Source organism: Pan paniscus, chromosome 9 (genome assembly GCF_029289425.2).
Source record: "Pan paniscus chromosome 9, NHGRI_mPanPan1-v2.0_pri, whole genome shotgun sequence".
Lineage (NCBI taxonomy): Eukaryota > Metazoa > Chordata > Mammalia > Primates > Hominidae > Pan > Pan paniscus.
The window spans coordinates 129342378-129544872 of NC_073258.2; the positions used below are offsets into that span (position 1 = coordinate 129342378).

At 45.8% G+C, this 202495-nt stretch overlaps 2 protein-coding genes and 1 long non-coding RNA gene across 3 annotated transcripts; 1 reads left to right on the forward strand and 2 right to left on the reverse strand.

Annotated features, from left to right (window-relative positions):
* Positions 1–21033: 21033 nt before the first annotated feature.
* Positions 21034–26691, reverse strand: LOC130540622 (uncharacterized). The gene is made up of 2 exons (XR_008954620.2): positions 25996–26691; positions 21034–22253 (listed from the first exon to the last, which is right to left on the reverse strand). It is a non-coding gene; the product is annotated as an uncharacterized LOC130540622 (long non-coding RNA).
* Positions 26692–33976: 7285 nt separating this feature from the next.
* FLI1 (Fli-1 proto-oncogene, ETS transcription factor) lies at positions 33977–152426 on the forward strand. The gene is made up of 9 exons (XM_003819883.5): positions 33977–34467; positions 98180–98391; positions 108175–108329; positions 112834–113037; positions 121999–122064; positions 145382–145447; positions 147196–147255; positions 149170–149217; positions 150472–152426. The coding sequence occupies exons 1-9, from the start codon at positions 34450–34452 to the stop codon at positions 150999–151001; spliced, it is 1359 nt and encodes a 452-aa protein (XP_003819931.1). The 5' UTR covers positions 33977–34449; the 3' UTR covers positions 151002–152426.
* Positions 152427–178034: 25608 nt separating this feature from the next.
* KCNJ1 (potassium inwardly rectifying channel subfamily J member 1) lies at positions 178035–180341 on the reverse strand. Its single transcript, XM_008973305.4, has one exon. The coding sequence runs from the start codon at positions 180322–180324 to the stop codon at positions 179206–179208; it is 1119 nt and encodes a 372-aa protein (XP_008971553.4). The 5' UTR covers positions 180325–180341; the 3' UTR covers positions 178035–179205.
* Between the last annotated feature and the right edge of the window lie 22154 nt (positions 180342–202495).

The window sequence follows — 202495 nt, forward strand, 5'->3', positions numbered from 1 at the left end:
CTCAGCCTAGAAAAGACAAGAGAACTTCAAAACAACAGCAGCAACAATAGAGTAGCCTTTTTCCGGAGTCAGCAGGAGGAGCGAGTGATATAGCTTGGGAGTGCAGGATTAGGGATAACGTTCAACAGGTGGCCTACAGAAGGGAGTTCTCTGCAGAGGACGTGGGGACGATATTACTGAAGTCTTCTTTTTTCCCCATCTCAGGCAAGGTGGGGTTATAGGAAGTACCCTTGGACTTTTCTTCAAAGTATCTAAGAGCTTACCTCCCTGCCCCTACCCTTTCTGTTTCAGTGAAAACTTTGCCCGGCATCCCAGCCTTGAGGAAATTTACCTCCGTGGAAAAAATAAATTCTTATCTCTTGTCCCAGCTCTCAACAAGAATAGCATAGCTGTTTCTTGTGAGTCCCAGTCTTGTTTGACAATATAATGAGATCTGGTTAAACAGATGAAAAATGCTTCAACCTGAGTGTTTATCTCAACCCTGCCAAAGCGTTCAGCGCCCCCCGCCACTCCACCCCCAGGCATTCCCATCTCTGCAGAGAGAGTCAGGAACCTTTAATGGCAGCCCACAGTCCTAAACTGGCATCTTGCTACACCAAGCCACTTTTGCAATAGCAGAAGGCAGGAGTTTCTGTCAGTTTGAATTTCCTGGAGTGTACTGGGCTGTGTCACAATCTCAATGCTGTCTGGCGGCAGTTTGTTCTCTCCAATCCCTGGAATAGAATAGGAAAAGAAAGGCAAGACTGCAAGAAAGCAGTAGAAGAGCAGGTTGGCGGTGATACTCAACAGGGTATTTGTCTGGGGATGGGCTGGACCTGTGGGGGCTGGGATCCCACCAACACATTAACCCGATGAACCCTCAAGGTTCTGGGGAGCTAATCACAGGGTACGGCAGAGTCCTCAGTTCAGGCTGACGAGTGGCCATGCCTTTTAAGCGAAGTCTACAGAGCACACAGTGAGAGGGAATTGGGAAATAATCTGATTAATGTATACAAGGTATGTAGTCAATCAGGATGATTTTGGATGAAAAGTGCCATTTGTCTTTTAAATATTCAATGTGAGAATTACTCTGATCCATCAGATGCCAATCCACCCACCTCCCAGAGTTTAGTGTCCAGAGCTTTCTTTATCTTCCTCTGATCTTGAGCAAGGATCTCTAACGCTTATCACACTGTGTTTTAATTGTTTGTTTACATGGCTTTCTCCACCTGACTAAGCTCCTTGAAAACAAGGACTGTCATCTATCACAGACCTTGACACATAGAAGGAGCTCTTTAGATACATAGTAGTTGAATTAACCAGTTAGTTAAAGAATAAAATAAGGTAATTGGAGAAAAAAAAACCCCACAAAACTGTATGTGTTAAGGGTAGCACTTTGGGGTTCCCAAGAACCCCTGCAAGAAGCAGATTATCATGCATGCCTATGAACCACACTCCAAATCAAAGGATTTCTTTCAGCTCAATGCAGTTTTTCCCAGCTGCTTCAGAAAGAAATCAGCTTCACCTCCACTTCCCGCTCTAGCACTGAGGAGCGTGGCCATTCAGCTACTGAGCTACCTGTGTTTCTCCAGCTAGACTTGGTTTTATCTAAGGATCAAATGACTTCCAGAAATACTGCTGAAGGGGTAGAAAGATGCAAGTGTAACTAGATATTCCAATGGATGGTAAAAGATATTTAAGCAAGTTATTTTTATCTGGTATTTACTTTCTTTCACTGGTTCACTTCATTTTAGAAACACTGTATTGCATTGCATTGCACTGTATTGCATTGTATCATATGGTAACTTTATTTCCATGTGTTGCCTCCTCCAGTAGACTGTGAGTTCCTTAAAGGCAAGGAGGGGCCTTGAGTTTTTACCTACCACAGTGCTTGGCACATAGTAGTTACTCAATATTTTCAGAATAAATAAGTGAGAATCATTTAAGGGTCTAAGATACACCTATCACTTATATTTCACTTTGTCTTCTTTTGACATGGATGATGTTGCTTTTTATTATTTTTAATGATGAACATGGTAATTTAAACATAGAGGAAAACCATAAACCTTAAATGCCTTGTGTGGGTTTTTTGTGTATATTTGTTTTGGAGTTTTGCTTTCTTTTTTAAGCTTGTACAAGTGAAATGAACACCAAATAGTCTAACTGCACAAACTGCCTTCCACAAATGGTGGCTTGCCCAGAGCCCAAGGAATTCTTAAAAATAAAAGGGAAGCTTACAGTGAAGAATGTGAGGCAGGGAAGAGAGGAAGGGAATCAAGGAATGGAACCAATCAGACAAGCGACAAGATGAACAAGAACAAAGATGTGTATTACCATGTTCCCTTTAGATCACCTCCATAGTGTTAGGCCTGAAATAAAGCTGCAAGTCCTCCTGAAAATTGAGATGTCCCTTTTAAAAATGATCTCTCCAGTTATCACTGGGGCAGCTTGCTCCTTGAGGGGAGGGTCGTTAACCTTCTGCCCTCCCTCCCTAACCCTGGGGCCCCGAGGGGTATCTGTCTAAGAGACTGGTTTCCAGAGGGGGGGGTCAGTATTCCTCTCTTAAGAGCCCCCAGAGCAAATGACTGAACAGATTAGGACGGATTAGACAGATAACAACCCAGACCTTTTTACAAGCACATTTTTCATCCGACACTCAAATTCCCTTCTGTGCCCCACAGTCTCACACAACCCGACGACTGGATAGTATTACTGAAATATCTTTGCGCCAGCCGAGTGCGTGGAACTGTGCAAAGCCAGATGTTCTTGTAACCCTGTTTTACTGAGTTATTTATATCCATATAATATTTGACATTTCCTGTGTTGTTAAAGAGTCGGGGGCCTTGACGTATTTTTAAGAGAACAGTGCCGACTTTTCATTTTTTTTGCTTTGATGCCCAGGACCAGAAATAAGTATTATAAAGAAGGGCTGGTGTATTAAACACATGCCTAGATACCTAAAATCTACTTTATTTTAATGCCTTTCATCTTAAGTGACCTTCATGAACAGAAAGATGCTAGAGCCATCTAGAAGGAGCATATGAATTAACCCCACCATGCAATAAAAACATGTACCCATGGACCTAAAATAAATCAGCCAGTAGACAAAAATATTTAATAAGTATTGGAAATATAATCCACATTTTTAGGACTAAACTTTATGGAGTCTTAATACATGAACTATATCATCTCTTTGAACTTGATAGATATAGAAAGGGCTGGTTAAAGTATTCTCAGACTTAATAAAATATTAGCTGGCATATTTCTCTGGCTAAATGAAATAATGGAAACTTTATAGAGTTGAAAGTATTCGGTTGATCCCAAGTGGTAGTAATATTTAAACTGTATGTGAAAGTTGATATCCTAAGGTAATCATTCTGTTTTCTTTGTTTATTGTAAGGATCCATTCACAAAATATTATTTTTGTTTTTGAGATTTGCACATTTTTATTTATTTATTTATTTATTTTTGAGACGGAGTCTTGCTCTGTTGCCCAGGCTGGAGTGCAGTGGCGCAATCTCGGCTCACTGCAAGCTCTGCCTCCCGGGTTCACGCCATTCTCCTGCCTCAGCCTCCCGAGTAGCTGGGACTACAGGCGCCCACCACCACGCCCGGCTAATTTTTTGTATTTTTAGTAGAGACGGGGTTTCACCGTTTTAGCCAGGATGGTCTCGATCTGCTGACCTCGTGATCCGCCCGCCTCGGCCTCCCAAAGTGCTGGGATTACAGGCGTGAGCCACCATGCCCAGCCCGATTTCCACATTTTTAAAAAGCTTTCCCCTTCATAGGATGTGACAAAAGGGGATGGGTCCTGATTTACAGCCAAGTCTTGGCGTTTCTGGTTGCTCAACACTGAACACAAGGGCCACTGAAAACAGAAGTAAGATGTGAATTATTAGGGTTCTCTTTAGTTTTCGGAGTTGCTTTATAAGCTTATTCAAAACTACCCACGTTAGAGGGGAAAAAAAAATTAGCTTTCTTTCCTACAAGCCGAGGAGGTGTGCGTATGTTATTGTGCAGAGAAATTTCCAAAATAGATTTCTTTCTTCCACTTTGTGTCTTATTCCTTTGCCCCGCTCCTCGGCCCCGACTCTCTCGCACCCTACGCAACACATGCACACACATTCTCTACCCCTCCTCACTCTCTGAAGCTGAGCACCCTCCTGACAAATCAAATCCCCCTCTCCCAGTTTGAGAAAACAAGATGCCACAACTTGCAGGGCCTCATCTGAGCACAGCGAGCCTGCCCACTCCAAAGCAACAATCAAATCCCTTGTAAATCCTCTAAGCTGTGATAAGTCTCTAGTGTTCACATAATAGGTCAGATCCTCTTGGGGCAGATAGGGCAGGACTGCCCTCCAGGGAGCTGGCTTGCTCATCTGCGTGGCCAAGTCCCCAGCTCTTACCACCGGCCATATCAGATTCTGCACTCAATGATTCCAGGGCTGCACCGCTGCAGTGCTTGAAGTGGGGGAGGCAATGGGGAAGGCCAGCACACTCTAACGACTGACGGGTTTTATTCTGGATCTGCGGCTCTCACATTCTTCTAGACCTTCACTAGGCTGCTAGTCTCTGGCTCTCAAGTCAAGGTCTTGCCCCATCTCCTGAATCTTTGATTAGTTTTTCCTTCCACTCATGTTTACCTACCATTCTTTTCTTTGAAAGACTCTCACTTTTTTCCCCCACAATATATGTCTTCCGTCTTTGCTTCTTTCCTATTTACTTCAGAGTCTTTTCCTGACTGCCACTGACAACCTCTATGGAACTCCATTGGGGCCACCTGTGATTCATTGGGAGAACAGGCAAACATACCCGGAACCTGTTCACAATAAATGGATCCTGGGGTGCTGGTCACAGTGTTGGCGAAGAGGTAGAATTCTGTTCACAATCTTCTTCCATCAGCTTTCGAATCCACACCTGCAGTATCTTCTCACAGCAGCATTTTATTTTCTGAAATGTGAATTGTCAGTACCAAATGCAACCCTCTATTTCATCCAGCTGCCTTTGATGAAACAAAGACTCAAGTTGAAGAGCTATTTTCTCAAGAAAATCTAACACTTTTTTTTCAAAAACATCAATTGTCTCACCTAGTTGGAGCTTATGAAACAAAGGTCCCAAGATATGGCACTGGGGTGGGAAGGTTCGTTTTACATGGAGGCTTTCACAGTCACAAGTAATACCATTAGCCTAGCAACTTCTCTGAGAAAAATGGACTAATGGATGTGGATGACTTAAGACAATTGATCAATACCACGCCTAAAACAAGCAATCAAAAATATATAACCCTGGGGCTGGTAACAGTAAAACTCCTGAATGTGAGAACAGAATGTTTAAGTCTAAAGCATGACACCCACAGTGATAATTTTTTTTTAAAAAATGGCATTCATTTTAGAAGAGTTAGGGGATATCTCTTCAGAGCATCACAGATTCTCGCACTCGATGGCTGAATGTAAATAAGGAAACACGTGCCCAGAGTCTGCAGTGCCTGTTATCTAATAAGCACTTTATAACTTACAGCAAAATCATTATGATTATTACATCAGGAAAAAGTTGAGTCTCATCTTCAAATAAAGAAATGGGGGCATAGAAAGGAAAGAGTGCCTCCTGCCAGGGCAAAACCACCTCTCCTTACTCCTACCCCTAATTCTTATTCTCAGAACCAATGCTGTCTCTTAGAGTGGCCAAAACAACCACCTTTCAACTCCCAATTCCCATCTTATCAGCATAACAGTCAGGCATGGTTAAAAAACAAACATCTAGTCACCAGATGTCCCTAACATCTGGCTAAACCCATAAAACTATCCTCTATCACCACTACCTCCTTTCTAACTCCAAAGTATATGGGGGGAGGAAAGTTATGAAATCTCTGATGTCGTGAAATAAGATCTTGACATATCCATCTTTTTCTTTCTTCTTTCTTTGTTTTATGTCCTGATTCTTTCCTCAACATTCAGAGGCGTTCACAGGGCCATGTGGAGAATTTTGATTTCTATAATAAGAGGATAAAAATAACATATATTTTAACATTCCATTATTTATAATATTTAATATTCCATTCATCTGAGCACCTGGGAATCAAAAAGAAAGGTCCAAAGTGTATAGTGGCATAAAATGTGTGCCAGAACACAGAGGGAGAGAGAATTAGAAGACAGGAAAGTGGTCATGCCTCTTATCCTAAAGAGACGTGATGATGGCAACCTGGGTTGGTTAGAGGAACAAACAAGCTGAGGCCAGGACCTTGGAATGTGTCAGTGCCCAACATAATAGAATTAAACCTTGGGGAATGGGACGAGATGGGGGAGCCCTCGTAGAAACAGTCAAGCCCCATCAGCAGCCACTGCACTAGGGACCTTGGTAGAAACAGAATGCAGAAGACCATGCCATTCTATTCAAGAGATGCAGATCAGCTGACCTCAGCTCTATCAGATAAGAGCCTTCTATCAACAGCTTCCTGGAAGAGGCCTCTGTCTCCTGCAATAGAAGCATGCCTTGCTGGGCTCCAAGGCTTTGCTGAGCCCCAGCATGGACACCAATTCATGAACATCCCAGGACATGCATCTGACCGATAGATCAGGAAGTGTTGCCTTACTCTTAACCAAGCAGAGATGACTTAGAAAGAAAAGCTCAGTGCTGGTCCTTGGATGTGTCTAGACCAGGGTTTCTCAACCTCAGCACTATTGATACTTGGGGCTGGGTAATTCTTGTCCTGAGCATAGGGGGATGTTTAGTAGCATCCCTGGTCTTCACCCACTGGATGCCAACAGCATGCCACCACCTCCTAGTTGTGACCATCAAAACGTGGAGGGGCACAACTGTCCCAGTTGAGAACAATTATCTAGACAGTTAGGAGACCTTCCCATATTACACTGAATCTGTACCTACCTTCAGTACCCCAGGGCAAGTTGTTTGATCCCTTGGCAGCTGCCTTTATGACCAGCAAGACACTGTTTCAGACGTTATCTCAGTAAGTGCCTCTGTTTTAACAGTTTCAAAATATCTGAAACACTCACTACTTTCTTCAATGCTATGTCACACACACACACACACACACACATTTAGAGTTGTGTGTAAACCAACAGCAGCACAAGGTATTTCTTTTCCTAGTACGGTAATAAATATAGTAGTTAATTTTAAAGGGGAAATTTGTATTAGCTTAAGGAGTTAAGGAGCCATAAGAGGAAGCTAGATAATGAAGAAATGAGTAGTAAAAACCTAAAAATGGGAGAAAGCCTAATACAGAATTAGAGACTGGTGGCAATTTTTGTGGAATTGACAATTTCTTGAGCATATGCTTAGGCAAGTATTAGGTTGGTGCAAAAGTAATTGCAGTTTCTGCCATTACTTTACTTTTAATGAAAAAAACCGCAATTGCTTTTGCACCAAACTAATATCATCATCGTCAAATATTTATTAAATATTTATTAGTAAGCTCTACCCCTTACCAGCTGTATTACATTGAAAAAGTTTAATTTTTCTAATGCTTTTTCTTTATCTGCAAAATGGGGACATAATAACCTACTTTACAGGATTGCAATGCAGGTGAAGTGAGCTAAGCCATTCAAGCACTTAGCTCAGGGTCTAACAAATCATAATCCCTCGATAAAGTTAGCCACTATTGCTATTTTCATTATGATGGATTCATGGATTGAAGCGAGATACGATGGCAATCATAATATTTTGCACAGCATGTTTTGAAGCTTTGACATATTCCATCTTCACTCAGCCTTGTGACATAACACAGTGATCAATACACCCCTTTAACTGAGGAATCAACTGCCAAAGGTGGACCAGGCTTGCTCCAGACACATACTTAGTACCTATAACTCTAGGCCAGGTCCTCTGATTCCTACTGGAGTTCTCTTTCACTAGGTCACTTTACACCATGCTGGGTCTAAAACCCTAAATCAGTTGGGATGATTCAAGCTGACTCAGATGGCTTAAACACAAAGTTGTATTTTCTCATATAACTGAGCATCCAGAGACTGAGCAGATTCTAACACCATGAAATCAGGACTCTCCCTACATTTTGCTGAGATTTTCTCCATCTGCCTTTCTCTGGGCATCAGCTTTGTTCTCAGAGTAGCTTCCCCCATGGTCATAAGGCAGCCACAGGTAGAAACTGAGGCAGAGAGGGAGAAAATGGCTACTTACGGTTCCTCTTAAAAGTGAGAAAGAACATTTGCAGAAGGCTCTGCAATCTTTACCTCAAATAGAATGAGGGCAAATGACCACTCCTGAGCCAAATGTGTTCTGGTTTATTTAGCCAAACCTTAGCCCATGCTGGAGCTGAGGATGGCTCCTCCCTGCCTGAGAAACTCAGGCAGTATTGGGGAAAGATGTGCACCATGGTAGGGTTACCTCAGGAAGAGAAGAAGAGGGACTGGAAGCCAGGTAGGCCTCCAAACCCTTTAGGTGTTCAAAACTAAATGTCTTCTTATCGGGGACATTGTCTAGCTTCTACATTCTTTGGGGCGATCATCCAAAACCGGGAGTTTGAGATGAATCTGATAAAGCCCTCAATAAAGAAGTGAGATTTGAAGGTAAAGGAGGTCCGAGAGAATTGAGGGAATTATATACCCCAGAAGAGATCCTGGAGAACTAGATCAAAAACAGGAGAAGTCACAGGTCTGAATGAAGAGAAGCTGAATGCACAAAATCCTCAGAAAGATGAAAATTCCTCATAGATGAATTCCAAAGTCTTGACCATCCCACCAACCGCTTCACGGTCCTTCCTGTCATTTAATTTGCTCCAAGTAACAAAAAGCAGCCCTGCACCCTCTGTTATTTAACACATTGCAGGGAACTTAGCTCTTCAGCTTTTTATGAACGGTTTCTTCTCTGAAACATCATATATCTGTAGGAGGTCTTTAAGTGTTAGATTTACTTTTTGTTTCCAAGGTTTAGCAGCAGCTCATCCACAGATACTACCTTGTAATGGCCTAAAGACATCCCCTGAGAACAGAGGTGAAGAGCTGAGAAAACCTTTCCTTACATGCCTAGGAAAAATGACTACAAGGAAATGCTTTCCTCCTGGGTTCAATCCTGACAGCCACTTCTCTGCATGTCCTCGCAGAAGGTGGAGAGGGGAAATCCAGTGGAATCCAGAGGGGAAATAACATCCTTACAGGTCAAAGAACAAAAGAGAAGGAGAGAAAGGCATGGAATGAATGAGTGGGATTTTGCTACTACACTATTTCCTGAGTGCACTCAACTGCCTGCCCAGACCCAACACCAAAAGGCAGGAGGGGACAGCTGCAAGAGCCGTGTGCACCTTCCAGGTCCCCGTGGGACACCAGGACTGCAGTCTTGCGTGCACCCAGCTTCTGGGCTCCATCCATCCACCCTGCATTCCAGCATAAGGTCCCAGGTTCTCACCCCACTGGTAGGTCAGTGCTAAAAAAGATGATCACGAACAGGAAGGGACAGAAGCCTGAGAAGCCGACCACGTAGTTCAAATGTGTCAGCTCCATGAAGTTCTACCCAAAGTCTCCCAGATGACTCACTGCCACTACCCCCTTGGACACACCCTCTGTTTCCATCACTGAGTGCAGAACAGTTCAACCAGCTTGTCTGTAGCCACAGCCCCTAGAAACATGGGCACTGATTCAAATCCCCATGAACAAATTCCAAAGTTGGGAAATGGGGCAAAAAACAAACCAAACAAAAAGAAGAGGCCACTTGTTTGTGAGATTTTTCCCAGGCTCACTATTTCATGCATGTGAGGGCCTGTGCTGGGGGTCTGGGGTCTTCCCCTAGTGAGAGGCCTTAGGCAGGTTGGCCAACAGGAGATGTTGTTGGACAGTCCGAGCAGAGGCTCCTCCTCTGTCAACACATGTGCTCACTGTTAATGTGAGCCCCAGCTTTCTGTTTCTGTTTATTTGTCTGGAGTTGTGTTGTTTTATTAACCAGAAACTTGAAAAGGAGGCTGTCTTTGTTGTGTTGCCATTTGGCAGAAGACTAGAGGTTACAGTAGCAAGTGGAGCCTAAACATTTTTTTTAATCTCGATGAAAGTTGCTTCCAGATAGAAAAACTATATCCGATTCCCTGTCTCCCATTGAACCTCTGAAGGACTTCCCACACCTTACATTCAAATAACAGAACCTCAGCCAACAAAAATGGAAAAACATAAATTTTTGCACGTAAAATGAAAAATCAGAGAGTGCAGACAGGCCTGTGTCAACAGGATATTTTTAGCCATCAGTGAATTTTTTAAATGAAGTTTTAAGACATTTAAAAATGTCCTCTGCACATGGGGCTGGGATGTGCTTTTTAGGATCTTTGCTACCCTTGCTATCTGACCTCATTTTCAGCAGTGCCTCAGATCCCCATTTAAAAGACTAGGACCTAGTGTGGTGGCCCACTCCTGTAATCCCAGCAATTCGAGAGGCTGAGGAGGGAGGATTGCTTGAGCCCAAGAGTTCGAGACCAGCCTGGGCAACATAGCAAGACCCATTCACTTAAAAAAATTATAAATAAAAAAGACTAGGAAAATAGAGGCCAAGATGAGGGAGAATGATGTACATAAGCTCTCAGTAATTGGAAGGCAGAGGTGAATATCTAGATGCAACAACTCCCTGATAACCACACCTCTTAGGGCAAAGTCTTTATCATCATTCCTGATTTCATCTCTCAATATTCATTCATTGGCTTTCTTCCTAGAACTTAACCATCTCCCTTTATTGTGCATTTCTTTTGTCTTGCTCATCACAGCCTGAGTTCCTTATCTCTACGCTTAAAGAAAAAAAGAAATTAAGTGCAGAAAGAGTCCTCCTGCAAGGTTCTCAGAAACTGCGTCCTTGGATCCCAGCAGAATGGCTTTAAGATAGAGGGTGACCATGATTGATGGGCTCTGGTGTGGCTCACTTGTCTCCAGCCCTGGCCCTTGTGCCAGGAGAGGAGATGAGTGCAGCAGCTCATTCTTCCCTCTATTTCCCCCAACAGTCACGGGTGGCTAAGTCCCAACAATCAAGCTGTGGCAGTTAGAGGCAGGAAATGGAATCAGAGAAGAGAGACTCAAACTTACCCACCATGGAGAACCCAGTGTGCCTCCAGCTCTTCCAGGTCCCAAAGCCCCTGGCCAGATTTGCGCCTGAACAAATCCTCTAGGGTTCAGATGGCCTGTTGCTTTTCCTGAACTCCTTTGAGCCTGTGTCTGGATCCCCACTAGCTGGAGCTGCTTAGATTTTTCCAAGGAGCTGTCCTGAGCTTCCTGCATGCAGAACTGACACCATAGGATCAAGTTGTGCACAAAATTCTGGCCTGAGAGTCAGGCCATGTGGTCCCAGCCTTTCTCCTGACCACATGAAAAACTCAGAAGACAAATTTCTTCACTTTGGTTCTCAGTTTTCACCAACTCTGACATATGATGGATCTGAAAGTAGAAGGACAGAGTCCTATGGACCCAGTAAGAGATGCCTTTTGCCAGCACCTAATATTCAAGAGTTATTTTCTGTGGCTAGTGCTGCCTTTGATCAAATAGAACATGTGTATGGAAGATGTAGAGATGACACTAACACTAATACCTACATGGTGAATCCTGGGGGCTCAAGAGAGGCAACTTTTCCTACACTGATACAGGAGTAAGGAGGGAGTCGGAGACTTTTTAAGTAGCTAAAGAGGATTGTTTATAAACTGGACTAGATTAACTCCTAAGGCCAAACACAATTCACTTTTCAACATGCCACAATGTGTGTGTGCATGCATACCTGTAAGCTGAAAGATTTCTTGCATTAATAAATAGTTCAAGAATACTATTGGGTTATCATGTAGCCTAGCTTGGTTTAAAAGTGAGTCAGCAATCAATCACTTATACTTTCTGTTTTTCTGATAAATGGTAATTTATGAATACTTCCCTATATGGAGACTGATTTCAATGCAAATATTTTAGCAATTTTTTTATTAGACATTTTCCTGGTGATGTTACTACTTTTCAGAATAAGTAGACTTTGGCAACTATAGCTACTAAAAGCTGTAGAATTTAGTATAATCATATTTCATCAATTAAGTAAAAGAGGACATTTAAGGCAAAAATACACTTATTAATAGAGCTAATATTAAGAATTAATTTCCAGATATGTGCTAAGTGCTTTAATACAGAACATAATTTAATCTTTATCAGAAACCTTCAAGATGGTTGCTATTACCTATTCTTATTTCAATAGTGAGAAAAATACAGCTTGCAAATGTTAAGTAACTGTCCAGGGTCACAGAGCTCATAAGGAGCAGAACCCTTACAGAAGCCTAGGTCTGTTTGGCCCAAAGCTGGAATCTTCACCACCACACCATATTGCCTCACAAAACAGTTAGTAATGTTAGTTCAATGCTAATTACTGAATCATTCTTTACAGCACTATTAGCCAATCAAGTTTTTGACTCCTTAATATATGTTCAACTTCCTATAGATCTTTCTTTTTCAGGGAGTCTTCTAGTGAGAAAAAAGGAATGACTAACTTTTTAATTGCGAATGTAATCGAAATATGGGCACAAATAAGTCTCTGTATGTACAGCATTACATGATTTTTCACATCTCACTTTAGAGACATAGTACCCTTAATTTCTTAATAATCCAGAGGAAATTTATGTTACTTTGTACCTCAATACTGAACCATTTATGTTACATTAGATATTGATATTTGCAGCCCATCTTAGCCATTTGTAACAAAATTAAGCAAAATATCATGGCATGATGCATTAATAAATAGCAATGTTGTGCATGTAACTTCCTTAAAAGATGCACTCAAATGTTAACATTTTTAAATATTACTGAGGTGTCAACTTTTCTCAGTTTTATCTACAGATTCAACACAATCCCAATCACAAGTCCAGTAGGTTTTTTGAGATATTGACAAGGCAATTCTAAAATTTATATGGAAAGGCAAAAGTACTAGAGTATCAAACAATTTTGCAAAAGAACAAAATCAGAGAGCCCACGCTATCCATTCACACTATGGCTTTGAGACATACTATGAAGTTGCCATAATCGAGCACTGTGTTGCTCTTTGAAAAAGGATAAGCATATAGATCAATGGAATAGCGTAGACAATCTATAAGTGGACCCACACAAATGTGGTCAACTGATTTTTGACAAAGTACAAAATGCCACTCAATGGAAAAAAGTAGGCTTTTTAGCACATCATACTAGAACACTTAGATGTCTGTATGCAAAATAAGCTAAGTAGTTAACTAATAAACCAATACATACGCCTCATACCTTATACAAAATCTAATTTAAAACAAATCAAAGGCTTAAATATAAAACTTAAAACTAGGCTGGGTGCAGTGGCTCACACCTGTAGTCCCAACACTGAGGCAGGAGGATTTCTTGAGCCCAGGACTTTAAGACCAGCCTGGGTATCAGGGTGAAACACTTTCTCTTAGAAAAAAAAATTAAAACTATCAAACTTCTAGAAGAAAACATAAGAGTATATCTGCATGGCCTTGAGTATGGCAAGGCATTTTTAGATATGAGAGCAAAAGCAAGATTCATAAAATAAAGAAATAAAAATTGTACTTTATCAAAATTTAAAACCTTTGTTCTGAGAAAGACACTGTTAAGAAAAGCAGAAGACAAGCCATAAATGATGAAAATGTTAGCAAACATAAATCTGATAAAGTATTTGTTTTCAGAGCATATATTTTTATAGAACCCTCAAAACTCAACAATATGAAAAATAAAATACTGGACAAAAGATCTAAACAAGAGGGGATACATGAATGACAAGTATACCTATTAAAAGATGTTCAGCATCATTAATCATTTAAGGAAATTCTAATTAACACCAAGGGTTGGTAAATATTAAGATTAAGAGCAACTCTGAAATCTGCAGGTGGGAATGCCAAACAGTACAGCCACTTCAGAAAACAATATGGCATTTTTTTGTAAAGTTAAACATTCACTTGCCATAAAACTCAAAAATTCTACTCCTAGGTATTTACCTAAACAAATTGAAAACTTACATATTATCAAAAACCTGTACCTCCAATAGCTTTGTTCATGTTCACCAATTTGGTGAGAAATTGAACAAACAAAATTTGGATAAACAAAATATGATACATCTATGCAGTGGAATACTACTCAGCAATGAAAAGGAACAAGTTATTAATTCATTCACACAACACTAATGAATAATAAATGCATTTTTCTAAGTGAAAGAGCAAATTCAGATCCCAAAGGCTACGTATTGTGTGATTCCATTTACATGACTTTATGAAATAGATAAAACTACAGGGAAGGAAAACAAAACAGTAGTTACCAGGGGTTGTGGGTAGAGAAAGAGGCAGCACAAAAGAATCTGGGGGATGATGGAGCTGTTGTACAAGATGGTGACGCTACACATTTTTCAAAACCTGTAGAACTGTACACCACAAAAAGTAAATTTTATGATATATAAATATTAAATGTATGTAAATATTAAATATATGTAAATATATGTAAATATTAAACATAACCTCAATTTCAAGAGAATACAAGATGAAATAAAGACTACAGCAACTGAATCTAACTGTATTGTAGATAGCAAACACTTTGAAGGGTTGATAAAGAAAAGAGATGATCTAAATAACTTTGGAAAACAGGTGTTTTGATCAGATGCTGTAAGGCTGAAAACAAAAAGAGCTATGCACAAACATTTGCATTTCTTTCTCCCAGGAGTATAAACTAGCAATTTTGAAACTACAGGTATGAAATGGTTGAACAAATAAGTAAATATATTGTCGATAGTAAGTGCCAGATTTCTCACTCTTGGGGAAATAGATTACAAATAATCAAAGAGGAAATTCTAGAATGAACACTGTGTTATTGGGTTGGCTTTGGAGGTGTCAGCATTAATCCATTTTTAACATATATACAAATTGGTATGTTCTCAATTGTGTCCTCCCAAAATTTATAGGTTGAAAGCCTAATCCCCCGTGTGACTGTGTATTTGGAGTTAGGGCCTATAAGGAGGTAATTCAGGTTAAATGAGATCTTCAGGGTGGACCTTAATCCAGTATGACTGGTCTCCTTATAAGGAGAGGAAGTAATCAAGAAGGCAAGTGCACAGAACAAAGGCCAAGTGAGGACACAAGGGGAAGGCAGCCTTTTGAAAGCCAAGCAGAAGGCTTGAAGAGAAACCAAACCAACCGATGCCTTGATCTTGGACATCGGGCCTCCAGAACTGTGAGAAATAAATTTCTCTTGTTTAAGATGCCCAATCTGGCATTTTGTTATGGCAATCATAGCCAACCAAGATACAAACAAACACAAAGATATAGAAAAATCTATGTATATATTTAGGTTAGTATACACACATACATTTCCTTGTGGGTCTGCTGAGGGACCTTAGAAGCAGTGGCACCAATTTAGCAATGAGCACACCTAACTCCCAAATCTTGGTTCCTAAGTACCATTCTCCAATGAAAGAAACCAGAGATTTTGGGGAAAGCAATTGATTCCAGGGCTGGGGCAGGGAAAATACAAGAGGATCCTAGAGTATCTTAAGGCACCAGAAAGTAAGGAAGTGCTAAACAAAAAAATTAAAAAAGATAGGACACATCAAATGGAAGAAGAAGTCAACCTGGAAGAGCTCTCAAAGAGCAAAGTCAGAACATATGAGCAACAAAATATATTATGAGAGGAATGGATTTCAATCCAGAGAATAAAACAAATATCCATGAGTGAGTCCATACTGATGTTGATAGATTATTAAATAAATAAATAAATAAATAGAGAGAAGGAACAACTCTTCCTTAGAAAGGAATTCCATTACTGAATGTAAAAGGAATTAGTGCAAGCACTCCTAGACCACCACAGGTAATTATTGCTTAAGGTAAAATCCACCACTGAATGTTAAAACCAATGAGCAAAAGAGTAAGAAGAAAGAGGATATTTGTGTAGCTTCCAAGTATCTCCCCTCAAAATGCTTTTTAATTGCAAAATATCTTCTCCCAACTTCTTGTTAACTGCAAAGGAAAAAATAGCAACTTTACAGTGGCCTCTGGCCAGCAGCAGTTTGATGAAGTGATCAAGGTTAACATCATAATACTAAGATCAATGTCATGTACCCTGATATGGTTTGGCTGTGTCCCCACCCAAATCTCATCTTGAATTGTAGCTCCCACAATTCCCACATGTCATGAGAGAGACCTGGCGGGAGATAATTGAATTTTGGGGGCAGGTCTTTCCTATGCTGTTCTCATGGTACTGAATAAGTCTCATAAGAAGTGATGGTTTTATAAAGGATTTCCTTGCACAAATTCTCTTGTCTGCCACCATGTAGGATGTGTCTTTCGCCTTCCACCATGGTTGTGAGGCCTCCCCAGCCATGTGGAACTGTGAAGCCATTAAACCTATTTTTCTTTATAAATTCCCCAGTCTTGGGTATGCCTTTATCAGCAACATGAAAATGGGCTAATACATACCCCCCAGCATGAGTGCTGCACATCACCTCTGTGCTGTTCTGCAAAATATGTAACTTTAATCATGAGAAAACACCAAACAAACCCAAATACCCTATAAGGTATTATCTGGCCGATGCATTTCAAAAATATCAAGGTCTTGAAAGAGAAGAAACAACTGAGGAACTATCATAGACTGAGGAGACTAAGGACACCTGACAATTAAATGCAGGGATTGGACCTTGGACCAGAATGAAAACCAATGTAGAAAAACTAATGAAATCTGAGTACTATCCAGTTAAATGCATTGTATGAATACTAAATTTTGATTATGGTACCATGGTTATAAAATATGGTAACATTAGGGGAAGCTGGGTGAAGTGTATGCCTGAACTATCTGTCCTGTCTTTGCAACTCTTCCTCCTGAGATGAAAGGAAGAGAAATAACAGGCAAAACTGAATCTTTTAAACTTGGAAAGAAGGAAGATAGTTATGGAAATCAGTGAATTGGTATTATTAGTGAACAACCTTCACTACCACCTAAAGTGAATGGAAAATCAATCTATTTCATAGGACATGTTGATAGAAACTCAACTAGCAAACATGAGATTAGAAGTTAAACAATGCAAGTGAGCTCTAGCCCGGCCCTATGGCTCTCCCTGCAAAGTCTGATCAATTACTTAATGTTGCTGGGACTCAGCTTTTTCACATGAGGCTCAGTTTTCACCACATTAAAGATGGTGATAACACTAATGATATCCCTTAGGGAAACAACATATTTAAGCTGTGCCATGGAAAAAGAGGTAATTTCTGTTTGGGATTCTGTTTCTTCATCTGGAAAATTGAGCACAGGTTTCTCTCAGGTCCTGTCTAGTTACATGTACCTCTAAGTGCTCCATAAAATATATTATATAAACGTTGTAAACCTAGATGATGGGTTGATAGGTGCAGCAAACCACCACAGCACATGTACACCTAGGTAACAAACCTGTGTGTTCTGCACACGTATCCCAGAACTTAAAGTAAAATAATAAATAAATAAATGTTGTAATAGAAGAACAAGATCAGATTTTCTATATTCACTCATACCTTTCTTTGACGAAAGCAAAATGTGAGCTTTTTTATGTCCGTGGGTGGCTTTTCAATAGCACATGTATTAAAACTTAAGTAAAATTTACTCTAAAGATAAATATGAGAGGTGGAAGGGGACAATTCCCTTTACAAAAGCATTTTTGATTTATAAAGTTTTTAAAATGCTGAACCATGATATTTGTATAACTGTTTTTCAAAGGCAAAAAATGTAACTTAATTGTGATATAACCAATTATTAATTGATGCCACTGATATACTTGATATCAGCTGCATCACTAATGTCAGCTGTGTACCCATGGAACACACATATGGTAAATCTGTATATCTGCATCTGTGTGTGTATATTCAAACAAGTAACTGTGGGATGGAGGTTATTTTATATGTTAGAATACCATATTAAAAATGTGCCTGGAAAATAACCCGCTCCTTAGCTCTGACTCACATCATTGTTGATCTTGGTGGGTGCCACTGTCCTACCCAGCAGTTGCAAGGGAGCTGAAGTGAGAGGGCCTAAACACCAGCAATGTGTTCCCTTCATTCCTGTCCCCACTGGGGCAGGCAGGAAATGCCAGCCTCCTCACAGGAAAGCCTGTTGTGGTGAGATTTCCCGATTTACTATATAAATGCAAGAAAGCCAGATACAGGAGGAGATAAGTGCTCAAGGTTGTGAGTGCTTATCATCTCATGGGGTTCTGGGCCCCACAGTCATGGCCAGTTTCTCTTGTAGGGATGCAGGCCAAAATTCAGTTTGGTTCCAAGTGGAAAGAACTGTGCAACTGAAATATGCCAGTCATCAGACGACAATCATTCCAAACAACTTGCTGGCTATTCACCCTGAGTGATATCCTTTCTTTAGCAAATTAAGAGAACTTCACTCTTTGCCTTGACTGCACATCGGGCTTACCTGGTGCTGGGGTTGTAAAAAAGATTGGGGTGTCTGGTTCTCTAAGCTAATAGCTGAAGTCATGATACCTACTCGACTCTTGCCTCTGTTGACCTGTGACATTTTCAGTAGGAACACTCTTCCTGGCTCTGATGTTTTACTACTGATGACACTTAAGTAAAACATTTAGTGGAATGAAAAGGATAGAGACCTCAAAAGAACAAGACAGTCAAGCAAGTGGCAAGCTGAGAGAATAAAGGACATGTTGAATTAGCTCAATTTTTAATCAAGCATGCTCTAGGAGCTACCCAGGCCAACTCACTCTCTGGTCAGAGCTTGGGGAGGGGAGTGGTAAGGGTTGGTGAAGGAGAAGACTATTTCTTCAGGGTCCACTTCACTCTACGCCTCCTCTTCTAGTCAATTTCTGTAAAGTAGAACCCCTGATAATTATCACCTAAAGAAGCAGCTTCAGGATGTATATAGACAGGGAACTACAATTTCCTACTCTTTCTGTCTCCACATTACCAATCACTTTGAAGCAATGAAAATTTCAGAGTCAAATACTCAGCTCGTCTGTGTGTCTAATCTTTTAAAAAGAGAAAATAGGATTTGGATAAACATCTATGCCCCTGTTTCCCTCCAACAAAAATCTAGGAGAAACTTCAGCTCACAAAATCTGATTTTAAAACACACTAAGAAAATAAAAACATGCCCTTTACATTTGATCTCTTATCTAGGGAAGCCAGGTTCCCTCAGAGAGACTCTCAAGGCTGTGAGTCCCCAGTGTTTATTGTGTTTAGTGGGCCACATTGTTTCGTGTTCAGCTGTGAAATGCATTGAAGTACTACTGAGTGGTCATGCTGTCTCTCTGGGACCCCACTGTCCCCTGTCTGTCAAAGTTGAGGGTAATAATAATAATCAAACATCAGACATCAGACCAATATTTAATCAGACAAGTATTTATGCAACATCTTTTCTCTCTAGAAGTTAGAAGCACTTGACCAAACATATCTCAGTTCTCCAAAGACTGTCCTTAAGCACTAGTGCACTAGCATTAGGGATATCATGTATACCTTCTCATTCAACTATCTCCTCATGCTTCACCCCACTCCTACCAGCCCCATTAAGAAATACACCTAAAACCTTTATGTCAAATGTAATTGGCATTGGTGCAGCTTGACTTCTAGCAAGTTCTCTTTCTTTCTTTCTTTCCTTCTTTCTTTTCTTCTTTCTTTCTTTCTTCTTTCTCTCTCTCTCTTTCTTTTTTTTAAATTAAGGTCAGAAAGAAAGGAAGAGGAAAAAGATAATGGCATCTATGCTCTGGTTAACGTTGTTCTCTATTAACCTCAGTGGCTACAGTATGTTTTGTATTTCTGTGGCACTTTTCTCAATGGTGTCCCAAAGGATTTGGGGTTTTTTCCAACTAACACAATCATCTTCCACCTCAAAGTCTCAATGGGTGGACCAGTTGTCCCACTTATGCAATTATGTTTTGGATCCTTTAAAGTGGCTGATTCATTTCCCATCAAACTGTAATGTCATGCTTTTTCTACAAGGAGTCCCAAACTTTATGCTTTCTTTTAATTCTGTTCTCTTTCCTCCTTTTCAGGGTTGAGTAAGGCCAGATTGATAAAGAAAAGATAGCAATCTTTGCAAATCTTTGCCTTCTCATCAATAGCAAAGTGATATTACTCAGGTCCTTTTCACTCCTCTCTCCCCAGGACACACGAATGAATGACTGATTCCATCAGAAAAAGCATTCCACTCTTTAGAATCATACTGAAATTATTGCAAAGGATTAATTCCATAGTTTTTAAACAGGAGCAGCAATGGAGAATATTTCCCAATAACCTGAAAAAATATATAACCATAGATGAAACTAGCAATGTGCTCCTTAGAATTATGTAATTTTAAGCTAGAATAGGCCTCAGAGATTATGTAATAAAATATAATAAATTAATTGATGTTTATGAAGAGACAAACTTGAGAAGAAAAATTTGCTAAGGGAGTTGGAGGGATGAAAATACAGTACATAAAACTTTGGTCTTACAACTCCTCTTTGCTTTAATGCATAATCTTATTTGTCCTCCAATAACCTGACCTCTGCATCCTCAATCCTAGGGCACATTACATATGCTTGATTTATGAATGGGAGGAGGGTAAATCTGTTTGCTTGTGGGAGAACTTTTCTGCTATACCGGTATGAATGGCAGATCCCTCGCCCCAGCAGCCCCTCTTTTGTCCCTCCTGCTACCCATCCAAGGATTTTCTTCTACACCTGGGATATGTATGAGTGTGCCTCTTTCTCTCTCTCTCTCTCTCTCTCTCTCTCTGCCTGTGTGTGTGTGTGTGTTGGTACATGACGGGAATCGAAGGTCACACACATCCTGAAATCCAAAGCGACCCCTGTCTGATCATTCTTTCCATGGTCCTTGCTCTAGTTACTGCCTCTATTTCCTGAACTTATCTCGCTCACTAGATTTCCCAGCCCTTCTCTCTCCCTGAAATGCCCGGGAGCTCAATCTAGGTTTGCAGCCTGTCAAGGGCTACAAGAGGATGCAGATAATGAGAGATAAGGAGGGTGACTCCCTGTTGGCTACCCTTTAAAATCTGAAATTGCTTGTTTGAAGCACAGGAAGTGGCTTTCTTCCTTCACCATCATTAAAAGCAAAAAGAATAGAAAATCCACAAAGGAGGCAGAAACTCAGGGTGGTTTTGGACTTTATGTGGAGTGAAAAGAACCATAAAGACAGGAGCACTGCTTTGCTTTATACACAAAGCCACACATGGCAAAGCAAAACAAACAAAACAAAACACATTGTGGGTTCATAATAGATACTGATCATCAGAGTAGGTTCTAGAAGGGTTGAGTGAAACGAGTCACCATTGTTTATTCCCTTTTACTTACTTGGAGAAACCAAATCATGGCAAAATATTATTCCACAGTTGTATTGGTTTACTAGAGCTGCCGTACAGAGTACCATAGATTTCGTGGCTGGAGCATCAGAAATTGATTTCCTCGAAGTTCTGGAGGCTGAAAGTCCATGATCAAGTTATCAGCAAGTTGATGTCTTCTGAGGTCTCCCTTCTTGGCTAGTCGGTGGCTGCTTTTGCACTGTGTGCTCACACGGGCTTTCCTCTGTAATCGCACATGTCTGTAACCTAATCTCCTCTTCTTATAACGACACCAGTCATAGTGGATAATGGCCCACCCTATGATCTCATTTTACCTTGTTCACCCTTTCTAAGGCCCTGTATCCCATCAGCGTCACATTCTGAAGTATTGGAGCTTAGGGCTTCAACTTGTGAATTTGGAAGGGATAAAATTCAGCCCATAGTGCCAGTCATCAGGAGCACAACCAAGACTGGAACCCAAAGTTCCTAATCCTAGAACATTAATTTGCCTTATGTTCATATCCTTTCCCCGGGCTAAATAATCTTACAGAAGTATAGCATGTTCAAATTTGAAAGTATTTCATGATGATATAATGTAGCCCTCTCATTTGCCAAATAAGGAAGCTAAGTCCTAATTGTCTTGCTCAGAATGATGGAGTGCATGGATGATTCAGAGGGGCACTGCCCAGATATCTTCTCCTGCTCTCCTACTGGAGTGCCCTTCTTGGATTCCAATCTCTTGCTGCTGTAACCTCCACACCAGAGTCTCTTTCTACCCAGGCTCTGCATTGCAAATCTATGGCCCAGGGAAGCAGCTTGGTATAGGCTGGCGAGGGAGCATAACTGTGGGGCAAGAATCCCCTCCCCACCCCATTCTCCCTTTTGAGGGGTAAGTTGGCTTTAATGAGTCCTCCCTGCCCCCAGCTGCCTCTCTCTTGCTCCTGTTTCATGGCAGCTGTTGCCAATTTCAGCAATTTTCTTCCGGTGAATTGAAGGCTCCAGGTGACAAAGGGAGTTGGCCATATCCTCCTGGAAAATAAGATAGCCTGGGTTCCACTCTCACCCCACCCCAGACCCTGGACTGGGTGGCTAGGGCTCACTTTCTCAGTGAGCATGTCACAACCCTTCCCATCACCACCCCCCACCACATACACACACACAGCAGGCTTCCAGGTGTATGTCCATTTCTTAAACCCTATTTGAAAGGGACTTCAGATTCTTCCGCAGTTCATTCTCAGCTCATCTGTTTTCCTAAGACCACCAAGATTTTGATCATTTGCCTAACCCTTGGAATGAGTACCCATTCCGGCTTCTGAAATCACAGGAAGAATGGGAAATAGGACACACACACACACACATACACACACACACACACACATGAGTTTCGTACAAAGCCTAGGACACTGGCCTCTCCATCTGTGGCCATCTCCCAGGGTGCTTGGAAGGGGCATGATCTCTCTAGTTAAACCATTTATGCACAAATGAAGCAGACCCATGAGCACTGATTTTATGTAACCCTCCCTGCAAAGCAGAAAATGAATCAGTATCACTCAGGTAAAACTTTCCTGTCAGTTTTTCCTTAATAACAATGTGACACTTTTGTTTTGTTTGTTTTATATTTCTGTTATGAGTTATTGGTTAGACAGAAGGGAGGTAGCTTAATAGTTGTTCCACTTCTCTGCCTAAGGATATCAGTGTGGACGTTGGGTGTCTAGCTGTGAACAAAACAAGCTCAACTTTTGCTTTCAGGGAGCTTACAAGGTATTGGAAGGAGACAAACATTAAACAGATACATCTACAAATAAGGATGCAATAACAACTGTGAAAATGTGAAGAAGGAAGAGCTTCAAATCTAGAAGGATGTACCCAAGTGATCTCTTATAAATCTCTCTCAGGAAAAGAAGGAAGGAAGGAAGGAAAGAAGGAGGGAAGGAGGGAAGAAAAAAGGGAGGGAGGGAGGGAGGGAGGGAAGAAGGGGAAAAACTGAGGATGGTGAGATATTCGACAATTTGTTTAGTCCTCACTTTCTCTAATACAGCTGAAGCCTTCATTTTCAAGTCTCCAGGTTTCCTAAAGATAATCTTTCTTCAAAATGCATGACATCAGGGTAGGATGCATTATCTGATATAGGAGCATCTACTGTTTTATTTGCAGTTGTTTGGAATAGCATGCTTGTTCCTTTGGGAGGGAAGATGATCTCCCCAAGAATCCCAAGAACAAAAATCTGGGGCAGTGGCTCTAGTCCTTCAGCCCCCCCCCCAGGCCCCCTGTCTTGTTTTCCTAAGCAATGGTCAGGAATGTGGGGTGGGGGGCAGCCCAGCCCTCTGTGCCCAGCCCAGGCAGCCCCAGTCACAGTCCCAGGCTGGCCTTTCACCTCATTGCTCTCCCGGCTGCTCTTATTAAGCAGCAAAATGTTTCAATATGTGGAACTCTGGGGGAGGGATGGGAGAGAAAAATCGGGATATTGTTGAGAAGGAAATAACGAATAACCCTGCCGCCAGCCCTCATACCCCCCACGTGGGGAGATCTGGGTGATAAGTGTGTTTTCTCCTGAAATGGAATCCTAGCAATTGCCTTTTGGTCAGAAATGTCCAGAGCCAATTGGGGAAGGGGGTAGGGGGAGCAGGTACTAAATAAATTTTCTCGAAGATTCCAGAGCAAAGCAGTCAGGGATCTGGGTACCCAAGAAGGAAGGAAGAGAACGCTTGAGAAACAGAAGCCAACTCAGAGTGGTGCAGGAAGCTGTGGGGTTTGCTTTTGCTAACTGACATACTCCCATCTCCATCCTTACCTGTCACCTCTCCCCTGCCACCCTGCCCCCCCCCCACACCCAGGTTAGAAACAACTGTGAACAACTCCCTGTTGCCAGAGATCCACAGAGGAGAGTGAGGGGCGGGGTGCCGCCCACCCCAAAGCACAACCAACTCAGCAATGCAGATTCTATTTTGTGGGTAATGGCTCTGGGATTGGGCAGTGGAAAGGGCCCATATGAGCATTGACTCAGAAATCTGAGCCCCATTCAAGTGAAAGAATGAGCAACGTTCCAAATTTTAAGAAAACACAAATTTGACAACCCAGAAACAACTCCTTAACAAGAATGCTTTTAAATGTTTGAGGTTTTTTAAATTAAAACCTCATAATATGGCTATTTCTATGGCATTTGCAATCCACTTTGCTCTTACAGATACTGCCTAGAAAAAGTGGATCAAAAAGAGGTGTACTCTCGGTGGTGGTTGGGAGGGCGGGCGCAATAGGACTCAATAAGGGGAAGGAGTAACCCTTACGAAGGAAAAACATAAGGGCTCAAAAAGTAAAAGAGAACTTCACCGATATCAAGTTTGAGGAATGATTACTTGCATATCGATAATTTGGAACTTTCAAAGAATAAATAATCAGCTCAAAGAAGCCTGGGTCTGCATGTCTTCTTTTGGCTTCGCTTAGTTGTATGTCTTTATTTATGATATGCGTTCATGATTTCTAGCGTTCTTTAAAGTTTCCTAGTAACACAGAGTGGTTTCTAGAAAAGCAGCTGGGGGCAAACTGGTGGCTGTCCTATAAGAATAATTCATCAGACAGCAGTTGGAATATTGATAAGAAAGCGGAAATCAAATTACAAGAAGGGGAAAGAGAAAGGAAGAGGGAGTGGGACCCAGAGAGCTGGCGGGAGGCAGCGAAGGGGAAAGCTTCAGTGCACGCATAGCTCCTGCATAGCGGCTCCTGCAGCCCCCCAGGATGCGCCTGAGCTGAGGCTGCTTGTCTGCAGGCCCTAGAGAGAGGCAAACTTTGACTCCAGGCACGCAGCAGGTTTAACTCCTCACTGGCTGGGTTCTGGGAGCTCTGGGCACACAGGATAGGCACCAAGAACTAACACATCCTGGAGCTGCCCGGAGTTCCGCTCCTGCGGGCTTAGCAGGAAAGGGTGCCTAAGGTGAGTGCCCACTTGCGTCCGATCCTCTGGGGGCGATGCAGGGTCGGGGCGCCTCAGTGTGTCTCGCTGCTTGTTCTGGTTGCAGTCGGGAAATGTGGGACTTTGGGGTCTCCTCCTTTCTCCGGCTTTCTTTTTTCTCCTTCTTTCCTCTCTGTTTTCTTGTAAATTACACTTCGACTTTCAAAAAAAAAATGTAGGGGACCGGTGGGGTCGCTGGGGTTGGGGGAGAGACTGAAGAAAGTGCGCCTGGGCGGAGGCGGCGAAGGGAATCTCTGGGCCCGAGGAATATACCTTGTCCCTGCACTAGTGTGTGTTCTCTTGTGGCTTCAGGAGCCAAAAAAAAAAAAAAAAGCTGGAATTTGTTAGTGGGGAGAAAAGTGCTTTATCAGAAACACATTGGCTGCCAGAGAAGCTGTGAGCTGCCACGTTAAAGATGGTTAAGAGAAGGAAGGAAAGGAAGAGGAGAGATACGGCCGCCAGACTGGGCTGAGTCAGGGAGAGACCCACTCACGCAGAGGCACCTGGCAACCTAGGGTGGCTTTTGCGCCTTCCAGCCCAAATCATCAGGCCTAAGTAAGACTCTCCTGCCACTAAAACTGAGGACCTGACAGTCATTGTAGCAGTCTCTTCCCAAAAACCTATTTTCTAAGGGGCCTCCACAGACCTCCCTAACCTTGCGTTAGTCTTCCTCCGTCCCCGGGCCACCAGCGGGGAAGAGCAGCGCAGCTGGATGCTGGCAGAGAAAGGGTGGTGAGGAAGTCAAGCAGGTCTGTGCCCTGAGGGGCGAATGTTGGCAGCTCTGTAAGCTTCTGCTCCTCAGCCTGCAAGAAAGGGGAGTCCTACCTCTGTCCTGGTCGCGTTCTCTCCTCAACACGCACCAAGAACTAGAACATCCTGGTTTCCAGAACAAGCTGCAGGCATCCCCAGTTCGAAACTGCCCAGGCCCTGGGGGAGGCGGCAGTCTGATTTCAGGCAGGGGAGAGTAAAAGGACTGTAGGGAGGAGACCCAATGGTGTGAGGTGGCTCTCAGTCCTCACCGTCCCCTGGCCTGAAGCCCGGGGACGGGACCGAGGCGTAGGGAGAGTGCTCAACACCCAACCACTCGGATCCTCCCTCGCCGGACTAGGCGGATCTGAGCTTCCCAAACCCCTACAGTCTCTCCATCTGCATCCCCACTTCATCACCATCCCACCGTCTCTCCCTCGCTCCACTCGCGGGTAACCGAGGCTTCTCCCTCCCAGGCTGGTTCTTGGGCGTTCCCGACCCTTAGCAACCCACGATGTTTCAGACAGTCCCCGACACGTCGTCTTACGTCAAGGTAAGACATGGCAGCGTCTTTAAACAGGTGATGACCCCCAGCTTCTACCCCACCCGGGCCTATGGTCCCTTTTCCCTTTCCCCGGGAAAAAGGGGTAGGGGTGGAAGTGGGCCCTACTCTCGGCTCGTGGATCTCAAGCTAGGGCGCTCCTGGCCAGATGAGAGTGGCACAAACCCTCGGGAATCCTAGGTTGAGAAGCAACGCTCCTGGCGGCTAGTGTTTGGGAAACTTGGAGCAGGAGAGCCTGGCGAAGCCTGTGCAGGAAGACCGAGCAGCTCGCCGCGTCAGGTCCCAACGGGTGGTGTGCTCTGAGCGGCTGGCGCACAGCGTGTTCCCTGCATTAAGCGCGTGCGCGCGCTTGTGTGTGAGCGCGTCTGTGCATGTGTGCATGCGTGCGCCTGTTTGCATGTGGGCGTGTGTATGTGGGGTTGTGTGCGGGTATGCGGGCGCCACGCGCTTCTCCTACAGGTGAGACACGCGCTCAGTCCTCAAGCCCACCTTCTTTGGCCCCGCCCGCCCTTCGGAAGCGCAGATTGCTATATTTGATAGCACATCGAAGGGTTTTGGTTGTTTTTTTCTTTTCCTCAACAGTTTCCAAGAATGTAAACAAACTGAAGCTGGGACACCTGGGTTACAAGTTAAATGAAAATCCGCTGGCTGGGTGGGGCGGGGAGTGCGCACCAGGAGGCCCTGCCCATGGGAGGGGCGGCGACTAGGTCCCCTCACGCCACGCAGCCGCGACCTGACGCCCTCCGAGTAGGGACCCAAAGCTTAGGACCATCTGAGTCAGTCCGAGAGCGGAGGAGGAAGGACTCTCCGCAGTGCTGCAAACACCCGCACAGTTTTCCCAGCTCTCTGCCCCGCCCTCCCCATCCTGAAGCCCCGCCTCCAAGTGCTCCCCAGACCCGTCAGTGAGGCTCAGCTGAGCTCCCTCGAGTGTCGGGCAATGGACAGGGCAGTGCCTGGGCCTGTGTGATGGGGTGCAGACTCTCGGGTCCTGTCCAAGGATTGCCAATTATGCGTCCAACCCTCCTCAGATCTCTCTAAAGGAAAACTTGTCACACGGACGCGTCTTCCCGTGTGAAGCAGTCACTCGTCATTTCAGGAAGGGAAGGCCTAATCCTAGAGGCTTGGCCCAAAAAGGGGTGTTTCATTGACAATGCCTGAGTAAGTGAGTGAATGAATGAATGAAATACAGTGTAATTCATGTAGCAATAACCAGTGAGTGGATGGATAGCAAATGACTCCCAGGAGGTTACAGAGCATACTTTAAGGTTAGACTAAGGCGCGCACGGATTCGCTGTCTCCAGCTTTCCTGAGAAGTTTAGGAAGAGGTACTCCCTAAACTGAGAAGTTTAGGAAGAGGTACTCCCTAAACTGAGAAGTTTAGGAAGAGGTACTCCCTAAACTGAGAAGTTTAGGAAGAGGTACTCCCTAAACTGAGAAGTTTAGGAAGAGGTACTCCCTAAACTGAGAAGTTTAGGAAGAGGTACTCCCTAAACTGAGAAGCTTAGGAAGAGGTACTCCCTAAACTGAGAAGTTTAGGAAGAGGTACTCCCTAAACTGAGAAGTTTAGGAAGAGGTACTCCCTAAACTGAGAAGTTTAGGAAGAGGTACTCCCTAAACTGAGAAGTTTAGGAAGAGGTACTCCCTAAACTGAGAAGTTTAGGAAGAGGTACTCCCTAAACTGAGAAGTTTAGGAAGAGGTACTCCCTAAACTGAGAAGCTTAGGAAGAGGTACTCGGGTACTCCCACCACTCGGGGTACCCGAGCCCGGCAAGAGGAGCTCTCACTTCTAGCTCTGGACTGAGGATTGTAAATGGCCCCGGGGAGGGGAGCTGCAGTCTCTCTCCCACTCATAGGAACCCTCGAGTCCATACACACCCCGGGACCCAGGACCTCAGGGATGAGGAGCCCTAGAGGGTCACGTGGGAGCCCCGGAACCCGACCCAGGCCACGGGTCAGGGACAAAGCAAATCGGTCCAGGAGAGCGCAGCGGACCCGCCTGGGGGGCGAGGAGACGGCAGTCTGGGAGCTGTGGGCCGCCAGAGAAGCTGCTCGCTGCAGGAGCTGTTTTCAAGGTGGAAAAATGGATTTTTCAGCAGCCACAAAGTTTGTATTGTTGCACAAAGGGGTGCATTGATGGCGGCGAAAGGTCTGCGTGGCAGGGACAATCTTGAGTCTGTTCCACCGGCTCCCTCCATCGAACATTTGCCAGAGGGGCACAAACAGTTGCAGGCTGCCAAGCCCCTGCCGTTGTCCGGCAGGCACCCGGCTCAGGAGTTGTTGACAAACACCGCAGGCCCAGGCGCCCAGGCCCCCTGAGGGAGGAGCCCAGCCTGGCCCCTAGGGGCCAAGGGTGCCGGCTCCACCGGGGTCACGATCTGAACAGTGGTCTGGGCTCTGAGGGGTCCCACAGAGAGGTAAAGGAGGTAATTGCCCACGTAAGAGCGCTTTAGGTAGAAAAGGGGCAGGGAAGAACAAGGGAAAGGGAGAGAGGGAAGAGGGTGACACTTGGAGACACTGACATGCAGTTCTTGATGGATAACCGCAACGACATTCATAGCTACCTCTCAGATCTTACCTTCGCCAGCCGCTGCTCTAAGCGTTGTGTCTGTATTAGCTCATTTAATATTAACAACAATCTTAGGAGGTAGTCCATTCTGCAGGCGAGAAACTGAGGCATTGTGAGGTTAATGTGATGTGAGGGGCAGAGCCAAAATACATATAGTAATGACAAAGTTGTGCTGGCTGCCAGGCAAGTTCTAAAGGCTTATTTCGTCTTTACAACAGCCCTTTGAGATAAGTCCTATTATAACCCCATTGTACAGATGAGGACAGTGAGGCACAGGGAGGTTAAGTAACTTGTTCAAGCCCTCAGAGCTAGTAAGTGTAGAGCTAGAATTCAAACCTAGGTGCGCTAGTCCTCAAACTGGAACTTCCGCTCCTGATATTTTGTTTAAGGACGGAGGCGTGGAGGGACCAGGAGACCCAGTGGAGTAACCCTGACCCGCACCTGCACGATGCCCGCGGAGTGCAAAGCACTTTCTCCTAGCGCGCAGAGCATATATCTGAAAGCTTCTCGCCCGTCCTCCGCCCAACACCCCCGCAGGGCTGGCAGGGTCCTCCTTTTTTTCTCCTTGTGTACCCCCCAGGTTCCTTGCTCTAACTCCTTCACTTATCAGCCTGAGGATTGGGCCCAGGCTGCATTCTGAGGGAGATGCCGTCTTCCGCCTGTCCCCCGGACGAAAGGAGGTTGCTAGCCCCAGAATGTTCACAGTGACCCACCCCTAAGGTGGTCTTGCCGGCGGGTCTCGAAGCTGAGTTTCAAGACCACGGATCTGTTCTTAGAATGAATGCTGTTTGGGGCGGCTGGGAGGAGGGGGTCTGATGGAGATTGGAGAAGCCGAACCCACCTTGGCCCCATCCCAACGGCCCCATCTTGGATCCGCCACTGGGCGAGGGTCTGGACACCTGGCTGGTCTCCACCTCTTGTCAGCCTGCTCTCTCTGGTCAGGATTGGACTCCCTCGGGGTTTCCTCAGCGACGCCGCGTGGTCTGGGGGCTCGGAGACCCTCCTCCTCCCCAACCCGCCCGCCCCCGGCCCTCCCGCCGCCGCGGCCTCCCACGTAGCGTTCTGAACCCGCTCAGCGCTAAGGCAAGAACCAGCGTGGGGAGCGGGCCGGGCGAGCAGAGGCTCTAAATCTTCCTTCACTCTGTGAGTAGATGAAGTCTGAGAAACAAATTCAAAGCAGGCGCGCCTGCAGAGCCTTCCTGCAGAAATATTCCCCGGCATTCAAGCGCATCCAGGGGCGGCTTGAGCTGCCTTGTTTGGCTAAGGTCAGACGAGACTCGAGTTCTCCAATAAAAATAAATCTCAAATTAATTATGGCCTCGAGCGAGAGGCCAGACACTTGAAGCTGCATTTGTGCAGTCTGGAGTTTTGGCGCTTGCCCGCCCACCCCTCCGGTTTTCTCCCGCCCTCTCCTCCTCCCCCTTTGCCAGCTCGGATACCCGCTGCGGCCTCGCTGGACCAGAGGGGGGTGGGAGGGGAGGACGCAGGACGGAGGGAGAGGAGCCGCCGGAGACATTCTGCCAGACCTGGCATCCTGCGGAGTTTCAAGTGACGGAGCCACCCCTGGGTCTGTTACCCCAGGGACCAGGCTCAGATCGTCAGGTCCGCCCACCCCAAACCCAGTCTGGGGCCGAAGAAGCCCGGGAAGCCCGTGTCTGGAAAGTCTTGACCGGGTCAAAAGGGCTGACATTGAGCGAGCCAAGACACGTTTCGACCCGCCGCTCCCCTCCCGGGGGAAGCAGGACTTCCGCATCTTTGAAAATACTGTCAAGTGCGAATGGTGCGAGGCAAGTCGTCTCACCAGCGTTCCAAATGAAAATGCTCCAAATCCAAATATTTCCTGAGTATTCACGCCCATGTGCACGGTTTCTGTAAGTGACCCCAGACTTGGAAATACGTGGTGGGCTGTTTTGTTGTTGGGACATTTTTTTCTCCAGTTGGTAGCTTTTGTTTTAAATACTGGGAAGAGCTTCCTTGGCTGTGAGCTGCCTCTGACTTGAAAACCAGCCCCGAGCTGCTGGAAAGTGAGCTGTCGCCGATGGCACTCATACCAGCTCCTGTTCAGCAGCTCTGCCCAGTCTGGGAAAGGGCGAGGCCATTGGAGCCATGGTAAGCCAGGAAAGAGGGTGTGCACAAGTGTGTGGGCAGGGGCAGCCTTCCCCAAGCTGGGCCCAGAGACTAAGGAAAGAGGAAGGAGAGAAGAGAGGAGGGAGAGGAGAGGGAAGGGGAGGTCTGCCCCACTAACACAAGACAGTTTTCATTTGTAGGCCCTCACCGCAGGCTCTCTATCAATTTGTCTCAATGCAAACATTCAAAATATTCCCTTTGGCTGCTCGTGAAAACAATGTGAGCTGCCAGGATCAAACCATCTTTCCAGATGTCTGGTGGTAACCACATTAAACAGGGTAGACTTGTTTACTATTGTGCTTGGTTAGGGCGCTTCCCCCATCCCCTTTCAGGATTTAAAAAAGCAGCAGTAGCAGTGGAGTTGAGCATCAAACCCTGAGTTACATAAAAGTGGGGCAAACTGACCTACTGGCATGCCAACACTGGATGGAGGAAATCCGAGATTCCCGCAGGCATCTAGTCAGAGTTAGGTGGGGTCTTCTTTCTGGGTGGAGACCTCTGTGAATGGACAGGAGCTTCTCCCAGGGGGCTGAAAATCGCCAACAACAGTGGCACCAGTGCCAGTCTGTGAGTCCCAAAGGGGCAGCGGTGCCTGTGTCTATGCATCTAGTGGTGCCTGTGCCAGGCTCTCCACTACCCCCCGCCCATCTCCAAAACTAGGAAATTGCCGTAGCTTTGGAGAAACAGAAAGTGCGATGGAGTTCCACAGTTAAAAACTAAAGGGCAAGTCTTCAATTTAATCTAGTTCCATATTGAATAATTCCAGTGGGGGAGGCAGCTGGTGCTGAAAGGAATTGGGGGACAGTATAGGAATGTTTGGGTGACTACTGATTAATGTAGTGAAGATGATCTGTCACTTGCCAGACCAACAGGAGTTGGAAAGAGAAACCTAGCCATGGTGTCTGCCACAGAGGGACCCTCTAAAGTGCTAGGAGGAGGGTGGGGGGCAGTCGCCACCTGTGGGATGCCATGAACAGCCTCTGCAACTGGCCAGCACCAGGAAGGGGGGCCTCCTGGTGGTGGAGTTGGAGTCCTTTCTGGCTGAAAGAGGAGCAATGTGGCTGGGGTGTGCGGGTTTCTAGTGAGGTCCGGGTGGGAAGCCGTCTCTCCGCATTCTCCTGAAAGCTCTGTTGTAGTTTGAAGGTCGGTAGAGCCTGGGCTGAAAAGGAAACAATTTGGGGTTTGAAAGGATGTAATTCATTCTTCCTTTCCCGTTAACCTCTTTCCTCTCTGGAAAGCATGTGGAAACGCTGAAGGGAGGAGTGAGAGGGCAGGCAGCCTGCCGCGGGGAGGAAAGGGTTAAGCCTGATTTCTTTTAATTGAACTCCAGAACTGGTGGCCCCAGGCAAAGGGGGGGACTGACCCCGCTAGCGGTAACCAGATGTGGCGGTCCCAGGGGAGCCCCGGAGCAGACCCCTGGATTGAGAAGCAGACAGGAGCGGGGGGAGTCAGCCCGGCCCCCATCCCACCATCCACCCCACCCCCACCCCCAACACGCACACCGAGTCTCAATTGCTGGCAGGCTGCACCCGCCACTCCAGGCCTGGTCACGTTCAGACCCGTGTCTGTATTCGAACCCAAAATTGGAGCCGAATTGATGAGACTAATTTCTAGAGAGGGAGGGGGAGGGAGGGAGGCGAGTGAGCTCTCGGGCTCAATTGCTCCTGAAGAAATAAAGAATTAATAAGTCACCTTTTTTCGCCTCTGTGGACACCCTTTTGAAATTTTTTCTTCCAATTGACTTGGATCTCCTCTGGATTTTTTTTCCCTCTTTCCCCCGTCGGACTCTTAAATAAAAGTGAGCAAGTCCAAAGCGTGGTCCGGAGAGCGTGGACAAGGTAACCTGTTTTGGATGTCCGGGAGAAGGGAGTCCGGCTGAAAGGGCCCAGCCCCTCGAGGCTGCTCCAACTGGGGCGCGCGGCGGCCCCGGAGGGAGGCGGGGAGGTCTCCGGGTTGGGCCGGGGAACGCCGGCCTCCAGGCTGGGTAGGGAGGACGGTCCAGAGCGCGGGCCTCCGGGTCTCACCCCGGGAAAAGTCTGGGTCTGCTCTGCGCTGTTGCGTGCTGCGCTCCTGGGACCTGCTGACTGTCCTAGAGGGAAGGTCCCGCGGTAGTGTCAGTTCCCTGGGGACCAGGAAGGGCGACTCTTGCCTGGGAGTCAGTGCTTGGGCCGTCGGGTCCGGGTAAGCGCTGGGGGTTTGGCTCGAGAAGTTGCGGATAGGTGGCCTAGGGCGCCGCGGATCTCCGCCCTCTGCGGGCACCGGGAGCCCAGGGTCGAGGCGCGCCGCCCCGAGGGGCCCCTTCTCCTAACAATGCGCCCGGAATGGAATCCGCGCCCTGACAGCGCGGGTCAGCCCGAAACCGCCCAGAATCCGCTTCGATGAGTGGGTGAGCCGCTCTGGGAGTCTGCCGCGTCTCGGCAGCGGAGGGCCTGAGTGGAAAAATTCTTATTGGATGCACTTTTTAATGGTTGGTTTGCCTCGGTTTGCGTCCGAATCTTCCCCGGCAGTAGGCGCTGGGTTACCCGCAGCCCCAGTCAACTCTCCCTCCATACCCCCCTACCCCACCCCCAAAAAGTTTGTCTCCGGCTGGAAAAAGCATTAATAAACGTATCTGTGGGAAGAAACGGAAAGTGAATGAGTCAGGAGGGCCACCTTCGGCCAACCGCCTCAGGAAAAGCAAAGAAGCCAAAGGTCTTTGGCTTTGGATTTTGGGGGAAGGTGATGGGGGGAGGTGCAGACTTCGGGAATCAGGGCGCGGACGCTGGGCGTGGACCCCGTCATTGTTCCCGGCTAGCTCTTATCTCCCAGGAGCAAGTATCCTGTGTGCGCAGCGCATGAATGTGTCTGGGCATCTCCGCGTATATTTATATAGTGTGTGATGCGAAAAGCAGGACCAGCCGAGGGGAGGAAGAGGGGGTGTGGGGGGAGGGAAGACGAGGGAGAGCAGAGGGGAGAGAAGAGAGAGGAGAGCTCGAGGCGAGAGAGAGAGAGAGAGAGAGAGAGAGAGAGAGATAGGACTTCCTCCCCGATTCGCAAAGTGAAGTCACTTCCCAAAATTAGCTGAAAAAAAAGTTTCATCCGGTTAACTGTCTCTTTCGCTCCGCTACAACAACAAACGTGCACAGGGGAGTGAGGGCAGGGCGCTCGCAGGGGGCACGCAGGGAGGGCCCAGGGCGCCAGGGAGGCCGCGCCGGGCTAATCCGAAGGGGCTGCGAGGTCAGGCTGTAACCGGGTCAATGTGTGGAATATTGGGGGGCTCGGCTGCAGACTTGGCCAAATGGACGGGACTATTAAGGTAAGCGGCGGGGCAATGGACGCGGGCGGCGGGGACCGGCCGGGGAGGCGAAGCGGCGGGCGGGTAGGTGCGGGGCCCGCGTCCCGGAAGACGTGGCCGCTCTCCCTTCCCTCCGCGCCCCGGCTTCGCGCCGGCTCCTCCGGCGCTCGGGTGGCGAGTCCTACTCGCGGGCCAGCCGGCCAGGCGCCGCATTGAGGGCGACCTCCCCCGAAATCCCTGCCCCAAAGTGGAGCCCGGCCCCCTCCCACCTCGCTGCCCGCCGGGCTGCAGGAGGGGACGGCGGGAAACCTGGGGACCCCGGGTGCGGACCGGAGTCAAGGGCGAGAGACCTCGGGGTCCACCACTCCCACCGGCACCCGGGGCTCCCTGGCCCCAGCGCTAGGCACTGGGCTTCCTCTCCGCAGAGGCGGAACACGGCGGGGGCGGGGGCTGCAGTCGCCCGGGCTCGGGTCCGTGCCTGGTGGGCCCTGGGGTGGGTAAGTGGCCTCGTTGCACGAGGGTAGGGGTGCAAGTGAGTGTGTCGGGGGATCTCTCTGAGCGGGCTCCTCCAGATGGAAGCCCCTGTTTACATGTCAGCGCTTTCCCTTCCTCTCGGCACTCAGTCGCCCGGCTCTCGGCGCTGGAGAGCCGCCGGCTCCGCGGGACTCCTGGGCCGGCCTCGCCGCCTCTCCGGCGGGGAACCTTCCCCAGCCCCCGTCCGCACAGATCCCTAGCGCCCCGAGCCCCCGCCCTTCGCGCCTAGGCGTGCGCCGGCTCCAGGACCAGGGCTCCTGGAGCTGTCGCCTCCGAAAGGGTCCTGCGTCCTTCGGAGCCGCCCCCGTCGCAGGGGCCGGCTGTGAGCCCGCGCCCCGCGCCCGCCCGGCCATTCCCACCCCAGCCGCCGCCGCCACGCCTGGGTCTAGGTTGCAAAGTGCAATCCAGGCGGAAAGGTGAGGGTTTGGGTTCGCGTCTCACTTCAGAAAAGTTGACTGCTGTCTCTGAAAGGGTTCGCCAAGTGGGGCCAGGAGCAGAGAGGAGGGACACCCCCTAACGTGACGGGCCTTAGAGGACCTAGGGGAATGAATGGGACCAGGGGTTAGCTTCGAGGCTGCCGCGCAACACCAAGCGGGAGTTTGTCTGGAAAAACTATTAGGCTGGCGAGGTGGGGACTGGCAGAGCCCGCCATTCCCCAGAACCCGAAGGAATCGACTCCCTGCTCAGGGCTCAGCAAGAGAAGGCTAAGATGTTGGGCTCAGAGAATTCAAGAGATTTTTATCTTCTGGGTGGGGTCGTGGTTTTTATTTTCTAAGCTTTTTTTATGAAAGTTTGAAATATGCTGACTTAGGTAAAAGACACCAACCGAAGGAACTTGCAAATCTGGAGATGAGATAACTGATTGTGATGGGTTAAAGGGAGCTATAAGAGCCTATAAGAGCCTGGGTTCCTCAAACCCAAAGTGAGTAGGTGAGAAGTAGGTGAGAGGGGATTCCTGCAAAGACCCGAGAGTGGGGGTCATTGGGCCATTTTATGCCTGTTTCTCTGCTTCCTGTTGATGTGTTCATGCAAGTGTCTCTGCATTTCTGGGTTTAGTAATGAGATGCTCCCCTCTAGAAAACTCCCTCGCCCCAATCAGGACAGTTACCACTTACTCTGAAGGCCTCTTCTGATCCAGAAGGGTGGTAAGATGGCCTCAGGGTCTTGATGTGGACACCCTAAGGAAAAGTGAAGAAATATCTCCACACTGCTTCAACTCTACGCACAGGCCCTGAGCAAAAGGAGGAAGCTGTGGTCTGTGTACCCAGGATGTGCTAACCTCTTTAGATACACACAGGGATTGGCATGGCAGGCCTCGAGAATAGGCTTAGAGCAGGAACCTGACACTTCAGGCCAAGGATGGGAGTGAAAGTCCTTCCTTTTTTTGTGGGTGATAGGAGCCATGAGCTCCTCCAAACCCCCCCTGTGAGCAACCTGTCATTCACCTAAGTTACCTGGCTAGGCTGAGTCCCCACAGAGCTACCTTCAGTCTCCAAGCATTCTGCAAGATTGAGCCTTTAGTGTGTGTGTTGGTGTTTAAGTTGTGTGAAAGCCACAGTTTTCTGTTCGCATGTGACCTCTGGATCTTGGGGTTTCCAGATCCTATTCCCACAATAGTTCAAATACTGTGCTTGGAGAGGACAGTGGACCAGGAGAGAGGCCAGCATTCTTCTGCTCTCTTGGTGAGAATGAACCGTCCGTTAAGCCTGTTTGAGATTCATAGTCATCACAAAAATGAAACAGTGGAACTAGGTTACCTCTACAGTAGTATCTAACCAATCTTCTCAGTGCCTAAAATGTGCTCATATGTGTTTACAAGAACACTTGCCTGTATGTGCACTAAATCCAGCCCTACACTGATCGAGGTTGACGACACTCGAGAGAGAATCTAATTTGTGTACACAAATCCAGGGTGTCCATTTCCAGTTTGAACTGCCTGGAAACATCAGGTTTGAGTGATTCTAGGATGTGACTTTATGCACCTGCATAGTTCTTCCTCAAATATAAGTCATGTCTATATTTCAAAATACCTGTGGGTCTTGGCACTTAGGTGGTATTTGGTGCAGGAAGCCAGGGAAGTCTGGATTTCCTCACAGAAGCCCTTTATTTTGTGCATAATTTGCACGACTCTATGTGATTACAAAATCCCAATCTTGTTGCCCTCCTAATAAGTCCCTCCATATTATATTCTCTTCTCTTTTCCAAGAACGGCTCCTGGAAAGGCTCTGACCGTCACATTGGCAGAAGCAATATTTGCTGGAGCCGTGCTACTCTTTTGTCACAGACAGGTTAACTTGCAGTATTAAACAACACCCGACCCACGCCCCTGCTTCCCACACTGATATTATCAGTGTTAAAAAGCACATGATACTGTTTGCTGCTTTAAGAAATGACCTGGTTTCAAAAACTGCATCTTAATTTTAGGCTGGCTTCAGTTGAATCCAGTTAATTTTATCTATGAATGCCTGACTCGGTGCACGTGGCGTCATTACAGATGGGGAGACAGAGAAGACAGACATGGCAAATGAAGGTGGGAAATAGAGAATGAACGGTGGATTTGGAGTCAGAAAGCCCGGGCTCATTCTCAGCTCTGCTACCTAGTAGCTGTGTGCCTTATAGCAAGGCACTTCTTGTATCTGTTTCCTTATCTAGAAAATGGGGCCAAAGCACCTCCTTGCCACAAGCCATAGGAAGAATTTTTAAAGTCTGCTACCTTAGCTGGATACACATTAAATTAACTTCATGTGCCTTATAACAAGGCACCTCTTGAATCTGTTTCCTTATCTAGAAAATGGGGCCAAAGCACCTCCTTGCCACAAGTCACAGGAATAATGTTTTAAAGTCTGCCACCTTAGCTGGATACACATTAATTGAACTTTGCTTTTGGGAATGGGCATACCAGGACAGATTGGTCAGAAAATTAGAACACAGGTCCAAATTTACCATCATGCATATTTCACTAATTCAACAAATGTTTATGATGCATCTATTATGTTGCAAGGCTCTGCACTGTGTATTGAGGATAAAACAGGGGTCAAAACCCTCCAGGAATGTAGACGCTAGTGGAGGGAGCTGACACATACAGAGAACAATCTCAGTTGAGTGGTGATATATCTTCTGAAGAACAATAACGCAGGTTAGGGAATGGAAAGTAATGACGCTATATAGCCAGGATGGTGAGGAAAAGCGTGTCTAACAAAGTCACAGTTGGGCAGAGGCACTCTCTCGTCATTAACTCAGAAGAGTGCAGCACCAACCACACAGCCAGTCAACAATGGACAAGCACAGCAGGAAAGAAGGGCCAGGGTTACGGCTGGCTCTGCAAGGCGCTGGAGGGCAGGTTGTCACTGGCAGGGCAGGGAAACATCTAGACAAGGTTTGGAAGAAGCAGCAGAGTGAGGAATACTTGGGAACAGAGGCTTGACTTCTGTCCTCAAGAAGGTGTTGCTGCCTCCCTCTACCACACACACCTTGTAATCTCCATGTCACCTGGATTCACAAGAACTCCAGACAAGATGGCCTCTGTCTATTGATCTGTCCCCGTGACCACACAGAATTGCTCCCCTCAGGTGGTTACCAAGTCGAATCCTGTTTTGTGTGTGAATAATTTCCACCAAAAGGCTTCCTTCCAGTTCCACTGCCATCCAAATTTAAGTTTATAGGTTGGCAACTTTAAAGCTTTAGAGAGTGTTTAGCTTGAATTTCTCACTTTATGGGTGGGGAAACTGAGGTCTAGGTTGTTAAATGAATTGTCCAAGATCATACAGCTAACTACCAACAGAGTCATAGTGAAAGTTCAGGGCTCTGAACCCTTAGGCGAGTGTTCTTTCCACTATACCATGAAAATATCATTTGCTTTTGTTACATTTTTATGAATTATAGAATTGTGGAGGCAGTGTGTGTGTGTTTGTGTGTGTGTGTGTGAGAGAGAGAGAGAGAGAGAGAAGTCTTTAAAAGAAAAATCATAAAGAATTTGGCACTTTACACTAAAGACACCTCTGGTATTTAATGAAAAATAAATAAAATTGTATCACTACCATCTTGAATTATTTTTATCCTTAAAGAAAAGAAGAAATTCCAAATTTTTGGATACAATTTTTATACAACTGTTTTCCAAAATAAATCCTTCTTTTCCAGCAGACAAAGTAAACAGTCTCCATTACAAGGAGACAACCAAAAATATAGTAGTTTACTGAAATACCCAAGCCCTTCTACAGATCATGGGCAGGTAGACAGACGGAATTCTTATTTCAGCTCCTTTAATAATGGAATATTGCACTATTTAAATAAAATCTATTAGAAGGCATCTTATGGATCCATCAGACTGTGTCATAAGTAGGTCTTGAATAACAATTGCATTAAAAAAGATTTGGGATTTTGATGTCTCTTTCTGTTTGGGGTTAAACAGTTAACTTGGCATTTGTTTAAAAAACAGTTGATTTAAACCAAGCCTCTTTCTAGGTATATAGCATTAGTCTAATGCCAGTACTAAGTTACCCCCAGCCAAAAAAAAAGAAAGAAAGAAAAGAGTTAGGAAAATTTTTATATTGATAGTTTTTTTGTTCTGTACTTAAAACATTCCTTTTAAGTCTATATTTTGCTTGTTGTTTTGTAATGAATTAAGTAGGCTAAAGGACATTGTCTGTTACATACACACAAACACACACCTACACACACAATCTCATAAAACCTACAACCAGCCACAATAGCTTTTTTCGTAATCTCAGAGTTATGCAGGTGTCTTTTCCTCTGCAGAAGACTACACCCTGTTTCAATTTCTGTTGCTTTAATGATTTCATATCTATAGCGTTCTTCCCATTATGTATTAATTGATCCATGGGATGATATCGTTAAGTGATGTCACTCTTTGTGTATTACAGTTCTGCCACTGACCTGATAGATCCACCATCAGTTTCCTGTGCACTGAGATGTTTCCCCAGAGGCTATGGATAGGGTTATATGTCCCCACACTATCTGCAGGGCCAATATAGTGCAAATCTGACAAAATTTAGGTAATCTATGGAATAACCCTTTCCTGTGCAAAGCTAGCTGGCCTGATGGGAATTGGTGGTACCTCAGTCTCAGGGGCATCATAAACTGACCAACCATATGAAGGTGATTGCATGTCTGTTAGGCAGGGACTAAACTATGTTCTGTGAAGATAGAACCCCAATGGCAAAAGGGCTCTGCCAGGAGATCTAGCGAGAAGATAAGCCACATATGTGTGCCCTGCAGAGCGCTGCAAGTATTACTATAGCCCTGAGAAAAGAAAGGATGATTTGAACTGGAGAGACAGAGAAAGACCTCATGATAATAGTTGTTTATGTAGTCCCTTTCATAAACCTCTTCACAGATCATACAGTCCCTCTACAGATCACTGGCCCACACACTCTTGCATCCCATTCTCACAGTAGCCCTATGGGAGATAATACCATGATGTCTCTACTTCATATGGAAGAAGTTAAAGTTCAGAGGAGTGAGGTAACTTGCCCAAGAGTATAACTAACAGGGGACGGATCTGGGTTTCAAGCCCAGTGTTTCTCATTCCCGATTCCTGCTTTTACTACACACATTGGCCACACTGCCTCTTGGCACAGGTGGATCTAAGCCTGGCCTTGAAAGATAGGTAGGTCTTGCATAGGAAACTATGGTAAAGGGCTTTCTAGGAGAGTGGAGGGTACTTTGGGGAGGAAAGTGTACAGGTGATGGAGAGGATGGGATTGGAAAGACTGAATGGTACTAGACTACAGAGGACCTTACATACTATAACAAAGAATTTGGGGGTGAGTATGGTGGCTCATGCCTGTAATCCCAGTTCTTTGGGAGATGGAGATGGGTGGATCACTTGAGCCCAGGAGTTGAAGACCAGACTGGGCAACATGGAGAAACCCCATCTCTACAAAAAATACAAAAATTAGCCGGGCATGGTGGCACTCACCTGTAGTCCCAGCTGCTCAGGGAGCTGAGGTGGGAGGATCACCTGAGCCCGGGGAGGTCAAGGCTGCAATCAGCCATGAGCACCACTGTATTCCACCCTAGATGACAAAGTGAATACCTGCCTCAAAATAATAATAATAATAACTTGGGTCTTGTAACATGTATAGAAAGGAGGAATGAAAACTTGTGACTAGAGGGATGATCTACATAGCTGTACAAGTTTCTTAGAAACAAATCCTTCGTACTCTCTGCTCCTTAGGAAATGAAGATGGGAGTGGCTCCATCACTTATCAGGCCACACAAGAAATGAGCAGCAGTCAGGATTAGACAACCAGAGATAGATTCAGGCAACCAGCAGTGCTGTCTTCTGTCTTCAAAGACACCTGTTGATTAAATATGGCATTGGGGGAGGGAGGAGTAACTCTATTTCACCAGATGACATAAAACTGTGATTATCCTTCTCATCCCTTCCTTCCCAGGGGATTTCACCATGAGCAATCTTTTCAATTGGGCCTTCTATCCTGGGCTACAATTTTAGTTCCTTTTGAGAATGAGTCAGCAGATAGTGCTTGAGAGGAGAAAAAAGAAAAAAAAAATGTCTCTCTAAAACTCAAATCAAATTTCTGTGGGCCTTCAGACAAGTCTGACATTCTTCCATGAGTTGGCTGGGCCCCTGGTCTCAGTTAGGAATACTGACACTTCACCCCCGCAAACCAAAAACGCAGAGACTCATCACCGTCATTCCAAGTAGGATCAGAGATGGAGTGTTCAGATTCATTTTCAGATAATTCAGATCAACTTTACAGTACCTTCAAAATTGCTCATCCCTACAAAAATAAAGCAAACACTAATGTATTTAAGAGATTTGCCATCTTTGGGAAACAATGTGTCTGCCATTTAGTTTAAGATCAAAATCTCAGAGTATGAGAATTTTTCAAATCACCTCAAAGGGAAGGCAGACTTGAACACTGAAATGCTTTCCCAAGAGCAAGTCCCATTTACCCAGCCAGTGCTATGTGTCCAAGGCAATGAAAGATCTTATGTCACATCTCAGTGCACACATGCAAGAGGCCAGAATTACAGGTGCCATGGGAGCTTTAACCTCGAATTTCTAGACATTGTGTGGGTTTCACATGTCTACTGGAATCTAACACTCCAGTAGCAGAGTTGTTAGGTCTGAATATATGGGTATTCATTGATGTTATGGGAAACGAATCGGAGAGTGAGCAATTCTGCAGTACCATTCATGTAGCAAAAGTGTGAAAACAAACAGGTTAATATTAGAAAATTACTCTGCTCATGAGTTGTTTTAAGTTACTGCTGTTACAGTCTATGGAAAAGCGTATGTTTCAATTGAAATTCTCATGTCTACAGAGTCATTTTGTCTTTAGACTTTTATGACTGAATTGATACTCATTCATGTATTCAATACTCATTCATGTATTCATTCACCCAAATGTTGAATAATATTACCAGGCACCAATCTCAATAGAGCATTCATGTAAATGAACAAGAATAAGGTTTCTATGCTATTTCTTCCAGACTTTGAGAGAGTAGACATTTCTCTTCTTTCTGATTTTTAGCTCTGAGTATTGGAAATTCCAAAAGAAGCAATACTCATTGGAGAAATCTTTATTTGTGGCTTATGATCATAAGGATGGTTAGACACATTTTCTTAAAGGTAACAATCAGTTTATATTCTCCATTGCCCCTTCACCCTTGGTGATATAATTTACTGTAAGGATATTTTTGGAAGGCTAGGTCTTCAGCCAAGGATATTTCTTCTTCTGATTCTCCCTTTCTCAGCTTTAGTTCCTCTATTTATATATTAACATGGGGCCAGGCACGGTGGCTCACACCTGTAATCCCAGCATTTTGGGAGGCCAAGGCGGGTGGATCACCTGAGGTCAGGAGTTCAAGACCAGCCTGGCCAATATGGTGAAACCCTGTCTTTACTAAAAGTACAAATTAGCTGGTCATGCTGGTGCATGCTTGTAGTCCCAGCTACTTGGGAGGCTGAGGCAGAAGAATTTCTTGAACATAGGAGGTGGAGGTTGCAGTGAGCCAAGATCGTGCCTCTGCACTCCAGCCTGGGCAACAGGGCGAGATTCTGTCTCAAAGAAAAAAAAAAAACATGGAGAAAAATACCATAGGTAAGGTGAAAACTAAATGAGAAACTGAGAAAGAATATTTATCATACATAAAGCATAAATGTCCTATTATACAAAGACTACTTACAAATCAATAAGAAAAGACACACCACTTAACAGAAAATAGGCAAAAATGCTATGAATAGACAACACTAGAAAGAAAATACAAATGGGCAATAAATATATGAAAAGAATTTCAAGCACATGCATAAAGACATTCAAATAAAAATAATAAAATTCCAATGTTTATGACCTAGAAGGACAGTGGAGACTAAAACAGCTTAATATCTCATGTTGGAAAGAGTAAAGGAAATGTCACTGTCTTATCCTCTTGGTAGGAGTATGACTTGGTATAATCTTTCCACAGAGCAACATCTATTTGAGAAGTTAAATATTTATACAAATTTGATAATGCCAATTCTACAGCTATGTTCACTCAGATATATGTACAATGTGTTTATTGTAGCATTGTTTGTTACAGCAAAAGTTGGAAATAATCTAAATGTCCACCAATAGGGGACTAGATAAACAAAGGAGGAAAGATTCATATAAGAAAATGCCATGCAACTACAAAATGGGATAAAATCAATTGTCATATACACTGATTTAGAAAATTCTCCAATGTATATTATTACATGGAAAAAAGCAAAAAGTTCCAAAATATTGGGCCGGGCATGGTGGCTCAGTCCTGTAATCCTAGCACTTTGGGAGGCCAAGGCTAGCAGATTATGAGGTCAAGAGATTGAGACCATCCTGGCCAACATGGCGAAACTCTGCCTCTACTAAAAATACAAAAATTAGCTGGGTGTGGTGGCGCATGCCTGTAGTCCCAGCTACTGGGGAGGCTGAGGCAGGAGAATTGCTTGAACCCAGGAGGCAGAAGTTGTGGTGAGCCGAGGTTGCAACCCTACACTCCAGCCTGGGTGACAGAGCGAGACTCCGTCTCAAAAAAAAAAAAAAAAGTTAAGAGAGACACAGAAACAGACTTGTAAAAAGGTGAATGGGCACCAAGATTTTATCCTGAATGTGCTGGTCCCGGTGACTTTAAGATTCCAAATTGAGGTAAATACAGGGAGAAATTGGCTGGCCTAGGATCCCGAGACCTGAGTTCCAGCCCCAGCTCTATCCCACACTAGCTATGGGATGTTAGGCAAGTCACTTCACTTCCTCATCATTCATGTTAAAGGTCTTCTCGTATATAAAATGAAGGTATGATTTCAAAATTTGCTTTCAGCTCTCATGTTCATTTGACTCTGATCCTAGACAGGCTTTAAAACATTTCTTATTTGGGGGTGTGGATGATAGAACCTCACGTAGATGTTCTATCTGATCCTGTGTGGCTCTTCTCCCATAATCTCAGGGCTACATTTCATACTGTGGAGTGACCCTCAAGGCCAGGTGAAGGCAGGGGCTCTCAGCAGGTGCTTGGTGAGTTTCTCCGAGCTGGTTGTTTTTATTGCCAAGTGACACTGGAACTGTGCTAATCCCTTTTTGTTAATGCAAACTAAGAATAGGGCCTGACGCCACTCTGGGGTCTTAGATTCTTTTCCGAAATTTGGTCTCATTTAAAACCCAAAACACTCTTTGGCTCCAAGCGTCTTTCCCGTGGCCTTTAAAAAAATCCTGTTTAATTGAAAGGAAATTGAATTTGTCTGGTTTTGATTCATTTACACTTAACTCTTCTAAAAACAATAATTTGATGTCCAAGAAGAATTTTGAGTCTCTTAATGGGTTTTCTGGAAGGCTTTGTTTCTTCTTGTTAAAACAGGAAGTGGTGTTCTATGGGCAAACACAGTCAACCCCAGAAGGCCCCAATTCAGTTTGAAACTGTATCACCCACCATTTTGCATGGGTCCTCATGACCCCAAGCTAAGGCCTTTCTTTCCCTAGTACTCACCTAAGAGAAAGAGATGCTCATCTTTCATCAGAGGGGGAATAAAAATGAGGAAGAACAATCATAGTTATAAAGAGAATAAGTTATCTATCCAGCTCAAGGTGCCAATATCTATTCAAACCTTTAAGACATGCACTTGATCCCTGTAACAACTCTGTGATGTATGTAATATTTCCATTTTGAAGAGATTGGGTAAGTTACTCATGGTCATACAGGTAGAAAATAGAAAAGCAATGATTTGAACCTAATCCTGCTTACTTCCAAATTCCATAAAGCTTAGCCACTGTGATACATCACCAGATTGATACATACATCTCCATATAGTTTAGGCTACGAGCCCATCTATGGGGACCATGTAGGTTTTGTTACTATTTGTTTTATCTCTTTGTCTAAGTGACCACTATCCACAGTCTGCACCGGTCAGATTCATGAAACTGCTCAATTCTTCACAACTCTTTATTCAAGAAGGCCTATTTCCCAGGTAAGAAAGCCTGCCTGACTTTGTTAGCAGGTGCACTGGTGTGAAACTGACAGGTTCTGTTTTTACATAATGATCCAATGAGTTGATTTTTAAATGTTTTATAGCTCAATAGAGAATGGCATATTCTTTGACCTGCCAAGGCTTCCTCCTCTACCCTTGTACCTTCGTTCTTTCTTCCTTTCTTCCTCAAAATCTTGCTCTCTTCTTCATTCTATTCCACTCATATACACACAAAACTATACACAATTTTTTTTAAAAAAAAATAACAGATTCAGGAGGTTATATAAAACACAAAGAAGGGAATGTTTTGCAAGGTTAAAAGGAAATCATTGAGTAGGGCTGACTTCAGGCTCCAGTTTCTCTTGAATAGCCTTTCTTGTTATTTCAAGGCTGATTGACTTATAACTGCATCCAAAGCTGCCTCACACCAGTTCCTTTTATCAGACCAAGTGAGACTTCCTGTGGACTGGCCCAGCTTCCTGATGTATTTCCTTTTTCCTTCGGCAGAACAAAGAAAACCATAGCTCCAAGGATCCTTGGGAGCAAACATAATTTAGCCCTGAAGAACCTATTATTTTAAATTTTTCATTCTCAATGCATAGGGCCAAGCGCCTGCCTTTGCTTTTTCTTTCCCCACAGCATTCTGTGTAATGTCCCGATGAACCCTATGTGCAATTACCAGGGGTCGATGAGCTACTTGAATTCATCCTAGTTGTAGTTTGATTTTATTCAAAGCAGAAAAATTAAGCCATTTTCAGTGCACAAGCACCCCCACCTCATACACGCATACACCTTCAAGAGGGACGTGGAACACCTCTCTACATAGGGTTTAACCTTTTGTTACCTGAGCTCAACACAACAGGTGTGCAAGGAAACCCTCTTGTCTAGAGATTTCAACCTATCTGTTTTTTCAGTTCTGACTCTAGAAACATGCGTATAGGAGAAGAAGCTTCAAGGTGTATCCAAAGATCATCAAAGTCAGTTGAAGAAGAAATTCCAGAAATTGAGTTGAGATCGCTGCTTTTCTCTTTTGCCTGGAGTGTCTCCCACATCACTCCTTACAACGTGGCCTCACTATTCACTCTACACATTACTACCGAAAGACCTTTAGGCATGACCCAGGGTAACAAGGGAGCACTGTTAAGAAAGTTGCTTGTTTCTCTGTCATATCTCCCAAAGTACCTATCACACATTGCCACCTTAGGATAGCCCCCTCCCTAGTAGTCTCAGAAAGAAAGAGGCCATTGACGGAGAGATAACTGAGGCTTCAAGATGTAGTGTGTCAAAAGATGGGAACTAGGCAAGAGCCCCTGGAAGCAGAACTCAAGTATTCATGCCCCCAAACACCACGCTCTACAATGAGGGTGTTTCCTGGAGCAAAGACATCAAGGCTCATTTAACCCACAGGGACTCATGCTTCTTTGTTCATTGGTCCTATTTTCTGACCATTGTCATAATATTCCTGGGTGATTGAAGAGGGCACTTTCCATAGGAACCACATGGGTAAGTGAGTAATCATGTAGCCACCCAAATTTTACTAAAGTAGATTTTTCTCTTTAAAAGGATTGCTGATTTGGAAGAGGGTAAACAACAAAACAAATGTAGCTCTTCTGGCAAGAGGCATTTCTTAGGGCTAATTCAACATGGTTAATTCATAATGATTTTTCCTAACCCAGTCCTCATTGTTATCATGTCTAGTTGAAAATGGATTTAAAGAATATTCGCAAAGAAGAAAATAACTCAGAAACTATGTGGCATGAGGAGACTGTGAGGGGGTTATGGGCACGGTTGATGTGCTCTGCTTCGTATAACCTGCTTGGGCGATAGCAAAGGCAAGGGGTTAAAATGACTGCCCCACACTATGAGCTTAGGATCTTTCTTTTCCCAGCACGGTACTCTGTCAATAGCCCTGTACCCAGGTTCATGAACAGTCAGGAATCCTGAAGAAAAGATTCATACATTATCTTAAGCAACTTCCCCCGCCCTGATAACACTGCCTGTAGAGAACCATGCTAACCTGCCCTTCGACTTCTCCATAATAAGAACACATTGGTCAAAGGGCACAAGTCCTCTTTCTCAAATACGGTCTTTGGTGCAACATAGGACTTCCCTAGAGGTGAGGGACTTGAAGGGCACCTGTACTTTTTGCACTTTTCTAGAAAGGAGAGGGAGAAAGAGCAGGTGACTTTTCTAGAAACGTCATTTCAGGAAACCAGCATGTGGAGACTTCCCAGGGTGCCTTGGGGAAGGCATCCAGCCCTGTGGCTGTGCTGCTCTGGGCTTCTAAGCCATTCCTTCTGGAGACTGTGGGTCTCTATAAACATACTGAGTCTGAAGTGTGGTAAAGGAATTACCATGGCTCCCCCTCCCTGCCTTCTTGGAGTTTGCCCCCTGAGTTTTGTAGACAAGCCATGACAGGGCAGTAGGACTGGGTTTAGAGCTCATCAGAATTATTTATTTCTTCCTATCAGTTTGGACAGGGTATGACCCAGACTCTTCTCTGCCCAGAGCACCCTTTTAAAAAATTTAAAACCCTGTGTGTATTTCATGGGAAATTTCACACGCCTGTTTCTGATTCACTTCCAATTAAAGGCTCAAAACACTGGTTTTGTAAGAGCTCTTTGATGATTCAGATTCTTGTTGGTTCATCTTTTTTTCTCTCCTAAATGTCCATAGAAGCTTAATAAATGTTGTTCAGACATTTGCATGCTTAACTGTTGAAAATAATTGGAAACAGGAAAGAATGTTTTGTTAGTGTGCACAGTACAAGCACACTTACAAGGGAAGGAGAGACACAGCCTCAGTGAAGGGAAACTCCTGGGAAAACAGGGGTATCCCTGAAGATGGGTGCCTTGGTTTCCCCATCACTGGGCATGGGGGAGGAAGCTTTCAGCTCAGAGCTACCAAAAAGGGAGAGGAGCGTTACATGAGACACAAGAATCCTTCTTACTGTGGTCAGTTACCATCGACAAGCAGTCAGTTGAGTGGTCAGTCTCATCCAAGATGGAACAGGTGGATGGGCATTTCCCATATGCTAACACTACTTTTAACTCCCTTCTGATTGGAAGGAGTTGGTTGTCTGCTATTAGAGCAAGCCTCATTCTCCACCTCCTTTAAAACCTTTGATGGTGAAGCTGTCTGGGTGCACCTGTGCCTAGCTCCCCTGAGAGAGTTTTATATATCGGTCCCTCTAAAGTGCTAATGTGGGCACCGGCTTGGGTAGTCTGAGTTCTGTACCTGGTTTTGCCTTAGGCTGGCTTGGTGACATTGGGCAAGTTACTCTCCCCTTCTCAGTGGGTCCATTTACCCAAAAGGATTAAGGCTTCTTGATGATCCTCTTCTTCCATGGATTTGGTAAAAAACTGGAGTAGTGAGTTGCTTTGAGTTTCTTCAAGAAAAGCGTGAATTAATTACTACTCTTTGACTAACTACTGGGTGGCTCATTGGATGGCTTTCTTGTTGCCAATGTAACAAGATTGCTGTAAACCATGCAGCATTTCAGATTCCGAGCCTTATTTGGACTTTTTACTAAAGAAAGAGCACCCGCCCTGTCTCTTTATTTGTCAGGCAAAGTTCAGTCAGCCAATATTCAGTTAGCCAAAGTTACCAAATGTGACTTCATGCCCACACAATGTAAATATAATGTGTCAATGCTGTGTGCTGGAAGGTGCTTCTTGCCTAAAAAAGGTGAGACAAAACCTTAGGAAGGCTGGCAGTAAACCTCTGGAGTATTTTGCCAGATTACTGTGACAGTGGCAGAATGATTTTGTGAAGGCCACATGCAGTCTGAAGTTTGGAAATCTAGGTTCAGACCCACTTATTAATTGTGTGGTCTTCAGTCAGATAATAACTTCTCCAATCTCCTTTCCTACCTGTAAAATAATAGTAGTACTGGTAGTAATAATACATAACGTTAATTTTTCTACCAACCTTACTAATAATAAGAATCAAAAGTAGTATGGAAGTAAAAGCACTTTGTAATTGTAAAGTGATGTGCAAATGCTAGTTGTTATTATCTTAGTTATTATTCTCATTCAAGTCGATGCATGAATATAACAGATAATAAATGTAACTTAAATCTGTTGGGTTGCTTTTTTCTGGCCTTAGTGATTTCAAAGACTTGCTTGCATGTGGTTAAATTCACCAATTAGTGACTTATTCATATCTCTTTGCCTATGTAGACACCATTCCCTACAAATGCACAAGTACAGATCAAACATCCCATATTCCTCCTTTCCCTCCCACGTATCCGGCCATTGTTCTACTTGTGAAACTCCCATCCCAATCAATGGGGGGTTTACGTAAAAACCGATGGCAGGATATGAGTGTGGCTTCAGGAATTCCAGGCTTGTGCTGCTGATAAAGAGAGTTGTGTCAAACAGAAAACACCAGAGAAACAAATTCTCTTGTCCAACCTATGCTACAGCACTCCCTTGTGAATAGTTTTAAAACATCCGTCTGGCTGACCAAATACCTATGGCTGCCTCCACCCATACATCTACGCCACCTCTTCTATTATCTTCCCCATGTCCTTGTGGTAATACAGTACAGAACCAGGCTAGAAGTAGGTTAATTCAGAGGGAGATACCAGTAGAACTGAGCTCCCCTGATTAAGGGATGTGAATTTAATTGGGTCGTGACAGTCTGTATTAAGTGTAAATGCTACTAATAGGTTTAACTGACTTTGGTGTGAGTGAAGGGACAACAGAACAAAAGAAGTAATTTGCCTTGAAGATGATCCTCTTTTAGTGCTGAAGTCACAAGTGATGGAGGCCCTTCTTTCACTTAACGAGGCCAGGAAAGCTGGATTGGTCTTTATTCTCATCATGCATCATCAATATTTTAGGAAAGCTCATATTGCTGTCTTTCACGGTACGCTGCACAACCAAGGATGATTATGTGACCAGAAGTGAAGGGAAGGAGAACATTTGCCCATATTCCACCCACACTGAAGTAGCTCAAAAATGAAGAGATGAAGAAAGGAAAATGGAGTTGACCATTTCCATTTAAGTGCTCATTCAGACATTTAGTATTAAAATGATGAACTTCTTTTGCAGTCTTTTTACTGAACGCATTGAACTAGGTATTAGGGTGTTATCCTTGGCCAACAGAATTGGGATTTCAAAGTTCATGAGGCCAAACATTTAACTGCTCAAACACTAGTCTGTAGTTCCTAGGGACCACAATCTAGCTAAGATCAGCCCTACTGCTTTTTCTCCATGACAACAAATCACCACCAAGACCGAGATGCTGTATTGAAAGAGCATGCTGTGTTTTTCCACACTAACACCACAGAGTGAAGGTAAAGAGATTAGAGAGCATCTCAAATTTATATTTCAAATTATGAAGAACATCTGACACAATGAAAGCAAATGCAGCCTTGCAGAAAATTTATTTCTCTATCTTTGTGATGTTGGATTGTATAAAGGGTTTGGACAAACTCATTGTCCTACCACCTTAACTATGTAAAAAAATATAATCTCTTCAGCTCCTAAGTTTCTGATTTTGCATTTGATTTGGGAGCAATAGTATTTTATTGGGCTACACAAGGTTCCAAAATCTCTCTTTTGAAGATATTCATGTGTAGGAAACTCTGTAACAGATATAGCTCTTGCACAATTTTTAGGAGAAGAGATTTGGGAAACTTTATCAGTTTTCCTCAACCTTTTTAACTCTATCTTAAAGTCCAAGGAAAGTGAAAGATTAAGAAAACTTTCTTTATCAGGGCTGTCCAACAGAACTTTCTACGAACATGGAAATGTCCTGTTCTGCATTGTTCACTATGGTAGCCACTGTACTCTCTATTTGAGTGGCTATTGAGTATTTGAAATATGGCTAGAGAAAGGAAATGTAAAATTGTGTTCTTTTTTCATTAAGTCAATTAAATTTAATTAGTTGATTAATCTAATTAATTAAATATGGTTAGAAGCTACCATAGTGGGCAGTACAAGACTGTATCATTCAAGTTAAAAACATCATCTTGAAATCTGAATTCAGTCAGAGGGGCATATTTACAAGGATTATTTTGATCTGAGTCAGCAATGTGTTGTCCACATGGAGACTAACACTTCCATTTATTCTTATGACTAACATTAAAGCAAAGCAAAATGAAAAGTGAATGTTCAGCATTATCATGTTGGCCTGGGGCTGGAGCTAAGTTTTCTATCCCGTCTCCTGGCTTCATCATCAATTCTCTGCTGACCTTTAAGAATGTAATACTTTATTTCCCTTTTATCAAATGAGGGCATTTGGAATTTATCAAAAGGATAGTCACGAATCATGATCGAATGTTTATTGGGCTTATCAAAGAAAGGTATGGGCTTTGCCCTATACCTTTTCATTGAAAAATAATCTTGGCCAAAAAGGATCCGTATTATACATAATGGCGATTTCAGTTTCTCCATTTGCAAAATACTGGCATTGTACTTGCTTATTTTTAAGGTCATTTTTAGCTCTAATGCTTTATGCCACCATGAAAATATGATTTCCTATTACGTAGAGCTCCATACTATTAACAGATGGTTTGCTTTTCTAGTTCCCAGATCCCTATAACCGTTTGTAATATTTCTTCTTAAGTATAAATGTGAACAAAGCAACTTTAATTTAGCAAATAACCAGCTAAAGTGGTAGTCTTTGTCTTTTTTAAAAAAAAATTTATTTTAAAACTTACTAGTTAGACTGGTAGTCCTTGAAAGCCAATTTCTCTCCAATGAGTATTCCCTAGGTTTGTATTCAACACAGTTTGGTCGTTTGTCCTCTCCAAATCTCATGTTGAAGTATGATTCGCAGTGTTGGAGGTGGGGCCTGGTGGGAGGTGATTAGATCATGGGGGGCAGATCCCTGGTGAAGGAATTAGTGTCATCTCTGGGTGAGAAGTGAGTTCTGGCTCAGTTAGCTCGCCTGAGATCTGGTTGTTAAAAGAGTCTGGGACCTCCTCCTTCTCTCTCTTGCTCCTGCTCTTGCTATGTGACACGCTGGCTCCCCATTCACTTTCCACCACAATTGTATGCTTTCTGAGGCCTCATCAGAAGCAGATGCTGGCACCATGCTTTCTGTACAGCCTGCAGAACCATGAGCACCATGAGCCAAATAAACCTCTTTTCTTTATAAATTACCTAGCCTCAGATATTCCGTTATAGCTGCAGAAAATGGATTAAGCTAGTGCTGTTCTATGGTACACTGTATTAGTCTGTTTTCACATTGCTGGTAAAGATATACCCGAGATGGGGCAATTTATAAAAGAAAGAAAGAGGTTTATTGGACTTACAGTTCCACATGGCTAGGGAGGCTTCACAATCATGGTGGAAGGCAAGGAGGAGAAAGTCACACCTTACATGGATGGCAGCAGGCAAAAAGAGAGCTTGTTTAAAAACCATCAGATGTCATGAAACCCATTCACTATCATGAGAACAGCACAGGAAAGACCCACCCCCAGAATTCAGTCATCTCCCACCAGGTCCCTCCCGCAACATGTGGGAGTTATGGGAGCTACAAGATGAGATTTGGGTGGGGACACAGAGCCAAAACATATCATACACTTTCCAAAGATCTATATCCTTGATATCCCTGAGACATGAAGCAATTTCTCTCTACCCTTCATACTTCTCACCCATGGATAATAGAAATATATTGCCTGCTACACCTCCTGTGGTTTTAGAATTACTGTGAGGAATAAATACCCCAGTCTTTCTCATGGGGAGATCTGACTTCATTACTGAGGTCTCGCTAATGAGCAGACCTATAGCAGCTTTTTCTTTGGAAGTCTTCAGGTACACATCATTGCGAAGGTCAATCCTGTGTCCATCACTGAATGGCACAAATTTGTGAGGTGAACTGTTTAAAACAAAGATTGGCAGACTCCTCTCAGAAAATGAGGCCATGTTCCTAGAGGTCCATCTCTATGTAACGGTCTTAGGGGTGATGAAGCACTGTAGTCCTGCTTCTCACTCATACCTGCCCTCCAGAAAGGATAAAATTACAAATGTCCAATTAGAGTCTTTATTAGTCTCTTCCTATGTAGAATTTATCAATAGTTTGACAGTTCTGCAGCTCATGCATTTTCAGAAAAATCCTTCTTCAGTTTAAAACATTCCACCATTGTTTTTTGTTGTTGTTTTTTCAGATTGCATTGGGAAGAAGGTAAGGAGTATGTATAGAATACAATTCTGTGAACAAAGTGAGTGAGTTACTTGCTCCTTGTGGGCAGAAACTCTGGCCATTTGTCCTCAAGTCCTCAGTGCCTGACACATATCCATGTATTAATTGAGCTGCTTCTATGTGCCAGGTGCTGGAGTACAGCAGTAAAGCAGACAGGTATAGTTCCTCCTTGGACAGAGGTAATAGTCAAGGCAAAAAAAAAACAGTTATTGAGCTTGTTGTTATAAGTGCAAAGGGTTCTATGAAAGGGGAAGTATGGGGTGCCTCGGGAGGGCACAACGTGGGGACCTAACCTAGTCTCAGAGGTCAAAGGCTTCCTTAAGGAAGTGACATTTAGGCCGAACCCTGAAAGATAAGCCTTGGAGTCAGTATGAAAGAGAACAGGCCTTCCAATAAGTCTTTACTGGATGAGTGAATGAATGAAATGGCCGCCCGGGGCATTGCTAAATTAAGTACCTTGAGCTTAGTCATCCTAACCATAGTCCCCCCAGGCATTATCTGTGTGGCCATAAGCCATTTTCTTAGCCACTCTCTTCTTCAGTAAAGGCAAGTAGAGTGTAATGAAGAATATTGTGAGAGGACAATTACCTTAGAAGGCATTATCAGACTAATGTTTTACTGAGTGCATAGAGTACATATCTATAGGTTAATATGCCTTTACTATGCAATGCATCCAGAAATTTCAAAGTCAAGAAGATTCTAGGAGGCTGAATTTCACCTTTAGAAATCTCAGCTATGAAAGCTCTGGGTTTCAACTTGATATAACTCTTCACTGGCCAGAAAAAAACAACAAAAAAAAACGGCAACTCTTTGGCAAATGGAGCTCTGGAAGATGCGCTGGCTGGCGCCGACATAAACTGCTATCCTGATCTCCATCAAAGATGTGGGCCTTCTCATGCTGCAGTTTCCTCAACTGCAGAACAGGGAGATTCTTCCAATGATAATTTTACCTTGAAGTGATGTTGTAATAAAGATGGTGGTAAAAGCATTTTGCAAGATCAAAAAAAGAAACACCTACTAAACAGGCATGCTATCTATATCTGGTGTTTGTTAGAATTTCTGAGGAAACCCTCTGATCTAAGATTCTAGAGAGTCTCCAGAGGTTGATAACTGGGATTGGCTTTTAAGATCTTTTCTGGAATGGCTGTTCCCTTTACCTCATTATTACTTTAAACAACTTTGGCAGGAGATATCAGTAATGCCAATAACAATAATGATGATGATGATGATGGTTACTGAGTAGTTACTGATGAGCCCAGCACTGCACTAAACACTTGAAGGACCTTTTTTTTTTTTGACAGAGTCTCGCTCTGTCGCCAGGCTGGAGTGCAGTGGTGTAATCTCAGCTCACAGCAACCTCCGCCTCCCAGGTTCAAGCAATTCTCCTGCCTCAGCCTTCCGTGTAGCTGGGACTACAGGCACACACCACCACACCCAGCTAATTTTAGAGACGGGGTTTCACCATGTTGGCCAGAATGGTCTCGATCTCTTGACCTCGTCATCCGCCAGCCTCAGCCTCCCAAAGTGCTGGGATGACAGGGGTGAGCTACCGCACCCGGCCCTTGAAGGCATTTTAGCACTTGACTTCCACCACAGTCCCAAGGAATCCATCTATCATGACTCGCACGCACCCAGTGAGAAGAACCAAGACATACGAAACTCAAGTGACTTGCCAAAAGTTGTGCAGCGAGCAGGTTCTGTCTGATACCAAAGACTTTACTCACTGCATATGTGAAATATTTTGAGATTTTCAGAATAAGAGCTCAGGGTTGCTAAGTGATTAAACATATACGATTAATTATTCCTGCCCTGGAAGACAAGAGTGTTACCATTAGCAGAAGTTTATTTTTGCAATTCCTGTGGCCTCCTGGTGTTCCCACATGCCTCCACCCCTTTTCCTAACGTATTGCTTGCCTGTTGTTTAAAGAAAACAAAAATTTATTCTCAAACTTGTCCAAATAGAAATGAATTGCATTAAAAATACTGAAAGCCACGGTGAAGGACTGAAAAAGTTGAGGAGTCAATGACATTTGCAGAGCCCCTGCTGTGCAAGTTCCATGGGACTACCAGGACCGAGGCTATATTTTATTAATAAGATCTCAATTTGTAAGGGTCATTTTATTATCTCCGTATCCCCCATCCCACCTCATTTAGTTGGATGATCTAGAGAGAAAACAGCATTTCTACCTTCTTGCAATGGAAACAATAGGCTTTGCTTGTGCCACTTTTATTTTCCCACTGGGGAATCTGAGAGATGACCTGATTGAATTCCACCCGTAAAGGTCATGCTTTGAATTCAAGGCAGAGGAAAAAAAATGAAGAAAACATTTTGCAATGATACCCCACGAGTCCTGAGCATGCTGGGGCCTCTCCTGGTTGCATTGTGGTCTGCTGATAAGGATAACATTGATGACAAGCGGAACATTTCCAGGACAAAGGAAATTCCCTGTTGTATTGTTTAAAGGAAGCCACCATCCACTAAGGAGAGCAAGGTTTGTGATGTAGGCACAGATTTCCCTGCAGGAGAGGCAGGGAGAGCTGCCAAGCTGCCTGTGAGTGTGCCTGCCCCTAATTTCATCTGGGGAAGCATTTGCGTGGTTAGAAGTCAATAAGGGGTCATGGCAGTTTATGGCATTGGTAGGGTTAGGAGCCAGACTGTTAGAAATGGAGGCACGTTGGCTGGGGGACTAAAAAGCCTGATTCATACAATGCAGCCCATTTAGGAATCATAGCAAAAGCACCAGGAGATTTAGAGAATTTGATCTGGTTTTGAGTTTAAATTCTGGACCTCCTTCTCTCCCCACCCCCTCCAAGCCAAAATGTCAGAAAAGGGCCTGGTTTCCCTTTATGGAGTGCAAAATAAACAGATCCTCAGCAGCAGGAGAGGGGCCCAGTTCCCCAGCCCATAATGCCAGAGCTGGGGGTGGGGGTGCTGTGGGGAAAAGCAGTTATTCTTCTGTCTGGTTAGTATTTGGCATTGACTTTCATTTTCTCCAACCTCTGTTTTCTAGAAGCCTGCCTGTACGGGAAGTACAGGAATAAAGAGAAGCTGATCGTGGGGGTTTTCTTGCCAGACTTCAAAGGAGGTGGATTTTTGATTTTTGATAGTTTGGAGAGCTAGTTCCAAAAGTAAAAGCTGCTTTGGGGACTTGAACCTAGACACTGGGATCTTAGCCGTGTGCCCATCAGAGCCGCTGCTCTGCTCCTGATGGAATGGAGTGCTCTGGGCTTCCCACTCTCCTCTCCCAGTCCAGGAGGGCTGGAGCTCTGGGCATCTCAGGGTCAGCTGCGGTGAGCCTGGCCACAGGGCTCTGCATTCCTTCTGGGCTTTGCTTGGTTTGAGTGGGTGTGACCGCGAGTTTACTCTGGAGAAAACTGAGACAAAGAGTCTAAATTGGGCAGGATCTTGAATCTAATGACTTGTTTACAGACCCTGTACTTTTTCCAGTGCAGGGAGGAGGAAGAAGGCAGGGCATGCTCGTCACTGTGGGCATGGGCACATTGCTGTTTTCATCCTAAGGAGGTAGGACAGCTTCAGAAAGCAGCAGGGCATCTGCCTGGCAGCCAGCAGGCAAAGTGGCATGCTGTGTAATTTTCCAAGGTAGGGAGGAAGCAGTGGCGGCTTCTGCTTGGTCCTACCGGCTTGGCTTCCGGGGCACACGCTGCTCTGGGGAGAATGCCTGACCCTGCCACATGAAAGGCCTTGCTTCCTCCCACTTCAGCTTCAAGCAATGGGGAGATTACCGTCCTCACCCCTGCTCCAAGTGCATCACAACCCAGAGCACCCAGCCAAGAATGCACACCTGTGATGGGGCTAAGGAGGCCTCACTGGACCTGTGTAAGGAGAGAGGAGATTCCCAGGAGGACCTCACTAATAGAAATGCACATGCATGATGGTTTTGCTATCATGTGACATTTATTTCATACTTGCTACCTGTAAGAAATTCCTTGAAAATGAAATAGTATATGGCAAGATTTAAGGACTTGCTCTTCCAGATTCTGGAGGTCCTTCTGGAGCCCAGGGATGCTGTTTCTAAGGCATGTAGGTGCTGAGGGTCTACCCCAAAGGGCAGTTTGGGACTGCAGGGCAGGCAGGAAGTGCCTTTGTTTGTGTGCATGCCAGGTGGTTTATAAACATCCCCTTTACTTCCCTTGCCAACCCAGGAGTATATATTGCAATTACCACATTCTGATGAGGAAACTGAGGCTCAGAGAAGTTAAATCATTCACTCCAGGCCACACATCTACTAAATGTGTCATGCTACATCCACTTTGCACCTAGTTTGAACAGGTTTACAAAGCAAGTCAGTAACCCCTGCATGCCTGGGTGCCTGAAGTTGAAAAGGGGTGGCTCTAAGATGTGGTCTACTACCTCTCCTGGACTGTTGCAGTTGGGTGTGGCTGATTTGAAATTGTGCTTCAAAAGAACGAGTTCTAGTCCCTGAATAGAGGAGCTCACACGACAGTGCACTGTAGATCTTTGTGATCCAGAAGTCCTCCAGATGTTCCCAAAAGGATCTCTAAGGTGTTGCTGGGGATGTTGTGTGTATAGGGAGTGTTCCCTGGGAGCCTCTGAGCCCTCCTGGCAGAGAAGCCTCATAGATAATGGCATCCCCAGAAAACTCTACGCTTGGAATGGGACCCAAATTAAATACAGCACCAGCAACACTAACTGAGCCACTAACTGGAATATGTCAAGATACAGCAACTAACACTTACTTTATGTTTGTCATTTGCAAACCCTATCATGTCCGTTAATCCATTCAAATGCTGAGAGGTAGGCAGGGCAGCTATTATGATTCAAAAAAGAGGCCACATCTTTGTGGATTTGGGTTCTAATCCCAGCTCCTGCCGTCACTAGATGTGTGTGGTCTGAGCAAATCCTTCCACTTCTCCTAACCTTAGTTTCCTCATCTGCAACATGAGAAACTTGCTTTCCAAAGTGCCTCAAGCTATGGGAGTGGGGATATGGGAATGAGTCTCCCCAACATTCAGAGGCTCCCCCAGAGCTGGCAGCCCAAGGCACACCACTGAGTGCCACTGCCTTCCCCTCCCCTCTGCTGGCCGGATACTGACCAATGGAGAAACCAGGACTGGGGCGGGAAGGAGTAGGTGGTAAGATTCTTTTTCACTTGTTTCCTGCACCTGGAGACAACAGCAAGACCATTATTTGGATGAGTTATTGTTTAGAGTTTTGTATGTTTTGGTTTGGGTTTTTTTAGCTTTATGAAAAGAAATGCCTATTTTTCAAATTTCAATTGTTCCTTTCTACTGCCTGTCCAAGCTCACTACTTTTCAAGTGGCCAATCCCTGGGTAAATCTTAGTGAATAGCAGTCGACTGTGTTATTTATCTGTGCCCCATGCTGGAGGTGCAGACTCGGTGAGACCAGCAGAGCAGCTGAGGTTAGACTCAGTGGAAAATCCAGAAGTGCAGATGTGGATCCAAATTGGGCTGAAAAAATCTCATGAGATCAGGCTTTCTTGGACTTCCTGCTTTTAGCCTAAGCACTATGTTCAACATAAACGAACTTTCGGTATTTTGAAACTTCCGTTTCTGATCTCAGAACCTGGAAGTAAAGAGCTGTTGTGAACATTTCCACAAATTTTGTCATGGTTATTCTGGAGGCAGAGTTGAACCCTGTAATTACGGAGCTTTGGGACTCACTACACCCACAGTGGCCTGCCTGGATTGCAGTATGGGAGAGGGGAAGGCATTTTGGTGGAGAGTCCAGGCTTTGGAGACAGGCAGGACCCTGTTCAAATTCTAGCTCTGCCATTTCCGGCCATGTGACTGGACCTGTCAGAGTCTCAGTTTCCTCATCAGTTAGATTAAAAAAAAAAAAACAGTTCGTAATGTTGTGAGGACAAAATGGTCTGCGTGTGTGTGTACTGTTTCTCCCCTTTTCCCGTGTGTGTGTGTGTGTGTGTGTGTGTGTGTGTGCGTAAAATCTGTAATATTTATTTACTTATAGCTGAATAAGTTCCCCTGGGAGTCTCAGGCTGCCTGCCTCTGATAGATGTGACATTGTGAAGTTGCTGAAATCCACCTAATTAGCTGTCAAACAGTGCATTACACAAAGACAGCGAGGGCTCTGCATTCAGTCTAAGCTCTAAGGACTGGCACGATCTCTGGTGGACTTGAAGGGCAACGGAGACTTACAGCAAATTTTGGGAGCTGAATTACATTCATCCCGTCTACTCATGTTTCTGGGGCCTCGTTTGCTTTCCTGGGACAAGCAAGGGCAAGGCGCTGGGCAGGTCAGTGCTGTGAGAAAGCAAGGTGCTCCAGCAGCATGGGGTCACCGGCTAAAATGGACAAGAGCTATGCAGGGCAAGGAAAAAGGGAGGAGAGGGAGTCAGGGCCATGGGAGACAAGGGACGTGGAAAACCCACCCAAGGCTGCTGAGAAACAGGACTAAGTTAGTAAGCCCATCCTGCAGGTGCTACTACTTCTTCTCTGTTTCTTGGCTTACTTTTTTTTAAAACTCATTACATGCATCGTTTAAGTTCTTTAAAATAATGATTTCAAAAGTGTCACTTCATCCTTGTATAAAATTTAAAACGTATAGAAAATTTCAAAATAAGAATGTAAAAGCACCCATAGTCTCACAATACAGAAAGCAGCCGATTCATATTTTGGTGCCCTTCCTTCCGGTCTTTATAATGCAAATATATAGACATATATGTATTATTTTATCTAGCCAGAATCATATTGCTTTGTAACCTCCTTTTATTCTCTTTATATTAAATTACGGCCATGTTCCTGTATCATTAAATATTACACTATATCACTACTTCTGATGGAAGTACAGCAAACCACTAAACACGGAAGTCAAGTCCTGGGCTCTGGAATAGTATATATTATTTTAGTTATGCCCAGCTTCTGGACCTGGGATGGCATTTTGTAACAGACGCAGCCTTATCTCTTTTGTATTTTAATAAAATCTTCAGTATAGGCTCTAAAAAGGAGCCCACGTGAAATGCTGAAAAGACGATGTTTAAAAAGTCACAAAGTCCCCCTAGAGTCATAAAACCAGAAACACTGGGGGGTGGGGAGGCCAAGCCGGGCCTTCGCTCACCTCCTTGTGCCTCTTAATGCAGCCCAGATGGAAGCCCGTCCAAGACCGGATTGCAGGCAAGCCCAGGGCCCGATCTGATAGCACAAAGACACCCACAACTCTGAATTTCCTGCTACCAGGAGGCCTCTTTTTGCATAGGCTGTCTGATTTACACATACGTGGAAAGCAGCCACTAATAATAGAAGGGTTGCCTCTTTTCTTCCGTTGTCAGACTCCGCGGACCCTGCTCAGTGACTCCCGCGTCTCCAAGCAGCTGCCTGCCTCTCTTTCTGCCCCTCACAGCAACAGGGTCAGCCGGGCTCCTTGTAAGAAAGAGGCCAGGCCCTCTGCGCCTTCTCTGTGTGTGGCGGAGGTGGGGAAGGTGCTTTCTAAGGGCTCTTTGTCTGGCGAGCAAGCCGGACCTCTGTGCAACAGAAGCCGCCTCTGGCCACCCCCGGCCCTTCCCCCTCCACCCAGTCAAGTTCTGCACAGCCAGTGTTTTCTCCTCCAGCCCCAGCTAACCTGAGCTCTCTCAACTAACCCAGAGAAGCTTCTGGAGAATCTGTCCTTGCCAACTAGGGGCTGGCAAGTTCGAGAGAGAGAATTAATTCTCTGTGAGCCCCTTAAGACTAGTAACTATGTGGAGCTCACCCCTGTAGGATGCACCACAGACAGCTGGAATGGTCAAGCCCTTCAGGGATGCCTTCTTCTGCTGCCTTGATTCACGTGGTGCCATCCACTCAATCATTCATTCATTCCGCCAGCCTGTACTTGGCACCTCCTATTCTCAGCACGGTGTAGAATATAGGGATGGAATGGAGGCGAAGACAGACGAGGTCCCTGCTGTCATAGAAGAAACAAAGAATAAAAAGAGAAGAAACTAGAATTGAAGAATCTGTGGTGGGGATTGCAGGGGAGATGCCTGTCAAGTTATAAAAGAGCCCTAATACTTTTTTGCTTTATGTTTGAAATTGTGACCCTGTCCTTAGCCTGTTCCCAACCAGCCTCAAGCATGGTTCAGTCTCACAGTCCAGCTGCTGAGCTGTAGAGAGACCATCTCTTTATACAAGATCAATTATGGGTGCAAGAGCATGCCTGGCTCAAGCACACAGACCCACAGACCCTTGTGGTCAGGGAGTTCCTACATGAACCCAAACCTTTGGGGGCTGGGATGTTTACTCTTGGCACGCTGGGATTTCCTGTTTCTAAGAAAATGGGCCTAGATGCTCAGCTACATTAACCAAACAACATGTTGACACAAATGAATCTGAAGCTTGCCCGCTCCAGGCTCTCTAGAAGGTCAGGTTTGGGAATGAAGGCATTTGGGTGACTTTCCAAACTCTGAATCCCAAGCCCAGTGACTCAGGCCAGGTATTAATTTGAGGGATCTGCTTCCCTCCTCTTCCTGCCTAAGAAGGCCCCACTAAGTGGCTAGAGGCAGAGGCTCCCTGGTCATCTTGAGTAGTGGGAATGTTTCTCCTGTCTGTCTGCAGCTGGTCTTAGATGGAGGCAGCCCGGGTAGTATGGTAGGATGCTCCAAAAGACCCACCCCGCAGAAACCTCCATCACGTTTCTGTCTGCCTGAAATCCTTGCCATGGGTTCACTCCTTTGAACGTCCAGGAGGTTCATGTAAAAATGTAAAAGTTACCCCCTGACGTGACTTAACCATATGACATTTGACACACGACTATATGACATTTACTATATGGGCTGAGCCTAGCAAGGTCCTGGGAATATGGAAAACCTGAAACATTTTGACAGGGTATGGAGGAGAGGAAGGGGAGAAAGCAGAGGAAAAGCTGACAAAGTCAAGGGATGCTTCTCGGAGAAGGGAGAAGGGCAGGAGGAGGATGTTCAGGCAAGGAGCAGAGCAGCCTGGAGATGCCAGTTTGGTGATTATGGACACCTTGGCTGCTTAGCCAGAGGTGGCCCTCACAATGCCATTCCTGCTGTGCCCACTGCCCAGAGTGCCAGCAAACACTGCAGGATTTGCTTGCTCAGACTTCAGGCAATGCAACTTTGTCTGCTGGGGAGAATCTTACCATTTTTAACCTGTATTTGAACCAAGAGATTTGCGTGACCTCCACAGGAAAGTGCACCTATCTTCCAAAAACGTATAAATTATCAAAGATGTATTCTATAACAAAAATGACAGTCCTTGAGATGTGGTAGATTAATATTGCTAGATCAGGAGCTACTCAGATGAGGTAAAGTCCCTTTGGGAAAGCGCAGAGCCTGGGGAATGAGGGATGGAGGCCAGTGTGCAGAAAGGCCGTGCGGAAACACCTCGTGCAGTCATTCTCCTATCGAGCTCTGGGAACTGCGGGGTGGGGGAGAATCCAAACAATCGGGAGGAAAAATATCCCTGTTCTAGCTGTTCAGGCTGCTGTAATGGAGTCCCATAACTGGGTGGCTTATCAACAGTGAATGCTTATCTCTCACAGTTCTGGAGGCCAGGAGTCTGAGATCAGAGTGCCAGCATGATCGGGTTCTAGTGAGGGCTGTCTTCCTCACTGTGTATCTGCGTGGTAGAAAGAGGGCAAGCTAGCTCTCTTGGGTCCTTTTTATTAGGGTACTAATCCCACTCTGAAGGCTCCACCTCCACGATCAAATCACCCCCTGAAGATCCCACCTCCTATACCATCACATTGTCCGTTAGGATTTAATGTATGAGTCTGGGGAGGGACACAAACACTCACTCCATAACAACATGACAGCTGGCACCATGGCACAATTAAAGAGAAGAGAGGAGCAAGTGGGGGCTCAGGCAGTGTAGGCGGGATGGAAGCTCCCTGTGGGCTTGGACTCATGTAGGAGGGCTTCATGGAGGAGGTACATTGTGGTGCAGGAAGGCCCATCTCCATGGGTGTCTACGTCTCCAGGTGATGAGTCAATGTCTTTGCAAACATCAGAAACCCAAGAAGCATGGTGAGCAGGAACACTATGGGTAATCTTAGGAAATTTGTGCACAAGGATGGAGACATTCCAGAAAAAGAAATAAAAGAGGTGCATTCCTGCTGCCATATATGTGCTGAGCCCCATGAAGCAGTGACATATGGGAAAGAAAGGGGAAGAAGGAGGATAAGTATAGAAAAACCCTGCTTGAGATTCCAAAAGTAGATCAATGCAACCCATTTGTTCTTTCATTAATGTAATCATCCTTTATTGAATACCTACTATCCTGGGCAGTGTGCCAAATTGAGAATGCAATTATGCATAAGACATGGTCCCTGTCTTTGATGAATTTAAGATCCTCTGAAGGAAAGAGGTGTAAATGAACACTCACACTAAAAACAAGTGCTTTCATGGTGCTAGGTGCAAAACATCACAAAAACCCAACCACAGGAGCAACCAGCTCTACTGGAAAGACCCAACAGAGTCAGGAACAGATTTATAGAGGAGGAGGAACAATGGAGTTGATTTTTTTTTTTTTTTTTGAGACGGAGTTTCACTCTTGTCGCTCAGGCTGGAGTATAGTGGCGCCATCTGGGCTCACTGTAACCTCTGCCTCCCAGGTTCAAGCAATTCTCCTGCCTCAGCCTCCTGAGTAGCTGGGATTACAGGTGCCCACCACCACTCCAGGCTAAGTTGTTTGTATTTTTAGTAGAGATGGGGTTTCACCATGTTGGGCAGGCTGGTCTCGAACTCCTTACCTCAGGTGATCCACCCGCCTTGGCCTCCCAAAGTGCTGGGATTACAGGCATGAGCCACCGTGCCTGGCCTGGAGTTGATTTTGAACATGACTCAGAATTTACCAGACAGGGTATTCCAGGGAGAGGGACCAGCACGGAAAGGGTGTGAACATGGGATGGTGCCAGGCCAGTGAGAGTGCCACGGATATGGGGCAGCAGGTGAGGAGGCAGGACACAGGTGAGGCCTGACCCCGGAAAGCCTATTGTGCCAGGCTATAGGGAATTTGGGTTTTCTGTTGTCAATGACGGGAAAATCAGTGCAGGTTTCCAGAAGAGGATGTGACAACTAACATTTTGTTCAATTGAGTTAAATAAGCACTTATAGAGTGTCTACCACATGCAGAACACTCACTGAGTCGAGTATGGATGATACAAAGAAAAATCTATCCTGCTTACACTGCCTGAGCCTCATGGGACCCTAAATAAGTTTGGTAAGGAATGAGTGGTGAGAAAGGGTGAGGAGGAACAAGAGCACACATCGTCTTGATACGGGATCCAAATGGGTGCATGGTTCGAGGAGAGGCACAAGGGTTTATGGAGGTAGAGATTCCCAGTGTCCCAGATTTGTTTCTTCACTCTCAGGTCAAAGCAGGCCTTATTTAGGAGGCCCAGTCATTCCTCATTTCCCTTCCTTGGTAATATCACTACGATTCTCTCTCCTCCCACTGGCCAAAGTGTTTGATTAAGCCTGCAGAGAATGATGGGGTTCAGTAAGAATGCCAGCAAAGAGACGGCATAAAAGCCACCCAGAATGGGGCTGACAGCGTGGCCTCTTGATAGTCCCCCATGCTCTGTCCAGGGGGAGGATGCTAGGCTGAGACTCTAGGTGTTCTCTTGGTTTCGATAAAAACTATAATTGACCACCACAAGTACCAGTGGATGTGTGAGGGTGAGGGGAGAGCTGAAGATGAGTAGTTTGTTCTGATTTCAGTTTATTTTGGGCTCTTCTAGCCTCAAGTCTGTGTTCAGCTAAAGATATATGGCTGCATAGGCAAAGGGACCTGTTAGGTGAACCTGAAGGTGATTCTTGCATAATTCTCAGAAACTCAATCAGGGTCTTCCTGTATCTCCCGCTTCCTCCCCTTTCCCCTGCCTCCAACCTGCACATGTCAGTGCATCCACATGCACACACATTCAAGCAGGACGTAAGGCGGCCGGCCGGTCCACTTCAGATCATAACCAAAAGTCTTGGCCCCTCACCACTCACCTGTCAGCCTCAGGCAGCCAGGGACCCAGCATGGGAGGCACACTTCATGAGAACTACCCCAATGCCCAAATGCCCGCAAATGCCCACAAACCCTTAAATGTGTCTGGGAACCTTTCACCAACTGAAGCCTGACTGCAAGATGAAGGAAGGACCTTTGGAATGTAATAAATGATTTCTAAAAAGACATCTCATCATCCTTTCTTTCATTCTCTCTCTCTCTCTCTCTGTGTGTGTGTGTTTGTGTGTGTGTGTGTGTGTCTGAGTTGCCTCAGGGCTGGTGGTTTCAAAACTAGCAGCTGCAAACTTATGAAGGGAAAAAAAAACCCAAACCACAAAACCCTGTCTTGTGAAAACTGTGTGCCAGTCTAAAAGTGGCAGTCCGTGCAGGAGAAAAAGCCTGTTAACGTTCAGGGCAGAAGCAGGCAGTGTGAGATCACAGCTGGCTCTTGACAGTGAGGAGGAATTCAAATGTGTCCTGGGCATGGGCACAGTAGGGGACAAGGACAAGGCAGAAGAGAAGCCGGAGGGGACTGAGGAGTCCAGATCCTGGCTGGCCAGGGGAGGCCTCTCTGGAATGGCTCCGTGCTTCAGCTGAGCCCTCTGAAAAATTCAGCTTCCCAGATGTAAATCAGACCAGCTGCTACTATCACATTACTGAGTCTTCTTCCAGAACCCCCGAGGTCCGGTCTCCCCTCTCCATCCACTCAGAAGCTTCTGAAGCATGACTGGCAGACATAAATCTCCCCCAACCGCTGGCTCAGCCCCCCTGCCCTCCCCTGAAGCTGACACCCACCCATGCTCCCCTGTGTAGGCTCACCTTTCAGAACACTCCCGATTACACATTAAGACGCTGCCCCAACCCAGCCCCAGACTCCTACTCTATGGCTAGTTTCAACCTACAACTCAATCCAGGGGTGCAGGGGGCTGGGGGTGCAACCGGGAAGCCCAAGGGAAGATCCACTTGGAGAGAATGAGGGTCCTGCCTGGCCCCAAGGCTGGACAGAGGAAATCCTCAGGTGTCATCAAAGATGAAGACTGGAGAAGGAGAGTTCCTGGAGGGACACCAACCAGCCTGGCTATTTCTCCTGCCACCCTCCCACCCCCCTACCCCCACCCCCGCCTAAGCTCCATACCAATGGCCTCTGGCCAGAACAAAGTGGATACTTGAGTCACTTGGCTAGATAGTTGGGCGGCGCCCTCTTTTGTATAGGAAAGGCAGGCCATCCATAGGCCCACAGACAGAGACAGAGGAGGCCAAGCCCCAGAGACCACAGTGGAACAAGTGTGTTGGGGTGCTTTGCCCATAGGTGCAGCTTAATGAAGGACAGCCAGAGGACACGGTTGTAAAAACAGGGCAGCAGAAATCTATGTGAATATTATAAGTATTTGAGGAGAAGCAAAGTTAGTGAAGTGATCAAAACGGAATGGGGTTAATGACAGAACGCTTCAAGGAGGAAGTTAAGTTCTGAAGGAGGGGAGGGACAACGGCTGGGGCAGAGGGGGGAAGAGGAAGTGTGTTCTGCAGGGGAGGGTGCTGTGTCTTTGGGAAGGGCAATACTGATTGCATGGTGGCCCTGGGAGCTGTGCCACTCTTGAAGGTCCTGCCTGGCATTAATATTTGGATATATTTTCAAAGAGGGAGAATCCTCTTCTGTATTAGTAATAGGCATGTCTGTAGTTGATAGAATGTAGATTTTGGAAGGAGCACACTTCGGAATCAGATCTGAGTTGAGATCTTAGCTCTGCCACTTATAAGCTGGGTAACCTCCCAAGCCTCACCTTCCTGAACTATAAAATGAGGAAATTATTTCATAAGGCTATGGTGAGAATGAAACGAGACAACTTACGCAAAGTCCTTAGTTCCATACCTGGCAAACAGTAGCTCCTAAATCAATAATGGCTAGTATTATGTATATACTTTATAGCTTATGGATTAGAAAACCAGCGACAGCAAGCCACTTTAAGTCCTCAAGAGGAAGAGTGTAAGGAGTTGGGTGGTCTAGATGCTGATCTCAGCAAGTCAGGCCCTGTTTCAACCTTTCCGTGAGATGCAGGCAGCCGGGACCTGGACAGAGCCCAAGGGCCAGGTCTAGAGTAGTGGTTGCGGAAAGGGCTGATGTATCAGCTTCAAAGGCTGACTTGCTGCAGTCCAAGACCTTGGTACATAGATTTGAGTCCCATCTGATTGAGAAGGAGGTGCATTCAGACACATGTGTTCATAAACACTTAACAACTGGCTCTCCAGGTTTGTGTAATTTGCACTTATTTCATGATGCCCAGCTTCAAGCTCCCACTGGGCATGCAGTTGAGAAGAGATGCATGCAACTGGCTCTCAGGAACCTCGTGAGCCAGTTCCAGCACACCACTGCATCCAGCCACCCTGTCCCAAAACCACGGCCCATCTCAGAGCAAAAGAGGCACCTGTCCTCTGTGTCTGGCCTAGCTTTGTCTAAGTGGAGAGGTAAGGAGTTAAAGCGGGGAGAAGAGCAGGCATTCCTGCTCTCTTCTCTGTCCCACACCGGCCAGAAGTAAAGCTTCCCTCTCTGACCCACTTCCCCTCAGGCCAGTTCCATACTGACTAGCAAGTTCATTTTCCTCACGAGCTGAAACAAAACAAAACACAAAACGTGGCCCTCTCCCTTGGGCCTTCAGCAGAGTAGCTCCGCTTTAAGAGGAATCACAGGGTGCAGCCCCAAATGCCATGGAGTCTGATAGTGCAGCAGGCCGGGGGCTAACGCTGTCTCCACCCAGCTCACCACGCAGGTGGAGCGGCCAGGACATGGGCATGCCTTGGCCTAGGCAGTGCACTTCCGGATTCCCTTTGGGAGGCAGCAGGGAGGGTCTGGCCTCATCTTTAATGAACTATCTGGCAGGGGCTGTCACAGAACCATGGGACGCCAGAGCCAAAAAGAGCTTAGTAATCACCTGTGTGTCCCTTTGCTGCGCAATGAGGGTGCTGCGGCAGAGGCCGCACCTCTTAGCTGTGTCGCCTCTGGAGCTGGACCGCCCTCTCTGGCCTGCTGCTGGTGGTGCTCCTGTGTGTTGACGCTTGGACACTTTTTGAACAACATTTCTTCCATAACTGCAGTGGCCCCTGTGAGTAAAATCTCCCTCAGGCAGGTTCTATGCCTTCTCTTGTCCATTTCCCTTGGGCACCCAGTATGCCCTGAGCATCCTTGTGACCAGAGCCACTCCTGTTTTGCAGTAAGGGAAGCCAAACAAGGAGCAGAGTCAAGGCAAACGTTCCAGTGCGTTCTGTATTGGGATTCTTCCCTTCAGGCACAGAAATTCTCATTTGCACTCCCCATTTGCCCTGGTGGGCATCCCAGCTGTACCTGAGTATCAGGTAAACCTGCCTTGGCTACATCAAGTCCAGGGATATGATGAACCATCTAGAACTAACCACATTCAATTGGTCCCCTAGCCAAGGGTGGGGTGAAGGAAATGAGAGGAACCTACAACTTTTTGCAACCTCTACTGCAACCACCAGAGACACACCCTTCTGCCTGATGTTCTTTGACTTAAGGAGTTGAGAACCACTTTGGGTCTACACAGATATGACACAGCTACCCGTGTCTGCCTCGGTTTAGAAAGAGCTGGCTGAGCTCCTGCATGAATCCTAAAGACAGGACGGTCATTTGAGTTTCAGCTGCAGGGAGTCTTCTGCTAGGCACCTCTGCTTTGTAATCGGATGTGTACGAGGGCAACACAAAGGACTCCCAGCCCGGCTTTGCCAAGAGACTTTGTTGTGCTCCATGGGTCAAAGAAAAAAGGTAGGGGGAGAAATTAATGGAGCGAGAGGAGGCAAGCTTATTATATTTATCAACCATGTTCGCATTTCAGGTGCCCTGATTTATCTCACAGGTGGGAGGGAAGAACTGCTGGCAACCCTTCTCTCAGGGCTGTGAGTTTTGGAACAGGATTTCCTCTGCAAGTTGTCAAAGATCAGATAAAAGTCTTAATCTCAGGCACACACAGCCACAGGCTTTGGCCTCTGCCACTGTGTGTTCAGCTTTCAGTGATGAGACTGAACAATGGTTGGCGATGCTTTGCATTTAAAGAGGTGGGAAAAGAAAAGGATCAGAGTGGAGGTATGTGAGGCATATGGCGCTGCCCGTGGGAAACATGAGTGCACCAAGCAGGCTCCAGAATGAACTCAGGACTCAGGACAACTGAGGTCCCCTTTTGCTCCCTTTGGTGTCCTTTTACCAGTCGTCATGTACACTAAATCAATGCACATACCTGTCACCTTTTTTAAAAGGATGGCAACCAGATCATTCACCTCTCCTTCCCCATTCCAAGGGCCCAATTCTTGAGAACCAGGCTGGAAGAGCATGTCCCAGGTACTGGCTGGTGGGACTGTGGAGATGGGAAGCATCTTGACCTTGTTCTCCAGAATGTTTTTTGCTAAAGAGATGCTTATTTTTTCAAAATGCAATTCTATAACTTGAATGCCTTTTCAGAACAGAAGAACTGCACATTTTAGGCACCATGTTGATTAAGTGGCCCTGTGTTAAGGAGTGCTCTGAAGAAACTATGTTGATCTGGCACTTGACCTTGAAACATTTCTAATATCAGAACACGAAGTTCATTCATGTTGCCAGAGCTAGCCAACTGAGTTAGCACGGAAGTTTCAGGAAACAGAAAAGTTGAAAATCTTGAAATCTGGATTCTTTCCGTTCTCAAGTCCCACTCTGCTTTGTATATTATTACCGCCTTGACTATGCCTACCTTGTATTGTGCATTTGTTAAGTGTGTACTGTGTTAAAAACTTTGCTTATATCCTCTCATTCCATCCTCACGACCCGATTTTACAGATGAAAACTGGAATCTCAAAGAGGTTTCCTAATTGGCCGAGGTCACCCAGCCTGCGTGTGTAGGCCAAACGTTTACACTCACCTTTGTGGGTCAGCCTCTCAGTAGCTGCGCTGCTCATCCTATTCATTTCTGTGCTTACTCAATAGGGAGAAGAGCTGGGTAAGGAGCAAATCGGTGCTACTAAAGTCAGGCCCAGTATCAAGAACATGCATTCTATTCTAGAATGCTGGTAAATACACTGGCAGTCCCAGAAAGTCGCTTCCAAAGCAGTAAAGAAGGGCTCTGGAACAGACACATGTTTTCATTTCTTTTTGAAGGCTTCCCTTTGAGAACAAAGGTGGTCTGTGGTGCTGGGCCCTTCAAGCCCTGACACCCACTCCTTTTGTCTCTGCCTCTTGGGATCTTTGGAGAGCTACACCAAGGGCTGCGTGATGGATACACCACGAAGGGGTGTATTTATTTATTTGCCAGGGAAATGTATTAGGGAGAAGCAAAGACTAATTAATGATTTTCAGGGGAAACTCAATCTATGGAATGAATGGTTTTCCCAATGGGCTGTATTTAGAGGCTCACAGAAATCCTGCATGCTTCCATTGCCATTTCCCATCCTTTCTTAGCCTTTGCTGAATGTGTCCGGAAATCTTTTGCAAAAGAAAAGGCACCAGTCTGTTTGCCTTGAAAATGAAGAAACCAAAAGGTGTAACATCCTTCTTCCTTCTCAGGTGGAGTAGTTAATTTTACAAGTGCTTCGAGAGGTCCTGAGGAAAAGGCACATGCCATCGTGTCCTCTCCCCGTGAAAAAAGTTCATAATAATCTGTGCAAAACAGCACCTTTGGATAAGTTCAATGTGGCTATATATAGACGCTTGGCCGTTTCCTGTTGCTCTTGCAGCTTGCGCAGGTTTGAAGGTAGGGTGAGGCTGTGACCATAAGCCACACGGTGACATGTACATTAGCCATGCCCTCTGCTTCCTGTGCTGCTTATGACCTGGGCTGGACTAACCCCAGCACTGCTCAGGGGCAGGGAGCCCTTAGGACCTAAATGTGGGGGGGTTGGTGAGTTTGCTCTCGTCTTCTCTGAGCACAGGTTGCCTGGCTGCAGATAGATGGTGCAAAACACACCAGCGAGCCAGTGTGCTTGTCTAACGGTCTGCTTGTGTAACTTTTGCACCACAAAACAAGAGGTCAAGTATGAAAGGGTGGTTAACAAATTGAGCAGCCCTTTTTTTTTTCTGTTAAAGGGGCCGTGTCAGAAAAAACAAACAAAAAACAAAAACAAAACAAAAAACAAAAATAAAACAAAAAGCAAACAAAAAAAAACCTTCCTGAGTGAACTTGCATGAAAAATCATTTGGCAAAACCCAAAGTTCATAGCCATGTGCTGAAAAGCCATCATGCTAGAAACGGTCATCATGATTTGACCTCAGAACTGTCTCTTATTTTAAGATTTCAAAATGCTTAAGTAGATTGGGCGCAGCGGCTCAGGCCTGTAATCCCAGCACTTTGGGAGGCGGAGGCGGGCAAATCACTTGAGGTCAGGAGTTCGAGATCAGCCTGGTCAACATGGCAAAACCTTGTCTCTAATAAAAATACAAAAATTAGCTGAGTGTGGTGGCACATGCCTGTAATTCCAGCTACTTCGGAGGCTGAGGCAGGAGAATCACTTCGAACCGGGAGGCGGAGGTTGCAGTGAGCCGAGATCGTGCCACTGTGCTCCAGCCTGGTGGATAGAGCGAGACTCCATCTCAAAAAAAAAAAAAAAAGAAAAGAAACAAAAATTGCTTAACTAGACATGTCATACAATTTTGGAGAAGAGATGAGTGGTAAATGTTACTCCAGCTTTACTAAACAGTGAAATAAATTAAGGCACCAAAGCATGCTGAGCCTTGTCTAAAATCCTATAGCAGAAGAGGCCAGAAAAAAATTCACTGGTTCCCTTCTTTCTCCATCCATTCAGCCTATCAGTACCAGATTATTCTCCAGCTATCTTCCCCCCTTCTCATCTAGGACATCTAAGGTAGAACCGTGCATCTTAAAAAAGCTTTTCAGGAAATTCTGATGGGCCGACAGAACCAACGTGAGTCTATGTCATTTTGACTCTCATGTTCTATATGGGCTGCTAAATAAAAACTTTGAAAGTCTTTCATGTGACAAATAGTTTTGGAGTGCATACTCTGCCAGGCATTGTGCTAAGTCCTTGGGGACACAGGTGAACAAAACAGAGGAAAACCCTGCCTCCATTGAGTGTAGTCCAATGGGAGAGCGACACAAATCACACTTTTGCATAGGTGAATATCTAATTATACATGTGGTAGGTATTATGAAGAAAAACTAGAGTGCTCTGAGAAAGACGTTAAGGCCGGATAGATACAAGCCTGGGATTGGAGAAGTCAAGGAAAGCCCCACTTTTTTACATGACATTTACACAAAAATGATTAAGATGAGAGGAATATGCTTCGTTGCTTCCAACACATAACCAAAGCAAGTTATGATTCTAAAAAACCAACTAGTTACCAAAAAAGAAAGAAAAAAGTAAATGATCTCTTGGGCTTGACATGCCCTTGTTTTGCCCAGAGAAGCACACTTCCTTTTACAATTGTTTGGGAGGTTTGTGGCAGAGAAAGAGAGGAAAAATCAGATCTAGAGAAGTAGAGTCCTTCAGCGACTTGCAATAGTGGCTCTTACTAAAGCATCTCATTGCTTCTCAAATGTGTCCAAGGGATGCTCAAAGCTGCTTTCTCAAAACAGGATTCTGTGTTCAACTGAGTGTGGGAAATTAAAAGGAACTTAAACAAGTCTCTTTGCATCAGGACTTATCAGAGCCTTGAATATGCTATTGGAGATCCTGAAGCTCCAAGGGAAAGGGCGGCACAATGCAGTCTGCAGCGTTTTCCAATCAAATTTGATTGCAAGAGGTTTTTTTTTTCACTGAGTACCTAACTCAGTGGCTCTGAAACTTACATCTGCACAAAATTCCCTTGGGGAGTGTAAAGAATGCTGATTCCTCGGCTCCAGCTCCAGAGATTCTAATTCACTGGATCTGGAATGCCGGGAATCTTCATTTTTAACAACACTTCAAGTGATTTTGAGGCAGCAAGTCCAGGATCCACACTAGGAGAAAAACTAGTAGGATTAGTGTCCTGCTGGTGTCCCGGAAGCATCTCAGTAGCTCTACACACTCCGCCATTCAAGCTTTCTCGGCTTCCCCTCACTCTTTAGAACCTGGCTGATGCTGAGTGAACACGGTCAAGTTAGTGGGCCAGAGTAGATAAAAATAATGGAAACATGCAAAGTGAGTCACAGACAGCAAATCCAACCATTGCCTAGAATTTGTTGGGTGTCACAGGTCAAGCTACAAAGATCACATTCGCCATTTGGACTCAGTTGGCAGGAATGTTATGCATGTGTGATATAAGATGCTGTGCGCTGAAAGTCCCTGAAGCTGTGCAAATACTGGATCCAGCAGAAGTTTTCTCTGTTGTGCCCATCTGCCTTTGTCTAATTAGCCAAGGGTCACTTTGGCTGCCTCCCTTCCTTTCACATGGAGCAAAGGTACCCAGAGAGGCACATGTTGATGCATTCATATGCAAAGAAGTTCTTGTCTTTCTCTCTCTCTCTCTCAAGTCATTGCTCAGTGAGGAGTCAGCTCCCACATGCTCCTCCTATCTGGGCTGCAATCAGCACAGTGAGGAGAGGAGCGACAGAGCACATGATTATGACCGGGGCTTGCTGCTGAGCTGCAGGGGTTCAGATTACTGCTACCTGTGCAATGGCAGCTTCCCCAGAGCGCCCAGGGGCTCCGAGGCCACAGACAGAAAATACCTTTGCTACCACGTGCTGAAAAATATCCCCAAAACCATTTGCCAAAGATCTGACTTGGTTAAAAGCGAGGTGGAGAGGGGTGGTTAAACAGGGGAAGCTATAGAAAGGAAAATGCGAGAAAAAGATGTTTTGCATATTAAACAGCCCTGCTTTGTCCCCCAATTCAGCCAAAACGTTTACAGGAGGCTGCGCTGTCAATGTCCACAGTGCTCTGAACGTGCCTCATCTGATCTTGGAAGCTAAGCAGGATCGAGCTTAGTACTCAGATGGAAGAAGGCTATTCTCGTGCATGGGCAGAGACCAAGATCATAGGGAAAAGCATGTCTAAGGTTGGGTTTTGTGTACAAATACTGTATAGGAACATAATTCAACCTGTTTAAAACGGGAGGATGATTGTGGCTGAAACCACGGTGGGAGGAAGGAACATGTTACATTTCTTCAAAGATAACTGCAGATCGAATGCCTTCATCCTTGTGACCCGCGCTGCCTGCACTGTGGTGTGTTTTGCTTGGTTTGCACCAATGCCCTGGCTGGCGGTCACTGGCTCTTGGTGGCCAGTTTCATTTCCTGGTTTTGAGAAAATGTCAGGGAGGCCTGTTGCTTGGGCATACTGTCACTGAGGGAAGTGTGCAGTTTTAAAATGTCAAAGCCAGCAGGCTCATGTCCAGTGCATGCCATCAATCAGCAAATGTCCCTGGACCCCTAATGAGCCCACTGCAAGTTCAAACGGTAAATAACGAACAGATAAAGATCTTGCCCTAAAATCGCCTACCATCTAACCAAAGGGGCAAGATCAAAAGGGAAAGAAAAATAGTATCAATATGGAAAAATAAATGTACTCATTGCTGTAGTGTTTGTGGGCAAAGAATGCAGCTGAGAAAGTGCAGCCTCGTGGAAAGGGCCCCACGGAAGGGAGTCCAGAGGGTTGGGCTCACACTCTTCCCCTTCCCGCTTTATGACCACGAACGTAGTCCTTCAGAACCTTTGTTTCTTCATCAGCAAAGTGGGGGAGGGGAATAATCCTGCCTTCTTCTCCAGTTTATTAGAGTAATTAAATAAGATTATAGATGTGGGAAGGCTCCTATTAAGATCAATGTCTTAAACTATAAAATAATCTACAATTTTCCTTGTCATTATTATTACTGATAACAACAAAATGAGGGGAAATAAGTCTAGAAAATGCATCATCTGCCAGTTCCATTAAAAAGAGACAGAGGCAGAGACGGAGCTGGACACAAGAATTCAACCAGCCTAGGACTTTGTTCTGGCACCTCAGTGTATATTTAAAGTCCTGTATAATAACATAGAAGTAATCATGGTTATCGCTTATTTGTATTGATGGATTTAAGATGGGCTTTTTATTTCTAAGGTTTGGATACATCTAAGAAAATAGTATACTTCCTAAGATACCATTTGATTTTAATTTTCAGAGAGCTGATCACCAATTTGGGAGAACTTTGTGACTGTATGTTTGGTATAATTCCTTTAGAGATCAATTTGATGATGGAGAAATAATCCTCACATTATCCACATTATCAGATGTCTAGATAAGATAGGAAAGGTAACTTTATCACAGCTGTGTGACCCATGATGGCCTAGGTAGCTGAGTGAACCAGAAGTCTGAATTTGGAAACTAAGTTGTAAAGTTCTTAGGAACTTCCTAGGGCTTCCTGAGCCTCCCCCCACCTTTAGATGCCAAGTCTCTTTGCAAATTCATATCATTCCTGCAAACAGAAAATAGTATTTAGAATAATAAGATGTTTTTCAAATTTTCCTTCAAGGGTCCTATGAGCTGGCCTGATAAATTGTTTAACTTTGAAGGGAACTTTGAACAAATAGGACAAGACAATCGAAACACGTATCTAGAATTAGGACATGGTTGATCCCGAAGTTCTTAAATACTGAAACCTCCTTGTGGTATGCAGAGGCCAAATTGATCATCTTTAGGCAGAAATTCCTTAGGCATGATCGATGAGGCTATCCATCTAGCGTAACACTGAGACTTTCTTGTGTAAACCCCTCACACCCACTAAACAGGAAATGCAAGCTACTAGAGCTGAACATTCAACCACCCCCTAAGTCCCCACCCTCCACCCCCACCCAGCATAAGAACATTATTCTTTGCTTTCCTTTCTGAAGAGCTGTAGGCATTCATTCATATATGCAGAGCAATCAGACATCATTAGACAAAGAACACCTGATAATAATTCTCACATTTTGGAATCTTAAGAAACTTCCAATGAAAGGGGTGATACGAGTTGGTAAGCCACAGCTTTTGGCGGTAGCATGAGCCCTCTGGCTTCTGAAACCCTAGAGGCCACAGATAAGATACACTCTTGTAGCAGGCTTGTCACACTTGAAATTCTAACTGGTAGCTTGATATCCTGAGTTGCTTTCTCACTTGAGCAACTTTGGTTGAGAATGCAGGAACCTGGAAAGATTTCTTGAGACATGCTCATTTTAGACACACCCAGAAACATGCCAGGTACAGATGACAATTTCCACTATAGGTAAAACATCTCAAAACAGAAGCCTAAGCTGACAGTGGACCAATAACTGCATTGTTTATTGGTTTCCCAAGGCAAGTGTTCAGCAAATTCTATATATATAATCAACAGAAAATTTTGTTCAGATTCTAGAAAAGATAGCTGCTGTTTTGTATATGTGTGTACTTTCTGCTATAGTAGTATTTGCATAAGTTAAATATTTTCAGTGCAATTTTTATTAGTTTTCAAAATGCACTTTTGTGGGTATCTGTGTGTATGCAGGTGTGTGGGGAGAACCATGAACAAGACAAAGACCCCTTGTCACTGAGGGCAGAGCCTGACTCAGCATCCCAATACAGCCCCTGGTTTGCATTCTTCCCAAAGGAGGTACATTCTAACAACCAAACAACCATGCCAAGCCTCCGACCACAAACCCAACCAAACATTTTCAAAAAGATGTATATATTTCTGTGAAAGAATATGGATATCTTTCAGTGCTCAAGAGGCAGTTTTCTGCAGTAGATCTAACTCAAGTGGATAGGGACTTCGGAAAGCCCTTTTTCAAACTGAGTTTGTTGAATCCAGCTAGCTACATGGAAGGGATGGCAGGGCTCAGTGGGAGCAGAAAACAGTAGGAGAGGCCAGGGTGCAAGCTCATCCACTCCCTCATCTGTAAAATGGGTTAGTTCCCTGACCACCTCACCGCACTATTGTCAGGCCTCCTTCACTGGGACCTGAAAAAGACAAACGCTGAAGCAGAAAGGAGGGTTTTTACAAACAAGGCTTGAATGATAGACACATATGGGGCATGCGTCTCCCACCACAGCCCCCACCACACCGGAACACGAGCTCTGTTCAACATGGTCCTCCTCTCTAATGTCTATGAGTTCTAGAACTTGAACAAATCTTTGTCAAGAATGTAGTCCAGCTCTGTCTCCAAACCATGAACTCATCTGTGAACAAGACATTTCTATTTTCCTTTATCTTTAAAAATTGATTTTAAATAAAATAAATGATACATGAATGTATTCTGTAGAAAATTTAAATAGAGATCGAGTAAAAGCCCTCTTGCCTCAGGGTACCCCATAATCTCACTTCCCATCCTAGAAATGGCCATCCAGGGCTTACTGAGGTGCCTAAGATAGCTCATGTGAATGATGTCACCTTTAGCCTTAGGAAATGTTCTTCTGGGCTCAGTTCCAGTTACTTTTGTTGTGAGGTTCTTGTGGAAGGTTCACTTTCTATCTACCTGCAGACGAATGCTCGGAGCTTATGATATATAACATCAAGGGCTTGCTTGGCAGTCAGAAGTAGGATTGCTTAATCAAAACCTGTGTGGAAATAGCCTGTTATCTCTATGGACTTAAATGGTCATCAGCAGTTCCCCAAATTCAAGACTCCCACAACAACACCATTGAGTTCTGAAGCTGGAAGGGATCAACAAGACCAGGTTCTACCATTGTTTGAGCCTTAACAAGTCATGGCAAGGTTTTACCTTAATATTGTCATTATTACAGTATAATTTTAGAAGAATGAGTTTATAGGGGAGCAAACATTCTCCATGCTCCCCTTAACGTCACCCTGCTCTCCTGACTTAAGTGCCATCCACCTTATTTTGTAAAAGAAAATACTGAAACTCAAGACCCGCTACCTGGGCAGGGGAGGAGCAGAGACCAGAACCCTGGACCTCTGGCTCCGTGCTCTTTCTACTCTACACTCCATCTTCCACATCTGCTTTTTGCTAATATCCCATAGCTAAGAAATAAGATATAAACAATGCCTTGAAATACAAGACAACCAAGGCCTCACCTTTCTCTCATTACTCAAATGATGCAAAACCCGAAGCCCTCTCCACCTGACTTCATCCACTACCGCCCGAGCTCTCCAAATGCTTCCAGGTGGGACACCCAACTTCAAGGCCACTTTGATTCCTGGTTATCTTCTAGCTGCTGAGCCTCTGCATTGTATAGCGTGAACAGAGCCCAGCTTTGCAGCCAGAAAGATCTGGCTTTTACTCCTGGCACCCCACTTCAAGGTGTGTGACATTGGACAAATCACATATCCTAGCTCAGGCGCAGTTTCTTTACCTGTGAACCGTCTGTCCCACCTACCTTAAAGAGTTGCCATGAGGGCCAGACAATGCAATGACTAAGAGCGCTTTGGAAAGGAGAATGCTGGATGCAGCTGTCGTCGTTATTAGTGTCCAGCCCATCCTTTTTATGTGCAGCTCTGTGAAGACATCTTCCCTTGATGTCAGAACCAAAAAAGCCAAGCAAAGCAAAGACCCAGGGCTACATTTCTGCTCTGGAGTCTCTTGTATGACAGTATCTATGTTGGGCTTTTCAGTGTGTAAACCGAAACAAAACAAAACAAAAAAGAAGAAAAATCAGCAGCAAATACTGCTTGGTTTTGCATTTTCCCTTCTGTTTTCTGATTAGAGTCTCTATGGCTTATGAGTGCAGAGAGAACCTCAAAAGATCGTGTTTGCTGCGGATAAGCACCAAACTCGATGTTTATCAGCACTTATCTCCTGCAAACTCACTCTCTGGAGGCTTCAAAGGCTGAGGGAGATCTCTTAGCCTTGCTCTGAGGAGACAGGCAGGCACTCCTCCCCGGGGCTTCAGCTGCAGGTGTGGCCCAATAGCACTTGCTCCATTCTTAGGAACGTGGTTCTCTTGCTCTTCCCCATGCAAAAAAAGGAAGCAGCAGGTTTACTGAAGGTATGGGGATGAGCTGTGGGGTAGAGGGAGCAGGAGAAGAAAACAAGTATTTTAAAACAAGCCCAGAAAGGCTGAGAAAGTAGGTAGAGAGGGAAAGGGAAAGGCACACTGCTTACGCTCCTGCTGCCCCCACCCCTCAACCCCCCTGCCCCACCCATCTCAGTCTTTAATCTGCCAAACAAGCCCGTGAGCCTTCAAAAGGCGTTTTAATTCCCTTCATCTGCTCCCAGCTCACCTTCCCTACCTCCTTTGGGTCTGCCCACTACTCTCCATTCCCAAGGATTGTTGGCTGAGAGTGGGACAGTGGGAGGGAGGGAGGCAGTGGTGGGGGCAGGGGGAGCCAGCATTTTATTAGGCTGTTGAATTTGATTTATTAGGGGGGAAAAATCCTTCGCTTGCTTGCCACACAGGTTATTCTCAAAGTGAAAACTCTATTTTACTTCGAAAAAAAAATGGTGAAAGTGCCTACAGTTATGAATGGAGCTCTTTGTTACCTTCCAGATCGACAAGACAGACTGTTTGGTTCATGTCTGTGCACCAGCAAAGGAGTGTGGGGGCCTGGGAGACAGATGTGGCCTTAATTGCATGGAAATATTAGAAGATCGTTAAGGCATTTTGACAGGATTTTCCTCTAGCTGTGGGAGCAAAGGGCCACGTCTGAGCCGCATCAGGCCTGGCCAGAGCCACTGGCAAGGCCTCTCATCCCCACGTGTGAGGGACACATGGGCCTTGGTTCACGTGCCCTAATATTGGTAGGGAATAGATGTCTCCTTGTCACCAACTTCCACCCCACATCTCTGCCCCATAAGCGCAGAAAGCAATCTCCCAAGAAACCCTAAGGCCTGTAGCGGGAGTTGGAAGAGAAGCTACCTAGTGAAATAAATATTTGGGAATGTATAAGCACATGTACATGGACAGAGAGAGATCAGACCATCTCCAACCTGAAAGGTGCACTCCATAAGGCTCTCCAGGGACCCACACGGGCCTGAAAGAGGAAATGTTGTCACGACAAATTATGGTGTCTAAAGACAAAACCTTTTCTATCTATTCACTTCTTCCCTTTCAAAGTAACATTTGGTTACAGAAGTCGTGACCCATGAGAGTCCTGTAATTAAGTCAGAGAAATCCTTAAACACTGTTGGCTCGCCAAAGAACAAGACCCCATAAATATGGTCAACCTCGTTTCTCCTAGGCTGGCCTAATCATGGTTCCAATATACTTTTAGCTCCCCACTTTTTCCCCCACTTGCCCTGGTTCATTTTCTGCATGCTCAGAGAATGCAAATATTTTCATATTAGCTTAAATTAAAAATAATTAGGAGGGTTAGTCTGCTGGGAGGGAGGGAGAAGCCCCGCCCAAACTACAGTTCAGTAATCGCTTTGGGTTATGAGAGCAATGTTTTAGATCAGCTCTTCCTCACTTAGATCAGACAATGTTGGCAGTCAGGCCAGGAGTAGATTAGTATTATAGGGTCCTCCCTTCAGAGGGGTACACCCCTACAGCTCAGAGGCCACTTCTTAGAGTTGGGGTGGTAGGTGTTTGCTTAGATGATGTTTGGGCCTCAGCCTGGTGCTAATGGGGATGGGGACTAGGTGAACAGAAAGGAAGGCTGGTGGAGAGATGAGGAAGGAGAGAAGGTGCAGCCACAGAGATCCCGTTTTCATGCCAACGTTGTTGTTAACCCAAAGGGAAAAAGGGAAGAGCTCCCAGGCACGTTGGCACGCCAGCATCCCCAGGCTGGGTTTGACATTTAAGGAACACCAGCAACAAGTTAAGGGGATAAAGGCCCACAGTCTGCAAGGTCTGGTTTAAAATACAGTCACTCAGCCAGGCATGGTGGCTCATGCTTGTAATCCCAGCACTTTGGGAAGCTGAGGCGGGCGGATCACTTGAGGTCAGGAGTTGGAGACCATGCTGGCAAACATAACGAAACCCTGTCTCTACTAAAATACAAAAATTAGCCAGGTGTGGTCATGGGCGCCTGTAATCCCATCTACTCGGGAGGCTGAGGCAGGAGAATCGCTTGAACCCGGGAGGCAGAGGTTGCATTGAGCTGAGATCGTGCCAGTGCACTCCAGCCTGGGCAGCAGAGTGAGACTCCATCTCAAAAGTAATAAATAAATAAATAAAATAAGACACAGTCATTCTGCCTACGGTGACTCTTCAGGCCAGAGCCCCCAGCCAGTCCGGATGCAGGGGCATCTTACTGTGGACTCTCTCTCCTGCCTTTCCAGAGGACTCCAGATCTAATGGGTGTTTCAGGACCCTGCAGGGAGAGCCACAACAATGGAGAAAGTGCCACAGTCAAGCCTTTGTGTCCCCCTCTCCTTCTTGCTGTGTGCTCTGCAGAGGAGGGGATAAAAGGCTCATCTGAGGTCCTGGCTGGCTCTCTGTGACCAGAAAGTCCCTGAGCCAATGAAGTGTTAATGCCTTTGCCCCTCCCCCCCATTCCTGCTCAGTTCACGGCTTTCCTGTCCTCTGAAATCCCTTCCTTGGTAGCCAGTTGCACCACCTCTTTACTTCAAGTTCTGCCACCTTCTCCTGAGGCAATGGCTCCCTTGCTTGGTTGGTTTCTGGGATGCTGAGTGGGGGAGGCTGGGGAAGCTTGTGCCTGGACTGTCTCGGGAGCTCCCAGTGACGGTGAAAATGCACTGCTTCCATTTGTAAATGCCATGTGCTTTCCAGAATGCTTTTGAGGACCTTATTCTTATTTCATCCAAGCTTCAAACATACCATCGTTCCCACCATATTTAATTCAGACTCTTTTCTCCTTTCCTGTCGTCACTTCCCCATCTGTGTGCACAGCCTGTGTTTACACAGCAGGTCTGCCGCAGCTACTCACTTGTCCAGGGTTACCATGCATATTCCCATAATAATCTGCATTTCACCCATTTAGCTCACTGTAGAAATTTAGCCAGTTCCATGGAGGAAAAGTCCCACAATTCTCCTAATCTCATAGTCATCAACAACGCCATTAAAATGATGACATCATTTTTCCATAGACATATTCCTGGCTTTTATCAACAGTGCCCAGCACATAGAAGATATCCAATAAATATTTGCTAAATGAATGAATGCATCAGTGAATGAGTGTTCTTTTGTGTGACAAATCTGTTTTATGGCCCCATTGTGAGACAAGACATGTTAAAGAAATATCCAGAGTGACCTTTGCATGTTTCGAGGAGCATATAGTCTGGTCACCAAACACAAGTGTCCACAGACTGTGCTCTCCAAGACGGTAACCACTCATAACATGTGGCTTTTTAAATTCAAATGAACTAAAGTTGACTAAAATTAAAAATTCAGTTCCTCAGTCACACCAGACACATTTCAAGTCCTCAATAGCCTCACAAGGCGAGTTGCTTCTGCATTGCACGGTGCAGATTTTAGAACAGTGCCAGCGTCACAGTCATCTCCCCTGGACCAAATCAGAGAATTCAACTTCTTTCTATGGAAATGAATAAGAAGTTTAGGTAAAGGTTTTTGTTTCTTGATCCTGATTTTATTTTAAGATTGATGCTGACAAGTATGCATTTGTTGGTTTTATGCGGAATCGTCAGCACATTTTACAGGCCATTCAGGCTGATGTTATACCTGAGAGCATTTCTGGTTCATGATTAAAAGAAGCAAGAGGACCACAAGGTTCCCCATGGACATTTTGCTCTCACAGTTTCCCAAGAGAGAAAGGTTTGAGAAGGTTGGCTTCACTGGCTTCATTGACTTTGGGTTTCTCATGAACATCACCAACCTGTAATGAACATGGGAGATCTCAATCACACAGAAAACCAGGTGGAAGTAGCAGTGCGAGAACTTGGAGCCATCTGGACATGGTGGCTCATGCCCGTAATCCTATCACTTTGGGAGGCCAAGGCAAGAGGACCACCTGAAGCAAGGAGTTCAAGACCAGCCTAGGCAACATAGTAAGACCCTGTCTCTACAAAAAATAAAGAATAAAAAAATAAATTAACTGGCATGGTGGTGTGTGCCTGTAGTCTCAGCTACTTGGTACTTAGGAGGCTGAGGTAGGAGGATTCCTTGGACCCAAAAGTTTGAGGCTGCAGTGAGCCGTGATCATGCCACTGCACTTCAGCCTGGGCAACATGGCAAGACCATGTCTCTAAAAAAAAAAAAAAAAAAAAGAACTTGACCACTTGGCAGGCTTTGACAATGGATCCTGAGGAAAATGGAACTGAACGGGACAAAGGAGCTCAGAAATTTTTGAGGCGGTTTGGGACATCTCAGGGCATGTCCACCTGGTAGGTTAATTATCCATTTCCCACAAGTTTTCATAATGTGGAGATTGAGCCTCCCTGCCCTGAAGACACATGTCCTTGAGACAGACAGACAGGCATGGCTCTGTTGGGCAAGGTTGGCACCTCCAGGAGCTTCCAAGAATAGAACACTAACTGTCCCTTATGGAGTAACTAAACCAGTCCCAAGCCCCCAGGAACTGTCCGTGGGTTTTAGCTGGGTTTTCTGCTCAGCTAGCTTTACTGAGCTTGACAAAGAAAACATCTCCAGGTAAACCCAATGAAATGTTTTCTTTGGAGGACCACAGCAGGACTTGTTCACAAAATATCTACTTTTCCTGTAGATGGATGCCAGGAGACAGGAGACCCCTGTGCTGGACTGTCCAGGCTTAGCACTCCAGTCAAGCAGGATGTAGGCCAGCCCTGTCAGTGACTGTCTCCAGGGTAGCTGCCAACGGAGGGACCAGCTGTGCGCCAGAGAGGGAGTCTGAGCTCTGTCATGAGAGGATGCTTGGCTCCTCGTGTAGAGACCAGGCTGTCCTCAGTTCCCCTGATTCCCTTTAGAAGGGAGAGCAAAGATGACAACCAATGGGGCCATGAAGCTCATGAACACTGAGTTATCTGAGCTTACTCGTAGACAGAGTGGCCATATAATGCATCAACAAAAGTGGGATAATTTTGAGCGGGATAAGCATTTCCTGGAACAACAGCATAAAGCGGAACTGTTCCAGGCAAAGGGGCTGTAGAATCACTCCACTAATAGATTTTAGGGTTGAAGCCCTGGAAGGGATCTTACGGATCATCTAGCTCAGTCCTTTTATGTAGTAGGTAAAGAAATAAGCCCAGAGAGATAAAGTGCCTTTTCTGTACTATAATTTGTGAATTATAATAAGATGATTACATTTAGGGAGGGCTTACTATGTGATACGCATGAGTTAGAACACTATTATTATCGCTAGTTTTCCAAAAAGGAAACCGAGGCATGGAGAGATTAAAGAACTTGTCCAAGGTCACAAGACTGGCAAGTGGTAGATGTAGAATTCAGATCCTGACAGTCTGGCTCTGCGGGTAACATGTCAAAGATGACAGACTGTACCTCTCACAAACCAGCAGAATGGAGAGCCCCCTCAACCCTCACATCAAAACCCTGTGGGTGCTGTCATTGTGCCCATTTTATGGATAAGGGGAGAACCAATTCACTCAGCTAGTAAGTGGCAATCATGTCTACAGAAAAGCACAAAGAAAATTATCGTGGGGAATTCTCAATCTAGTAGGAGAGATAGAACATAAACCTATGAAAAACCACAATGGAAGGCAATGGTTAAATAAATATAAAAGCAACATGACAAGGCAGTCTAAGAAAAAGTGCCAAATTGGTGCCAACAGACTTCAGCAGAATGGAGGTTCTTATGCTGGGCTGGAGTGAGCAGGGAGACTTCCTGGAGGAGGCGGAATGTGAGGTGTTCAACAGTTTGGTGAATGAATGAGATATGATTAGGCAGAGAAGACAGGGAGGCAATTCTATGCAGGTGAAGCTGCATATGTATATTAAATGTACATTAAATATGCCTCCAAAGGTTAAGAGTGCAGGCGAGAAAGAGGTGGGGGAGTCTTACATAACAAGAAGAAAAACTATTTGAAATAGGACCTTAAAATGCAGGAGGTTGAGCAAGAAAGAGAAGGCATGGGAGCACGGGGCAGAACAATTGAAGGTGACAGAGGGAAAATGAACAGAGAACACAAAAGGAAAGGAGGAGCAGAATGAAATAGAGCACAGGAACTGGGCAGAGACGGCCCTGGCTGCCGAGCTCTCCCAGAAAATGGACCTCCCCAGGCCCCACCTCCCTCCATCACTCCCATCCACAAGGTTTCTGCCACATGTCGCAGCAACAATATGGTAACCATATGCCCCCAGCCACAAAAGAACTAAACACCTTGGACAGAGCAGTTCACCCAGATGTGCTAGTTGGAAATACTGCACCCTCAGGACCTGCTTCCTGACTTGATGGGCCTGAGGTCACCAAGCATGGCTCCTCAGCCGTGAATCACGGAAAAGAAGCGGCCATTAAGAGCTGGAAAACGGATTCAGGGTCTCTCCCGTCCCCATGCCCTGAGAGGAAACGAAATAAAATGGATGCACGCCTCATCTGTGCGTGGAGTTGAAGCGGCATTCTTTTCTGGCTGCTGCCAGTCACACAAAGCGTCCCGGCTTGTGTGCATGAGGCAGGACGTCCTTGCTTCGCGAGGCTGATTTTGCCTTCGTCCCCCTGCCAGGCTGCTCTCTGGGTGTTGCTGGAAGGGAGTGAAGCCCCCCCATATGCATGTTTCCTCGTGGGCTCCCTGTGATTGTAAGGGCCCCGGTTACCATGGCAACTGCCACGTGAGGAAATTGTCGGATAAGATCATAGCTTCTAGGAATAGGACCTCAAGTGGTTGTTTGGGGAAAGTGGTCAGTGGCTTCATGTTTAAATTTGAACAAGAAACAGTCACTGGGTGTGGCTGCTTTAAAAGAAAATTAGGCAAGCCTCGCGAGAAGGCTTCATCAAAATTACTTAAAGCGCAAAGATAGAAGGGGTAGTCTGGCTGGTGTGGAGGTGTGGGCAGGCAGGGAGGGTTTGCATTTCCCATCGGGCGCTGAGGTTTTTATTTAACATAATTCATTGCACACTTCTTAGGTGCCAGGAAGTGTGCCAACAACTGGGGATGAAAACCAGGAATCAGACTGATGAGGTTCCTCTCTTCAGGGTGCCTAACTAGAATTTGTCCTCGAGAAAAAGAATAGGAAAGTTCCCATGACCCCAGGAATCGAAGAGACACCCAAGGGCACATGCCATCCACACTCCTTCCTCTCCTCAAGGCTTAGAAAAACTGCAGAACCTGCCGCCTCCACCCCTGGTGGACAAGCCTCTGCTTCCCCTGTGGGAGCCCATCCTTTAGGATCTGAATGTTCTGACTCCCACCTTCCCTTTGTCACGCAGAGTCCTCTCTTGTCCCTGCAGACCCAGATTGAGATCCTCTCGGTCTAGCTGCCAGGTCAGACCCATAAAGACCAGGCCTCAAGGGACATTCTCAGAAGCCTCTTTCTCAAGCAATAGGAAAGCTCCGGAACTCCATCCTGGCTCCCAGGCTACTATTTCAACCCTGCAGTGGGTGAAATTCACTCCCCGAGGAAGCACTGCAGTCACTCCCCATGGAGGCTTTTCTTCCAAACTTTCAGCTCTTGGTGGTCAGGGAAGTCTGACCATTTATCATCATCGGAAAGCATGAAACTTTCAGTAAAGGATGGTTAAAAATGTCCAGGAGCTGGGAGATTAAGTAACTTGCCCAAAGTTGCACAGCCAATAAAGCTCCACATTGACCCAGCTGGTGGCCAGTGCCTTTTGTTAGAACAGATTTAAAGCAGCTGTCCATGAAGGGAAGCAAGCAGTGTGGTGATTGGCTGCCTTTTGACCCCATCTGCAGCCAGGATGGCCAGGGCTCCTCTGCAGGAAGAGGCTGCTCCCAGTGTGGTCCAGATCTTCACCCATCCTCAGGCGGCACCGTCACTGGGATCAGGAAACCATTCTCCAGGTCAGGGACAACATTCACATCAAGACAATCTGTAAGGCGTGGGCTGCAGGACAGCAGCCCCTTGTCTTGGAGCAGGGTTCTGAAGGAGACATGGTGCCCATCACCTGCCCTTTCTTTGTCCCAGAGCAGAGGAGGGAAATGACGAATCTCAGCGCAGCAGCGCTTTATCCACCTGTGTGGCTGTGCTGCAGTATTTTTCAAGACGGGTACAGCCACTCCAGTGACATCTGGCGGAATAGAGTCCCAGGGAAAAGTATGTGGGACAGCACTTGTGCTGGTGCATCCAGGTGGCCTTCCCAGAAGCAGCCCTCCCTGCAGGTTCTCCCATGCCATGTGGGTTTTGTCGTGGTGGTTGCTGGTTCCATTTTTATCATCCCACCTTTGCTCCAGTGAGGCCTGTATTTAATACTTCCCACCCATCCGGCTAGGTGGGAGAATACTGGCTCCGTCTTACAGAAGAGAACATCTAAGCTGCCTAATGGTAGTAAGTCTCAACATCTCAGTCTGGCTTTGCTTTGCGCTGTCCCTTTGATACTGTGGGACCTACTTTAATGGTCAGGCCACCCCCTAATTTATTCTCTGAGAGGAGCTTCGTCCCGGACGGTCAAGTGTGAAGAATTACACCCAGTAGAGCATTGCCGACCCTTTTGTGGTTCCCACTGCCATCTAGAAAAAGCCACTGGACAGTGGACAGACCCAGTGTAAAGAAACAGAAAGTAAAACACACTGTAAAATGTTCTCTTCGTGGGGTTCAGATGAATGTTCTATCTCCCATCCTGTGAGTTTCCATATTCAGCACTTTTTGCTTTTCAGCAGTAAAAGCATTCTCTGTGGGAGGAGAATTTAACTTTGATCTTTAGAGATGCCCTTTAAATGTGGTTATGGTCAAAAAAGTGACTGTGAACACTCAAAGTCAACAGGCAAAGGTAAATACCACGGGAGACCTGGAGCAGCACTGAACGGGAGGCCCGTGAGGCACAGAAGGCCATGGCTCTGGATTCTGTTACAGGGTACAGTCCTGGGAGGACGCAGAGATCCTCTTCTCCGTGCTCACTTGGGCTATACCCTTCATTTGTAAAACGCCATTAAATAAAGTACTTTCGTCTGCAAATAATTGCAATTGCATCTTCTAGGAATTCTTTCTCTGGGTCATCCACTGCTGAGCCCCCTCCCCAGGAAGTGGAATTGTAAGTGAAAGGGGAAAGGCACTTGGGAGGGGTAATGATGTTCAACAAGACTCCTTGAAAAGTCAGCCGGGGTCCAGGCGCGGTGGCTCACACCTGTAATCCCAGCACTTTGGGAGGCCGAGGCAGGTGGGTCACCTGAGGTCAGGAGTTCGAGACCAGCCTGACCAACATGGTGAAACCCTGTCTCTACTAATTAGGTGGGCGTGGTGGTGGGCGCCTGTAATCCCAGCTACTCAGGAAGCTGAGGCAGGAGAATTACTTGACCCTGGGAGGCAGAGGTTGCGGTAAGCTGAGATCGCACCTCTGCACTCCAGCCTGGGCGACAAGAGTGAAACTCTGTCTCAAAAAAAAAAAGAAAGAAAGAAAAGAAAAGTCAGCCAGACACTCTGAAGCTCTGTGGCAGATTTGGCTGTGTGCTACGGCCTAAAATTGGAGACGGCAAAGTGGAAACGGTTTAGGGGAAGAGTAGAAGCTTTGCAGTCAGGCCAGCAGCATGGAGACTCATGAGGTGAGGGGCCAGAGGCAAGTAGCAAACCTCTTTAAGCCTCAATTTTCTTTTCAATAATATGAGGATCCTAACTCATATTTTAAAAGGTTAAATGAGGTGATGATAGTAAAAGTTCCTTGGAAACTTCAAGTCATCAAATAATACATGTTCTATTTGATCGTTCTCATTTAAAAATGTGGTCCTTGTTTGGTTTTTGTCTGTTGTTTATTTTGTTTTTGTTGTTTGGAGATAATTCCACTACGTGTCTATCACAGGACTTAGACTTTAATTCTGAGATCGATTCCTCCCTCACTGTGTGAACCTAGAAGGGTTATGCTTTGTGCCTCAGTTTCTCCACCTGGACAGTCATGGTGCTGATTCCTGCCAGCCAGTGTCAATAACCACAGTGAAAGGATACTCAGACAGTCACCTCTACAGCCTTTGAATATGGGTTTTCGGTTGCTGAGTAAAATGCTCGGAGACGTTCCGGTTACTATGGTTACATAAGAAATTACCCCGAAACCTAGTGGCATAAACCAACTCTTAGGCTCATGAGTTTTGTTATCCTTCACTGAAGGCTCGTCACTCTCAAGTCTGGAGGTTGATGCTGTGGTTGGCTGTGGCCTCGGTTCCTCTCCTGCGGGCCTCTCCATACGGTTTCTCAGCTTGGGCTAATTTGAGCTTCCTCACAGCATGGTGGCGATTTCCACGGACTAGAGGCCCAAGAGAGAACAAGAAGGTGGAAGTCATAATACCTTTATCACCTTGTCCCAGAAGTCACGCAAGGCCATTTCTTGAGGCAATCATAAAGTTCCATCTGAGTTCAAGGGGGAAGAAAATAAGCTCTGCCTTTTGATGAGAAGAGAGAGGCAAAGATCAGAAATATTCTGATGGTCATTTTGAGAAAATGCGACTGTGCCTCATGCAAAGGAGTTTTCAGTTAATGCTTGATGACTGACTAATGTTTCCCATCTTCTTCCTTATCCAACTTTCCATAAAATTTACCTCCTCTTCCCTTTTCCCTCCCTGCCCTTTATGCAGTGGAAATGAGGAGCAAGAAATGAGCACATGTAGAGAGGAGAGAGAAGCAAAAGGCTTGGCCTTGCTAACAGCGGCCACCTGCTCTTGGCACTTCAGATGAGACTTGGAGTGACCCCAACCCAGGCTGATCACCCCCACTGCTGCAGAGCCTGCTGGTTTCCCAAAGCAGAGAACACAGAGGGCTTTGCACCTAAGTATCTTGTTCGCATTTCGTATTCTCAACGACTGGCAAGAGAAGGGACTTCGTGTCATTATGCAAATAATGTAATAAAAAGCCAAAACTAGCGTGCTCCCTGTGGTGACCCTGGGTAACGGATATGCCAGAGATTAGCGTTCCAGAGCCCTGCACTGGGAGCGGTGGAGTGGGCCCACTGAGCAGGGCAGCCACAGGGAACTTGGTCGGGTTGCTTTTGACATTCCTTTCACTGGCCACCTCCAGCCAAGCTGGTCAGCCCCAGACAACTGCCCTTAGGAGATTCAGGGCAGGACAGAGGGAAAGGAATGGGAAGGACACAATGGGACATTGGTGCTTCTCAGGCCCTGTGTCTTGGGTCATTCTGTGTTAGAAATAAAGCTCAGCCTACGTATAAGGAAGAACAGAGGGAAAGGGTCTCCCACTCATGTCCACTTCTGGCATTTTTCCTCCTCTAACTCCACTGGACTCATAACTGTGAAATATTTGTTCCTTCCCACACACAGGATAATGGCAGAAATTTCTGTTATATCTTCCCAAGTGAAATGGGGAGATACTCAAACCACCCTCTTCTTCTTTCCTTGCCCCTCTGGAGGCTTTTCCATCTCGGCCTTAGCTAGACTGTTTGAAGATGCAATGGTTTGCTCATCGTTCATATCGGCCAGGCCACTGTGCGGCCATGCTCTGATCACATCCCATCACTCAACTCTTGTGCACATGAAAAGTAACATTTGACTTAATCTAAGGAAAACAAATGTTGGAAGACACATTTGTGAGTATAACAAGAAAAGATGCATATAGGCACACATATGTGACAAATTCCAAAATAAGTGAAGTTTTTAAATTCGTGAATGCACAGATGTACCCATGCCATTCTTCTGATATTCACTGAGTATGTGGTGTACGAACAACAGTATAAATAGGTGCTAGCCACCTACCATTTTCATTATCTCACAACAGATGCCTCCTCTCCTCATTCACAGGGCTATTCAGGCTATGTAACAGAGCCTTATCTATGCCACCTAGAGGCCTGGACTCAGAAACCAGAGACAGGCAGAGGACTGAGCCTGCAATGGAATGACACCCATGGTTTTAAAGGAAGAGTGGACACGCAGATTAGTGAAATCGGCTCTCTTCTCTAGGAGCCCATGGGATTTGCATTTCAGGCTCTATCATCACCAAATCTACTTAGTAGTAGTTTAGGCAACTAATCTTTTAAACAATCAACATGCGGAGAAGTAGGTATCGCTCTGGCTTTATCTGAACTCCGTCTTGACCCATCTCCAACCCAATGGTTCTCACGCCATTTCTCAGCATTGGCCTTCATTAAAAATTTTTTTTAACTTTTTTTTTTTTTTTTGAGACACTGTCTTACTCTGTTGCCCAGGATGGATGGTACGATCATGGCTCACTGCAGCCTCCACCTCCTGGGCTCAGGTGATCCTCTCACCTCAGTTTTCCAAGTAGCTAGGACCACAGACACACCACCACACCTTTTTTTTATTTTTTATTTTTATTTATTTATTTTTTTGAGACGGAGTCTCGCTCTGTCGCCCAGGCTGAAGTGCAGTGGTGTGATCTCGGCTTACTGCAAGCTCCGCCTCCCGGGTTCACGCCATTCTCCCACCTCAGCCTCCCAAGTAGCTGGGACTGCAGGCACCCGCCACCACGCCTGGCTAATTTTTTGTATTTTTTAGTAGAGACAGGGTTTCACCATGTTAGCCAGGATGGTCTTGATCTCTTGACCTCGTGATCCACCCACCTCAGCCTCCCAAAGTGCTGGGATTACAGGCGTGTTTTTTTTTTTTTTTTTTTTTTTTTTTTTTTTTTTTTTTTGTAGCGAAAGAGTTACGCCATGTTACCTAGGCTGGTCTTGAATGCCTGGGCTCAAGCATTCCACCCGGTTCAGCCTCCCAAAGTGCTGGGATTATGGGCATGAGCCATTGTGCCCAGCTTTTTAAACAATTTTTTTCTTTTTTTTCTTTGGAGACAGAGGCTCACTCTATTGCCCAAGCCAGAGTGCTGTGCCGCTACCTCGGCTCACAGCAAGCTCCGCCTCCTGGGTTCAATCGATTCTCCTGCCTCAGCCTCCTGAGTAGCTGGGATTATAGGCACCCACCACCACACCTGGCTACGTTTTGTATTTTTAGTAGAAACAGGGTTTCATTATGTTGGCCAGGCTGTTCTCAACCTCCTGGCCTCAGATGATCTTCCCGCATCAGCCTTCCAAAATGCTGGGATTACAGGCATGAGCCACCATGCCTGGCCACATTTTTAAGTATTTACTTTGTCCCAAGAACTTCAGGTGCTTGATTTAGGTACTTTACTCATATTATCTCATTTTATCTTTATCCAGAATTACCAGATCAGGTACTGATATTATCCCCAACCTACAGATGAGGAAATGAAGTTCTTGGAAATTGTACTAGATGCGTAATGAGCAGCAGGTGAAGCTTGGATAGAATCTCAAATCTCTCTGACTCAAGATTTATGCTCTAAGTTACAATAAACACCGGAGTTACACTTACAGAGCTTATGGTCTAATTGAGAGGACAGAAAATTCACAAGAAAGAACCTGTGAAGAGTAGTGGTTATGTGCTTAGGCTGCAGACATGAATTTGGATCCCACATCACACTAACTTTCTGTGTGCCTGAGCAAGTTATTTCACTTCTCTGAATTTCCATTTTCTCATCTGAAAAAATAGAATACATCCCTCATAGAATTGCCAGGAGGATTAAATTAGGTTACTCATGTAAACAGTGTTTTGTATTTAATAAGTGCTGTGATTATTACCACTTTTATCTGTTTTCTGTAACGACGACAGAGGGTGTATTATATCATGTACTAAAGGCACCTTGCCCAAACTGGAGGAGAAAAAATATCCCACCGGTTCAAGTGCATTACTGGTAGCAGGCCCCAGCTGGATCCAGGACCAGGAGGGGGTCGTGGAAAGCAAGCATTTCTATCGGCAAATGTGAGTGATCTGCTGTAGCTCAGATGCCACCCCAAGCAGCTTGCCTTGCCAGCGGTCTCTGGTAAAGGGGCATCATTGGGTACAAATGTGCTGGGGCACTTCCCTGACTGGAACAAGGGACCCTATGCCACCCTCTGGATCTAGGACTCAGTGGCTCTGGACCCACAGACCCAGCCTTTCCAGCATTCTGCAAAGGAAAGTGCTTCTCAGAAGCCAATGACTAAGCCAGCCCAGGGGTTCCTTTTACAGAGACAATTGTTGGGTCAAGAAGGAACCCCAGAGCTGAGCCCCACATAGGGCTAGGAGCCCACGCCTCCTGTCTTTCTCACTGGGAAGTCAATTTTACATAGCATGGTCTAAAGCCTCATGGACCCCACAAGTCTTTTAAATAATAACTAACTTCTCTTCCCTTGAATAAAATAATCAGCAACAATAGGAGAAGCAAAGTCATGAGAAACGGAAGGAATGTAGTCCCTCTGAGGATGGCTGGTGAATTTGCATGCTGGTGTTCTTCCTACACCCAGCCTATCACCTCAGTTAAGTACTTATTGATGATTTATCCGTGGAAAGTTCTTGAACGCTAGCAACATGCTCATTTCTGTAAAGAGCTTGAAGTACAAGGAAGAGTTTTAAGTTTAAACTCTAAAAAGTTTTAAGAGTTTAAGTAAAGAGCTTTATAAGACACACATGAAGTAGCAACAGCTCCTCATGTGTAACAAGCTGCAAATAAGTGAAATTTCTGCCAGCTCAGCAGCTCCTCGCCTGCAGACAGCAGCAGCCACATCAAGTTGCCCAGACTCATTCCTCTTGTTTGCCTCCTCTGTCCCTACTCTGGTCTTCCCAGAGCAATTTGGAGAGGGCTCCCTACTACCAGTGGCATCATAAAAATGACAGTGTACTTGCCAAGGGCATGGTCTTGGGGTGCTCCTAAAGCTGTTGAACTGCAAAAAGGGGTGCCATTTATTTGCAGAAGCCACAAGAATGCTCTCCTCCCCAACTCTGCTCTTTCACTTGGGTCTCAAATCAGCTTGTCTGGGGCCTTATCTCCCCAAATCTTTTATTCCACTTAGGGGCCCTCACCTCCCTTCCCTTGCCCATATTGGCTTTTCAAATTCAGCCCAGTGAGCCAGACAGGGAACTCTTCTCCTTCGTCTTCTCTCTCTTCACAGCCCCCATGATCTATCTCTTCTTTTCTCTACATTGTAATGGAAAAAAAGCTTTTTGTCTAGCCATGATTGCAAATAGAAGGAGGATGTGTTTGTGTGTGTGTGTGTGCACGCATGCATACCCAAAGCAGTATTCTCACGAGCTGTTAACAGCTCAAAGGAGTCATAGGTCATCATCAGAAAGGTTTCATGGAAACAGGAAGCTCTCAGGAAGATCTCACTTACCTTACACAATGGCAAAAATAATTGTGCATCAGGGTGAAAGAGTAAAGAAAGGTTACTTGCAGCAAAAGGAACCACAAAATTAAGGCACAGAAGCATACCTGAGTAGGGCTTATCTAGTGGAGCAGTGAGAATAGTTAGAATTGGACACAAGTTGCAGCAAGAGGAAGTTGTGCAATGTAAGTGTGGCAGGTGGGACAAAGATGACCTTTGGAAGACAAGTGGCTGAGAAGAGATTTGCTGTGGTCCATCTCTAGGGAGCTCTCTGAGGTTTTTGAGCAGATTGTGGCAGGATGACAGCAGTATTCACAACTTGCAAGGGAACTGGATCCAGCCAGGGAGCGCACAAGGTGTACTGAATGAGGGAAGAGCATGTCAGTGGGTCGTCAGGGAGGGAAGAGTCTCAGAGAGAAATGCCCAGACTGGACAGAAGTGTGAGGCATTCCCGGTGAACCGGGACGCTCTCCTCCTACAACGTTGCCACTTGATTGGAGTTTCCTTGATTGTGAACTACATTCTTAAGGAAACTTCTATTCCAAAATGAGTTCAAACTGGTTTTGTGCCCTTTCTACACCTACACTCTATCTCATCACTTGTTTTTTTCTAGCTGTGTACCACTCACTTCCTTAAGAAGTCTCTCCTGGGTCTGCCTCCAGAACCGCTGGCTTCGTGTTCTCTGTGTATTCTCTTTGCTGTGAGTCTTGATTTTGCCGTCTGCATGTCCCCTTGGTCAGGACAATCCTGTGTTCCCTGTTGCCTGGTCCACCCTCCTTAGGATAATGATGGGAGGAACTTTTTGCCCATCTATGGAGCATCACTGTGCCCAGCCCTGCCTCCCGGGCTTCTTTGCCTCTGATATTCCGTCATCTTCTCCCCCAACCTAGAAGAGGGAAGGGAAAGAAATTATTTTACTGGAAACTCCAAGGTTCATGAATGATAAACTAAGAACGTAAGCCATTCTCTACAGCAGAAGATGCTACCTGATTCCTGAAATGTCATCTGTTTTTGTAGCAGGACTGTGGTACATGTTCTTCACTCTTATCACCAAAAGACACTTAGGGGTCATAGGTGGTAATGTGTCCTCTGCTTCCAGTGCAGAGCTCAAGGAATTTCATGGAGTCAGGGACAGCTGTCTGAAAGGTTGCAATGTCACCCTTTTCAGCTCAGAACCATAATTCCTTGAGCCCAGATAACAGTTCAAAATTTAGGATATGAAGCCAAAGCTGAACTCTAGCTGAAATCACGAGTGGATATAATAACCAAGAAACAAATGGTTCTGACAAGCACAGCTTTACTCTGAGCATGACTCAAGGACATCTGGTAGAAAATGAAGAAGGATCCCAGCAGATGTTAGGTCTAGGGAGATCCCCTCGGTTGGGGGATGTAAGTGTTTTAATATTGTGTGGGCAACTCTGCTTTGAATGTATGTCTGGAGGCACCTACACCATCCAAAGCCTTCTGGTGCAAAAGCAGGACTCCTAGAGTATATTCCAGTATTTTTTCCCTGATCCCAGCTGAAAACAGCCATAGAAGAGCCTCCCTTTTTGAATTATGGCTGTCTGTCTGCTGGGGTGGAGAATGGCCCTGGGAGACAAGAGACAGCCCATGGAGCAGGTTGTAATTCTACAGGCATATGAAGAGCATTCATTCTGAAGAAGACATTCAATTCAGGAATGTGAATTACACAAGGAAGGTAGACAAATCCCAGCTTTAACAAGTGCTGTTCACCTATCACTACATTTTCAAGTAAAGGTGGTGTATCCATTTGCTAGGGTTTCCATAACAACATACCAGGGCTGAGTGGCTTAAGCAAAAGAAATTTATTTGCTCAGAGTTCTGGAGACTGGAAGTCCAAGATCAGGGTGCCAGCAGGGTTGGTTTTCCTCAGAGGCCTCTCTCCTTGGCTTGCCAATGACTGCTGTGTCCTCACATGGCAGCCCCTCTGTGCACACACTCCCCTGGGAGCTCTCTGTGTGTCCAAATTCCCTCTTCTTATAAGAACACCAGTCATATTGGATTAGAACCCACCCTATCAGCCTCATTTCACCTTACCTCCTTAAAGGTCCTATCTCCAAATACAATCACATTCTGAGTACTGCGGGTAAGGGCTTCAGCATATGAATTTTGTGAGGACACAAGGCAGCCCCTAACAGGTGGCCTAAGAGAATCTTTGTTTGAATGCTAATAATTATGATACCTAACATGTTCTGAGTGTGACTCACTATGTGCCAGAGACTTCTAATACTTTGCATGTATTATCACAACTATTATCACAATTATAGATTATATAATTATTGATTATATAGATTATAGATCAATTATAGATAACTACCATCTTCTCTGAAGACTTACTTTGGTGTAATTATATGACTGTAGTGAACACTATGCCCTGGTCCCTGACCTTGGATGCCTGTGATTCGATGAGACATGGAATAATGGGAGACTCTTACCCTCATGTTTTGATTGGTAGCAGATCTCCGGAATGTGCAAAGTTTTTTAGTTGTCGTTGTTGTTGTTGTTTTGAGACTGTCGCCCAGGCTGAATGCAATGGCACGATCACGGCTCACTGCAGCCTCTACTTCCGGGGCTCAAGTGATCCTCCCACCTCAGCCTCCCAAGTAGCTGGGCACATGCCACCATATCTAGCTAATTTTTTCTTTCTTTCTTTCTTTCTTTTCTTTCTTTCTTTCTGTTTTTGTAGAAACAGAGTTTTGCCACATTGCCCAGGCTAGTTTAGAACTCCTGGACTCAATAGATTCTCCCACCTCAGCCTCCCAAAATGCTGGGATTACAGGCATGAGCCACCATGCCTGGCCAAGGCTTCTTTTCTTAATCCATGATCTCCCAAAGTCACACCCAAGTCAGTGATGGGATAATATGAGTGGGAGGACCCAACAACCTCTTTTGGAGGGTCTTGCCCTGACTGGCACTTCACGTGTCTGAGGTTCCTCTTTCGTCCTTTGGCTGGCTGAGTCATCAACATTGAGATCTACAGGATGCACCAGCACCTCCTAGAGGGCCCTCAGCAAACCACTGAGCATTTCTTACAAGCTACACCCCCATACCAGATCTTCTCATTTAATCCACCTATCGACTCTGTGCTAAAACTATTTTTATCCCTGTTACAAATAAGGAAACTGAAATTGGCCTGGCCACAGCCATGGGCCCCACCCTTCCCTTGTGTGACCTTGAGCAGCACACCTAGCCTCTCTGGGTGGATCTCACTGGCCTTGCCTGGAAAATAAATGCTGGATCTCATCTCCCCTTCATTGCTGATGACTCCACTCAGCTCGTAAGAGGCATTTCTGCTTATGCCTGGAAAAATCTAGCATTCACACACCACCACAATACTATATTCCATGCCAAGTCACCACTATTCTTGGCCTCCCTATCCCCACCCTCCTTTTTGGGGGTCCCAGACTACAGAACCAATAAACAAACCCACTTTCATGATTCCTCCATCCCCACTCCACTGCCCAAAGTCCCTCCTCACCCAGGTAACCTGCAAACACCCATCTGGTTTGCATAAGGGCAAACCTGCCCCCTGGAGTGTGAGTCAAACAGGAACTTCCAGACAAGCTGTCCTGGGGCAGCCCTGGGCCACCTTGCCAGCTCAAAGCAAGAGTGTCACTTGCTTGGGTGAAGAGTGACACTGGGCTTTCTGTCTCTTCTCTGGCCCTGCAGGAGGCTCTGTCGGTGGTGAGCGACGACCAGTCCCTCTTTGACTCAGCGTACGGAGCGGCAGCCCATCTCCCCAAGGCCGACATGACTGCCTCGGGGAGTCCTGACTACGGGCAGCCCCACAAGATCAACCCCCTCCCACCACAGCAGGAGTGGATCAATCAGCCAGTGAGGGTCAACGTCAAGCGGGAGTATGACCACATGAATGGATCCAGGTAAGCTCACCAGGCCTGTGCAGGATTGGGGGAAGGCACAAAGTCGCCAGATCTACAGCAGGTGGCTTCTGGCACTTAAGGTTTTTGCAGCAGATGGGGCTCTAGAGCTGGGCCAGGAAGCCTGTGTCAGTCCCTAGAGAGCTAAGGCAGAGAGGGCCACAGACTGATGATGGGGTGGAGTAGGGCTAGGAAGCCCCCCTGGCTCTCTGGGGCCCATGAAGCCCTCAGAGGCCAGGTAGGAGTCAGGCCCCAAGCGCCTATGCAGACACTCATGGAACACTTATTTCTTGTTAATCCCAGGCCCAGGTCCAGTCCTCTTGGGGACAGCTTAGCAATAAGCTACTCTTCCCTGTCCTGTTGAAGATACTTAACCCCTCTGGGCAGGTCTCAGCAGAGCAAAGGTGACCAAACCATTCTTTAGTAAGAGTGGAGAAGGGATGAGGAAGGTGTCTACCTTCCTGTGGGGGCTCACTGTGTCTGGGAGGGGGCAGGCGCCTGGAAGGTGTGCATGAAGTGGGTACAATACTGGGTCAGTTTGGGCTTTGCTTGTAGAAATGGAGACAGGAGGGTCCAGGGAGAGAAAATCACAGGGTCGTGGAAGAGGACAGTGGACAGGCGGCCTCAGTTTTGCGTCCTGCCTCTGCCCCTTGGGCAAGTCATCGAAACCCCTCAGAGCACCAGCTTTCTCCCTTCTCAAACAGGACTGGGATATTTACTTCCTTATGGTCCTTACTCTAGCGTTACTCTGATGCCTCAGGGAAAGGACCTGGGATGGTGCCTGAGACGCGTTAGGAAAGTGCTCTATAGTGACAGTGATTGTTATGAGCAAAGACTTGAAAGACAGAGAACATCAGTCTTATTCACAAAATATCAGATAATCTACTGGGCCAAAGACACAAAGAGATGAAAATAAAAAGCAACAGAGGGCCCTGAATGGCAGGCTGAAAACATGTGCCATTTATTCCACAGCCAGAGGCTGACTTTGAGCACCGATGTGACATTTAACCCAGAGGCTGACTTTGAGCACAGACGTGACATTTAACCTCATCAGAGCAATGACTTAAGACTAGTGAGCTGACAGTCCTTGCGCACAGACGGTAGGATGGGAGAGTCAGAAAGACAAGTGAAGAAGTTAGTAAAATATCCCAGATAGGAAATAATGAAGTTCTGAACTAAGTGATGATAGTGATTATGGAAAGTGAAAAGGACAGATACATAAGGGCAATAGCAAAGAGATGATTAACAGGGCTTAGGTGAGTAAAGTGTGAATGAAGGGGGTACATGACAGGAAAGAATCAAAGGCGACTAAAGCCTGCACATTTTAAAGGCTGGTGCTGTGAGCAGCCGCAGAAAGGTGGCACAGGAAATGCTTTAGGATGGGATGTCAATGTTCTCTTTGAGATTCCTTGTGAGCAATGGGTAGAACATCCAGATAAAAATGTCTACTAGGCTTTGGGAACTGAAGCTCAGATAATATTTCAGGCCTGGAATTTACGTTTGGGCATCATCTCTAAGGAGTCTGAACTGTGCAAGTGGATGAGGTCACTGAGGAAACTAGTCTAGATTGAAGAGAGAGAAGGGAATGAGCATGGTTGGGAGGGAGAACTCCTCCAGAGCAGCTCATGGCCTCAGACCTGCCTGTGGGAACTCCCAGGCCTACCACATTTCAACCCCACTAACCAAAACCAGTGACTGGGATCTCAGCCACCTTTCCAGATCCCAGGATTTCAGGAAGGCTCAGAGGTTCTGAGCCTGCAGCCCCTCAGATGAATCTCTCTCCAGAGGTAATTCTGATGGTGCCGGAGCTCCTAACAGTCGAAGGACATGGTGTGTTGAACGTTTTCCCATATTATCTTACCACTTGTTCCTCACCACTATACTAAGAAGTAGTTACTGTAACTTCACTGTTATACAGGAAGGCAAGCGGGGCTTTCAGGGGACAGTGCTTTGTCTAAGGATTTAAAGGAGGCAAAGTTGGAGCCCGAACCCAGGCGTTTGGTTCCAGCCCCACGTGCCATCTGTTAGGCACCTTTCTGCTCCCTCTGCTTGTGTGTCATGCTTTTGCACCACCACCTCATTCCTGCCAATGCCCACCTGGTGGGGAGGCCTATTCTACGATGCCTCCTAAATGGGGCCCTTCCCCAAGGAGCTCCCAATGCTTGTTGAAGATCCAGATCCCACTGGTGGAGATTCCTTTTTTTTTTTTTTTTTTTGAGATGGAGTCTCACTCTGTTGCCCAGGCTGGAGTGCAATGGTACAGTCTTGGCTCACTACAACCTCTGCCTCCCAGGTTCAAGCAATTCTCTTGCCTCAGCCTCTTGAGTATCTGGGATTACAAGCACATGGCACCACACCTGGCAAGTTTTTGTATTTTTAGTAGAGACGGGGTTTTACTATGTTGGCCCGGCTGGTCTTCAACTCCTGACCTCATGATCCGCCTGCCTCGGCCTCCCAAAGTGCTGGGATTACAGGCGTGAGCCACCGCACCCAGCTTTGTTGGAGATTCTCTGGCCTGTTGTAACCTGAATCTGCCTACTCCTTACCTCCACTGCCCCTGCCTGGTGCAAGCCAGCAGCACCTCTCCTAGGCTTCTGCAGGGGCATCCTGCTCTCCCCACTTCCTCCTGCCTTCCTGAAGTCTATTCTCCGGACAGCAAGCAGCCAGAGCCATGCTTTCCTCGTTTGTAACCCTCTTGCTCAAAACTCTTCAATGGCTTATGACAAAATGCAAAGCCCTTAGCGTGGCCCCACCATCCCTCCGACATCCGCTCTACTGCCCCCTCCCTCCCACTTCTTCCCTCCGCGCCAGCCTCATATGACTCTAGCTGCTGCTCCTAGACCCCCAGGCACCCTGCTGCCTCAGAATCTCTTCCCCTGAGCTCCTTCATTCTGGAACATTCCTACTCCATCTGGTCATATGACTCTCTCCCTCACGAGTTTTGGGTTTCTCTACCTGAACCTCACCTTTTCAGAGGCCTCCCCTGGCCACCTGATCGAAACCAGCGCCTCCTCACTCTTTACCCTGCTTAGAGTGTCTGTCCAAGTTCTTATCACCTCCCTCACTGACACGTGGGCAGGGCCTGAAACGGTAGGTGCTCAATAAATTGTCGTCAAATAAATAACTGAATGAACACATGGCTGAGCAGACTCAAAAGAGAAGGTGCTTGTTTAAGGTTAGGACGCAGATCCAGGTCTGCTGACTCAGCCCCTTCAATGCTGAGCCTGAGCTGATGCATGGGCTTCTGAGTTCCATCTTCATGCTCAATGGAGACCCATGGGTATTTGTGTCTCTGGTGGGAAGGAAGTATGCTGCTCACCACTCCCTCCCCTGCTCTCAGAGAATCCTCAAGCACTTCAGGATACTGATCCTGTGCAAAGACGGTCCCCCAAGGAAATTGATTTTCGGAACCCACTTGCCAGCTCATACCTGGCTCCAGTCACACCAAAAGCCAGCTGGAGAGGGCCTGTGTGAATATTCCAGTGAACAGACGGGATATTTACCTGGCTTTGGCTACACAGAGCAGCAACCTCTGCTTTTGAGTTGCTTGTCTCGACCCATACCATCAGCGGGTAACAAAGTAGGTTCAGAAAGACTGATATCTTCTCACCCACCCTGGGCAAGCAGAGACAATCCTGTGGACTCTCAGAGCCAAGCAGCTTAGGCACAGCTATCGCCAGCATCCCACGAATATTCCCTAAGGGCTCACATGTAAGCTGGACTAGTGGCTAGCAGGAAGCAAGGAGTTTTAGAAAAATGTCATTGCTTACAGTGGAACCATGTCAGACCCTATCATTTAATTATGCCAAAAGCAATGACAGAATGAAATAAATGCCAGGCTCTTTAAATCTCTCATCCTGAACACTGTGCTTCTCCTATCCTCTGAGTATTATTGATAATGACAGTTCGTTACTTGCACATGATTTGATTGTTTGCAGTGGTCTAATTCGCCATAACACAAAAAGATAGGAGAGGATGTTATAATGATTCCGAACTTCGGAGGAGAAAACCAAGGCAGGGTATAAAATTTGAGATTGCTTGGCTCATGGGCTAGACCTGTGCTGTTCAATGCAGCAGCCACTAGCCACAGGTTGCTACTGAGCACTTGAAATACGGTTAGTTGAAAATTGAAATGTGCTCTAAATATAAACCACATACTGGATTTAGAAGACTTACTATGGAAAAAGTGTAAAATATCTCACTGATTATTTATTATGCTGAAACGATCATCTTTTGGCTATATTGAGTTAACATATTAATATACTTTAATATATTATTAAAATTAATTTCATCGTTTTGTTTTCTTTTAAAAATCTGGCTACTAGTAAATTTAAAATTATGTAGCTCGGCCGGGTGTGGTGGCTCACGCCTGTAATCCCAGCACTTTGGGAGGCTGAGGCGGGAGGATCACCTGAGGTCGGGAGTTCGAGACCAGCCTGGCCAACATGGTGAAACCCTGTCTCTACTGAAAATACAAAATTAGCCTGGCATGGTGGCGCATGCCTGTAATCCCACCTACTCAGGAGGCTGAGGCAGGAGAATTGCTTGAATCTGGGAGATGGAGGTTGCTGTGAGCCGAGATCACGCCACTGGACTCCGATCTGGGCAAAAAGAATGAAACACCATCTCAAAAAAAAAAAAATTATATAGTTTGCACATGTGGTTCCCATTCTACTTCTATTGGACAGTGCTGGGCCATGGTGGTCTGGACTGTTCTGTGATTCACAGTGCATTTTTTTCTGCATTCCTTGACAGCATGGGCTTCTGAGTTATGTCTTCATGCTCACTGGAGACCCATTGGCATTTGTGTCTCTGGTGGGAAGGAGGTGTGCGGTGCACCTGAAGCTACCATGCCCACTTGCTTTTCACCCCAGTAGCAAACCCTCTGGCCCAGGGGCAAAGGGTCAAGTGCAGAGACTGAGGTCTGAGGATCTCAGAGACAGAGTGGCTTGCCCATGTTGAGGGAGTTTTGTGCTCTCTTTCTTCATATCTTCCTGTTGTGGTTGACTCTGTTAGGCTGGGTTGCCTTGAAACAGCATGGCCCACAGGTTCTGTGTCGCATGTAGACTTCAGCAACTTGATCCAAACTGTGGTCTGCAAATAACTCTCAGCTGCATCCTGTCTCAACCACAGGGATAGGGGAAAACATCCCATGAAGAAAAGAATATCAGTTTATAGAGGGAAATGCAAGACTTGCCTTGTGACCCTGGCATTCAGGACTGGAGTTCAGAGCTAACCTTCCTTGAAATTCCCTGGCCTGGCCCCCAGGGTCTGGATGCCCTGGACACTAGAGACTCACATTCCACGCAGAGAAGGATCAGCTCCTGTTCCCTGGAACTTGTGCCTCTCTGGCTGCGAGGCCCCTTTCTAAACTCTTGTGTTCTCAACCTTGCAGTATGAGACATGTCACACGTAACCTGGGTGGGGAGGCATACACAGGATCCTGGAAAAGTTAGCAGCATCTACTGTGTATGGGGATGAAAACAGCTAGTGGATTAGGGCGGTGGCTTTATCATGAGTGATGCTTTTTCTTTTCTTGGAATTTTCTTTTAAGTTATTGCATCTCCTTTTCAAAAACAAAAAAGTCACATCTATGTCCTACAGACTTCCTAAAGGCAATACAGATTGTTTAATTTTTGCACAGGGTGCATACTACGCAGGAGTTACACGCCGCGGGTCCTAATGCAGCCATGTGACTTAGGCAGCCCTCGAGGCCTCACTTTGGCCATGTGAACATCAGGTATCCTTTGACAGTGAGCCTGGGCTCAGATGTGCGGGTCTGATGATATACCCAAGTTCAGTTGCTCTGAGTTGACTAGGAAGGTAGAGAAGATCTTTGTACAGCCTAAAGAGGTAATCTTCAGGAGAAGTCTTTGAAATCTCCCTTCATCCAAACACCCAAGGTCTTACACCTTGTTTTAAATTGCCTAACAGATTGCAAAGCTTTTTTGGAAACCAGTAGCAATGTTCACAGAACACACACAAACAGAACTCGAGGAGTAAAGAGCTATGTCCAATGGTGGAAATGAAGGACAAGGGCTACCCTACCCTCGGCAGCTTTGCTGTGGCCTCTGTTGCCCTGAGATGGAGATGTGCTGAGTTATTACACCCTTGGGGCCACCGCCACCTCCCTGCTCTATTGTGGCAGCCCCAGGCTCTCTTGTCACCTGTCCCAGTGCTATCAGCTGCCAGTGGGCCCCAGCCCCATGCTAGCTGTAAGTGCAGGTCTTAATACAAATTAGCAGCAGTGCAGGCAAGCTGAATGGCAAAACCTCGTCCCGCACTCCCCCTCCCTCTTGTTTTCATCAAGCCCTCTTCACAGGCGCCAGCTGCCTTATTAAAGAGCAGCCTTTTATGCTGGGCTTCACCTGTACCCACCCTGAGCGGCAGCCGTGGAGCCCCATGGCCGCACGCAGGGCTTGCGCTGGCTGGAGGAGGCACGGTGCTTGGGAGCTGCAAGAATGGAGGGAGGACTGGCAGGCGAGCAGGCGAGGTATGGCTTTCCTTCTTTCTCTCCCTGAGCAGTGGGAGGAGGGCCAGCTGGGCAAGTGTGGGGAACCAGGATGGTGCCAGCCCTTCTCCCTAAGGACACCCGCCTGCAGGTCCTAGTGCAGAAGCCTGGGACCGAGGACAGGGCCATTTTCCAGTGGAGAAACACCCTGGCGGGTGAGCGGCCAAACCGATCACCTGTCCAGCTGGAGAGCAGGTGTGTGCACAGGGCCGGGGGAGGGAGAGAGGAGGAGGGAAGCGGAACTGGGAGAACTTCTATGGGTCAGTGAATGAGGAGGTTCTGCCCAGGGAATGAGTGGCCGCGGCCACCCCAGCAAGAGAGCCCCCTCCTCCTCTGCGTCCACTTTCCCTTCGTCTAGGTGCCCGTGGCTCCTCTCCTTACAAGGTCATGTGTTAGGCAGGTTTGGGGAAATGTTTCTATCAGCTTTTCACATTTATTTTCCTCCAACCCTGGCACCTGGGACCAGCCCTGCCACCTGTGCCTACCGTACATGGCCATAACCATAAAGGCTCACTCCATTTCAGTGAGTCCTGAGGTGCTGACTTCTCTGCACAGCAAGAGGTCAGTTTTTAACTCAGAAATCCCCAGGGGCCCGGCTGATGTGGAAAAGAATTTTTCCAAATATCGTATCCCCACCGTCCACAAAGGGGAGGAGCCCGGGGAGTGTGCCCTCCTGTCCCACCATCCTGCCCCCTGCTGTAGTTCTCCTTTCTGAGAGACCCCTGCCCATACCCTATGCCCTCTTGCTCTGGGGGTCCTCCAAGGGAAGAGCGTGCAGTGTGGAGCCCACCTCTCCCACAGAGGCCGCCTGCCAATGAAAACCTTGCTCACTTGGTTGCAGGCCAACTTAATCCTTCAAACTTCTGCAGCACTTGGACTGTTTCACAACTGACAAGGATGCAGGGAAAGGCTGCCAGACCATGTGCGTGAGTGTGTGTGTATGCGCGTGTGTGTGTAATGTGTATGCATGTGTGTGCACTGTGTTTGCATGTGTGTGCATGTATTGAATGTGTGTGCAGATGAAGTGTACGTGCATGTGTGTGCATGTTCTCTGTGTTGAAATGTGTGCTTCCATGTGGGTGAAGTATGCGTGTTCCATGTTGGAATGTGTACAGTGCATGTCTGTGCATGTGTGTTGAAGTGTGTCCATGCATGGGAGTAAGCATGTGTGTGCACATGTGTTCTCTGTTGAAGTATGTGCATGCATGTGGGTGAAGTATTGTGCACATGTGTTCTGTGTTGGAGTGTGTGTGCACATGTGCATGCATGTGTGTGAGTGTGTGCCTGCAGTTAGCCCCAGGGCGGGTGAGGGGACCCAGTGCACTCGGGCCAGAGCTCAGCTCAGACGCAGGCACCAGGGTCTGACTGGGACTGCTTCATCTCAGGCCAGGTCCTTCCGCAGCAGAAGCCAAAGGGCCAAACACTAGTGAAAAGCCCTGATGTGCTACTGCCTCCCCTCCCCTGCCATGGGGACGTTAAACCTTCAGCAATCTGGGACTCTGACGGCTGGTTTTTGGTTCTCTGCCTGGAAAAACAGTAGGCGAATAGTAAAACCTTAAATTCTAACATGTGTGAGTTATACATCTTATTTTCATTTTCAGCCCATGTTTCCCTCTGTAAGACATCAGGAAAAAATTACCGTCTGACTTCTAATATCTCAGTGGAGCATTTATCTCCCAGCTATGATAAGTGATCTTCAATATTTTTTTCCTTTCAGATTAAGAAACAAATTCATTTAATTTTCTTTATTGAATGTGCTCAGGCCTCCCCGCCCTGCCTGGGTCTCAGGAAGCCCTGGGCTGATCTCCCTTCTCCTGGGTTAGTGACTGCCGTCCCTGCTTGTGGGATGGGTGGGTCCCTATCTGGTACGGCCCTGCTCCTCAAGGCCTCGCTGTGGTCCATTCCTGCCTCTGGCAGGGGATGGAGGACAGTGGCCAGGCCTTTGGAACGTCCGGAGAGGTTATGCGGCCTAGAGTTGGAAGGCTGTAATCTGAACCTTATCTGAACTCCTTGGTCTGAAGGCCTGGTTTGGAGCTCTTGAGAGAACTGGCTGTCTCCCAGGCTGCCAGAACCGATGCTTCCTGCTCAGTATAATGGCGGCTACAGCTTCTCCTTGGCCTTCCCATCATCTCCTTTGGTCCTGCTGCTGCTGGAGTGGCTGAGCAGCGGGCACTGGGTGTGACAGGGTGGCACCTCCCCCAAGTATGCTGGAGGTGCGTGATGCTGGGCTGGAGGGCATGCAGAGTGTGTTTGCCAGCCTGCTTCAGGGCGCCAGGTGGCCATGGGTGGGACTTCACCCCTCCAGACAGCTGCCCATCACCAGTGCTGCAAAATACCAGGTGCTAATCAAGTTCTGTAGTTCTAGGCTAAGTTGGATGATCTGCTTTCTCTCTTGTGAATGTCCATACTGCTTCCACAGTGAGCTTGGGGCCAGGGATGCAAAATGCCACAGGGCCACCACCTCTCCATCAGGTGGAAGTTCCTGGACTCCTTTCCTTCTCCAAGTAGCAACCAGCTCTTTTGTATGTGTGCTTGATAGTGAAGCTTAACACAGAAGACCTGAGTCCTGTTTCCACCTTGACTAGCTGTGTGACTGAGCCAGGCAGCCCCTATCTCGATTTCATTAACCATGAAAAGGAGGTAGTAACCCTTGCTGTGCCTATCCTGGGGGCTGATTGGGAAATTCGAATACAACAGTGCATAAGAAATGCATTAAACTTATATATGGGCAATGGAAATAACTCATTGAGAAAGCATTTGCTGCTCACCTCCTGTAAGAATACTAGGGTTAAACAAAGAAAGTGATGACCATCCTCTCAAGAACTCAGCAGTCAGGGGGCGCAGGCCAAGCTGAGAATCAGACAGTGTGACAAGTCCTTATAACCAAGGCGGGCACCAAGTGCTGGGGGACTGTGGGGAAGGCGTGTCTGGGAGCATGGACTAGGTTGCCTGGCAGTGAGGCTAAAAATGTAAGCTGCAGTCAGACAGGGAGGGCTGCGATGCCACACAAAGAAGCTCAGACCTTGGTCTGAGGGCACTGAGGCGCTGCCAGCAGTTTTTACGTACTGTAATTATAGGATTGGGCTGGGATTTGAAGAAAACTCTGGTGGCAGCATGGAGGATAGAAAGAGGGCGTCATCATCATCATGACACCAAGTGTGGCCGGGCAATGGCTCCATGCTCATCATCGGAGCCCTGGGCTCATGATTCAGAGGCTGGGGCGAGCTGCCCTGTCAGTGCTGACCGCCTCTGGGCTTTGTCTCTTCTCACTTTAGGGAGTCTCCGGTGGACTGCAGCGTTAGCAAATGCAGCAAGCTGGTGGGCGGAGGCGAGTCCAACCCCATGAACTACAACAGCTATATGGACGAGAAGAATGGCCCCCCTCCTCCCAACATGACCACCAACGAGAGGAGAGTCATCGTCCCCGCAGGTAATTCGAGAACCAGGCTGCCTGGGCGCCATTCACTTCCCCACTCTCTTGGGGGGGCAGGGAGCATCTAAACCTTTATCTGACACTCTATTCCCTGTGGAATTGCAAAATGGAGAAAGCTGCATGCCAGCCGGGAGTGGTGGCTCGCCCCTGTAATCCCAGCACTTTGAGAGGCCAAGACGAGTGAATCACTTGTCAGGAGTTCAAGACCAGCCTAGCCAACGTGGTGAAACCTCATCTCTACTAAAAAAAAAAAAAAAAATACAAAAATTAGCCAGGTGTGGTAGTGGACGCTTATATTCCCAGCTACTCAGGGGGCTGAAGCAGGAGACTCGCTTTAACCGGGAAGGCGGAGGTTGCAGGGAGCCAAGATCACACCACTGCACTCCAGCCTGGGTGATGGAATGAGACTCTGTCTCAAAAAAAAAAAAAAAAAAAAAGCTGCACATTTTACCTGACTTCCTAGCTGCCCTTTAAGGCAGTATCCCAGATGTCACCTGATGTGTGGGTGCTAGAAGCCCCACCCTTAAACAGACCACATCACAGACTCTACATCAATGGCCTGGTCCTCAAGGACGGGCTGCTCAGAGAGCAGAGGCAAGGCCGCCTCCACCCAAAAGGAATCCCGTGAGCTCTGGATGTGGGCATCCCTGCCTGTGAGGAGGAGGTCAGCTGCAGAGGCCAGTCCTTCCCTCCAGGCTCGTACTTCCCGGCATCTACCAGGTTCCACCTTTCCAAAATTACAGCCAGCTCTTTCAGTTTTAAAATAGAAAGAACTATATTTAACTAATGGAGTGCCTTAACATGTGTGCCACAAGTTATGTCATTAGGTAAAAATAGCCTCTTTTTCCTAGGTGTTGGTGCTGTTGGTCCCAGAAAATAAAATCATTGTTCAGTCCTTCAGTCCATTGGCTGGACACTCCACCCCAGCTAGCACCAGCAAGCTCAGCTGCCTGCACAAGAAGGTTGTTTACAAACTGCCACGTGTAGAACTGGTGCCAGGTAGAAGGGGCAAGGATGTCCAAATCTTAAGCAAAGTGATTACAGGGCAGGGATTAAACCTGATCTTACCAAAATAACTTTACCAGAGAGGCAAAACTCCTTCCATTTGTAAAAGCATAAATGTAGTTGCCTCTGAAGTCAAAAGGTTAGACATCTCTTTGAGGTAGTCCGAAGGCATCTGCTTGTAGGTCTAAAGGCAGAAATGTTAAGGGCTGCCTCCTGCCTTGGCCCGTGGTGTTTGTTTTCCCTGGGAAGCTGCATCTCACCATATCCCTGGATTACAGCTGCCTCCCTGTGCTCTGGGCCAAATTCAAGAAGGTGTGAGCAAGAGTGAGGCAGCAGACGGGTGGGGCTTGTAGAAATTTCTCTGTACCCTTTAGGACTTAGAAATGACTCCTAAAGCAATTCTAAGTTTGCTCTTCCACAAGCATCTGACCTAACAAAGGAAGAGGAAGAATCACTTCCATTTATTGAGTGCTTTCTAGGTGCCAGGCACCACGTAAATTGCTTTATCTCCATGGCATTACTTAAAACACCTGTCACAGGAGACCAGCTAGTAATGTTTAGCCCAGGTGTATCGTCTCCCTCCTCACTGAAAGCAGACAATGAAACTGTATTAGAACTGACAGGTGGGAATCTCTTTGTACAGCCCAAAGCAAAGCTGAGCCTCACTGGGTCTTCACTCAAATGGTTTCAAACTCCCCTGCTTCAGTCAAACAGCTCCCAGCCTGGGAGGGAAAGCTTGCGGGACTGAAGGGTTTGGGGATCTGAGATTGCCTTTGAACCAACCTTTGGCACCATCTCATTTTGGTCGTCATTTTGGGGAAGGAATCTTGGAAATGGGCAGAAGTGGCCGGACTGCTATGTCGACCCTCCAAGCTTTCTTCGATCAGTGTTGAAATGCTTTCAAAAGGAATAGCAAAACATCAGGCTTGGCTGAGCCAAGTTACCTATAGCGCTGGTGGTGAAAATAAAACAAATTCATGTCAAATGATTTTCAAAGCACTTCGTGTAATGCATTTTCAGGCTATGGATTTACTTCATTATTTTAGCTCTGGCTAGATCTTTTAGGTCCTCACACATTTTGGCTTCCTCCAGGCCAGGCTGTGGATATGAGGGGAAGTCTCATTTGGGCAAGTCCACAAATCAAGGCAATAAAATATTAGTGGAATAACCGATTGAATTTATGATGGGATTTAAAGACAAGTATAAATGTGGGCCCTAGTTAATCACTAGCTCCATGTTCAGATGGGAAGAAACTAGGACTAAATCATCCAGGAAATGCATTTGGAAGAGTTTAGCATAATCCAGAGTTGAAGATTTATAATTCATTGTGCTGTAGAGGGAGAGTAATAATATTGTTGCAGAGCCCAAAGCAAGGGAGGAAATAATAAAATAAATAAAATATATGGTGTAAAATTGAATTTGAGGCCTTGGATACTAAAAGTGAGGAACTGGGAGAAGTGAAGAATGAAATAATATGCTACATAATCCAACTCTCCCGAGGATATGTTTCTCTAGAATTCTGAAAAGGTGCAAAATTATTTCCATTTGCCAATGATCCATGCCTAATTGCTTCTGGAGAGTAAAAGAGCAAGAAATGTATCTGAGAGAGAGAGAGAAAGATATACTTGTACAATGACACTTTAGAGGAGCTCCGCTTTCTGGCTTCAGAGCAGTGTAACTCACAGGTGAGGTAGAGCAGGATGGTGAGAAGAGGAAAGGGGCTTTGGGGGAACCCACCTCTTCCGCTTAGTGAAGTCCTGTAATGGTTTCTATTGGAACCCCAGCCCAGATACTTACCAGCGATGGGGCTTTGGGCAAAGGACTTAACCTTTTAAGACTCCATTTTGCATCTGTAAAATGGGGATATTAAAAGATTTCCTTGGTAAGTAAAAATAGGGCTCGCGGAGCAGGTGGCACCTAGCACCCACCATCTGAGCCGTCACTGCTCACAGGGCATTAGGTTGTTGGAATGACATTCAGCAGCAGGCTGTGACCTGTGAACCCAAACTCTCCTAACTCCTCCCCTTTGCCAGCTCCTCCACCTTCAGCACAACACAGCAGCCACTCTCGTGCATGGGCAGGGCCTGGGCACTTTGCAAAGCAGACTCGGGCCCTGCCACCCAGATTCTCACACATAAAAACCAAGGTGGAATGGAGAGTCCAAGGGCAGTTGGTGGATGCTTGTGTAAAAGTGCTGGGAAACTTGCCTCTGGCTGCCCAGCTGTGAAGCGTGAGCCTTGCTTCTTTCCCCACATCCACTCCTAGTCATTCAATCCTGGTTCCCTGCTTTGCCAGGAGCCTTCATAGACGCTGTAGAATGAGAGGGTGAGTTGGTTGAGGGGTAGCACAGATATTCCTGCCTAATAAATATGTTAAATCAAACAGGCTCATTAGAAGCTGGAGGCTAATGGCCGACTTACAATAAAATGCCGAGTCTCTCCTCCCCCAGGAAGTCTTCCTTGACTCTCCAAATTTTCACTATTCCCTTCCACTTATGAGTCCTCGAACCACCGCCACACAGTCCATTGCTTAGTAGTGGTGTGCTTGCCTACCTGTTTCATGGGAATGAGTATTTCTTGAAGGCAAGCGTCATGTAATTTTCTTCTATGATAAGGATATTTAAGGTGTTTATTGGACCCACTAACCATTGGTTGCCAAGTGAAGAGATGGGCTTCAGACTGTGATGAGTGATAAAAGAGTTCTGCCTACTGTGGAACCTGCTGGAACTAATCACTTGTGCTGAAAGTGCAACATCCCCACCACACACACACACACACACACACACACACACACATACACACACTGAGAAGGAGGAGGAGGTATCAGTGTCCTACCATAGAGATGGCCTCAGTGGTTACCTTACCTGTGTTCACTCAAGAGCTAAAATGTTCTCCCCAACGTCATCTCTCATCTTTGGGTATTTAAATATCTAAAATATGTTTTGGGGATGCCCTGGTAGAAATTTCTACACAGCTGTGCTCAAAAGGAGAAAATCTAGTTTGGGTTTCTGTTCAAGACTAACACCGCTGGGTTTTTCAACTGCACAGATGGAATTGCAGTAAAAGTCTCTCTGTTTCTTTTCTACAGCCATCTGAGGGATCCGTGTTCTTTCATGAAATCATTAATATTCTTAAAATACAGATGGTTCCCGTTTCCAGAGACATTGGTCCCGGGGTCTGTGAAATTGTGTTTATTTTCATTTTGATGCCACCATTTCTCAGGCAAAGGTTCCAACTGCTCTCCAAAACTTTAAAGAGTGCTCTGTCAGGATACGTAGCGAGGCAGCTAAGCACCTCCCTGGAGTGCTAAGTGGTTCAGGCAGCGCCAGATGCCATGGAGCCTGATGAGTGTTCTAGGGGAACCATCTGGAAGGGAGCTCTCCCAGAGAGAAAGAGAAGGGAAAGAAAGAGGGACAAGGGGTGAGGGAGGCTGCCTAGGCTCTCAGGGAGCCTCTACCTTCCTGCAGTCCTTGCTAACAACGTCTTCTCCTCTGCAGACCCCACACTGTGGACACAGGAGCATGTGAGGCAATGGCTGGAGTGGGCCATAAAGGAGTACAGCTTGATGGAGATCGACACATCCTTTTTCCAGAACATGGATGGCAAGGAACTGTGTAAAATGAACAAGGAGGACTTCCTCCGTGCCACCACCCTCTACAACACGGAAGTGCTGTTGTCACACCTCAGTTACCTCAGGGAAAGTAAGTGCCGCCCAAGCACCCAGGGCTGGGAGGAAGCTCGGCATGGAGCCAACCCAGGGAGAGGAAGTCAGTGCTGCCCGTTCATGTTGGGCAGATGCCGCCGGAGCAGCATCGTGGGGCCTGTAGTGTTGCCAAGGTCACGTGGGCTCCTACAGACCCTGTGAGGGGCAGACCCAATCCTGAAGTGTCAAAGGAAGTAAGACGAGAAATGGAGAAAAATAGAGAGCTGTGACCTGGAGGGGTCTGGCAGAGGCTGGTTACACTCTTCCCATGAGACCGCCTTTCCAGAAACTATTCCAATTTGAAAATAGATAGAGATGGGTGGTGCCCTGGCTGGTGTTTTCCTAAGTGATTATTTAAAATTCCTCCAGGAAACTCTAGATTCAAGGCTTTTGGATTTAAGGTGTTGAAAATAATTTACATATTAGCTTCCTCTTAATCTTGGGATACTCTGGCACACCCTAACCCCATTTGACAGGGCTGCTATCTGCACACTTCCTTGATAAGGAAGAGCAGCCAAAGGTGCAGGTGTGTTAGGATCCATTGGAGGCTTTCTTCTGGTACAGCCAAGAAAAGGAAAAGAGCTTTGGAAAGGGCGAGCTTAAGAAAGAAAGCAGGCAGTTGTCCAAGAGATTTATCTAGTATGAGGTACTCTAGCACCAAGCGCCCATCAGTCTGATATGAATTTCATTTGATATGAAATATACACAGAGCAGAAAATGGAATTATTTTAGTCCCGCTGGTAACCTCAGCCTGAGTGCCCTGCTGGAAATCCAGGCCAGGTGGTATATCAATATCAGTGCTACCCCTAAGTATGGAAGGATTGTCCTGGGGCCTGAAAAGATGGTGCTAGGATCACAGGAACACAGGTTTGGGCTCACACTACGTAAGAGCGTTCTAGCAGCCCTGTGCAAAGACAGGGTAGCCTTGAGATGCTATTTGTTGTGAATGGCCAAAGCAGCTGCGAGTCTTGCAGGAGTTTAGCTTTGGGCAGGGGCTTGATGATTTTAAGCCCCCTTCGCAAGTTCAGATCCTTAGACAGCAACTCTGGGACCTGCTTTCCCTGGACTGGCTGGCTCTGGGTTGGTGAGCTCTGTTTGCTCGCCATCGTTCTGTGGACCTTTAACTCCCCATCTTTGGAATCCACTGTCCCTTCAGCGACAGTGTTCCTCATGGGGCAGGCACAACACGTGCTGGCTGGAGAAATGAAAAATCAAAAAACTGGCTTTGGCAGTTTCCACTGGTGCCTCTGTGCTCTCTGGTCACCTTTCCGAGGCGTCTGGTAACTAGTGCGAGAAAGTAGATGATGCAGTATTTGTTAGCTCCGGAGCAATTACCTCATGTCTGAGTCTTGCTGCAGCATGAGGTCAGCCCAAGAAACAATTTCAAAAAAGGGGACAATTTTCCACCCAGTTTTTCAGAGCTTTGGATAATTAGCACTTTCTAATTCATATTTTCAGCTTTTAACTGTTTGTGGAATTTTAAAAAATAAGGATCTTTGAACAGAGTCCTGCAGTGATCTAGGCAGGCCAGGGTGGGTGTGTGGAGGTTAGCATGAGAAGGAGAGACCAGCAAAGCAACCTGATTCCAGCAGGAGTTTGCAGGAACCCTAAGCCCTTTCCTTCATTTGCCAGGAGTAGAGAGGACAACAGTAGCATAGACAGCATGCTCTGAACTGTTAGTTAAAGGGCCCAGTGCTTTGAGACTCTTCGGCGGATGCCCTTGTTGGGAGAATGTTCAAGGCATTCTCTCCATGTGGGGAAAGCCCATTCATGCCATATGACCTCGGGGCCCTAACCAGTCCATAAACAGCCCAAGGCCCCCTAGTACTTCCTGCCACCGAACAATGGGAACACAGATGCTGAAGTGAGACAAATGCCTGAGAAGGTGGTCACTGGTCACCAGTAGAGAGACCTTCTATTGGAGAAGAGCAGATAACAAGGTTGAAGTGGAGGTGCAGAGGATGGCATTTTGGGGGGTATAGCATGGCAAGAAAAACAAATTGCTTCTTTCTTTTTAAGAATATTTATAGACAGAAAGTGCCCCCAAATCAATAAAAATATTAGGTTTCTCAAAAGGGACTTATTAGTGGAGCATATTTCCAGAGCGGAGAGGAGGTGGAATCCAGCTTGTATACTGAAGACATTTGAAAATGCAGGGCAGGTATCCAGAGTTGAGGATGGTGACTAACAGTAGTACATCCACAAGATGGGAAGTAGTTGTTCTGCCATTGAAATGATTATTGGGAAACACCACGAGAAGTGCTTAGGATACAATGTTGGGTGGAAAAGCTCATTATAAAGTGGTCTGTGCACTGATAGAAAAACCATGTCTGCCTGCGAAAGCAAAAAATTAAAATAATCGTGTTAAATTAAAAAAAAAAAAACTTGCCCCAACATGGTATTGAAATATCCTTTTGAGGAACCTAGACTTAAAATGATCCACTGTCAGGGAAAAGGCTTTTAGATTCATGCTGCTTTTTAATTGGTGTCTACCTTGGGGTTCCAGCCTTGGGGACCCTCTAGTGTGAGGTGGTGGCTGGCTGCTAAGCGCCTGCAGCAGGCCATGGGCTGGCGATCGTGTCTGCTCTGTTTCTGCTCTGGATTGCTGGGAACTCCCCCGTGACAACCAGCACTTTAAACGCTTTTAAAGCCTTCAAACACTTTATTGTTTTTCCAGACTGACTTCCAGTGGATGTTTTGTGCTTAGGAGGAAGGCCAGTGCTTGCGGAGAGTTTGAGGCGATGAGTCAAGGCAAGGGGAGAGGGTGCTGATTCTTTGTGCTTTATCATCTTGTCCTTTCATTGGAGAGGAAGGTGGGGCTCAGATATTTCCACTTTAGCAAGAGATGGATGGAAAATAGCTGAGATCCTTCACTCCGGTGGAGGAAGTACTGCAGGGTGAAGGCAAGTTGATAGAGCAGAATCGGGGACCTGAGACTGTGGCTGGTTGGAAGTCAGTAGAGTCCGAGTTGGTGGCACTTCTCTGATCTAATCTTTCTGGGCTTTATAGAAAGTCTAGAAAAAGGAAAACTTCATAGGATAAGAAGCTTTGGCATCAAATTTACACTTTCACAAAAGGTGCTTGACTATTTATTCTGGTGGTTTGGGAGGGGAGCTAGACTTTTACATTTTAAATGCAAATGTATTTTCCAGGGTAGAGAAGAAATAGCAGTTCCCTGTGCCCCTACAGACCCTGTCTGATGGCCAGGCATGCTAGGGAGGTGCTTGTTCTTCACACCTGGGCGTGTCAGCTGTGCCAGAGGAGCTGTGTCACATGCCACACAGGCACCCACCCCTCCCCCCCACCACCACAGGAAATGCAAGGAGGACTGTGACGGCCGGGGTGGCCATGGTTCTTGGGGGTAATTCCCATGAGTCCTGGGAAACTCCAGGGTTTACACCTGTCAATCCCAGCACTTTGGGAGGCCAAGGCACCTGAGGCCAGAAGTTGGAGACCAGCCTGGCCAACGTGGTGAAACCCCGTCTCTACTAAACATACAAAAATGAGCCAGGTGTGGTGGTGGGCGCCTGTAATCCCAGCTACTTGGGAGGCTGAGGCAGGAGAGCCGCTTGAATGCGGGAGGGGGAGGCTGCAGTGAGCTGAGATCGCACCACCGCACTCTGGCCTGAGCGATAGACCGAGGCTCTGTCTTCAAAGGAAAAACGGTTGCCCCCTTGTGGACAACTATCTACAATACCCATTTTGAAGCTGAACCCACTGAGGCCCAGACAGCTTCAGAAATTGGTTCAAAGGCATCCAGCGGATTGAGAGCACCTGGTATCTCAGACGAGGGCCTCTGGAGTCCCAATCCCTGGCCTCGCGTTGCCGACGTTCCCCCGGCCCTGGAGACAGCAAGCCAGCCTGCGCCACACAGGCAAGGCAGCCTCACTCCCGGCCTTCCACGTGGACAGCCCGGCCACTTCCCCCACAGCATTTTCTGTTGTCATTTGTACCAAGAGATAAATGCTTTCCAAAAACTTTCCTGTGGCCTCCTGGAAGGAGGCCGATTAAGCCAAACCTATCACCACGCTAACTTTGTCCTTCTCTGGGCCTGACTGTCGGCCCCACCAGTATCTCTCCCAGACACACCCCGTGTGGCAGAGGAGCCTTCGCAGCAGCTGCTGCGGGAACGAGATTTGTCCCTTCTCAGGCCAAGGCGGGGAAGGACCTCGAAGAAACGGAGGGCGCCGGGCTGGCAGTTCAGGCTCAGGGCCGCTGGGGGGAGTTTGCGCATGTCTGGGAGCCCCGAGGCCCCGGGGGAGGCGGGGAGGCAGAAAGAAAAAGAGCCCTTTTTAAATTTTACAAACAAGTTGGTTTTGTATGTCAATCTGGGTCCTGACCTGGAAAAAAAACACTAAGAAACTGCGTCTTCAAACAGTGGCTGCTCAAAAGAATGAAATATACTGCGCGACCGGGAGACCACGGAAAGGGTGTCTATCTTCATTCCCATTTTTAATTTAAACTTTAATGGAAAACACATTTTGCATTTTGTGGTCTTTCCACCTGCAGCCTCAGATGGTCGGGCAGAGGTTTTGGGTCTGGGCAATTAAGCTGGTGCAATCTTATCACTTCCAGGCCTGAGTTTGACTGGTGAAGGAGAACAGAATGCCAGCTGAACAAAAGGCCAGGTTTCCCTGGACCCAGTAGTCAGCCAGGATTGTTGTTTAAAGAGCCCAGAGCCTTGCACCCTCCCGCTCCTGCACACTCAGCCAGAGCTGTTGATACAGCAGTGCAGCCCAGAGAAAAGAGAGACCTGGATTCAATAGGCTGGCTGTGAGGGGGCACTGGTGAATTCTATGGTCACAGCGAGGCAGGAGACAAAGGCTTTGGCACTGGGACTCTTGCGCTGCCTGGCCCAGGTGTCCCCGATGAAAAGCAGGTTAGGTTGAGGGAATGTGAAGCAGCAGAAACCGTGATTGTTGGGGTTCTACCCCACACCTGCAAAGCCTCACACTGCTCACTCCCCTCACCTTTCAGATCCAGGTACTGTCTCTAGCAGCACGTGGATTCAAACATGGAATGGAAAATGATCTTTTCCCCATGCTTGCACTTTGGGAAGGCCATTCTATTCTCAGCAGGAGCTACTTTATGCTTTTTAGAGCAAAAATGCCCCCAATAAATAGATATATGTATATGCATACACACCCATATACAAATATATACATACAAACACACATACAGAAACTTACAAATAACCAAGTAGGCAAATCTTATACTTCAGTTTGCACTGAAGTACAACACAGAGAGAAGTGCAAAAATCATGAAGTGCGCTACTTGAGACATTATCGTGACGTGAATCCACCCACTCCCATAAGCACCTCCCCGGCCAAGGAGTAGAATTTCAGCCCCCTGTACCCTCTCTCCACCCCACAACCGCTTCCTCCACAAAACTAACCACCACCCTGCCTCCCAGCCCCATAGGTGAGTTTTGCCTGTTTCTACGATTTAGCCTGGAGGCGGTGGGATCTGCCAGATTGAGGACAGGTTTTGTGAATAGACCAGGATGGGGCTCCTGCCTCCTGCACTCTCTGGCTGTGTGATCCTGGGAAAATGATATGACTTCGCTGAGTGTTGCTCCTTTCATCTGTAAAAAGGAATAAGGGAATGCTGGCTCTGTATGGCTTATGCAAGGATTAAGTGAGAGAATAGATGGAAAGCGTCTGGCACACCGTGCATGTTCAGGGAGCACTGCGTCCCCACCACCACCTTCATCATGGCCTGTTTACCCTGATGTGCTGGTATCGGGAAGGTGGGGGAGCTCAGCAGCACAGGCCTGTGGCAGGGTCAGGCCAGAAAGAGCCTCAAGGCAGGAGAAAGCAGTCCAAAGCCACAGAGAGGGAGGCCAGACTCCAGAAGGACCTGCCTGCATCAGAACAAGTTCCTTAAGAAAACAAAGCCTAGGGAACTAATGAAGTAGAAATCGGAGAAGAGGAGGGAATCTAGGTCCCTTGGGAGAGAGGCCAGATGCCCCCAACCAGCCCCTCCTTGGGGAAGGCAGCCTCTCCTTCTAGGAGTGAAACTTGAACCAAGAACGGTCTTTAGGGCAAAATCCTTTTCCTAGGTTGCCATGAAATATGCATTTGATGCAAGCTTTGGAGAGGTCAAATGACCCTTTCTCTCAGCTTTCTGGGAGTTTCCTGTGGAATTCACGTGTGCCCAAAGAAGAACTTTCACCAACGGGGAAATTTAATAAATGTGGTTTATCTAAGGTTCGTGCTTTTGGCTACATCTGCACTAATGACTCAGGCAGTTTGCTCCTCAGAGACCATCATTTTTCTTTATTTGCTCCAGCAGTGAGGTTTCAGCCTGAGGGAGAGAACGTCAGGGACAGAGAGGCAAGCATTCTTGGTCCTACTTCTGGGATTTTTTTGTATTCCCTCCGAACGTTTCGTTCCATTTCTTCACTTCCTTCCAGTCGTGCCGGATTATTTCTTATTGCGGCAGAACCCATTCATAACTTTAATCAGAGGACAAGACGAATGTTCAGTAAACGCATGTATAAAGAGAACTATTGTATGTAATTGTGACATCTGTGGGAGAAAGGATGTAAAAATAGTAACGATCATAGCTAGCATTTATGGAACACTTATGAGCCAAGGTCCATTCTGAGCACATTGCATGCATTATTTGATTTAATCTTCATAATGCCATTGAGTGGTGTTAGCCCATTTTACAGATGAGAAACTGCTGGCTCAAAGAGATGAGGGAAATCAGTGGAGGGCACAAAGCTAGTCAGTGATAAGAGGCAGGTCTAATTTTAAAGTCTCCTTTGCTTAATAAACATACAGTCGTGCTTTGCTTCATGATGGGGATAGTTCATCTTCATGTGAATACCACAAAATGTACTTACACAAACCCACATGGCATAGCCTACTACACACTGAGGCTGTATGCTACAGCCTGTGGCTCCTAGCTTACTAAGCTGTATAGCATGTTATTGTACTGAATATAGTAGACAATTGTAGCACAATGGTAAGTATTTGTGCATCTAACATTTAAAAGATACAGTAAAAATATGCTATTACCGCTGTCGTATATGTTGTCCATCTTTGCCCAAAACATCATTTTTTGGTGTGTGACTATTAACAGGAACTTGTCCCAGCCTTACTTTGTCATTGGTATTCTTGAACATGGAATAACCAAATGTAGCTGGCTCTTGGATGTTATATTCATGTGACTGTCTCATTTCTAAAATGGCATCCACATAGCCACACTTTGGCATACAGCGGGCTCAATACCACCCCTGTCATCCCCCTCCTTGTTTTCATCTGGAGCTGCTGCAGAGCTAGAACTAACAGTCATATTCTAGGCAATTGGACAATTCTTATAAAATTCTCTTCCTCTGCCGGGTGCGGTGGTAATCCCAGCACTTTGTGAGGCCAGGGCAGGCAGATCACCTGAGACCAGTCTGACCAACATGGAGAAACCCCGTCTCTACTAAAAATACAAAATTAGCCGAGCATGGTGGCGCACGCCTGTAATCCCAGCTACTGGGGAAGCTGAGGCAGGAGAATCACTTGAATGCGAGGCGGAGGTTGCAGTGAACTGAGATCGCGCCATTGCACTCCAGCCTGGGCAACAAGAGCGAAACTCCGTTTCAAAAAAATAAATAAATAAATTCTCTTCCTCATCGTCTGGTTTGGGTAGTGCACACATTTTCTCTGAGGCACACAACCAAACGCCCACAGCTGGGTGAGGCGGCAACTCCATTTCGGCATCCCTTCCATGACTGGAGACTAAAAACAGGGGTGTGTCTGACAGCCCATTCCCACCCCTGGCACCCAAGCCAGTCCACTCGGCCACAGGGAGCGGGGAAAGGGTTGTTTAGAAGGATTTTCTTAGCCTCGAATACATGTGTTGAGCTCATGGTGTGTTTTGTAAAAGCAGATCCCAGCCCTCGTTTCAAGGGCTCTTTAAGATTTCCTTAGGAGAATCTCAAAGAGAATGGCAAAAATGCCTACGTTTCACAAAATATAACCTTGAATTCACTTTAAACAAAGGAAAAAGTCTAGTTTTAGGAAAGAAGGGAGAATGTGTTTTACATGTAACAGCAAATTGTTTTTTCAAAGTGCTGGGTACAGAAGAGATATGCATTGAAGTTTAATTTGAAAAGATTGGATATCAGCATTCTGAGATTACAGAAAATTCAACGCGTGACTCCTCAGGTTCAGTGCGTGCTCTTAGACATAAGTGAAGGGAAGCAAAAGTTCCTATTGGAATACTACCACTCACCTCCTTCCCAACTCCCATTGCCCCCTCCACCAGTAACATACCTGTGTACCTTACCCTCACCTGTGAAAGGACCGATATGTACATAAACCCAGAGGATACCACAGCAGGAAGGAGTGATACTGGCTTCTCCTCCAGGCCATGGCAAACTACAAGCTGCAGGCCAAATCTGGCCAAAAGTGGCCCATGGACAAAGCAAAACAAAAACTAAGAAGACTGTGCAACAGAGATTGTAGTTAGCCTATGAAGCCAAAATATTTACTATCTCCTTTTGATAGAAGAAATCTGCCAACCTCTGCTCTAGTTCAAGAAAAAAAATCAAAATCTAGACATGTCAAGTCACTCACCAACTGTCACATGGTGAGTTAATAACAACTGGAATAGACCCAGGTTTACTGATTCTCAATGCTGTGTTCCTATCATGATTATGGCACAGACCACAGCGCTTCAGAACTATGAATATGGCAGCTTAGGGGGCGTGGTGTTTGTTTCCTCAGAGAGCATTTCATTCCAAAGTATTCTGTCTCTTCACTCCATAAAGCTATTATAGGCCTGTATGATTGTCTCCAACCAAATGGATTCCATTCGCTTTTCCTTTCTTCCTAGGAGTCCTCTGTCCCTCTTCCCCTCTCCCCATCTCTTTCCCTTTCTACTCCCTCCTCATGTCATCTCCTACTCTTGATCTCAGAAGAACATTTTGGTTATAACCTGTTTATGTTTTGCCTCTCAGGTTCACTGCTGGCCTATAATACAACCTCCCACACCGACCAATCCTCACGATTGAGTGTCAAAGAAGGTAAGTTTGTTCTTTTGTGCACTTAAAATTTTCTTCTGTACCAGACATGACACAGGCCCATGCTGTTAAGGTTGTTGCAGAAAACCAGCTTGCTTGTTCCACTCAACTTTTCCTAGCATACAAAGACAAGCCAAAGATTTTCGCCACTTGTGCTACCAGTTGCAAAAATACAGTAAAGAAAGTTTTACAGTATCTTGTAATAATATCACAAAGATACAACTTGAAGTTGTCACTCCATGCAGGAAAACATGTTACTTTTAGAAAAAAATGAATGCTGCTTACTTTCAAAGTTGAAAGTTGGGAGTTTTCTCTGATGAAAATAATGAAATGAAGAGTTCAAGGATTCCAGCATGTCTACCTTTAAAGGTTTTTTTCCTAAGAAATTTTAGCAGCCGGTCATGGTGGCTCACACCTGTAATCCCAGCGCTTTGGGGGGCCGAAGTGGGTGGATCACTTGGGGTCAGGAGTTCGAAGCCCAGCCTGGCCAGCATGGCAAAACCACCATCTCAGCTAAAAATACAAAAATTAGCCAGGCGTGGTGGCAGGTACCTGTAATTCCAGCTACTCAGGAGGCTGAGACATGAGAATCGCTTGAACCCAGGAGGCAGAGGCTGCAATGAGCCGAGTTCGCGCCACTGCACTCCAGCCTGGGCGACAGAGCGAGACTCTGTCTCAAAAAAAATTTTAGCAATGTCAATTCATTTTTAAAGTGGTGGCTTAAGGGTTTGGTCTGGTTTGGTTTGGTTTTGCTGAGAAAGAAAACTTCCTCGGCAAATGATTTTTGCCAGTGAAGATTTTAATACACGTCACAATAGAATTCCTCAGCGTCTTTATGAAACATCGTGAGGAGTGGTTCAGATACTGTTAGATTTCAGGCATTGAAACAAGTGAATAATTCATAGTACCTGGTTTAAAGGAGAAAAAGATGTGAACAAATAATTATTAGGAACCAGAGAGAGACTGGAAAAAATATTTGCGTGGCATAGCAAAAATTCCACAGAGGAGGGGACTTTTGAATAGGAGCTTGAAGAATAATAAGAGTGTGGCAGGCACTCTGTCCTCCTTGGCTCACTGTCTGTCCCCAGTTTTTCTTTAACTCACCCTCCCCAAAATATATAAGAAAGGCAGAAGTTCTCAGGATCAGTTACATATAGCACAGCACTGCAAAACCTTTCAGAGAAACAAAGGCTCTTCTAAGGGAAGGACCATTTGGTTTAAAATCCGCATGGGATGTGAAGGAAACAGAGAGCCAAAGGCACTAGCTGGCTGTCTTGCCCAAGGTTACAACTTTGATCACACAGCACTTTGTGTTTCCTGTTAACAATTTATAATTTAGTAATGACCAGAACATTTAGTGGAAGAATTATACAACATAATGAATCCGCTTTTAAACATTTGTGTTTTTCATTTGTTTCCTTCTCTCCTGTCCCACCCTGAGCCAGTCCTGTTTCTGCCACTGTTTTTCCTTTCCAAATCAGATTTCTTGAGTTTTGTCATGAACGCTGAATTTCTATGGATTCATTCTACATTGTGAGTCAGATTTCACTTTTTGACCTATTTTAATATGCTGTTGCAAATGTCTGTAAGAGAGAAAATACATTTTAGTGGCAAACGCATTAGATTGAAGGTCAGGGCACCTTTGGCTTCCTGTGAGAAAATCACTTCAGGCCCTGAACCTCAGTTTCCTGCAGAACGAAAGAGAGGAACTCTGTCGGCAAGAGGCCAGCCCTGACTCTGGAGATCTTGGCCTCTAAGGAGATGACAGGAGCGCTCACATTGCGAGGGCTCAAGAGCCACTGTCCTTTGATATGTTCTACATACTGAGTTTTATTTCATTTGTGGATAGGGATCCACTTTTTGGAAGGAAGGAAAAAAGAAGGGGAAAAATGACTAGAGGGAGAGAGAGAGAGGGAAGGAAGGGAAGGGAAGGAAGATAGGGAGGGAGAAATGCAAGGCTATAAGGAAGGAAGGGAGGGAAGGAGGAAGGGAGGGATGGGGGGAACTCTAACCTCTGAACTGCTGAGTTCGGATTTTTGTAAGTTTCTCCAACACTTCAGGCTACAACCTGCTACCAACATCAGAATTAGCCAGTGAGGCTCTGAAGCAGAGCTAATGAAATATTTTCTGATATTGGGCTTCAGATATAGGGTTTAGTTTAGAAACTGGTTTAGCCAAGTTGAAATGTGTTGCTAACCATCTCCCCCTCCTCCTCCTCCTCCTCCTCCTCCTCCTGCTGTCTTATTGTTCAGCCCTGTCCTCTACCTGCCATACACATTTCCTTCCCTTGGCCCTTTTGTGTTTAGGGAGGACGTTTGTAACACTGCTGGCTCATTCAGGCTTATTGCAGGAGCAGCTCCCTCTTGCTGGGTAGCAACCCCTCTTCTGAAATGAATTAACTGTAGTATCCAGGCAAACACACGCTGCCAGGACCTCATTCAGGTGGTGCCGGCATTTATCTCCCAACATCGGGCCTGGCCTCTAGAGACGATTAAGCCTGCGCTTTGCAGGTGCATCTTTTGTCCCCAGTAAAGCTCTCCACTTGAGCTGTCTTGCTCCTCTATGCCTTCCCCTTGTGAGGTGGTCTGAATCTGTCTGAACGACCCATCAAGCCACAAAACAAAGTACATTAGCAAGACAAAGCTAAGCAAGCCCTCCCTCTATCCTCCCTGCCTCCTCCCCACCTCTCACTGGCTCTCCTGCTCTGCTCTAATCACTATCTATTAGCTATTAGAAGACATCAGGCAACCTTGGCTCCATCTTCTTTGAATAAGACACACACAGCCCCAAACAAACCCAGAGTTCATCAAGAGCACCAGAGCTGTGTGTGTGTGTGTGTGTGTCTGTGTGTGAGTGCACACTGGTGCAGTCCACAAAGGGCAGGTGCTGGCATCAAGCACAAAGCAAGGAAGTTGAGGAGATGCTGTCTATTAATGTGTCTTCAAAGCACTTATCAAATTAGAATGGCTTTTTGCTTTAAAATTGTATAATCACCCTTCCAGCTTGTCTCTTGAAAATGGCTGCAATCTCTAGGGGTTATTTGTGCCCAGGAAGTAAGAGTAGATTTTAAAAATTAATTTAGAACAATCTTTAAGCCCCTTTAAATTAAATATTCTATGGACATGGATTGGATCCAGTTATGCTCTACCTTTAGTTTATCAAGGCTAAGGCACTTAAAAAAATAAACTAGGATAAAAGCTATTGTTATCCATTTACAATAGCAGCCACAACTGTCATCTATAAAGGGTTTTGGAATATATCAGACACCTCCACATGCTTTGCTTTGGAGCCTAGCACTGGGTCTTTGAAGTAGATATTATTATCTCTATTTTGCAGACAAAGAAAGTGGGGTTCAGCACTATTAAGTGACTCACTGAAGGGTACACAGCTACTAGATGGCAGAGCAAGGACTCAAACCAGGTTAGAGGATTAGACTAGAACCCCCTCACTTTCTGACAAATACAGCCTTTCTCTTCCAGCTGCCATTCTGCAAAAGCAATACCTAGCCTAAATGTAACTTGGGCAAAGATGTGAATGTTTTGCATTACTTGATTTCTGTCCATGCAGTTTTCCCACTGTCAGCTCCATCTTCATCCCTAAACTCTTCTCTCTTTCCAAAGATGAACCAATACACAACTTATGCTTGGCATCAGCCCTTAGTTCTGACAGCACAGAGAATCCCCTGGAGATCTTTCAAAATACTGACTCTAGGACAAACATTGCATGATTGCACTCATAGGAGGTAACTGTCAAGTTTATAGAGCCAGAAGGTAGATGGTGGTTACCAGGAGCGGCAAGGAGTGGAAATAGGGAGTTAGTGTTTAATGGGTAAGAGTTTCCATTTGGGAAGATGAAAAGGTTCTGGAGCTGGATGGTGGTAATTGTTGCATAGCATTGTGAATGTACTTAATGCCACTAAATTGTACACTTAAAATGGTTAAAATGGTAAGTTTTATGTTACATATTTTACTAAAATTTTGTAAATGCAAAAATTAAAATAAAAAAATACTGATGCCCAAGTGCCAAAAAATGATGCATTAATTCAGAATCTCCAAGGGTGACTCCTGGGCATTGGAAATGTTTTAGAGCTCTCTGGGTTATTCATATAAGCCAAGCTGCAGCCAAGCTAGAGAAGCCTGCTTTATAGAACAGAGACAAACTAGAGAGAAATGAGGCCCATGTTAGAGCTACTTTCTTGGAGACACACTGGGCAGTTGTCTGGACCCAGATTGTCCTAGAAAAGGAATAGCAGGCCCTACTGGTATACTGATAAAGGTATAGGTAAGTGAAGAGACTGTACGATCTTGATTAGTTTTTTGTCATTGTCATTGATGACTGATTTTATTGATGCATGATATTACTGATTTTGACAACTGTACGTTAGTACATCTCAGAAATTTCTTTCTGACATGTCCTCATTCAGTCCTCTAAAAAGTAGATATGGTGTTGGTAACGTGATTTTATAGGAAGGACACTGGGGTTGCAGACGTTAAGTGGCCTTTTCAAGTGTGTAAGAGTCCTGGAGCCAGGGCTACTGACTTTCCACACCTTGTTCTCTCCAGTCCTCCAGGCTGCAGATGTGCGTGTGTCTGCCCTGGTCCCAGGTCAGAGCTTCCCTTTGTTTTTCTGGGCAAACCCTGCCGGAGGCCTTCCCAGAACACTCAGCTGGCCCAGCAGTGTGCAACAATCAGCACATCTCTTCCTCAGAGCTTCTTTGCATGCCTAAGCCCTCATTTCCTTAGTTCCTCATGCTGAATCTGTTTAAATACCTCTGACTTTCCAAAAGACAGAGGATATTGAGTTCCTTGTTTATTAACTCCTGGAACTCATCAACCGGCCAAGGGCCTGTGGAGCATTGAGCTTCTAGCCCCAGCCTGGAGCCTTTCAGGACTGCCATTGAACACGGAAACTGAAAACCACAGCCCCACTGCAGGCGGAATGGCCATCTCCAGCCATTGCCTTGGCTGATGGATAAAAAGTCTGTCGGCTTGCATGCTAAGTATGGAAAAGAGAGGGGAGAAACTACCTTTCTGTGTCCCTTAGAGTGAAATGCCTGGCTGGTGCTGAAGCCCATGTTAACAGGAGGCTGGCTTCTTTCCAGGAGAGTCCTAGGTGGCAGGAGCCATGCACATGGTAACAACAGCATTTTGGCAGCCTGGTAGGGTTTGCCAAGCACGTTCCTGTCCATTATCCCGTTTGTGCCCTCTGGTGCCATCACCATGAGATGAGAAGGCTGGTAGTATTATTATCCCCCTTCTATAGATAATGAAAACAAGGCACAGAGAGATTTCAGGGTTCCTTAGAAGGCACCCAGGTCGTGAAGCAGAACAAGACTCAAGTCCGGGCCTTTGGTGTGTTCTGTCCTTCCTCTAGGCTGCTTCTGGAATCATTATCTCAGCATACTTGATTCAAGCATCTGACAACATCTTAAGGATTCTTTAATACTCTCAATTTACCGAAGGTGGGCACTGGTCTCCTATTTCAGCATTATAGCATACTGATTAAAAACTTGGGCTCTGGACTCAGACTGTGACCTGGACAAGGTGCTTACATTTTTCTGCCTCAGTTTTCTCATGTATAAATGAGGATAATTGTAGTGCCCCTTCAGGGATGATGTAAAACTCATAAATCAGCACAGTGTCTGACACACCAATAAGTGCTCAATAAAAGTTATAATAAGGATAGTAAATTGTTATTCTAATTTATTACAGTACAAATTCTAATAGCAATTAACATTATTATTGAAAGCTAATTACAATTTTTTTTTTTTTTTTGAGATGGAGTCTCGTTCTGTCACTCAGGCTGGAGTGCAGTGGCATGATCTCAGCTCACTGCAAGCTCCACCTCCCGGGTTCACGCCATTCTCCTGCCTCAGCCTCCTGAGTAGCTGGGACTACAGGTGCCCGCCACCACGCCCAGCTAATTTTTTTTTGTATTTTTTAGTGGAGACGGGGTTTCACCATGTTAGCCAGGATGGTCTCGACCTCCTGACCTCATGATCCGCCCGCCTTGGCCTCCTAATTACAGTATCCCGCTAATTACGGTATTTTTGAGGGTTTACCAGATGTTAACACCATACCAAGGGTCGTGAAGGATACTATACATAGATAGCCAAGCTGCTTTAAAACTTATTCGGGGGCTGGGCATGGTGGCTCATGCCTGTAATCCCTGCACTTTGGGAGGCCAAGGTGGGCAGATCACCTGAGGTCAGAAGTTCGAGACCAGCTTGGCCAACATGGTGAAACCCCGTCTCTACTAAAAATAAAAAATTAGTCAGGTGTGGTGGCATGTGCCTGTAGTCCCAGCTACCCGGGAGGCTGAAGCAGGAGAATTGCTTGAACCCGGGAGGCGGAGGTTGCAGTGAGTGAAGATCACACCACTGCACTCCAGCCTGGGTGACAGAGTGAGACTCTGTCTCAAAAAACAAAGCAAAAAAACAACTATTTAGGGAGACACACCTATGAAATATGAAGGAAATATAAAACTGCATGTAATTGAAATACAACAATGCATGCTACACACAAGAAATTTTCTGAGTGTAATGAAGAGATGGAAAATCATTAATGCTCAAGCTGAACATCTTCTCCAAATCCCTTATAGAACAGGAGAGATCTGAGGCCAGAGAAGGTGTGGACCCAGCCATGGTCACACAGGGAGTGAAGACAAATATATACATTTATTCCTATGTAGGCAGATATTATAGATACGTGATACCTTAGTCAGGAATTGACCTAAATTCTGTGATTCATGCTCTCCTCCATTCATTCATTTCTTTCTTATGGAGAATCTTCTCTGCATAGAATACCAGGCTGAGCCCTGAAACTATGGTGAACACAGCACACTACCTTCCCTCAAGCAGGTTCTAGTCAAACAGAGAGACAGACAGCTAAGTAAGTAAGGAACTACTGTGCTTTGGAGTGAGGGCAATTCACGTATATTACCACGTCTTTCAATTTTCCCCTGCATTTAGCTCCTGTGCGGATGTCCTTTATGATTTTAGAGGTCGTAGTAAAAGATGGAGGCCTCTAGCAAGCTGCAGCATGGCAGGGCTGGAAATAGATATTGAAGCAAAGGGAAGGAGGAAGGCACCAAGGAAACCAGCGTGTTTGTTGGGGTGGGTGTGTGAGTTTTCAAGTTGGGTTTTGGAGACAGGAGCCCAGGTGAGCCCTTGCAGGAATAACTGAGGCCTGGGTGTTTGATGTGGGTTTCAGGAAGACAGCCTGGGGTAGAACCTGTGCACCGTGGCTTCCTGGAACCTGGAAAACCGGGTGCAGTTGGATGTTTCATTGTGAGACAGGAAGCTCAGCGAAGGAGCGGAGAGCCAGGGACTTGTGTCAAAATCACTGGGCCGGGGAGGGCAGAGTAGGTGGGCATGGAGCTGAAATAAGATTGACCATGAATTCATGATTGTTAAAGCAGGGTGATGGGGCCTCAGGGTTCATTAGACTTTCCTCTCTACTTGTATATATCTTAGAAATTCTCCGTAACTCAAAAAATGCCTCAAGACATCTCTGCCTTATTTCTCCGGGCGAAGAGTTTCCCGAGTATGGCATCTTTGTCCCTCGCGATATGCACTGCCTGTGTCAGGCTGATGCGCTCCCGGGTGCAGTACTTGGGAAGGCGGGCATTTGGCAGCCTTGTGTGTGTGTCTGTGTAGGAGGGCGTGAGCTGGTGCTCAGTGTGGAGGTGGGCTGTGTGTGTTGCCTTGTAGAGTGCAGCGTATGGGGGCTAGGTCTGGAACATGTGTACCCAAAGGAAAAGGCCTGTAATACTGTGAGGTAATCTCCTGTTATTTTTAGGGAGTAAATAACATCTCTCATGCAGCAGGTTGTGTGGCCCCACAGGCCCCATCTACGTCAGCTCACACACACTTCAAATTGGAGGGTATCGCGGCCTCACAGGAGAGCCTGTGAAGAACGTTGTCGTTATATGTTCTTCCTTTATGATGAAATGTGCCTAAGCCATTCTTAGCAAAAGCAGGGATGATTGCTGGATGTGTGTGTGTGTGCATGCATGTGTGTGTATGCATGTGTGTGTGTGTGTGTGCACGCACGCTGTTTCTGTGGTCCAAAGGCAAGATTTATGATTATGGGGTAGACAGTAGCTTGCTCTCTCTATTTTATTTTTTAAAAACTGTTTTCCTTTGAAATTCCTGAGTGAATGTTCTGTCTGCTTTCTATCTGACCCTCTTCGGAGAGTTGCATTTTTTTTTTTTTTCACGAGAGAGAGATTAAGAGAGAGAGAGACAGAGAGAGAGAGAGAGAGAGAAAGAACGAGGGTGACAGAGAGAAACAGAGATCAGGGGAGGAGGGAGAGCGAGAGAACTGGAAACAAAGACTCGTTGTCTCTAAGCTGGAGCAGGCAGGAAACCCCAATCCCTCGGGAATTTAGCCAGCCCGCCCTGTCCTGGAGTCAGACTCCAGCTCTCTGAATTCAATTTGACAGCTTGTCTGGGACACTTTCTAAGTAACCATTATCCTTCCTTTCTCTAAGTAAAAGGACTGTTATTTCTTTTCGTGGGTGTGCTGTGCGAACTGCTATTGCACACGTGTGGCTCACACAGTGACTAGGACACACTTTCCTCAAATTATTGGAAACAGTTAGCCCGTTTCCTAAGACAAGTGTAAATTTGTTCCAGGATAATAAGGCAAAAGACTGAGTATCAGTCCACTGCCTTATTAGAGGTGGGCCTATTCCATCAGAGGAGGAATTTTGTGTATGTAGGTTTTACTTCTTTGAGGATTCTTTTGAAATAGACACAAACAACAATATCTTCCAATGATCATTCTCCCCAGTTTCTGTGTTAATTGATGGATTATTTTAATGAAACGCATCACCGTACATCCCACTGTGGAGGGAACTCAGATGTCCTCAGAGCTACCAGAGGTTGTGCAGGCCACGGGCACAACTAGGGGTGACCACCTAGAGTTCAAAGGAGCCTGTCTTCTGCCTGGGAACAGGGCCATCCTGGGGTTTCTTTTAATTACTCAGACCCAGTTGAGTCACCACCATAACCTGAGGGACTGTGAGGTGATCACCTGCCCTTCAGTGTGTTCCTACTGGAAGACCATCCCGATTCAGCTCTGTGGGACCGCTAGAGACAAGTTCCAGAACTGTCCGGATCCCCCTGGAGCGTAGAGGTGTGATAGTTTTGCTCAGTAATACAGCTTTGCCCATTTAGGTTCTGACCCAAAGACCTGTCCTTCAAACATGACTTGGTTCCTGTCTACTCTATCTTCAACCACACTTTGGAATAATGTTTCCCCATTCTCCCTTTGCCGGGTATACCTTTCATCCATCTCAGTCCCCACCCCCAATCCATATTCTAGGAAACCACACTCACCCTTTAGGGCTGTGGTCAGATCAGACAGCATCACCTCATTACGGTCTTGTCCACCCTTCCCCAGGATGCTTTGCTTATACCCACTGTTTTACCAATACAGCATTCAATAGATTCTAGCCCAGCAATCTTCTGTCTTGTGAGACGGGAAGCGTCTTGAAGGTAGGGACTATTGGATGGATGGATGAAAATAATAGGCAAAGTACCTTAAACTGTTCCCCAGCAGTCTGGTGTAGAACTAACCCTTTGAGATGTTTCTGCAAGGTGGATGTTTTGGCTCTATCCGCTGCAGCTGCTGGTGTGGCATTGCCTTTCCTCCCTACCCTACCCTAAATTTCCATTGCATGGGACCCCAGGGTGGTTCCTTGGAAGCTCTGATCAGTCCCATCCCTGAGCAAGGAAGCAAGACTGATAAAGAGCAGATTTCAATCACAAGATGATGGCACCAGAGCCCCTTCTTGGCCCAACCACCGCAGGATCCTGCTGCCAACTGGACTCCACAGGCCCTTCAGGTCTCTGCCCATCAGGAGGAGGCTGAGGACACGCCAAGCCGAGGAAAGGTGACGCTGCAGGGAGAATGTACCTTCTGCTCAATTCCACCTTCCTTTCTTCACTTATGCCCCAGACAGCCACAATAAGAGCTAACATTTGTTAAGCACCTACTATGTGCCAAGAAATTTCCTATTCATTTCACATGTATCCTTCATAAAACCTTGTTAAGTTGGCACTATGATTATTCCCATTTTACCTGAATCACAGGTATGATGTTAAGCCTGAATCACAAAGCTAGTATGAAACAGAAACAGAAGAGAGCCTGTTCCTGTAGTCCCCTCCCCACCTAGGCAATGGCAAGGGCTCCAAAATGACCCTTTCCTACTCCATCTACCACCCCCATCATGCATTTCCCCCAAGTAGCTGATGTTGTCTAGTTGCTAAGATATATTCATCTATTGACTCCTGCTACCATCTAAAAAATCAGGAGCCTGACCCAGTGCAATCAATCTTATTTGCATTTCAAGAAGCAATCTAGCAATTTAGAATTTTAGAAATTCCACTATAAAGAGGTTGTTTGCCGGGTGGGATGGGGCAGTGGTAATGGAGCTGCAAAGTATTTAAAAGAAACATGCTTTGTCCATGCTTATCAGTCAAATTCTTTCTTTCTATCCATCCCTGGAGAGAGAGAGGGAGAGGAAGCTTCTTCCATGCCACATGGAGACAAACGGGCTTCAGACATCTTCTAGTGAAAGGCCAACATATAGGAAGCATCATTTGTGGTGGTTTCACAGATTTTTTTTCATTGTTACGCTTTATAATTTATATAATTATACGCATATCCTTTTGTGTTTAATACTACATTTAAAAGGATAAAGGAAAACAAGAGATTTAGAAAACAAAGTATTATATTGAGTAATACTCTATCGATAAGAATTTCAATAAATGAATTTAAGAAACCATCCAGGCACAGTGGCTCACACCTGTAATCCCAGCACTTTGGAAACCCAAGGTGAGAGGATCACTTGAGCCCAGGAGTTCAAGATCAGCCCTGGCAACACAACTAGACCCCATATGTACAAAAAATAAACAAAAGTAGCCAGGTGTAGTGGTGTGTTCCTATAGTCCCAGCTACTCCAGAGGCTCAGGTGGGAGTATTGCTCGAGCCCGGGAGATCGAGGCTGCCATGAGCCGAGATTGCACCACTGCACTCAGCCTGGGCAACAGAACAAGACCTTGTTCTCAAAAACAAAGCAAAATAAGAGTGGGGGTGGATAAATTCAATAAATTTAATAAATTTATTATTTGAGGGAAATAAAGTTTCCCTCAAATAATTTCATGGGTCTATCAGTTTCATGGGTAATCCTCTGCCTCTGTAAAGTTCATAAACCCATGGTTCCCAAGGAGAAGAAGGAAGAGATGCCAAAATCAACTTAAAGCATCTTAAAGACACGTCCAGGATGCTCCAGCTGCCCCACCCTGCCCCATGTCCCTCCATAAATTCGCCTGTGCCCTTGGTAGATGAAGGAATGAGGAGAACGTTGGAGATGAACACTTGTGTTCTTAGAATAATCTCCTTCCATTGCTCTGGAATGTCCCGCCCCTGCCCTGCCCCAGTATTGAGAGCCAGGGCTTCATCCCAATGCTTAACTGGAGAAGAAAGGCGCCTTCCTGCCACTACAGAGTTCGCCTCTTCTCACCCCTGTGCCAGAAGGCTCCAGGCCAGGCACTGCTCCTGACCACTCAGAAGTTCCCACTTTGCCCTTTCTGCCTTCCCTGGGCTGTCTTTGGTCTTTCTGCTTATCAGAGCTGCCCTTAAATGCACCCTGAATAAATCAAGACCCTCATAGGTGCCCATGTGCTCTGCAACATTAATGATGGTGACAATGAATGCATGAGCCCTGCTACATTTTAGTAAAGGACGGTGACATTAGGTAAACCTCCAAGTGGGGCAGGGAACTGGTGCCAGGCTGTGGGACTGTTGCTGGGGGTCTCCAGAGCACCCTCCCCATTCATTCCCATTGGACTCAGCCCAACAATGACTCCTCCCGCACTGCCAAGGAGGGGCTTTCATGACCCTGAGTGCTTGGCAGGGTAGAGCTCCACTACAGTTCTCAGTGGCAGTTCACATCCACTGGGTGGGCCGTTTGGGTTTTGCATGTCTTCTAATTTATCTGCAGACTCTGGGATGTTACTATTTTAGGCCTGCCATCTCTACCAAGTTTCCCCTTGACACTGCACGCTCATCCCACTCCAGACGACAGAGCGAGGACTCCAGATGCAGTTGGCCTTGCTTGATGCAGCTTCATTGCTATTGCTTGATTCGCAATAGAAGTTAAAAGTGATCCCCGTTGGCCGTTTAGAGGAGAAGGGTCCCAAAATACTTTGGGGAAAAAAAAGGACAGGCCCATAATGCTCTGCCGGGGGCCACCTCAGCACAGAGTGTTCCAAATGTGTTGGTTCTGCCTAATATACTGATTTAGAAATTCCACCACACAGAGGTTATTTGAGGCGATTGGTAGCTGGAAGGTATTTAAAAGAAACTTGTTTAACCAAATTCTCATCAACCAAATGCTTTCTTTCATCTATCTGGAGAGAGAGAGAGACGGAGAAGCTTCTTTTGTGCCAGACAGAGATCTATGAGCTTAGGGCATCTTCTAGTGAAAGGCCAATGTATAGAAAACATCATTTGTTATTTTAATATAAAAACCTTTCTAATCCCTTTTTATAGATTGAATAACTCTCTCTCTTCAGAAGCCCTTATCTAAGATAATAAAGAGCATATTTCTCATGAAATATCCTTGTTGGAGAAAAGAAAGTCTTTGAGGAGGAAATATGGAGGCTAGAAACACTACCCAGGATGTGAGTGTGCTTTTTCTTTCTTGTCTCAGGGATCTGTAAGATCGAGAAGTTTAACATGGGTCAGGTGTGGTGGCTCACGCCTGTAATCCCAACACTTTGGGAGGTCGAGGCGGAAAGATCACTTAAACTCAGGAGTTCAAGATCAGCCTAGGCAACATGGGGAGAGTCAATCTCTACATCAAATAAAAAAATTAGCCAGGCATGGTGGCACGGGCCTGTGGTCCCAACTATTTGGGAGGCTTAGGCACAAGAATTGCTTGAGCCTGGGAGGTCAAAGCTGCAGTAAGTCAAGATTGCACCACTTCACTCCAGCCTGAGCGACAGAGTGAGGCCCTGTCTCAAAATAAAAATATTAAAAAGAGGCTTAACATGCCTCTTTGATAAAGTTTAAATTCTTGTATTTGGCATATTCTAAAGAAAAGATGGTAAAATTAAGTGGGACAATTACTTTATCTGTCAAAATCCAACACACTCTTCAAAACCCGATTCAAGTCCTATCTGCCTCAAGATATGTTTTTCTTCCTCCTTAAGACTATAGTCTCCTCTCGGAGCCTCACCTCATTCACAGGCTATTTATGGACCTAATTACAGATTACCTTGTGGTCTTTAATTGTGAGTTTTCTCCTGGCTCTTTTCTTCCAGCCCTGTATATATTCAGTAAATACCATTGAATATTTACTCAATCCTGCTCCAATAAAAGAAGAACCAGAAGAAATTAGCTTTGGTTGACACAAGAAAAATTAACTTCTTATGTCTCATGAACTAAACTCTGAAAAAGAGTATCAGCTAGAGTTCTATAGGATGCGTTAGAATATAGAAAGCAATTTTTTTTTTTTTGAGACAGAGTCTTGCCCTCTCGCCCAGGCTGGAGTTCAGTGACGCTCACTGCAAGCTCCGCCTCCTGGGTTCACACCATTCTCCTGCCTCAGCCTCCCGAGTAGCTGGGACTATAGGCACCCACCACCACGCCCGACTAATTTTTTGTATTTTTAGTAGAAACAGCGTTTCACCATGTTAGTCAGGATGGTCTTGATCTCCTGACCTCGTGATCTGCCTGCCTCGGCCTCCCAAAGTGCTGGGATTACAGGCGTGAGCCACTGCGCCCGGCCCTAGAAAGCATTTTCATATGCATGGTGTCATTTATTCTCAAAAGATCCCTGTGAGGATCTAGTGTGCTATTTGCTTTTCCAAACTCTTAAATTTAGGAATAATCACACCACTCTCTCCCGCCCCTGCCAAATATCTACCTTTTACAGAGAGGTTCACTAAGAGGTTCAGAGAGGTTAAGTCATTTGCCTCAGACCACACAGCTCATAACTGACAGAGATGAGAGGCAAAGCAAGGAGTTCTGACCCCCCCAGCCCAGAGTTCTTTCCTTTGCAATGAGTCATTTCCCTGTTTGGAATGGATTCACAAGAAATTATGGAATTTCTTCCCATGAAGATCTTTAAGAGCTCTTAGTAACACCACAAACAGTCCTATGCTTGATAATTTTTAGGTATCACTCTTCCAAAGAGATGAAAATCATTCTTGGTATCATTTTGAAAAATCTTTGAGCTTAAGAAGTCTTCGGCCTTTTGGGCCTGTCTGCAAAATAATTATCAGCCCTGCCCAATACACTAGAGGAGGTTAGAGAGAGGCAGTTTTTTGCTATGAGTCATAATTTCAATTTCTATTAAAATTCTTACATGGCCACATATGCTACCTCTCAGGCTTTGGGCCTCTGGGCCTGTGCTAATTTGCATGTCTGGTTTAGATAATGTCTGAGGTCCTTCCAGTCTAAAAAGGAGCCTCCGATGCTGTGATATAATAAGTGAGATCACATTCCACCTACCAAGACTTGGTGGTTCTTTTTCTTTTAACTACTGTGCTCTGTCTGATGTGTGGATGCACAGCTTAGGGACTGAAGTGTTTCCTGCTCACCTGCCAGGCCACAAAAGAAGGAGTGCTCTTGGCCGGGCACGGTGGCTCACGCCTGTAATCCCAGCACTTTGGGAGGCCGAGGTGAGCGGATCACCTGAGGTCAGGAGTTCAAGACAAGCCTGGCCAACATGGTGAAACCCCGTCTCTACTAAAAATATAAAAATCAGCCAGGCATGGTGGCAGGCGCCTGTAATACCAGCTACTCAGGAGGCTGAGGCAGAAGAATTGCTTGAACCTGGGAGACGGAAGTTGCAGTGAGCCGAGATCGCGCCATCGCACTCCAGCCTGGGGGACAAGAGCAAGACTTCGTCTCAAAACAAAACAAACAAACAAACAAAAAGAAGTAGTGCTCCTTCAGCATGAACTCACCTGTCCACTTCTGCTACACTGAACCCAGAGACTTGTCCTTTCCTGCAAAGCATTTCAGACATAGGTCAAAAGGCAAATCATGGGAATTGTTGGGATTTTACGTTTCTTGATTTGAATGGCCGTTCTAATTCAACATGAATCCAAGACCACAGACTTGACAATCACCGGATTCAAAATATGTGAAAAGTACTTGAGTCTTTAAAATATGGGGTTCATCTCACCTTTTACTATTCCTCTCCCAAACATCAAAGAGATGCTGTCAAGTTTCTTAGCTAACTTTGCTATCCTACAACATAAAGCAACTCTCACACATAAAAAACTAATTAAAAGGAATTGGCTTTCCAGAGGGACTTTGAGACCAATGTCAGGCAATCTGTCACTTTTCAAAATAAAATTATGGAACTATGTAGAGCTCTATTTTCATAATGTTAGATCAAGTCTTTGCTCAAATTCTATATTTTCAGAGAAGCCCTCCCATCCCTGCACTGCCTACTTCCCTCCCCTGGTTTTCTCTTCTTCATAGCATTCATCGCCTTCTAATATACAATGTAATTTACTACTTGTCTTGAATGTCAGCTCCACAGAGGAAGGACGTTTGTCTAGCGATTGTTGTATTCTCAGCATGTAAAGTGTCTGGCAAGATAGTAGACATTCAGTAAAACATTGTTGAATGAATAAATGTGTGGTGGGACATAAGGCATCGATTAAATCCAATAAGTTGGTGATGGCGAGGGGCAAGAATGAATTTTTGAGAGAAACAAAGGTGCTTAAGATACAACCCCTCTTCCTAAAGATGATCACCTAGCGAGGGACACAAGCGTACAAAGAATTACAGTCAAAGGCTAAGCAGGACACGGGCAGTAGACACAAGACAACTCACCAGTGAGCCTTGACCTGCAGAACTTTGAAAGCAAAGGACACAGAAGCTGAATGTTACGCAGACCCAAGAGTGTATCCCCTATGGCCAAGGAGAAGAAGGGCAACCTCGCTGTGAACATTGCAACCTATGAGGGTCGGAGCAGGGCAGAGGGGGTTGCGTATAAACTGCCTCTCATTTATCCTCAAGCCTGATTACCTAAGTGAACTGTTATGTTTTCTTCTTTCGACCTGGAATCCTCTTAAACCAGAGGCAGATTTGACCTAAGAAGTATGCAATTTAGTTGTGTCTACATGGCCCAATATGGAAGGAAGTTTTGGCAAACACCCAGTTAATCTAGTCAGTATGAATTGCTTTTCCACATGAGGCTGGCTCAAAAATCCCACTTTGAGGCCTTATCAAAATAAATAGGTCATTTAGACATCTGTGTCACTTAGACACAGAGCCTGTGGGGGAAATGAAATAGAAGAAGGGCCCAGGTTCAGCAGGGAGCCTCACGTGGCCATGGCAAGGCTGTGCCCAGAGAATGTGCCACTTCACTCTCCACGCTTTTCATATTTAAAAGTCAGCTATTTCTTCCAAGCCTTTTTCTCGTAGGTCTTTTTTTCCCTTTGCCCATCTAATATCTTCAACAGTACCTCCATTATGCTCCACACAGCAGGGTCGGCTCCGAGGCAGAGGGGCTGTTGGATTCCAGGACAAGATCCTTGAGCAAAGGAAACCTGATCCAGGATGTTTTTTCCCTGTGAGTTCCGAGTTTGGGGAAAGCGTTCCCTGGATATTTTCCTCCTTCCAAGGTCTCAGTGGATGCCAAGCTCCTCTGTTGCTCTTTGGGATGTAAGACGCCGCTGAAGTGAAGGTTTAATAGCCTCTCTAGAATGGTGGGATGTAGTGAGGACTTGGTCCTGAGCTTCAAGGCCAGGTGGCCAGTGACTCTGGCACCTGACAGTGGGGGAGGAAGGAGGATGCTGGGTAATGCCTGGGCCTAACAGCCAGGCAGACCACCCGTAGCCATCAGCCCTCTCTGTCTTCTGGGGTGGGGTTTCTCAAACCAGGGTCCAGGAAAATAATCCACCTCTTATTTTAAAAGAAAGCCACGATTTATTTTATTATATTATTATTATTATTATTATTTTGCTTTGGAGACAGGATCTCACTTTGTCACCCAGGCTGGAGTACAATAGTGTAATAATAGCTCACTGCAGCCTTGAACTCCTGGCCTCAAGTGTTCCTCCCACCTTGGCCTCCCAAAGTGCTGGGATTACAGCCCTGAGCCACCACACCCAGCCTGAGAGCCAAGCTTTATTTAAATTTGGGAATCACTGTTCCAGGAGCACAGGAATAAAACTGTCCTTCATCCTTTATAGCCCTCAGGCTTCTCTTCCTTTTCAAGGCCTTCCTCAATGGGCTTGGTAACCTCATCTCACCAAGATAAGCATGGTAGAGGGGCAAGCAGGATGGAATAGACTCCATGTATATGGTGTGTATTTTTAAAATCACCATTTATCACATGCTTATTTAATCCTCATAGCAACCATAGAAAGCACCTGTTATTAATGCTTTTCAGAGAAGCAGAACTGGAGGTTCAAAGCAGCTGAGCAACATGACCAAGGTCACTCCACAAGGCCAATGGCAGAGCTGGGATTTGAATCCCAGGTTAACTGATTCGAAGTCCCATCTCCTAACTGCCAAAATAATCCCCAGGCCCACCAGAGAGAAAGGATACCTTCGTGATGACATCCTAAGCCCTGCATCTACTTTGCCTCAGGGTGGGGCTGAGGGCGCGGACTCAAGCAAAGACTGCAGCAGATGAGAAGCTGGTCCTGAGCTGTGGGTTGGGAAGGTTCGGGCAGTGCAGCAGTTCTCACAGGTGGAGAGCAGGATGAAGGAACGCTTAGAGGAGAGCAGCTTCTGCAGGTTGGTGGCTGGGAGAGGCTGCTCCTCCCCAAAGACTGGACCTAGTAGAAGCACAGGACCTCCGATGGAGATGGGGTTTTAGAGGATCACCTAGTCCAGCCCTCAACCAGTACATGTCATAACCTGTCGGACAGCCCAACAACAAAGACCACCGCTCACCTGCAGTTTCTTCCCTGTCGGAGTCTGGGAGTGAATCTTCCTCCTCGTGGGCTTGGCTCTCTTGGGAAGTTGAGGGCTTTGGGTCTCAGGTCTACCATTGATTTGAGCATTTCTCCTGTGCATCCTCACTCTTTCAAGAAAGGAGGTCTGGATCTGGCTACCAAATCCCCCTGCTCTGCTGGGAGCATGAGCAGCCTTGCCCGTTGCTCAGCTGAAAGGTCTGCATTCAGAAGCCAGGCTTTCCAAGGATAAACAGGGTTAGGTGCTGCCAGCCTTCTTAGCAGCAACCAGAAATTCAATGAAAAGTTTTAGGGAAAATTCATCTTTTTCCACCCAGTCATTGAGAGCAAGGTTTTATGACACAGAGGATGAAGAGAGAGGCTTTTGTGGGCTGATGTCGCTGTGTTGCTGGCCTCCGGTCAGATCACAAGGTGGAGCGCTGCATGCCGGCAGGGACGTTTGGGCTTTCAGACAGCAGAGGCATCAGAGCAGAAGCAAATATCTTCCCAAAGATGTTTGGCCATATTTCTAGGACCAGGTTAAAAGCTTCACACAGAAGCTAAGTTAACATTGGTATGTCTATGAGAGGGTCATGTCCAGAAACAGCTTTCGCCTTCCAACAGAGACTTTGCAGAAAAAAATCTCCATGCTCATATTTCTCTACCTCAGGAGGCTCTCCTGGAATCTAAGAGGCCATTTAGTGTCAAATTCAGCCCCACTAAGCATCACATAATGGTGATACTGTTAAGGACATCATATATGTGAGGCTGAATTATCCACAATGGCTGGCAATGTCTTCATTCTCCAGACTGAGGCTCCGGCCTCTTTGCTTTGGCAAGAGTTGATCTCAGGACTGCCTGAAACCAGAAACTCCAGGCAAAGCTCTTTGGGTCACTCTTCTGAAAAGGAATCACAATAATAAGATCTGTTATCTTGGTACTCTGTAAAGCCGAGATGTCAGCCTTCACGACAGTGAAAAGTTAGTTTGTCAGAACCAGGGTGTGATTGTCTGCTGATTAAGCCATCTGCCGCCACAGAAACAGACCGAGATCATCAACTGGTACACTGGTGCCGACGGCCACATTTTTACACACTGGGCCTTTGGCTGCCACCTCAAGTTTGTCTTTCCAGTAGTCAGTTCTCAGGAGGCAGACTCCAGGCACCACATTCGAGAGGGCCTCCATGCACGCTCAGGCTTCTTCTCATAGCAGGCACACCCTGCCTGAGCCCCACTCCATGCGCTGACGGAGAGTCGGGGCAGGAGCTCTCACACAGCCAGGTGTTGGGCTCTGCAAGGGGGTTTGTGTGGGGATGTGAGCCACTGGGTCAGCTCCCTGGTTCAGGCTTCTGCATTCAGGTTATAGACATATCTGTGTGTGTGTGTTGGGGACTAGAGATGACCACACTGCTAAATTCTTCTTGAGTGACTTTTAGTAGGAAAAAAATATGAACCCTCACTTCAACAATGACATTGTTAAAAACACATAAAATGCACACCACTTCACCGAGCAGCATTCAGGCCTTGTTTCCCTGTGGGAACAAGCTTTTAGCCTATGCCTCATACATAAATAGGTGGATTGTGGTCCACTCAGAGGGGACACAGGAGTGATGTAGTCTGTACCCCTCAACACCCCAGATGGAAATCTTATGCCCAGAGGCTTAATTTCGTGAAGAAGTCAGGGTAGGAGCACTGGGTTCTCTTCAGCTAGTGATATCATGAACAATAAGAAGAATTGTGTGTATGTAGCAAGTAGGAGAAAATATTGGCCAAGTTTATTCATTCAACAAATACTTAGAGTCTACTAACTCTGTGTGGGGCCCTGTTCTAAGTGCTTGGATATATCAGAGAACACAACAGAGATCCCTACTCTTATGGACCTGATGTTCAGGAGGGAGGGGGATATGAACCATAAACGACAAATACAAATTAATTACCGATTAAATTATGTGATAAGTGAAAATGGAAGAGCAGAGGAAGGAGGATGAGGGAGTTGCGGGGAGGAGGGAATTAATGTGGATTTGGAAGGCTGCCCAACATGTTTCTGGGTCTGAATATTTTTGGTCTGTGACACAAATCGTATTCTTGATTGCTAACATCCACTGAGGCCACCTCTGTGCTGGGCACTATGCTGGGTGTTTACTTGGATATCTCATTTACTCTGCGAGGCTGGCCTGGTTCTTCATACCCCTAGGGCAGAATGCAAGACTTTAGTTCTTGGCCTTCTGCATCTTCATGCTTTTTCTTTGGAGCAGAAATTGCTCTGAAAATGCTGGGTTTAACTTAAATCTTACATTGACCAGACGTCTCCTCGAGCCCCAGAGCCTACGGAGTGCTTTTGTTAAACCCCAGAGCCAATGGGCTCAGGCTGTCCTTTGTGCAGCCAGGTACCAGTGGGAAGATTTTCCATGCAAATACTTGGGAATGAAAAAGAAATGAGAGGGAGGCCTGTGGTCTTTGCTACTCTGACTCCATAGGCTGCTGGGATGGACGTTGGATGAAGACACCAGCTTAGGGCATGGCCTGTTGCTATTTATGACTCTATTACTTCACAGTGAGAGCACAGTTCAGGCTGACTGCTGGGTGGCCTCTGTGTTTCTGTCACTTCCTTTTTCACCTATGTGAGGACTGTAGCATTGATTGGGACATCCAAAGTCCTGTTAGCCAAGCTTCTGCCATCAGATGGGCCTGTGGGCATATTGCCCCATAAAACTCTGCCTCCTTCCTAAGGCCCTGGGGCACCACAGAAAGATGGGCCTGCCAAGCCACTGCTCTGATAAGGCATGCCTTTAACCAGGCTCCATCACTCAGAGCTACAGGAAAATCCCATGGTCATCCGCCCTCTGTTGGTGACAGGGAATTCCATCATGCATTCAGATTTTTGCATGCCTGCTCTGTCCCTGGAACTAGAATAAGAGAATAGAGAGAAAAGCCAATAAGAAGTCAACGATAACTATAGCCATGGCCATAATTTGGGCTCCAAAAGAAATAATTCTGAGTGGTTACCAGATAGCTTTCAGAGAGGGTTGAAGCCTTCAGTAGACTAATGATTGAGCAGAAAAAAATGTTTAGAAAACTTGAGACAGATTTTATCCATGCAGTAAGTCAGAAGTCAAGTCAGAAGTTCAGGTGACATGTACGATTCCTGGAATTTAGTGATTTTTTGTTTGAATGTGTTACTTATCTTCTACTTTCTGTTCTGCTCCCACTAGAATTATCTCCTTCCCCCAGGCCCTCAGATCCACCCCACATACCACCGCAAGCTCATTCTTCACCACACCCTGTTTTCTAGCATGGCTGCATGTGCAAAACCTCCATTAGTTCCCACCTGCAACACCAAGGTCCCAGAGTTTGCTGAGCTGCCATCAGCAAGACCTTGAACATGCCTCGGCCCTCTCTCCTCTCCCTCCACATGGCTCTACTTCAGTGGTACAGCTCCTCCCATGGCTGTCTCTAGACCTCACCTTGACATCTCACCACCCACCTCTGCCTTGTTCCTACCTGATGCACTCTCCCGTATCCAAAGAGTCACCCGGCCCTAGTTCCACTCACCTCTCTGTCAACCTCCAGGAACCCTTTATGTGTCCTCCACGCCTTAGGCACATGACCCGTGTTTCCTCACAATCACAGTTACCCTCTCATACTCACATGCAAGGACAAGGAACTTGTTTCCTATTACTTCACACCCACTCCCTGGCCATGCACACAATACAGTGCAGAAGTTGGTCCCAAATCTATTACCAGAGGCCTAAGCAGCAGCCTCCTCCTGCTCAACGAAAAATGTTCTGCCGCTGCCAACATTGCACTTCCTCTGCAAGACATCTCAGAAAATGCCCATCAGAGCCTTCCACCTCATTCCAAGCTTGCAAGCAAGCTGGTCTTTCATTTGTCTTGTTTGTTTTTAAGCAAGAAGAATCCCTTTAGAGGAGGAATTAGGAAAGAAAAAAAAGTCAAACAGAAGCAGAAGGAGTGGAGGTTTGTCTCTCTCTTTTGTCCCCTGCCTTGCCCTTCCTCCCTATCCCATCCCCCTCACTTTCTGTGTTGCTTTTCATGCCAGTTGCTAAAGACTGTAATTTTAAAACTGAACTGGCTTTTCCAGAGCCTTGAGGAATGTGCATCTGCACGTGGATTTTTCCACAAAAAAAGTGTCCTGTCTTTTGGATCTTCTTAGCCAGAAACAATGAGGCCAGGCAATCAGAGTCCATCCGTCTTCCCAACTCTTATTCTAATTTGTTTGAGAGGCTCAGAAGGGGCTGAAGGGCATGGTTGTGTTTCACCCCATCAGACTCTGTTGTTTGATGAGGTTTGTGCTCCATTTGTTTGGATGGTTTTTATGGTTTCTTTGTTGTTCATGGAATAACTTTGAAGGTCATAATTCTGTATCCTCAAGCTCCTCTGCTATTCCTGCTCAATGTCTCAAAGGGACTCATACCAAGAGAAAGGGAAGGAAGAAGTTTCCAGCTAGTTAGTTAAGCAATTTCTCAACACATTTATGGAAGCATGTGGAATCTTTCAAGAAAGGGGTTACGATCACAAAAGTTCAGATTTGAGGAGTATTCTCCAAGACAATTGAGAAGCAAGCCCTTAGTCATGCCCAGGTGGGGAGCAGGTCTCCAACCTCTCATTTCCTGATCCAGCCCCTTTCCCAGCCACATTTCTGGCCTCTTCCCTTTCTCTGTGGTCATCAGCCCAGCCCTCTCCACTGTCAATAGAAAAGCCCGAGAGCCCTCAGAGAGCCTGGAATGTGCTCCCACCGCTGTGATGTCATCCCACATCATCCATGTGCTGAAATCGGGGACTGGAGTCAGCCCCCAGGAATGTCATGGCCATGGGCTTTGAGACACCCTTCTTATGGGCCTTTCACCCAATCCAGACCTTGCCTGCTCTTCAGAGCTGCTTGAAGGATTTTGCTACAGAACTATGGACATTTAAAAAATGTCTAACCTTGTGTCAGTTTATATTTGTAGAAAGCTTCATAAGGTGCTTTTCCATATGTTATCTCATTTGATCATTTCCACAACCCCACAAGGTAGATAAAACATAAATTTTTATTTCCATATTAAAATTGAAGCCCAGAGGAGACTTTTGATTCATCCCAGGTTTCACAACAAATAGTGTCAGGAAGAGAACTTGAACCAATCCTCTGACTTCACATTCAGGTTCTTCCCATTACTTTGGCTCCCAGATAAGACTACAATCTTCTCAAAGTCAGAGTGTTAATGTTCCAACCCCAGGGGGTGAGTACACTTCCAGAATTTAGGGATGCTTTAAAAGCCATTGCTGAATTGAATTTTATTTCTCCTGATCACTACAGATAATGCTCATGCAACTTTTCTGAGAAGCAGGCGATGCTAATGTACCCCTATTTGTTATTGTTCATTAGACCCTTCTTATGACTCAGTCAGAAGAGGAGCATGGGGCAATAACATGAATTCTGGCCTCAACAAAAGTAAGTAAATGTTTTATAGTTCTTTGGAGGAAAGCATGTTTCTGAGGACAGGGTTGGAGAACAGGATCATGAGATACAGGAGAGCAGCAAGCATTTGTTTCCCTGCTTTTTGAGTAGACATCAAAATTATTTGCCAATTTAGGGCCTTTCCATGATACCAGTCCTTGAAAGATGATATGGGATTTTCGTTTAGATTTTTGAGTTTTGTTTTATTGCGCTTGGTTTTAGAACATGGGAAATTTGAAGGTTTTCTTGAGACAAGGTTCTGTACCAATGAATGGTCACTGTCACTGGGTTTTGCTTCTGTTATTTAAATCAAGATAATGACTCTCTATAACTTTGCTCCCGTAACTGTTGAGGCTAAGTCGTACCAATTTCCCCATTCCCCTTGATACTGGGTAGATTTCCTCATATCATCATCTCACCACTTGGTGGAGAAATTGATGTCTCAGAACCCTGCCATCTCCTCAACAGGTTATCTTCTGTCCGTGATGAGGAGATGCCGGGGGGTCTGGGACATCAGGTTCTCCACCAAGTGGTGAGATGATGACATGTCGAAGTCTACCCAATATCCCCCAGTAAGAGAATAAGGGGCAAGAATGACTCATGAACTCCTGTACCAGAAATCAAACTTGCCATGCCTAGGAAGCAAAATATGAAGCACATGAACAGGTGGTAAACGGAATTCTTTCAAGAAAGAGGTTGGGGTTACAAATTAATGCCCAAACAATAACCAAGACCCCTTCCAATTATGTGTATTAATTATTTACTTACTCTGCACATGACATTTGGCAATATAAGATTCACAAAGATGAATCAGACATGCACTAGTCCCATAAGCAGGAGTGAGAAATCAAGCACACACAGAACTCCTTTCATCTGGTTGGTATCAAGGAAGGCTTTGTGGACCTGGTAGCACTTGAGTTAGCTCTGGAAGGAGAGGCAGGATTTGGACCTGTGGCGATATGGGCTGGGGAAGACATGAGCTTGGCATGTCTGACAGCCAGTGAGGACCTCAGGTTCCTGGAGCTTAGGATGTGTGATGCAGAAGAAGTCTGGAAAGGTAAGAAACAGAATTGTAAATGATGCTATGAAGATATGCCTTAGTTTTTTAGGCAATGAAGAGTCACTAAGGTTTTGAACACTGGCGTGTATGGTGGGTTGTGGGGAGACAGAAGAGTAATGAGGACACCAGTCAGACTAAGCCAGAAACCATGCAAGAAGCAATACAGATGTGTGATGCAGAAGTGATCGTGGGAATGGAAGGGGTGTGTGAGAGATACCAAGGAGGAAACTCACAAGACAGGGACACCAGGAAGCAGTTGATCTTTGCTCAGATGTCACTTTCTCAGTAAGGACTTCTCTAACTTTCCGATTTGAAAATGAAATCCACAGCCTCAGTACCATCAGTGATGCTGTACTGTTAGTTTACTTTTTAAAAATTTGAAAATGAAAAGGTGACATTTAAGCAAAGACAAAATTTTAAGAATTTAAAAATGTGTTTATTATTGTCTCTCCCATTGGAATGCAAGTTCTACCAGGAACTGCTTGTTCATTCCTGAATCTCCAGCCTGGAGAACGGGGCCAGCACATAGTAGATTCTAGGTAAATGTTTCTAAAATAAGATGAATAAATGAGTCAGTGGAGAGTGGGCGAAGGAATGAGTGAGAAAGCACATCTGTCAAGACGTCTTGCTCCCCTCAGGGAGCTGGGTCCTACTCACTGCATTTCTTTCCCTCTTGCCACAGGTCCTCCCCTTGGAGGGGCACAAACGATCAGTAAGAATACAGAGCAACGGCCCCAGCCAGGTACCTGCCCGGGATATGTAATCTCTCCTTTGCTTCCTGCACAGTTGTTGATTTCACATGGTCAACTGATGGAGGGTTTAAACAATATACCACATATGTTTTCTCTTATTTCTCTCAAAGAGGGTCTATCTTTGACCCTAATAGTCCTGTGAATGAAGTAACAGGTACTGAAATCAAGTAGAGACTTGTTAAATATCAAAGGTGAAAGAACTTGAAGATGAACTATTCCAATGCTTTATTTTGTTCAATAAAGAAACTGAGGCCCGGGGAGGTGAAGTGACTTGCTAAAAACCATACAGCTGGTTAATGAAAGAAATAGGGCTATAATCCCAGATCCCCCAAATTCCTGTCCAAGCCTTTTATGCTTCACCAAACCTTACTTTCAGAAATATCCCCATCCTGTGATGGGTTGGCTTAACAATTAAGGCAGAGGAACTTTGAAAGCCATGGACCTGGGGACTCCGTATTGGAGAGGAACTTGGAGATTTCTGGGTCTATCCTACCCTCACCTCTACCTTACTTGTGCTTGTAGTAAAACAGGGCATTGACTTTCTAGCTGGGCTCAGTTCCACTATCTGACCCAAAGTCTGCCTCCTGGAATTTCCACTCAAGCTTTTCCTTCTGGAGAAGCCTTCGTCCTGCTTCCTCCGAAATCCTTTGCATATCTGAAGACAGCTGCTGTGCCCAAGCCCCAGCTCCTCTCTCTATCTTCTTATGTGATGCAGCTGAGATGAAGTTCTGAACAAGTCATTTGCTTTGGGGTAGGCAAACATTGTTCCCCATCTCCACAGAAGGCAGAGCAAGAGAAAATCAACTGACATTTCACCTGGAAGGTTAAGAAAAAATTTGCTGACTGTGGATCATAAGTCAGATGTAGAGAGTTTTAAAGACTGTCCAATAACAACAAAATTATGCATTAGTCATCACCTGCCAAAAATAGTTATCATATTAATGGTGTGGATGAGAAAAGATGGTCTCAATGGGCTTAAGGACTTTTGAAGGTAATTTATGGTTCTAAGTAGAAACCCAAAAATCATATTGATATTTTTAAAATTGCAATTATAGTTGAAAAATAGCAAAATTGTACGAAATACATGACAATTTTGCCAAGTCGAGACCCAGCTCTCTACCATGATTTCCTCAACTAACAAAAAAGGAGATAAACCTCTCACCTAAACCAATATTGCAAAGACTTTTTCATGGCTGAATAAACACATACGTTTTGAGGAAAGTGAGATTTTAAGAATAGTCGTTTTATAGCTAAAATGTACACTCTGGTTTGTGCTGACATTTCTGGCTTGTGTGACATTTCAAATCACAGAGTGTTATACTAGAAGAAAACTGAGGAATCCAGTAGCCCAACCCACTCATTTGTCAGATGAGAAAACTGATTCCCAGAAATTGTCCAACAAGTTATTTGTTTATCACATAGCTGCTGCTAAAACCCAAGCTGCTTGGTTTCTAGGCATGTGTTTTTCATGCTACATTAAAAAAAAAACAGATTAATAATGTTGTTAGTATTAGGTAGAGTTATTAAAGACCGGTAACCATGAGACCTGCTTTAAGCCCATGGAGTCAGCTGTCCGTTGTATCATTGAATATTATCCAGTTCCTTTCCAAATGTTTTCTTTGTTTTGCTTTGGGTAATGACAACATAATCTGCACATTTTAGATGCCAAAATAAGAAAAAGTAATCCTGCTCCTATTCTTTGTTCTTTCTGTACTTGTTAAGATGAAGACCACAAATGTCATCAAGATCTTTGAGATCTGCAAATAAAAGCAGTAAAGTTTTCTGAAATCAGTCTTTCCTGTGATCTTGAAATAAAAGTATAAACCCTTATGGTTTTCTTATGGTTGGTACGGTTGTCATATTTTTAAAAACACTGAAGCAAATTTCCTTTTTTATTTCCTTAGATCCGTATCAGATCCTGGGCCCGACCAGCAGTCGCCTAGCCAACCCTGGTGAGTTTACCTTGGCCTGAAAGCCTTTTTTGCCAGAATGTTTCGTAGCTTTGTGAAATCACAGAGACTTCTGTCCTAAGTCCAGACACCTGAGTGGGAGTAACATGCACCTCTTTCCTTGAAATGTTCAATGTCTGTTTCTGGAGCATGTGAACAACAGGTCAGGGCTTGTTATGAGGTGTCAAGGTTGGTTAGCTGAGGATACTTCTAGGAATAAACACATCAGCACTGCACATGTGCACTTAGGTGTAGATAAGTAATAAGTGGCACAGGTAGGTAGGTGTTTCAATCAGAGAAAATGGGCAAGAAAGAAAAGAAGACAACTCCACTCAGCTCTCAGTTGTCTCCCGCATGCCAGGCACAAGTTCATAAATATTCCAAAGTGTTTTATTTGTGATTTTAGAAAGTGTTGCCAAGTTATCTGGCCTTATAAAAGAGATGTGTCCCGGAAAAGTTGCAGATATAGTCAATTTGACCTTGTACTTTAAAGATTTAGTATCAAAAATAACTCTCAAGAGGGTCCTTCTAAACCAAGTCCATCGAGATTGGGAGCTAGCAGGCCCTTGCTGTAGTGTGGCCCACTCACCTTCCCATCCCAGGGACTCTGCCTACCCATTCCTTAGTGCCTGGTCATTACTGCCAGAGGAGAAAGCAGCCACCCAGCATATTCTGGGTATTTTTCTCTCTGCACAAGTTCTCTGTAGAACTTAGAGCTGCAAGCCAAGCTCTAGGACCTGCCAAGGGCCAATCCAGGTCCTGTCCATCCAAAAGCTAAAGCTCATGGTGCAGCTTCTCCCAATGACTCCCACAGTCATGCCTTGCCCCTGACTTTTTATTGCTGACAGGGAATTCCCTGGGGGACATGACCACTAATTAGAGATCAGTCAGTGATTCAGGCCTTTCTAGATGAAGAGATTCAAAAGCCTTGCCAAAGGGATTGAGGGGGGATATGGCTCGTCCAAGATCACATAGCTAGTTCTGGGCAGAGTTTGCACCTCACTTCCCACATTCCATTTACCAGGCCTTGGGGCAAAGCATCTTAGGATCTAACCTCGCTTATTATACCCATCTCCAAGGCAAGCAGAAAGGCAAATCAACAATGACATAAGAAGGGCTTGTCAAGTCGATCCCAATGTCGAAGGAAACAAAAGGTTTCTTTAAAAGGATGAGAAGCTCCCTGCATTTAGGGAACTGGGTTCTGCCTTCTCTGGGCTGAGGTGTTCTGTTCTCTCCCGTTTGCCTCACGGCCTGCAGGAAGCGGGCAGATCCAGCTGTGGCAATTCCTCCTGGAGCTGCTCTCCGACAGCGCCAACGCCAGCTGTATCACCTGGGAGGGGACCAACGGGGAGTTCAAAATGACGGACCCCGATGAGGTGGCCAGGCGCTGGGGCGAGCGGAAAAGCAAGCCCAACATGAATTACGACAAGCTGAGCCGGGCCCTCCGTTATTACTATGATAAAAACATTATGACCAAAGTGCACGGCAAAAGATATGCTTACAAATTTGACTTCCACGGCATTGCCCAGGCTCTGCAGCCACATCCGACCGAGTCGTCCATGTACAAGTACCCTTCTGACATCTCCTACATGCCTTCCTACCATGCCCACCAGCAGAAGGTGAACTTTGTCCCTCCCCATCCATCCTCCATGCCTGTCACTTCCTCCAGCTTCTTTGGAGCCGCATCACAATACTGGACCTCCCCCACGGGGGGAATCTACCCCAACCCCAACGTCCCCCGCCATCCTAACACCCACGTGCCTTCACACTTAGGCAGCTACTACTAGAAGCTTACTCATCGGTGGCCTTCTAGCTGAAGCCCATCCTGCACACTTACTGGATGCTTTGGACTCAACAGGACATATGTGGCCTTGAAGGGAAGACAAAACTGGATGTTCTTTCTTGTTAGATAGAACCTTTGTATTTGTTCTTTAAAAACATTTTTTTTAATGTTGGTAATTTTTGCTTCCTCTACCTGAACAAAGAGATGAATAATTCCATGGGCCAGTATGCCAGTTTGAATTCTCAGTCTCCTAGCATCTTGTGAGTTGCATATTAAGATTACTGGAATGGTTAAGTCATGGTTCTGAGAAAGAAGCTGTACGTTTTCTTTATGTTTTTATGACCAAAGCAGTTTCTTGTCAATACACGGGGTTCAGTATGACACAGAATCATGGACTTAACCCGTCACGTTCTGGTTTGAGATTTAGTGACAATAGAGGTTGGAAGCTTATAATCTAATTTTAGGAGGACCAAATTCAGTGGATGGCAACTGGAACATTGATTGTAAGGCCAGTAAAGTTTTCACCCAACTGGAATTTGATGGAAAGAAGGTTTGTGTGTTTAAGACGCCAACGGCATTGCAGAATCCCTCTCAGTGGATAGTATGCACTCAGCTGACCACTCTCTCTAGAAATAGTCAAGATATGAACTAAGAAATTTTAATGCAAATACATACATTCCTGAAAGACGGGGAATTAAATTACTAATTTTTTTTTTTTTTTAATGATGACAGTAGTCCCAGAACTTGGAAAAGTTGTAGGGATTTCTAAACTCAAGCAGATTCGCAAGCGCTGTGCGCTTGTCAGACCATCAGACCAGGGCCAATCAATCAGAAGGCAACTTACTGTATAAATTATGCAGAGTTATTTTCCTATATCTCACAGTATTAAAAATAAATAATTAAAAATTAAGAATAAATAAACGAGTTGACCTCGGTCACAAAAGCAGTTTTACTATCGAATCAATCGCTGTTATTTTTTTTAATGTAATTTGTACATCTTTTTTCAATCTGTACATTTGGGCTGTCTGTATGTTTTTATAGCTGGTTTTTAAAAAGCATAATATGACTGTAGCTGAAAAGGAAACAGGGCTGTTTAAGTCACTGACTTATGAGAAAGCAAAGCACTGGTACAGTTATTTAACAGGCATACACAAGCAAGGAAAGATAATCCATTTAGATCTTTAATGCTTTGGAAATGCGTGTAACAGTACTGCAATAATCACAGCTCTGGGAAAAACAACGAAACTTTCCCTTGTGGAGAGGAGGGATTTTCCTGCTCTATATAAGCAACATATTTTTAGACATTAAAATATATATAATTTTGCAGGTAATTGTTGACTTTTTTAACTATATTAAGTGTTAAGCTGACAACTGTCAATGAAGACCATGTTGTAAAATAATTTGACTAAATAAATGGTTCCTTCTCTCAGTGCTGAGGACAGTTTTCTTATTTACCGCCCCCGTTAGGTCAAAGGGTTTTCCCTGGGGAACTTTCCTATTTACTTCTTGCACTATCAAGAATTTTTCAAATGTACATACTGCAGTACAGCAGAAGGTAAAAAATCAGTGTGGTTTTTCATTGTTGTTGATGATGTTTGTAGTGTTTTTGTGTGTGTGTTATTTAAATCTTCCTCCAACCTAAAAGGGTTTTATAAAACAGCAGCTAAGGCCATGGATAAACCTGTATGTAAGGACTGGAGCAAAGTGAGCTGGTCTATCCAGACTTGTCTGTGAGATTTAACTCTGCAGCCTCCCCTGGGCACTTCAGACCCAGATGGCCACCTTCTGCCACTCCAGCAAAGAATAAGCGCCCTGCTTCCTTCAGGTCTCAGACCAGGACTTTATGGCTCATGCAGATTTTTAAGGTCATTTTTCTTCCCAAGGAAGAAACTTGCCTCCAATTCCTTCACTGTTAGGTAGCTTGTTTTCATTTTCTCTATTTTACAATGAAAAGAGTGAGACCTGGGAAGTCCTTGATTTGCAAGGAATTAGACTCACAGCATTGGTAACCCTAGAATCTTCTTAGGGTAACACTAAGTACCTTCTAGACAACATGTCTACCTAAATGAAATGGGATGTGTTTCAGAACATTTGTCTCCAGTTTTTTTTTTTTAATCTTGCACCCTGCCATTTAAAAAGATGTGTAAAGCACATATTCTCAACATATGCACATTGATTTATAAATCATATATACAAACTGTTACATTATTCTTCATATTAGAAAACAAATACAAAATAGAACATTTTAAATGGTGATATAAAAATAAATTGAAACTGAAATTCTACTGTTTTCCTCCTATTTTCTCTATATTGAATATCCTCTGCTATTAACTCTCAAAACAAAGAAGTTTGTCTTTAGTGAAAAAAGTGTATGCATATACTGGATTTCTAGTGACTTCCAAGAAAGGAGAAAATTAAAACTTGGTATTAGTGGCCCAAGCATAGAAAGAGGAATGATGAAGGCCAGGTATGTTTAAGAACCAACTAGCTGAATTCTTTGGCAGATCTCCATCTTAGCCATGCAATTTCCCCATCAATTTTGAAATCTGCAAAGTATTCATTAGGGAAAATGGAGGCATATATTTCTGAGTGCTGTAAGAAGATGCTCAGCCCATTAGTTCATTCTTTTAAAGGTTTTCTTTATGTGTCCTACTCAAACACTGGCTCAGGCTCATCTTCTCTACAGAGTCATAGAGCTTTAGCCAAATCTCGCCCCCTGAATATGTTCCACAGTGATTTGTCCTATGCCTCAGAAGCTGGCCCACTGGCTGACAGGACTGGGGCACCATTTTCTCCTCATAAGCATTTGTACAGAGGGGGGACTGGCATTTGGTCCCCTGCAATGCCCAGATTGAACGTTTGCTAGCTGGCTCCAGGGCATGCAGCGGACTAGTCCCAGAGGACAAACAGAATCTTTGCCCTCCTGGCTGCTAGTCCAGTCTTTTCCCTGCTGGATCATTCTGTGCCTGTGCCATGAGGTTTCTGCCATCTAACAAACAGTGCCAGCCAAGCAAAGCGGGCATGCAGGCCTGCAAGTGGTTCTCATGGAAGCTGATCCTCCCCACAGTTTGGGACACTGACCAACAGTCCTTTAGCAGGAGGTCGTCTTAGTCCATTTGGTCTGCTATAACAAACTACCATAGACTGGGTGGCTCATAAAAACAGGACTTTATTTCTCACAGTTCTGGAGGCTGGGAAGTCCAAGATCAAGGTGCCAGCAGATTCAGTGTCTGGTGAGGGCCCTTGCCTTGGTTTATAGAGGGAAACTTCTCACTGTGTGCTGATATGGTGTAAGGGGCAAGGGAATGCTCTGGGGTCTCTTTCATAAGGGAATTAATCCCACTCTTGAGTGCTCCACCCTCATGCCCTAATCACCTCCAAATACCTTCACATTGGGGATTAGGTTTCAGCATATGAATTTGGGAGAAAGGACAGACACAGTCAGTCTATAGCAGAGGTCATCTTTTTTCAGTGTCGAAAAATGTTGTTGAGTCCCACACAAAGGAAGTTCTATTTTATTTTATTTTAATTTTATTTTATTTGTGGAGATAAGGTATCTCTATGTTGCCCAGGCAGGTCTCAAACTCCTGGCTTCAAGCAATCCTTCCACCTCAACCTCCCAAAGTGTTGGGATTACTGGCGTGAGCCACCACACTGGGCCTATTTTCAATATCTGTTATTTTAAAACATTTTTAGTAGTCAACAGCCACTAGAAAATGTAATGACACTTAAAAAGATTGTTATTTTACTTAACCAATAACATCTGCATGCAAGTGAGCAATGAACATACACAATGGGAAATGGATTAAGAGGTTCTCAGATAAGGTTTGCTAGTTTAGACCAAATGAGATCAGGAGGTTCTAGAACACAAGGGAGGAAAGGAGCATCTGTCCACCCCAAGCCAAGTTACTGCCAACCCAAGGCAATGCTTAGTGGAGAAATAAAAACTGAACAAAATGCAGTACTTCATGTGAGAGGTGGTTTCTGTGGACTTGGTTTCTTACCGTATTTCCTCTAATATCTGTTCATTACAAGCATCATGTAAACCTGTTGCCTTAAAAACTCTTGAAAAGGTGTCCTTTGGGGGAATGTGCTTGGGGGAAGCAACCCTTAAGCATGGCTGTCTGCTGCCCAGCCCCACTCCCACACCTTGCTCAGAAGTTCCTCCACCATCAACAGCACCACTGAGCTTGTGTCCAGAAGGCCCTCAGGAGGTCGAGGTAAGAGGATGCTTTGTATCAGTGGGGGCAGGGATGGGAGAGGTAATAAGAACCGGGATGGGGGCCAGGGGAGTGACTGGGTTCTGGTGAGCATACAGAAGCTTTGCTGTTATTCAGGAAGGAATGCAGGTTTTGCAGAAAGCACATTGGGCATTTCATCACGTAGAAAGCTACTGAAACTGACACTACACGCCTTCAGCCAGGGAGTCCCGCTAAGGGATTATGAAAGGCCAGCTTGTTCCAAAACTACAAATCCCAGGCTCCCTCGGGGGATGGACACTTGTGAGAGGAAGTGGGTTAGCCAGTCAAACCTCCAGGGTTTCAGCCAGTTGAGAAAGGATAGGGAGGGAAGTTTTAAAAGGAATGTGGGCCCACAAGCCTGGGATCTGTCTCTCTCTCTCAGCCTGATGCGGCCTCCTGTCTAATTGTTTCAGTCTGTCCGAGCTGGTAAATCCCTAAGCACATAGTCAATTTACACTCAGCTTAAAAGCTCTAGAGGGAGACAGGAAAAATTTCCAGTGAGACCACTCACTCACCTACAACTGCTAGATTAACCTTCTGCATTTTAACTGAGTTAACTCATATGTTTTCTTAGTGGGAGGAAAGAGGCAATTTGAGTAGACAAATGAAAATGAATATAATGCCAGAAACCCTGGGTTCAAATGCTGGCCCTTCCACCTACTGGGTAACTTGTCTTCATCGATTAACTAGGACCTGAGTTATACCTCCTGCATGAGTTTCTGTGAGGCATCGGACGACAGTGTGGAAAACCCATTGTAGACTGCTGTACAGGAGGTTTATGGATAATCATCGTTGTCTGCTAGTATTGGCTAGTATTTTTCAAGAACATTCATTAAGTCCTTGGTAGCTGGTGGGCACCCTGTTTGGGGAGTTCAGTGCAGGGTCATTTTTGTTTTGTGGTCAGAAAGACATTTTCCAAATGGGTGCAAAGTAGGAATAAGTTGGGTTTTCCAGAGAGCCTTTGCATTTTCCCCATCCACGGCCCTCCCAGTGCCCTACTTGGGCTTTTGCCCTTCCTTGGCTCTATGTGTGCACCTAAAGCCAGGGGAGCGTGTGGCCAAGCTGCAGGATGTTGCAAATAAAATGAGATTTTATAAAGGAATGCTAAAAATGTGCTTTGACAGAAATGTTGGATGGGATTTTTCAATCGGCTAAGAAATAGAGGTTGGGAGCTGGGATTTTATGCCCGGCAAGCTCGGAGCTTGATTTTTCCATCTATAAAATGAGGATGATTTAATAACTATACAAGAGTATCACTGGAGTTAAGTAAGATAGTGTACATAAAAATGCTCTGTATGTTGAAAAGAACTAGGAAACTGCAAGATTTCCTAGGTATTATTGCCAAGGTCTTACTGTCTTCATCGAGAGGCAACTCCTCTTTACCTTCAAAACTCTGTACAGGTCTCTGTTCCTCTCTGATCTAAGATAGAGTGAAGCCACACTATTCTATTCTATTCTCTTCTATTCTGTATTGTGAATATACATTGTGATTTTTTTAAAAACTGTAAAATCTTGAAATAGTCACAAACTTCCAGAAATTTAGAACAGTACGACGAACAATTTTTAGTGAATCATTTAAGAGAAATTTGCCAACCATGCTTCATCAACCCCAAATGCTTAAGGGTATATTTCATTTAAACAACAACCTTTTCCTACATAGTCCAGTATAATCAAGAGAATCGAATAACTAATGCAAGCGGATTACTCCTATGTAATCCCGAGGCACCATGCACTGTTGGCTGATTGTCACCACTGCAGTCTTTTGGAGCAAAAGGTTCCCATTCTGAAACACTGATTGTGTATAGCTGTCCTCTACCATTAGTCTCCCTTGGTCTTTCAGGTCTGTGACAATTTTGAATATGACAGGTCAGGTATTCTGTAGAATGTTCCCCAATTTGGGATTGCTGGTATCTCTTCGTGATTAGATTGAGCCGAGGCTTTTCTGAGAGGACCATCGCAGAAGTCATGCTGCCTTCCTCTCCTGTATTCCATTGCGTGGTACATCATTTCAATGTATCCCATTATTGATGAAGTTCACTCTTTGTTTAAGGTGGTGTCTCCCAGCCTTCTCCTTTGAAAAGTTATTCCTTTACCCTTTGTAATTAATAAGTATTTTGCGGAGGTTTACTTTCAAAATATGTAAATATCCCATTCAACATCAAATTTCAAAGTATTCATTCATTTATTTATATCTCTAAGACTCATGGCTCTCTATTTTATTGAGTGGATATGATCTGTTCTTTAATGTTGACATTGTCCCAATGGAAGGATATTCACGCTGGCTTCTGTCTCCTTTGACATGTTCCCATCAGTCTTTAAGTGCTTCCTTACTTTCTCGCACAACTTATTTTGGAGTTTCTGCCCTAGCCCTGGAATTAGTCATCTCCTCATGGATTCCTAGTTCTTTTTAGTGGAAAATGCTATTTAGAACCCAATACCTGGGGGATAGATGTGCCAATTGCTAATGGGGTGTCCCTGCTCCCAGGCTCCCTCAGTGTACAGAGCTAGGCAATAGACGTAGATACATACATACACATACATTATATATGTATGTATGTGACTATATGCACTCACGTACATACATACATATACAGTCATGCCTTGATTAATAACAGGGATACATTCTGGAAAATGTGTCCTTAGGTGATTTTACGGTTGTGAATATCATAGAGTGTACTTCACACACCTAGATGGAACAGCCTATGACACACCTAGGCTACATGGTACAGCCTATTGCTCCGAGGCTACAAACATGCACGGCATGTTACTCTACCGAATACTGTAGGTGACTGTAATACAATGGGAAGTATTTGTGTATCTAAACATGGAAAAGGTACAGTAAAAATATGAGGATAAAAGTTAAAAAATGGTACACCTGTATAGGGCACTTACCATGAATGGAGCTTGCAGGACTGCAAATTAATCTGGGTGAGTCAGTGAGTGAGTGGTGAGTGAATGTGAAGGCCTAGGACATAACTGCACACCACTGCAGACTCTGTCAACATTGTACACTCAGGCTACGCTAAATCTACAAAACCTTTTTCTTTCTTCAATAATAAATTAACCTTAGCTTACCGTAATTCTTTATAACGTTCTAAATTTTTTAACTCTTTTACTCTTTTGTAATAACATTTAACTTAAAACACAAACACATTGTACAGTATAAAAATATCTTCATATCCTTATTCTATACACTCTTTTTATTTAAAAAAATATTTCATTTTACTCCTTGAAATTTTTGTTAGAAACGAAGACATGAATTCATATTTAGCCTATAACCTGCCTGAGGCTGTTTTACAGTTAACTTTTTAAACACGTAAGTAGGTGTTATCTACGTATATCTAAAATCTATCATTCTAAAATAATGATACATAAACAGTAACATAGTTGTTTACTATCATTATCAAGAATTACGTACTCTACATCTGCTAGACTTTCATAGACCGTCAGGGAAGTAGGTTTGTTCACATCAGCGTCACCACAGACATGAATATTGCATTGCACTTCCACAGGGCATGAGCACCAATGTCATTGGGTGATGGGAATTCTTCACCTCCTTTATAGTCTTGTGGCACCACCATTGCATATGGGGTATTTCACGGACCTAAACATCGTTATGCAGTGCATGACTGTATATGCTTATACATTTATATCTATATTTATTTCTGCTATCTATATGACTATGCATATACATTTATTTCTGTATTTATTTCTACTATCTATCTATATTGAAACCCTGAGTTCACTCAGAAGCATTCATTTCTAATCCAACACTGGATGTTGATTCCCCTTTTGTGTCTGTAATTCCCTTGTTTGACAGTGAAAAGAATGGTTTCCATTAGACATCCTATAAGCCCTTCCTTGTCAATCCTTCTGCATGCACCCAGTCTTCCATCTCTGCTGCACCCCTCACCTCCATGCAACATGTTCATCTCCCTGCATTGGCCCTAAACTCCCATCCAGGCCACCCAACTGCATGGGCACCCTCTTCACCCCACCCCAGGCAGTGCCTCTGTGTGGATGTTGTTCTCACCCTGTTCAAGCTCTGATGCCCCAACCCAGGCAACGCCTCCACAGGCAAACCCTCCTCAACCAGCTGTAGCCCTGACAGCCAGGACAGGCTGCACGCCCTGCGTCCCATGCTCTCTTTACTCCACTTGGGCACTAACACTTCCCATCAGGACGCGCCACACGGATGCCCTTCTCACCTTGTTCAGGCTTATCACTACCCCCTGACACCTGCCTTGCTCTGCTGCACCCATGGCTCCTGGAGTCAAGACTTCAGTGGGAGGGGGAGGAAGAGGGAAGGAAGGGGAAGGAAGAAGGGAAGATGCGTGCTTACACGTTTACAACAGCACATATCTCATTGGGTGTGTGTATGTGTTGCCCATGCATGGCAAAAAGGGACCACAAGATCCATTAAACTGTGGTTTTGCCTGCTTCCATATTCTCTCTCTCTCTCTCACACACACACACACACACACACCCTTGTGCCTTTTGAGATGCAGAATCTGGCAAGCAGTTAGAGAAAGGAGAGAAAGAGATGAAGGAGTAGTTAACCAAAGAGGCTAACAAGATAATAAGGAACGAGGCACAGACAAGTGGAGAAAATGAAATGTTAAAATCTTGTTTTAGGTGTGCAGGGGAGAAATTGGAAGGGGGGAAGGGGAACAGAGTGTGGCTGGTAAGGATGAAAAAGCAATGTTCTGGGTTATAACGTTAATGTTTTTGATAGAGGCTGGGGTGAAGAATGCATGGCTTTTTAATTATTTTTGGTTGTTGTGTTCTGTCAAGAGAGAGTAATACAAGACCCCAGGATCTATTTGTATCTGAAGTCTGTGTCCTCCATTAGACAATAAGGGAAAGAAGGGCAGAAACTTTGTCTAACTCCTTCTTTATAAGCCAGTGCCTGGCTTCTAGAAAGATCCAGAACATGTCTATTTGTCAAACTGCACCTGCTGGACAAAACGTGTCCGAACCCAATACAGCTGCCCAGAAATTCTGAGGGAAGCATGAGCTGTCCGTTCTGCTCAGTTACTGTTAATTCCGGAAATACACAGAGAAAATAAAAATCACGGGAGATGCAGTTAAAGTATGGAGCTAGACCACTGTTAAAACTTGCCAGCAATTTTTACCAAGCCAATCTTTGGTGTTAATTGGTTTCCCCAGAAGATGCAATATCTCTTTCCCCACTGATGATTATATTGCCCAGAGCCGCTGGCTTTCAGAAATGTTTAATCAAGCATTGCATATATTCAAGCAATACCTTCCAGACACCTCAGCTTTTCTTGACAGCGTTACCTTCCTTCGCTCTTTCTTTGTCTCTTTTAGGAACATCAAATCATCCAGTGATTTTCTGCATAACTCAAAGTTTTGTCATTTAGAAAAAAAATCATAACAGAACAGATAACCATTAGGAAACCAATTTGCATCAGACATCCATTTGAGAAGTTTAAAATGTGGGGAATGCAAACTCTACCCATAGGGACTTAGTCTGTAGGGAAGAAATATGAACTTGCCACTAATTTCTGAATAGCAAAATTAATTCAGTTATAGCTAGATCTGCCTTCATAAGGATACTTCTGATGCTTCTCAGCCTGTTCCTTTTATACTGAATATTTACAAACTTCAGTGATCACCTGATCAGAGTCCAAGACACAAAACTCAAATGAATCCAATTTTTCAAGTGGCTTCAACCCAGCAACCAAATCATAGGGTTGCCATTTGTGCTCAAAGCCAACACTCCAAGGTTTTGTGTAGATGAGAATGAAGAGGGAGAAGGTGAGAAAAGAAGCCATTTCCTGCCAAGCGCGGTGGCTCATGCCTGGAATTGCAGCACTTTGGTAGGCTGAGGCGGGTGGATTGCTAAGGTCAGGAGTTCAAGACCAGCCTGGCCAACATGGTGAAACCCTGTCTCTACTAAAAATACAAAAATTAGCTAAGCGCGGTGGTGCACGCCTGTAATCCCAGCTATTCAGGAGATTCAGGAGGCAAAGGCAGGAGGATCGCTTGAATCCGGGAGGTGGAGGTTGCAGTGAGCTGAGATGGCACCATTGTATGCCAGCCTGGGCGACAGAGCGAGACTTGGTCTCAAAAAAAATAAAATAAAAAAAAATAAAAAATAAAGGTGTTTCCATCCCCACAAAGAGCTATGTCACCAAAGACACAGGCATCCCCTATGATGTCCTGCTCATTTAGGAAACCCATATTCCTAGAAGATCAAAGCCCATTACCTCTGAGGAAGTTTGATTAATTCCGGGAGGGATATTATGGGCATTTGTGGAGTTTCCAGAAAACTCAAAAGAGCCATAAAAATCTTATTTACATACAACATTCATCTAGGTTAAATTTCTTTGCAAGAAGTGTCTAATTCTCAAGAGATCAGCTATTCAGCTTGCTGGGAGCTAATTACAAATGGTCCCTTAGCTTTGCTCAGTCAACTGGCCAAAAGGCAACGGAGAGGAAATTGGAGTTAAGACAACTGCAGTCGGTCCCTGAAGGGAGCCTATTCTACTGCCAGCATTCTGGCTAATCAGAATGGATACAGATGGACAAGTATCCTTTATGCATGAGGGCCTGCTGGTTTTCCTGGGCGAGAATATGACAGAAAGTCGGGGGGCTGATGCTGGGTTTCCAGGAAATCAGCTTAATGATTTAATGGAAAAATATAGTTTAGCAAGAGACATAGCAAATCTAGGTGAAAACCGTCTCTCACTAAACCCTCAACCTTTCTGATCTCTGAGAAAATGGAAAGATTGGCCTAACCATGGAATTTCCTGGTCTTGGTGGATTTATAACTGAAGCTTCAGCAGATGACCCGAGCCATAACTGCTGGCTGCACAGCAAATTCAATTATCCCAAATTCCAACACACCTCCCCTCTTCCTGCCCCTCACCCCTTTCTTATCATAATCTTTTCTGGGCCATCAACCCCCACTGGGTTGTCTGAGCCCAAGTTTAATTTCTCTGCAAGCTCTGAACTAAGAATCGATGCTGAAGACGTCTCATCGAGGAAGAAAGCCACATTCTTCATGGAGAGCAGTGACATAATTTCAGACCCAGCCTGGCCTAACCAGTACAAAGAGTAAGTAAATCAGTCCTGTCCCCTTTTTTCTAGCCATCTCCAAGGACAAAGAAAACAGCATTAGGATACACAAAGTAATTTTTCTAACAGCATGGAAGCCCTTACTGTTAATGAAGGGAAACTTTTGAAACAGTTTTATCTGCTGAGGTTTTAATCACCATAATGCATACCACATACCTGTGATTGGTCTCCCCGCTCTCAACCTGGCCACATATGGTCAGAGAACATCCCTTCATTATTTAGAGTGGCTTCATAGAACATGGCTCCTTTGAGTTGATAGGCATTCATGCAGGCTTCCTGGAATACTGGGAATTTACTGTCAAACAGCCATGGCAATGAGGGAGACAGGAACCTCAGGAGAACAGGAACTCTTGGAGGGACAGCCTCCTGGCGCTGGAACAAAAAAGTTACCAGTGTCCAAAATGGCAGGTGTTCCTGGGTTCCCATGACTAAGGTCCCTTCTCACAGCTTGCCACTGGTGGTTCGTCTCACTATCATCTTGCCTCAATCTCTCCGTATTTCCCAGTTAAAATGTTTGAGCCGGAAGATCTGGTTTGCCTAGACAGTTACTGCCGGTGAGGTACCCTAATGGGCCAGCCTAGGCCACCCCTATGGCCAAAATCAGGACAGCACCGAGTGCGAGGCCACCTAGGACAGCATCTCCCCAGAGTGGCCCCACTGTCCAGGACTTACAGGTATCCATGCTTCACCCAGAAATCTTATGTTATGGAAAGTCAGCAAATGTCATCTTAGAGAAGGATACTACATCACCACTGGGCCTAGGCTGAAAGGCGGCCTTTAGGAACTAACACTGAGTACTATCGATTTTCATTTCACCCTCGTAACAGCCCAATGAGGCGGGTATTGCCCATCCCAGTTCATCGTTGAGGATTCCGAGGTTCTGAAAGGACACTAGGAGGTGGACTTGGACCCTGGCCTGCCGGCTCCACCCCTGAGATGTTTGGCACTAGCAGCACCTTCTGACTCTTGGCCTCTTCTGCCTGCTCCACGGGAGACAGACGACCCCGGCAGAGAGCTGCCTCCACCACAGAGCTGAAGCACAAAGCCCTTCACAGTTTCCAAGGCCTTTCTTTCCTGTAACATTCGTCACTGCCCATCGTACCCACTGGCTTAATGTCTGTCTCTCTCCACTGGAAGGAGGCTCCACGAGGGCACCGCTCTGGTTTTCTTCCCTGGTGATCCCAGCACCTAGAAGGACGCCCGCCCGCTGCCTATGCTCAGATACGTTCTCAAATGAACAGCTCTCCTGTGACAAGGACACGTTCGGTCCCCACTTTACAAGTAAGGGACACGGCCTCTCAGCAACTCCGGGACTGGAGGGCTAGGGCAGTCTGGGATGCCTCATCCTGCAACGGAGTCCGCGTATGACCACGTAGAAGCTCTCTGGGAGGAAAAAGGAAGCGGTTTGGGAGTTTCTAGAAGTCTACCTCTGCAGCAACATTTGGCCAACCAAAGAAAGGTTTTCGATTTGTTTTATTTTGAGAAAGGTTCCTGGAAGACCCTCCCACCCCACCCAGGGTGGAGACGTCCACCTGGCAGCGCCTCGGCCCAGCTCCGGCCTGACCACCCAGGTTCATCTCCCCCTGCCCGCCGCCTCCCACCCCCCGCCAGGCCCCTCCTCCAGCCGTCTGTGAATCCAGCCCATTTAAAATTCCCTTTGAAAAGATCTCTGTTTGGGTGAGTTCTGTGGGCTCTGCCCAGAGACGGCAGATTATCTGAAAATAGGTGTTATTGATTACAACCAAGTGGTCTTTGTGGAAAGGGGTCCACTTGAACCAAAATAAATATTTGCCATTACAAAGAACAAGCCGGTCCCTGTTGCGGGCGGGGGCGTCCTCGGCCCTCTCTGGCCCCCTCGGCCCAGGAGCTACGCGAGCGCGGATTGTGTTTCCCCGGCGAGGACAGGGACGCGCGCGGGCGGGGAGCAGGGGCCCGGTGGCTCCGACGCCGGAGGCTTGCGGCCCAGGGCCGGCTGCAGGCTTGAAGCCTGCTCGGAGCTCGGGATTGTATTTTCTTTGGCTTTCTGGCGCGCTCCTTATTATTTATTTCTTTTCCCTCTGTTTTATTTTTATTTTCAAGTTGCCGGCCAGGCTGGATGCCGTCCATTCACCCCGCTGCCTTGGAGCGCTGCGCGCAGACAGCCGGAGCCGGCTCGGGCTCAGCCCCGGGGGTGGGGGGCAGCCGAGGGCGCGCGGGGCGGGGTACTCCGGGAGCAGCTCCGGGTGGGGGGCAGCCTTGGGCACAGGGAGGTGGGCGGAACTCAGGGGGCAGCTCCGGGTGGGGGGTGGCCGAGGGCGCTGGGGGCCAGGGGATACAGGGGACAGCTCGGGAGCAGCCGGGTGGGGGTGGCCGAGGGCGCGGGGAGCAGCTTGGGGGTTTGGGGCAGCCTTGGGCGAGGGAATGTTGGGGGACGCAGGGGGCAGCTTGGGTGGGGGTGGCCGAGGGCGCGGGGAGCAGCTTGGGGGTTTGGGGCAGCCTTGGGCGAGGGAATGTTGGGGGACGCAGGGGGCAGCTTGGGTGGGGGTGGCCGAGGGTGCTGGGAGCCACAGGGGGCCAGGGCTGGGGAGAACAGGGGCACCGCGGGGTTGGAGGGAGGACGCCAGGCTGTGTGGCTGCCTGGCTGGGGCGACAGGAATCCATCTTGGCAGTGGGTGCCTCCGCGGTCCAGGGATCTCGTGACCCGGCAGTAACAATTTGGTTTTCCTGAAAAGATGATGGTAATTCGGTGTAAGACCTGGGGGTAGGAGGCAGCTGAAACTTGGACCCCCACTGGAGTCCCCTTCTTCCATTCTTTTCTCCCTGCTTTGTGCCCAGGGGGAGCACAGACCTTCCCCTCGAGGGTGCTCGTGGGCGGCATCCCGCGGGAGCCGGAGCCTCTGAGAGGTCTCCTCCTGCCCCTGGAGATCCCACCCTCACCTCTCTGGAGCCGCTGGTGGATGGCGGAGTGGCGGGTGGGGGGGATCTATGGAGAGAGTGGGATCCCCTTCTCTGTTAGTGTGGAGACTAGAGGCTTTGGGGAGCCACCGTGCCCCCGCCCCCAGCCAGAGTGGATTGTCCAGGGCCCAGTGTGGAGGGCTAGAGGCTGAGAAGGAGGGAGCAGGAGGCCTAATTCCGGTGGCTCTAGAAGGCAGACAGGAAAAGCTGGGGTCAGAAAGAAGGGAGAGGGGGAAACAGAAAGAACGTGGAGTAAACCATTCCTGCCAAGTGCGGATCACCGGAGAGCTGAGCAGCTGGGCTGATGGAGTGGGAGAGGGTTGGACAAAGAACTACAGCTACCAGGACCTTGTGTCATACACAGGACCCGGCTTCCCCCGCTGGGCTGCAAATCACAAACTCCTTCCTAACCCCAGCTTCCTCTTACATGGCTGAAGAAGGCATTCCTGGTGTTTTTGGCTTTCTGGCGCGTTCCTTATTATTTATTTCTTTTCCCTCTTATTATTTATTTCTTTTCCCTCTTATTATTTCTTTCTTTTCCCTCCGTTTTATTATTTCTCTCTCTGCCTCTGTCTCTGTTTGGCAACTATTTCCCTCCTCCCCAAATCCTGGCAAGATCTACCATCAGCCCAGTGTGCATGGGCAGCCTGCCCCAGGCCAGCCCCTTAGAGCCAGGATGACTTTCCAGTGAGAAGGGACCCCAGGGCATGGAAGGACCCTGGCATGGGAGGAGGAGGAAGGACTGCTCTCCGTGGAGGCTTCAACTTCCCCCTGGGAAGTCACTTCCGGTAGGAAAACCTGGCTGCCTTACCCCTGTTTCCTCCAAGCCACAGCTAATGAGGAATAGTTACCGACCTCCCATCCCAGCATGAGGTCTGCCTAAGCGTGGGAAGTGGAAAGTGTCCTGTAAAGGTGGAAACTTGTCAGCAGCCTCAGCAGGCAGAGCAGGGCCTAGGGTTGTGAGGAAGAGATGGCTCTGCAGAAGACGATTGCTCTTTGCAGCTAGGTTCTGGCAGTCCCTGCACCAACCTATGAACACATTGGGTGGCAACCAAAAGCAGATAATTGTAGAGCTAAAAGTGACCTTTAGGGGCATGTAATCCACCGGTTCCACCACTTGTTGTAAAACCAGAGTCCAGCTAGATGTGCTGGCTTACACCTGGAATCCCAATGCTTTGGGAGGCTGAGGCAGGAGGATCACTTGTGGCAGGTGTTCAAGGCTGCAATGAATTATGATCATGCCACATTGCATGTCAGCCTGGGCTATGGAGCAAGAGGCCCACTCAAAGAAGCACCAAAAAACCAGAAAACAAAACAAAATAACAGAGACCGATGTCCAGGTCTTTGGAAACCCCCAGGGCACCAGAAAATCCTGACTCCAGAGGTCGGCAGAGGGGCCCGGGGATTCTGTTTTAATAACACGTGCTCTCAGGTGACTGTATCCACTGCTAGGCCCAACGGATATCCCCTGCTAGGCCCGAAAGATACCCTCAGTGGTGAGCTGGTAAATGTTAGCAGCTGGCCCCTGAGGGGGGGCAAACATGGGTGATACAGTTTGGCTGTGTCCCCACCCAAATCTCATCTTGAATTGTAGTTCCCGTAATCCCCACATATCGTGGGAGGGACCTGGTAGGAGGTAATTGAATCATGGGGACGGTTACCCTCATGCTGTTCTATGATAGTGAGTGAGTTCTCACGAGATCTGATGGTTCTACAAGGAGCTTTTCCCCCTTGGCTTGGCAGTTCTCCTTGCTGCCACCCTGTGAAGAAGAATATGTTTGCTTCCCCTTCTGCCATGATTGTAAGTTTCCTGAGGCCTCCCCAGCCATGCTGAACTGTGAGTCAACTAAACCTCTTTCCTTTATGAATTACTCAGTCTTGGGTATGTCTTTATTAGCAGCGTGAGAACAGACTAATACAGTAGGCCCTGAGTGATCACATTTGCCGATTCCCAAGACATAAGCTTTCCGCCACCACTGGTGTCAGGGTGCCAGCATGACACTGAATCCAGAGCTAGGAAAAGATGCACCCATCAGCTCTTTACAGGAATGCTCCCACCCCCTAGGGGCCACAAAACTGAAGTGACAGCTCCTTGGGGACAGAGCCAGGAGAGGATTCTGGATCCAGGGGCCTTCCCCACCACACTGCACTGCTTCCTAGTCACTGCCCTCTTGCTTAGCAGAAATCATGACCAAGCAGCTCAGGGATGGCCCTGGTCAAAGGCAGGGCCAGAATGAAATCAGGAAGCTGAAAAAGAAACAAAAGCACAGTCGGTCTTTCCTTCCTCTTCACTTTGCAACAGAGGCCTCAAGAGTGTGGGTGACCGGGTAGAAGGAGAGAGCCTGACTGCCCACGCTTGTGTTCTCCGAGGGGAAAGTGGAAAAGGCAAGAGAATGATTCTGGGAAGTGGACATAGAGTATTGGCAAAACTCAGAGGCCACAGAGAACAGCATTCTTGCCAGCTGGCCTGAGCCGATTCCACCCAGGGCCTTGGAGGTGCGGTGGCAGTGCTGTAATGGGCGTGGAGAAATGGGTGTGGAAAGCAGGGTCAACTTGAGAGAAATGGGACAAAGAGAAGACTGTGCTTTACTTTTTTGTGTTTCATTCAGAGCCTACCATAAGAAAACCCCAGAAATTGAGTTCACGTGAAAACTAGTTAAAAAACAAAAGCTAAGATCCTGCGGAGCTTGGAGGTTCAGAGGTGGCTGCTATTTGGAAACTCCCCTTGCATGGAGTCAGGTGGCTCATTGTTCAGGCTGCCGTCTGTTCTTCTTCACCTGCAGCTCCAGTTCGTGGAGTTGTAGGATGATAGGATTCATTTTAGAGATGAGAGAACCAGCGACCCAGAAAGGTAACATCTTCTTCCCAGATTGCACTGCTATTTACTGGAATTCAAATTTACCAGATCTAATCCAGGCCCAGAATTTCATCTAGCTCCACTACAATGTCCTCTCAATTACCTTTTGTCAAAAATTATGATAAAAGAAATGTATTGTTATGATAGAAAATCTGTAAAATTCAGAATATTAGAAATATTAGAAGTATTAGAAACCCCGGGTCTAGTGGAAGTGACTCACAGCATGATCCGGTCAGCTTCGGGTGGGAGCATAGTGGTCATACTGGTCATCTGAGCTGTGGGTTTCTCATTTGTCCTAGCAGAGGATATCTGTTGGGCCTGGCAGTGGATACAGTCACCTGACAGCACATGTTATGAAAACAGAATCCCCGGGCCCCTCTGCAGACCTCTGGAGTCAGGATTTTCTGGTGCCCTGGGGGTTTTCAAAGACCTGGACATCGGTCTCTGTTATTTGATGACTAGTATGCTCCCACCCAAAGCTGATCAGATCATGCTGTGAGTCACTTCCACTAGACCTGGGGTTCTCAGGAGTCAGCATTCTCAGAGTCACCAGGAGAGCTTAGGAAAATTCCTGTGACAATCCCAAGGCCCAGATTGTCCCCCTACAGCCAATAAGGCAGACTCAAAGGGTTGAGGAGTGGCAAGCAGCAGTAGTTTCTGAGGCTCTCGGATGATGCCAATGTGTGTCCAAGATTGAAGGCCACTGGCCTAGAATATTCTCCACCCAAGTCTGCATGACTGGGTCCTTCTTCCTATGGCTTGGCCCTCGGTGACTCCTCCTCAGGGAGGCCTCCCCTCACCACTTGGTCTGAGGAAACACCCTCCCTGTGAGTTGTTCTCCACGTCATCACACTTGTGTATTTTCTTGTATCGCTATTTGAATTTTTTTTTTTTTTTTTTTTTTTTTTTTGACATAGAGTCTGCCTCTGTCACCCAGGCTGGAGTGCAGTGGTGTGATCACAGCTCACTGCAGCCTCCACCTCCTAGACTCAGGTGATTCTCCCACCCCAGCCTCTTGAGTAGCTGGTACTGCAAGTGTGCACCACCATGCCTGGCTAATTTTTGTACTGTTTGTAGAGACGGGTTTTCACCATGTTGCCCAGGCTGGTCTCAAACTTTTGGGTTCAAGTGATCCGCCCACCTCAGTCTCTCAAGGTAGGACTACAGACGTGTGCTACCATGCCGGACTATTTTTTCCATTTTTTTGTAGAGATGGAGTCTCGCTATGTTGCCAGGCTGGTCTCAAACTCCTGGGCTCAAGTGATCCTCCTACCTGGGCCTCCCAAAGTGCTTGGATTATAGGCATGAGCCAGTGCGCCCAGCCTGTTTGAAATTATTTTAAATGTATGCATGCATTGCTTATTTTCTGTCTCCCTCCTCTAGGAAGTCAGTCCACGAAGGTGGGCCCTGGACTGTCTTTGTTGTTCTATCCCAGGGGCCTCAGCAGGCCCCAGTGCCGCATGCTCTCAAAACACATTTGATGAGTGAATGATAGAGTGAGTGAATAAGTGAAAGAATGAATTTATGTTTACTTCTGAGTCTTTTTGGGTACACGTATATGCACATATATATGCAACAGAATTCTACATTTTAAAAAACATTTCACACTGAAAACCTTTTTTAGCTAAAAAAATGTTTATAATTTCTGGTACACACTTCTTTCATTTGATGTTTTGAGGACATTGTCTAAAATCATTCCTTATTTTTAAGATGTGGTGTATGGAGTGTTGTGCTCTCACATCCTGAACTTTGGACACATTTCCTCTTCCTGGACTCCCCTCCACCCATCATTTGTCTAACTCTTCCTTTTGCTTCACATTTCAGTTCCATGTCTTTTTCTCAGAGAAGCTCTCTCTCCTCAGTGCCTCACACTAGGTAAGGATGCCTTGTGCCAATTCTCCCCTCTGACATTGGTGTGCCCTGTCAGCTGCCCCAAGAATATGAGCTCCATGGAGCTCCTAGTGTATTTTATTTTCTAAATGTGTCTGTAGGACATTGCTCAGTGCCCAAATGTTTGTTTAAAATAGCAGGCTGGGCGCAGTGGCTCACGCCTGTAATCCCAGCACTTTGGGAGACCGAGGCAGATGGATCACGAGGTCAGGAGTTTGAGACCAGCCTGACCAACATGGTGAAACCCCATCTCTACTAAAAATACAAAAAATTAGCCGAGAGTGTTGGCGCATGCCTGTAATCCCAGCTACTCAGGAGGCTGAGGCAGGAGAATCGCTTGAACCCGGGAGGTGGAGGTTGCAGTGAGCTGAGATCGCATCACTGCACTCCAGCCTGGGTGACAGGAGGGAGATTCCGTCTCAAAAAAAAAAAAAAAAATAGCGTAGCATTTCACACTGCATTAACTGATTTCCCTGTCATAGTACACTTAGGCTTTTCACCCCTACACATAATCCTGCAACAAACATGCGTTTATGTGAATTCATCTATTAGGTGTCTGTGGTAAAAATAATCCCTTAACAAGGAATATGACTTTGTGGTTAATTCTGTGTCATGTGTTTTACTAATTGATCTTCTCAACAGCCACATGGGGTTGGTTTCATTATCATCAGCTTACGAATGAGAAACCCACAACTCAGAGAGGGTAAGTGAGTTACCAAATTCATATGAAAGCAACTGAAAAAGAATTTGGACTCAGGCTTCCGGGAGACAGGAGCTGGCCTGTTCCTGGGGAAGCCCATGAATTTTGACCCAGACTAACCTGTGCTTTCAAAAGTGCCTGTTCTGCTATCTACAGTTTTTACTGGGATTAAATGAGTAGATACTTATAAAGCACTTAAAATAATGTCTGCTCATAATAAACTCTGTATAAATGTTGAATATATAGATACATAGCAGCTCTGCCCTGACTAGCCGTGTATGGACCATGAGCATGCATCTTAACCTCTCTGGGCCTCAGACTTCTCATCTGTAAAATGGGAGTCATGGTATTATGTCAGCTTTATTGTCAGGAAAATGTAAAGCACATGGAATCTCATAGACTCTAACACATGGTAACAACTTCCTCTTCGAGCCAGTCTAATCTCTCTAGAATGATAAACTTCTATATTTAAATCACAATTTAAATTTTTTATGTCTTTCACGGTCATTTTATCACCCCAGCAATGACTAGAAGGCCCAATATTTTATATATCGCTGTTAAATATTCTAAGCATTATTAAGAGCTTTCTGGGTATAGCCAAGCCCTCTTAACCATCAGAGGCAGACTGCTTTTCAACCAGGTCAGTTTCACTTTTGCGATCTGGAAGTGTATGGCGCCACCTGCTGGCCAAAGCACACCTCGCCAACAAAGTGCAGGTTAGTTCAGGATTGCCCATTCTAGTAGGATCCCCCCTCGACCCCTACCCTCCCCTGTCTTCACTCCCACCCAGGGGGAAATCTGAAGCACAGGATGGGTCAGCAATCGACTTTTCTGAAGCTCGCTAAGACACATTATTCCTCTTGAACAGGCCACCCTGCAGAAACTTAGGGGCCCTAAGTTTCTCCACTTGTGAAATAACAGGGTAGGGTCAGGCTTTGTCTAGGTCCCTCTCACCGCTAAGCTTCTAGGATTCTGTGAGTTCACCTCGGAGGCAGGCACAGGGAGGAAGGTGAGCTACTGTGTCTCAGGTTAAAATCAAGCCTGGAAATGGAAAGCAAGGCCAGGAATGTAGGCTGGGAAACGATGAGGCCCAGGACAGAGGAAACGAGGGCACAGCATGGGACCCCCGCTCATCAGCCAGACCCACCCTGCCTTGGCCTTGCCCATCATCGCCAGAATAATCGTCATCACTCAAACTACCGCTTATTGGGAGCCTATATCAGTCATAGTGCTAGGTTCTTTACATAGTGTTTTGTTAAATATTATTTCATACTATATCTGTACACTATCCCTTTAAGGTAGGTATTGTTGTTGTTCACAACTGGAAAAAAGACTCAGAAAGGCTAAGAACTTGTTCAAGCTAAACACAGCCAATAAGTGGGAAATCTGGGATTTGACCCAAATCTGTCTGTCTTCAAAGCCCCTGAACCTTGCACCTTATTTCTTGTCTTCATCCCTCCTCCTTCCTTGCCTACTTTTTTCTTTTATGCTTCATCAGGCTGTGTTTTTCAGAGGCTATCACAGGTTCAGGTTGCATCTGGCCATTGATGTGGGGAACTGAGATAACCATAGGGATAATTGTGGTCTCTACTTGCCATTTTTAGTTCAACTAAAAACAACTTTGCTGGTGGCCTCAACAGCCCACTCATTAGTGATTGCTTACTTTCACTTTGTTGGTGTAGATGAAGGTGCCTCCGTGTCTTCCCTTCCACTGAGGGCTTCCCAGCTTCCTCAGATGCTAAGTGCAACTGTAGATACACGTGGCCTCTGTGTTCCCAAAAGAAGCAGTGCAAGGGTGCAGGGCTTTATCCATTCCCAGACTCACCTGCCTTTCTGATCCTGGCTACCACCTTCCAGGTGCATTTTCCTTCAGGAACAGTGACTGCCAGGCACAAAGTTTGTGGGTGGCTCCAGGAAAGGGGAGAGGCACAGGAAAGAACGCTGGGCTAACTAGCAGGCAGGCACCCTGGCTTCTGACCCCTGCTTCCCCACTTCACAGCTACATGACCTGGGCAAGTCATAGGGTCTCTGAGACTCAGTTTCCCATCCTGAAAAATGGAAATGACAACACTTTCTCTGCCTCCCTCAAAAGTTAGTTTCTGCCTCTAATTCTCTAATCTGTCCCTCATGCCAACACAAGAGATATAGTCCCAAAATACTTGTTTAATCATCCCATGCCCCCTCAAAGACTCTGGTGGTTTGACTGATGAAGCCAGGACTCAAACTCAAGTCGGCTTGGCACCAAATTTCTGCCTCTTTGGACCATTCCTTCCACATGGCCATGCTGTGGCCATGTAAAACTGCACGGCACTTCCCAGAGCCCCCAGGCACATTCACGCTCCTGTGGCTCCGTTCGTCTGGAACACGTGCCCACCAGGTCACACCTCTCTACCCTTCGCCTTTCCCTCTGTCAAGTCGTAACCACACTTCGAACCTAGATCAACTGCCTTCTCCTCCTAGAAGCCTTCCCCTGCCTCCTTCAAGCACTTTTTTCATAGTTTGTAGCCTTTATTCATTTCATTAATTAACTTCATTTCAATTTTAATATACTTGCGCACAAAATTTTCCACACAATGGTGAGCTCCATGACCCTAACCCCAAAGGGTCAGAGGATTCTAATCAAAAGGGGGTTATCCAGAATGCTCTGGGAATTGAATCCCCCCTCTCCAGCCAAGCCCCCACCCCATGTACTGGAGTGGGATGTCTCTCTTGAGGATACTTCTGATTTTCTACCCAGCCAAAATTCCAGGGAGGTTTGATCCTCAAAGAGCTGTTGGTCCTGGGCAGACTGTCTCCCACTGGGAGCCCGGTTGAGAGCCCAGCTTATTCCCCAGCAGGGTAGGCAGAATCAGCCCTAGAGTCACCCTGCAAAGCGAGGGAAGCTTTCAGGAAGGCAAAACAGAAAAAGCCACCATCTCTCAGGCTCAAAACTGCACAGCAGGGGCCTCTGGAGCAAGATCCCAGCAACTACTGCAAGAGCACCCACGAAGGTGAGGGAGGGTGTCCCAGAGATGTTGGTATTATCAGCACTTATCCCTACATAGTGATCTGCAGAACATTCTATTAGGTGAAGAAAACCCTGCAGAACGGTGTTTCTAGAGTGTTACCTTTTGTGTAAGAATGGAGCAGCATGTAAATACTAACATGTCACATATGCATTGCTTACATCTTTCACAAAGAAACCACCACAGGATACAACATAATAAAGATGCTTACCCTTTATAGAAGGGGAAGAAATAGAGTGGAGGGCACAGGAATGGAAGCATGTTTTCTAAACCCTTTTCTGTGGTTTTGAAATTATATAAATTCCTTGCATAATTCATAAAAGAAATGGTGAAATCAAAAAAGGAAAACAATAAACAGACTTTAACGATTGGAAATAAATGGAAACAAATGAACCTATGTCCAGTTGGTACCTGATCACACGGAGAAAAGAACTACTTCAAGTGACTTTATCACTGTGTTGATTGTACATTGCTATATAAAGAATATCTATAGGATGGATGATTTAAAAATGTTTAATCCCAAATACTTTTAAGACTGTAATCAATAGTCTTATTGTTAGCAGTGGAGTCAATATTGTTTTTGCTGAAACTATTATAAGCACATGGCATAAGACAATAAAAAGGTTCTCCGCGATATCAGCAGTTTTCCAGTTTAACTCTCGTCCTCTGAACTGGTTGGAGCTCTGGGATCTTTTCTGCAGTAGGCAGGACCCTTGCTTCCTCTTTTTTGCCTGCCCAGTGCCTGGCTCACAGTAAACCCAAAATGAGCATCTCTTGAATTGAAGACAAACCCAAAGCACCAGGATTCTACTCAAATCCCCCCAACTCATAGCCTATCCCAGCTGGGACAGACCCCTGCAGGCACTGTTCTTGTCCCAGGCCTCCACTGGTCTCCATCAGGCCCTACCCTGGGCTCTGCTTTCTTTGCCCTTGAAGCATCAGGCTCAGGGTCTGCTCTGGGACCAGTGTCCTCCCCTTCATTCCTCACCTTCAAACCCATTGCTCCCACCTCGTGTTGCCATATCCACAGCCATTTACTTTCAACAGATGGATTTTTCACATCCATTATTTCATTGAATCCCCTCCTTAACTCTATTACAAAACTCCATTCTACAAATAAAGAAACTGGGGCTTAACGAAGTTAAGTCATTTTTCCAGGCCCCTTGACTAATGACTAATGACCTATGTCGATGACATAGGTCAGTCAAAAGCTCATTGGCCAGATGTGGGTTTGAATCCACTACTAGCCATGTAGACCTTGAGCAAATCATTCATTGGTTTATTTTATTCATTATAACCATGTATGGATTGTGTGAGGAACTCTGCTGGTGCTAGGAATACAGAGGTGAGTAGAGAACACAGGGGCTGTTCTCCAGGGAGAGCTGAGGCTCCACTTCCCATGTCAAAATGGAAATAATATCTGCCTCTACATCAAAGACTGAAATATAAATATGTGTGTGTGTGTGTGTGTGTGTGTGTGTGTATACATACATATGCACACACATAGTTTTTAATTATATATATATAATTAGTATATATATTTAGTGTTTGTGTATATTTAGAGAGAGAAGTATGTGTATTAGTATTAGGAAGATACTTTGCACCAATGGGCTAATCAAATCTTCAGGACACCCATGATACTTCCGTATACTGACCTGGTGGATGACCTAGAGCTCATGGGAAAAAACTGCCTTTTCCTGGAACCTGCAATTCCAGAGATGTTCGTTCAGCACTCGCCAGGGCTCTGTCTTGTGCTGAGCAATGAGTGGTTTCTCCCAAAGTATAAGACGCATCCCAAGAGCATGCGCCAGTCATCCGTGGGTTTCAGGGAAATGTGCGATGGCCCTGGGGAATCTGCTCAGAGGATGGTCCCTCCTAGGATGTCGACGAGGGATTTTAAACTCATGGGCTTTCAAGGCGGACTGCCCGGGGTTTGCATGCCAGCCCTGCCATTTTCCAGGTAGTGTCTCTGGACACCTTCCTTACCTTAGCTGCCTCAAGTGAAATAAAGGTATAATCATAGTCTTGACCTCATAGGATTGTTGGGAAAATTAAATGAGGGACTGCATATAAAATGCTGTAAACAGAACCTCGGACATGGTAACAACGTAGTAAATAACTCCTAGTAAATAACTTTCTTCTGCCACTGCACAAGCCTTGGGGTTTCCCACTTGTCTGAAGGATACCGATGTCTTCCAGAACACCCAAGCAGTCAAGAGTGCGCTGGGTAGAGACGCACCCCAGCTCCCGGCCCCTGCAGCCGGTGGTGCAAATCTCCCTCTCCAAGGGGCTCAGCTCCAAGGAGTCCAGCTGGGTGCATCTGGCTGGGGAGATTAAATTATTTTTGAATTCCTAACTGAATGTTCTTTTAATGGAAACTTAATGACAGGCATTGAAATAGATTTCCTCCATAACCGCTCCTCCCACCCCCCCCCCCCCACCCCCCACGGCTCTGCCTTGCGCAGTTCCCGATAACCTTTATTCCCTGCCCCTGGACTTTTATCTCCCCAATGACAAACAGCCCTTGCCGGACAGAAAGAGGAAATTCCAGTCATTGTTCTCAAACTTCTGGCTTCCAAAATAAAATGCTCTATCTCCCCTGTCAAGCTTTGATTGACACACACTTCCTGTAATGGCAGGCAACAACGGCCCAGGGGCGGGGCCGGGTTCATTTGCATTCTTTCCATCAGAAGCTGTCCTAACGTTTGTTCTAGACAGGGAAAGATCCCCGTGCTATTCACAGAAGCATCCTGTTGAGGACCCATATTCTGTTTCATGAAAAATCCCCAAGGAAGACACTTCCTCAACCGTCTCTGCAATCCGCCCAGGGAGTTCTTCTGGAAGGTCCAGTTGCACATCCCCTTAGTGATGGACAGAGAAGGACAGTCACCTATCAGCCCATGTCTTAGATTTGGCAACACAGAAAGGATCTTTCCCGTCTACCTTTTCCCTCTTAAGGAATAAATAATTTTTAAACATTTAGTGCTTTCCATTAAAGACAACCTCCCAAATCTGAACTCTTAAATATTGGAGCTTGAGCCAACCTAAGTCCAGGAAGATTCAACCAGGATCAAACGCTCTTAGTCAAAATCCCCATAGCAACAGAGATGAACTGGGCAATTCAAAGAGAATCAGTCTCAAGGAAAATTTTGAATATAATAATGCATCATGGGATGCAGTTTTTCACGAAGGAAATTAGAACAGTTGACGTGCTTTTGAAATCAGCAAATAGAATAACCCAGCATCTGTAGCAAATAGCAGTACTGATGTAGTCAGATTCCACCGGGAAAAATGTCACTGCATTGTAATAATAAGGCTGCCTTTAGCAGTGGTGTTAACCTACAAGCAGTTTGGCCTTCTCGGGCTATTTTTCATTTCTCTTTACTACTTGAGCACCCATTCCCTTGTTACCCCCTTTCTTAAAATGCACAGGAGTTTTATGCGCTTTGGGGTTCCAGCCAGTCCTTAGACCTATCAAAAGTTACCTGTTCCAGGCCTCTTTTCCTAGGGGCTTAATTGGATGTACCTGTGTTAATGGTTGCTAGAGGGTCAATGGGAATTTCCATTAAAAAAGAGACTCCAGGTGCAGAGTGTCTTGATCCTAGCAAAGGGATATTTAGAAGCAGATGGGCCTCCACCAAATAACCCAGAAGTAAATACCAATCAGAAAGATGTATGTTGTTCACCTCCCTAAACAATCAAAGGGAATGGATTACTAATGACCATCTCACTTCCAGCCATCTACATGCATGCTGCCAGCCAGCAGGAGAATACACCAGAAAGAGTGCATGCTGATGGGAACAAGTGTCAACACAGTTTCCCTCCAGTTTATGAAGGGGCTACATCATGACAGTGGGCCAGCAGAGAATTCCAGCTCCCTCAAGCTTGTGATACCTGATTTCTTTTTCCTGTCAGCACATTAAATTGTGGTGCCAAAGCACTCACAGGCACAGAGTGAGAGTTCCACATGGGCCAGCTATGGCCACTGTTATGGCCACTGACAAGGTGTGCAACCCTAAAACCATCAGACTTCCCACTGTTCTTAGTCAGAAGGACCAGAGTGGTCCATGGATCTGTACAAATACAGCCCAGGCATGGAAAAACATAAGCCATCCCTCCCAACAACTGTGGGCAGCTGCTGTTTTATGTGCCAAGACTCACACTGGAGAGGCGTGATGGAGCTGTACCGGAAGGGGTGTGTCTGTGGCCAGGGTCATTTCCTCCTGAGGACTCCAGACAACAAATGTGTCCTATCTGCTTCCTCTCCACTCCTCCCGCCCCTTCCAGGAGAGGGTCTTCTCTGCAAGAGGATTTTCACCTGGAACCTGACTCAGTTAATGCATAGTAATAATAATAATCGAAGTGCATGCACAGTTTCAGAAATTTACTATATTAATCAACACACTGAAAATATTTTGATTCCTAAGCAGCTTTGAGTACCAGTTTTTTTCCAGGACACATTCAGAATGATGCAGGTGGGGATCTGAAGAAGACTTTCACAGTAAAACCTTCCCCTCAAGGTCGAGCCTTCCATAAGCTGGTCCCTTTTAGGAAGATGGGCTGTCAGGGAAAGAAAGACATAGTAACATTCTGACTGTGGGGCTCCATCCCATTCCTCTCTCTTTCCCACTTCTTCTTTAGACATAGCATTCCAGTACAAACTCTAGGTGGAGGAACACATGAAACTGTTTCTTCTCAGGTGCATTAATGATACATTCCCTTCTCTACTGACTTTGCACCTTCCAACTCCTCATTGCTGTCTTGGAAGAGCAGGAAATGCTCTTTATAAACAGATTTATAGCCCTTTAAGCCATCCAATACAGATTGAAAGAAATATCATCACCACTTTTAACTAAAGCATTCTGTCTTGCAGGAAGGTATCATCAAGATTCTAGTGTGCAGATTTAGCCTCTGTCTAAACGTACCACATGAGAAGGTTAGAGCCTCAAATTGTTCTTTGTGTAAGCGTTTTCTTGTTGTCATTGATTGGTTGGTTCATCTCCCCAAATTAGGAGACAATTTTTCCATGAGTAAAAGTCCACATTAAAAGTGGAGTCATTCTTATCAGTAGAATCAAAATGAGATTATTATTGTCCCCTGATCCTTTCTAAAGTTCATAACTTCTTTAAGGAAACTTTAAAAAATATTTTGTTTGGCCTGTTCATGAAACTTTTGATAATTTTATCTGCTCCAATCCACCTTATATGAGCTCAAATAATCATATTTAAGATTTCAAGAGAGCACCTATGTCTTCCATACACCAGTTTCATATAAATGCATTGCACGTTCTAATACAGTAGCCTTGTGGAGATGCATGTCTTGTGGGATCACAATTGCGGGGCTCAGGGGTCTTTGTGCTGGTAGACTTTGAAGGCTCTCATCCTGCTTTCGTACCCCTAAATTGTTGACTGCTTCATAATGCTTCTAGGTACTAGGAGCTTTAGAGACTTTGCTTTACTCCTGTTGAAAAGCCACTGTTACATTTTGGTGTCATCTGTTTCATTGACTTCTGACAAGATGAAGTTGGGGTTGTCATAGCCTCTCTTCATCCTGGCTCTAACATCTTTCTCATTATAAAGGCACATGGCACAGTGAGGGGTCTCCACTTCCACTGTCTTGCTAAAGTTATGGAAATCCACTCGGTATTTCCCTTCTTTTGTCTTGGATACTATGGGAGCAAAACGGTAGCCCCAAAGCACCTCCTCTGGGACATAGGATGTCCGGACTTGGCAGGTAGCACTGGTGGACTCCACTGTGCCATCTAAAAACACCACTAATTCAAAGTCCTGCTGGAGAAGGGTCTCCGCTGCCATGTGGAAGAAAGGGCTGTTGTGATCAATGACATGGTAAATTGTCAATGGGGAGATGAAGAATAAATTTTCATTCCCAGCGTCAACTACAAAGTTGATATTGATCTGGTCCAAAATAATGGTCTCTCCTTCAGGAGTGACTGTGGTCTTCAGAAGCTTTCCATAAATGTGACTGCTAATAAGAAGGCTCTTCCTGAGATTAGCCACTCGGATTAGGAGGCAAAGCTTCCCACCCCGTTTGCTGATCACTGCGTTCTTGCTGAACGTAATGGTCTTGGCACGTTTTTTGGGCCTGGAGATCTTGGCTAAGATGGCCCCACACATGAAAGAATTGATTATAACTCCAAGTATAGACTGAAAGATAAGCAGAAAAATGGCAGTGGCACACTGTTCTGTCACACACCTGAATCCATATCCAATGGTCACTTGAGTCTCCAGAGAAAACAGAAAAGCTGAGGTCAAGCCATTAATATTCTCCACACAGGGAGTGTGATTGGCAGAAGGATGGAATTCCGGGAGGTCTTTGTGAATGTACGCTACTGCATACCACAGGAGACCAAAGAAAAACCAACTCCCCAAGAAGGCTGTGATGAAAATGGTCATTTTGTATCTCCACTTGAGGTCAAGTACCGTTGTCCAGATGTCCACAAAGAATATAAACCTTGACTGTGCCTCCACATTGCCAAATTCTATGTTGCACCTTCCATCTTTGGAGACTAGCCTTGCTCTTTGCCGAGAATGCCCAAAAAAGCGAGTGACGACCCATTTCCGAAGATGTTTGAACATACTTTCTGTCAACACCCTGATCTGAAAACATATCAAAGAAAAACAAAAAAGGATTATGTTTATAGCAATAGTGAACTAGGTGACTCACATAAAAGACCTAACTACGAAAAGATCATTCAAAATTATCTGGGTTACTAATCATTTGGCAAGCTGACAAGTTTATTCTGGATACCACAATGCTATTTCTGATAGAAACTTTCCACTGGAAGACCATGTTACTCAACCATAAAGAGGCAAAATAATTACAGAGAGCTAGAAATGAAGACAAACTAAGTGATTATATATTCAAGTGTTTCCTGACCTCAACTAGTCTCACACAACCTTAAATATGTTTGTAATAACCAATTATGACCTGTATTTTTATTTATTGAATATTACTTAAATCACCTTCTCATAAGTTTAGCCTTATGTTAAGCAATAATTTCTGAGAAATCACAAACTTGAAGCATTATGTATGTTTTTGAGATATAGAAAAATGAATAACTGACCAATAAAACACTCATCAATATACTACCTAATCATCTATGTACTTCTATTGATACTCATATATCAAGAAAAATCCTAATTCAATTCTGTTCTCTCATTTATCAAATGAGAAAACTGAGATTTAGAAAATTTAAATAACTTGTCCAAATGCATGTACCTAGCCAGTGGCAGGATGACAACTAGAATATAGGGCTCCCTGCCTCTAGTCTAGGGGAGCTTCTACCACTCCGTGTCTCAGTTATCAAATGTTATATTCTAAAGTCACGCTTCCCTAAAATATTTTCAGACAAGTATTGGTCATATTTCTTTTTGTTAAATGCTGAACACTATTTAGAACAGAGCTCAGATCCAACCAGATGGTCTCATAGGGCTTCTCCATAAATCTACAAGCCTGTTCCTACTCTCTCCCCATGGTTTCCCAAGATTCCCAAAAGGAATAGTATGAGAGCCACCATCAATACATCTAACACTTCCTTCCCTACTCCAAAGCTGGAGGACTGGGGAGCACTGATTTAAGTAATACTCCATAAAGACAGACCATACTTTATTCATTCCTATATCACAATTGCTAGCACAGTTGATGAGTGCCTACTGTTTATTCAGTAAACGTAAATGAAATAATTCAGTGAATGAATTACATTTTTCAAAATCCTATTTGCTCAATTGATTTTTTATAGATGACATTACTGTGACTTCCATTGTACAGCAAAATGGTGAAGGGCCTGTCCCATAAACACCCGACAGTGGTGAAACCCAAAGTCATAAACGCTAGATTACCTCCTCCCCCATGCCCAAGAATATCAAGGTGTGCCCACCCTGGTCCGCAATGTCTTCAGGGTATTTTTCATTAAATGCAAATATGTTTTTAAAATAGATTTCAAAATCCCCCTTGAAAAATGTGTTTATTCGTAAGAACTAGGAAGCGAAACCAACTGAGTGATACATTTTAAATAATAGTGATATCCCACAGTGTCTTGTTCAAGGCCTTAACCCAGCTGAAAACACAAGAAGCCAACACCAAGTCGAAGTGGTGACGAGAAAACCACAGCTGTGGTGATTTGAAATGTTGAGGGCAGGTTCTAAAGACATAAAAAAAGAAAATGCTGCCAAGAGAATAAACAGCAATGCACATAGTCAAGAGGGCCCTCCTCTCATCCCACACTGCCCTCATTGACCTCAAGTCCCCAGTGAGGATTAGGGGATGGTGCATGTGAGGTACAGAGAAGGAAATGGTCTTCTCCTTTCCTTGCACACACATCCTTTACCCTGGTCTACACCCATGTGGACTGACCTCTCTCCCAGGTGCATTCAGGGTCACACTGTTTACCCAGCTCTCCAGAGAGTGACTCTCAGCTCAAATAGTAAATTCTAAAACCAACATTTATCAATTGAATCCACATTCTCTTTGTCATACATTATAATTCCAGAGATGGCTCCTAACACACCAACTTCTGAGTTTTTTTCCCAGCACCCTGCTCCTCTAGACTCCCTTAATTTCATTTTACTTTTAAAGGTAAAGAAGATTTCTGTAGAGTGAAGAAGTACCCCCTGATTGATCACTTGAATAACGTTGAGTTTCCATGACTGTATTAATGATGAAACATTATCTGCCTGGCTTTCCAGAGAGGTGATTTCCCCAGCCTCCACTTACCAACGTCTCAAACACATTCTGACTGGAAGCATTCATGGCTGGAAAAAGCAAGGAAGTGCTGCTGGTTGTTGGTCTTTCTATGCAGACTGATTTCTTTTAGACTCAGCCTAATTTATTGTAGGCGACAGTCAGTGGACTGACGCTAATTTGTGTAAACTTGGAAACACTTAATTTGATAGTGGAGTCGTGTGATTTAAACCAAGGCAATTGGTTGTTCTCAGACCAAGCCCCAAGCTGAATAGGTATTTTTTCTTTCCAACATCACATGGCTTGAATACCAACATGCTAAGACATGACAAGCCATCAGCTAAGGTCTCTGGGCAGCAGGCGTGGATTGGGTTCCAGCATTGCCTTCCTCTCCTTGGCCACGCTCTATCACTCACTTGTTTCTCCTAAAAGTTGTGCCTAACTACTGGCCGGAAACACTTACTTATCATCAATCTCCTGGCCTATTCTCTGAAACCCACTGAAATACTGAGTTTTCCAAGGGTTCACAAAGATGCAGGTGAACATACAGACATAGATAAGTACATATTTACAAGACAAAAGTAAGATCACACCAGGAAGAAACAAGATACCATGTTAATCTCTCCATACAACAGTTACGTAAGAAACAGACTAAAAATAAGTCTTTATTGTTGGAAGTCTTTATTATTCTGGAAAACCTGGCATTTACTGAAGGTGTTTTTTACATGCACTGGGTTAGCCAATGCTATTTATTTATTTGTTCAGAGTGAGAGGGATTATTCTTAGAGAATGCAATTATACAGGATAAATTCATCCACTAACCAAAACTGTCATTCACATGGCAGACCTCTTATTGCACAGATCCTACTTTTTTTAGATAATGGCATTTAATCTAACCACAGACAGAGCCAATATGTATTTTATGAACTCTTAGGTGATTAGAGATTGTCCCTGGTGTCTGGGTTATATAATATGATCAGTTTTTAGGTTCCTTTCTATTGAAATCAGTAAATCTTAATAGCAAGCAAAGGGCTGCACATTAGCTAATATTTACCAAGGTATTTTTAGTGGCTTGGCAAAACAAGTGGATTACATTACTGCCACTTTTTCTTTAGTGCCTCAGCATTCTTGTTCTATAAACAATCCATTCTCAGAAAATAGACATTTTGTGCACTTCCCAAACACTGATTGTATGCTTGTTCTGTAGGATTTCAAAGACAAATAGAACTCTTCCTGTTCTCAAGGAGTTCATAGTCTAATGGGGAAGTGAACTAAGGAAATCAACCACAACCGAGCATGGTTGGTATAATGCCAAAAAGAATAACTTTTTAAAAAGATCCCCATCAGCTGGGGATCCACCCTTTCTTTGCAAACATACTTCAACTGGCAGAAAACTCATTGCATTTATGTATACATTAATTTATTTATCAATCACTATTCAATGATGATATGTTGATACCCAATGTTGACTGTGTGTGCTGACCATTGTGCTAGACATCAGAGAAGTAATGGACTCAGTCCTTGTTATCATGCAACTCCCATTTCAGCAGAGAGGGTGGTGCAAGTGTGTCAATAATCTATGAAATGACCAGTGATAAATGCCAGGATATGAAACAGTGGGAGCACTCCGGGGAGCACCTATTTTGACGAGCAGAACTGTAACCCTGAGGCCAAGCCCTGAAGATGAGTTAGAGTCACATATAGTAGAAACTCTATAAATATTTGCTGAATGATGATAAATACATTAATCAATGAGTATATAAAATCAATGAGCTTACTGTCACTTATATCACATAGTATCTGGTGGCTCCCGCTCTAATGGAGATGTCTTGTGTGTGCACTACTAACCACACTACAGGGTAGTCTTCTGTGTGACCCAGGCAGGGGCAACCGAGGAAAGAAAACGTGGGGGAGCTGAAAGAAGTTCCAAGTAAGCAAATAACGGAGCATAGAAAGCCTCAGTGAGACACTGGGCTGCAAAGGCAAGCTAGGGCCAACGGACTCTGCACTTGGTGGACCATTTGACAGGTTTTTTTCATAGAACGAAAGGAGAAACTGTTATAAAGAACATTCTTCTAGTTGTGCTTCAGAGAAAACTCATTAAAATTCCAAATAAGTCTGAAGTCTCCTCCATTTAACAGCCCTTCAAATTCTTGAAAGTAAACATATTTTCTTCCTGAATTTCCTTTTCTCCATAAAAATATGTGCTTCATTTTTATGCAACATCTACTTTAATCAGTATGTGCTCATTTTAAGGGAGGGACAAACAGTTTGTGGTCCTTACTGAATCTGATGAACCCAGGTGCAGAAGCTCTTCTTCCACAGACATCCACTTGAGAACAATTCGTTCAGAATTTGGGATTTCTTACAGCACTTACCACCCCAGCCTGCTCAGCAGTCAAACAGCCACTATGTCAAAGAGGGGAAAGGGAAAATAGGCATGGCTGTTACCGCTTCTGATTTAGAATTAAAAGTCTATTATTCCTCTATAGAAATGGAAAAAAAAAACACTTATTGCAGTCTGCCTTTCAGCCAAACCTCTCATAGCTCATGCACATCCTTAGGTAACTTTAGGACATTTCTGAGAGTCAGGATTTCAGATTAGAGGTAGGAAATATGAGCTATGTGGCCTGAGAGGAGAAGTCAGATGATTTTCTCTAGTCCCTTTCTAACCGTGATGGAGAAGAAATTCGTTTCTATGAAAAAATTACTGCTTTGCCAACAGTCGATTGAATCTGGAAACATTTCTTGAGGATTTTCCATTGCAATGATTGAATGGGATTATGGGGCAGAGCCTCTTCCTTCTTAATCAATATAATTAAACAAACACATTATTTATTGAGCATCTACTATATACCAGGTGCTATGCTAGGAAACAATGCAAGGTAACAGTCCCTGCTCTCAAGTTGTTCACGAATAAGTAATTCAAGAATTGTAATGTGGCAGGTTTGCTGCCTTGAAAAGATTGAGGACACGATGTTAAGGCAGTCCCAAAGAGCAGACCCAGAAGGTTGGGTGGGTGTTGGGCTTGTATTCTTACTCAGCTTTGCTAAGGAAGGAAAACAAGTGCATCTAACTGCTGCTGTGGAGGACTTCCTGTTTTCTATGAAAATCATCTCAAGCTATTGGAGGATCACCACCCTGCTGGATCTGCAAAGGTTCAGAGCCCCGAGAAGCAGTAAACCATCTAGCTCCACAGACTACACTTATCACATCCAGAACCTGCAGTAGACAGAGAGTGGCATTTCCCTTCTGTTCGGTAATGCCAGAGAAGTTATCTCTGATGTCTTTACCACTATCAGGCAGCTCACACGGGAACAGCATGGGCTCTTTTTAGATAGAACTTGGCAAGGCTGGTAGAAACCATCTTTCCTGGCCTCATGGGCATAGAAGAGGGCATCTGAGCTTCAGGACTCTTCCAGGCTAGACTTGGGAATGCACTTCAGGAATACCCTACTTTTTTGTAGGGTGAGCATACTCCTGGGTCCCCACTGCTATGAACCAGAGTGTATCTGTTTCCAGGGTGTGAGTACAGCAAGGGCCTTCCTAGGTGCCTCCCTCCTTCCAGAGAAGAGAGCTTGGGGAAAAAGGGCTGGAGCATCACAAGGTCTGATGGTGTTGGTACTCTCAGGAGGCACACTGTGTTCTGTAGGCGTCTCTGGGCCAGCCATCCAGAGTATCACTTTCTGAATAACTTGTCCTTTTGTGCACAGGGGATCAGGAGAAGATAGGAGATCCTGGCCAGTAATGTTCCCAGAAGAGGTAACAGCTAGGGGCAGCGTGGCAGAGTGGACGGGATTCTAGTTCGGGTTAGCACGGACATTGATTTGAACCCTATCTCTGCCACCCAACGGTCAGGTGAGCTGAGCAAACCACTGACCTTTGCTGACACAGGTGAGTTTTCTCACCTGTGAAATGGCTACAATATACTCTCAAACATTGTTGTATGATTTAAATGCAATAGCATAGGTAAAGTTCCTAGAAAATAGTAATTATGCAATAAATAGCTACAATTATTATAACTGGTTCCCAAATTTCAAACTAGCATGGCAGTTTAATCAGGGGTCACTGGTCCAGGCCAGTCGGGGTCTAACGCACGGAGCGAAATGGGCCATATTGGAGACTACAGCCAATGGAGGAAAAGGCTTCCGTGAGAGTGATGAAGGTTCTGACAACATATCTGGTCTATCAACTATGCTAGCTTCAGAGCCCATCCTCCCAGTGCGCAACAGAAGATCTGGAAAATACAAACATGTTTTATAAAGGTTTTCTCTATAATCAGGGCAAAAGACTTGTCTTGGAGACTTGGGAACAGGATAGAGGGAGAGAATTACCCTGGGCAAGGCTGAACAGAGCGACGGTACCGAGGCTTGATGCTGTTCTTCTCTCACCCTAGACGTTAACTAGGATTGGATCTGTGGAAAAGCAGGCCACTGGAAGGGGACCTCGTACTACCAGCGAGGTCTTGGTTCTCCTGGCACATGAGGCTGGGTCTTGCTCCTGTTAAACACAAGCAATCTCACAAATCATCAGCCTCAGACCAGGCCACTCAGATCATGATGGATTGGGATAAAACAAGGCCACTCTGTAATCATGTCTGAACACCAACAAAACACAAACATTGTCCAAGCCACAAAACGGCCGAATATCCCCCCATCCTGATGAGTGTCTGCTGTTTCTTTCCCCAGAACAGCTTTAGCCTCATGTCAGTCTTCTCACCTAGATAATAAGAATTATCAACATATTTTATCATAGAATCATCACTACTCCCTAACAGCCCCTAAACCAGAGCAAAGCATTGCTTCCTTAAACCTCCCCCGCCGCATCACCTGAAACATGCCCAGATCCTACGCAAGTCCTTTCCAAAACCCTCTCAGTGAGACGCCCCATGATTGCTTATGGTGCAGTTCTCCACAGCTGCAAAAAGTCCAACTTGCTCAAATACAGGGTACTACTGGTGCTTTCTGACTGGAGGGCACCGACCACAGAAGACCCTAAGAGCACAGGAAATAAGTGTAACTATAACACAACAAAACCACTTTACAAGCCCTTTGGTGAGAACCAAGTCCATTCCGTGGCTTCCACATGTCTTACATGCCTATGTGCAATTGGTACATATGTTTGTTTCTGTATGAAGAAGTGAAGAATCAAGGATATAGCCAAGTTAAATAGAAAAAGCCATTAAAATGAGTTAAAAATTTCAAGTTCGGCTTTTAAATTCTATCTAGCTACCTTGTTTCCCAAAGCCATTGGTTATCCTAAGATAACTATACTCTGACCACAAAAACCTATACCTCTTCTTGGCACCTTGATTGGGTCCCAGTGGAAAGCACTGGAAGCTGTGATGTCCCCACCACTGGGAGCTAGTGAAGCCTGAACCCGGGCAAGGTGTTTGTGAGGTCTTACCAGTCTTTGGTGGCAGCCCGCATTTGCTGTAGTCAGAAATCAATGCTTTGGAAGGTGAATGCTTATCCTGTATGTATTTTCTTTTTCATTTCTTTTCTTTTGTTTCTTATTTGTTTATTTATTTTTGAGACAGGGTCTCACTCTGTCATCCAGATTGGAGTGCAGTGGTGCAATCACGGCTCACTGCATCCTCGACCTCCTGGGCTCAAGAGATCCTCCTGCCTCAGCCTCAAAGTACCTGAGACCAGCCGGGCCCAGTGGCTCACGCCTGTAATCCCAGCACTTTGGGAGGCCGAGGTGGGTGGATCACGAGGTCAGGAGATCGAGACCATCCTGGCTAACATGGTGAAACCCCGTCTCTACTAAAAATACAAAAAATTAGCCAGGCGTGGTGGCAGGCGCCTGTAGTTCCAGCTACTCAGGAGGCTGAGGCAGGAGAATGGTGTGAACCCAGGAGGCGGAGCTTGCAGTGAGCCGAGATCGCACCACTGCACTCCAGCCTGGGTGACAGAGCAAGACTCCGTCTCAAAAAAAAAAAAAAAAAAAGTACCTGAGACCACGGGTGTGCACCACCATGCCCAGCTGATTTTGTTGTTGTTATTGTTTTTGCAGAGATGGAGTCTTACTATGTTTCCCAGGCTGGTCTTGAACTCCTGGCCTCAAGCAATCCTCCTCCCTCAGCCTCCCAAAGTGCTGAGATTACGGGTGTGAGCCACCACGCCTGGCCTCTGTATTTCCAATATTGTTTCCTGTTGTTCTTCATAATAGTTTCTTAAGATATTTCAGAAATGCTAGCATGTCTCAGCTACATGAAGAAAGACCAAAAGAAGCACTTGATCCCTGCCTTGTTCAGAGTTTTAAAGAGAGAGCAGCACATCCTCAGGGGCTGTGAGGAACAGTGACAAGGAGCTGGAGCACCCTAGGGGACAGGAGAAACTCACTGCCACACAATGGGAGCTACTTGGCTATACTAGAGATTTTCTAAGAATTTTTCTCTTCTAAAATTCAGAGTACTGCACTTTAAGGGAAAGTGTTGCTTTATTGGATATAAGTGGATTGAGCCAGGGTTGAGAAGGTAAACCAAGGTAAAAATGGAAGTGCAAGGCACAGATGAATGAAGAAAAAGGCTGGGGCTGATAACAGTCTCCAGAGAGTGTGGAATGGCCATTAAGGCGGCCAGAATGGGCTTCTGTAGTCTGCTGCCCGTTGCTGGAGACACACGCTGTGGCAGTCTCAGTGAACAGCGCCCCCTGGAGCACGATGCCAGCGGTGCCCCTCTGGAGTAGTGGCATTCTGGGCCCCCAAAGGCCTGTAGTGTCATCCGAGGCACGGATATAAAATCTCTTAAAGGTGTTGTTGGATTTAAACTCATGGTAATTCTAGGAGGCTGGGAACTGAGGCTCAGAGAAGTTAAGCAACTTATCCAAGGTCACAAAGCAGAAAGCCCAAAGAGCAAAGATTAGAAGAATCTAGATCTTCCCAACTGACAAGTATTTGCTTTTAAGCCCTAAAGCATATGTAACACAGTTGGTAAACAAAGTAGAGGGAAAGTAAATATTTATTCAGCATCAACTTACTCCGCGCCAGGAATGGTTTTCTATACATTTCCTTGCTTTGTGTGAGTGATTACATAAGAGGGTGAGAGCTAGCAAGGGTCCAAACCTTTTTAGATAGTGAGCATAAAAGGATCAGGAGGGGACAGTTTTCTGGGGTTTTGCAGCATCTACAAAAGCACTACAAGAGGAGGAAGGAGAGAGCTCGATGGAGAGGGCAGCAGGTACCCTGGGTTGGATCTGAGGGTGTGTGTTGGAGGAGAAGACCATAGGCCCTGATGTCATGAGAGGGGCCTGGTAGAGCCAGGCAGAGTTTAGAAATGGTTACGATATCAACAGAATTAAGAAGCAGCCATGAGAGCAGCTGAAGATACACTGTCCAGCATCATACTTTTTTTTGGAAGCTTCTGTGGATTGTCCTGGCATAAGCAAACGGCCTGAGGTTGTGGGAGTGACATTTTACACTTAGGGACATCTGTAGGCCTCTACAGGATGTTGTTACTTCTTCTATAGGCAGAAGTTTGGTGTGATGACAATGGCTCCTGTGGGAAGAGGAGGCAACAGCCCCAACCCCTCCTGCCCACCCGCCAACCCACCACCTGGTGGATAAGGAAAACCTGCCAGTGACGATGAGCCAGCCCCATACACTCACTGCTCTTGCAGAGGGCAAAGCTCTTGACCTTGGAGTCAGTACTGAGGTCATGTCCAGGAAGCAGACTGGGAATACAAAGGCAAAAAAGGATACATCGGAGGGCCCCCCCGCCTCCAACCATAGAGGCTGGAGCAGGTCGTTTAACCTCTCTGGGCCTGCATCACCTGCTATTTCCTCAGCTGGAAACCCTTGGAGCTCTACTCTCCCCCATGCCACACCCACCCCCTTGCCAGCTTCTTGATCTCAAGTTAAATGTCATTTCTCAGAAAGACATTTAAATGTCAGTTTCTCAAAGAAGGAAGAAGATCCCCCTCCCCATTTAAATCAAGTTTCCTCTCCTTGCAATATTTGACTGTATGCTTTCCTTTTATTTGTGGTATGAACAGTAATTTTAACTGATACATTTACTTTTGTGCTGTCTCCTCCACTGCCATGTCCCCAGTCCCTGCCTACCCCAGCATCAGGCAGAGAACAGAGGCTCAACAGGTATCTGTCAAGGAAATAAACAGATATAGGAAGGTGTAAATGACTCAAAGTGCTTGATTTTTGAAAGGGGCTGTGGAGAGGGCAATGCCAGCCTAACACCACTCTCTGATGCTGGTGGTGGGACTCAGTACTTGCAGAACCTGCAAGGGCAAATGATTAGGTCCCACAGCCTTTGCTTAAGAGGCTCTGCATAACCAAATGCTTACCTAGCTTTCTTGCAGCCTGGGGTGTCCAATAGTTGCTTATTGAAAATCAAGCCACTCACCTCTGTCAGAAGAGGTTCAGGAGATGATTTTCAAAACTTCATGTATAAGTAGATCTTGGGGTGACCAGCAAGAGCTGCTTGGTTTGGGATTCCACCTGTGGGACTCAGAACTTGTCACACTGTCTTTGTCAGGGCCCAGGATGGGGATGAAGGCACAGTAGAGAAGAAACCTGGTAAAATACAACACATATGGCTACTGTCTGGAGACAGAGGACAGGCCCACACAGAAGCCAGGGTGAAACTTTAGTTAGTTTGGACCAGGAACACACAGGACCCTCCACATCAGCAAAGGTAGAAAGGTCAGCTTGGGCTCCAGTGGACTCAACTTTAACCCAAGTTCTCAAACCTCTACCATACACTGAGGCCACACCTCCCTAACTAGTCCATTCTAGTTTCCAGTGAATTTAGGATTGAAAAGTAAATTAACACGATGATCCACAGTCTTTCCTATTCTCATCGTCTTTTTATTCTTATTACTATTAAAAAGAACACTGCTGCATTGAAAATATCATTGTACACATCTAGATATATAATTCCATATTGAAATCACTGTATACTCTCAAAAGATGTATGTAGACAGAAATTGTGTATGGTGAATCATATTACATATGCATTAGGATATTAGGTATTTATAGGAATCCTATAGTGGATTATTTTATAAAGTGAAGAATAATTTTTGCAAATCAAATAATCATTCTTCCACTTGTTTATCCTGTGTGTGTGTTGAGGAGGAGATGGTTGTTCTAAAAACCGGATAAATCTGTAATGAAACTGTTCTTAAGTCTCATATTCAGCCACCCACCTCAAATGGCACTGGAGTTTAATGAAGGAATTTCAGTGTTTATTAAAAAGTTGTAGCTATTATGTGTGCAGAGATCTGTTATTAGTCTGACCCTTCTAGTTCTGTGTGGTTTGGGTTGGTATTAAATCAACTCAGTCTTTCCAGACCAGAAAGGAATGGATTCCATGTGGACGGGAGGCCTGAACATGCTTTACCGAGTGTCTGCAACAAGAACGTACACTTTGTTTTAAAGAAAATATATAGGATGCCCAACCTTGACAATTTATAAAATGGAAAAAATTCAACTAATGTCTTGAGTATGGACCCTCGGAGACTAGTATTCATTATGTTGCATGAGGCAAAGAAGGCTGGTGTAGCCCAGCTTCCACAGACATGCAAGATCTAAGGCACAGAGCACCAGGTGCTTGGGTTTGGAGGCGGATTTGGATGCCTTCTAGGCCCACACCTTAGCGTGTTTGAAGTTTCTCTGTCCCAGTCCCAACAAGTGGCCTACGGGGTAAGATTTAAGAAGTGGGTTTCCAGTGTTTGAATCTGAAATCAGTCACTTACTAGCTCTAACATTGGGTATTCAGTGTGTCAATTTCCTCATCTGAAAAATGGGGGCTTTTATATCTATCTTACAGATGGATGGAAAGAGCTTAGACCACACTTGGACATAGAACGTGATCAAGCTATTAATACCTTGAGTCATACTATGTGCAACTCCAGTTTCTCCTTCAAGCTCCTGCCATGCATTGAATGAAAGGAGGCAATCTTGTCCCTATCTGTGAGGCCTTTAATCCTGGGCTGCTCTTGCTACTGTGCGGGCTGCAATAGCATCCTGCTTCTCAGAAAGGAGGTGAGAAGAGCCAGGCTCTAGGGGATTAGTGGAAGAGCCAGCATTTCTGTTGACTCCGTTGCTATGCCCCACGGGTATCACTGACCCTCAAAGGGTCAATGATTACCAGTTTCAGCTTGGGTTCTGCCAAGCCATCAGAGTTACATTAATGGAGCGGCACGTCATATCACCCACCCTCCCATGTTCAAGTGCTTTCTGGGAAAGCCCTGGAGCCAGAGGGAGCAGAGCCAGCAGCTTCGGTGACCCTTTGTTCCATGCCACAGAGCTGCCCTTCAGCAAATGCTGGAGTCGTCTCACTGGGGCTCTTCTTGCTGGCATTTAGCATGCCCCCATCCTCATTACCGGGCACAGCCTACCCACTGGGGCTCTTCTTGCTGGCATTTAGCATGCCCCCATCCTCATTACCGGGCACAGCCCACCCAGGAGCCCTCTCAGAACAGGACACTGCCCGGGAGACTTCCCAGCTGTGTCCTCCAGCAAATGTCTTGAACTGCTCTTGACCAATCCTCGTGTCTGCCTCTGAAACAAGGAAGACAAGCAGGAAGGGGGACATCCCCCTAGACCTTAGAGCCATGCCAAGGCAGGCAAGCTCAGGGCCCTCACTGAGACCGACCTCTCAGGAGAGGCCAGTGGTACCTACAAAAGGCCTGCTGACGCACTTTCTCTCATTCCTTTCCTTGTTTCTTTTCACTCAGTGGTGTGTATAATGACCTGGAAAAGGTAAAATTAAATTCCACTTTATTTCCACTTATTTGCCATTCTATCAAAATCAAGCCAAATCAAAAGAAGCGTTTCAGTCTCAAAGACGTTCCTTAACCTCTCTGAGCTGCACTTTTCCATACTCTATTGATGATTCTAGTGCCTTTGTTGTTATGGGGATTCAGTGAGAAATACACATATGCACGTAAAATGAGTATGTGAATAGCAGCATTATTCATAATAGCCAAAGAGTGGAAGCTTTTGAAACAGTTGATGTCCATCAGCTGATGAATCAATAAATAAAATGTGACATATCCATACAGTGGAATATTATTCAGCTCTAAAAAGGAATAAAGTACTGGTAGATACTACAACATGGATGGACCTGGAAAACATTTGGCCATTGAAAGAGGCCAGAGATTGTATGATTCCATGTAGATGAGATGTTAGAATAGGCAAATCTACAGAGAAAGAGACTTAGACTGGTGGCTGCCAGGGGCTGGGGAAGAGGCGGATGGGGAGTGACTGCTAATGGGCACCAGGTTCTTTTGGGGGTGATGAAAATGTTCTGGTATTGATTGTAATGATGGCTGTGCAACTCTGTGAATACACTGAAAACCACCTCTTACACACTTCAAATTAGTGGGTTTTATTTTATGAGAATTATATTGCAATAAAGCTGGGATAGAAAAAACACACATGTAAAGTGCCTGTCACACAGTACAGTCTCGACCAACTTCCCCTCAACTCTCACCCCACTTCCCCATGCCTTTAGGCCCTTGTTGGAACCTCGGCTGAACTCAGCACCTGCCTTCTCTAGCAAGTGGCTACTGTGATCCTGAAGGCACCACCATCAAAATGATTTTCTTTGCCACAAGAGCTTGGAGTACGGAAAGTTTTATTCTGCTCACCCTCACTGCTAAACAGAACCTCTGCTAGTGTGGGAGATGTCTCTTCTCCCAGGGTCTACAGGAGAAGCTCTTCCCTGCTGCTGCCCAGGTGTGTTTGGGTGAAGCAGTCCAGGCTGGGCCGTGGGCCCTCATACCCACCCACCCACCCATCCACCTGCACCTGGGCTCTGCAGGTCTGAGAACGGTGTTCGGTTATGATCCTGGGTTGGCAGCTCCAGGGTGAAGTCCCTCACACCTCCCAGTGCCAGAGGGCAGGTCTGTGGGATGGGAGGAAACTCACAGGGTCCCTCCTACTGCACCAGCCAAGCAAGAGTTCCTTCTCTCGGCTCTCCTGGGAGCTCGGTTTCTTTTCTCCCTCTTTCTCCTTCTTTCAGCACATCTTTTGTTTGAATGTTTTTGAGCATTTTGTTCCTTGCCCATAGCCCTTGTTGTATTCCTGGAGTCAGCAGCGCGGATGTTCCAATTCCCATTTGAGCCAGCCCCTCCAGAGACTCAGCATGACCTTGCAGACAAGCCAGAGCCCCACGGGCCCATTCAAAACCCCGCCTTGCCCCACATTTCCCCCGTGCCACTACTTCCCTCTGCTCCCCACCCCACACCACATACACCAAGGAGAGAGAAGGATGGAACGTGACTGGGATGGGGACCTTGCTGCTTTCTTGGGTGACAACAGGGCACAGAGTTGTGTTGAGTCTACATTCAAGGACTCACGGGAGAATGACAGAAACCTCCCACTGTGCATGTCCAGAGGCTGGGCCCTTTCTCAAAGGCAGGGCTGGATGTTCCTTGCGTACTTCCTGAATAAGGGCCACTATCAAGAGCTACAAAGAATGTCCCCAACCACCACCTCTCAACATCCTAATCTGGATTAGCACAAATCGTAATGATCTGTTTGATGACACACCTGCAGGGCCAAACCTAGATCTTCTTAAGTATCATAGATGCATGATGGGTTTGGGGAAAGAAACTGAAGCCCCTGGTGTGCTATGAGTACTAACTCCTATGAAAAGAAACAAGGTGGTCTAGCTGGAGCGCACGTGCTGGCTCCCCACTGAGTCTCTGGCCTTGAAACACGTATCTGGAGTCAGGCTTGAATTCCAGCTCTGCAGCTTACTGGTGCATGACCCAGCAGCTCACCTGGGGATTTTACAGAGCTAATTTCTCAATGTAATCGATTAAGCCTTGAAAACAAACAAAAAATAGTTGCTAAGAAACGTAAGGAGCAGTAAAAGCCCTGGAGCTCATTGTGAGCTGTTTACGGTTTTTCTTTCCTTTTCTTTTCTTTTTTGTTGTTTTGGACATGCTGTCTTCCTGATTCACTTTTCTTACCCTCCCACATTTCCAATAATTGTACCCATTTTCAGTGATGGGTTTATTCTTTTTCCCCAACATCATTTGAGTCCTGACCTTTCCCACCTTGCCAAGGTCCCCTGAGCTTCACTGGAGCAGATGGAGAAAAGAGGATAGAAGGAAGCCCTCTAGGAATTGTGATGAGATTGACAACTGGGCTTAGTACTAACCAAAATGCTGGCTCCCTGGCACCCAGAGGGTGTGAGGTCCAAGCTGTGATCAGCATTAAGATTGAAGACATTATTGCAAAGAGGCAGCAAATGAGGTTGGCAAAGCAAAGATGGGGCTCCACAGGTGCCTTGAAAATAGTGAGGGGATAGGCTATAAGGCGGTGTAGAGCTGGGCTTAAACGTCACCTCTTCCACTTGTTATCAGAGTGAGTTATTTGGCTTCTCTAAACCTGAACGTTCTCCTCCATGAACATGGAAATAAGGAAATCCGTTTCCCAATGCTGAGATAGGATTAAGTGTGGGAAGGCCCAGTAGAGGATCTGGTATGGGGAAAGTCACAATAAATGCCAGGCTCCTTCCTTGTTTAGCAGGGCTGAGGGGCTCTGATGAAGAGATCAGGACTGGGACAGCCAAAGGCTGAGTTGGCACTTGGGGAAATCAGTTTTAACTCCCAGGTCTGGATTTGGGCAGGCAGCTCTCACCTGCCAGACCCAAGGATGGTACCACTGTGCCTGTGTGAGCTGCAGAGGAAATGCAGGAAGGATGCATAGTCCTGCTCGGGGCTCTTGCCAGGTCTTGGGAAGTCTTCTTTCTCCCTCCCCTCATCCCCTCCTGGAGCCTCTTAAAGAAGGCTCTCCCACCAGAACTTCCGGGCGGGAAAAGACAGCAGGCTCTGAGCTGCTTTCAAGGGGCCTGTCAGAAGCATCTTTGTGTACATGAGGCCCAGAGGGAGAAGACTGTTTATCCGGCTGCTAGGGACAAATTAAAGAAGTGGTGAAAGGCTGTGGATCAGAGAGAAAAAGATTGCCCATGGAATGATGAGATTAGGTTAGACGAGAAGGATGCAATTGTGCCAGACCAACTGAATTTCCTCTGAGGTTAGCACGACCAGTCTTCCAGACCCGGAGGCAACCAGGGCACAGGGCTTGGTGATGGACGCCTGGCGTGATCCTTTCTCTGAAAGCTCTTGGCCAGGGTTGCAGGTACCATGGCCACCAGGCTGGGGTGAGAGGTGCATGTGCACCCTCAGAGTGCAGGGCAGAGAGAGGACCGCAGAAGAGGGAGCAGGGGAGGGGCAGCTCCACATGTGATGTACGCTGGGACAGCACATCTGGGCATAGGCATCTTGGACTGAAATTCCTACTCTAAAAAAATTTCCTAGCAACATCTTCTTTTCCTTCTCAGCACTGAATACAACTGATTTCATGTTGGTTTTGTTCAATTCAGATCATCCTCAGCTCTGTCAATGGCACACCCACCCCCGAGTCAAGCGAAACCTTGATTCACCCTTAATTCTTTTCTTCCTCTCACCTCACACGCAATCCATCAGCAAATCTTGTCTGCTCTTTCTACACAATATAGTCAGGACCTGTCTGTCCTCTTCTCTTCATCTCCTCTGCTGCCAGGCCACCATAATTCCTTGGTTGGGCTACAAAACTCGCCTGCTCCTTGATCTGTCCACTGCCTCTTTCTCCTCCTTATAATAGAGTCCACACCGTCAGAGTGAGGAAGGAGTCCTGAAAATCGGATCACGCTGCTGCCTTGCTGAGACCTTTCTCAGCTTCCCCTTGTTCTGATGACCTCAAGGCCAACTATAGCCAGGACTCTGCCACACTCCACAGCCCAAAGTCATCCCCTCTGTCACCTAGCTCACTATGTTCCCACCCCCTCTGCTCTGCAACGTGCAGCACAGCTCCTGCCCTGGGCTTTGGCACCTGCTGCTTCCTCCTTCAGGGCTGCTCCGCTCTAGGCCTTCCCATGTCTGGCTGCTCCATGTCGCTAGGGACCTAGCTCCATCACCACCTTCTTCGAGAGCCTTTTAGCATCCAATGTAAGGTAGCACCCACTGCTCCAGTGGGAACTCCATCCTGTCTTGGCTTCTTTCCATCTCTTATCAAGAGTGGCTGTCAGATTGGTTGTTTATTTCCCTGCTGGTGATGCATTCACTTATTGTCGATCTCCCCTCTACAGAACGCACCCTCCAGGACAGCAGCCCGTCTTGCCTTCCTCTGAATACCCAGCATGTGGACCCACAGTAGAGACTCTAAAAATCTTTCTTGACCAAGGTCAGTGCCCTCCCCTGGGCTGGGAGTGCCACAAGTGCAGGGACCTGTCAGCTGCATCCCTATGTTATACCCAACACTGCTCACTGGGCCTCAGGGCTCTCTCCAAATAGAGAAGGCCAGGGGAGAGAGAAGCTATTTTTTTCTCTAAGTTGTAGCTGAGCTAGTTTTTCACTTGCTCACCGAACTAATGACCAAGCAAACATCCAGGGATGGTGTGGACACTGCACATGGTGGATTCATAAGTGCCAATGCTGACAGGCAGCAAGGATGAGTGCCTGTGCAATGGCTCAGGATGCACCTGGGAGCATTGTCCCCCTCTTGTCTTTTTAAGTTAAGCTTAGATTTTCTACAGTGAGTAATAGCACATAGATCTCGTGTATTTTGAACTCAATATTGTGCCTGAAAACATACATAAAAATGTGTTTCTGGGTATTTATTTACATTTTTAAAAACTACCCAATTTTAGCATTTATTGGCTTAATAAAGAGTTTAAAAGTTTTAAAAAGTGCAAGAGCAGCTAAATCCTGTGCAAGAGCTTGGAGAAACTGAAGAAAATGTAGATAAAATAGAGTGGGCAAAGGGAATGCGAGAAGCTCCACGATGGTGAGAGATGGGGAGGGATGGGGCAGGATGGGGAGGGATGGTGAGGGAAGGCGAGGGTTGGGGAGGGATGGCGAGGGATGGCAAGGGATGGGGAGGGATGAGAAGGGATGCGGAGGCAAAGAACACTGGCAAGTAAGAGCAGCTAAGAATGAAGAGACAAGGAAATGCATGCTACAGACCAAGCAGAAGTGCCCAGAGAAAAACATCCACTCCTTAAGGAGGTTCGCAACACAGCAGTGAGCCCTACCATGAAAAACAGGCAAGAACAGTTAAATGTCAACTCTGCATCACCATATTTGATTGACGATTAACAACTGTTCAAATGGCACGTGTCTCCGTGGCAACAGCTAGGGTTTGTTGAAGGAGTGAATGGAGGAATGAATGAAAAATGGGAAGGGCACATACTTTTCAGAGTTATTTGAAGGTGAGGGAAGACAAGATGTATAAAAGAGACTGGCCAATAATAAATGTTCCATAAAGTTTTCTTGAAACTAGTTCAGTCGGGGTAATTTTCCTTCTCATCCATGGACCAGAAATCACTGACATTAACAGATCTTACTGTGTCCCAGGCAGTCTCCAGGGGTAAACTCAGTAGTTTACGGAGTGTCTATGTCACTCTATGATGTAGACAGCATTACTATTCCCAGTGTCTAAAGGAGGAGATCAAACACCAGAGAGGCTAAGTGATTGATCCAAGTTCACAGAGCTAGAAGGTTAGAATTTAGTCTACTATAGGACTCAGTTGGTAGCTATATGTCTACCTTGGGTTTAATTATTGGAAGAAACTCATTAAAACTCATCCTTTCCCATGTGACTTTGGCACAGACCTGAAAGGTGGTAGTGTATTTGCTACCAGACCCTCATGCCACCAGGCAGATCACCCCTCTTATGTGATTGAAGGCACATAAGGGGTTGATTTCACTCTACAGGATTGGGGTTAAATGGTTAGTCCCTTCTAGGCATGGAATTCCCACAGGGGAAAAGGAACAGACACTTGTTGAATCTCTGTCACATACCAGCAACTGTGGTAGGGGCTTGGCAGAAATTATTTCATTCAATCTCACAGCGACCCCATGAAGTAGGTCTAATTTTCTCTATTTGACAAGGAAGGGAACTGAGGTTTAGAGAATTTAAAAAACTCATATGAGGCAGAACTGGGGTAGGAACGCAGCTCTTTTTGAGACAGGGTCTTGCTCTGTTGCCCAGGTTGGAGTGCAGTGACACAATCATAGCTCACTGCAGCCTCTACCTCCCATCTCATGGGATCCTCCCGCCTCAGCCTCCCAAGTAGCTGGGACCACAGGCAAGTGCCCCACTCCGGGCTAGTGTATTGATTGTAGAGATGAGGTCTCACTAGGTTACCCAGTCTGGCCTTGAACTCCTGGCCTCCAGCAATTCTCCTGCCTCGGCCTCCCAAAGTGCTGGGATTATAGCCCCGAGCCACCGCTCCCGGACAGAACCCAGGTCTTAACCTGATGTCTCCACGCCAAGTTCCCTAAAGATCTGGCCCAGAAGATGAGTGAATTCCTATGTCTAAGGCAGGAGGGAAAAGGAAGGAAGGTCTGGGGGAAAGGCTGGCCCTCCCTCCTCACCTCCCTTCCCTGCGTGCCCTCTCCTGGCTAGCCCTCCCGTCTGCGTCTCTCAGGGCATCTGTAGTGGGAGCCGCCTGTGCTGGGCACTGGGGTACGGCCTTCTCAAGACCCAGGGAAGTGGGGGAGCTGGGCAGGAAATTAAAAGGAGCCAAATAAACAGAGTAATTATAGATTGTGATAAGGACTTAGAAAGAAACAGTAACTAGAAGTGACCTTGAAAAGTACCCGTAAGTAGGCACTGGTGCTGCAGACGGCGGGCAGCAACGCGCAGGGGAGAGAGGAGGCGCGGCAAGGCCCACACTCGCCTCCGCCGGGCCTCCCGCTTACCAGCAGCAGCAGCAGCGCCCCCTGGCGCCTGCCGAGGGCACTGCGCAGAGAGGTCGGCATTGATTTTAGAAGGGCGCCCGGAAGGACACCTGTCTGGCCCCAGACGGGGCAAGAGCCAGGCCTCGGATTTCTCATCTGTCAGATGACAATGATGCTATCTACTTTCCAGGGCCATCGTTCAGATTAAATGATGCAGTGCTTGGGAGAATCCGGATGGATGAGGGACACTATAGAAACATGACTTGGATTTATGGCAAGAGGGACTTCAGTGAGACATGAAGAACTGTTGACTAGACAGGCCGGCAGGACACTGTGGCAGGTTTCCAGTGAAGAATTCCATACTGACAATGTAAAAGAGAGGCAATGACCGTCTGACATAAGTGCGTGACACTGCACAGGTTTCACTGTGTGAAATGCATACATGAGTTCTTGTAGAAATGAATTGATTTTTTAAAGAAGTGACTTAAGGGAAGGAAGACGTGACTTAGGGAACTCAGGAAGTCTCTGTGCCGTCACTAAGTCAGAGATTCCAGAAGATTCTCTCTGAAGAACAGTCACCAACTGGATTATTGAAAATTAGCCCACTGCCACCTCACGGGTGGGCCTTGTAACCCACATCAGCTGGACCAAGGGGCCTGGAGACGCAATAGCCTGGAAACAGGGTGACCCCAAGGGGCAGGCGGGATGCAAGCACAGAGGAAACAAGAAAATGCTGAAGGAAGCTGCTCAGAAAAGTGGAGGCCAGGTGGCTCTGAAACCCAGGTGTGACCACAGAGGAAAGTGCCCTGAAGGCCAGAGACCCAGCTCCAATTACCAGCTATGTGACAGGGGCACGCCCAGCCCCTTTCCTAATTTTCAGAATTTCCCTATCTGGGAGACGAAGATCATGTCGCCGGGGCCTGCCTGTAATACTTCAAAAAACACAAAAACACTCTATGCACCATGTAGAGGATTATTTTTGTGAACTCCAGGGCAGGGAGCGTCAACAGCTCATAGGCAGCACTGGCATCTGCCTCAAGTGTCCTGCCTTCTCTCCATCCCCAGGCACACGCAGGGCCCACGAATGCCCAGCATCTGCTCTCCAGTCACTGGTGAAATATGGGTGGCATTCACTGTGTCAGCATTTGGAAATTAGCCCGCCTGTGGTCTGGCTGTTGGCGTCCCTGGGGCTCCCTAACCCACATGGCTACGCAGGCAAAGACAGAAACTCTGGTGCCGCCAGCTTCCGCCCGCGGCGCTTTTCTGCGTGGGGTGCTGACTGAGCAACTGAAGCAGGGCTGCAGCATTCACTGGCAGCTGATACCCAGGATTGGGGGCCCTAGTGGAGCTGGGGTCAATGGGGATGGTACCATGGAGGGGCATGAGCTGGGACATTTAGAACAGAAAGAGAAACATGCCGAGTGAGGAGGCAAGATGTGAGCAGCAGGGCTAGCGGGTATCCCTGGGACCTCAGACAGAAAGGAAGCTGCAAGGGAGCTTGTACCCAGTGATCACAGGCTCATTTATGGGATAGACCCAGGCAACCTGAAGAAAGGCAGAATCAGAGCAATAGCCAGAGGTGACTGTCGTCAGAAACATACCCCTGCTCCTGGGAGCCACTGCAGAGCGGGATAACTGAGGCTCGCCTCCCTGGTGCAAGCCCAGGAGTGAGGGCCTTGTGATAAGATTTCCAAAAACACCAGCCCCGTGCCCTACCTGTCGGTAAGCGGCCACCGGAACCCCTCCCAGAAAGATAGATGCAGGCTCCGTGTCTGTAGAAGTTTGTGTCCATTTCCCGCTGAAATGGACTCCTGCCTTTCCACACCCCTAAAACCCAAGCTTCTTCCTGATCTCCAACCCACATCCTAACGGGTGAGGTTGAAGTCTAATTTCCTCTGGCCTTCAGTGAGGATGAGAAAACCAGCCCCTTCATAGATGAGAAAGCAGTTTCAGCCCCCAGCTCTCGGCCGCGCTTCTCCGGTGGCTGCCTATTCCCAGCTTCAGGTCCCAGTGGCCGTGGTCATCCGCGTGGGAAGGGATTTGCCTGCTGTGCGCTGGGTGCCTGGGTCGCACCGCTCATCTTGCTGCAGTGCCATCCTCCCGCTGTCTCTCCACCCCTTTCCCCACTGCCACAAGATACTTAAGGGGCAACTTTGTAGAAATCCAAATCTGTAAACTCCACAGGCTGGGAAACACCCAGCCAAAGGAGCAGGTGTATCAGTAATAAGGGGAAGAAAATCCGAGTGCGGCACGGGGTTTTCTCCACTCTCTGGCAGCCTCTGTCCCCAGCAGACCGCATCCTGTCTCTTCAGTGGTGAGCATTGCCCAGGCTGGGTGTGAATTCTTATGCACAATGGATTCAAGCAGG

Excerpts from the sequence above, each read along its gene's own strand:
- FLI1 (XM_003819883.5), top strand. Across the intron at positions 122,065-145,381 it reads ACGATTGAGTGTCAAAGAAG|ACCCTTCTTATGACTCAGTC; the intron begins GTAAGTTTGTTC and ends ATTGTTCATTAG. Across the intron at positions 145,448-147,195 it reads GAATTCTGGCCTCAACAAAA|GTCCTCCCCTTGGAGGGGCA; the intron begins GTAAGTAAATGT and ends CTCTTGCCACAG.
- KCNJ1 (XM_008973305.4), bottom strand. The coding sequence starts at position 180,324 with ATGTTCAAACATCTTCGGAAATGGGTCGTCACTCGCTTTTTTGGGCAT.